Here is a 287,012-nt window from a genome sequence, read left to right as displayed (position 1 = left end):
TTGGCCCCAGCTGAACTTGGGATCCAGGAGAATAACTGATTGCTGGTTTAAGGCACTGAGTTTGGGGTTGGTTTCTTAGCAGCATTACTGGGACAAGGGTTGAGGGATAAAAAGGTGAATAATGAAGAAGCCTAAGAAAGGACTGTAGAGGTAAGCAGAGACCCAACCATGAGGGGCCCTGCAGGCCTCCGAACTTGAACTGTATCTTAAGGGCAACGGAATCTATCGAAATGTTTTAAGTAGGGAAGTTACACAATCAGATATCCTTTTTAACAAGCTGACTCCTAGGTCTGTAAGATGGGCAGGGTTGGGCGGGGAGGGTTCTGGGGGAGGCCAGGAGAGATTTTCTAGAGTTCTCAGACTAACATTTTTCTCAAGTGTTTGTCCCATTTTACACACCTTCCAGGAATGTATGAGAGTCCCACTTGTTCCACAATTTCACTAACCTGTGGTATTATCAAACTTTAAAATTTTAGCCACTCCAGTGGCTGTGCACTGTTATCTCATTATGAACTTAATTTGCTTTTCCTTGACGACTAGTGAGGTTGAGAACCTACTGATGTGCTTACGGGATTTTTCTGTGTCTTTGAGAAGTGGCTGTTCTAAGTCTTTGGGCTGTTAGTTACAGCTGATTGTCTTCTCATTGAGTTGTGGGACTCCTCCACACATGCTAGGTTCTTGGTCGGATTGTGGGAGCAAACACTTCCTTCCAGTGTGTGACTTGCCTATTGACTTTTCTTCATGGTCTCTCTAATGAGGAAAAGTTTTCATTTTTATAAGATCTCATTTATTAAATTTTTCTCTCATGGCTAGTGTTTTCGGTCTTTCCTAAGAAATCCTTGCCCATCTCAAATTAAGGATGATATTCTTCTGTTTCTTTATGAAGCTTTCATAGTTTTAGCTTTTAATGTAAGGTCTCTGATTTGCAGGGGGCTGATTTTGGAGTATGATGTTTGGTGGGGTCAAGACGGGTTTTCCCCTCATACGAATACCTAGTTACCCTGCACCTGGGGAAAAAAAAAAAAGCAAACATGTAAACAAAGATTTTCCTTTCCCCATTAAATTACCTTAGCTCTGGTATAAAAACTTAATTGATTGCATATATATGGGTCTATTTCTGGATTCTATAATCTGTTCTACTAATCTTTTTATCAATTTTTACACCAATGTAACATTCTTAATTACTGTAGTGTTATAATAAGATTTGAAATCAGGTGATATAAGCCTTTCAACTATGTACTTTTTCAAAAATTACTTGACTGTTCTAGAACCTTTGCATTTCCATATAAATCTTAGAATTAACTTGTCAATTTCTACCAAAAAAAGAAAAAAAAAAGACCTGCTGGGATAGGAATTGTGATGTTTCCGTGGATTAATTTGGGGAGAACTGACATCTTAACACTGTTGAATCTTCCCATCCTTGAACATGAAATATCTGTTTATTGAGATCTTCAATATTTCTCACCAGTGTTTTGTAGTTATCAATGTAGAGTTCTTAGATACCTTTCATTAACTTTGTTTCTAAGTATTTCATCTTTTGGTTGCCATGGTAAGTGATATTGAATTTCTTGGTTGATTTTCCAACTGTTGGTTGCTTTTTTATATAAATGCCTTTGATTTTTGCCTATTGACCCAGTATCTTGCAATCTTTCCAATGTTAAATCTTATATAACTGGGATAAACCCTACTTGGTAATGATACATCATATCCTTTTTGAAATATTCAGTTTCTTTCTTTATTTTTTTTAAGATTTTATTTATTTATTTGACAGACCAAGATCACAAATAGGCAGAGAGGCAGGCAGAGAGAGAGAGAGGAGGAAGCAGGCTCCCCGCTGAGCAGAGAGCCCGATGCGGGACTCGATCCCAGGACCCTGAGATCATGACCTGAGCCGCAGGCAGAGGCTTTAACCCACTGAGACACCCGGGCGCCCCCAGTCTCTTTATTTTGTTAAGAAATGTTGCAAATAGACACAGGAGGTATATTAATCTGTAATTCTTTCTTTGTAATGTCCTTGTAACGTCCTTAATGTCCATAATTTCTTGCTAGAGTTATGCACGATACATAAAATGAGTTGGGAAGTGTTTCCTCCTCAACTGTTTTCTGAAAAAATTTGTGTAATAGGGATATTATTTCTTTCTTTAATGTTTGGTACAATTTACCAGTGAAGTCCTGTGGGCCTGGAGTTTCCTGTAGAAGTGCTTTTAATTACGAATTAAATTTCTCAAATAGATATAGAATTATTCATATCTTATTCTTTTTATTTTGTGAATTCTGTAACTTGTGTCTTTCAAAGAATTTGTCGATTTTATGTAAACTTTCTGATTTAGTGACATGAGGTTGTTAGATGTCGTCTTGTCTTTTATTTTTTATTTTTTTTAAAGATTTTATTTATTTATTTGACAGAGAGAGATCACAAGTAGATAGAGAGGCAGGCAGAGAGAGAGAGAGGGAAGCAGGCTCCCTGCTGAGCAGAGAGCCAGATGTGGGACTCGATCCCAGGACCCGGAGATCATGACCGGAGCCGAAGGCAGCGGCTTAACCCACTGAGCCACCCAGGCACCCTCGTCTTGTCTTTTAACAACTGAAGTATCTTTGTGTCCCATCTTTCATTCCAGATACTGGTAATTTGTGTTGCCTTTCTTTTCGTCTTGATGAGTCTAGCTAGAGATCTACCCTTTTGGTTTTTCTCTTCAAAGAAAACTTATGGTTTTGTTGATTTTCTCTGCTGTTTGTTCACTTTGTATTTCAATGATTTATATTCCATTATTTCCTTATATTTACTATAAGTATAATTTGCTCTTTTTAGTTTCTTAAAAATGAAGGCTTATATAATTGATTTTATCCCTTTTCCTTTCCTGATATTTGCATTTAAACTGGACAGTTCACTTCACTAGTTGAATCTCACAAATTTGGGTATGTTGTGGTTTTATCATCAGGTCAAAACATTTTCTCATTTTTCTTGTGATCTCTTATCTTATATTGTCTTAATTTATGTGGTTATTTAGAAGAACGTGGTTTACTTTCAAAATATTTAGATTTGCCAGAGATCATTTTGGTCTTGATTTTTAAATTTTAATTGTTTTTGTCAAGTTTACACTATTTATGATTATAATCATTTAAAACACATTGTGATGTTTTTATGGCTCAGTTTATGATCTATTTGGTGAATGTTCCATGTACATTTGGAAATAACACCTAGTCTGCCTTTGTTGAGTTGTGTTCAATACATTGTTAATTAGATGAAGGTTGTTGCTAATCCTCTATATAATATCTCCTTTTTGTTTATACATCCTATCAATTCTTTTTTTTTTAAGGATTTTACTTATTTATTTGACAGAGATCACAAGTAGGCAGAGGGGCAGGCATAGAGAGAGAGGGGGAAGCAGGCTCCCCGCTGAGCAGAGAGCCGGATGCAGGGCTGGATCCCAGGACCCTGAGATCATGACCTGAGCCAAAGGCAGAGGCTTAACCCACTGAGCCACCCAGGTGTCCCCATCATCCTATCAATTCTTGAGAGAGGAAGATAAACTTCTCCAACTCTCATTAGTGAATTTGTCTGTTTCCTTCAATCAGTTTTTCATTCACGTATTTTGAAGCTTGTTAATAGGTAAGTAGACATTTAGGAATTGCATGTCTTCTTAGTTGATTCTTTTGTCACTATGTTATGTTTCTTTTATCCCTGATCATTATCCTTGACTTTGATATTAATATACCCACTCCTGTGTCTTTACAAGCAATTATTACACAGTTAACTTTCTACTCTCTTACTTTTAACTTGTATGTGTCTTCATGTGTAAAATGTATCTCTTATAAACATCATATAATTGGGTCTCATTTTATATCCAGGTTGGCAGTACTGTTCTTTTTGTAAGACGATCTAGTGTATTTGGATATAATGTAATTAGTGATTTGATTGGGTTGAATTCTACCATCTGACTATTTGTTTTCTCTTTGTTCCATTTATGCTATTTCTTATTTCCCTCTTTCCCTTCCTTCTTTTGGATTAAGTAAGTATTTTCTAACATTCCATTCTATCTTCTCTACTTGCTTTGTAGCTATGCCTTTTTGTTTTAATTTTTAGTGGTTGCTCTGGGGCTTAAAATAAACTTTAGTTACCTCGGTCTACCCTGAACTGATTTTTACTGAATTTTTAAAAGATTTTATTTTTAAGTAATCTCTACACTTAACATGGGGCTTGAACTCACAACCCTGAGACCAAGAGTCCAAGCTCTGCTAACAGAGCCGGTCAGGCGCCCCCACCTTGAGTTGATTTCATAGCTCTTCACACGTAACCACCTACGTAATATATTTTCATTTATCCCTTTTGATCTTTTGTGCTATTGTTGCCATACATTTTGCTTTCACATGGATTATACACCTCACAAGGCTTTGCTACTATATCTGGTTTAAGCAGTCAAATGTCTTTGGAAGAAACTAAAAAATAAGAAGAGTGTCTGCTGTATTTATACCCGGTGTATATTCTATTTCTGATACTCTTCTTCACATAGATCTGATATCCTATGCAATTCATTTTCTTTCTGCCTGGAGAACTTCCTTTAACATTTCTTATGCATGGATACGGGTGATTAATCCAACATTTCTTACCTGAAAATGTCTTCTTTCTACCTGTGTTTTTATTAAGGCTATTGCTGGATGTAGAATTCTAGGTTGACTGCAGATCACATTTCCTTGCTACTTTGTGTGTCTAACAATTTTTTTTAATACGAATATTATTGTGTTGAGCTTGGATTGTGTTGTTTTCTTTTTGAAGAATGTTGAGTATTGAGTGTAGAGTATTACTTTGGCAAGCATTTAATTTATTGGTGGTCCAGTATGAGCCTATTGAGGTGTTTTTTATTTTTTATTTTTAATTTTTTTGTTATTTACTTATTTGGGAGTGGGATGGAGTGTGTGCATACACATGCGTGGGGAGGAGGCACTGAGGGACAAGGAGACCCCCACTGAGTGGGCAGCCCCATGTGGGGCTTGGTCTCAGGACTCTGAGATCATGAGCCAAGTGGAAGTCAGACACCTAACTGACTGAGCCAAACAAGTGTCCCATTGAAGCTTTTTAAAGCATTATTATGGTGGGTCAAGAATCATCCATGTGCTAGGGCTAGAGCAGTCCTATTCTTTGGATTGGTCTTTCTGGGATCTCTAGAATGCCCAGAGTGTTCAATAATATAGCTACACTGTGTGTTAGCTCTGTCTTCCATCCCCACGTAACCTCAAGAATCTCCCTCCAGCTAGTAGTCTTTCTCTCTGTTCTCTGTCTCGCCCTTCAGGGGTTGTACACACACAGCTTGGTAAGTGGCCCAAGTTTGAAAGAGACCTGAATGCAGGTTTCTGAGGCAACTTCTCTGATCAGTTCTTTCTTCTTAGATACCTTACCTCATAAATCCCGGCCATCTCAGCATCCTGAACTCTGTTGACTCCACACAATGAGACCACTGCTGCCTTTTGGAATCTACTTTCTTTTGTTGCTGTTTACAAAGTGTGCTCTGGCGGGAACTAGACTGAACGCGGAGCTCACCTCACGTGTTTCCTTTGCTTGAGGTTCACTGGTCCTGTTTTTTGTAAATCTTTACAAGCACTGAGTAAAGCTCTTGGCACATATTAGGTGCTTAGTAAGATGTTTTTAAGGAGGAGGGCATGATGAATTTGGCTCATTTATGTCCTATTTCTGGAAATACCCCCAAGACTATTCAAATAGCCTATCCAGAGAGTCAATCTCCAACTCCTCCTCCCACTCCCAGCTCCCCCCACCCCCAGGGTAATCAACTTTCCCTTCAGAAGTCACCAAGCAGTTTTCTGTGCATTTGTGTTACTCAGTTGGAAAAGCTTTGAGCAGTCAGAGAACCATCAGAATCACATTCATCCCCAGTTAGGACGCACACTGTTCTCTGGGAGATCCGATATCCTTTTTCCAAATCAGCTAAATGCTCTCTGGAAGAATTATGGATGGGGAGAGGAAGCTGTGAACAAGCTGGCATAAATCATCATTCAGAACATATCCTTGAAGCCCTGCATATGGTTTCTCTTATTAACCAAGAAAAGAGCGTCTGAGGTTGTTCAAGAGAGATCTTGAAGGGAGGAAGGAGGCAGCTCCAATAGGTCTCCTGGGAGGGGAAGACCAGGTTGAGGAGACACCTGGGCAAAGAAAATCCCCACTGAATGTCTACCGGCGCCTTTCATTCACCTCAAACAGCCAGCTTGGCTTTATCTTCCCAGGGCCCATTTTCTGGACCAGCGAACCAAGTGAAAGATTGGCCATTTTCTTTTGTTTCCATCTTGACTGGGAATATCAGGTCTCCAAAGGAAGGATTATTTCAAGACTACTTTGGAAATTACGTTTGGAGATCTCGCACTCTGCCATTATTTACCATTCTGCCTACACGACGAAGCAATCGAAGCCATCCTCCCTTCTGAGAAGGAAGTGTCATTTGGTTTTGTGGCCTAATGACCCCGTTCTTGCCCTCGAGACAATGAAGGGGTGATCTGAGTGTGGAATTCCGATAGTTTGGCCACTGTAGTTTAGATTTCCGACTTAGATTTCCTGTTCACCTACAACATCCCTTTCCCCCTGCCTGCATTTCGGTTCGAAAGCACAAGACAAACAAGGGACTGAAAAGACTTAATGTGTAAGAGTTTTAATTTTCCTCTGAGGGGAAAAAAACACAACAAGTTATGATTTTCCTCCAAGCAAACAAACTGTTTCCCATATGTCTCCAAGAGAAAACTGCTTTTCGGTTATTCTGCGGGTTCCACAGATGATTCCAGTGGGGAGATCCCAGGCAGCAACTTATTTTCTCAAGTTCCAGAGAAAAATGCGTTTTCCAACTCATAGTCTCTGTGCCCCAGTAATTAGCTTTGAAGCGTTCACTCCAACTCCACTTCTGAAAGGGAGCCAGAGAACAGGGAGCAACAGGGTTTACCAGGGTCTACCAGTTCTGAGGGCCACTGGAGGGGGCGCCCAGCAAGGCCTGGCCTCATGGGCCAGAGACAGGTAGTGTTCTAGGCTCTTGCCTCTGCCCCCAGAGTAGTTTGTGGTGGGGGATGGGAGAGGGGCTAAGCACAATCTGCAAAGAGGTGGTTGACAAATAACTTCTGCAATCCAACTTTCTGGACTCTGGCTCCTGGGACACCTGTAGCCCCACTCACAAATGCTGGAAGTGGGGCCTGGGGTGGCCCTTCATATCCTTGCTAGAACAACAAAGTCTTTGGTCCCTGGCCTTGCCATTGCCCTACTTCCCTCCCTTCAATAGTTCCCTCATTGCTTTTAGGATAAAGTCCAGACTTTCTCACAAGAGAAACTCTCAGTAACCAATTCTGCTGTATCTTTATTCTCCTCTGTCATGACTCCCTCTGCAATTCACTCTCCACACCCCTCCCCAATAAACAAAAGTGTTTGCAGCCCCTCGAATGTGCTAGACTCTTGGCTTGGGGTGTTGTTCCTGAGAAGAGGAATAATTCCACCTTGATCATTCCTATTCCTGTGTCAAATCTCAACACCCCAGGATCGCTTCCCCCACGGAGTCTTCCGTCCAGCTTGCCGCCGCAGTGCGCTACACTTACCCCCTCACAGTTACTCCCTGCCAGGTGTTTACTGAGCCTTGTGCGGCGTAGCAACTAAGTGCTAGGCACCGAGGATAGGCTGGGAGGAAAATGGTGATAAACAAGTCCTCTGACCAAATAAATGAGGAAATACTATTTGTAATAAGTACTGGGAAGGAAGAGAGTGGAGAAATGGAAAGCAAGGAGGAAAGACTAGCTTAGTTTATTCTTTCGTTTTTCAAGTTTTTAAATTCCAGTCAGTTGACATCCAGTATGGTATTAGTCTCACGTGTGGTGTCCTGTTATTCTAACGTCCTCTCTCCCTCTCTCTCCCCGTTGGACAGCAAATTTCTTGAGAGCACAGGATCTCTATTAATCACGTCTTTATTTCTGATGCCTGGTGCGGGACACGGCTTATAGAAGGGACTTGCAAAGAGTTGTGCTATGAAACATAAGCATTTTCTGTTCCATTTCTGGACATATTTTTAACTCTGTTAGAAATGGAAATTTTCAAATCTCTTTTCCAGGAAAGGTAAACTGGGTAGTTAAAGGACAAAGAACAAAGACCCTGGCGCCTTTGGAAATCACCCTCCCTCCCTAACCTGCCAGGCACCTCTCATTATTGGCATGATGGAATAGTGGTTTTAAAACACATCCTTATGTTCTTTGACAGCCCTCCCTCAAAAGATGCCGCCTGATGCCCTTCACCTCGATGGTAGGCTGGTCTTAGTGACTAGCTTCTAACTAAATGGATAGTGCAGAAACGATGATGTGTCTGATTTGAGGCTTGGTCACGAGGGACAAAGATATCGCTGTTTCATCTCTCTCCTCCACCTTCCAGCACCATGTTTTAAGGACACCACATTCTATAGAGAGCCCCAGGTGGTGAGGAACTAAGCCCTCCTGCCAATAGGCAGAAGAGTGGCTATCTTGGGAATAGGTCCATCCGTCTCAGTCAGGCCTTCCGAGTCTCCAACTCTGACCACAACCTTGGCCACAAACCTCTGAGACACCGTCAGCCACAAGCCCTTTACCCGGATGCTCCCAGATTCCTGACCCCCAGAAACCAAAAAGCGGTTTGTTTTAAACCACTAAATTTTAGGATCATTTATTATGCTGTGGTGGATCACAAACAGAGTTTGTCTGCATTCTTGAATTTATGTAGAAAGAAGAGGGAGTTAGCTCAGCCGCTCCTGCGGGGGAAGGCTCCTCCATTCCAGACAGGAAAGGAAGATCAGTCCACAAAAGCAGAAGGGTAGTTATTCATTATCCTTAAGGAGACTGGACCTACCTTGGGATCTTGGGTTTCCAGGCTTCTCTCTCCCGTTCTCTCATGACCCTAAAGGAGATGGGGATACAATGTAGGCATGTGATTTATTAGACATGCCTCTTGAAAACTTTTTATGTGCTTAGCACTCTTTTACAGATTTACAGAAAGTCATTCATTTAATCCTCATAACAATGCTACGAAGTATTATTGTTGTCCTGGCTTTACAAATGGGGAAACCGAGGCACTGAGCCGTGAACTAAGTTGCTAAGCAGGTTTTTAATATTGGAGGAAGATCCTAACAGAAATGAAGACCTACAGTACGACAAGCTTTTTAACAGACACTTTGCTCTTATTTTGTTGAATCCGCAAAACAGATCTGTAAGGAATAGATCGAAGCCCTGTGTTTTCATGATAACCAAAGTGAGGCCCAGGGAGGTTGAATGACTTGCCCAGGGCCACACAGGAAGTGGCAGGTGTGGGTTCAAAGTCTGGGTCTTGCTGCCTCCAAAGCCCTTTTCCCTCAGCACCCAGCTGCCTCCCTGTTCCTACCTTCTCCCTCCTCTCATCTTCAGATGTGCTTTTGGCAAATCCAGAAAAATCACCCGGGTGCTAGCCAGCTGTCTCAATGGGAAATGGAGTGAGAGCCCTAGTTCACAGCTCCCCAGGCACCTCCAGGCAGCTGTTACCTGCACCCAAATCTGTGCCAACACACTTTACCACAAGCCTGGGCTAAGAGATGAGTGAGCACAGCAGGCAGGAAGGAAGCACGGTAAACGGGATGCCATAAAACACCGCATTTGTCTTCAAGGTGGGAGTTCAATAAATCCAGAGGCACCTGTGCTGTGACATTCCTGAGGCTGAAACTACCACTGCGCTTGGCTCCGCTTCCTAGGATGCAGCAGGAAGTCAGAGAGCTCTCTCCTGACTGTTCGAGAAGCCTGCCTCAGGACCAAGAGTGAAACGAGGGAAATTTGTACTGTGTGCCTATCTACCTGCCCGTCTCTGACTGTAGAGTGGACAAGCTGCTTCCCTGGACCTAGCAAGCACTTCCTTGGCCATGTTAGCTCCCTCTCCTTGTCCTGTCCCTTATGCCAGGCTCCCACGCAGGATTGGAGTCAGTCCTCTGACTAAAGGTAGCAGCCAAGATGGCTTCCTCATGAGCCAGACACTGTTGGTGCTCCTGGCATTCCTCTCAGGAAATGATTAGTGACGTTTCTCTTGATAGGCGGGGTGATGGAATTTTGCCATGATACAGGGGAAGAAGAGAATGGTGTGGTTCCACCCTCAAGGGCTTAAGAATCCCCTGGACTGTGAATTAGAAATATAGATCCCAGGGGCACCTGGGTGGCTCAGTGGGTTGGGGTCTCTACCTTCGACTCGAGTCATGATCCCGGGGTCCTGGGATCGAGCCCCGTGTCGGGCTCTCTGCTCGGCGGGGAGTCTGCTTCCCTTCTTCTCTCTCTCTGCCTGCCTCTCTGCCTGCTTGTGATCTCTGTCTATCAAATAAATAATAAATAAAAATCTTTTTAAAAAATAGAAATATAGACCCCCAGTCAGAAATACAGCAACTCTGAGTCTCTGGGCACCCCTGTGATTCTGCGTTTAAACCACCTGCTGACCAAGCTGAGAGAAGCTGAGAGAAAATCACCATCTAGAATGGATCCATTAGCCCTGGATTAACAAGAGCTCCAGGCAGTCAAGAAAGACACCCCAGGGGCACCTGGCTGGCTCAGTAGTTGGAAGATGTGACTCTTGATCTTTTTTTCTTTTTCTTTTCTTTTTTTTTTTTTTAAAGACTTTACTTATTTATTTGAGAGAGAGAGACACAGCGTGAGAGGGAACACAAGCAGGGGGAGTGGGAGAGGGAGAAGCAGGCTTCCTGCTGAGCCGGGAGCCTGATGCAGGGTTGGATCCCAGACGCTGGGATCATAAGCTGAGCCAAAGGCAGACACCTAATGACTGAGCCACCTGGGCGCCTGCAAGACTCTTGATTTTGGGGTTGTAAGTTCGAGTCCCATGCTGAGTATAGAGATTACTTTAAAAATAATAAAATTGGGGCACCTGGGTGTCTCAGTCAGTCAAGGGGCTGACCCTTGATTTTGGCTCTAGTCCTGATCTTAGCGGTCTGGGCCCCACACAGGGTTTGGTCAGAGGGAAGTCTGCTTGAGAGTTCTCTCTCTCCCTCTCCGTCTCCTTGCCCCTCTTAGATAGATAGAAAAATAAATCTTTTTAAAAAAGAGAAAAAAGGAAAAATTATTAAGACCCTGGTTACCTCTAACCAGCAGAACATCAAATTTTGTATTCCACTGAGGAGGAAACAAAGTTCTAAAAAGAGAGATTATGGTAGAACTTTCTACAAAATCTGAAGGACACTATCCTTGCAGAGACTGGGCCTTTCTTTGAGGTCCTTCAGTCCTTTCCAGTAGCTAGTTTTGTTCATGTGTTATCTGTATCTACAGCAGACAGAATTCTGGTACCCAGACCTTTGCTCCTGGCATTACGATTAAATTACATGGGCAAAGGGACACTGTAGTTGTACTTAAAGTTGCTAATGGGTTGACTTTAAAACAGGAACATTATCCTAGGTTAACTGGGTGGGCCCCGGGTAATCACATGAGCCCTTGAAAGTGAGAAAGGACAGCAGAAGGGAAGGTCAGAGGGATTTGAAGAGCAGAAAAAGATTTGGCCGCGGCTACTCGCTTGAACGCAGAAGGGCTCTGTGAGGATGAGAGCAAGTGGCCTTAAGGAGCTGACGGAGACGTCCTCTTCTGACAACCAGCCAACAGGGACCTCAGTCCCACAACCTCAAGGACCGGATTCTCCTGACCCCCTGAATGCGTTTGAAAGTAAAATGCAGCCGCTGTCAGAGCCACAGCAGGCTTGGAGAGGGCGGGGGAGGGAGAGAAGAAACAGTCCAAACGCTCTAACCTTGCTTGCAGTGCCCTGCCAGGACCTCCCACTGGCTACGAAACCCAAAAGTCGAGGGCAGGGCTGCTTGGTGAGGCCCTACTAGACCTCACAGGTCACAGGGAAGAGAGACAAACGGTCAGATGGGGGAGCACACGGGCTTGGCCCTCTCCCTACCTGGAATGTCTTCCCCTGCCTTTTTACCTGGCAAGGTTTATCTTCATAAATAGCCTCTTAAACCTACCTCGGCAGAAGGGAATGAATGCAGTGAAAGTATTCTACTAATGCCCTTGCGTTGTCCAGAAAGTAGCAAATAAAAGAGCAAGAAAGAGAAATGATTTTATGAGGAAGCCAGCCCGGTGCCCCTAGAAAGAGAAATGATTTTATGAAAATACTGAAAGCTTCCTTTGTTTTAAAGAAAACAATTGTTCCACGAAGGACGCTTCTCTGTCTGGGTGAAGAAAAGCATGTGAGATAGACTATTTTTTTTTTAAAGATTTAATTTATTTGACAGACAGAGATCACAAGTGGGCAGAGAGGCAGGCAGAGAGCCCGATGCAGGGCTTGATCCCAAGACCCTGAGATCATGACCCGAGCCGAAGGCAGAGGCTTAACCCACCAAGCCACCCAGGCGCCCCTGGGATAGCCCTTTTAAATGTAGCTCTGATGTAAAGCCCAAGACTCCTATTTGCTCAAATGGTATCAGCCGCACAAACAAATACCACGAGCAAGCAGATCGAAAATTAGAGAAGAAACTAACCATACACATCTGGATGACCGAAAACAAACAAACAAAAAATTTAACTTCTAAGAAGTCAAATTAGAGTAGTGAAAATGCATGTTCTATACGATAATCAAATCGCCATGCCTACGGTGATTTTAGGGCATCTGGCTTCTCTGAGCGAAAGCCCCGGGTTACTCTGGGAGGCAAGAAGAAAGAAAGAAAGAGATACACTGCATAATGAAAGGGCATCAGACTGAATAGAAGATAATTCCCTTGGACATGAAATGCAATCAAGTCAAGACCCATATTTTATCTCTGCTGGAGGCAGTCTTATTTGTTAGTAAAGTGCGGGGATAATCAACCATTGTTCTCCCTGCCAAGACTGTCAAAACAAATACAAGCTTCTTCGCTCAGTGCTAAAAATGTCTGAGCCTTTGGAGAACAGCTGGGCAGAAAGCAATCTTGCTCAATTTCAGCACATTTCTCCCCAAGTATCAGGCTGTCCGAATGCAGCCCACATCAAAGCATCACAGACGCACACTGCAGGGACAGAACTGTCATGAGAACATGGCCTGTCAAACTTGAGCAAGCAGAACGCACAATGAAACTGCTTTCAACTTGTCCAGCTCCCTGTCGAAAGGAGCAGGGACTTTGAACCATAGAGAACCTACTCTAAACAAATCATTCCTTTGAGCTGTTTCTTATAAATACACAAAAATAATGTTGGTCTGTTTGCAAAATACTGGGTCTTGATAAGGCTCTGGGAGCCTTAGAGATGATTTATGATTTCTTGGCTATTGTATCAATGTTGTCTAAGCCACATTTCCCCCAAGTGTCTGCAGGATTATTCTGCAAGCTATGAAGTCAGCTTTTACTAAAGTATGTCTTCTCTGTAGCTCTGGGGTTTGTATTAATTAAGAGGTTCATCAGGATGTTTGGGGGTGCAAGTAACAGAAAATCAACACAACTTAAACAAGAGAAATGTTTCTTTTATTAAGTAACAAGAATCTAGGCTGTAACATAGGACATGGTGACCACAGTTCATAGCACCACCATACTGAAAGTTGCTAAAAGAGAAGATCTTAAAAGTTCTCATTACAAGAAAAAGAATTTGTAACAATGTGTGGTGGCAGATGTTAACTAGATTTATTGTGATCCTTTTGCAGTGCAGGCAAATATTGAATCATTCTGTTGCACAGCTGAAACTAATATAATGTTATATGCCAATTATACTTCAAATTTGAAATACATACATACATATATACATACATACATCAAGAATCCCCGAGGTAAAATAATTCCAGGTGGATTAACCCAGTGGCTCAAAAGAGGTCATCATAGATCCAGTTCTTTGTTTTACTGCTCTTCCATCCTCATGCTAGGTCTCCTCATCATCATAGGATGGCTGCAAATGTTCCAGGCATCACACCTACATCCTAAAGTGTTAGAAGAATAGGGAGAGTTCCTGTGGCTTTCTTTTTAAACAGTGAGAAAAGGTCTTCGCGGAAGGCCCCTCAGCAGATTCCACATCGTGTTTTGGTGGTCACCACTGCGTCCTATGCTTATATCTAAGCCAATCACTGGAAAGAAATGGGATCACAGTGCAACAATTAGAGCAACTCATTTCTAAACACAGGGATAGGGTCGCTGACCCTACCATGACCATTATGAGGGAAGGGTGGACACCCAAATAAATGTGGGATCCTCCTAGCTAAGAACAAAGAGCAAGTGCCTGTTAGGTAGGCAACCATCCGTGTCTGCTACAGTTGGGATGCAGGGCAAAATACATTTGGCTATCTCTACTGCATAAAGTGAAACAATAACCTTTATTGTGTTTATGCCTAATGACATTCCTCCTCTCCCACCCTTGAGAACACCTCCTTTATCCAAATTCTCAGGATGGCAGGCGTAAGCCTGGGCATTATGTCTGTAGGATGGGCTCCTGCCTCCGCGGTCACAGGCAATTGGAACTGAGGAGCACAGTGGATCCAGCTGGGCCAATCAGCTCCTCTTCCCTTGGAATTTGGGATGGGGGTACTATCTAGTTGCATCAGTATCTTTGTGTGATTGGGACTGTAATAGAAAACCTCCAGAATTGGGACACATGGTGGGCTCAGTCGGTTAAGCTCCTGCCTTTGGCTCGGATCAGATCCCAGGTCCTGGGATTGAGCCCTGCACCCTGCTCCCTGCTCAGCGGAGGTTTGTGTCTCCCTCCCCCGCTCCCCCTGCTTGTGGTCATGCTCTCTTTCTCTCTATCAAATAAATAAATAAAATCTTAAAAAGAAAAAAAAAAAACCCTCCAGAATCATCAGGTAGCTGTTTTTATGCCATTTGAGATGTGAAGAAAAAGCTGGTGCTTGGGAAGGTGACAATGGGATAGGTACAGGGGGAGATGGACACAAGTTTTGGCTCCAGGAGACACCTTGACATTCCACCCCTCTCCCACACACACCCCTACACCGCCCCCCTCACCCCATCTAAATCCAGATCCAAGCTAGGTTCGAAGAGTCCTAACCAGTACTGCGAGAACACGATGTCCCTTTTCAGGGGGTGATGGGGGATTCCCCGGCATTCGGGGCTCATCCTTAAGAACTTCGTGTTCCCATTAGAACGTCGTGTGTGGAAAACAGAAAACAATGAGTTATCCCTGTCGTAAGTCTGTCCCAGAACTAGCTACAAAAGTTGGCTCTGTTTAATTTAAATCCGCACTATTGGTTCAGTTTCTAATACTTTCATTCTTTTCCCAAAAAAGTATTTGAACAGAACGCTCCACCATACAAACAAGAAGTCTGGGGCAGAGCTGCGGGCGGTGCAGGGAGCTCAGGGGGCCAGGGAGCGGGAGTCCTGCTGGAGACTGGGCGCCAACTGTTTGCTTTCCGCGTCTGGTTGACTTTAATCGTCACTGCCTACTCTGCAGCAGTCAGGATGAGACCATGCCTCCCATGAGGATGCGGAGCTGCAGAGAAGCACACCGATTTTGTTCGGGTTCACATGGCTAAAAAGCCGTGTGGGGAGATTATGAACCTGGGTCTGAGAACCCAAACTGATGATGTCTCCGCTCTTCCGTGTTTTATACATTTTTAAAAAGCACCTTGATTGGAGGTCCTGTTGGGTAGATTCTGGCTAACAGCCTTTTGACTCTGGCTATGAGTAGTTGCACAATCTAGGATATTCTGTATATCCAGGGAAAGAGACCGGGAGGTGGGAACCACCTCCTAGCACCAGATCTTGGAAGGATCCTTTTGCACTTTCCAAACTGAGCATTGCTACATCGGGCAGGAACAGAAAATAGGCATTTTTAACACCTTATTTATACAAGTGGAAAACCCAAAAACCAGAGGCAGTAGGTGATGGGGCATCGCGAGATCCTTAGCTGGACCCAGAACCACTTTACAGCCCCGCGGGTCCCACCCTCTCAGTAGGTGTATGTTCTCAAGCTGTTGATTTTTCTTGCCTAATTAAAGCTGATTGGAGTTTCAGAGTTTGGCTTTGTGTTAGTTTTCGCCCATCTTTCACATACTCAGACTCGCGTACCGTCTGCTGCTGCCAATTAGCAATAACGTTGGAGGGAGGTTATTCCCAACCGTTGCCGGTCTGTGTGGGCACCTGTCGGGACGAGATTAGGTGGATTCAGGCAAAACCATTACTTCAGTGTGGTTTGTGCCTCACGAGACTATCCTCCAAATGTTTAAAGCAAACTTTCTGAACTCCCCCAGACGGACCCAGGAGACATAATAACATTGTCCATCTGGAGTATGTTGCAAATCGGAACCAGAATTCTACCCTCTCTTGCTGTTAATTAACTCTTCCTTACCTATGGAATGTTTTGTTTTATCTAGATTTCAAAAGCAAAGGAGCTGACTTGTTTTTCTTAATCACACAGAAGTGTTCCATGCTTATTTTATTGCATTCCAATGTTACAAACATAAAATGTAGAAAGGGGAAATTGGGATTGGAGTTTTTAATACAGTCGGTAGCCTTCCTATAAAACCTTGCCAGTGTCAAGAATGTCTTAAGGAATGTTAACTACAGGAAATCTCCAATCTGTCAAAATGCCCAGGGAATGGGAGATTCCAGGTCATCTGAGAGTTATCCAGAAAATCCTTTTCACGTCAACCCTTGATGTTGAAAGTCTTACTGAAAAGCATGAGTCGAGTTTCCTGCCTTAAGAGGCACAGTTTGCTTCCAATGCAATTTAATTATCCTTCATAGCTGATGGTCCGGCTGGACCTCGGGCTAAAACTTCTGGACCCCAATTCCCATTGTCCAGAAAACAAAACAGGAGATTGGGTAGAATTTGTACTTGACCCTCGGACATGTTTTTGAAGTTCCTAAAATAAGCCTTTTCTTCCATGTATTTTGCTCCTTTTCCCTTGTGTAGGAAAAAAAATGACTAAACTGAGAGTTCTGCCTGTATAAATTACGGTGAAATCAAGATTATTACCATATTTAAATTTTCTCATCTCATTCTGATGAAAGATGCAACTGTGGTCTCATCCGTTAGCAGTGAGGGGTCATCCTTCTCTACCTACACATCTGGATAACCCAACCAGACAGACACAGGTGGACTTGGAGGAGAAAGGATTCCCTCCCCTAGAACTCCCCCTCTCCCTCCCCCAGGTAGAGAACAGATGGCAGGGACCTTGCATTTGGTCATTTCTTTCCAGATCATTTGTCACTGTCTGGGCCAGGGTTCCTCAACCTTGGTACTGCTGACATTTGGGGGGCGGGGGGACAATGCTTTGTCGGAGAGGCTGTGCTGAGCACTGTGAAAGGCTTAGCAGCATTTCTGGCCTCTACCCTCTAGATGCCAGTGGCATTCTCCCAAGCCTCCAGTTGTGACAATCCAAACTGTCTCTGGTCATTTCTAAATATTCCCTAAGGGACAAAGCCGCCCCCAGTTGAGGACTACGAGTCTAGACAAAGGCACAATTCTCCCCCCCCCCACCTCTTGTCAAGATTATGAGATTTCTTGACCTTGGCAAGTAATTTCATAACATATTTCCTGTGCTCTTTCACGGAAGAACAAAAATAATTCTCTGATGAAAGTAATATTTTGACTTGAATTGTGTGAGGCAGGCCTCGGTAAAATAAAAACTGTAGGTTCTGCATTGTTTCTGGAAGGCAGTAGATTGGTTGTCTGCATCAGGCCTGATTTTGATTTTAAATACCGAATCTTCATCCTTTCCTAAATTTCCCTGGCAGTTACTGTCATCATGGACACCAAGGCAATGCCACAGCCACGGCCTCTTGTGCTGGGCCGTCATCCTCAATTGCTTGTGTGTCTACCTCAGAAACCATCTGACCACCGTTACTGCTTCCTAATGCTTCATAGATTTTTCAGCCATTGGTTTTTCAAATCCATTATTCTCTCTCTCCAGCGGGTTGACCCGTGTTCAGATTTTATATTCCTAAAGAATAGTCAATTTCAGAAATCTGCCAAATTGGTTAAAATTTGGGGGCTAGTTTCATATCCCTGATTTTAAGCCTACAGATAACTAGTTCGGCTATAGAAGGAGGTGGAAGTTAAATATTTTGGGATAAGCAGATTTTCTGATGAAGAGAGTTATCCCACATATGTTGATTATCAATTTCCAAACAATTAAATTAACATTTTATATTATAGTATGTGTATACGTACACACATTCTCTCCCAGTCTCTCTCTCTCTCTCTCTCTCTCATACACACACACAAGCAATTTTCCCGATTCATCAGATTTTGTTAGTGTTATTCTTAGATTGTAAAAACAGAATACAAAGCTATGGGTACTCTCTGACTATATTAAAATTTTCCATGTACAAAGACATAGCCTAGGAAATCAAAATTTAAATAGGGGTATTGGTCCTTGCTAATTGTTTTTCTTATCCAAAATTTTCTATAAATTGTTCTATATATAAATGACCTTTCCAAGTAGCATATTCTCAGGAAGTTCACTAAAAATTAAAAAAAAAATCCCAAATGATGAAAATTTAGTCATCATATCAACCACCGAGAGATCCTCACCATTAATATTTAGAAAACGGTTTTCTCTGGCCTGTTTTTTTCCTTTAGCAAAACTTAGATCACCCTACCCAAACAGCTCTTCACCTGGTTTCCTGTTATCACAGTAAGCGTGGATATAAATATAACCAGTGTTTATATCCAAATTGCAGGATTTGGATGATTTGCAGTTCTTCATTATCCTATGGCTAATGCCACAGTGAAAAGCTCTACACATGAGTCTTTGCACAGAGGTCTGGGCTGCACTTTCAAGTAAAACTTGAAAAGACCAATACAGGGTCAAGGAGTATGAATGTTTTAAGATTCAATACACACTGCCAGATTCCCTCCAGAAGGCTGTGCCCATTTTCAGTCTTTTTATTGGCAGTTCTCTTGAAGGGCTTCCATCCTGTTCTGTCACCCTCCAGGTCTATGAAGACATTTCCCACGGGATGTTCTTTAGATATGCCAGTGTAATAAGATCCATTACGAGATATCTGTCAACAGCCTCCCTGGGCCCATCTCAAGCCATCTGTCAACGGCAACTCTAATATATTTGGGGAAGATGCTGATGCCTTTGCCAGAAACAAATTTGCCATTGAATCAGGTTTTCCAATCAGTTAAGTTGCAGAATTGAACTGTGTTAATGACATGTGACGATCTCGGGACAATATCCGGAGACTTCGTGTAGGGATGTGTCCTTGTAGATTTCAGAGCAGCTGCATGGGGTTTCGGGGAAGGTGGATTACCTTTCCCACGAATTCTGTAGAGCTCTCACTATCCGGACCATGTCGTAAACTTGGCAGCAAGAATCTATTGCCAAGCTTTAGCTTCAGGCAAGACTGGGGAGAAAAACGCCACTTGGATGCTGGGCTGCCTTTCACAGGAGGTGCTGTCTGCCATCGGACTCCCACATATGCAGCTGGCACCTTGGAGTGGGTATATGTTCCAGGCCACCAAAGGATCTCAGAGCAAGACAAAGAAGTGTGATAACTTATGTGCTCCCAGGAAATGGGAAGAATCAGCTTTCCTACCCCTACAAAAATGTCCTATAGATTGGAAGGCACTGGGCCTCTATGAGTTTATTACCGTTGTCACTGTATTATTACAAGCTCGGAACTGGCCCTGAGATCTGGATATTAAAACCTTTAGGAACAATCAACTTTATTTTGGATGCACAAAATCGTAAGTGCTAGTAATTGCCTGGTATCACCTCTCCCCACCCCCCTTTCTGGTCACTTGACCTCTATAAGGAATCATGAAGCCTAAATTAGACTTTAGCTTTCCAGGGGTTGGTTGGCCTGTGTTTCAACCATTCAAATGGCGAGAGTTGTCTCTGCTCTCAAATGGATGAAGAAGTCACAGGTTCTCTTTGTTCAGTCCTCCTGGTTAATGGAGTCACTTTCTGAAGTGTCACAGACAGCACAAAGCCCCTGGACAGCCACTGTTTCTTAGCTCTCTGGAACCATATGGTCCCCTTGGCATCTGGTCCGAATGGAACAAAGCACCAAAGCCAGAGCAGATAGAAACCACAAGCAACGTGTAACGAACAGAGCCCAGGACCCATCACCCTGCCAGTGAGGCAGACTGGAAAGGCAGGCCTGACTTGAAAGTCTTCTCACTATAAATAGCTTTACTGAGAATGGGTTGCACTCAGCTCCCTCAGACAGCCTCAAAGCATCTTAAGTTCTTCTCCTGGATGTGTCCTGTTGGGGATAACAATGGCTTGAATTATTTCTACTATCACAAGGCAGCCCAAACACAACACAAGGCATTCTTCTGGAATGGAGATCAGAATCTGGCCCAGGTCATCTGCACGGGTTCTATGGTTCGATTACCACTCTGAAGGCTGGGAGAGAAGAGGGGGTTGAGAAGACCTAAGATATTTAAGGCACATTTATTATTTCATGTAGTCATCCCAGTTAATTCTACAAACCAGGACTTTTAACTCTTTCACAGAAGAGGAACCTGAGGCCCAGAGAGCTTGACCATCTCACCCGAGGTTACACAGGAAAGAAATGGCAAAGCCAGGACACGAACCACAAACCACTTGACTTTAAATGTCTCTGTTCTCTCTGTCACAGTACAGTGGCGGCTTGGGTGGGGAGATTCTTCTAGGTTGGCTTCTGAAAAGACCTTTTGCTTGTGCCTACAGATCCATAATCTCTCATCTCTTTCTCAGAGTTGCTGCTAAGCTGGTGGGGAAAGTGAATGGAAACCAAGTGAATCACAGAGAGATCTAATCAGAATGAGAACTCAAGAGATTTTATCCCTTTAATGAAAAATCACTGTTACAAGACAGGGTATGTTGCTTATAAATTTGTGAAAATTTTACATATTCATTTTTCTCTCCAAAGGAACCCATACTCTCTTCTCTATCAAAACAAGTAATTTGCATATCTTCTTCCAGGTTTTTGTTTAGTCTCAACTCCTATGACCTAGGAACCATGACCATTTACGTTACCCATAGAACTTAGAATTGCCTTTTATTTTTCTTCCATCTGAATCTGTGTGGAATTCTAGACAACTCCAGAATGTATGATTATGGCAGGAACAGGCTGCTCAGTGAGGGTCCCAATTCCCAGTCTTCTCTGCCTTTAGCCAGGCCCATGCGACTAGATATTGCCAAGAGACTGTGTGAGGTCATTGCCAGTTCAAGGTCGTTAAGTAGCAGGTGTGCTTCTTTAAACTCCCCCTCTCCCCTTCCACCTGCATGCAGAGAATATTGAGACTCTGGGATAGTGAGTCTCAAACTTGAATATGTAATGGAATCAACTGGAAAGCTATTATAACACAGTTTGCTGGGCACGACCCTGGAGTTCTTATTTCACATATCTGGCAGGGAGCCAAGAATTTGCACGTTGTATAAGTTCTCAAACACTGTTGCTGCTGGTCTGGGAATCAGGCATTAAACAACTGCCCTAGGGGAACGCTCTAGTGAAATACTGATTGCCCTTCGTACTCCTCTGGGGGGTATTTTAAACGTATGGGTACCCAGGCTGTTACTCAAACCAGTGAAATTGGAATCTTCTAGGGTGGTGCCCACATATTATCATTTTTAAGGCTCATCAGGTCATGACAAAGTACAATGAAAGCTGAAAGCCATTAACTTAAGTGCAGACTTGCAGACACTGAAGGAACTTGAGTTCTTAAGATTTTATTTTTTATTTATTTGACAGAGAGAGATCACAAGTAGATAGAGAGGCAGGCAGAGAGAGAGAGAGAGGGAAGCAGGCTCCCTGCTGAGCAGAGAGCCCCATGTGGGACTCGATCCCAGGACCCCGAGATCATGACCTGAGCCGAAGGCAGCGGCTTAACCCACTGAGCCACCCAGGCGCCCCCGGAACTTGAGTTCTTAAATCACTAAGGATAGGACAGCAGCCCATCAGTGAGAAGGATCTACCTTAGATTGGTGCACGAATTAAGAAGTAAACTTGTATTGTGTTAGACTGTTGGAATTCTAGAGGTGATTTGTTATCTTAGCCTGCATTATTCTAATTTGATAATATAATTAAGAACAAGCTTTCAGAAATTCTCGTTTTACCGTCTGCTTTGTTCTGCTCTGAGAGAGTACAGATCTGATTAATTCCTAGACAGTTATTGGCTCACGCTTTCCAAAGGTGGACATTTCAACAGAAGAAGGTTATAGCACAGATAACATAGAATAGCATCTTTTTCTCTGCCTTCCTTGTGGCCAGAAAGGCAGGGACAACCCTAGATGCCCCTCTTCCTACCCTTTCACTTTCTCTCTCCTTGGACACACATTCATCCTCCCACTGGAAGCAGATTCAGAATTCTTAGCTTGGCCAAAGTAACCAGATGGGGCCCAAGATGGATCGGCTTATCCTAACCCCCTATCAGCAAACCCAACAGTTAAGTTTCCAGGTTTAGCGCTCCCGGAAAAGGAAGGTCTAGGTCAAGTGACTGGTTATATCTAAGCATTGGGACTGAACAGTGAGGAGAAAGAACATGAGATCCATCCTCACTTGCTTGAATTTCCATTAAGGTTTTGGACTGAAGCTCTCTCTAAAAATAACTTACTTACTTAGGGCTCCCCTGGGGGCAACGGGGAGGGATGGTGTTGGTAGGCCAAGGTAGGATTCAGGTGATTCTGTGTCTCCTGCCAAATGTCTCTTAGCTAAAAAGATGATATAATTGAGAGCATATCGTAAGCTCTTAAAAGGCACCGTGACAAAAAAAAAAAAAGACACGAAGAGTTTTACTGAGGATTTCAACCCATGTCTGTTCACTTTAAGGTAGGCCCAGCAATAACTTGAATAATAAACTAGACAAATTTCCCCCTCATAAAAATGTCAGTTTTAGATGGAAGGGAATGGAAAGGCTAATGGCTCCAAAAACATGAAGGGACCAATACACCGTCAGGTGAGGATCCCTTTCCTGGCTGAAGGGCTGTGAACAGGCCCTTCCTCAGGCAGCTCTTATTCTGGAAGCTTCCTCTCAGTTTTCCCTATAGGGAAACAGGCAGCTCTTTCAGTTGCAAGAAACCAAAGCCAACCCAAGACAGTATAAGACCGAAGTAAATGATATATAAAAAAAAAGATTTTATTTATTTGTCAGAGATAACAAGAGAGCACAAGCAGGGGGAGGGGCAGAGGAGAGGGACAAGCAGACTCCCCGCTGAGCAGGGAGCCCAATGCAGGGCTCCATCCCAGGACCCCAGGATCATGAACTGAGCCACCCAGGCCCCCGAAGTAAATGGTACTGAATCATGTATCGGAGGGTCTGGAAACAGGGCTTGCTCGGACATAGGCTGATTCCAGAGCTCAAGCACTGTACTCAAGAGTCAGCGCCTCTATTGTCCTCTTTCGGGCTTGACTATATTCTAAAACCGCTGCTCCCTCTTGGCAGTAAGCAGGTTAGGGGGTCTCTGGCTTCACTCTTCAATGGAGTCCAGCAACAACTGAGTAAGAACCCCCTTCCTAGAATTCGCAGGCAAAGTCTTATTGCCTCTCTAAATGCTCCAGTTAAGTCACAGGATTACCAATGAACCAATCACTGGCCAAGAGAATGCCATGCCCTGATTGGCTGAACCTAAATCACATGCCCCACTCCTGAGCCGGGGCGCTAAGGCTTCTAAAATCACGTGACAGGAGAGGGGCGGGGCGGAGTTGGGAAAAGCAGCTGGAATGGGTTACCGCCCGCCAGAGAGCCCTAGTAAGCCTGAGTTCCAGAGTCAGCCCCTCAAAATTCTTCAAGCGTTTCCCTCCCAGAGGCAGGTCAGCAGGCACCTCTGATTGCCAACACAGCTCTTCCAGCAAGGTGCTCTAAAGGGAAAAGATGGAGGCAAGCATAAGGCTGCACAGGGACCACAACTCGGGGGCAAAGATCTTCTGACAAGGGGAGAAAGTAGCCTCGGCAACTGGTCATTGTCATTGCCTCGGGCAGGGCAGACACCGACCCAGGAACTCGGGAGCTGAATACCAAGTGCTGGGGATAACTCACTTTCGGATGAAGACCCACCCGGCAGAAACTTCCTCTCCTGTTTGCCCGGGGCGCTTCTCTCCATCCACTCTGTTGACACACTCACACACAGATCCTTTTATGATGCTCCAAGGAAACCAGAGACGGAATGAATCCAAAGTGGTCAGAGGAACCATTGTTCTCCCTTGTAAAATAACCGAGCCCTTGTTAATTTGTTGCCAGTCTTTAAATTCTCCCAGAGAGCTCCCCATGGGACGGTGACTGTCAACAGGAAACTTGAAACCTTCAGTCGTCCTTGCCGTGGCTGACTGCTGGTGGGCAGCTGCAAGGGGCTTGCCATCACAGCTCGTGCCCCCCGGGGGTCGGATCCCCGTGGGGAGATGAGCAGTGTATGTTTAAGGCAGAACACCCGGAGGAGAAAGCAGAGGCTCAGAGATGAGGCAAGAAGCATTTTGAAGTAGATGAGAGATTTGCAAGGGTGGTAAAATAACTTAGTCTTACCTGGGGGTACAGTCAGCATGCCCCCCACGCTGCGGCTGGAGGAGAATACAAAAATCCCTTAATTTCCCGTAGGACCCCCGGGACAGGGACTCCTGCTACTGAGGATCCTGGAGCTTAGGGTTAGCGAGGTAAACTGCAAGGCAGACTATGCTTGAGAACTCCTCCCAGATGAGGCTCCTGCCCATGCCCAAGGGAACCCTTATTCCGAAGACATTCTCCCTGGGAAGGTTAGGAGCGAGGACTCTGGTGCCAGACTGTCTGGGCATGAGTCCCGACTCTTACCCTCACTGGCCGTGCGGCCGTGGAGACATCACTCACCTTTCTCTGCGTCAGCTTCCTCATCTGTAACGCAGGCATAATAACAAGACCTACCTCTGTGGGCTATTGTGAACATTAAGTTACTATATACAAAGTGCTTCCATGGGTAAGCTGTCATTATTATTACTAAGTGCAGAGGTAGACAGAGCAGCATACTACAACATAACATATTATCTTCTCTTTTCTGGATTTATTTATCCAGGGGGGCAGGGCAGCCTCCTTGTGGCAGCAGAGGCGAAATCCAAAGCGAGGGATCAAACCTGTGTTTCGTTAGGGGTCTGGCCCCTGCGCATCCACCCGTTAAGGACCTGGAGTCCCCGCCCTCCTTCTTTATGCCTGGATCTGCTTCCTGGGAGGATTAGCAACCCAATTATCTCTGAAACTCTACCGCAGGGGTGTGGTCTCAACCTTTAACCTCAGGAAAGTCTTCAGGCTAACCACAAGGGTCAACTGTAGTTCTCCAAATCTGGTACTTTTCTTTCTTTCTTTCCTTTTTTTAAAGATTTTATTTATTTATTTATTTGACAGAGAGAGAGAGAGAGATCACAAGTAGGCAGAGCAGCAGGCAGAGAGAGGGGGGAAGCAGGCTCCCTGCTGAGGAGAGAGCCTGATGCGGGGCTTCATCCCAGGACCTTGAGACTATGACCTGAGTCAAAGACAGCAGCTTAACCCACTGAGCCACCCAGGTGCCCCCATGGTACTTTTCAATATAGATCTCCAAATCTGCATTATATTTTGCTCCTTTAGAATGTAAACTCTGTGAGGTGGGGGAGCCTGGCATGTCCATTGGCCACTGCCTCCCTGTCTAGAACCAGATGGGCACTGGTTATTTGTTGAGGGTATAAATGAATGCGTGGACGAGGTCAGCCTTTCACTGCACAGGGAACATCACCCTCATAGTCCAGGTTGGATTTTGCCCAGTTCCATTTGCTCAGCAGTGACTGCTGCATGGTGCTCAGCCTTGCTGGTGCTTTCTGGAGCCTTTGTAGATTTCTACTCTGTTACTCCTGGTAGGGAGCCACTCCCCCCACCCCCTCACATGCCCAGAAAAACAAATTAAAGGGTAGTCTATATCCATTCCAGGCAAAAACAAAAAGGTTTTCTTCAAATAAAAAATAAAATCAAGTAATATTGTGCGAGAAACAGGCAGTTTACCAAATGAAATACTGCTCGTGGTAAGGACCAAATGGAGGTCTGGATGCATCCAGTGAAAACCTACCTGTTGTCTCCCAGGTTGATTCTGGGGTCTCTGCACTTTGCATTGCCTTGAGCTGTTTGGCAACATTGTAAGTTGTAGCTCACCCATAGCCTATAAATAACTCTTTTCTGTGGACAAGTGTATGTGTTTTCTAGTGCTGTTTAACAAACTACCACACACTGAAGAGCTTCCTGTAACATTCATGGAAAGATCTTGGATTTTCTGTGAAGTCAGGAGCCCAGGCCCAGTTTAGCTGGGTCTTCCGCCCAGGGTTTCAGCACACTGACGTCTTCCATGGTTCAGGTTTCTGCTCCTAGCTCACAGGAGGATGGCAGAATTCATCTCGCTGTTGGAGGACTGAGGTACCTGCCTTGTTGCTGGCTGTCACTTCTCAGGTTCTGGAGGCCCCATTCCCTATCATGTGGTCCTCTCCAGCTCAGCAGTGTGCTCCTCAAAGTTCAGCAAATTCTCACCTACTTCAAACCTCTTCCTAGGCACCTGGGTGGCTCAGTGAGTTAAGCATCTGCTTTCCGCTCAGGTCATGATCTCAGGGTCCTGGGATCGAGCCCCGCATCAGGCTCTCTGCTCAGCGGGGAGCCTGCCTCCCCCCCACCCCCGTCTGCCTCTCTGCCTACATGTGATCTCTGTCTGTCAAATAAATAAATAAAATCTTAAAAAAAACCACAAAAACCTCTTCCTTCAAGAAGGGTCCAGTAGCCTTTAAGGGTTCAATTAATTAGGTCAGCGCCACTCAGGGATAATCTCTTTTTTGATTAAATCAGAGTCTTGGAGATGTAATTACATCTGCAAAATCCCTTCACCTCTGTTACCTGCTGTAATCTAATCCGGGGGAGAAATCCTTCAGATCCACAGTCCCGCCCATCCTCAAGGGGAGGGGAAGATCTGGGATGTGTGCCCCAGGGGCCAGGCAGGCATCTCAGGATTCTGCTTACCATAATGTGCAAGCGAGTTCTGGAAATTGTCTCCACCATCCTTCCTCCAGCCAGTCCTGCATCTGTGAAGCAAATTTGTATCAGCTTGTCTGGGTAGGTACCTGCTTTTTGAATCCTCCTTTCAACCTGTTCTATCATAGTGGGTCCCTAATTGAATGAATGGAGTAAAATCTATGACTCCCGTTCATTTTATATCACTGTGAATTACGATGTTACCTTTAAAATTATTATCCTCAACATCCCTTTAATAGTTACTTCATAGATTCTCTTAAAAACATTAATGTGTTGCTTACTTTTACATGCATAATTAATGGATTCTTTCCCTTTTCCAGAAATTACCCCAAAGAAGTATTCTGATTGTACCTCTTAAGACCTAATAGTATTTGCTGCTTTGAAAGGAAGATGTTTCTCGCTTTTTCTGATCTCACTTTAAGTGGCTTAATCCTTTGCCTTAGCATTAAAGAGGGGCAGCAAATAGCCTCACCTCCCCACCTCTACATTAATTTCCCTGTTAGGAATAAAAAACATCGAAGGGTCCTACTGACCTTGTCTTCTGGAATCTCGGGATTTGCTACCAGGAGTGCCAGTGGGTTTTCTCCTCTCTATGTTTAAAATAATGTATTTTTTCCAGCACTAGCAACACTCTTGGAGGGGGGCAATAAAGGTATTACTTACCTGTGCGTAGCATGGTGCCTGATACTTAGCTGGTGTTCAGAAAAGGGTAGCCCTCTGCTTCCTTTCTAACACAGTGTGCAAAGTGAAGAGAGGAGAGACACGAGAGGCTCCTGGGTTCCCTGCATGTATCCTGGGACCAAACCCCTTGAAGGCAGGGCACGTCGTTCACAAGTGAGGATGACTTGTAGCTCAGTCCTGCTTGCTTTCCTAAGCAAAGCACAGTCCTGCTTCTGCCGGAGAAGCAAATGAAAGCTTAATACCAGCTAAATAATACATAATAGTGGTATCATTATCCTGTCTTTTCCCAGTCTGCTAGGTTTGTAATGCATAAACGCTTACTCGATGAACAAAATCAAAGGATGCAAACTGTTATAAAGTGGAAGGAATGATTCTGATTAGTCTGGTGGGTTCCAAGGCCACAAGCACTGTATTCTGCTTCCCTTCTCCAGTGGAGAGCCAGGCTGACGTTGTGGACAACCATTACAAAACAGTTTTCCTGGGCGCTTGGGTGGCTCAGTGGGTTAAGCCGCTGCCTTCGGCTTAGGTCATGATCTCAGGGTTCTGGGATGGAGTCCCGCATCGGGCTCTCTGCTCGGCAGGGAGCCTGCTTCCCTCTCTCTCTCTCTGCCTGCCTCTCTGTCTACTTGTGATCTCTCTCTGTCAAATAAATAAATAAAATCTTAAAAAAAGAAAAAACAAAAAACAATTTTCCTGTCCAAGTTTGAAAGGCAGCCATCCAGCCTTTGTAACTGCCCCCCCCTCCCGCGCTCCCTCTCTCTTAAGTTTTGTCTCTCTTTGTCTCTGTCTTCCAAAGCCAAGACTGTACTGTCACGGCTCTTGCCTCCAAAGCCATTAACAAATATTGAGCATGTTTTGGCAAGGTGTGTCCAGGAGACACAGAAAACCCACATCACTGCCTTTATCCATTTTTCATGAGCACGTGGTAAGGATGAAACAACAACCTAATTCAGAAAAAGTGTTAAAGAAGGGTCTCAAGATGGGGGAGGAGGTGTCTTTGGCGATGTTGAACTTGAGAAGGCATTCAAGTGTGCGCATCACAAATCTTTGCAATCGCCTCTGAATCCGCTGTTACAGGTTACACTGTCAGCCAGCTGTATTGATTATTTTTATGTAATTTATTTGTTAAAATTTCTGCTAATGGACACTCTTGAATCATCTTCTGCATTTAATGTACCTACTATCCATTGATCAGGTCATTGGCTTATTGGTTACCTACTTTGCTGCCAAGTGATTCTCTGATTGCTTTTTTCATTACACATTTTCATTCCTTGAGCAGTTTCTGTTGTGTCCCATTACACTAATGGAAATTATTGATATGGAAATTACTAGACCCTGAGCTTAAGCATGTTGATACATAATCACATTGCATTTCTTCAAGTTGTAGAACTGTTCTTGTGTAATTAGCAGTAAATAGTGACATGGTAGTGAAATTAGTGAATTTATTTAATTCAAAGCTAAAGAACAAGAAACGTAGTTAGAAAGGAAAAGAAACACTAAATATTTTGGGTAGCTATGTAGGCCTTGGTAAAAATAAATGCAGTGAGTTTGGTTTTGTGTTTAATCCTCTATGTTAAAAAATTCTTTAGCATCCCTAGTTAAATATAAGAGTGTTTTAGGTTACAGTTGCTGTAAACATGACCATGTTACAGGTAGAAAAGCTAGCCCTGGGGGGCTAATATCTGCTTTATGTTGTCCAATATGGCAGCCACTGGCCACATATGGCAGTTGAACACTCGAAATATAGCTAGTTGGAACTGAGTTATGGTGTAACTGAAATGGACACTGAATTTTGAAGGCTTAGTACGAAAAAAATGTAAAATACATCATTAATATTTTATGGATTACATGTTGAAATGATAGTATTTTGAGGTGTCAATAATAATAAAGTATATATTTAAATTCATTTCATTTCTTTTTTTCTCCTTTTTTTGAGTGTGGCTACTAGAAAAATTTTAATTACGTCTGTGGTTCGCGTTGTATTTCCATTGGACAACACTGGCCCAGCTCAAGTCCCAAGTGGGTAATGTCTAGCCCTGCGCTAATGTGGTAGCAAATAGCCGTGCAGGACAATGATATTCAAATGTAAATTACTTAAAGTTGAATATAATTTATAGTTCCGATTCTTGGTTGTACCAGCCACATGTCAAATGTTATTGCCATATGTGGGCCAGTAGCTAATAGCCACACCTGGCTAGTAGGACAACACAGACAGAGAAGGCTTCCATCATTCCAGAAAGTTCTATTGGAAATGCTAGTCTAGCACATCCCTAAGCAAGCACTGCCTCTCTGCTAAGCCATTGTCCGTTGAGGCTGTGATGAAATGCGATGAGAATAAATGTGTCATATTAAAGATAAAACTGTGCAAAGAGTGATAGCGTGTGGCTGGCAGTGAGGATTATTAAATATGGTATTCATCCTTGGAAATAGTAACCTCTAAGTGCTGATCAGCAGAGAGCTTCAGATGTGATTTTTATCTATCGGGGCGATCGCCTAATTTTGATGGACAGAAAGGGTATAAATCAGGTGGAAAGTGCTGGAAACCCTTTGGATGCTTTAATAAGTTTCAGTGAACAAGAACTTCCGTGCTGGCTCTCGGACCGTCTTTGTCAGGGGTCTGGTATCTGATGTCCAAAAAAGTTAGACTACGAAACTGGGTCTGCAGCCCAGCATCGAGACAGCGCTAACACTTATGCTCCTGGGCCTGCTGCCTACCTGAGGTTAAGAGGGGAACGAGAACTGTGTGCTTAGGGTTTAGGGGGCTGCAGAATGGGAAGGCCACAGACTTTAAAGGAAGCACTTAAGAGGAAATGCCTATAAAGTCGAGAGTCAAAATTATTCTTAAGCCAACACCCCTGGAATCACAAGCCAAAATTGATTTCTTTGGTCTCTCTCTGCCTTTGGCCGTGACCTCTTTTCCCGAGAGCCAGAGAAGGTCCAGGTGTAGTCAGAAAAATATGGGGATGGGGGAATAGAAATAAATGAAGGTGAGCTTCTCGCTTCTTTCTTCCACACACACTCTTTCTCATGGTGAAGGGACGTGTGTGTCCAAACACATTTCTTTGAATGCACACAGGAAAGAACTCCTCTGTCACCTCGTTGCCTTTGTCCCGTTTGTCCCGAAGCAGAGCTCTCCGGAGAACTGCCCATCAGAGTAAGGGCCTGTCATTATCATACCCAGTCTTTGGAGGAGGAAACTGAGTCTCTGAGGGGTTAGTTTCGCTGTCTCAGGTCACTAGCCGGTTAGCAGCTAACGCAGGATTTAAGCCCATGTCTCCCCGGAAGCCAAACTCTTTGCTGTACATCAAAACTCCCTGTCCCGGGTACCCAAGGTGGGGCATAGTGGGCTTCCCTGCTGCCGTCATGAAGGGGGGGATAAATGAGTTAATACTGTATATTGCTTCTGAGATGCAGGATTTAGCCTGTGAGATCTCTGTGGCCTGGAGTACAGAGGCTAAGAATCCTTGTCACTGATAAATGATCTGCAGCCTCTTAATCCTGATTCCGTATTACTCATTTGCAAAGCTCTTGCCATATTTGCATGGAGCAGACTGCTCTCTCTGCCAGCTTAGCTTCTCGTGGCAGTTTGGGAATTTTTTTTCTTTTAAGATTTTATAAAGCTGAGTATAAAACGGGAATGTTTTCATAAACGCTTAAGCATCTTTAGTGAAGCTAATTTATAGAATGTAAATGTTCCTCTCCGGCAATTTAAACCCAAATTCCTCAGCGGTGGGGGGTTGGGGCCGAGAAACAGGAAACTGCTCGGTTTCATTGTTCATGCTCAACAATAAAAAATTAAATGGCCTAAAAAGTGCAAGCCAGAGAGATTTTTTTTTTAGACATTCTTCTCAATCTGAGCACTGGTGATGAGCACAAAAATTGGATGCTTCTCGTCGTTTCTTCCCATGGGGCCTGACAGCTGCGCCTGGAACCTCTGGGTAACTCAGGCGGCACACGTGGCACTGGGCTAGGCACATGCCCGGCCCCATCCTGAAGTCGGCTTTGCCAGCAGCTGAGCTCACCGCCCTGCCCTCGGGAGCTCACCTTGGACATGACATGATCAGGGAGCCCGGAGCCTGGATTGGGCAAGAGCAGGAGGGCCTTCCTGTGACCCTCAGCCCAAGTCTGCGGGGAGGCTCCCACGGAGTGACTTTCTCCTTCCCGCTTATATCCCCATTCTTGTTTTAGTGTCTGTTTCTGTTTCCAAATTATGAGATGGTGTGAAATCTGCCTTCGCTCTTCTCTATGGAACCGGGCGGTATATAAAGAAGTGGATATTTAATTCATCAGAAGCGGAAGTCTTTTCCTCACTTCTTACCTATGGCTTTAGGACTTCCTTCCCCTCTTTTGTCCTTTTTCCCCTTCCCCCAGACCCAAACCACAGGAAACATGCTAAATCCTCTCTGAACGGGATGACCTTTTTTTTTCTTTGAATTGTGCATGGCTGACGCTGTCCTAGTCATCAGACGAAGAGATTGTGGACACCGTATAACAGCAGGATGAAGACAACATGAACATTTAAGGAGAGTTTTTGGTGCCAACTTCCATATAATAGATGCCTCATCTCATTTCATTCTTACAACAATCCTGAGACCAGCACTGACATCATCATTCCTATTTTGCAGATGAGAAAACTGAGGCTCAGAGAGATTCCGTAGCCTGTCCATGGTCACACACGTACATGGCAGGGCAGGCATCCCGGTCTGTGTCACACGTTTCTCGTGTGCCTCCATGGGCAGCAGCTCTGCTATGCAAAGACTGCCCATGATGGAACAGAAAAGACATTGCTCAGGCTGACCTCCAGGCTAACAGAGACAAGAAGACAAGGTAAATTCAGCTGTAGCTGCTTCCATGGCATAGCTCTGTACTGGAGAATTCTTGCACTGGTCCAGCACTGGTCCAGAACGTGGCAGGCTCTGTTGCAGCAGCAAATCCCAAAGTAGCACTGTCTTAGCACAGTAAACGTTTATTTCTCGCTTGTGCAAAATCCGCTGCGGAAAGCTCAAGCTGGACGGAGACACGGTGTGTGTGTAGACGTTTCCGCTGAGAATCCCAGCTGAGCCCGGCCTCTGACTCATCCCATCCCAGGCACCAGACACGTGAAAGAAGAAGCCTCTAGATGATTCCTCCTCTTAACATTCCCAGTCGCCTCCAGCTCATCATGTCTTCCTAGCAAAGGCCCCAGACACCAAAGAGCAAGATAAGCACTGTGTCCTGTATGAAGTTCTGGTCCGCAGAACATCCCAGCCTTTTAAAGTGGTTGTTTTGAAGGCAGTTGCTGGGATAATATCGGCATACTTGCTAGATTTGCCTACACTGCAGGCTATACCTTCTGTTCACTCAACAAATATTTGCTGAGCACATGTGAAGAGCCAGACACTATTCTGGGCACATGTCAGTGAACAAACAGATTAAGAATACTATCTTTATGGGGGCTGATATTTGATGGGGAAAATAGTGGCTGACTGTTCCAAAAAATATATATTTTAAGTATTCTTTTCTAGATACAAAAGTAATATTCACTTAATTCGATAAAATTTGAAAAATACAAAAAATGTTTAGAACGTGCAAAAAAAAAATCCCATAGGAAATAATCATCATCGTGCAGAAATAATGCTTTCTCTGTTGTAGTATCATACTCAGGATCTCTCTCTCTCTCTCTCCAAAACTGGAGTCAGATTATTATAGGCAGTTTTCTGTCCTATCCTCCCTCTACCCATTTACACAGTATTGCAAACTCTCCTAGCCCATGCGGGCTGCTTAAAAAAAAAAATCCCTGGACTGATGACTTGTAAACAACAGAAATTTATGTCTCAAAGCTCTGGAGCCTGGCAAATCCAAGATTCGTTTGCGTGAAGACTCAGTATCTGGTGAACTCCAGTCCCTGATTTATAGATGGCAACCTTTTGTGGTGTCCTCGTGTGGGGGAAGGGACACGGGAGCTCTCTGGGGCTTCATGCATAAGGGCACTAATCTCAGCCATGAGGGCTTCACCCTTAGGACTTACTCTCTTCCCATGGCCCCCACCTTTTAACACCATCACCTTGGGAGGAGAGGGTCTCCGGACACGAACTTGGGTGGAGAAAACACACATATTCAGCCCAGAGCATGAACTTTTCTTCCTATGGCTAAAATATGATTCTGAATCATGTTTCACAGGCTGAATCTCGTTCCAGACCATAGCTGTACTAATTATTTAACTATTCTGCAACTATTCTACATTTTAATTGATTTCAGTTTTTCACTGGGGTAAGCAACGCCTTGAAGAACAACCTTGAATGTGAATCTTTGGCAGCATCTCTGATGAGTTGCTTAGAATGTAATCAGAGAAGTGGGATTACTGGTTCAAAGGGCAGGCGAATGTTCAGGTTCTTAATAAATATTGCCGGGTTGCTTTCCAGAACGTGAGAACCAATTTACATTCTCACCTGTATTTTATGGGAATGCCGCTTTCATACTTGTGCCAGGACTCAGTGTTGGAGTGTTTCTAATCTTTGCCAATTTGTTACATTAAAGAACGGCATTTCATTTTAATACTGGTTCACTGTCTAGGTTGCTCACTAAAATGGGATTTGCCTAAACCTGAGTGTAATCCCATCTCTGACACCTGGTAACAGATAGGTGACCTTAGGAAGACTCGGTTTTCTTTCTGTCAAATGGTGATATTTATTCTGACTCCTCGGGATACTGGGTGGATACAATATGTTCGAGTTTATAAAGTGTTTAACATGGTGCCTGTCACGGAACAACAGCATGGTAGCTGTTATTATGTGTGTGAAAATTCAGCAATTACCAACCCATGAAGGGTTCCAGCCTTTTTTCCTTTCTCTGCGTCTTGGAGAAGATTCTGAGTTTCCTTGGTTGCATTCCTCTCTCCTTCTTCTCCTCTGAAGAGGGGATGCCATCCTTTGGGGGTTTTGTGAATTAGAATCAGAAAGAATGAAAGAGAAGGACAAAGAGACACAGTGGCCAAGGACAGGTCGCTCAGAATTCAATGACTATCAACAAATGTTTCTGCACATGGGTCTCCTGTTGTCTGCAGGCAGGCTGATGGGGGCTGGGTTCAGCCGGGCGGTTCTACTTTGGACCGTGGGCTCCCTGAGCTTGGTTCCAAAGTTTATGCTTGATCCGGGGCCAAGCAGAAAATACCGAGATGTGCTGTCAATGTAGATCAATTGAGCAAAAGGGGTCAAGCCAAACCCCACAAAAACACCTGAAGGCTTCGTCTCCTTTTGTGTCTGCTAATATTCCACTGACCGAAGCAAGTCACATGGCCCAGTCCAGCATCAGTAGGGGTGGGAAGTCTCCCTGTCCCGCAATATGAGAGGGAAGGGAGGGAATACTGCTGAATGAGTGATCATAACAAATGTTTCTGGGAAATTTCAGGAAGAGGGTGCTGGAGAGTGTGCCATGTGTAAAACAGGGAGGAAAGAAAAGCGATCGTGACACATGTTGGATATATGTGAGATTTTATGAGTCAGAATCTTTTTAATATCTGGAAACCCCCAGTTAAGCACTTGTAAATTCATTTCGTCTGGTTGGCCCCGGCTTTATCGAATGGCACTTGCCCTTGGGATTGCGGCAAGGTGCAATGGCTTCCATAGCGTCCCGTAATGGAAACAATCACCATCGTCTCTACTTCTGTATCCCATGTGCTCTTTCTTTTTGGGTGTTGTGGACCTTTCAGGCATTTCTTATTTCTTTTTCTCCCACTTATAGAAAACGATAGGTAGTGGCTTCCTAATCATGATTTACAAAGTCCCCACAGGAAATGTGCCCCACGTCCGCTCACCGTCTCATTGAAAGGAGGGTAGACAGCACGCTTGAGAGAACTCCTTGGACAGGAGGGCGCAGGGGCAGAGCACGAAAGCAGCCTGCTGGGTCTCAGTCATGACTCAGAAGCTCCAAATGCACTTACAGAACCTCCCAGTGAAATCAAATTGGGAGTGAGCACAGGGCGTGACACTGAGGAGACAAAGCCAGGAGAGCTCTAATGAGAGGAACCATGTCATTTCAGGATCTTTATCATCGGAGCAGAAAAGTCTCCCCTCGCCTCCCTGGAGATCATTCAACTGGAACCCGACAGGAGCTGAGCGTCTCTGATCTCCAGCTCTGCTTAGCTCTGCAGATGGCTGGCACCTCACACAGGGAATATTACCCCACATTCCCGGCACTGCGAGGGGCTGGTTAATAAATTCATCCCAGATTGTAATTCTCATTCACTCTGTCGGTAGACTGGCTCAACACGGACACAGCAGCTCTGCTTATCTCTCTAAATGTCATCTGTCTTTAACGTTATCCAAAACATTTTCATTTTGTTTCCAAGAGAACGGTGCTTTTTAAAAATTCAAGCCAGGAAGAATGATAGACTACATCAAGGATTGCACTAAATGATGGGTCCTCGGCTTTTCCAGAGCTGTGGTTTGGAGCATCAGTAACTTCAATACCCAATGGGCTTCTGTTGGAATAATGGGCAATATATGCCCCTTTAAATATGTACATCTATTTGGGTGTTTGGGGGATAGGGAATGGTCTGTAATTCTGTGTCAAGTCATGAGGAGACATTTTTTCAGAGTTTTTAAAATCTACAGCCAGATTGGCTCTCTTTCTCTTTTTCCATAAAAAGAAGGGAGTGTTTATATAAAATCTTCCCTACTATTGTTTCTCCCTCACTCCCCCCGTCCCCAGATGGCTGCTCTTTTTTCCTTTTCGGAAGTCTCATTATAAACAATATTTTCACGTGCTTAAAAGCTTAGACACAGAAGTTGGATAACTCATGTTCGAATGTTTCAGCCATTTTTGTGACGTTTAATAAGATAACTGACCTTTCCTTGTCTCTGTTTCTTCCTCTGAAAATAAGGAATATAATGGGACCTACCTTTGGAAAGGAAGGTACACAGAAAGCCTCTTCACTTGTCCCACATGGGCTTTGTGTTGTGGCTACAGGGGTAGAGCCCCCCACCCAGGTGGGTACCACCACCCGTGTCCACTGACTGTCTCAGCTTTTCTGCCTCAGTGTCTTTTCCAAAGTGGGGCAGCTTGGAAGTGCGGAGGTTTAACGCTCAACCAATGGGGGACAGGAGTCAATGGATAAATGTCTCATTCCAAGATTCAGAGGGATAATTTAAGGTGTGGTTTATGCGGACCCAAAATTGGGACTGAACCTCAGTTGCCCAAAGCGTGAAACAGCTCAACAAATGCACCTTTTCACTGTCGCCATTATTGTCCCTCCCCCACTTCTGCTTCTTGGGATCCCCTCTTGATAAACTGCTTGCACCCAAGTCCTTGTCTCAAGCTCTGCTTGGGTGGATCCCAACTAAGAAAGCTCCCAATAAATATTTGCTGTTATTAGTCTCATGGAAAAACCTTTCTATTCCCAAGAAAACTAATGCTGGAAGCAAAATTCAAGATGCACCTTTTTTTTTTTTTAAATCTTATTTGTTGTTTTTTTTTTAATTGAAAAATACACAAACTGATAAACATTCCTTCATTTTGCAGACATTTGGGAAATCATAGAAAATTCTGGAAACTCGTGGAAATGATACTTTTTTCCTTTCCTGGCACTTCTCACTCTTGCTTGGGGGAGGAGCTGGGCAGCTGGCATGATGTACGAGGCACTCCGGGACACAGTGCTATTTGCCAACTAGTCCAGAAGTGTTTTTGTTTTTTTAAAAATAATTTTCGTATTCTGACAATTGGCTGTCTATATTGATGTGTGCTGCCTGAATGTCAGTCCTGGTTGTCAAGATTGGCATTAAGTTCTCCAAACTCTTTTACCCGATTCCCTTTTGGACCCAAATACTGTCATTGGCAGGACCAGGGAGGATGAGGATTCCAGCCAGTGACCATAGAACATCTTTCCCCCTCAATGCAAAGCCAACTGGCCCATGCCAGTATCAACTTTGGCTTCATTGGCACCATGCTGGGACGTTCAAGCCAACTGGCCTACGTGGACAGCTTCTAGCATTTCCACAGTCTGATCTCTTCCCCCTTGGAAATATTCGTTGTAATTAATCTGAAGTTTTGCTGTGATCAGGCTCACGGTTATGTGGCGGGGAGCTGAACATTGTGGGGTGGGTTGGCACACTTTTTTGGTTGGGCTAGCATGGGCAAATGTCCTCCTTGCAATCCTCTTATAAATTCGATCCCTCCCTGGCTTGGCCACAAAGACACAAGCAATGCCAAGGTGACTTTATTATGTGTATCCTGGAGTATATTCCCATTTGAGTATGTAGCTCTGTTTCCTGGAATTATTATTTCTGGTGGGAATGGGGCTGATTTCGGGCTACCTATTATTTTTCCAGCTGAAATGTTTTATTCTTCATTTGACCATTTCATGAAGCTTTGTGAAAACACCCGTTTCCCTCTCAAAAGGTCATTTTAGAGGGTGTTACTGCTCTCAGCTTCTCCCTCTTCCAGGCCACAATGGTATACAAGAACAGACCGGCTGCCGCTCTGACATTACCGACTATAGAACATTGTGCTTAAAACTGGATTTTTCTGAGCTCTTGTTTCCCCACCTGTAAAGTGGGAATAAAAATAGGGCAAAAGGGATCATGCAAATCAAAGTATGAAGCAATCTAAGGTATTCTTTTATTCAGAAAATATGGAAGGAACTTTCACCATATCAGCCATAGTTCCCAGCCTTGGGAAGCCATAGTTCAGTGCGGGAAAGAACACAGGCAATTTTAATGGGCAATTGTGATCAAAATCACAAGTCCTACAAACAGGGCTAAATATAGGGGGTTATTAGAGCACGTGGGGTGGAGGCTTAACTCAGTCTTGAAGGTACACGGAATGCTTCTTAGAAAAAACAAGAAGATTAGGAGTTACTACTACTAATATTTGGTTATAATTAGTAGGGTGCTTACTATGCGCCAAATGGTATGCTAAGCAATACTTCATTTAGAAATCACAATTGTGCCTATCTCATAGGGGTCTTTACCGTCATCTTATAGCTGAAGAAACGAGCTCAGAAAGGTTAAGTAAATTACCCAAGAACACACATCGACGTGCATGGTCAGACTTTGAGTTTAAGTTTGATTCTGGAGCCCTTGCTTTTATTTTTATTTTATTTTATTTTATTTTATTTTATTTTATTTTAAGAACCCTGGCTTTTAACAAAACAGATTTTGCAAATCTGTTCGTGCCAGGTCCCTGTTTAAAATGGACCATTTGTGACTTCCTAATGTTCCTAAAATTCATAGGGTAATGACTAAACTTATCATGACCTTACCATGACCAAGAGTCTCCTGCCCATACCTCTGGTCTCAACTTTCAGCTCCCTCTCTCTGTCCCCAACCCCCATCATGGTAAACCTTAGCAGGAGCCCATAAAAAATACACTCGGCTAAATCCGAGCTGGTCCTCTGGGCAATGGAGGCCATGGAGGTTTCTGGCAGATTGAGAAGGTGCAAGACAAGATCTGAAATTTTAGTGAAGAGAGAGTTGAAGCACTCCAGCCACAGGTACATGGGAGGCCCAAGGAAGGGAGGAGCAGGAGGGAAAGAGAGGGGTCAGTTGGATTCAAGAATCATTCTGTAGGTAGGCTATACAAATGGTAACTGATCGTGTTAGGGAGAGAAGGAATGCAAGGGGTCCGCGTGGATTTCTGTCTTGAACAACAGGGGAGAAGGTCCTACCTAGGTTTAAGGAGCTATGATTAATGCCTGACAGAAGGAAACAGAAGCAAAAAACACAGTTCTACAGCATTTTCATTACACGTATGCTGAAGGGTCCTGGAAATTGTAAAAATTTCCCTTCCTGGTCTTTTTTGTTCCCTCCCTTCCACACTGGGTGCAGGAATTCACTGAAAACTCGGAAAAAAAAAAATCCTTTTTCTCTGTCCGGGGCCCCATTCCACAAATTGAACTACAAACCTACACAGCAGCAGTTCCAGATCAGGCAATCAAACAGCTCTCAGAATTAAGCTTTTAAACATTAAAATCAATCAAGCCCAAAGAATCTAGCTCGAAATGAAGAGATGTTTCAAAGAAGTAGGTTGAGGTGCTCTGAGAAAAAACAACCTACATTATTAAAGCGGAGTTTTCACACTGCAGGGGGAAAATGCTCCAATAATGTTCGGTTAAAGATGTAAATCTATTTACCTTACAGATGGTTTTTTGTGAGTGCTCTTATTCAAATCTACTGCTTACCCGTTTGTCTATAAAGAGTGAGTTACTTGGAGAAGGTAATCAGACTTGAGCAGGCTGGAATCATTTTCTCACACTTGTCACTTAGTATCTCCTATGACTTTTGGCTTGTTAGTTAATTACTACATGAATTTCCCTACTGAAAATGGAGATCTTAGTCAGTGTTGGGTTCTTTTCAGAAATCAAGTGTCAAATGTTCATGCCGCTTAAAAAGATGATTTCTCTCTTCTCTCTTCCTGTCTTCCCCTCCCTTGTTGACCCTATGGTACATTTGTCATACTGATATTATGACATTAAAATTGCTTTTGTATCAATCGACTTGGATGCTTAGAATATAAGATCAGCAGGGTTTGGAGGCAGAATTAGTCTGATGGAGAAACTGGAAAGAAAAAAGTGTTTCCTAAGTGAGTGGCCGTTAAGTGATTTATATTCAATGGTGACATAAGGAACACTGGCGGGTCATATGGTCATTTACTAAATAAAATATTATCTGTAACAGTGCTGTTCAAAAGAAGTACATTGTGAACCTCAAGTGCAAACTGTATATGAAGTTAAAATTTTTCCAGCTGCCACATTAAAAAAGCAGAAAGAAACCAGTGGAGGGGTGCCTGGGTGGCTCAGTTGGTTGAGTGACTGCCTTCAGCTCAGGTCATGATTCTGGAGTTCCTGGATGGAGCCCCACATTGGGCTCCCTGCTCAGCAAGGGGTCTGCTTCCCCTCTGCCCTTACCCCTCTCATGCTCTTTCTCTATCTCTCTCTCATTCTCTGTCTCAAATAAAGAAATTAAATCTTAAAAAAAAAAAAAGAAACCAGTGGAGGTAACTTTAATATTATTCTATTTACTTCCATATATCTAAATATTGTATTTCAACATGGGATCTTATAGAGATCTTTTTCATTCTTTTTTGTACTGTCTTTGAAATCTAGTTTGCATTTTATACTTTGAGGTATCATGATTCAGAATAGATATATTTCAAAGTTCCCAGTGCAGCTCCATGCAGTCAACTGTAGTTGCTGTTTACGGCATTGGATGCTATAGACCTGTACAGTCCAAGGACGATTTTCCTCTCAAGGTAATAGACCAGCAATAGGCTTACACATTTAATGAATCCACCTTCCCCCCACCCCCCTTTCCAACTGAGAAAGAAGAAAAAAATGGGCCTGCTATGAAACCTGGCAAAATGGTTCTGATGATAAATTGTAGGTTAAATTCATTTTCATATAATTGTTTCTGGGTTCCAGGACTGGCCACAAGTGAAAAATCACCCTTTTAAGAGTATAGACAACTTCATTCAAGGGACGGTAAAACTTAGGCATTAAAATAAATAACAAGCTGCATGGCTGTTTTTTTTTTTTTTTAAACGAGGGGTAAAAATTTGATCCTCTCAGATGATGCAATATTTTCATTAGTGAATGTCAGCAGATCACGCTTCCGTAAGCTAGTGACTATATTAAAAGTGACTTATAAGAATTCTGTTGGCTCGGGGGCGCCTGGGTGGCTCAGTGGGTTATAAGCCTCTGCCTTCGGCTCGGGTCATGATCCCAGGGTCCTGGGATCGAGCCCCGCATCGGGCTCTCTGCTACGCAGGGATCCTGCTTCCTCCTCTCTCTCTGCCTGCCTCTCTGCCTAGTTGTGATTTCTCTCTGTTAAATAAATAAAATATTAAAAAAAAAAAAAAGAATTCTGTTGGCTCCCAGCAGGATTTTTCTGTAGATTAGTCTGGTATTTTAAAAAAGTATATATACGTGTGTGTGTATGCATATATATATGTGTGTTTTGCAGAAGAGAAATAGTGTCTTCTTCCACCACGTAGTCTCTCAGTGGGAAGTTCCTCCCCACACCCCACCCATCTGGAGTGCAACAAGCCTTTCATGGGTCCACCTTCAAGTGAATTTCTGTGTTCTTCACATGCAAGAGAGAAGAATGGAAATCACATGAAGGAAAGGGGCAGCACAGAGCCAGAAACAGGAGGACCCTGTGAAAACGTGCTCCACAGAGGGGAGTCTGGGGTAGAACTTTTTCTGTTTCCGCTCTGCCTGATTTTTACGATGCTAATGAAGCAATATACCTCCTTGTTTGCAGTAAACTTTTTGTAAATATGGTTTTTCCTTAGTTCTTTCAGCAGTTCTGTCTCTTCACACCTCTAGATGGTTCCAACTCTTCTTCAAGTTTGAAATGGTCTTTTGGAAAGGTGAAAGGCCTGAATCTTAGAAGCTTTGGAAGAAAGGTAGTGATGATGACAATAATAGAAAAACAAACCATGGTAGCAACCAAACTAACATGTATTGAGTGCTTACAATGTACGAGGCAAAGTTCTAAGCACTTTCCATGTATGTGTTCATGTAAAACATCCTAGAGAAACATGAAGTCAATCCTATGGATGATCTTCAAGGACGATGTACTAGTTATCTATTGCCACATAGTGAATTATCCTGAAAGTTAGTAGCTTAAAGCCACAATACACATTTATGATCTCTGTTGAGTTCCCTGGACCAGGAGTTTGGGAGTGGCTGGCAGGCTGCACCTCAGGATGTCTCCTGAAGGCTTCTTTCCTCTGAATGCTTGGTTGGCGCTAGAGACTGAACCATTCCAAAATGGCTCATTCAAATGGCCGGCAAGTTGGCAGGAAGCTCAGCTCCTCCTTATGTGGTCCTTTCCACTGGGCTGCTCCACTGTTCTCCCCACATGGTGGTTGCCTTCCAGAGCCAGGCATCTAAGACCCAAGGAAGAAGTGGCTTCAACCACTGTGACCCAGCCTTAGAAGTTACCCAGCGTCACCTCACAATATCCATTGGTCGCAGAGGCCATTCTTTGAGGGAGGAAACTGTGCAGGTGCGTGGATACCAGAAGGCAAGGATCTTTGAGAGCCGTCTTGGAGACTGGCCACCACAGCCGCTATGTTGTAATAGGAACCACAACCACCGCCTTTTCTTAAGCAATTCTTAAGCTACGTTTTCTTGAGCCATTACTGTGTGCAAGGTGTGTGCCAAAGAGTTGACATACATGGTCTCATTTCATCTCGAAAGCAGTCCTAGGATCCCAGTGTTCGCGTTGTGCCTGTTTTACCCACAAGCAAATGGAGGCTCCGAGAGACTAATAACCCGCTCAAGGTCACAGAGTTAGTGTGTGACAAGTGGAAAGCGCCTTGGAGCCCATGCCAGACACCGGGGCTCAGGTCTCGCTTGTGCGTTTTACCCGTGATGTGTCCAGGACTGCCGTGTGGAGTGATGGGAACGTGTAGGGAGCTGGATAGCATTTATACCGGTGACCACAGAGGAACCAAATCCCTTTGTCCCGCTGTCAGCAAAGGGAAGCCATGTTGAAAGCACACATCCAAGGACAGAGTGTGTCACTTGGTAAATAAGTAACAAACGCAATCTGGTTTTGATTTTTATTAAACCAACTGTGAAAAAGACTTGCAGCTGGCCCTCTGTGACCTGAACAATCAGCATTAGAACCTATCGTGTTTTCCAGAAACCGAATGCCCTGTGTGTTTGACGGGATTCTAAAGAACTGGGGAAGAGGAGAGTAATGAAGTGGAAAGAGTCGTTTTACTTTGTGCCCAGTGTATATGGTGAGGGGGTTAGGACTGATTCAGTATGAACACAAGTGAACTTAAAGAGAGTTTTGCATTTGTTCAAATCATTTCAAGGACATTAGTACATTTAAAAGAAGTATGTGTGTGAGAGAGGGAGAGGAGAGAAAGAGAGACATGTGGAGAGTAAGTCAAGTACACGAAATCATTCCTAAAGATGAAGTTCATGAGTCCAAAAGGAACCTAGGGAAGCAAGAACCGTGGCAGCAGGTCAGATCCAACGTCCTATACTCCTAATGGTTGAAGGCAAATGAGCGGCTGACAGAAATTACTTACCTTCTTGGGTATCGCTAGCAAAGGCTAGGGGCTTCCTGGAAAAAGAAATGCACATACCCACTTATACCCGAAGTCTTGCACACAATTTTAGGCACTTTAAAACTCCCTGAAGTCCACGGGATAGTCTCTACTGTTCATGGATTCCAGGATACAATCCGTGAATGCTAAGTGTTTTGGGGAATTTATTTGTATTTTCCATACTAGACAAACTACTTTGTAACATGGCATTTGCTCAGCTTTTCTACATCCTATCACATTTTCTCATTACTTTGAACTGTCATTGGTATTTTTTTTTAAAGATTTTATTTATTTCACAGAGAGAGAGTAGGCAGAGAGGCAGGCAGAGAGAGGAGGAAGCAGGCTTCCCGCTGAGCAGCCAGCTAGATCCCAGGACCCTGAGATCCTGACCTGAGCCAAAGGCAGAGGCTTCAACCCACTGAGCCACCCAGGCTTCCCTGAAATTGGTATTTTTAAATTTTGACCTGATCCACTTTAGCTGTCATATTTCCAGACGAGAGCTGACAACTAAAAAGTCACTGAATCTCAGCCAACCTCCAGCTGGCCAATGCAGCCCCAATGTGATGTGGGATTCCTGGCTACCATCTCCCTGACTCGTCATCCCAGCACCCACACCCTCTGGACTCCTCCAAACAGGTACGACTTATACACAGTATAACTCGCCCATCTTAGGTGTGGCTTTTAGGAATGCAGTTTCATAGGTTTTGACAAACGCATAAAGTTTCTTTTGGTTTAATCTCTCCAGTTTAGCTTCCCTCCTCCTCCCAGGTCTTATGAATGGAATCATACAGAATGTACCCTTTGGGGCTGGCTTCTTTCTTTTACTGTGCTTTTGATATTTGCTCATGTTGTTCCATTAAACGATATAATAAAATTTGTTTATCCATTCACTGGTGGATGGACACGAGTTATTTCCAGTTTTTGGCAATCATATTATTTTTTTTCTATTTTTTGGGGGGGCACGGGTGGGTGGACTTTTTGGGGCAGCAGGGCTCCTCTGCATACCGATTGTGCAAAGTTACACAACTTTACACATGTGGGGAGGGGGAGGGGATGGAGAGCTGGGCACAAAAGTGTCACTACATTCTTCCACCATCTAAATCCTTTGGCAGTTTTCACTAATGCTTCTTGGAGCTCCAACTGCATTCGAGCAGCTGTTGTTTTGCATCTGGGCGCATGCCTTTACATTTTTTCTTTTCCACGAACTGGGGCCCAAATGTTCCACGGGTATAGGCATTCAAGATCCAGATGAAATAACTCTCTTAAAGGTGCTAGCTTCCCTCCAGCACGTGTGGTTCTCAGAGAGCAGTCTCGAAACCACCTAGACGCTGGTCGGAAAAGCAGAATCACCCGCCCCACCCCAGACCTACGCAGAGTCCACGTTTTAACTAACCCAAGTGTGTCACACGCATAGTAAAGTTTGAGAAGCCCTGGTCCCCGTATTCCACTCTTGCTACTAAAAATAAAAATGCATATTTTCTCATAATATTTGGCCCTTTCTTCCAAACTTTTTCTGTCCCTCCCTGGAGTAAACTAATTTTGTAGTTGAGTAAAGAACTCCAGCTTGGGTCTGGGGGAGGGGGTGAGCGCCGCCTCGTCGAGGATGGAGGAGCTCAGGGAGGAGAGAGAAGGGAGAGAGAGGAGGCAGAGAACAGAGTCCAGGCTGTTGGGGGATCCTCGCAGCCCAGGAGGGAGGCGGCGAGGCCGAGGGGAGCCGGGGTTCGGCGGCCCCCTAGGCGGCCTCCCTCCGGCCGGGCACGCGGGACGGGGCGCGGGCGGCGGCGCGCTGGCCAAAGGCGGCGGAGCGCGGCAGGCGGCCGAGCCGGGGGCGGGCGGGGCGCGCGGGCGGAGGGACAGCGGGGGGGCGGGGCCGGCGCGGCGAGGGGCGGGGTCAGCGCCGCGGCCGTGGGGGCAGCTACGGCGCGGGGCAGCGGGAGCGGCGGCCGCGCCATGTGGCTGCTGGGGCCGCTGTGCCTGCTGCTGAGCAGCGCCGCGGGTGAGTCGGAGGGCGTCGGGCGAACTTCCTGCGGGGCGCGGGGCGCGGGACGCGGGGCGGGGGCGCGGCGGCCGGGCGGCCATCGCTCGCCCTCCCCGCGCCGGGGCTGCGTCTCCCCGCGGGCTTGCACGGAGGGCGGCCCCCGGCGCCGGGCTGGCCGGGACCCGGGCGAGGGGCTGCGGCGGGGTGCGCGCCGTCCTATTGTGTGGGCGTGCGGGCCGGCTGGTGCCGAGTGCTGTGTGCGCGGGCGGGGCTTTGTGTGCAGCCCGGCTCCCGGGAGCCCGGCTGCTGCCCCGATTGGGCGTAGCTCCAGAGTGTGTGTGTGTGCGTGCGTGCGTGAGTGTGTTGTGTGTGTTGGGGAAGGAGGAGGGGCCGGGGGCTGGGGGAGGAAACTCTCTCTTGATCCCCTCTCCCCAGACTGAGCTCGGCGCTCTGCGAGCCCCCGCAGGCCCCTCCCCGCATCTCTCCAGTGCACCCTTGTGCCTCAGCTTCCTCTTTGGACGTCGGGCGGGTAGCATCTCCGCTCCTTTCCACTCCTTCCTGGGACTGTGTTTGGCTTGGGGAAAGAAAGATGAAGCAGGGCTGAACCTGGGAATTTTTATTCTTTCCCATTGATCCTGGGAGCAGAACGTTTGTTTGTCATCTGACCACCCTGACTGGTCCCTCAGCGGGCGCCCTGACTGGCGAGGTGCCCGTGGGAGTGCACCCGGGCTTCATCTGCCGGCCCCTTGAACCCGGCATCACCATGGTGGTGCATCCTGAGGTCCTGGGAAGCAGCAAGCCTTTTTGCCTTCCTGGCAGCGTGCTGTCCCGTGGAACTTTTCTGCTGATGTGGGCGCGCTTTGAATTCCAGCCCAGGAGCCCTTCCTCCTCTGCCCCCGGCCCGCTGGCCACAGCTGTCAGCTGCCCTCCTCAGCTCAGCCCGCCCCCTGACGTTTATTTCTGGGCAGCTGATGCCCAGAAAGTGGGTGACAGGGCCCGAGGAACTTTCTTCAGCAGAAGCTTGTGCTATTTACCTAATTTATGCCTGCTTTCCCCAAATACTTGTAGCTGTTTGGTGTGGAGGTGTTGGTGATGCTGTGTTTGATTGGGAAGTTGAGGCTTGCTTCATTCTGAGCACCCCCCCCCCCCATGTACCTTTGGAAAGAGAAATCTCCCACCTTCCCTGAAGTCCCCGGTCCTCGCCATTCTCAGAATCTACTGGGCAGTCTTTCCCACCTCTCCAACCTATGACATCATCCCTGCTCCTGGAGACCCCATTTTGATGTGGGTTTGCTGTGCCTTCCAGTGATGGTGGAGTGGTGGTGGTCCCTGTGGGTTTTCAGCCAAGTGTGGGGAGAGGGCCCTGCTTCTCCTGAACTATCCCACCACACTGGGAAGGGTGTCCAAGGGGGCGCTGGCAGCTACAAGTAGGTGTGAATGATTATGTGGGGGCTGTTAGAACAGGCAGCTTTCTGGGCATCTCAGACAGGAAGACCTGCCCGAATTCATGCTCTCCATATACAGAGCCGTGATAGGTCCCATGATGACACCCCAGTACGACAGTCTGGAAGCCGGCTCTTGTATGTGTCCCACAGTTGCCTGTGGCTCAGTGGAAACTTATTTTTTGCATTTCCCAGTTGGTACTGGTTTGCTTTGGTGGAGTCTCTGTGCCTGTAAAAATAGCTGTAAAGTTAATTTTGTCCTTCTTTGGTCAATGCTGGTTATTTAATATGTGTGTATGTATAAAATAGGGCTACAATAAACAGTGAGAATGGGGAGGGAGAGAGTGGGGGTCATGGAACTGCCCGACTGTCCCTGGTGGTGGTTTTCCATCCTCTGTGGTCATTGCACTTGTGGGATTTTAAATCGCCTTTACGGTTGCTGGTTTAGAAACTTCTAGGCAGGTTAGGGGAGTGTGCATTTTTTGTGTTACATGAAGCATCATCCTTTTGGTGTGAATTCCACATCGACCCACAGTGTTATCAGAAACAGGTCCTGTCATTTTTCTTGATGCCACTGGGTGCTTCTGGCCTCCCAGCCCAGAGAGAAGCCTGTGTGGTTCAATTTGGGGCCCATAGTGGGACCAGAGACTTGACTCTTCTATTCCACATTCGGCTTCTCCATCCTCTTCTGGGAAGTTGAACCGACAAGAGAGATTATAAAAGCCAGGACTTCGGAATGCTGTCTCCACTTCGAGAGTGTGTGGAGAAAATTGGCGTCCGAGTTGAGCCCTACTCTGAGTTCTGGGTCTCTGCAGGGCTGGGAGGCCACGGACATCTCAAGAGCAATTTGGAGGCCTTTATTATTCAGGAACTTCTCAGAAACTACCGTGGTTTTCTTTCTCTTCCTTCGTTTGTGTCAGGGAAGTGAAGCATTGATTTTTAGCTGTTGTTATTTTTAATGTATCCTGTGAGAAAGACTCGGCTCATCCAACATCTAGGTTTTCTTCACGCAGTGGATTTGCTGGGTTTAAGCGCACAGATGGCGAGACGTGTCTGACCGAGGCCATGCCCCACAGGCGGTCAGCCTCACCTCCTCCCAGCCTGACCTTTGCTTCCAATCCCTGACAGTCTCTTTCTGTCAGTGAACACGCTTGGTTTTCTCCCATGTGTACTCCCAGGAGTGTGAGTACTGACCTTTTCTCCTGGAAAGATCTACTTAATGGCTTGAGCGGTTGGGTTTTATTCTTATTTTTTTTTAACTAACTGAGGAGCCTCGCAGGCCAGCCCGGGAAGAGGAGACCAGGCTGTGCACCCAAGTACAAATAAACACACCTTGTTGCTTTTCATCTTCAAAGAGATGGGACAAAGGCTCCCTCCTGGCCTGTGAGGTGTTTTTATCTGACAGCCCACTTAGGCCTCTGACCTTGATAGGAGTGGGGGAGGAGCGGGGCAGGGTGGTCAGTTCCGGGCCTCCAAGACTGACGTAGACACCTTTTTGTTAACCAGAGTCCCCAGGGTAACTTGAAAGTGGGCTCGTATCTCACCATCATGGAACATTAGGACAGTTGGTAGTCAGATAATCTCCTGTGAAAGAGTCGATCTGTATAGCCTTGCTTCTTTGCATGGGCACAAGGAGCAAAGGGGACCCAATATTTACGGTACATGCATGTGTGAGATGCTTTGCCTGCCACTTTAAAGGCATGGTCTCGTTGAGTTTTTCCAATGATACTATGTGGCAGGAAGTCATTTTATGGCTCCCAAGAGATCCTGCAGACCCAGGATGCCAGAGTAAGGCCTGAAGCTTGGATACTGACTCTGGCTTCTTGTTTGCAGGAATCGTGCAGGAAGTGTCCGTGCCTTCCCTCCCACTTGCTTTTGTGAATTTAGCAGTCAATGAGATTGTTTCATTAACACCCCTCCTCCCTCAATCTGTTCACTTTGTGGTCACTGCAGTGAACTTAAGTAGTTGGTGTTCATGGGAAATAACATGAAATACATCTCGGTTCTTGAGGAAAGATGGAACTTTTCAAAATAGCGTGGGTCTTTCTGCTGTATTCAGATGCTTGGCGGGAAGATACCACAGGCCACGGTTGGATCTCTTGCCCCAAATTGTAGTCACCTGGGGGGGTTGGTTTCATTCATTGAGATCTCTATGGATATATTCCCCCTCTTCTTTCTTTCGTTTGTCCATCCTTCCTTCTCTCCTTCCTTCCTTCCTTTCTTTCTTTCTTAGTAGGCTCCACGTCCAGTGTGGAGCCAAACTTGGGACTCACACTCACAACCCTGAGATCGAGACCTGAGCTGAGATCAAGCATTGGACACCTAACCAATGGAGCCACCCAGGCGCCCCTTCCCCTTTTCTTAGCTATTTGTTATATTTTACTGTTAAGGGAATGAAAGATACTATATGCCATAGACCAGTGGAACTATTCTTAGTGATGAGAGAATCCCCGGGGACAAATTGTGTTTTTTTTGATCCCCTGGGAGTGATTTTTGGTTGTGGAGTTTTCTTGTTTGTTCTCTTTTCCTCTTTCTCTCTCTCTTTAGAATATTTTGGAAATGCTTGGGCCATCTGAACTGTGATTTTTTTTTTTTTGTTTGTTTGTTTGTTTGTTTTTTTGCCAGGGTTTCTACCTGACCACCAAGGAGATTTTTAAGATGGTCGCTCATGTGTGTGTGTGTGTGTGTGTGTGTGTGTGTGTGTGTAAAGGAGCCTTTCTTTTTTTGTAATTGTTGTAGAAGAATCTACTCTTTTGGATGCTGAGGAGTGCCCTTAAAAATGTTTGGTGGAAGAGCAGCCAGGTACTTTGATGATACGGCATTTGCTTTTCCCATCATTTGCTTGATGTTGAATATTGCTTAGTAGAATAAATGGACTTCTGTGACAGGGTGATTGCTTGGTCAGAGGAATGGCAGATGTTTATTTCAGGCCAGGTTGTTAAATTTCTGGACATGGTTGGAGATGGGGTTGTTCTAGAGCAGGATTTCCCAGCCTCTGTGCTCCATTTTGCCCTGCCATTCTAGAATATTCTAGAATATTCTGGTTCTAGATGCCAGTAGCAGCTTCCTCCTCCTCCTCGCCTCCCACAGTTGTGGCCACCAAACATATCCTCAGATGTTACCAGATGTCCTCTGGGGGCAGAGTCACCCCTAGCGGAGAACCCCTGGCCCAGTGTGAGCAAGCCCCCTCGCCATGCATCTTGGGCATTGTGACTATCATCCTAGAAATGTCTCCTAGATGCACTGGGTCAAGGTGTCCTCCCCCTTCCAAAGGGGTCTTTTAGTCATCTGGTTTCTGCTTTCTGTTATCCAAGGCCCCACAAGTTCAGTGGGAAAGTACCGTCGTAATTAGACATCCCAGCACTACCTCCTTTTCCTCTCACTTCCCCCCTGTATCACAGTGAAAACTTCTGGAATTTTAGAGTATAGATTCGGTTCTCTTGGGAGAGACTCACAGAGGAAGGTGACAGCTGGCTGACACCCGAAGCCACCTGGTTCCCTGAATGTTAAACCGGGAGGCTCGCCCTGCCTGGAAGTCAGCCTCGGGAGCTGTGTGTTGAAATCTTAACCCTGGAAGTCCCCCTTCCTCTGTCTACAGAGCAGGTATTGTTCCTCTCGGCGCCCCTTCCCCTCCCCGGCATTCCTTCTCCCTTCCCATCAAAGGGCTTTACAACTGGAGTGGGTTCTGCAGGTGGCGGGGAAAATCATCAGCACCAGCGGCAAGTTGGTTTGGGGGAAAATTTTCATCTTGGACTTTGTTCTCTGAAGTCTTTTTAGAGTTAGGCTCCGTGTCACTTTAGACACTCGGATTCCTTTAAGACACTCTCCTTCCAGCTGTCATTTCTCTTTGTTCAGCATCCAGCCTCCCTCGAGTGTTTTCCTTCCTCCTCTCTTCAGACCAGCAGCGGGCATTGTCTGCTGTCTTTTGTGCAGGACGAAAGGAGGCACCACGACGAGGGACGCCGGGCAGGGAGGGGACAAGTGCGCGTGACCTCAGGTCAGGCACCTGTGCCTCCAATCCCACCCTCTTCCGAGAGCCCTTCTATCGAGGAGGAACTCTAGCTTCCCAACATCACCAGGTGTTCGTTCCCTTTTGTCTTTGGATCAACTAGAAAATTCTTCTCGGTGCTTTCTTGGTCTCCTCCACAGCGCAGTTTACCAGCTCGGGCCCATCCAGGCACTGTGCTGTGCTTCAAGGGCGTGAAGCTGTGTCCCACGTGTTCTGTGCCCTTGAAGCACCAGATGACCCGATGAGGGACATGGAGTTGTCTACCTTCTTTCCTTACCCTAGAAGGCACTTCTCCGCAAGCAGTATCTCGAAGGCATTCCTGAATGTGAGGTGTACTGATGCATCCCCGATCGTGATGGGAACAGAGCGGGGACATCACAGAGCCTGGGAGCACGGGATAGCGCCTTTGGGGAGAGTTAACGGAGGGGTCCTTCTTCAACACGTCTCAGAGGTGCCTCTTTAGCTTTCCAGTTAGAATATGGGACACACACGCGGGTGTGCTAAGACTCTTGTAGCCCTTGGCTTCTGGGATTTGAAGAAGACGTGTCTTCTGTGGCTTGTGAGCAAGCTCCTTCTTTATCGTTCTGCGAGGATGTGCTCTTTCTTTCATCTTTTGTGGTATCTGGGTGTGTGGTAAGGATTGCCCCTCATTGAAAGTTTACTCTTTCTGTGGCAGGGTACTGAGGCTGTACCTACATTATTTTCTTGTAATCTTCTTGAATTGAAAATATTACATAAATAATAACATCAGATAGCTGCTCATTATAAAAATTCAAACAAAATAGGATCATTACAATAGAACATTAAAATCTTCCTTCGTCTTTCATTTGCATTTCTCTCTCCTTTCCTAAATTACTGTTGACTGGTGTATATCATTTTAGCCCTAACAGGGATTAATACGCACACATACACACAGTTTAATGAGCTCACACATGTCTGTATTTGTAGCCTTTTGACTTGTTGTTTTCATTTTATGTCTTTTTCATCTAAATACTTCAACACCTATTTTATTACTTCTCCTTTAGCTGGTGAGTTGGTTACATCTGCCCCCCCCCCCCCCCCCGTTGGGACAATTGGGTTATTCCAGAGCATTTGCCATTTCCTCTTTGCAAGTGTGGCTTCAGCTCTTGTATTTCCCTCTATTAAGTGCTTTATTTATTTATTTTTTATTATTTATTTATTTATTTATTTTTTTAAGATTTTATTTATTTATTTGACAGAGATCACAAGTAGGCAGAGAGGCAGGCAGAGAGAGAGAGAGAGAGAGAGAGAGAAGCAGGCTCCCTGCCAAGCAGAGAGCCCGATGCGGGACTCGATCCCAGGACCCTGAGATCATGACCTGAGCCGAAGGCAGTGGCTTAACCCACTGAGCCACCCAGGCGCCCATATTTATTTATTTTTTAAAGATTTGTTTATTTGAGAGAGAGAGATCGCGCGTGAGAGAAAGCATGTGCGCACCTGTACAAACGAGAGGGCCAGAGGGAGAAGGAGGGAATCTCAAGCAGGCTCCCTGCTGAGCACAGAGCCGGATACGGGGCTCGATCTCATGACCCTGAGATCACAACCTGAGCTGAAATTGAGAGGTGGATGCTCAATCACCTGAACCACCCAGGTGCCCCTCTCTCTTAAGTGCTTTAAAGTTCTTGGCTCTTGCTTTGCAAAATATTATGGAATGGCAGTCATTTTTCCAATGACAGATACTTGCTTCCCGATCACCGAATTTACACTGTTTCCTTGCCTTTTGGTGTACGTGATGATTTCTCATTTTAATGCAGAATGTTAGGTAATCTGTTGAGAGACATTCGGAATAGCAGGTGGACCCAAACCCTGCTATAGTGTCCGTGCACAGAACTGGACGGGAGTGGGCAAGTGACCAAGTTTCCCAGGTACTGGCAGGATCGGTGAATCACAGCACCCTTCTGCCCTATGCCGTCACCAGGTGCTGCTGGCTGTTGAGTGCATCTTGATTTCAGAAGTGTTTCAGTATCAAAGATAAATTAGGCACATCCTGATTTCAAATGTGTTATAGTACCAAAGGAATGCATCTTCCTGATCATCTTTCAATTCTTATGTATCTATCCATCTTTCAAAAGCATCTTTGAAAACATCTTCTGGGGGGTGCCTGGGTGGCTCAGCTGTTACGCGTCTGCCTTCGGCTCAGGTCACGATCCCAGGGTATTGAGTCCCACATTGGGCTCCCTGCTCCGCGGGAAGCCTGCTTCTCCCTCTCCCACTTCCCCTGCTTGTGTTCCCTCCCTCACTGTGTCTCTCTCTGTCAAATATTAATAAATAAAATCTTAAAACAAAACAAAAAAAATCTTCAGATATTTGTATATACCGTAATTCATGTAATGCTTCCTCAGCACATGAACCTTATTTCATTTTCAAGCAGTTTATTCATGTAGGTGCTCTGCCCTGCCATTTTATAGATGAAACTAGAAGGCTAAGTAAGTTTCCTGAGCCCACAGCCAGCAAGAGGTGGTTTCAGAATTGGCACATAAGACCGTACAACTTGAACCTGTGCTGTTCACCCTGGGCTTTACTGCTTTGGCATTGAGTAGACGCTCAACTCAAGTTCACGTACGCCAGAAGAAGCAGGTGTACTCCCTAGCTTGTGCTAGACAGCTCCATCACTGGGTAGGGATGTCAGTAACAATCCTGTGCTTATCATGTTGGATAGAATGATGTTAGAGAACCGTCGGAGTTAAGTGGTCCTGAGTTGATCTTATTCAAGTGGCTTGTCTTTGGCAGATTTAAACTGATGTTCTGCCACTCCTCCCTATGGAGAACGTGTCATTTTAGGTATTTAAGTCTGCCTTTGTGGAGGCTTGTTTTATTAAAAGGAACAATAATGACAAGCAAATTATCTCAACACCGGGAGGCTTGCCTTTGAATGTATTACTGATGGAGACTTGTTTCTCCCCTGTTGATGGAAATACTCTGTAGGAATGCCAACCTGAAGCGATTTCTTTTCGGTCAGTACTTCCCTCAAATACCGCTGGGTGCCAGAGAGAAAGGCCCACTGTTCATAAAGTCCAGTAATAGGTTTTTCAGGCAAAAAGAAAGTGCTGGTTATAATGCCTCCTATAAAAAAGAAAAACTGAAGTGTTTTTTCTTATTTTTTCTGACCCTGAGCTTAAAGCTTGTGTGGTTCACATATGGGAGAACTTTTTCTGAACTCGTCGTTGGTATTATTTATTGTGGAAGGTGAAATGTTAATGTACTGCACTGGAAAGAAAGTAAAAAATAATTCGCCCCATCTCGTTGCCTCAAACCAAGGGGCTCCTGTGGGCAGTGGGTCGTGCCTTGTGAGAAGATAATGCCACAGGCCTGTCAGCTCTCGGCAGAGCAGAGCGAGCCTCAGGATTCCTAACTCTCTTCCATGTCCTCTCCTTTTCATGAGTCATTGTGATATCAGGAGACTGTTAATTGGGTGAATTGGCTGGTGCTCAGATCCAGCTGTGGTTTTTGACAGACAAATAGCGCAGTGTGAAGACAGAGGTTATCCCTGGCCTGGAGGGAGGCCACGGAGAGGGAGGGCAGCCATTTCGCTTACTCTGAACAGGCCTTTGGGAACTGGGTGCTGGAGGGACATGGACTTTATGAATAACTTGATTGAGGAGACTTGCAAACCCAAGGAGCCAGTGTTCCACGTGGGACACTTGTGTGTCTGTTGGCGTAGAGAAATGAAAGCATAAAGGGTGTTTTAATTTTAGTGCATTAAAAATCCCTGCTCGTTATTATAAGGCCCAGGGAGGTTCGCTTCGAGGATATCAGAAGTGTGTCCTCTTTGATGGCGGCCCTGGAACTTTTCCTGCAGCCCCAGGCTTGAATCAGAGCTGTGTTCTCTGGGAGTCATTAAACTAATTGGACGAGGCTGAAAAAGGAGTCCTCGTCACACTTGTAGCCCTGTGGTCAGTTGGAAAAAAAAAAAAAGCAATTGGTTTGGAAAGTTCTAAATAGAAGTTTTTTTTTTAAAAAACCTTTTTTTTTTAAGATTTATTTTTTTAAAGATTTTATTTATTTATTTAGCAGAGGGAGACACAGCTGGAAAGAGAACACAAGCAGGGGGAGTAGGAGAAGAAGCAGCAGCTTCCCGCTGAGCAGGGAGCCCAATGCGGGGCTCTATCCCAGGACTCTGGGATCATGACCTGAGCCGGAGGCAGATGCTTAATGACTGAGCCACCCAGGCGCCCCACTTGTTTATTATTATAAAAATAAAATGGGGGGGGGTTTAGGGGATGATGGAAGGGTGACTAGCAGTGAAGGGTGTCTTCTCAGAAAAAAATCCCAATGCTGTAAAAAAGTGTCGATGCTGAGAGAAACCAGAACAGAACTGCAGAAAGGGTTTTGGAAACAGATTTCGTGAAAACATAAGCATGAGCTTGACTAAAAAGTATGGTGGTAGCACGTGAGCCCGGCTCACTGGCGGGGCCTGGGGAAGCAGGCCTGGAGAGAGCTGGGGCTAACTACTGTAGAAGAGACAAGGTTGAAGACATGGCCTGTGTCAGGAATATTCTGTATCAATGAAAGACAGAACCACCCTTGGAAATGTTATAGAGAAACTGTGCAGCCTAATGGGACCTAGGACAGGCCGCAGTGATGCAGCGAGGTCGGGATTTAGCATGCCCCAAAGTCATTTATGGTACCCAAGGAGTTGATTAAGGACAATACAAGAAAAAATGAACAGATGTCAAAAACATGGTAGCAATGCCCAGTGTTTGAATTATAAACTTACCAGAGGAGTCAGAGATGTCCAGACATAGGAATGTATAGATTTGGAAAAAGGAATACCTTCCAGCACCAAGGGGAGAGTTTCAGGATCTTTTTTTTTTTTTTTTTTTTTTAATATTTTATTTATTTGACAGACAGAAATCACAAGCAGGCAGAGAGGCAGGCAGAGAGAGAGGAGGAAGCAGGCTCCCCGCGGAGCAGAGATCCCGATGCGGGGCTCGATCCCAGGACCCCGAGACCATGACCCGAGCCGAAGGCAGAGGCTTTAACCTACTGAGCCACCCAGGCGCCCCGAGTTTCAGGATCTTTTGAAGGTACTCATAAAATGTGACTCAGCCACAGTCCTCAAGGGAAAAAAGAACTTTTCCTTTTTTGGGGGGATTAAAGTTCCACAGGGCAGGATGGGGTCACACAGGTTTCTTGACGGCTGCCTTGGTCTGGTTGAGTCCCTGAGCCAGGGCTTGGCATAATGTCATCACACAGTAGGATATCTGTAGGTTTCCTAGAAGGAATGGAGGTAACACGAAGGACATGAGACTGTGATTCTGAAGAAGAGAAGCTGGTGAAGGAAGAATGAGGCTTCTCTTTCCCTGGTCAGGCACGTTGTATCCTACGGTGGTACGTCGTTTCTCCTCCAGGTTTTGGAAAGGTCTCACTCATTTTCAGAGACCTGTAAAGATCTCTACCATAGGTATCCATGGCTTAAAAAAGGCAGAGAGGAAGAGGTCTTAGGAAAGCGAAGATCAGCATTTTTTTTTTTTAAAGATTTTATTTATTTATTTGATAGACAGAGATCACAAGTGAGCAGAGAGGCAGGCAGAGAGAGAAAGGGGAAGGGAAGCAGGCTCCCTGCTGAGCAGAGAGCTCGATGTGGGGCTCGATCCCAGGACCCTGAGATCATGACCTGAGCTGAAGGCAGAGGCTTTAACCCACTGAGCCACCCAGGCGCCCGAAGATCAGCATTTTAAAATCGGAATAAATTAGGCACACGTTGTGAGGCTAGTATGTGGCGTGTAAAAGGGTTTCAGACAGGTCGGTAAAACTGCTTTGTGTCTTCATTCCATTTGAAGGGAGTTTGCATGGTGCGCTTAACGAACAGCAGAAGTTACCAAGAGGAAAACGTGAAAACAGTTGTGTTTTGTAAAATATCAGTGTTAACAGTATTAACTAGTAAGAAACTTAAGGTTATCTTCGGGTCCAGTTTCATAGGAAATAAAAATTGGCTACCGAAGCCACGTAAATGATTCCAGAAAGGAAGTGCGCTAACAAATACGATCTTCGAGAAAAATGGAGAGTGATAGAAATACATCAATTATTTTTTTAAAAGATTTTATTTATTTGACAGAGAGAGAGAGATCACAAGCAGGCAGAGCAGCAGGCGGGGGTGGGGGGAAGCAGGTTCACCACTGAGCAGAGAGGCCGATGCGGGACTCAATCCCAGGACCCTGAGATGATGACCTGAGCCGAAGGCAGAGGCTTAACCCACTGAGCCCCCAAGGCACCCGAAATACATCAATTATAAGAGTCAGTGTAAAACAAACTGTCACAAAGTCTTACTGGAAAAAAAAAATCACCCATCTCTTTATTGTAGGAGAGGTAGTAGAAACCAAGATGTAAATAGGATGAAAAGTTAGGGAAATAAAATCCATTATTCAGGGGCTACTTTTATGGCATTAGATAAGTAATTTCATAGCATTAGGCATTAAGATAGATAAACAGGGTTACTGCACATAGCTCAAGGTTCATTAAAACAATGAATATCTGATAATCCCATATAAAAAGACATGAAGAATTAGGAACGCAATTAAAGGGTGCTTTAATTCATAATTGTGGAAGGTTCTTCAAGTATAAAATTAGCTAGTGCTTGCCAAATTTTGGAAGGTTAAAATACTTAAAGAATACATAGTTTTAATGTTTCCAAGAAGACGTCCACGAGAAGAGGGAAAGGCAGACGGAAATTGTGCTGGTGTCTGCAGCGGGGATTGGGGTGGGGATGGCTGTCATGTTCCGCTGGACACTCCCGGTAGCTTTTCCTCCGCACACCTGCTCCCTGGGCTCGTGGACGTGTTTTCTAACGGAAGCTTCGCGGAAAGAAAATCCTCCCTGCTAATGAGATGAGAAAGTTGATTACGCTTCCCGTTGGGCCGAGCAGGTCTGACACCAGTGGCTGTTCAGGGTCGGTGTCTATGCAGGAGAGTTTCCAAGGATAGTTCTGAGCCTGCCATAGGGATGGAGAAGAAGGCTTTGAGAGAGTTATTGAGAAAGAAAGTGTTTGTTGCTTTTATAGATTAATAAACATTGATAGCTTTTAAAGTATGAGCAGACATTTTCCTGGTTGAGGAAAGTGTATTTCCTCCTTTAAGTTTACAGGGTAGGGATTATCACGGTAGAGCTTTGCTCCTCAAAGGGTGGTCTACAGGCCAGCAACGGCAGCATCATCTGAATCTGTACTTTAGCAGGACCTTCAGATGAGGGGCACCTGGGCGGCTCAGTCGGTTAAGCGTCGGACTCTTGATTTCAGCTCAGGTCATGATTTCAGGGTCATGACAACAAGCTCTGCATTGGGTTCTGCACTGGGCGTGGATCCTGCTTAAGATTCTCTCCCTGACCACCCCCCCCCCCCCCCCCCCCCCGGCCCTTAAAGAAAAGAAAAACAAGACCCTCAGGTGATTTCTGCACATATTGAAGTTTGGGAAGGCGCTGATGTGGTGCTGGGGTCATGGGCTTTCAGGGGAGTCAGCCTGGGTTCACTTCCCGCTCACCACCTTGACCTTGGCCAGGTTTCTTCAACTTGTCTTCACCTGTAAATTGGAATAGTAATGGTCCTTGCCGTGTGGACATAGTTTAAAGGAGATACTGAGCATAAAGCATTTAGCTTTTACAATTGCCCACTAAATGTTGTTTATTTCCATGATTATTCAGGTTTATTATAAAAATCTGGAGAGGCATCGAGAGAAGGGCACAAGTTATGGTTCTGTAAACCGAAGACTGTTAACACGGGTTTATTTTCTTCTATTGTCGTACTTTTGATCATGCTGAGAATGTATTTTCATATCCTGCTCTTTTCACTTGGAATATAGCATAAGCATTCTCCCTTGTTAAACTCATCGGGGGCCACAAATGGTCTGATGGCACAGAATGGGTATATTCTTTGATGTTGTCCATAAAACCACCTAACCCAACCAAGTCTGTGGTGGGCTCTCTCAGCTCATTTCCTTGTCTGTACATAGGGAATGACATTACCTGCCCCATCTGATTTTATGTAGTGGTTGTGATGCCTTGAGAATCATGTATTCAGAAGCATTTTGTTGTAGGTAAGAGACTGTTCATATCTATGTCGTTGTAAGTGGATGGTGTTAACATGCAGGAAAAGCCGAGAAACACCATTCCCCCGTTGACTCCACGATTCCCCTTTTCGGAATTTATCCTAATTAAATAGTTTGGAGATGCATACACACATTCAGCTGCAGGGGCGCCTGGATGGCTCAGTTGGTTGAGCGACTGCCTTCAGCTCTCGTTGTGATCCCTGAGTCTCAGGATCGAGTCCCGCGTTGGGCTCCCAGCTCCATGGAGGGTCTGCTTCTCCCTCTGACCTTCTCCCCTCTCATGCTCACTCTCTCTCACTCTCTCAAATAAATAAATGCAGCTTAAAAACAAAAAAATTCAGGGGCGCCTGGGTGGCTCAGTGGATTAAGCCGCTGCCTTCGGCTCAGGTCATGATCTCAGGGTCCTGGGATCGAGCCCCGCATCAGGCTCTCTGCTCCGTGGGGAGCCTGCTTCCTCCTCTCTCTCTGCCTGCCTCTCTGCCTACTTGTGATCTCTCTCTCTGTCAAATAAATAAAATCTTAAAAAAAAAACAAAAAAAACCAAAAAAATTCAGCTACAGCGATGCGTGTGGCAGCCTTGTTTTCAGCGGTGAGACACTGGAATCTGCCTTCCCCTGTGGGTTCTTTCAGGTCCCCGGGGACCTGAAATTGGTGTTGCCATTACTTTTGTTCCAAAGCCTCTTGCCTGGCATTGGACCGTCTTGTCTACCCAACACTCCAATCTGCCGCTTCCCAGGAATTCACTCCTCGTACATTTCACAGCTGAGATTTACAAGAGTTGGGGGGAGAGGAAACCTCTGTGCACCCGTCCCCATTCAAACTGGTAGAGTAGTGTTACTGATGGTAGGGGGCGGTGGGTAAGGCTGAAACCATTCCACAGTAAACAGTAAATTGTAAAAACAACAAAACTCCTCTTGATTCATTTGGAAATCTGTGCTCTTCTTCTGTCTGGCTTGTGGACCCTAGTGGGCACGGCACGAGAGAGCTCTGCAGAGGTAGTCCCTCGGTCCCCTGGCCCTTCCAGCAGCTTCTGTGCCCAGGCACCCAGGCCTTAGCGGGAATACTCCCTTCACCTTGCCAATGGGGTCAGCTGAAACAAATAATCCTTGCTCTGACTTTCTTGGAGATGGTGTTGGTGCCCAGGCGATCCTTGTCTCCTGTTGGATTTTTACAAGTGATTCTGGCCAGCTTGACGGAGAAGGGCTGGTGTTTTGTGGCTCACTCCTTCCCCCACAGCTAAATGCAGCCATTGTGTGTGGAGTGTATGCCCTTGTTTACTGTCTAGTCCGAGTATTGATTTAGACGGTGTCTGTGTTTGCACAGTTTCTCAAAGAAAGTTTCCTCTTCACCCTCAGGACCCTGCCAGTGACTCTCCATGTCTAGAAAGCGGTCCTCCCATATTTGACCCCCGACCACAGAATTAAGTTGACTTTTTAAAAACTGGATATATGGATCTATGGCAAAACAGTCACCACAGTACGTTCCCTTCGTACCCATCACCTCACGGAGTTACAGATTCTCTTTTCTTGAGATGAGAAGTTTTAAGACCTACTCTCTGGGCACCTTTCAGACGTACAGTACGGCGTTGTTAGCTGTCACTGTTGTAACTGGAAGTTTGTACCTTTTGACATTTGCCCCCCATTTTGCCACCCCCACCCCTAGCCTTTGGCGACTGCTGATCTGTTCTCTATTTCTATGAGTTTGACTTTCTCGTTCTCTCTCTCTCTCTCTTTCTCTTTTTTTTTTAAGATTCCTCAAGACGCCATACAGTATTTTTCTCTGTCTGACTTCTTTCACTTACCATAGTCTCCTCACGGTCCATCTGTGGCGTCACAAGTGGCAGGATTTCCTTCTTTGTTAAAGGCTGAGTAATATTTCGTAATCTCACTTCCTAACGGCTTACCCGGCCTTGCCTTTACCTCTGCTTTGCATTTTGTTGGACTCCGTGCACGGCGTTCCGATTTATTCGTGCTCATCCCCTACATTTGAGTGGTTCTTAAACCTAGATGACTGAGTTACCTGGGTGTTTTAAAATAACTTGCTTACTTTAAATTCTGGAATCTTTCAAAGATCATGAAAAAAAAAAAAAAACAACTCCAAGAATAGTGTAACAGATACCGATGTACCTATCACACCGATCTTTCAGATTTTTAACATTTGTTGTCGTTGTTGTTGTTGTTTTAAAGATTTTATTTATTTATTTGACAGCTAGAGATCACAAGTAGGGAGAGAGGCAGGCAGAGAAAGAGAGAGGAGGAAGCAGGCTCCCTGCCAAGCAGAGAGTCCCATGCGGGGCTCGATCCCAGGACCCTGGGATCATGACCTAAGTGAAAGGCAGAGACTTTAACCCACTGAGCCACCCAGGTGCCCCACATTTGTTGTTTTAATTGAGTTTTTTTGTTTTTGTTTTTGTTTGTTGTTGTTGTTGTTGTTGTTTTTTATTTGACAGAGAGAAATCACAACTAGGCAGAGAGGCAGGGAGAGAGAGAGGAGGAAGCAGGCTCCCCGCCGAGCAGAGAGCCTGATGCGGGGCTCGATTCCAGGACCCTGGAATCATGACCTGAGCCGAAGGCAGAGGCTTTAACCCACTGAGCCACCCAGGTGCCCCTGTTTGTTTTTTTTTTTTTTTAAAGATTTTATTTATTTATTTGACAGAGAGAGAGATCACAAGTAGGCAGAGAGGCAGGCAGAGAGAGAGAGAAGGAAGCAGGCTCCCCGTGGAGCAGAGAGCCTGATGCGGGGCTCGATCCCAGGACCCTGAGATCATGACCTGAGCAGAAGGCAGCGGCTTAATCCACTGAGCCACCCAGGCGCCCCTGTTTGTTTTTTTTAATAGAAAAGCAGATACAGATCTGATCAAAGACTTTGCCTCATCTCATGACTTTGTCTTTTGCCCAGAGGTCACTGCTGTCCTCAAGTTGAGGTATAGCCTTTTTGTTCCTGGGTTTTTTTTTTTTTTCTCCAAGATTTTATTTATTTATTTGACAGAGGGAGAGAGAGAGCACAAGTAGGCAGAGAGGCAGGCAGAGAGAGAGGGGGAAGCAGGCTCCCCGCTGAGCAGAGAGCCCGATGTGGGGCTTGATCCCAGGACCGTGAGATCATGACCTGAGCGGAAGGCAGAGGCTTAACCCACTGAGCCACCCAGGCTCCCCTCTGTTTCTGTTTTAATCTCTTGCCATATTTATGTGTGTCTGTGTACAGGGCTATAATGCTATGCCACTGTGTGTGTTTTTCAACTTACCTTTTTTTTTGGTATTCTTACAATGTTGGGGGTCCTTCCATGTGGCCACGCATAGGTATATTTTTTTAAGTAGACTCTGCACCCGACCTGGGGCTGAAACTCATGACCCCGAGATCAAGAGTCGCACGCTCTCCCCACTGAGTCAGCCAGACGCCTGCGTACAGCTGCGTGTTTTTAACTGCTGTAAGGTGTTGCACTGTAGGAATATACCGTACTTTGTTTACTGTCTCTTAACAAGACCTTCGGGTTCTTACCGCCCCTGGCCCCACTGCTGTGGCAATCCCGTGCACCAGGGCGGGACTTCACAATTTTCTCAAGGCAGAGCTGCTGGATCAAAGGGTTTGTGCCTTTGGAGCCTGACCAGATGTTGCCAGCTCCCCCTTTGAAATGGTCCTACCCTCCTCTACCCCCGTTAGTGGTTTATGAGAGCATCTGTTTTCGCACATTTCTTCCACTATTTAGCATTTAGCGTTCTTAGTTTCCCAAGGGCACAAAGTGGTAATGTGCTGTGGTTTTAATGTCCTTTCCCCCTGGTGACTAGCCAGGGGAGTGTGGCAGACTGTGGCCAGGCCTGAGTCCAGGGGCGGGGTTGGGGGGCAGGGGGCAAGGGGCTGCACACTCTACCTCCATTTGGATGGAGATGGAGAAGCCTGAGGGCCTTCTGCAAAGCTGGTTCCCTGTTGGTGTAGCCGGAATTTCCAGGTCCAGAACTCCAGCTTTTAGGGCTGGCTGAGAAGGTCGGGTTTTGTCGGAAGAGTAGAATATCTCCTTTTGACAAGGATTCTGAGTGTCAGGGTGTTTCTCTGGCAGGGCAACTAGAAGGCAGGCCTGTGCTTGACTCTGGGACGGCTGCTGAGCCCACAGAACTGAGAGGGCTCCTTCTGGCACCCCCCTGCTGATGGAGGTATGGGGGTGTGATGACCCAGAAGGTAGGCTCTGGAATCCAATGCTCTGGGTTCCGATACTGGCTGTTGACCTGTGAGAGGTACCTCATAGCCCAGTGCCCGGGACTTTATTAGCACTTCCCACGTGCTTACAATTCATGCTCTGAGACTGGGTTTGAGGGCTGACTGTGTCATTCACGTCAGAATCCCCAGTGCCTACCGCCCCGGGCTGGCACAGAAGTGGGTGCTCAGTGAGCGTTTGTTGAATGAATTTATGAGCTTCTGCCAACATAGGTGCATCACATCGTATGTACAGTACAGCAGGTCCATTAAGGCTTCTGAGTTTTATTCTGAGATCCATGAGCATATTTTTTTTTAAGATTTTATTTATTTATTTGACAGACAGAGATCACAAGCAGGCAGAGAGGCAGGCAGAGAGAGAGGAAGAAGCAGGCTCCCCTCTGAGCAGAGAGCCTGATGCGATGCGGGGCTCGATCCCAGGACTCTGGGATCATGACCTGAGCTGAAGGCAGAGGCTTTTAACCCACTGAGCCACCCAGGCACCCCCATGAGCATATTTTTAACCAGAGACTATGGTGCTCCTGTTGGTGGTCTTAGAACAAGAGATGAGGACTGTTGGTCCATTGGACGTTTATCAGTGCTAAAATTTCATGAACTTGAAGTGAGGTTTTTCTGACTCATTTTCACCTGACCTTAAATAAATGTATCCTTCCCTTTTCCCCCTTTCCTGAGATGTTTCTTCCCTGCCTTCTTGGTCTTTCTGAAGTACATTCAGATGGCTTGCTTTCTGTCGGTGGCTCTGAAGATACCCAAGTATTTGGAGTTCGTCCTTGGGCTGGTGTACCGGTTCTCAGGGGTGGTCTCCTGCACGACCTGGGGTATAGTGAAGGGTCGGTGCTAGGTTTGATTCTGGATTCACATGGCTCACCCGCGTCCGTGGTGCTGCCACAGATTCTGTGGTAAGTTTTGTGTTGAGGGGGTGTGTGTACGTGGGCGAAGGGACTGATGGTAATTTCACATATGTTGGTTCCGTGCTGACTTCGAGGGAGTGAACCGCTTTGCTTCGGGGAGGGTCATTAAGTTTCCTGGGTTCTCTGGAGCGCCTCCTTTTAAATGAGTTCCTAAGGTGAACTGAAGGGCCTCAAAGTATTTGAAAGAGAAATGCCCTTTCTCGAAGTACATTGAGAGGGACTGTTTAGAGGAAACCCTGACTGTTCCCTTTTCTATTTAAGGAATTTTCATTTCTTTGAGAATTGGAGGACAAGAGCAGAATGGGAAGACATGGATATCTCTGTGGACTTGAGTTCTTTGCACACATAGTGTACCATAAAAAGGCCATTTAATGGATTTACAAATGTGGGCAGGGAGGAGGGGAGAGGGAACAGAACAGAGTTAACAGGCTGGCTTTGTAAATTAAATAAATAACACTGCCACTTGGGGAAGGTGACTCAGATGAAGGTACGAAAATAATGTGGTAAAGATTAAACCCAAAGAAGACAAGCAGAACAACCCGGAAGTCAGAAAGTTCACTGTTGTCAAAGTTGATGGGAGAGCAGAGTCTTCAGAATTGTGGGGGCAGGGAGGGCTGGGGCCCAAGGACAGTGGCTTTAAATCCCATTGGGTTTGAATTTTAGATACCGTCCACAGGCATTGCCTGAGATGTGGGGATGGATGGATGGTGTGTGTGTGTGTGTGTGTGTGTGTGTGTGTGTGTGTGTACACAGCCCGGTGTGTATGTGTGTGTGGGTATGTACGCATATAAACATTGCTAGCCTTGGTCCTAGGAGGACATTCCCCACAGGCCACAGGAGTCTTCCTCCTGTATCAGCTTATCTGTTTGAAAATGATAGATTGGGATCTACTCACTGGAGCTTTTTAGAACAATTATTTATATTCACTTACTTGTAAGACACTGTGGCAAGTCCTGCTGGATACCCAGTTTCCCTACTTGAAATAAGGAGGGCAGCAGGAGAGGGAGAGTGCGCAGGTGGATGGATCTCGTAAGGGGTTGGTTGTAGCGTGGAGAGCCGTCCGGTCCCAAGAGTGGCACGGAACTGAGACTGTGGAATCCTGAGGAGGTCCACACATACCCCGGCTGTGATGGGTAAGCCAGGATCGGCAAGGAGGTCTTGACGGGGACTTAGAGGAAGGGGTGGGAGATAGGCTGGAACGCCAGCCGGCACAGGCAGAGTCCCAGAGGTGAGAGGGTATGCAGCATAATTGGGGAACCCCAAAGATGACAGCTTGGCTGGAGTGTCAAGGAGGAGTGGGAGCCAAAGCTAGAAAGAGGGCATGCTCGACTACGAATACACCTACCATGTTCCCAGTTGTTGGTATTTCTAGGCTGTGGGCTCTGGGCTTTCCCAGCTGGAGGCCCCGTGCTTTGGCGGGTGGGTGGTGATGAGGACTGCGTGTGCCAGAGACAGCCCGGGCTTGTGTGGTGGGCTTTGGGAGGCCTTGGCCTAGATGGAAGCAGTGTAGACAGACCGGGGTTGACCAGTATGCCGTCTTCTGTGTGTCCGATCGCAGGAGGGCCTGGCCTGGCGGTCAGGCGGGCTGCCGGGAAGGGGCCTGGATGTGGTGACCTTCGAGCCAGCAGTTTCCCTGGAGTCGTGAGGCAGAAGCTGGGTTTATAAGTGAGGGTCAAGAAGTTGAGCTGGGGAGGAAGTGCAGGCCGCCAGGCGTCAGGCGAGTCCCAGACTTGGATTTCTGGACCCGTAAAATAATAAAAATGAACCCTGAAAGGGTGGGTTCCTGATATTGAGTTACCTACTTTATTTGATCAAATGAGAACAGTGTTAAAAAAAAAAAACCCCATCCTTTATTATATCACTGTTTTATACAAGAAATCACGCTTTACTGCAAAAATGTAGGAATTTCTCATCCTCAGAAAAAAGATGGTCTTTTATATGGCACAATTTACCTACAGGGAGAGGTCCCAGCAATGGCTCCTGAATGTTGCTGACCAGTGAACACCTTGCAGGGGACCTGCACGTTTGCACACACGTTTGGGACCTGCTGGCAGAGGCTGTTTAGTCCCCAGGCATGACTTCAGGGGACGGGGAAGGAATTGCCGAGCTGGGGGGGTGGGAGCAGTGGGAGGATGCAGGAGCCCAGTGCTCAGGCCTGTGGGTATTTAGGATTTCGAGAAGGGTATTCTTGGGCAGGGAGCCCTGACCCTGTCCGCAGGAACTGGGGAGGGATCTCGTGACCATGGGAGCGGGGAAGAGAGCCAGAGAGAGGAGGGAGGGAGGAACAGTGGAGGGGGCAGACCCTTTATTTAGCACCTGGCAGGAAGGCATTAGGAGAGATCTTTCACTTAATCTTTATAAGAAGCCTTGGGGGCAGAGGCACTGCTGACCCCTGTTTGCCAGGTGGGGACTCTGAAGGCTCAGGTGTCTGGTGTACCTGAGTCAGCTCATGGCCTGGTCGCAGAGTTGGGGCTCACATGGAGCCTGACACCTTCTTTTATTTCTGCACCTGGGTCCCTGACTCCAGGATGGCGTTAGCATGCCTTTGAGAACCTTTTCAGCAACTTGTTTTTAATTTATTTGGAATAACCTTCGTGACACCAGCAGTTCTGATTCCCTTGGGGACTGGCGTGGTTGGTGGGCTTATGACTCGGGGACTATTTCTGTTGGCGACGCTCCTCATGTGCGGAACCATTCGACACCTGGCAGATGGGACAACACAGATAACAGATTTCTGTTTTGTGAGGAACAGTCCTTTCCTTAATGTGTCCAGTGTGTGCACCGGGCCTGGCTCAGATGCACCATCTCGTATGCAGGTCAGGGTCCTGAGATCTGGGTGCCTCGTGTGAAGGTGGCGGCTGGGGCGTCCAGGGCTCTTGTTTCTGCCTCTCGTGAAACGGCAGCTCAGGGAGAGGGAGGGAGAGCCCCGAGCAGGCAGGATTCGAACCCTGGCTCCAGCCCTCTCAGCCCCGACTTTTCTCATCTCCCTTCTGTGGGGGGAGGGGGGTCTCTCTCTCTCTCTCTCACATTGGCGTGAGCCCTCCTGGAGGGCTTCCCAGAAACTCGTAATGGAATCTTTGAACAGCTGTCCAAGGACAGCTTCAGAATTTCAGACATTTTCCTCTTTCAATGGAAGCTCTGTCTGCCTCCTTGGTTAATAGGGCCCAGGTTCTCCCAGGCCACTTACTTCCTGATTTCCCAGCATTATCCATGGAGAAAATCCACCCTGCAGGGAGCTTATGACTTAATGAGGTCAAAGTCAGTCTCACCGGGTGGGCAACAGCTTTGATTGTCCTGATGGCTGTTTTGGTTGGGGGGGGGGGGATGGAGGGGGGCTTTGCCTAGGATTTCTGCCTCTCTTCGCTGGCCTTACCATCTAGCCTGGCTCTCCTGGGAAGGCCCAGTGTATGCTGCCCAGGATTCAGCCTTAGCCTGGGGCTTTATCTCCCCTACAGCCTGAGTGCTTCCAGGCCTTTGTTTCTGGAAGTTGTTGCTCGGTGGCGGCCAGATGTTGGAACCAGAGGTACGCACCTTGAGGAAAGCCTTTTCTGCTTTTAGAGCAGCCCAGGGGGCTCCTTCCTGGCAGACCAGTCCCTCCCAGGAGGAGTGTGGGGCCCTCGTGCCTGTGTGGGGTTTTCTCAGACAGACCCACTGATAAAATATTTACATGAGGGACTTGGGACCCAGCCCTCGTTTGTTTGTTTTAAAAGTCTTAACAACACATCAGCCGTAAGGATGCCGGCTTGTTAGCTTTTGGTTTCTTGCTTGCGGTTTTTGCTTTTATGAGGAGTGGAGAAGCCAGGCCTGATCTTCGGAGAAGGAGCCTGCTGCGTGGGTGAAGACCAGCCCCCCATGTCTGATAGCGATGAGATCCCGCTCGCCAAGCATTTGCCACGTGCGCCTGCCTGCAGTGTTCTCGGGGCGCTACAACATGATCACTGCCATCTTCCCACGGTCTTCCAGATGGGTTGAACTGTGTCCACAAAATAGAAGGCATGTTCCAGTCCAGTTTTGAACGTGACCTTATTTGGCAATGGGGTCTTTGCAAATGCAGTTGGTTAAGACGAGGTCATACTGGATTAGGGTGGGTCCTGATTCCAAGGACTGGCGTCCTTATGAGGAGGGGACACCCAAACACAGGCTGAGGAGGACAATGGCCGCATAAAGACGGAGGTGGAAGTTGGAGCGATGTAGATACAGAAGAAGGAACCCTGAAGATTTTTAGCAACCACCAGACACGAGGGAAGAGGCAAAGAAGCATTCTTGCCTACAGCCTGCAGAGAGAGCACAGTTGTGCCAACACCTCGATTTTGAACTTCTAGTCTCCAGAGCTGTGAGAGAAGAGCTTTCTGTTGTTTGAAGCCACGCAGTTTAGGACAACTGGTGAAGGAGCCCTAGAAAACAGTACAGGAGGCATTATGACCTGGAAGGGTATTAGCCCCATTTTGGAGAAGCACAAACCAAGGCTCAGAAGTGTTGAGCGTCCTGCCCCAGGTCACTCAGCTCCTGTGTGGAGACGGACACATGGTGGGATGGCATGATGATTCTGCTTTTTAGGACACCTGCAGTTCTTCAACGGGGGATAAAGACAGGGAGTCTCGAGCATGGCGCTGTGGGGGGATCCATCACGATGTCTTAAGGGAAGAAAGAGGACCAGAGGAAGCACAGTGGCTTAAACTTGTTTTTTAGTGGTGTGTTTTTAAATTGGTGGTACGTACAATGGTACAAAAATGGAAGAACCCACAGTGAAAACGAAGTTCCCTCTCTCGCCCCTGCTGTTTCGTTACCCATTTTCCTTAGTTACCAGTTCTACCAGTTCTCCAGCCCACAGGAAACTGTTCTTGGAACCTCGTGTGTCGTACAATACAGAGTATATAAACATAGTAGAGAATCTGTAACATACAGTACAGAGTTGTAACATTTATAGTGTCTTTATGTCACAGCATACGTGTGTAATATTCTGTATATATAGCATCAGGGTGAGATCATTGTATCATATATGCTTTTCTTCCAGTTGCATTGGGGTTTTATTATTCTGGAAAAGGAACACAACCAGATGGTATGATATTCCTAAGGTACCAAGAGCACACAACGAGTAGTCTCCCTCTTATCTCATCCCCGGCCACCCCTAGTCTCCCCTGCTGGAAGCACCTGTTTTCTGCTTGTTGTTGTTGTTGTTTATTTACTGAATTTATCTCCGAGATCTCTCTGTCAGAACAGAAAGAGCCGCCTAATTTATTTTTATGGTGTATGGTATTCATGGCATTCTGTTGTGCAGCTGTACCATAAATTATTTAACCTATCTGGTGTTGCTCGCTGGGATGACTTACGTCTTTGCTGGGACAAACCCTGTTCTAAGACATAGCCTTATACATAGGTTGTTTTAAATATCTAGAGAAGCGGAATTGTTGAGTTGAAGAGCTAAGTGCATTTGATGCTTTGTTGGTTATGCCTCATGGTCCTCCAGAGAGTCTGTTCCAGTCCCCCTGTCCCCATCCATAAATGAGGGTGCTCATCTCCCCACTGCTTTCCAATGCACCGTGTCAGCGACATTTTATCACAGTTGGTGCCTTATTTTATTTGTCTTAGAATGAGTGAGCATCTTTTCTTTTTTGCTGGGGGAGAGAGTGCAAGAGAGTTGGGACGGAGGAGCAGAGCGAGAGAGAAAATCTTCAGCAGGCTCCACGCCCAACACGGATCCTAAAGTGGGGTCCATCCTCCCACCCTGAGACCATGACCTGAGCCGAAATCATGAGTTGGACGCTTAACTCACTGCACTACCTGGGCATGCCTGTGTGAGTATCTTTTTGAAAGGATCTTTTCTTGTTAATGTGTAGGAGCTACGTTGATTTCTTATGATTTGTGGGTGCTGTTTTTAAGGAAGTTAACCCCTTTGTGATACCAGTGGCAGATAGATTTTCTCACTTTAGATGGACTCATCCTTTCTAGATGAAGAAATTCTTCTAGATTTTCATGCCGCATGGAAGCCTTCCTTGCCCAGAATTACATATTAAAAAAACTCGTGTTTTCTTCTTTGGATTCATTTTTCATATTTCAGTCTTTCACCATCTGGAATTTATTTTGGTGTCATGAGCAAGTCAGGGATTCAACTTTACTTTTTTGCCAGGTGGCTGTGTGCGCCATTCATTTATTAAACAATCTCTTCCTGTCCCCTGACTTGGCCTGCATTAGCTTTCTATTGCTGTGTAACAATTTTACCCCAAACTTGGTGTTTCAAAGTATCACACGCTTTTTATTTCGTATTTTTTGTGGGTCAGGGGACCGGGTGTGGCATAGTGGGGCTCTCTGCAAGGCTCCAGGCAAGGGGTCAGCTGGAGCTGCGGTCTCATCTGAGGCTCGGATGGGGAAGGATCCATTTCCAAACTCATGTGGTTGTTAGCATTCATTTCCTCGCAGGCAGCTGGATGGAGGCCTCAGTTTTCTTGCTGGATGTTGGCTGGTGGCTGGTCTCGCTTCCTGGCCATGTCCTAGCATGGCCTTTTGTTTCATCAAGATAGCAAAGGAAAGAGGAGCCCTGCAGTCTTCTGTAACATAATCACGTACATCCTGTTTTCTTTGCCGTACTCTTTTGATCAGAAGCAAATCAAGGGTCCTGTCCACGTTTAAGGGGAGAGGATTACACAAAGGCTTACACCTGGAGGAGGGGGAGGCCGCTCTGCAGCAGCCTTCTTGAGTGTGTCTGGCACTCTACCTTTATGATACCTTAAATTTCTCTGTACATTTGAACCCATTTCTGAAACCCCACCAGCTTTGGAGGCGTGGTAGGAGAAGGCTGCCTAAAGAGGGAGAGGAGGTGCCCATCTCTCCATTCCCTGCCATGATCCTAACCAACCCTGGCCAGTTGCAGACTTTGTTTCTCTGAGACCTTTGCCATCTGGCTTCATTCCCTGGCTGAACTGGATACAAGGGCCACCTACTGCCTTCCGGCCCACACCCCGTGTCTCCAGACTGAATGAAGCTAGCAACTGCTTGGCCGTGAAGGAAGTTTGCAGCTTCAATTCCATGCATTTGAGCTGGAATTCTGTGTTTTATTAGAGATTATGTTCATATTGGTGAATATTACCTTTTAGTTGCACCACTGCCTCTAAATGAAATCGAGTGTGATGTTGCCACTTGTAAGTGGCATCCCAGTAGAATGCAGCAATAGGATAAACTGTGTGGGGGGAGCTAGAGATGTGGATGGCTTGGTACCGGTCCTCTTCCCTGGGGAACTCGAACATAGAGGAAAGGCCTCTGGGAGAAGGATGGGAATTCTGGCAGCTGTGCTCTCTTCACACTTCCTTAAGTCAGTTTCATTACCTAGAGTTTGTGCCCCCCCTCCCCCCTCCCATCCCCATAGCCCTTTCACTTTCCCAAGGGTTATTATGGACTGATTTGTCTGCTGGGAGTAGAGGGTTTAAACAAACAGTAATTAAAAGATGATGGGGGTGCCTGGGTGGCTCAGTCTGACTCTTGATTTTGATTCAGGTCAGTATCTTGGGGTCATGATATAGAGCCCTCTGTTGGGCTCCATGCTGGGCATGGAGCCTGCTTAAGATTGTCTCTCTCCCTCTCTTTCTGCTCCCCTCCCCGCCATGCTCTCTCCCTCTAAAAAATACAGTAAAATAAAGGAAGATAAAATAAAAGACGGTGGGTTGTGGCTACCACAAACAGCATATGAACTGGTGGGCCCGTCATGTGGTCTTGGGTACTGAGTTGTACGGGGTGGAAAATAGGATAGGAGGATGCTGTCATTCTTGATGGAGGGACAGGAATAGAACCTCCCCATGGGCCAGGGCAGAGAGTTGGCCTGGAAGAAGAAGGGGTAGTAAGGGATTTTTTAAAAAGTGAAAGGATGTACTAGAGGGTATTATGCTTAGCAAAATAAGTCAGAGAAAGACAATTGTCATATGATCTCCCTGATATGAGGAAGTTGAGAGGCAACATGGGGGTTTTGGGGGTTAGGAAAAGAATAAATGAAACAAATTGGGATTGGGAGGGAGACAAACCATCAGAGACTCTTAATCTCACAAAACAAACTGAGGGTTGCCACGGGGAGGGGAGTAGGGAGAGGGGGGTGGGGTTATGGACATTGGGCGGGGGTATGTGCTATGGTGAGTGCTGTGAAGTGTGTAAGCCTGGCGATTCACAGACCTGTACCCCTGGGGCTAATAATACATTATATGTTAATTAAAAAATTAAATTAAAAAAGTGGAAGGATGTGGGACCAAAAAAGAACTGTAGTGTTGTTAAGGCGTGCTGATGGTGGTAAAAACTTCTCAGAACAAGTGAGTAAGAATTGAGTGGCCAAGCTCAGGGGGATGGCCGTTAAGAATATGCCTTTGGCAGAGTTGGACAATCAGTTAAGGCATAGAGGGGCCCATTTCGCTATTGGGTAGGAGGCATTGCAGGCTTTCATTTCCCTAGGAGGATAGGGTGCTGGCTGGGGAACTGGGCCCAGACCCTGATGTAGAAACAGGCTGGTCCCAGCGTTGGGGACCATTAGGGTTGAATGAGCTGCTTTTGGCAATAAACCTGCCAGGTAATTCTTTAATGTTGTTGCCAGTTAATCAGATCACGATAGATGTTGAACTTGGATATGTATATGGTTAGATCTTTAGGGGCCTTCACAATCAAGAAGAGGATTGTTAGAGGGATTAATTCTGTGGATCCAGCTCTTCCGTCAATGTGGGGAGTCACTGTCCTACGAGGAAGAGGAAGGTTGGTGGAGATGAGCCAGGACTTACAGGTGGTGGGGCTGGAAAGTTTCATCCTCGCAACCAGTGATGTGAGCTGCCCGGGGGAGCCTCCGTAGGGGGCTTGTGTACCGGAAAGAGGGATGGGGTCCTCAGGAGAACGGATGAGGGATGTTTACTGGAAACACCGACAGACGCCACCAGGAAGGAAGATGTTGGTATGTCTTGTGTACGCTCTTTAACCCTCTCCTGGGTCAGTGGAGGAATTTTATTTCATTCATTATCAAATTTACCATGTTGCCAGGCATTGTGGTAGACACTTGGGGATACAGAGTTCAATAACACACAGTGTAGTGAGGCTGAGAAAGACACTTAGAAATATCTGAGATGATGTTGGAATAAATGGGACTTCTTTTCCTGGAAGAATCTGTTTGAGTTGAATTCTGTTGTGTGGCAGGGTGGACAGTGACCTCAGTGGTGTGTGTGCGTGCATGCATGTGCATGCCTGTGTGTTTGTGTGTGCCTGTTAGCTGTATTGCTTTGACTTTTTATTTTTCCTGGAGTCTTAGAAATAGGTGTGCTTAGAATATATTTGTAAATGTGTTTTGTTTGGGAGCTCTCAGTCTATTGAAACTCAAGTCAGATTCAATAACTTGATTTATTAGCATGGAAGCTGCATTGCTCAGGCATGTGCTTAGCCCACTGAGCGACTTTCAGAGCTATCTGGAGGTAGGTGATCCAGGGTGGCTAGATGGCTCCAAGTCACCAGGGACCCATGCTCCCTTTCTTAAGCACTCCTCTGCTAACTGTTCCATGGCCCAGAGTGCCTGCTTGAGTACTGTGCATGTCACCCAAGTTCCAGGGCTGGAGAAAGGAGGAGCCCAAGCAGAATGAGCTCCTCCTTCTTCAGGAGGGACTTCTGTCTACACTTGTTGCCAAAATGTAGTCCCCCAGCCAAATTCTGCTGCATAAGAGACTCAGCAGTGTGTTGGGATCAAACCGGGAGCCCTCTTAGTAATTACGGGAGGAAAACACATACAAGAGGGGCTGTGTGTGCAGGGGTTAATTATGAAGGGAAACAGACCAAATATTAGAGTTTTACTTCTCAACACCTATTTTAGGACAAGGAAGGGTACAGGAGTAGATGGCTTTGCTGGATTAGTACGTTGTGGGAAATAATGCCTGATCCTCCCAGGCCGCGTTGAAAGAAGAATGAGAGGTATCCTGGGGAGTCCAGGTAGGGAGAGACCTGGTGAGGCGCCTTCAGGTCGGGGAGGTAGGGGGTTAGGGAAAACGGACAGCGGCGTCAAGCCACAGCCCCCCACCCATAGTAGCCACTCTGTGTCGTGATGCCAGTTTGCAGGCCGACATCTGCTCATGTGCGAGGCTTCAGGGAACATGCCCCAGGGTGAACTCTCCTTATTGATTCACAATGGCTTATGAAGCTGTGGAGGGACGCAGGGTAAGCTGGCCAGTTGAAAAGAACCAGGAGCTCATTCACAGTTTTTGAGAGGAAGGGAAATGGCATGGAAGAGTCTCTCCCCCCCCGCCCCCCGCCCCCATCCCCCTGCCCCCAACCCCTTCTGGCAAAGGCAAAAATGCAAACTGGAGCCCTCTGGGAGCTGGGTCCCACCTTCTTCCAGCCTCATGCTCCCTGGAGGTTTGCATACCTGCAGCGCAGAGCTGCTCGGTCCAGTCCCTGCCCAGGGCGGTCCGGGCCAGAGCAGCCTCCTCAGTTCCATTTGCGACACTCACGGGACACGTGGCACGTACTGATGTGTGTTCCATGTTTTCCTGCATGCATCAGCTGCAGACTGGGTTCTGCAGTTCCATGGGGGCTCAACTCCTGGGTTCCATGGGGGCTGTTACTCCCACGTTCTTGGGTCCCCAGCACAGCTGTGCTTGGCACCGGGGGCTGGACCCGGGGCCCAGGACTGGAGGGCCCCGTTAGGTGGCCGTCCTGGAAGGGCTTCTGTGTTTTCTTAGCCTCACGGTCTCACCTAAGCAGGAGGATCTGCTTCACCTAGAGCAAATTGTGGAGCAGGAAAAGACAGTTAAAAGGTAAATTGATCACCAGCCGAGCCCTCCGGAGTCAGCTCATGGAAACATTTACATTTTAAACACCCACGCTCAGAGTGGTTTCCCTAGCAGTCCACAGTGCCTTGGGTTAGGGAGAGGGGGTAGTTCTTGAGCTTAAATGGGGATCTTGCTTCCAGGGAGGGGTGCACCTCCGGGAGCACATTTTTTTTATCCGTTCTTCCGTTGATGGACACTCTGGTTGTGTCAGCGTCTGGGCTATTGTGAACAGCGCTGCAGTGAACTTGGGGGTGCAGATCCCTTTTCAAGTTCGACAAGCATTGGGATCGTGAGCCTCAGAGCTTCTGGTCCATTTGTTTTAAGTTGTTGCTCTTCTTTTGCTTCTTTTGAAGGGATTGGATAAGCGAAGCTATATTGAGTCAAGTTAGCTCAAATTTTGCCCTGTGTACCCTGCACGGGAGAGATTTTGTAAGATACACTGGACCTTGTAGCTCTGTGCAGAGACATACGGTGTGGATGTCATTCCCGAGGCAAGGGTTGTGAGCCAGTGGCTGTGTCCTGGGGAGGGATCCCCTGGTCTCTGGATTCTAGTCTGCCTTGCAACTGTTTTGCCATTATCTATCCTTGTCTTGTCCTTTCTTATTAGCCAACTGGTTATCAATGTGGAGCTTTATCAAGGCTGTTAGAGAAAGGTCCTAGATCCTGCGGGGTGGGTGATCGGATGATGGGTGGAGGCTGTGGGCGTGGGCACTGAAAGAAAATCACCGGAAGCAGAGCAAAGGAGATAGAAGTTTATTGAAGACACTGCAAGGGAGCGGCTAGCAAGACAGCAGAGAGACCGTCTGCTGGGGGGCAGTGCTGGGGGGCTGTGGTTAAAGGGGGAAGTGAGGAGGCATGGGAATGTATGGAATTTTCCTTTTTTGGTCCCTGTCCTGGTGTAAGTGGCCCCTTGGTCAGCTAGGGCTTCTGGTGGCTATTTTGAGGTGGGTCCCCCGGGGGCCCTGTCTGGATCAGTCAGGGGGTCACTCTGGACCCTTATACCTTACTCAGCTTCCCATTGCTCACGTTGGTTGCCTAAAAGTGGCCTCGACTTATCCCTTCTCTAGGAATGGCTAAGAGGGCTTTAAAATTTGTTGTCTTTAAAATAACAAGGTGATGGAGATTTTTTTTTTAATGGAGCCTCTTAATTGAGTTTTAATTTCCATGGAAGTATTTTTATAAGAGTTGTAACTGTGGTTAGTTGCCCTGTAATGGTACCACCAATTTGCATAATGCTGATCATCCAGGCAGTCCAAAGTAATTTCTAGCTTGATTTTCATTACCAGGTGGCAGAGATTATCCCCATTCTATTGTTGGGGAAATTGAGGCTTCTCACAGAGAGAAATACATGACCCATAGAAAGCTAAACCACCGAGGGGCGCCTGGGTGGCTCAGTGGTTTAAGCCGCTGCCTTCGGCTCAGGTCATGATCTCGGGGTCCTGGGATCGAGTCCCGCATCGGGCTCTCTGCTCGGCAGGGAGCCTGCTTCCCTCTCACTGCCTGCCTCTCTGCCTACTTGTATCTCTCTCTGTCAAATAAATAAATAAAATCTTTAAAAAAAAAAAAAAAAGAAAGCTAAACCACCGAGGGGATTACCACCAGGATTCCCTGGCTTTTGTCTTTCCTTCTCACCATTGACTTTATCAGGATGGGCACCCTCTCATTAGGGAACTAATCTACTGGCGATTAGTTAGTCAGTTTGAGTTCCTCCTTTTAGAAATGGGATTACTGTTTCTCTTTGCATACATAAAATGGAAATTCTAATTCACTTTGCTCACTCACCGTGAAGGTTAATGAAAGAATGTGAGCTTTGTTAAGCAGTTTGGGAGAATGACAGTATGAGAAATGTTACCTCTTCGTTAATGGTAAACTTGGGCTCTGGTAGGGCACCTCCTGGAGGCAGTTTCCAGTTTTCCCAATGTGGACGACACAGGCCCTGGTAAATCCCAGTCTCCTTCCTTTCTGTCTAACCCAGCCAAGCGTTCTTCTTTCAGAATATTTCTTCTTTCAGAATGTTCCTCCGCAAACCAGATGTTTTGAAATAGCTTGTTACCAAACAGCAATTATTAGATAATAATTTGTATTGTTAAAATGTTAATGGAAGACATTTATTTTATTTTATTTTTTTATTTATTTGACAGAGAGAGATCACAAGTAGGCAGAGAGGTAGGCAGAGAAGAGAGAGAGGGAAGCAGGCTCCTTGCTGAGCAGAGAGCCCGATGCGGGGCTCGATCCCAGGACCCCGAGATCATGACCTGAGGCGAAGGCAGCGGCTTAACCCACTGAGCCACCCAGGCGCCCCAATGGAAGACATTGATAACTGAGAGAGGAGAGGCCACTGGAAGGATGCAGTTATTGCTACCGCACGGGTGTGTTTGAACAAAGACATTCGATGTGCTAATTGCTCAGCATTTAGGCAAGTGGATGTGTTCAATTGGCCCTTTTGAACCAGTCCTAGGAAACTTCAGGACCCATAGTCCCTGGGGACCTCAGCTTGGAAGCTGCTGATGGAGACCCTTGGGCCACTGCTGACCCCAAGAGAGTCAAGGCATTATCATTTAGGTTTTGGTTTTCATATTGGTTGGGAAATTTCATAAAAAAAAAAAAAGAACCTAGAATCTTTCTCTCAGGGGCCCAGGGTCTACTTAGAGCCGTGACTGGTTCTTTCAGTTCTCTTTGCCCCATGCTCAGGGTCATTAGGCCACATCTTGGGAAAAGACAGACCTCAGTGGGAAGGCCCGCGGGGAGGGAGAACAAGGGTTCTCTTGGCACTGAACCCTGGCTGTGTGACTTTGACCATGTCACTTAACCCCTCTGATCTCAAGTTTGTTTTTTTTTTTTTTTTACTCTGCAAAATGGAGGCAGTAACTACCTCAGTGGACTATTGTGAGGACTGTATGGGATAGCATTTATAAAGAAGGGGTATCACAGACTAGCACTCAGTAGACTCTTCATATTGTGAAGAACAGAGTAACTCGGGGACACCCAAGATTCTGTTGAAAGATTTGCTCTCATATCCTCACGCGTCTCCAGTGGTCATGTAGATAGTCCTACTACTTCGATGTTCACCCCTCCCTTTGGGGAGGGAGTTCCGTTCCATGGGGCCCTTTCCTTGCCTGCAGTTTGCCAAAACCTCCATCATCACAGACAGCCCTCTGGCAAGATGGAAACCCAAGGGGGTTTTGTGTTTCCCCCCGCGTAGGCTTTGCCCTGGCTTCAGCTGTGAGCAGGAGCTATTGGTAGCCCTGCTCTGCCCAGGCTGCGAACATGGTGTGTGGTTGGGTGTTCGAGGCCCACTTGGAGCCCATCAGAAAAGCTGCATTTTCTGCTCTTGGTTCTTCCATCGAAAGCTGAAGAAAGGTCCTTTCTTACTTGGTCTCACTGCCTACGAGTTGGAGCTCTGTGGTCCTTCCATCCTCCGTTTTCTTTCCTCAGCTGTTCTGGGTTGCTGTAATTCGTCCCATGTTTGGGGCCTCTTCTGTAAATGCTTTGAAGACAAGGACTGTATCTGCCCTACTTTGGATATGTTGGGTGAAATAAAAATGTGTTATTAAAGTGAATTGTACTTGCTCCTTTTAACTTTCTGGTTACTAGAAACATACACGTTACATACGTGGTGTGCACTGTGTTTCCAGAAGACGATGCTGGTTCCCGGTCCCCTCTCTGTCCGTTGAGTACCGTGCGTGGACCCACCATATGGGTCGTATGGCTGGGTGGAGGGTTGGTGGTAGAGGTGGGCGTGAGGTGCTCTGACTGGCTAGCTTAGACCCCTGTAGTGAGGTGTAGTGAGTTGAATGGTGACCCCTCAAAAGATTTGTCTACTCCAAACTTGTGTGTGAGACTTTTGTGTTCCAGAATTGTGAGGGAATAAACCTCTATCGCACGCCAGCCAGTTTGTGGCCACCTGGGTTACAGCAACCCTAGGAGACTTAGACACTGGGAGGAATCCCCTAAAGAAGTCAGAAGAAGCTAATTCAGTACTGGGCTGGGCTGTTAAACAATCCGTGTCACAGACCCCTGTCCCATTCTGTGGAATTATTCTGGAAATCAGAAGGGATGACCTGTACAAAGCGCCTTGCTTAGTTTCCACAGTGAAGGAAGTTTGCTTTATTATGGAGAAAGATGCTCTGCCATTTTCCTGAGCTCTGGCAATGAGCTAGAGGGTGGTTGTGTCAGTAATTCTAGTAGCTTGGAGATACTTCACGTCTAGGCATTTCGTGTGTGGCTCGGGAGGTTATCCTCTGGGTTTTCGGATTATCTCCCCTATTTGGTTGCATGGGGAAGAGGAGAAATAGTTTGCTGATTATGCTGGTTTTTTCTCTGCTTGTTGAGAAATCTGCTGTCTGTTTGGTGCTCATTAAGTCCTTGAATTGGATCGTTCCATTTTTGGGAAAATAGCATTACTCTCTAGTTTACCTAGAGATTTAGAAAATCTCCCCAGAGATGTTAGAAAAGGCTCTCACACTACTGATTGCAAGAAACATTTCCAGCCCCATGTGCAACAGACATATTTGGCCAGTATTTACGCTGGTGAGGAAGAGAAAGAGTATGTGTTGACTGTCTGTAGTACCATCAGACTGTTTTGTGCAATAAGTTCAGTTAAATTTCTTATGGCAGGCCTGCGGAGTATTATTGTTTGGTTGATAAACTCTTGGGGGTGAAATGACCTGCCCAGGAGCACACCCTCAGTGCGAAAACTGAGTCCCATTCAAGCCGGTTCTTGCCTTTTCTCTCAGGAAGTGGTGACATTGTAGCACAAATGTGTAGAACAGGTGGTCTGGCCTGGTTTCTTTAGGTGGGAATTGGGTGGGGTGGGTTTTGGGGGCGGGGAGTCTGTGTGCTCCCCTGGAACCCTCTCACCCAAGCTTACTGGGACGCATCCTTGCAGGGCTTATTTCAGAAATCCTTGTTCCTTACCTGATGCCTCCCTCATGTACCCTTTCTCTGATTCCTGGACTGTCTGTTCCATTATCCCTTCAGTTATCAGTCTGTAGCATTGAGGTTTTCATTTTAGATGAGTCAGGACTGTAGTGCGCTCCACGGGAGAGAGAGTTTCTGCAGATTCCATAAGTTGGCCTGCTGAGGTGGTGGAACTTTCTGGGGAATGGTATGGTAATGCTAGAAGTCTGCACCGGGAGCTTTTCATGCTTGGGCTCTACTCAGGCTCTGGATCTTGGAAGGTAGCCTGCTACTGATGGTGGTACGCTCCCTTGGGGATGTATGTTAGAGAAGGTATTAGTCAGAATAAGATAGGCCTTTGCTGCAGTAATAAATTTCCCCAATAGTTCATTGGTTTAACACGAACAAGCCGACTCTTCACTTACACAAAGACTGCAGGTGGGGTGGCAGGAATGGGAGGGACTCTGCTCCTCCTGGTGACTTTGTCCAGGGCTGATCAGGGCTCTCCTGCCTGGAACATTGGCATAGCAAGGCAAGAGCTTGCAGGACTTGTCATGTGCTGCTGCTGCTTTTCCTTACCCTGAAAGTGATAGGAATCACCTTGCCCGCATTCCATTGGCCCAAGCTAGTCAAGTGGCCCTGCCCAGCCTGGGAAGTGGGGGCAGGGGGCAGTGCACGTGGGGATGGTGGTACAGATGCTATAGATGAAAGGGTGTACTGCCCTTTGCCCAACTGGCACAGACCACACCTGTTGATGATGGGTTCATTAAATCCAAGCATGTGCTCAGGCCCATGTACTTGAGAAAAAACACTTAAGACTGGGCTCCTTAGAGTCAGGGACTGTCTTTCTGTAAATCTCTTACACCAGGCTCTCCTCCTCATACTTTCTCAGCACTCAGTGAATGTTGGTTGAGTTGAATGCACGAGACATTTAAAACCCGGGGTCCACTTGACAGTGCTGCTTCTCGTAGACATTGGGTTCAGGTCTGCTCTGATCCAGGATGACCTCGTCTTAACCTGATTACATCTGCACAGATCCCTCTTTATAAGTAGGTCATATCCACAGGCATTGGAGGTCAGAACTTGAACTTATCTTTGGGGGGGGGGTGGGAAACACAATTCTACCCTCTACAGTAGTATAGGTAAACGCTTAACACAGTTTGCACACATAGTAGGCTTCAATAAATAATAGTTTCCATTACTCTTCTCAGGAGAGTGTTTGGGAAAACCCACCCAGAACTTTCTAACTGAATTTTGCTGTATTTTCAGACCTTTGATGTTTATAGTATCAATAAAACCAGAGCATTTTCTGTTATGGATTTTTTTTTTTTTTTTTTTTTGGTAACACACAGCTTTTATTTGCAATATGATGTTCTTCTAGGGTATGTATACGAGGTGCCATGCATCTCAATTACAGAATAGGTTTGGTGTTCGGATTTTGAGTGACTTCAGCCCAGTGCTGTCGGTTTCCTTCGGGCACTTTTGTCTCGCTTAACGATGCAAAACAGAAAATGCACACAAATTGTTCCCCAAAATGAGGACTGCCGTTATTGCTTCTTTTACCTCTGGGGCCCCAAACTGCAGAAGCTTATTTACTGCAAGGCAATGAGAGCTCTAAATCTCCTGCCTCCATGCATTACATTCTGTATTACACTCAAACATGGCGAAATTAATTGTGGCCAAGGCAGGGGAGACAGGAAAAACCTATAATGGTTTATCATATTTTGCAGGCTTTGTGAGAGCCATAAATTTAAGGCATATAAGAATTGTATTTATTCCTTAGATTTCACAAATTTGTCATGTACCCTTTCTCTGAGGATGACAAGTTCTTTAAGACAACAGAGTCTCAGATTTTGAAGTAGAGAGGGGGCCGCGATGGAGATGTTCCCGGAGTCCCAGATGGCCACGGACTCGTCCCTCTCAAGCTCCTTGGGTTACACATGGCTGTTAATAGCTAAATTATTAATGCAGGTTTGCTAGTGGCGGGAGCTGCTTTGGGGATTGTCTCTCCTCTGACATCAGCTCCTTCATAGTCACTGTGGTAGGAGTCAGATTTCATATGGAACAGTTTATAAACTGAATAGTGTGTGTGTGTGTGTGTGTGTGTGTGTGTGTGTGTAGAGAGAGAGCGAACCTTTAGTGGCCTCCAACTATATCTAGTGAGTGCCCTTGTGCCTGAAACCTTGCGATGTAGGAGTTCACATCTTGGAATTCAATGCACTTGGAACTGGCCCAAACAAGGAAATTGACCTATTCCCCTATTCCTGAATACTACTGATGGTTCAGCAACTTCTGTCGCCATGGAAATGCCCCTCTCCCAGCCGCCCCTCTCCCGCCCCGTTCAGTCTGTTTGGACAGCGAACTTGCCTATTCTAAGGGTTGAAATTCTCTGAAATGATAGGTTCTTTAAGACAATAGTGAAGGACTTCTGTGCACAGATTCCCTGGGGGCTGCATCAATAGGAATGCAGCTTTGGTTTGATGATCTTTATTTTCTTTTCAAGACAAAAGTCCATAGTTTGATTTTGAAGAAAAAATCATAGAATGATGTAGCTATACCATGGTAACCCCTATAGCCCCCTGGCATCATTGACAGTGACCCAAAAAACCACATTTGTATGTCTGCACAAACATCTGCACAAGAGTGGTTCATAGCTGTGTTGTTCTTCATAGCCCCAAAGTGGTAACTACCCGGATGTCATCAGTAGATGGGTGTCGTGGTGGAATATTATGCAGCCATCAAAAGGGATGAGGTACTGGTATGTGTTACAATGTGACCAAACCTTTAGAATGTTATCCTGAGTGAAAGAAGCCAAACACAGAAGACCACGTGTTGTATGATTCTCTTTATGTGGAAATGTCCAGAGCAGGTAAATTCATGGAAACGGAAAGTAGATTGGTGGTAGCCCTGGGCTGGGGGAAGGGTTGGAGAAGAGCTGGGGAGTGAATGCTGATGGGCATGTGGTTTCCTTTTGGGGTGATGAAATACTCTAAAATCGATGTGAGGATGATTGTGTAATTCTGAGTATACTAAAATGCCATCAAGTTGCCTACTTGAAGTGGGTAAATTGTATGGTATGTGAATTACATGTCAGTCAAGCTGTTAAAAATCGCATTTGCAGCACAAGCTAGATCATTTATCTGAAGCTGAATCAAAACCTACTTGTTTGTGTCTGATACGTTCTGGTTGGTTCCAGTCTATTCTCTTCCGTTTCTTTAAAACGTCGCTGGGTGTGACCCCCCGCATTGATTTTTCCATACACGTTTTTATAGACTCGCTCTCCATTTTACTGATGACAAACACTGAGTCCTAAAGCTTAAGAAGTGGGTGCATGGTTACCCAGTGTATTAATGACTAAGTTGAGACGCTAAGCTATCTTCTGACACTCAGACCAGCTGCGTTAGCTTAGAGGTCTTTTTAAAGGGTGGAGCAGAACTTGAGGTTAAGAAAAGGTACTGGTAATGAACAGCCTTTTTGTAAACACCTTCACATAGAGTCCGGAGTGGTTAGGAAAGCTCATGACCGGAGGAGGGCTGGGTGCGTGGCTTGCGTCCAGCATGGAATTCGTACACGGCACACCACACGGCCGCAGCGTGAGCCGGAGGCCCCACTTTATTTTCCAGGCAAAGATGCTGTCTTCTGAGCATCGCAGGTTAAAAACTATAGAAATTTCTAGCTGCCCGGTATTTAGGCTACCTGGTTGCTAGCCCTTCCGCTGAAAGTAAAATTCAGGGTAGGGAATGACCGAAAGTTGAGAAAATAACCTGTAGGAGATTAAGGAGAGAAGGGGAGCTGGTGTTTCCCTATAGCTCGTGACTCATTTGGTGTCCGTGAATTGTCAGTGAACATGGCCTTGGCCAGAGATGCAGACGGGAGAATTTTCCCTGAGTAAAGGATAGGGAGGGGGGTGGGTTGTGGAGGTACCCAGAAGGGCCCCGTCAGTGTGTCGGCTTGTACTGCATTCTCTACAGGGTTCATTTCTGAGGACCGAGGAGCGATTCAGACCTGCTCTCGCCTCCTGCTCTGTGAGAGGCCATTTCTTGGTTCCGATTGTCTTTTCACTACGTTTTGCTCAACATATGGACAGAACTCTGTACCTCCTTGGTTAATTATTTGCATAAATATTTGCTTCTTCCCAGCAGGGCCATTTCCTGTGTTAAAAAGACTCACGTGGATCTAAAGGTTTTCTCTCTTCTTCCTATTATGAATGTCGTGCTGGTCCAAGGGGCCCACTTTTGGAACGGAAAATCTCCTGTGCACTCCATCAGAGGTGGTGGGTAGGAGGCGGGTGGAGGAGCCAGCTGGCCTTCCAGAGGGCTGGTCTTCAGCAGGGCTCCTAGGGGCCCTCTTGGTCCCTAGAAGGGAAATCCACTATTGGCTGGGTTTTGGGACAGCAGCCAGAGGCTCCTGTGCAGAACGGCAGTGCGGGGTGGAGTTCTGTTTCTTCACCAAGAACACACGTCCTTCTGTGTCTAATGGAGAAAGCCAGGGGCTAGGAGCACAGCAAAGGCAACGAGAGCAGCAGATGTAAATAGTATGTAATGAACAGTAATGGTTAACCTTTTTTTGGGCGGTCAGGTCTCTTGTAAACTCTATCACTTTTTTTTTTTTTTTTTTGTCCCCTCCAGGTTGGTTTGTTTACGTTAGAGAGAGAGGGAGAGTGTGCATGTGCAAAGGCAGATTTGGGGCAGGGGCTGAGGGAGAGGGAGAACCAGATTCCCCACTGAGCACGGAGCCCGAGGCGGGGCTCGATGCCATGACCCTGAGATCGTGCCCTAGCTGAAACCAAGAGTCAGGCACTCAACCAGCTGAGCCACCCAGGCGCCCCAGACTATGCCAAGAGAGGCTGAGATGCTCCCAGCTCTGGCAGACCCGCCTCCAGGCCCGGCCCTGCCATCTGCTCGCGTGTAACCTTGGGAATGTAATGTCTCCCCTTCTGAACCTCTGTTTTCTCCTCTTGTACACGTGGACCGTGCTGTGCTCGCCTCAGGGGATGACAGGCGACGGGCATAAGGCCATGTATGCCCAGCAATGTCATGTACAGAAGGGCCTGTATTCCGTGCTCAGAAACGATGGCTGTTCTTCTGGATGGGTGGCACCTTCCCTTGTTCCCATTGGACAGATTGGCATGCTGAGGCACAAGCTGCTTGTGCAGTTTATACCAGCTAGTTCAGGCCAGCTTGACTCTGGACCTCTTTGTAGACCGCTGTATTTTCCGACTGGGTTGTCTGATGGGCGTGGGGTTGAGCTTAGGGAAGACACCTGGCCACGGCCAGGGGTGGTGCTGCCTTTTCGAATTTCCGGTCTTGCCGGAGGGAATTGACTCTCTCAGGTGACCTCAAGGATGTTGGCTGGAGGAGGGCCGTCCCACAGCACATCACTTCCATTCCTCTTCCTCTCTTCCGAGCACTGCCCAGGCGGAGGAGGTGTTTTCCACTGCCCTTTTGAACTGAAGGACTCAGCTGATTTCTGGTTGCGCAAATTCCTTTGTCTTCCCCTTTCAGTATGTGTGTTCCTGCTGTCCTCCGTGTCTGTTGGAGATTATAATCTGTCCTGGCAGATAAAGGCCCTTTCCCTCCCTCCCTCTTCTTTGATGCTGGCACACGTTCCTCGGGGGGTAGTAAGTATTGGATACGCCCAAGAAACAGAACAAACACATTTACTACTTGGTGGATTCTCTGAGGCCTTCCCGCCGGTCTCCTCGTCTCCTCCAGCCAGAGCCTCTTCACTCTTTGTCAGGTTTCTGTGCTCAGCGGGGCGAGATCACTGAGAACCAGTGGACGAGATGATTAAAAACAAAACCACAAAACAGTCCTGGGACGAGCAAACCTCTGGAGCGGATTATCCTGGATTCCCTGGGAGGATGCCCTCCGTGGGTCCAGGGTCGTGGAAGGTGGGGGTCTGGGAGCGTGTCGCTTGTGTTGGGGGGCTGCAGCTCTCTGACTGGGCCTGGTGTGAGGGCTCCAGGAATCCAGGGGACTCGTGTGGTCGCAGTAATAGCAGCTTAAAGCAGGCTGATTACCAGGCCAGTTACTGCTTTTGTTCAGAATGGCCCATCTACGTCAGGCCCTATTAAATACAGCAATTTAACTGACACTTAGCGCCTTTAGGGAGATCAATTATCCTTTGGCCTGGTCACCTCCAGTGTGAAACTTGATCATCTGTACGAGCCCGGGGAGAGTAGTTCAGGCGGACGCGTGTGCTCTCCGAAGCCCCCATTTCGGTCACTTGTTGGGCACGTGTTTAATGAGGACCTGCTCAGTACCCGACACCGCGGAAAGCCCTGGCTACTGGATGAAAATGTAGATGACGCGCGCCCTGCTTTTCAGGTGCTCCCCGCTTTCATGCAGTCATGACACAGTGAGTGGGCGCAACGTGTGTGCCGCTGGGGCCCTTGCCCTCCTGTGCGGGGGGCTGCTGTGCAGGCAGTTAACCCGGTGCAGCCTGGACCCGAGTGAGCATTCCGAGAGAGGCGCAGAGTGCTGGGCGCACGGAGGGCTTCCGTTGGCTGGATTGAAGAAGGCGTTATGGCAGCGGTGACATTGATCCTTGAAGGAGGGCCTCCCTGATGAGAGGAGCTTCAAGCAGGGCTTCTCCTTGGGGGCCTGGACTGGAGCCAGAAGCCCCTCCAGACCGAGGCTGCTCCGTTGCTCGTCTGTCTTGCCACCTGCATGGATGCTTCTAGGTGTTCTCAGCTTCTCTTCGGGTGCCTGCTGTGTTCTCATCCTGCCCTGCTCCTGCCTCCAGGCTTCACGTGCACACCATCCCAGCCCCCTCTCCCTTCTCCTCTCCCAGCTCAGCTCCCCTCCTCTGTCTCCCTGACCAGTACGGGCCCTGCTCCTAAAGACCCAAGGGGAGAATTGGGGGCCACCGGTTCATCTTTCCCGGCCCGCCAGGCACGCCCCGGCCCCTGGCAGTCCCCTCTCGGATGGAGGCCCCTTTCGGGTTCAGACAGCAGTGGTCAGGGTCCAGCACGAGCGACAGTGGTGGCCTGCTCATCAGGGGCCCTGGGCACAGCAATGTCTAGGAAAGGTGAGTCGTGGTCCTGTGGGTCCAGCCTTGTGGCTCAAGAGGAGGTCTCTGCGCGTGCGTGCAGGGACGCGTGCGTGCAGGGACGCGTGCGTGCAGGGACGCGTGCGTGCAGGGACGCGTGCGTGCAGGGACGCGTGCGTGCAGGGACGCGTGCGTGCAGGGACGCGTGCGTGCAGGGACGCGTGCGTGCAGGGACGCGTGCGTGCAGGGACGCGTGCGTGCAGGGACGCGTGCGTGGACTCGCTGCAGCTCTGTTTGCAGTCGCCAAAGCTTGGAAACAGCCGTATGGACCATTTAAGGAGACAGAGTAAATAATAGATGGCGCCATCCTAAAGTGGAGTGCTATCTAGCGACTGAAATGAGTAGCCTAGATCGTCACACGCGGATGTGGGTAAATCACTAAAGAATTCTAGAGTGGGAAAGAGGACAGGTCTAGGATACGGGCCACTTGAGTTTATTTTAAAACCTCAAAAACCGTATGTTTATCTGTCCATGTAGTATGTATGGACATAGCGTGTATGTATATCATTATATATGTACCCGTATATATGTTATATACAGGCGTAAATGTAAATATATAGTATATATATGTAACATACGTATATTATATATATATATATATATATACCCCTTAAATGCGCATGTGCAGTTGAATTAGCACGTGTGGTAAAAGTAGGAAACAGAAAGAAGATACACGTTAGGATTGGCCTTAGCTCTGGGATGATAGTTGGGAGGGGCCTCTCAACTGTCCCTCTCAGTAGTGTTTTATTCCTTAAGAAAGATGAAATATGGCAAAATATTAGTGTTTATGAATTTGGGAGTCTGGGTACATGAGTCTGCTCTGTGAAAATCTGTTGATGTGTGAAATATTTCATACTGTTAAGAAGTATGTGGAGAGGACAGGCGATTATGTGGGGTGCCTGGAACGTAGCTTGTGAGGGGGGATGTTCTGCGTGAAACGAGGAGATGGAAAGGTAGGTGGAACCTCAGTTGGGCAGGCCAAGAGTCTTGTAGCCAGTGGGGTTCTGGTTGTGGGAGCTCGGGGGCGAGACGGCGACGTGATCAGTCTTTCGTGTGAAGGGGATCTGTGGGGGAGAGAGCTCGGGGGCCCAGCGCTGGGGTAGGAAGCTGCCGTAGCTATCCAGGCAGAGTGGGGAAGGGTCCCACTCAGGAGGGAAGGAAGGATGACTCAGACAGCCTTGAGTTGAAGCAGCAGGACCTGGTGAAGTCAGGATGTGGACAATCACATCCTAGTGGAGCCTTGGCCTCTCTGAGGGAGTCTTGGCTGCTGACGCGGTAGAACTGGTTTCCCCAGACCCCAGGGGCTGGGGGTCCTAGCAGTTGGGTGGGACCGTCTCTGTTAGGAATGTGCCCAGAGCAGCAGGTGATGGCTGGAAAGAAAGCTTGGAGAAAACAGTGACTCTGAGGAGAAAGTGGTTGTCTCCCAGAGTCTGACCGGTCAGTTTTAAATCCATAATGTTTTGAGGTTTGGGTGTTCTGTCGACGTGTGCTCACAATGGAAAGTACCTTTCGTATTTCTAAGTCGCACACTCGAGGCCACTTAGCACAGAAAGGTTCTGTGGAGGAAGTGTTTAGATAATAAGTGCTATTTATGTGTTACTGTGCACTGTCCTTATCAAAAAATATCTTCTAATTGAATTATTAGGTGGAAATGGTCTCTTGAGAGTCACAGTGCAGCCTACTTGGTATGACAGATGGGCTCCATGGTGGCCTCGGTCCCCGTAACAGTTGTGAAAAATACCTCAGGGCGACCTCCCCAAAAAGTAAACAAATAAATAAATAAAATTATGAGAAATAAATTTTATTGCTATTGTTCCAATTATTTGTTGTTAGAAATTCAGTTAAATGGGAAGAAGAAAATAAAAATCATCACTAATGCTATCATTCAGAAAAAATTCGGCATAGCAACCTTTTGGACACAGTAGGCATGGGGTGTTTAGTTTTTAAACTTCCTATTTCCATTTTAAACGTGCTGAACCTTTTTCTGTTCATTAAAACATTTCTCTTTCAGGGTATCCTCTCTACCCCAACTCTGTTGTTGAGTATGATTTTTATTTGCTCGATGTCTGTGGTCTGTGGTCTGTGTTATGAAAGCAGTAGGCTTCTTTGTTATTTGTCTTCTGACTTAGGACGGTGATTCTAACACGGGTTGATTGTTCACAGCTACACAGTATGCCTCTTGACTGGGCTGCCTTTCCTTGAGGGAGGATGCTTCCACAGCCCCCCACCCGTTCTTCCATATCAGATATAATGGCTGAGTTGAATTCTGTCCAGGAGATGCTCCATAATTTATTGCTCTGATTTTAGGCATTTGTATTGTTTCCAAGTTTTTATTTATTTTAGACATCGCTTGTGGGTAGCGTGTTTGTGGCTATTATTCGTGCACATCTAGTCATTTCCGTAGCTTAACAAAATTCGCAGAATTTCCCCAGCCATGCATGCCCCTCAGCGTTGAATGGGCAGGAGTAGAGAGAGTTGCTGTAGACTCGATCCCATGGGCAGAGCCCCAGAGCTTACTGCCTTGTGCATATGTTGCCATTACCTTCCGGCATCATCCTTATTCCAGGAACAACTAGAGTCGTGGCTAGTACTGCATTATTCTGTTAGTGCTTACTATCCTAGCTGGAGAGGAGCCTGGGGGGTCATTCCAAAGAGCTCCACTGATAAAAAAAAAAAAAGTCTCTGGCTCTTAGTCTTAGCGCCCCCCTGGGTCATACTGGATTTTACGAGTCCAGGCATCAGGCCTCTCCCAGACTGGGCAGGGTCGCCCAGAATCTTACCTAGCTGCATGCAGTAAGTCTCACCTCACAGAATGGGCCTGAGGAGTTCAGAGCTGTTGCTTCAGATAAATGGCTTTCCAGTGACTTTTACATTGGTCCGCTTAGGTGGCTGTTTAGGTGGGTACCCCCCGTGGTGCACCTACCCCCCCCCCCCCGCCATGGTTTCCCACTTTTTAGTAGAATGAGAGACCGACCATCCAAGTTGTAAGGTGGTATTTATACAACAGAAGCTCACAGTCCTCCTGCGTGTTTGTTAATGTAAGGACAGCCATTTCCTGTACAAGTGTGTCAGCTTTACTCATTAGCCTTCTGGGGCAATGTAACCTTGCCCGTGTTATTAGGTTACCGTACACATTTTTGTTAGGTAAAGCCATACGCATTTCCAATTATGACAAAGAATGTGCAATTTCCTGGAGTTGGGATTGAGGTCATGACCTTGAGTGCTCAGGAATTCCAAGTTTAATTAATCCACCCAATGATGGTTACTGAGAGGAAATGTCCTATCAATATTAGATGTGACAAGATGCTGGTCTGGCTGTGACAAGTCACTTTTCTGAAGGCCCGATCTTAACGTATCTGGTCTCGGGGCAGTGTCTCCTCTTGGAGTGAGCGCGCGTCTCTGGAAGCCAGCTACGCTCACTTCCAGATCCCTTTTTTCCAGAGGTGTAGGCCGCACGCAGATCTTAGGGAATTCACGTGTTGGCTTCCGCCAATATTACCTGTGTTTTCTCAGCCTTGTTTTCCTGCTGCAGTGGAATCCCTTCAATCAGGAAACCTGTGAGCTTTCCAAGTGGGGTGCTGTCAGAGAGATTTCGTTTTACGGCAAAGACAGCCCTGCCTCGTCCTGCTTCTTGGAAGGCCTAGGCTGTTTTCGGTGCTTTTGCCATTTGTCTGAGAAGTCACACTCAGGAGGGAGGCAACGCCTCAGCTGAGCTTGGATGGCACAGCCTTCCTTCCGCTGAAGAGGGACGGACCCCTGATTAGAGCCCAGTTACATCGTAGCCACTAAGAGAGACTGCTTGCTCCAGTAAAGCAGGAGGAGAAATGCACACCGGGTGACTTAAACAGAAACCCACCACCAGCGTCTACTATAGATGTTTCTTGAAAACGGCCAGCTCATTCCCTATCCCGCAGGAAGTCTGGCCTCAGGGCCCTCGTGGGCCATGCCATTTCCCATACTCCTCTACCTCCAGCACTCTGGCCCCTTTTCTCCCTGAAGCACTGGGGCTGCATGGTTATTGGATTTACAGTTAACTCCAGTGAGGATGAGCGTCTTCGTGTAGAGAGAAAAGTCTTGAATTTAGGAGGGGTTAAATTTTTGCCTCTTCTCCTTAGAAGCTGGATGAACTTGACTTTTCCTGGCCTTGGTTTCTCATGGATGTGGTGGAGGACACGGGACACCTCCCAGAGTTGTTCTGAGAATTACGTGGAACGGCCCCAGTGAAGGCACTGAGCTGTGTGCCTGTCGCAGACGCTCAAGGAGTGGGGGATGGGTTCTCTTCCCCCAGAGCCCCGACAAGCACCTGCGCCAGCTCCTGTGTTGCAGAGCCGGACTTTGAACCAGACCTGGTTCCACCACGCTCTGATTACGTGTGACCTTGGGCAAGGAATGGAACTTTCCGAGCCTCAGTTTCCCTACTCCATAGGGTTGGCACCAGCTCCTTCCTGCCTTGTGTGGCTGCAGTGACACATCCGTGAAAACGCACCTTCTGTGCACTCGGTTCAGTGTGTGGCGCGTAGGCAGAGCTCTGTTGCACGGAGTGAAATCCGATGGGCTCGAGCCTGTGGGGCCCGGCCTTGCTTCTGGCCACGTCTCTCCTGCTGCACCCGACGTGCGTTCTTCTTGCAGGGAAAGCAGCACTTTTATCGCAAGAGGAAGGAAGCTGCTGCCGTTACATCATCAGCGGGGTCAGTTTTCAGCTCTACCGGTCCCCCTGTTTGTGTCTCGATTCGGGTCAGTCGGTTTTTAATTCCACACAGTGGGCTTTCAGGGGCTCCCGCTCCATTTGCGGGGAGAACGTTAACAATTCCAATTCCAGGAGCTTTGGAGAAGTCTTACCTCCGCAGCAGGCATTACTTATTTATGCTGTAATCTTTGTAGATTACTCTGAGTTGCTCTCAAGCTCTCCCGAAAGCCCCCGGTAAGTGGAAAATAGTGCACGCACCCAGGGTAATTAATGCACTTTCTGCGAGCAAGGGAACATGTAATTTGCAGGAATGTGTGTCAGGACCCACCCTGCTAAATTTATACCCTATAATTTGCAACGTTAGCTGGCACCACATTGGCAGATGGGTGAGTCTAGCCTACCTGCTTTGCAATTACATCTGCTGGCCGGGGTTGCAGGATTGAGTAACTGGAGATCTCAATCATTTAAGTAAATTAGAACTGGCTCCTGGGACCCATCTAAGATCACCCTCTAGTAGAGGAGACTGGTTAATGATGTTTCCTTTGTACTCACTTGAGATCCTCTGATGAGGGCGAGGAAGGAAAGAAGCCATGACACAAGTCTTCAGGCTTCCTTGGGTGCGGGCAGACCGCAGGCCGTGGGAAGGCCTCCCCACGGCAGTCTCCGCCCTCCTCCCCCCACGATGGGCCTCTGGAAAAGAGAAACACAAAACTAATATAATAGAAATGGTTTTATGGTCTGTTTTATGAGTTGCATCAGCCCTACTAATCGGCTCTGGGGAGAGTCTTGTTAGTTCTTAAAACTGCAAGTCACTTTGCAGCCTCTGCAGACCCGTGATTTTTGGAAAATTCTCATAAATTTTCTTTTTTTGGGGGAAACCTGCAGGAGAATCTTGTAGGCGGACATGCAGGCCTCTTGTTCTGTGGGGTGCTGGGAGGAGGGTGTGGGCCGGCTGGGTTTTCCCATGGTCATGTTGTGGCCGGATGAAAGAGTCCAGCAGAAGACAAAATGAACTGGAGACAGACTCAGCCCTGGTATGAGGCCCAGATCCTCAATTACTCCCTGTGACCTTGGGCAGAGAGTTAACCTCCCCGAGCAGCCTCTCCTCATTTGTGAAATGGAGCTAATGATTCCTTTGATTAAAGCTGTTATAAATATTAGATGTTTGTAAAGGCATCTGGCGCATGGAGAACACTCGATAAATGGTAATTATCATCAGTGCCGTTTATATTCGGGGAGGGCATATTATTTATCAGTTGTATAGAATGCTTGGCTACACAGACCAGGCAGAATTGGGAAACAGATTGGGTAGAATCCTTGATTCTCTCAAAAAGCCATTTGTGTGTCTACCCTGAAGTCCGAAAACAAGGGTCCTATCGAGCCGGTGCTGTCCATGGGAGTGAGCTTGTTGCTAAAGAAAAGCCTCCCTCCTCCCAATTCCAGGGTGCATCCTGGGGTGGGGGTGGGGGTTGGTCCCATTCAGCCTCAGGACTGCCTCCAGGCTTGAAAAGTATAAGGAGGACTAGAGAATTGAGAGGGAGATTCTTTCCCCCCAGGAGTTGGGGGAGCTCAGGGACCAGAGCCTTAAATACCCCTGTTGCATGACACCGGGGTGGCATGAGGGTCCTGACTCATGGGTTTGGCTGAAGTGGTGATGTTAGGGTCCTGAGCATGATCCCAGCTCCGCTCGAGTCTGCTCCTCCCTCTCCCTCTGCCCCTCCCCTCCTCAAATAAATACATAAATAATCTTAAAAAATAAAAGAAAAAGAAATGCTCCTCCTGCAAGATGGGGTTTGCACATGCACGGACCATTCTGCGGGGACCCCAGTCCTGTGGGGCGAGTGCTGTGGGGTGAATGTGTTCTGTGTATGCACACACACGTGCCCGTGGGGGTGTGCCGGTGTGCCTGCGTGCCTGGGTCTCCTCCTATGGAGCATTTATGGGCTGGTGGGCCGCCACTGGGAAAGGCCTGGGTTTAACTGGCTTAGTATTAATAAGCACGTTCCAGAGAATTGAGGCCTTTGTTTTGTCTTCCTCAGAAACGAATCCCTTCTTAACTCACGGCGTTTCTGCAGGAAAAGTTCTGCTGTGTGCAGAAGTACTGCTTTATTTTCCTTGTAGGCTTTCCAGCTTGGACTTCTATTTCCACTGAGGCCTTGTTTTTAAAAACATGTTTTTACAGCAGAACTACAACGGTGGAGATTACAGCAGTCTCTTACCACTTTGGTTATGAAAATAGCGTGTAGTGATTTTATTTCTTTTAATCGACTATCCTCTCGCCTGGCTTTTTCTCCACGTGGGGTTGGGCCAGATAGCTCCCTCCATTGTATTTTTTCCTGCCTTCTCCAGCAGTCGGAGATCAACGCCTAAATACACACCTTCGTTTTCCTCCTGCTTCCTGGCACTCACACTCCACTCCCCACACTATTCAAATGCCCGTCCTTCTCCCACATGCTGTTCCTGGTGGCTTTTCCACCTTTTTCTTCCTGGAACGTCCCCTGGAGGGCTCATTTCCACATCTTGGTATCAATTTCTAGGATCCACATCCCTCTTCTGCCCTGAGAGTGACCTTTTGTTTCATTAAAATCAAATGTTTCCAGACTCCCGTTTTGGTCCACTGGTTTGGGAACGGCCCTTACTGGCAAGACATAACGATGAATTCTTGCAGGATTTCATTGACCGTCGTGGTCTCTTGGCTGAAAAGAAGGCTAAGAAAAATGTACAGGAGACGGGCTTGTGGCGTTTTTCACTCCCCTCCCCGAAAAAATCAGTTTCTATTAGAACAGAGATGGATGTCGTGCCCCCCCCCCAAGGGTTCTTTTGAAAGGGGTGAAGGTAGACTTGGAGGATGAAATGAAGCTTTTTGGAAAGAAAGGATCTCCCGCCCTGTTATATCCCTTGCTTGGACCCTCATGAGTGGGTTTGGTGCGGCTCAAATGCAAATGCCATTCGTTCTGTTATTGATTTGCTTACAGAACGTAGCAGAAATTTCATCCATGCAGAAAGACGTTATGAGTCACGCCATCTCCTGCACGGTCCTCTTTGTATTATTGTTATTATTGTTATTATTACAGAAAGGAGCACATCAAAAGGCAGGTCTAGGAAATATAGTTTTCGGAAAGCTTTTTTTTTTTTTTTTTTAAAGATTTTATTTATTTATTTGACAGACGGAGATCACAAGTAGGCAGAGAGGCAGGCAGAGAGAGAGGAGGAAGCAAGCTCCCTGCTGAGCAGAGAGTCTGATGCGGATCTTGATCCCAGGACCCTGAGATCGTGACCTGAGGGGAAGGCAGAGGCGTTAAGCCGCTGAGCCACCCAGGTACCCCCGGAAAGCTTGCTTTATTTGTGTTATGGAGTAGGTATTTTCCAGAAATAAGTAACCAGGATCAGGAATTTTCCAGCTTTGCACCCATACCCACTAGTTCCAGTCTGATTCTACTCCTTGTTTTTTAATCTGTGTTTGTTGCCTCTGGGGTTTTGAAGATTTGAAGGAAACTGGCCAGAATTGTATAGGGAGTGCTTAGGCTTCAGAATATACCATGAGTGGAGGAGATGGAAGGATGTCCTCTACGCAGGCGTATTTGCGTCTGGGTTAGGCATATGCGCCAAATTGAAGCCCGGGGTAGCTTCCTTTATTGCTTACTACATTTTGGGATTGCCTGCCCCATGCTCCAGTGGAGCAGGCTAAGGAAATGCAAACAAAATGCACCATTACCCTGAGCAAAACCTCTAACTAGAACAGTGGGTCTGCTGCCAAAAATGCCATCTGCTGTTTTCTAGAGCCAAAGATTGATGACTCGGGTTGTCTCCTCCTTCAGCAAATAGTCAAAAGAGACTCAATGTATTTATTTATTTATTTATGTGACTTTGACCAGCCTTTCGTAATATTTCTTGTTAGAAGGGGGACTGTCTATTGGCGCTAGTAAATTAAGGTCCAACCCTTTGATTCAACAAATAGATGCCTAAACATTTCCATTTCCAGTAGCTTCCCACCCAGATTTTCTTACCGTCTCCCCTACCCTGGTGTCTTCCTGCGTGACACCGTCAGGTTAACCCACCTGAAGTATTACTCGCCTCGTGTCACTCCTCTGCTCAAAAACTTGCTGTTGGGCACCTGGCTGGCTCCGTCAGTAGAGTACACAGCTCTTGATCTTGGGGTTGTGAGTTCAAGTCCCACGTTGGGCGTAGAGATTACTTAGTAATAATAAACAGATGAGTGTTGCTGTTGGTTTCTCATTGTGTGCGAAGTGAGGGCTCAACTCCACAGCCTGGCTTTTAAAGCTTTCCTCAGCCTTCTGTCCCTCGTTCCTCTTCGTGACTGCTGGCTTTCCTGCCTCTGCCTTAGCTTCAGGTTTTGTCTGGAATGCAGGTCTGCATTTCATCCATACCCTGCAGAGCCAGCCCGGCTGAAAACTGTGCCGTGCAGCATTCCACGGTGCCTCCCTGGAAGAAATTTTCCCCTCCTTTGTGATTCCTACATCCCACTTTCTACTCTTGTCTTGCGGCATCGGTGACCCCAAGTTTTATAATTGTGGTGACTTAGGTGCCCACTCCTCTCTTCTGGTCAGCGAGAGGCTTCGAATGTGCTCAGATCCTGTACTTGCCACAACCTGGAGTGTATTCGGTGCTTGTTACGTTCTTTTTGGGTGCTTAAATGGCTCAGTTAGTTGAATGAATGCTTACCACAGAACAGCGCGCAGCAGATAGCGGGTAGATATTAACACAAGCATCTTGCTCCATGGACCAGTGTGGTGGCACAGTGTCATTGTCGAGGAGAATGTTAGCTCAGGCAGTTAGGCAGTGAGAACACAGTAGGTGCCCACTTTCAAACTGGATGGCTCTTCCATGCTTCAGATACATAATTGTTAGGATTTCTATGTCAGAAGTTCCGCTCTTCCGAGAATCCTCCCGATTGTGACCTTGGAAGGCTCGGGGGAGAGCCCTAGTGTTGTAGCTCATGTGTTCCTCATATTGTGCTGTCTCAGGAACACGAGGGTGGTGGAGGAGAGAGTGTTTGGGGAGCCAGATGGACCTCGATCTGCATCCCAGTGCTCGTTGGCTGGTGTGGCCCCATGAACCTCAGTTTTTTCATCTGCGAAAGGGGGATATGATCTGGTCTGTAGGGATGTCGTGTGGATTAATAAATAAATGCACATGGCAGTAGCACCCAGTGAGTGTGCTGTGATGTGGGCAGGAAAGGGTGGCCTGTCACCAGCGCGTGTAAATGTGTGACTTCATCGCCTGCATAGCTGTGGTCCAAGAAGGTGGGCGTAGCCACAGCTGTCCTTACTGCGAAATGTCTAAGATCGCTCTTTTGTTCTACTGTCCTTGAAGGTGGTTTCCTCCTATTGAGTTTAATCAGTACCTTTGGACTGCCTCCCATCTGTAGTCTGAGCAGTTAAGAGATTATGGATTCTAAGTACTCTAGCTCTATCAAAGATGTGACCCTCTGGGAATTTTGAAACCCAGAAACACCGTGGGTGGAAAAGGTAGGGACAAAGCAGGGGGCAGAGAACGGAAGTCCACAGGATGTTTAAATTCCCATTTCCCTGTTACAGTTCTGAAGTTACTTCTTAATTTTGGACCATTAAAAAAGTCGCTGTGTCTACACTGGCTTGCGCATCGATGATTGTATTTGGCGTACGTGGGACTGGAGTTGCTGTTCTTACTTGTACCAAACATTCTGAGACCTAAGTGGTGTCATAAATGTTTCTGAGCTTTCTTGTGTCTTGTTCTTTAAGAAATCCTGAGGATACCGTCTGATTCCGAGGAGTCTGGTAAGAGCAGACGTTTTCCTGAAAGTATGTGCGGGTCCCAGGGCTCCTCAGCCTCTCGGCAGCTTGCTTATGACAAGGAACCTTGAGGGACGGCCGTCTTTTCCTCTGGATGGTGTTTTACAGAATCGATTCCCTGCTCTCCTTCTCACGTGCTTGTAACCCCCAAGGGATGGGCTCGAGGTTTGTTCCTTGAAGCCTTCCTGCCTCTCACTGACCAGCTTCACTGACCCCTGAGGCTGGACCGTCTGGGGCTCAGCTCGTCCTATTCATGGGTCGTCCACTAGGATCTGGACGGCACCAGAGGTCAGCTGATCAAGTCCAGGTTTACTGGCAGCTTCTGCCCACCGCCCCCCAGCAAAGAAACTTATTTTTAAGTCTTCAGTTGGTTCGTTCTCTCTCAGGCTTTCCTGTGTGATTTTTGGACCCTGTCTTGCTGCCGAACTGCGGTGTGTGATTCTTGGGCAGCCTGAGGTGTTCTTTGTCCGCCTCACCGCCTGCCTCACTCTCAGTCTGAGCTTGGAGCAGGTCTTTCCGTGTTTACCCAAGTTTGGGATTTTTCCTGGGGTGGGGGAGGTGTCAGGAGACAGAGTTGCTCTGGTCTGAAGTTTGAACAGAAGCTGTCTGTTTTGTGGTCACAAACACTGATCTCAGACAGACAGACAGACAGAGGGGTGCTGGATAGGAACGTAATGCTTCTGTGTAGGGAACACAACACCTGCTATTACCGACCTGGCCTTTAATGAAAATGCGGTAATGCTGTTGTATAAAATGATGGTCCCAGTTGTGCCAGACGTGTCAAGATTGCCGTAAGTATGCAAAGGGCAGTACCCCGATGGTGTCTTCAGATCAGAGACTTCCCTTGGCTGGGTGGCGTTCCTCACTGCTCCTTGCATTCCTGCTGTGCCCTCTAGAAGTGGCAGCCGCCTTGCTGGTGAGCTGCGACTAACTGAGCTTTCCATGAGCTGTGGCTCTTCTCCCCAAACATCTGGGCAGTGGTGGTGGGGACCCCCAGGTATCCCTGGTAACCAAGACGAACCCCAGGAGAGTTTGGGGAGGGAGGGCAAAGGTGACTGAAGAAGGCATTGACTTGGAGGAGGAGAGTCACACCCCCGGTTCAGACTTGTTTTGGATTGAGAGCTGGAGTAGCCTGGCAGACCTTCTGGATGCTTTCTGCAGGTTCGTTATTCAAATGGATTCAGTAGATGGTACCGCAGAGCCTTGTGCCAGGCTTGAGAAGTTCGCATGCTTGGGGTTTATCCGGGTGGGGCTGATGCCATTTTGGGCATTGGAGAAAAGGAGTGAGGCTGTTTTGATAGGAGAAAATGAGCAAATCAATTAAAAATAAATGCTGGACATTCCATTCCCCACTGGTCACAGTGCTAGTCCCCTGCCCGTCACCACACCACGGCACCAGGCACAGTTGGACTTGGCGTGACTTTGACCAGTGCATTGGACAGTGGCTGGGGCTGTAGAAAAGGAAGGACAGAGTCGGTGCTTGGGAGCCAGTTTTCCATTGGAAAGATTCGCTTTTGTTATTTAAGTAAACCTGTAGAAATTTAACATACATAGTGAAAAGGGCACAGATGTGTAGTGGGGAGCTCCGTGGATTTTCCCAAGGTCAGCACACCCAGGGGACCAGTGATCAGATCAGGAAATAGAGCATTACCAACACTGCAGCAGCCCCACTGCGACCCCCCCCCCCCCCCCCCCCCGCCCCGCCCTGGTCCTCCCACCGCTCTTCTTGACTTCCCACATCGGAGATTGCTTTGGCCTGGTTCTGCACTGGCAAGACTAGGAGTGTCTGGCTCCATTCGCTGAGTGTTAAAAGCATCTGATTTTTAGGTGGGTTGTGGGATGACCCTTCAGCCACTTAGGTGGGGATGGTGACTCCAGAACTTTGGCGACCAGACGCCCCAGCAGCCTCAGGCTTCTGGGTCTGGCCCTCTTGCTGCAGGCGCCCCCATTTTCCAGCGGAAAGTGGGGCCTCTTGCTACCTGACTGATCCAGTAGCCAGGAAGCGGGAGTCCAGAGCACGCTGTAATTGTTAATTGTGGGTTGGTAGTGAGCACAAGCACGCCTTGGAGAGACACACTGCATTCCTCACAGAAGACAAATTAATTTCTCTCCCCGATCAGAGTCTGAGCTTGGACTTCCGTGCAGGCTGTGGACGTGGGGTGGGCAGGAGGGAAGGGCAGTGGGGTGCCGTGGAAAGGTGGCTCTTAGGCTGTCTTGTGGAGTGGAGCTGTGTTCTGAAACTGGATAGGAGTAAAGCCTTTGGGTAATTCCCTGAAATACTCATTAAGAAATAGCCATGCCCAGGTTTCTCCAAATGATTCCCTATTCAGTTTTTTACTTATTTTTTTAGTTGGGCGCCAACATTTGGGGGTTTTTCATTTATCATTAGGTAAAAGGGCTCTTGCCCAGCTTCTCCAAAGTTTCAGGGAATGCTTTGTCTTTTTTGTAGGTTGTAAGTTGGCGATGAGGAGGACCTTTTCCTTTTGGGTTTTGCTTCCTAAGTTTAAGACGGTAACAGCTCTGTGCGTGCACGCATGCGCGTGTACATGTGCGCGTATGAGTGATTTGCTAATGAGCCGTGCTCTGCACTCCCTCCCCGGGATCATCTTGGTTACCCTTCTGACTTCTTCATCCACATTTATCGTGGAGATATTTTAAGGAATTCGTTTCAAAGAAAAGATGCCAATAACAACTTGCTCCTATTTTTAAAGAGACCTTTCAGCCCTCTTCCGTCAGAGTGTGTGTTCTAGGACCTTGCAGGTATAAACGTCAAGACAGGTGCCTGGATACTGTCACGTACATCTCCGGAGGTCAGCAGGCATAGCTTATGCTATGCCACACGTGTGGTTTTGTGACTTGCTTCCCCACCGACCCTCTTGTGAATGTTCTTCCTATAGGCGGTGGTGGTCTAGCATGGATGTGCCGTATCACGTTTGCCCATCTCCCCCTTGGTCTGTATTTAAGTTCGTTGAGGTTTTGAGCATGACATGACAAGTAGGTATACGGGGCAGGGGAAACCCCCGCTGTGTTTCTCACATTCCAAAGCATGGATTCCAAGAAATGGAACCCAAAGGTAGGCGCCATCAGTAGTGGCGGGTCCCCACATGGCCTCTAGAGGGCGCACCAGCTCCTACTCTCATCAGTAGGATGAAGGGGGCCAACTTCCTCTCATCCATGCCAGCTCTCAGAATTACCCATCCTTTTCAGTGTTGGCCTCTCAGATTCTTTTTAAACTTGGCGTGTCTCGACTTTGTTAACTGCCAGCGAGGCTGTGTGCTCTCCTTCTGTGTATTAGCCGTCTTTATGTTCTGTGACCTGCTCTGTTGTTTCCTTTATTCATTCTTCTTCGCACTTTTCTTCCCGGTTTCTAAGGCATTCTTTGCAGTTCGGGACGTAGAGGATTGCTTTATGAGATTGGGGAAGAACCTCATCATGATTGGCATTCCTGCCTCTCAAGTCCACAAAAGATCAGTAGTTAGTCGTCGTCTTGGCACCGGTGAAAAGCTTTGGTTTTCTGTTTTGTTTTTATTTAATTAGGTGAAATTTTTCCTTCTGGCTGGGAAGTCCTTGCCGTCTGTAAACGCATTATCATTTGTGCAGCACAGGGCGGATCATGGTGTGCAGAGGAAGGCGAGCAGCGCCAAGCAGGGGTTGGCGCCTGTCGGAGCTGATTATCGCCAGCGTTCAGTGAGAAGCTGGATCCCTTGCCTCATTTCTCTTGAAAAGCCCTCGTCTCTCATACCTTCGGCATAAAGGCGCATGATCGACCAAAGAAGGAACAGGGAGAGTCTCTCCAGCCGTGCTGGCAGTTCTGCTTCATTATATTTCTTTATTCTGCTGGAATTTCCTCGATCAGGGCTGCTGCTTCAGCTCTTGGCAGGTTCACATTGAAGCCAGGGTCCTTCTCTTCATGCCCAGGGCCTGGGGACGGTCGCCACCACCTTCCGTATTGGTAAACAAACTGGACTGTTGGTGCCGAGGATGTCAGGGCTGCCAGGCACGGGAGTTGCTGGGCTCCCGGCTCTCAGGGCCCCCATGGCCATTGACGACGGAGGCAGAGCCTTGACCACACCCTTCTAGGCCCTTCATTCCACCAGGCCCCCCCTTGCTGCCTCCATTAGCAGAAGACTTGCTGCTTTGCCTGTTCTGGAGCAGAGTCCCAGCCCAAAATGCCACAGTCTTTGGTGCAGCTGTCACTACTCCCTGGATACGGAAAGAAACAAACAAAAGGCCAAGTGTAGGGTGCTGATGGTTTGGGATTTATCCTGGGGAGAGGTGAAGTCAGCCTCCGTGTGGATGGAGCCCTAAGACTTGACTCAGGCCACCTCCGGCCCACTATGGAACAGAAGTGGGAGGGGTAGGGCTCTAGGGTGGCTCAGTGGGTTAAGCCTCTGCCTTCAGAAGTGGGAGGGGTGGGCTGACTCTTATGGGTGTCTCAGCTACTAGATGCGCACGAACCTGGTTCTCTTCCTCTGCCCTTCACACGGTGTCCATTCATGATTTCTCGTGAGCTGGCTCTGAGAGAATGGGTCATCCCAGAATGGCGGATTTGTCACACAGGCAGTTGTGTGACATCTTGATGACAGCCCATATCACACACAAAGTTCTCTTGCCCAAGAGTTCTGGGGGCAGGCTCTTACCTGCTCAGGTTATGGTCGAAAGTGTTGGGCTAGCTTGGAATATTTTATATTCAACCATGGAGGATGATTGTGCCTACATTACATCTAGCCTTTCTCTAATGGTAATTTCTATAATGGTAATTCTTTAATAGTGAGCAATAATACCTTTAACAAGTGAACTCTGGCTCATCTTATAGCCTTTATGTGCATGCTGTCTTCTAAAACGTGTGAAAATCCCAGAAGCTTCTGCTGACTGTTTAATTATTTTAGGTTTCTCTGGTATGAGGGGAACACGTCAAGACCCTGGGTGTTTTCAGCTCTGCCCCTGTGTGACTCTGGTACCAGAGGGACAGAGGTACCAGAGGGGTGCCCAGGGAGCTTGGCAAGGTTGTATTTGGTCCGTCTCCATTTTAGAAATGAGGAGACTGAGGCTCAGAGGGTTAAGCCATTCCCTGAGCTGGGAAGAGGTGGAATTAGAATTCAGTTTGTGGGTTCCTGGGCTGACCTGAGTGAGACAAGCTCTATAATCCCTCTTTAATCTTTAATTCGATTTCTCTTCTGGACCATCATCATAAGCTACCCTCCAGCAGTCTGGAAAGCCTAAACAGGTTCATCTTCACGGTGTCAGTCCTTTGAGTCACTAAATCCAGCAAATCTCTTGCAAAGGTAAATTGCTCGCTCCGAAAGCCACGCTCACTCTGACGCACATCCTGGAGTGGGGACACCAGCAGTCAACGCTGCTTAACTCTAACACTTGCTTGATGTGCAAACATCATTGGCTCAAGGAGTCAGCTAACTCCTCAGGATGGAGGGCCTGTCTTTCTGCTCCCAGTGGGGAGGGAGGGTGCGGGTGTGAGCAGATTCTAGAAGCTGGATGGACCGGTTTAATGGATTAAGCTATTTAAGAAAATTTAAGAAGACACACCAGTTAATCTGCGTTCCACCTTTGCTTGGTGGTAACAGGGTGGCGGTTGTGATTTCCCTGGCAGAGTTCCTCCCTTGATCGGAAGTGATAAGCCAAACCGCCATTCATTGGCTGCTGCGTGATGGAAGATTGTAGATAATCTTGTAGATAATCACAATGAACCGTAGAGGCCCTGGAGTCCCTAGGGAATGGGAGGCAGGTCTGATTTCAGGTGCCCTGGAGGTTACTTCAGGGGAGGATGGGACCAGCGGTGTCGGAGCAGAGGCAAGCACAGTGTCACCTGGGGTCTGGGAACCTGGATTCTCTGGCCAGGTCCCTGTTGATCTCTGGGTCTGAAGTCCCTCTGTATTGCAAAAGGAGGAACTCCCTTGACTACCTGCCTTGCAGGGATGTGCTCGGTTCTGTCCTGGAGGACTCTATGTAAATCCCAGGTTATTATTTTTAAATGCTGAAGAATGTATCTAGGACAGGCAGATGGCGAGTATTTGCCTGCCTCGGGGACTGGGTCTATGTCCACAGAAGCAGGAATAGCAAGTTGAGAGTTAAAAAGGGACTTGGATGTCATCTGTTCCTGCCTGGTTTTACGCATGGGAGAACTGAGGCCCGGGGACACGGAACACCTCCTCCAGATCCCAGTGCTGGAGCCCACGTACCTCTCTCTTTTGACCTCTCTCTTTTGACCTGTGTCATATCCACGTTGTTCCAAAGGGTTGAGTCATGTTTGTAGTTTGGCTGCTCTTAAAGATCCCTAGGGATGATCCAAAAAGTGTTGCTTATTTCTTAGGAATTATCAAACCGAGACTGGTGTGTGTTAGAAGAGACCCAGTCAAGATCACGTTGCAAGCTCCTTTACTGTGTTCTTCAAACCGAGGGTCTGTCCTCCCAAGTCTGCTTTCTTTGCGCCTAAGTGACATGTGCTCTTAGGCAGCCAGCCCCACTTGCCCAGGCTGTGCCCTTTCCACGGAGGCAGGTGGAGAAAAGGGACCTGGCCTCTGGGTACCACTGGCAGTACCAGCTCTCTGAGGAGAGTCAGAATTCGTGAAGGGAAGGAAGGAGTGACCAACAGCAGCCCGATGTATTCAACCCCAAGTATCCGCCAGCTACTCTTACTCTATTTACCTTACCCCTTTTATCTATTAACAGATATTTTCTGTCTATCCCTCAGCAACCCAGCCCAGGAGGTGGGCTTACCCCAGTTTTGCAAGCAGGAAGCTTTAGCTCAGAGAGGGTAGCTCAGTTGTCTGAAGTCACACAGCTGTAGAGAGGCAGGCATTTGGCGGTTGTGGTTGGGCGTGCCTGATCAGAGCCAGGCCCCTCTTTGCTTGGCCTCCTGCAACCCCTCACTGAGCAGGGAGGGGGCAGACGGCACTGGCTATTCTGAGAAAGACAGCCTTTACTGTGGCTTTTCCCACCCCGACATCTCAGGGAGTTAGTATTTAAAAAAATATCTGACCTTCTGGCTGGGCCTTGCTATTTTTATTTATGGAATGTCCTGGCTTAATGAGGTGGGTGGGTGAATCTATCTTATGAGACGTGTTTGTTTTTCTCTTCCACAATTTGCTGCTTCTCTGCAACTGTTGCTGCCTTTCAGAAAATGAAAAGAGCTCATAATAGACCGAATTTCCCAGATGGATGTCCTTGCATTTGCTCTTTTTCCCCCCACTGTGAACACTTGCCCCCTTTTATCTCTCATCCTTTTATAGTGGATGGGGCTTTTGAAGCGAGGATATCAGTGGTAAATGGTTCCATATGTCTTTCAGAGATTTTCCTCAAATATTAGCATATTTTTTGTTCTTGGTAATAAATTTTATTAATGAAACATTTTTTGAAGGATGGGGAAAAGTACCAAGAAAAACACAAAGCCTGTGCCTTCCACCCAGCTCGACTGAATTCTAATACTCTGGCATGCCGACTTCAGATCGTTTTAAGGAAGGAAATCTCACACTTGAAGTTCATCGCATCCCCTCTGATCCCATTCGCCAGAGGCTAACCACTCTCCTGAATTTGCTATTTTTCTTTCCTGTACATTTACAAAAATACCGTTTTTGGAATGCCTGGGTGGCTCAGTGGGTTAAGCCGCTGCCTTCGGCTCAGGTCATGATCCCAGGGTCCTGGGATCGAATCCCACATGGCCTCCTTTCTCAGCAGGGAGCCTGTTTCTCTCTCCATCTCTGCCTGCCTCTCTGCCTGCCTGTGTGCTCTCTCTCTCTCTCTCTCCTTCTCTCTGACAAATAAATAAATAAAATATTTTGAAAAATACCGTTTTTTTTGTTTTTTGTTTTTTTGCTTTTTTAAGAGAGAAAAAGAGCACGCCATTGTACATGTCGAGGAGGGGCAGAGGGAGAGGGAGAATCTCAAACAGACTCCCACTGAGCTTGGATCCCGTGCTCGGTTCGATCGCACGACCCTGAGATCGCTATCTGAGCCAAAATCGAGAGTCAGGCGCTCAACCAACAGAGCCACCCAGGCGCCCCTAAAAAATACTTCTGCACCTGCATCTATCCAGTAAAGTCTTCAAGTTTTCCAGCGTGATGTTAGTGATATTTCTGCAGCTTGCTTTTTCCCACTGGGCGTTAGGTTTCTCAGCTTCGTCCTTGTGGACTCCTGCCACCCCAGTTTGCTACATCGAAGCCCTGGGTGGTAGTCTGTTGGACAAGTGTGTCTTCGTTTTCTCATCCATTCTCCTTTCGAGGAACATTCGGTTTGTCTCGCAATTTTCTATCCTCCCGGTACTCATGGTGAGGGTTCTCTTGCTGCTGTCTCTCGTGCGTTTCTCCTCAGGCCTAGGGTATGTGCCAGAAGAGGACTGGTGGGGGCAAAGGTTTGGAGCTGCTTCTGCCTCAGGAGAAGTTTCTGGGTGGTTCTTCTCAGTTACTCTGCCACGGGCAGCGTGAGTTCCTGTGCTTCCCAGCATCTCACCACTTGAAGATGTCAGACTTCAAATTTTTGCAAGTCTGATGGGTGTGAAAGAGAACTTTCTGGTTCCCTTAATTATTTTTTGATTACAAGTGAGCTTGAGTATATATTAAGTGGCATTTTGAGTTTTCTCATCAGTGAAAGTACCTGTTCATACGTTCTGTCCAGTTTCCTATTGGGTGGCTTGTATGGCCTGTTAGAGTCTTGGAAAATCCTAGGTGGTGATCTTTGTGGGTCCTAAATGCAGCAGGTGCAGACTTTCCGTTAGTGGCTTACCTTTTAAGCCGTTTGTGGTATCTTTTGTTGACTAGGAGTTTTAGAATTTAGTGGGGTCGTATTTATCAGTCTTTATGGTCTGTGCTATGTTTGAGTCTTATTTCAGAAATCCTTCCTTACCCTGAGCTCATAAAGATGATTTTCAGCCCAAATGAAGCTCATTTGGCTTTTCTGGCCTGATGCCTTGGTTTGGTTTGGTTTTTTCCTTTTCCACATTTACTCTGCCTGGGTGTCTCTGTGCCGAGTACAGTGTAGGCTGCAGACTGGTCCCTGGTGCCTGTAGGGATTATGACAGCCATCTCCAGGCAAACAGGGCTGCGCTGAACCTGGGGTCAGAGCAGAATCTTTCTTCTTGACCCCGTAGCTGTTTCTGAGAGGTCCTTAAGTACAGGGCTGATTTGCCCTCTCTTAAGCCTGGCTTATCTGCAAGCCTGATAAAATTGGTCATAAAGCTGTCCCCTGTCTCGTCCTCCAGTCTAGCCTCACTGCCTGATTTGTACTTCCTGCTGCTGCTGGTTGCAAAGCTAAAAAGACAGAAGGCTTTCTCCTCCCAGGCCCGACACCCTGGGCCTGACTTGCAGCCAGCCCTTGGTGAGGGCACCGGTGTGCCTAAGAGTTCATCTGGTGGTTCTTCTGTCCCTTTCCTCTTACATGCTCAGAAGTGTTCTGCAGACTCGATCTCATTTACCCATTGTATTTTGGGAATATAAATGAGTTCAGGTAGGGTTAGATCAAGTTGCAGAAGTTGAGAGTGTTAGAATTGGAAGGGGTGCATCATGCCTGTTTTGGTTAGCAGGTGTTCATGGAGCATCTGCGAGTGCTGGTCACATGGCTAGCTGCTGACCCCCCAGGGGGAGCAGGTGAGCCAAAGTCTCTGCCTTCGTGGTTGTGGGAAGCAGCACAGGGGTCATTTCAGAGTGTGGTGGGATACGGGATAGAGAGCAAGTGTCTTTGCGCGGGACCCTTACGATCCTTTTCTTACTTTGAGTAGACCTCTGATCTTTGGGCTCGGGAGTCTGCACACTGTGGTCCACGGGTCAGACCCAGCCTACTCCGTCCCCGAGCTAAGAATGATCTTAACATTTTTAAATGGTGAAAAAAATTCAACATTTGCAGTAGATTTTGATGATTGGGAACTCTAAATTGGAACCTTAATCAAGTGCGGTGTTACCTGCCCCTCTTCCCCTTCCCCGTAAATTCCAGTCTTCTCATTAGTAGCTCTCTATTATGGAAAATTGCTCTCAGTTGTTAGAACATTTTGAACTTCACCAGTAAGAATTCCGTGGGATATGGGGCGCCTGGGTGGCTCAGTGGATTAAGCCGCTGCCTTCGGCTCAGGTCATGATCTCAGGGTCCTGGGATCGAGCCCCGCATCAGGCTCTCTGCTCCACAGGGAGCCTGCTTCCTCCTCTCTCTCTGCCTGCTTGTGATCTCTCTCTCCGTCAAATAAATAAATAAAATCTTTAAAAAAAAAAAAAAAGAATTCCGTGGGATATTTTTTCCCTCTCCTTTTATGTAAGTACCTGTATATCTTTAATTTGGCCTCTTGTCCCGCACAGCCTACAGTTTTTATGGCCTTGCCTGAAAAGTTTATAGACCTCTGTGCTAGCCCCTAGCTGTGTGACTTCTGACAGTTACTTCTTCAGTCTCAGTTTTCTTATCTGCAAAATGGGCTGTATGTTTCATAGGGCTTTTGTAAAGGAATAAGAACTGGTATCAGACTCCTGCCATCTGTTGAGAGCCGCAGTAGAAGATGTTAGATGTCCTTCCCTAGGGAAAAGTCAATAATCGATTTCTTAAGGGCTGTTAAGGGGGGCCAAAAGGAGCGACAGGGAGCAGGGTGTGGTGGGGCTCCGTGCCCACCTCTGAGGGTCAGCACCAGGAGGAGCCCCGCCCTCCAGCCTTGCCATCTGGCACCCTCGTCCCCCCAAGCTGTGGGCTGTGGACCTTGCAGGGCCGCAGATGGAAGGCTCTGCAAATCTCCGCGACATGAACGCCGTTCCTACATCATTTTCCTCATGAAATGCAATGAAGCATAACTAAAAAATGTAAGTAACAGCTTCAGGCTCTTAATGAGGCTATAAATATGGGACAAAAATAATTTAGAAAGCTCTTTCCTGGTGAAGAGCTGTCCTTTTCCCAGACCTCTTCTCTCTGTCTTTGCTTGCCCATCAGTACCGGCCATTGGCTTTCTTTGCTAACTCATTTTAGGAAGGAAACAAAGCATTGATCGTCTTGTAGGAATTGCTGTTTTGCATTTCCCACGAAGAGCAAACAAGGAACGTGTGATGTGCAGATGCTGGGCGGACAGCTAGGCTCACTCACTGCTCCGATGACTTGCTCCATCCATCAGTTGTTCCTGCAGCAAAATTACAAAATTACACCTCACCTCCCTTCAGTGTCAGTGTAAATGGGATACATTTTATGTGTAAATAATGGAATCCGTGCAAATGTGAAATCTGTGAATGCCAGGGGTTAGCCGTCCTGGTTCAACCCCTGAGGCATTTTATACCTTCTCACCAATTTCCCTGGGCTGTACCTTCCTTGAACAGATGGGCAGACAGAGTTTGGAGCTACTGGACTGTCCTCCCGGGGCAGAGCTGTGTGCAGCGTTAGAGCGAGAAACCTGGCTATGTGTAGGTACTTGTAGCCAGAGGCATAGCTTCCCTCTGGGCTCAGACGGCTCCCTTCTGATGACAGCCCGTAGCAGAGCTCCGCGGGAAGCACTTTGTCTGATGAGAGCTGAATGGCTCTGGGCTGTGCTTGGGACAGATGTCTCTGGTTCCCTCCGACACTGATGCCACCACGTGGAGCAGCGTGGCATCCAGAGGACCTGTGGGGATTTTCCAGGCATGTTTGCAAACAAATCACAGCGGACCAGCTCCCTTGGTGCTTTGCGTGTCGCCAGGACACGGACCATCCATGCCTGTCAAAGAGGGGAGTCAACAGAGGAAAACAGAGGCTGGTATCCAGTGGCCTGGTAACATTAGGGCTCTCGGCACCCGGCAGTGGGAAGAGGTGTGTTCATTCTCCAGGGAGGGTTCAGGGAAGCTGTATCTGAGAGCTGACAAACAGCACGCAGGGCGGTCCGTATGTATGTTTGTGTCTTGCTTTGTTGTTCCTTGAGCCCGCAGATCGGATCGCCAGGAAACAGAGGATAAAAACGAAGGCAACTGGACAGAAATCAGCAAGCAGGGCCTGCCGATAGCTTGCAGATGTCAGTTCTGCTCTGTGTCATGACCGGGAGCATCCTAGTGGGGGGGTGGAGGTGGGGATCAGCAGAGGGAGAGCGGAACATGTGGATGTGGAGGCCCCCCGCAGGTGGAATAGACGTCCCATTTCTCAGGTGGAAAAGTCGCCATCGTGAACAGCACGTTCCAGAAGGGGAGTTTGGGTGGGTGCAGCAGCTGCCTTGAGATTTTGCAGTTGCTCCAGTCTTGGCCCCCTCGTCGAGGAGAAATTTGTGGGAGCCGGAAGATTTGGAAGAAGCTGCTGCAGCAGGCGGTTTGCCGTTGCCCGCGGGGGGAGGACTTGGAATTTTTTCTCGTTCTTGGTGCAGATGGTGTAGTTATTTTAAGGAAGTGATGTGCTGCAGTGAAAATGGGCAACTCTTTCATTTTTCAGCTTAATGAAAAAAAGAAAAGGGACAAGGAGAAACCCCCAGCTAGCCAACTGCGTGCTAATGCTTGTCTTTTGTGGATGCTGAATGTGTCCCACGACACTGAGATGGGATAAATATTTCAGCCACTAGAAAGCCCCGCTGTCGGGCTGAAAAGATTTCTTACCTCTCCTAAAGCAGACGGGGTAGTAATTTACGTGCACACGTCCAGATACCCCCACGTCCCTTATTTTAACTATGCATGTCCAGAGCCCACGCCCTTTCTTGGGGCTGAGGCAGGGAGCGGATGGAACTTGGCGAGGAAGAGCACGAGGGATGGGAATGAATCATGACCGACGCTTGGTTTCATTCCGAGGGCAGCAGACACCTGCTGGGGACTTAGTGGGCCAAGGTTGCGCTGAATGAAAGGGTGTCCCTTTCTGGAGCGTGCGGCCTGGTGGGGAGGAGTATAGACACGGCAGTAAGCACAGATGGGCTGAAGGACAACACAGGACACTGTCAGAGTGAAAAACCGGGGGGGTACCCGCATTAGACGGGGTGTCAATGACGGGGTCTCGGCTGTAAGTGATGGAGAGCCGAGGGCCGAAGGACGAGCCAGATCAGCTAGATGCTTGAGTTTGCTCTGGCTGCCACAGTAGAGAACCGCAGAGGGGCTGGCATAAACACTACATACCTATTTCTGCCCAAGGTTGGGGTGGGGCTGGTTTCTTCTAGGCTTCTTGGCTCGCAGACCACCGTCTTCTCCCTGCATCCTCCTGTGGTCTCCCTGTGCGCATCTTTGTCTCCCTCTTCTTGTAAGAACACCAGTCATAACGGATCAGGGCCTGTCCTCATGACCTCATTTTACCTTAATCGCCTCTTTAAAGACCCTGTCCGCAGGTGCAGTTGCGTCCTGAGGTGCTAGAGGACAGGACTTCCTCATATCAAGTGGGGGCAGGTGAAAGGCAGCCGGAGGGATTGGGATCGGCAGGCAGCAGTGTGGGGGGTCCTCTGTGCAGGGAGGACAGTCATGTCCAAGGAGCTGAGGTTGTAGAGGTGGGCGGGGCAGGTCATGCACACCCTGGCACGAGTCTTGTGGGTTTAGCAGTCAGGGCACTGAGAAGCCATCGGCAGCAATCCAGAATCTCGATGTGTTGGAGTGTACAGGAGGGCATGAGAAGAGAGAGTCAGAGGTCGTTTTTCTCAGACTTAACGCATTTCTGGGCTTCAGCACTAGGTTTCAGGTGGGGTGATTCTGTGTTGGGAGGCGCAGCCTTGGGCGGCGTCAGTGTGCTGCGTGCCCAGCCTCGACTCAGGAGCTGCCACAGCCAGACACCGCCACGTGGCCCCCGGAGTCGGGGAGGCTTGGGCAGTGGCGCAGAACTGTCCCCCGCCGACAACCACTAGTTTAAAGGGGACGAGAAGACACAGAGGTTGGGATGGCTTGGAGCCCGTCGAATAAAAAGCACATTGGATGAGTTTAAGGAAGATTGTGAATTTTGAGCCAGCAGGATTTAACGTCTCTTGTCCTCAGTTTCTCCTCATGCTTGCGAGTTCGGTGATGTGGTCCCTTCCCTGGAGCACAAGGACCCATGCCCCGGGCATGCATAGCCGAGTTGCTTAGAAGCGCTTGGAATGTGCTCTGTGTTGGCCTTCACCGCCCCCCATCACCCCGCCAGGGGACCCCTGGTCCTGCCCCTAAACCCCCGCAAGCCCATGGCTGGTAGGACCACCTGTGTGTCACTGGTGGATAGTTAGTACCTGCTGTGCAGCTTCTGATTTGTCAAGTCCGTGTCCTGCCCGCCCATGGGCTCTCGGAGCAAGTGTTTTGGAATCTAATCCGGCCAATTTTCTGGCTCCGGAAATCTGTTTATCAGAGCAAGATGTCACGGTTACGGTGACTTTTCCAGGGGGCTTGCCTTCGAGAAGCCAGCTCTACAAGGCAAGCGAAAGTGATTTCCAAACCAAACAGAGCGACAAGTACATTCTGGAGCCCCAGAGCATGCACTGGGAGCTTGCTGCTGAAGCCCACAGTGGCTGTTAGGAAACAGCTGGAATGGGTGGACGCTCCGGGTGGTGCTCTCCGTGTCTGGCTGGGACCCAGCCCCTGGCCGTGTCTCTAGGCTTCTCTCCTACCGTTGCCCCTCTCCTGGGATTGCTCTCGCCCGAAGGTGGTGAGTTGGTTTCCTGCTTTTCTCAGGGTTGGCTGTGGGTTTTGGAGCCCGTCCTGAGCAGGAGTCTGATATCGAGTGTGGGCTCAGGGGACAGGCAGAGTGCCGTGATGCGTCGTGTCTGCCCCAGTGGTGGAGTGGGGGAGATGGCAACGCGGTAGGTTTGCAGTGTCCAACAGTCAGAGCTGGGAGGTTTTTATTTGTCCCCATCAGTACCCTGGGCTGAGCCGTCCTCCTATCCCTTTTTTTGGGGGCCCCAAGGGCCCTGTGTTTCATCTATCAACCTCCACTGCAAATGCCTCTTCTTTTCTGGAACCTTTCCTTAACGCCTTGAGTCTTTACTTTATCTTAAGAACATGGCGGAGCCATTCAGTGGCTTTTCAAAGTGAGGAAGTGTCGTGATTGATTTGCTCTTTAGAAAGGTCCTGCTGGCTGCAGAGGAGGACATGGGGCTGGGGGGAGCCGGGACGCCATGCTGGGAGACTGTGGCGGCTTGCTGGGAGGGGATGGAGGTCATTTGGCTGGAGGCAAGCCTGTGGCGCTGTGACGGGCCTGTGAGGCTTGGTGGGGGGCTGGCCCACTGTACGGGGAGGTGGAGTGCGGGGTGGGGCCAGGGAGATGTTCAGGCTTCCAGTGTGGGTAGGGCGAGGCCCTCACTTGGAGCTGCTGTTCTCGAATTCACCAGTGAACTACTAAAGCTTATTTTCGCTAGAGAGACGTGCACGTAGATACTAATTCAGCACAATGGGGTGGGTGGTCTATGGGGAGTCTCCGGGGCTGACGTGGCCCTGCTTGCCTATGACTGTGTCCATTTCGGTTTGTTGTTACCTACTTGTTCCGTCGTAAAATATCTTCAGTGTCGCCTCAGTAGTATTCAGGCTGCACCACGGAGTAAGGGCTCATTTCTGCTTGGAGAAGTCGGGGAACAGTTCACAGAGGGACAGACATTGTACATGAGATTGTACGTAGGGGGTTATTAGGAGACTCCCAGGTAAACATAAGCCACGTAAAGGCTGGTGGCCTGAAACAGAGGTCACGTCAGAGATCTGGCATGAGATGCTTCCCTTTGGTAAAGCCTGTGAAGGAGGATCACCGGCCCTGCTCTGTGCCCTCCCCCCGCCCCATCTCCCAGGCAGATCCGGGCACCCCTCTCTCTCTGCACCTACCAGTAAGATCATTAGATCATTACCATACCCTCGTGCCTTCCCAGCATGAAGGGGGGATTCCCCAGTGTTCAACTCTGCACGGTTAGGACCTGCACAGGTGTCTGGTCATGAATGTTGGGTAAATGCTTATTGAAGATTCAGGAGGGACCCATGGAGGTCCTGGTCTTTTTTCCTCTCCTTTCCCCTAAGACAGCTTCACTTCCAGATGGCTCCTTACCTCCCGGCCATGGACTGCCCTGGCTCAGACCCACGAGATTCATCAGATTCTGGCTCCCTTGAAAATCTGCCCTGGGGTCCTTTGGTGGATGAATTCAGCACCCTGCCCCCATGACCTTGGCCGTCCCTGTTTGCTTAACAGCCTGAGATTTGACCCTTTCTGGTCAGGGCTGTGGCAGCTGATGGCTGTGCTCAGTGGACTGGGATCTAAATCTTGGGCCTTGGTTCTTGGAACTCTTGGCAAATACTCCAGTGACCTCCCTGCCCCCCGTGGGGGTTAGAAGGCCTGAGTTCAAGTTTCAGTTTGGCCTTTCCTCCCCATGTGACCTCAGGTGGATTGGTGGGCTGAAGGGCAGTGGTTCTCCGGTGTTACTGCTGACTGGCCCAGGTTCAGATAGTCGGTGGTTGGAGGGCCCTAGAGTCCGAGGCGGGGAAGGAGCCCGCAATTCCTGCTGTTGGAGGCAGTGGGAGCTCAGTGCTCACTCCTGACTCGGAGCCTTTGTTTTTAGCCACAGCTGATGGCCAGGAAGAATGTTTGGGTTTATGACTGAGCTTTTCAGCAGTAAGTTAGTGAGCACCTGCTATGTGCTGAGCACCCACTCCAGGCGTTCCCCATGTTTTTCCATTTAGTTTCAGTCTCCAGGGTGGGTTGGGGCGGATTATCAGTCCGTTGTGCAGATGAGCACACTGAGGCCCAGGGAAGTCAGGTCAGGTCGCCCACCGGAAGTCTCAGGTATGAGACCCCCTTTGAACAAGGGTCTGTTCCGTGGTGGGGACGCAGCTCCGTGCCCCCTCTGCTCGTCTGATCTCCCGTCCCCTCTCTCCTGCAGAGAGCCAGCTGCTCCCTGGGAACAACTTCACCAACGAGTGCAACATTCCGGGCAACTTCATGTGCGGCAATGGACGGTGCATCCCCGGGGCCTGGCAGTGTGATGGGCTGCCCGACTGCTTCGACAAGAGTGACGAGAAGGAGTGCCGTGAGTGTCCTACCCTTTGCAGCGTGGGGGTGGGGACAGTCCAGGGGCCTTGGGAACGAGGGCCTAATCTGGCTCAGACCCTGCCCACCCCGCATGCTGCAGGCAGCTAAGTTTGGGCCTCTGGCCAGCAGCCCAGCCCTCTCCACTCTGTAGCTCTGCCTGGGAGCAGCACGGTGGGTGCGGAGCCTGGAGTCCCGGTGGGGACAGAGCCGCGGCTGTGGGACAGCAGAGGACCCCTCCACTGGGCTCTCTTCACCCCGCCCTGGGGCACTGTCTTTGTTTTGCTTTGCATATGAGGACCCTGAGACTCCCAGAGGTGAGGTAACTTTAGTGTCTCCCGACTGGTAAGGAACAGAGCTGGATTTGAACTCAGGGCTGCCTGCCCCAAGGCCCAGGCTGGTAACCGTCTTTCATGTCCTATGAGATGTTCTTTCTGGCTAAGTCAGGGGTGGCATCTGGCCAAGTGGCCTGCACGGAGCTGGTAGCCAGTAGGCAGTAATTTACCACTACCTGGCCTCTTCCCTGCTGATGCGGCCTGGCATCCTCTTCAGACAGGCACCCCCAGGAGCTGGGGGTTCTTTCTTATCCTCCCCACCCTGCGACCTTCTTCAGTGTCTTTTCCATTCCGAGCCCTCAAAATGCGCACGAGATTGGAGTCTGCGGTGACCTGCAAGAAAGGAGGCGCTGGATGGGAGTGAGGGTGTCTGGGGTGTCGGGTGATCACGCTCCCTGCCCTGGAGAGCGGAGTTCCCTCTTGCTCCAAGGCTCAGTGCTGCGGAGTGAGCTCGGCCCTGGCACCCTGGTAGGCGGGAGTGACACCTGAGGGGTGCTGGGCCCCAGGGTTCCCTCCTGGGTCACTGCCTCGGGACCACACAGCTGGACGCTGGCTAGGGCGGGGCTCGTCCGTGGGCTTCAGGCACCGGGCCGCAGGGCCTCACTGACAGGAGAACTGTGTGTTCTGGCTCTGAATCCGGTCTCTTTTCTGGAAGCCAGCTGAGGAAATGGCTGAGGAGATGATAATTTGAACTTTCGCGTCGCTGTTCCTGGGATTTGAGGCCCAGTCTGTTGACGCACGGGAAGGAAAACTGGGCCAGAGCCCACCTCCGGAGCTAGCCGCCCAACCCTCATGATGCGCTCCCTTGGACAGGTCGCCCGTTCAGAGACTGGCCCCGCGTCCGTCTTGGGGTTCGGTATCCCTGTTTGCCTGCCCCCCACTCTTCAGAGAAGGTTTGAGAGCTGGTGGATTAGGAATGTTTTTCTGTGGGGTAGGGGGCAGCTTTCATTTTATTGCATGTGACCTTTTTCCAAACAGACCAGTATTCCTAATGCATTTTTATTTTTGCAGAAATTTTTAAAAAGTATTCATGTCCGTTTCGGCTTTCTCTGTGTCCAGGTCTCGAAAGTTGCTAGCAATGTGACATTTGTAATTTGAGTTACACACGAGATCGTGTGCGTGAACTCAGCAGTCCGTCCAGTTTTGAGCATTATTAAACACTCCACGAAGATGTGGAATGAGCATTTTTGGAATAGGGTCTGTGAGCTCTAGCAAATGCTGATTTTCTGTAGCTGAGCCGGATTAGTGAGCACAGGGTCCGATTGTGAAAGCATGCAGGGTTCGGACCTGCGATTTGAGTTTTATTCCTGGCTCTGTCAATAGCAGCTGTGTGGTTAGGATACTGTGTGACATTCTTTGTCTTGTGTCAGTCCAGTTCCATGATTTTGGAATTCATGCACAAACTGGAAAAGGTGATGGAAAGAGAATATTTGGAAAAAAAAAAAAAAAAAAGATGGGACAGGCAGCAGCCTGGCGCTGTTCGGTTTGCTTTGGAACAGGCTTGCCTTGGCTGTTCTCAGTCTTTTTTTCCTCCTCATTTCCTACCTTTAACCCCCAGGCGTAATAAAGACTTGACTGACACTTATTTAGTGTTTTCATTAAAACATAATTTTAAGAACCGTACATACACACACACACACACACGCATTAAAGAACCCCACCTCTGTTGCCTTTCTTTTTTTCCTTTTGTCTTTAAATCGTAAGAACAGAACATTAACAGGTTTAAGTAAGGGAGGGAAGGAAAAGAGGTCACTTTTCTAAAACAAGTTCTACTTGCCTTTTGAATTTCTTACATATTTCTTGGCAGTCCAGGGGTTGAGGGTATGAACCCTGGGGACAGACTGTCCAAATCCCCTCGGTCCCTCCCACCACTCTGCCCAGATCACACGGTCGGTGATCTTAAGGAAGTTACCAGGATGTTCTAGACCTTTGCCCTGGGGAGGACTAAACGAGGATGCGTTAGCCTCCTGAGGTCCCTCAGTGTCCTCCTCTCCAAAATGAGAATAACAGGGCTTCTGGTAATCCTTGCTGTGAAGGTTAAATGCACGTTGAGCCCACGGCCCAGCGGCTGGGTATCATAGCGGCGTGTAAACGTTCGCGTTACTGGTCAGTCTGTACAAACTGTTTGACGCAGGTGTCCTCGTGACGACATGTGATGGAGTAACCTGCCTTTTTCTACTTCCCGTTGGAGACCCTCTGCCAGATGGCCACACGGAGCCTTCATGACTGTGGTTTTGTGAGGTCTCCTGCTGTGCTGTCACGCTGGGGCGGCGCTCCCTAACCATTGCCCTGTGGTGGGTGTTTAAACATTGGGGTCCGTGAGGGAACTTACACGATGGTTTCCGCCCGAGCCAGGCTGGGTCTCGCGGAGGTCTTCAGGGTCTCAGCTGCACCATCTTTTTGAGGTCCCTTTTTTTTTTTTAAAGATTTTATTTATTTATTTGACAGAGAGAGATCACAAGAGTCAGAGAGAGAGAGAGAGAGAGAGGAGGAAGCAGGCTCCCTGCCAAGCAGAGAGCCCGATGCAGGACTCGATCCCAGGACCCTGAGATCATGACCTGAGCTGAAGGCAGAGGCTTAACCCACGGAGCCACCCAGGTGCCCTCAAGGTCCCTTTGAGAGCAGCTGCTGTAGAATTCAAAGTGCCACCTCTTTGTCCTTTCTTCGATTCTTCGGAACAGTGTGGTACTTACAGGGAGGAGAGTGAAGGTGGCTGATTTCCTGGCCACAGAGAGGTGATTGCCTCATGTATCCTATGGAATAACTTGGGCATTTCGAACATAGTACAGTTAAAAAAGGAGAGTTCTTGCCCTTTCCAAAGGGTGAGGGAAGAGCCTGGAGAGCTGTGTCGTGGTGGGAGATGAGGCGGTGAGAAGCTATTCTGTGCCTACAGCGGAGGAAGGATTTTCATGAGACAGGAAGAAACTTTTCTTTTATGATGAGCATAATAAAAATCACATACTGTGAAAGTTGGGGGAACGGGGAGGAGAACACAGCAGCATTGCACCTAGAGTCTGAACTCTAATGGAACCACTGTCAGCATCTTAGAAGTTTTTATTCAGGGCTCTTCCCAGCTATAATCACTGTGGGTATGCAGTGTTACATTTTGATCTCTTCCCCTGGCAACATTTTGACCTTTTAACATTTTAATGTATTTTTTCATATTTCTCTACCAGTTTTCATGCTTAGAAAAATAGTCCATTCACATGGTGTCATAGAGTGTACTGACTCTACATATTTGGCATTTATGTTGTTTCCAGCTTTCCACAGTTAGAAATAGCGTTCAATGTTGTGAACGTGAGGGTGGACTTGACTTTCCCCGTTTTGAGAGATTTTCCTGAGGCTAGGTTCTCAGATGTGAAATTACTGGGTCAAAGAACAGGAGCCTTTTTTGGTTCTTGAAACCAGTGCCTGCTTGTTTTGCTAAAGGTTTGTACCCATGTATGCTCCCTCACTGGCAACGTGTGAGAATTCTGGTTTTATTTTCGTCTTGGCAGCTTTGGGTAATACCTCTAAAAAATATTTTTTCTGGCTAATTTAATAGAAAGGTTATACATTTTAATTTTTTTTTATTATCTAAAGAAGTTGAATGTTTTCCTATAGCCCTATTTACTACTCATGTTTCTGACTTTGTGAAGTATCTATTAATGGACCAGAATAAATTTCCACCCGGGTTGTGTCATTAAATTTTCCTCCTTGTGAATCTGGAGAACCTCCTCCTTAGGGTTTTAAGAGGCTCGTTAGTTTGAGGGAATTTCTGCTTTTGGTTGATAAAATGATCATTTTATCTAAACCTTTTTTTTTTTAGTAGTAGTAAAAAGAATAGAGATAGTTTAGAAAAATGTGGAATCCTCACAAAATCAGATAATTTGAGAGCTTCCTCTGGGTTGCCCTGTCCCAGGCACTTTGTGCTATATTAGCTCATTTGATTGTCACAAGCCTTATGAGGAAAGGACTGTTGTTATTTCCGGATGAGGGACCTGAGCCACAGAGAGATTGCTAGAGCTGGCCTGTTGTCCCAGAGATTAAGTGCCCATCACCTGCGTCCATCAGAGACCACAGGCGTTCTCTACCTGGATCTCTGTGCCGAATTAGATTCCTCTACTGCTGACTTACTTTTGAAAAAAACGTAGAGAAACGTTGATGATGTTCTTCTCTGTAAATGATTTCTGAAATGGCCGTTAGTGCTGTGAGTCTCTGTAAGAAGAGACGGTAGTTGTCGTTACTGACATGCGCTGTCATAATAAAGCAGCAGTCCAGATTTCTGGAACTCACACGTGACCTGGAGTCACGAGCCTTAAGATCTCCTTCCAGCATGGTGTCGGATTTTAGCTGCCATCTCTCTGTGTCCTGACCACATTGGGGAGAGGGCTTGGAGGTTTGAGTTTTGTGTCACCAACTGGTCTTATTTGAAAAAGGAAATTGATTGGTGTTTTTGATCAGGCATGCGTAGACTTTCATGCATGCACACACAGGCCGAGTGTGTGTGCATGCATGCACACATGTATGTGTGCACGTGTTGGTGGGGGTGGAGAGGAGATGGGGATGAATTCAAGGATCTTGACAAATGGGAGGATTTTAATGGCTTTCCAAGTCCAGAGACAGAAAAGTACAAAAATGGAACTTGAATTATCTTTGCTTTTACTGTCTCCAACCATTCCTTGAGAATGACTTTTCATTGCTCTGGTGTCATGGTTGAAATCCATGAGAGGCTTCAGAGGGCAAGTTTGGAATAAGGCACATACAAGAAATATAAAGGGGGAGGAAATTAGAGGGGGGTGGGCAGAAAGTCTTCCTTTCCTTTTTATCGTCATTCTCACCTTCTGCCTCTAGGTGGTGCCACATGTAATGTTTTCTTGTAAGCTTGGTGCTACAGGGCAGGCAGAGATGAGGGGACAAAACTGAGTCAGAGGTGTTGTCCCTATAAATGTCCACAGTAATTCATCTGTTCCACCAAGGGGCTAATACTTGGCTCTCATCCAGAATTCCCCCAGAAGACCAGGGAGTGGAAATTTGTGTCCTTACGGAAAGGGGAGTTTTGGATGCAGAGATACAGCAGAGGAAAGATTATGAAGACACAGAGAGAAGGTGGCCATTTAATGCAAAGGAGAGAGGTCTAGTGTAGACCTTGCTCACACCCCTCAGAGGGAACCCATCACCTTCTGACACTTTGATTTTGGACTTCTGGCCTCCGGGACTGTGCGGTGATACATTTCTGTTGTGGAGGGCACCAAATTGTAACCCTTTTATCACCACAGCTCTAGAAAACCCATCCAAGGCATCGACATGTCTCCCTTTTGTTTTTAGAAGATTGTTACGTGGTGGGAACCTGAGTGGCTCAGTTGGTTGAGCATCTGAGTTAGGCTTGGGTTGTGGTCTCAGGATCCCGGGATCCAGTTCAGCCACATTCCCCCCCTTCCCCTCCAAGGTCAGTGTCAGGGCTCCCTGCTCTGCGGGGAGTCTGCTTGTCCCTCTCCCTCTGCCCCCTCCCCCCACCCCGGCTCATGCTGCTACACGCTCTCTCACATAAGGAAATAAAATCTTAAAAAAAAAAAAAAATTGTTATGTGGAGAGTGACAGCAGCCCCACTGCTGTGTACCAGGTGACATCCACAGGCATCCTGCTTCTGCTTTTTCTTTTCTGTAATAATTTGAAAGTAAGACTCGTACTGTTGTTACAGGTTGAACTCCATCTCCCGAGAGATATGTTGAACCCCTAAGCCCCAGTACCTCAGAATGGGACCTTATTTGGAATTGGGATCATTGAGGATGAATTAGGTAAGACGAGGTCATACTGGAGTAGCATGGGCCCTTAATCCAGCGTCATGGGCGTCCTTGTAAGAAGACAGTGTGACAGGGCGCCTGGGTGGCTCAGTGGGTTAAGCCGCTGCCTTTGGCTCAGGTCATGATCTCAGAGTCCTGGGATCAAGTCCCACATCTGGTTCTCTGCTCAGCAGGGAGCCTGCTTCCCTCTCTCTCTCTGCCTGCCTCTCTGTCTACTTGTGATCTCTGTCAAAAAAATAAAATAAAAAAATCTTTAAAAAAAAAAAAAAAAGAAGACAGTGTGACAGTATGAGGGAAGAGGGCCTGCTGATGGCGGAGGCAGAGATCAGGGCAATGTAGCTGTGAGCCATGGAATGCCATACTCTGACCGCTGCCACCAGAAGCTGAAGAGAGGCAGGAAGACATCCACCAGAGTCTTGGAGGGACTGCTGATACCTCGATGGCGGACTTCTTTCCAGAAATGTGACAGAATAAATTTCTGTTCCTTAAAGCCGCTCAGGGTACGGCCCTGTGTGGTGGCAGCCCCGGGAATCGGGTGCGCTCACTTCCCAGGGGCACTTAAAACCATCTGGGCTGTCGTGGGCCCTTTATTACCCGCTTCCCGCCGGGCCGCTGTGCCTCCCCAGGAGCCCTGCCCTCCTCTCCTGCTCACATGGAGACGTCCCTTTTCCTCCGAATCTGGGGTCTGGCTCGCCGTGGTTAAGGGCTGAATTTCAAAAGCCTTCTGAAGACCTCGAGCTTCACAAAACTGAACTGGAACTTACAACAAGAGTCTAGAGAGTATCGTTGCGGTTTAACGCTCCGTCCATTAAACACTTGAGAGCAAAAGCTCGCTCTTCCTTTGTGGCATCCCTGTGTGGGAGGGATCCGTGACCTCTCCGTGTGTTTACGACACCCCTTTTTGAACTCCGTCTTTTTGTTTGTTCACATACTTGTTTTAAAACACCTTAGGTAATTCTAGGCATGCCCCTCCCTGTCCCCTCTCCCCCGCCCACTTCACTGAACAGTTTGCATCTCAAATATGAGACCATAAATCCCAGAGTTGGGAACAGGGTCCTTGGGCCAGCCTCCATGTATGACCTCCAAGGCCCTGGGCACCGTTTTACCTGACTCTCTACCTATTTCCTCATCTGTCAAAGGGGGGTAGTGATGGTCCCCACGCCAGAGGTGATGTCAAAACCAGTAGGTGCCATGTCTAGACCATGAGCCCCTAGGAAAGGAGCTGACCTTGAACAATAGGCACTGTTTGCTGATCCAGCAAGGGTGAAGATCAGCTCCACTGACCACAGGGCACTGTTGTCTTAAATGAGCTAATGCGTGCGAGGCTTGGAGCTGGGTGCCTGGCACGGGATAAGCATTCAGTAGATGCCTACCAACATTATTCCCTCAATAAGCCCTGTGGCATTCTTGCTGAAATCCAAGCCCGTTGTGCCATTCCTGGCCCGTGCAATGCTGCGCATTACTGGCCCAGCCCGCTCCTGGCTCCCGTCTTCTAGAACCTCACGTTCCCTTCTTCTCCACCCCCGCTTTTCCTGCTCGCCCCTGGAGAACCTAAGCCATGGCAACACCTTCTTTTGCTGGGTCAGTATCTTCTTTTCGCTTTAGAGAGCCTAAAGAACACATGAGCTCTTACAAAATTCTCTTTAACTGAGAGCCCCAGGGAGCCAGCCGCACACCGCAGCCAGTGCAGAAGGGAAGGAAACAAACATCGGAGGGCCTGCGATGAGCCTGGCAGGCTCTTGGGGCTGCAGGGAGGGAAGTTTCGAGGGAGCTGTCCTGCACGCAGTTGGGGACCTCTGGTTAATGGACCTGCCGTTGCCCCCGCCCGCAGAGTGGCCGCATCCGCTTGCTCCCAGCTCTGCTGCAGCCCCGCACAATTAAGCGTCTAAGTGGATTTTGATGATGGCATTTTGCTTCATTGCCCAAACAGCCTTCTTTAGTGTCCAATTCCCCTTCCCCCGCTTTGCCACACTGGCCTGAAACCCTCACCATGTCCTGCAGCGGCCTGCAAGGTTTTTGGCCTAGAACTTGTACAAGCCACAGTCTTCCTGGTACTCTTCCTGCCCCCCCCCCCCACCCCGGGCATGCCCTCCATGCCCTGCACCAGGTGAGGCGAACCTTTCAGTCCAGGTGTTGGGGTCACAGCCTAAATCCCCAGGTGGTCACCGACAGCTGTACGCAGACATTTCTGGCCTGTTGAGCGCTGCTTGACCTAACGTGACTTTGACCTGATGCTAACTTTTCTCAAAGGGCCCTGTTTGAAGATGCTGGCAATGTTTTACACCACATGGGGAAACACACAGTGCTCTGAAACCCTCCTAGTGTATCTGTTTGCTAGGCTTGTGGTAACAGAACACCGCAAGCTGGATGGATGGCCTCCAGCAACAGAGGCATTCTCTCACGGGTCTGGAAGCTTGACAGCAAAGTCAAGGTGCCAAGGTGCCATGCTCTCTCCGAAAGCTTTGTGGGCCAGGGTCCTTCTGTCATTGCTGGCGTTCCTTGACTTCCTTGGCTTGTGGGTGCGACCCTGCAGATTTCTGCCTCTGCCTTCATGGGTCCCTTTCCCTAGGCATCTGTCTCTGTGTACAGATTCCCCTTATCCTAAAAAGACATGCATCACTGGATTAGGGTCCACCTTAATCCATTATGACCTCTTTTTAAGGGTTCCATTTGCCAAGACCCTGTTTCCAAGTAAGGTCGCCTTCACAGGTTCCCAGATACAACCCGGGGCTCTGGGTGAATATAGAGGAGGTCACGCCTGTGCAGTGGCCCACTGTGGCCACAGCTCCCTGTGGGGCCCGTGGGCGGTGTGGCTTCTCATGGCCTCCACTTGGGGTGTTTTGTTGTTACTCGTTTTACCCCTCCCTTTGTAACATGACGGTCATGGAACAGGAGCAGGAGTGGTTTGAAAGCCTGGGGAGAGGGCATTATATGAGAAAATGAATAAATATGTTTAAAAAACCAACTCTGTGTGGTCTTCCTTCTGTCACCGGGCATCTTGATTGGGCCATTTCCATGATGAAAGAGTACTCGGAACTGCTAGCCCAGTGTGTAGGCAGCCTTGAGCTGCCTGGGGGCTGGGAGGGGCTCTAACTGCACCTGCCCTTTGCTCTCTGCCTTCCAGCCCACCTGCGGGAAGGGTGGAGGGCTCCCAGCCCCGCAGGCTGTAGTCAGGCCCTTCTCTGTCCTGCTCAAGGACAGCAAAAACACAGATGAGCTGCCAGTGTTTCTTTTCTTTTTCTTTTTTAATATTTTTATTTATTTATTTGACAGACAGAGATCACAAGTAGGCAGAGAGACAGGCACAGAGAGGAGGAAGCAGGTTCCCTGCTGAGCAGAGAGCCAGATGCAGGGCTCCATCCCAGGACCCTGGGATCATGACCTGAGCCAAAGGCAGAGGCTTTAACCCACTGAGCCACCCACGCACCCCGAGCTGCCAGTGTTTCTAAACTGGGAACTTGCACCTAAAAGTCCAGATCATCAGGTAGGTATTCTAGAAAGATCAGATTTCACGTTGGGATGCTTTCTGCGCCCAGAGAAACCGCATCTGTCATGGCATCCCCGCCATCTTGTTCATGCAGTTTTCCGGTACTTCCGTTCTGAAACACCCACCTTTTCATGTTTTCCCATCTCTGGAGGGGAAACACCTCTTATGATGGGTGGGATAGGGAAACACGGTGTCCTGCTTGAATTGGCCAAGTTTTTTCTTTCTTAGTTGTATGTAAAATAGTGGCACGCCTTGCAAACCATGGTGTGTTGGGTTCAGTGAAGTAGAATTTTCTCTGATAGTTAGCATGCAGTGTCTCAGCCCAAAGTAGTGACATTTCCAAATTGACAAATGCACCACCTGTGCATTTTCCTTAGGGTGCTTGAGGACAGGGTGCCGATGCTATGTCGGGGGCGGGGGTCTGGATCTGGAATCGTGCTGCCTGGCTTGGATCCTGGCGCTGTCACAGGTGAGCTTTGGGACTTGGGTGAGGTCCTTTGCCTCCATTTCCTTAAATCCCATGGAATTCCTATGTGGATTAATGAGCTTAAACATCTTGAAAGCCTTTTAAGTAGTTGCTGGCACATAGTAAGCCCTCAGTAAATGCTAGCTCTACTCTTACTGGCTGCATGGAGTCACATTTCTGGTTTAGATCCCAGCTCCCCCCTTGGCTAGTCACTTCCCTTGGTGGAGCCTCAGTTTCTTCATCTGTGAAATGGGAACAGGTGTGAAAAGGCGTGTGGGAAAATCCAAGGTGCAGGAGCTGATGTCTGCTGCAGAGCAGGCACTGAATAAGACTCGCTCTGCCATCTTCTGCCTCTCCCAGCTGTACATGAGCCCCTGAAAGGGAGAGTCTCCAGGGTTGCCCAGGAAGTTTTGATCCAGACTTCGTTGGGCTCCTGTAGTCAGCAGATGTGGCCTGGAAAGTGATCTGTGGATCCTCCTCTCCGGCAGGTTGTCGAGGCTAAGGAAGGTGGATGGTTCTACTTCAGAAGTACTGTGTCTGTTCAGGTCAGCAGTGAACATCTGCCCTTCCCTGAACCATCTTCAGAAGACTGAATCCAGGGACCCCATGATGTTTGTTTTGAGGGATGTGCTGTGGGGCAGCCCAGGATGGGGGAGCCCCATGCCAACTATGGTGCTCTCGAGCCCCTATTGACCCCCCCTAGAGGGTGAGAAGGATCAGACTCTCTACCAGGGTCCTGATGCCTCTTCCTTGGAACTGGGAAGGGAGACCCCAGACTCTGGCTGGGGGAAGAGGCTGAGGTGTAAGGTACTCTAGAGCCTAGAGAAAAACTGAGCGGAATTTGTCCGGTTTGGTCTCTTCCTGGAGGAGAGCAGCTCTTTCATTTCTGAAGTCAGCCAACAGCCCCAGCTCTTAGAAAGTTTTGTCTTATTAGTCACGGCTCTCCTTCTCCCTCCCTGCTGGGGTCATTCCAGTCCTATCTGGTGGTGACAGGAGACTCGCATGGCATCTACCAGAAACCCCATCAGGCCCCTTCTCATTTCCTCTGTCCCTCCCAGGTGAAGCCAGCTGCTGTTGGGGACCTGCCACCACTCTCTTGGGAACTGCCGACTTCCATGCTCGTGCTGTCACCAGCCGAGAAGTTAGTGGCATGGAATCATCTTGGAGTCCTCTTTTAAATCAACTCGTGCACAAATACCAGCCTCGCTCCGTCTCGCCAGCCCTCCCCGCCACATGCAGAGAACTGTGTTACTATTGGTGCCACGTGCTACCTTTTCCCTGCCTGCTCGCCTGCCTGCCTGGCTCGGACCTGGGAGGGTTTGAGTTCTTCCCTCAGCTAGAATGAGTGTGGCCTGGTCTCCTGGGCCCCCGTTGTTGAGACACACTCTTGTTCCCAAGGCTTGGCTGTAGCCTCACAATGTCGTCGGTGGTGACAGGCTCCATAATTGCTAATAAAAGTTAAATGGCAGCAAAATCACAGAACGCCAAAATTTTTTTTTTTTTCCTGGCGCATTGAGACAAATTTTGCCGATCCAAGTTAGGCTGTGACCGTGCGGTCTTTTTACTTTTATTTTTAGGCAGACTTGTGCTGTCATCTGTGACACAGCTAGTTTGCAGTTGCCTAATGGCTTCTTAAACAATTCAGAGACTGATGAGGAAGTAATAATTAAGAGGAAGTGGTGAGCTCATACAACGTGGACACGTGACCAGAGAGATGTGTTAGTCTGTTACGCTTGAGAAGAGTAGTCTTCCAGGGTTTAAAGTGGGGGGAGCCGCGGGGGGTTAGGGTGGGCTGGAGAGAATCTTTGAAGTCAAAAGCTGTATACTCCTCTTAAAAAAGCATTTCAGGAACTTGTGGCTTTTTTTTTTTAAGATTTTATTTATCTGACAGAGAGGTCACAAGTAGGCAGAGAGGCAGACAGAGAGAGGGGGGAAGCAGGCTCCCCGCTGAGCAGAGAGTCCGATGTGGGGCTTGATCCCAGGACCCTGAGATCATGACTTGAGCCAAAGGCAGAGGCTTAACCCACTGAGCCGCCCAGGCACCCCAGGAACTTAGAGCTTTTGATATTGTTAATATCATGTCCTTTTCTACGTATGATTCCTGCAAAAGGAGTCTGGTAAAATGGAGGGAATGACTTAGGGCTAAAAGGTTTTCTAGCATCAGTGGACAAAGGGAAGGGACTGAGATCAGTTCTATGTGGGTATTTCATGTTCTACTGCCTGGAAGGGCATCAGGTTCATTTTAAATTAGAAGACCTTCTCTTGAGTCCTTTGGAAACGTGTGGCTTGCCTGTGTACCTGAGTTGCTTATTGCTGTCCTCAGTGCCCTTCATTTGGTGGGGCTGGCGGGCCGGGGGGGATGAGGGTGTGGAGACAAATCAGTGGGATTAAATACGCAGGGATCCAACCAAAGACCGTCTTGGCTCCTGTTGACTCTTGTCAGGTGGAAGGGTTGTTGTTGGCTTCTCGAGTTCTTTTGGGATCTGGCAATGAGCTGGTGATTCTTACTGGTCTCCTGTGCTAAGAGAAAGTGCTCAGGGAAGACAGCCACCTTACACGGTGACTTTGGGGTGGTCACCCAGTGTGATGTATTTTTCTCTTGGCCATTTTGGACATTTTGGCCAACGAGAGGGGAAGCTTGCTTCATCCTGTCACCATCACTATGTTGCCTGTCACTGGGCCATTTTCTGTCGAGCTCCTGGCACAGCCTGCCCCTTGACACTCTCCCAGATACTCACAATGCTCGCAGAGCCGGGCAGCATGCGGGCAGCCGGTGGGGAGCCGAGGGAGGCTGTGTTGCATGGCAGGGAGCAGATGGTCCTGATGGAGAACATGGCGGGCCTTGGCCACTTGCTGTCTGACATTAAAAACCAAACCGACATTGGGGAGGTGAGGCGAACCATAAGAGACTATGGACTCTGAAAAACAACCTGAGGGTTTTGAAGGGTCAGGGGTGGGAGGTTGGGGGAACAGGTGGTGGGTAATAGGGAGGCACGTTTTGCATGGAGCACTGGGTGTTGTGCAAAAACAATGAATACTGTTATGCTGAAAAAAAGAAATGGGAAAAAAAAAAAAACCAAACCGAGACTGTTCCCAGCTCCCTGGGATGGAGGACACTGGCCAGTCTGATGCTAGGAAGGGGTGAGAGAGACTGTGTCACCTGCTGCCCACAGTTGGGGTATGTTTCTGGGGTACAGCAGTGACCTTGCCTGGTGCTTTGACTCAAGGCCGAACTCCGTGCCACTCCCTTCCCCATCCCTACTGCCACTCAGGTCCTCCCCTGGGCTTCTCCTGAGGTGGAAATGGAGATGAGCCCCCCCCCCCCCCTTCCCAGTTAGCTTCTTCACAGCATGCTGGGATATGGTTCTGATGGTGACTTGGGGAAGAGCATGTCTGGCTACCGTGACTTTGGGGACAGGCCACGGAGTAAGAGTTATGACTCAGGCTATATTACATAGTCTGCTGGACACAGACACCAGGATGGGATTAGGTCCCCAGGAGATGCACTCTGGGTGGGAGCAGGAGAAGGCAGGGAGAGCCATGATAGTTTAGCTCTTGAACAAGGAGAGAAGGAATGAGGAGAAAGGGGAGGGGAGGAAGAGCCTCAGACTGCTCTGTGGTCCTTGAGCGGCTCTGCCAGGCCCGTGGAATATCCTAGAGCCAAAGGTGCCTTTTGGAGGAGTCCTGGGTCCCTCAAGGATGGGCCTGTCTTAGTGCAACAGCCTTGTCAGGTCAGTGGCTAAGAGCAGCTTAGGGAGATTTGGCTCTCCCCTCCCCGCCACTGCTGTGCAGCCCTGGGCAAGTTACTGCCCCTCTCTGTACTTCCTCTGCGGTGTCTGTGAAATGGGATAGGAGTAGTGGCGTTTCACTGGGTTATGCAGAGTCAGTGGCTCTCCGGAACGCTCTTGAAACAATACATGTCATGTGGTACACATTCAGCAAATGCAGGTCTTGTCATTGTCCTGTGCTCGAAGCGTCCGGTGCTAAAGGCATGGTTACACGGGCGTAAGAGCTTGCCCCCTGCTGCCTGACGGTCACTAGACTGACCCAAGTGACACAGCTGATCCCTTTCTGAGGAAGAGTCCTAGTGTTCTCTCCACGGCTCAGGGGAAAGCTGCTCCACCTACTACTGACCCCCCAAAGCCCCCAAGCGGAAACAACTAGGTTTCCCTGAGTTTTCTCGTGAACAGCAACTGGATGAAGCACTCCTCTGCCCCCCACCCCCACCCCAGCGCTCTTGGGCTCTTGGGGACCGTCCCCAACCAGCGTTTCCTAAAGTGGGCTTGGCAGGTCACCCGCCTCACCTGTTCATGTAGATTTGGGGACGACTCCAAACAGAATCTGCATCTTAATCAGCAGCCTGGGAAGTCTTGTGCCCATGACACTCGGGACTCGCTTGTTCTGTGAGTCTCAGTGAAGGGGGAAGTGAAGACAATGCATGTCAGCCTCTCGCGAGATCAGGGAGGAAGGCTGCCCAGCGGAGCATCCCTTCTGAGAAGCCCCGCCAGGTGAGAAGCACCCCAGCTAGTGTGTTGGCCTCCAGAGCAGAACATTCTGACCAGAGGGCCCCACGTGAAGGGTTAGTGATTGTTTTCTTCATGGTGCTTTCCTGCTTATTGTGTCCTGAGGAAAGCGGGTGGATCTCAGGTCCGTCCCTGCACTGCTCACGAAAGGAAATGACTTCATCTCAGCCAGAAATGAAGTTCTTAGCAAGAGGTGCCCGGCCTTTGTGAATCTCAGCAAGGAGCGCCAACAAGGTTAAATCGCCGTTCACAGTGGGCGTCTCTGGGAGGTGGGATAATGGACTGCTCTTCTTTTCTAATGGCTAATTATTTTCTCACGGGAGGCCATGTGTGGAGTGCTTCAGGGGTACACAAACCTGCCTGGGTGTGTCCTGGTTCCTCTGGCATATTGGGCGAGTTATTTAATCTCTCTGTGCCTCAGTTTCCTCATCTGTAAAAATGGAGAATACTCAGATACCTCACAGAGCTTAAATACATTTCTACTTTGGTGTTTAGACAACGCTTGACACTTACTAAGCTCTTAGGAAGAATTAATTACTATTATTAATAACCACACCATCATCTTCATGTCCCATTCATTACGTAGTCGTAGGGTGATTGAAAAAGAAATACCGAGAGTCAGGCTGCCTCATTTATAGGAACTAATGTCTAAACTGCCTGCTATAAAGACCAGAAAGAATTTGCAGGGATCCGGCTGTCTGGTTTGGTTTGGGGGCAGACTTTTCTTTTCTTTCTTTTTTTTTTTTTTTAAAGATTTTATTTATTTGACACAGAGAGAGAGAGAGAGATCACAAGTACACAGAGAGGGAGGCAGAGAAAGAGGGGGAAGCAGGCTCCCTGCTGAGCAGAGAGCCCGAAGCTGGGCTTGATCCCAGGACCCTGAGATCATGACCTGAGCCAAAGGCAGAGGCTTAACCCGCTGAGCTACCCAGGCGCCCCGGGGGCTGACTTTTCATCTGTACAGCAAGGGGTGAGATGCCTATCCATGTTTTGGACTCCGCTTCTTGGAGTGCTAAGGTTTCATGCTGCAGTAGGCGGGAGGAGGACAGCAGTGCAAAGGAGGCTTTGGACTTGATTTGGGCTGTCCTCTGTGAGAGCAAAGCATTTATAGTGTTCTCTTTTAATACCTGGTTGGTTTGCCTGAGATTTTCTTTTCTGCGGAGCGTTCTGCAGTAAACAGAACGAGTAGAATCATGCTGGACCAGTTCCCTAACGAGCCCCCTCCCCCGTTGGCTCTCTTCTCGGCACCTGCGGTTCCAAACATAGCACTGTGATCGTCGTTTTCTAGGACAGAGCTCACTTCCAACAACCGTAGGTGAGAGTCCTCAGAAATTTTTTTTGCACAATGAGCCCAGACCTGCTTTTTGGAACTCTTTAATGATAGCATTGGGGTGCCTTAGGTACTAACAAGTTCCCTATTTTTAGACCCGCTTAGGCTTTGGGTGACTTCAAGGTCTAGCTTCACTAACTGCCAGCTGTGGGACAGGGTGGTGAATACGAAGATAGAAGCGGAGGGTGCTTTGACACGGTGAGTGATGGGTGTCGGGGACCTGACTGCTCTAATAATCAGGAGTGACTGGAGAATGTCTGCTTGGGATCCTCTCTCTCTCTTACCCCTGTTCTTGGCTGCAGACGGTGTCTAGGCGATGCCATTCTGGGCAACGTTCCTTCAATGCCGCGACCCTGCCGATGGGCCATGCACCGTTAGGAGCCAGGCCCCTTTGAGTTATGACAGGGGCTACCTGGAAACATTGTATGAGCACATCCAAGGAGTTGTGGGGTCCCTTTTTCAAGCAGTCACCCTGATACTAGCAGGCCGCCATCCTCGCAGACAAGGCCACGGTCATGGTTCCTAGAGCGTCCGTCACGTCCCACTCCTCCCTTTGCTCTGCAGGGTATACTCCAGAAGAAACATGAACCGTGGGTTGTGTAGTCATGCTCTGATACAAACCAAATCTTGGCAAGTGTGAACGGCTGTGAATACAATACATATGTGAAACACACTTCTTCCCCGCGCTCCTCCTTAACGTTCTGGTTCTCCTTCCCGAGCTGGTCTCCCCCTGCGTTCTGCATTTCAGAAATATTTTGTTTTTCATTCCAGACAGTGGGAGTACAAAGGCAGATTTGTTTCTTCACTTAATTTGCTAATTCTGCCAGGCTTTTGCTCCCACTGATCAGCAGTCCTCCTTAAAGTTTAATATGTGAGGCTGGCCTTTGGGAAAATTACATAGGCGTGGTATCATAGTTACCCTGTGCGTGACTGCAGAGGACACGAGTACCATCAAAACAAAACAACAATGGAAGAAACAAAACAGTGTCTCTCTGAGTGGAATTTAGGGTAGGCTGGGATGCTGCGGCTGAGCAGAGCAGGGGGTGCTGGCTCTTTTTTTGTTCTTGACTCCGCACGGATGTCGGGCATTTGTTTTTACTTTACTAAGCTCTCTTTTCCTTCTGTGTAGAAACCTACTGTTCTGGCACCTTCCCAGAGATACGGTTATTTTACAGGATTGACATCACCCAGTTCTTTGACTTCCCTGCTGATGGGAGTACAGAACTGTAAAACAATAACAGACGCTGCTGCTTAAGAAGGGGGAAGATGGATGGATGGATGGATGGTTGGGTGGATGGATAAATGGGTGGATGGGTAGATGGATGGATGAATGGATGGGTGACTGGATGGATGGATGGATGGATGGATGGATGGATAGTTGGATAGGTGATGGATGGATTAGTGGATGCATGGGAGTGTGGGTGGCCGGATAGCTGGAGGGATGGATGGAGAATTGGATGGATGGGTGGGTGACTGTATGGATGGATGGATGGATGGATGGATGGATAGATAGATGATGGATGGATAAGTGGATGAATGGGTGAGTGAGTGGATGGATGGATAGATGGATGGATGGATGGATGGATGGACAGAAACCTCTCATTCTATAACAAGATCCCTGCCCAGAAGCCTTCTGGATCTTCCTCTTCATTCTAGGTGCATACCCTGCCTTGTTCCTGCTCCCATAACCCTTCTCCACCTTTGCCTTCTAAACCAGCAGGTGCTATCAACAATGGTAGGTAACATCTTCTAGGTAACATTAGAAGCTTCAGGACAACGGAAAGGCCCTGCATACTTCTTGTTCGCCGTTATCCCACTCTGGTGTCCACTCCCAGCACATGGAAGGTGCTCAGTACGCATCTGTTGGATGAACCAATGAAAGAACAATGACTGTATACAGGGACTTGTTGGAGCAAATCTTTGCTTTCCTTCTTGTATCCGTCTTCTGCTACTGCTCTCTCAGAGCTGGTATTCTCTTACTAGGGAGCCAGATGGGATTGGTAAGCAGAAATAGGATTCCTCCCACCTGTAACAGACACAGACACAGACACAGACACACACACACCCCTCTTCTTCAGGACTTCTAAAGGGGTCACCCGCCTGATTTGCTTTAACAGGCTGACCTCCTATCCTCCTTTTCAGCTTCCCCCACCCTAATTCCTCCTTGTTAATTAATCGTTCTTTTGAGCATAAATACTCCACCAGGCTCTCTCCTTCTCCTTTGGGTCTCAAGGGGTGCGACCTCTGGGAGAGCCTCGTGTCTGTCTTTTCTCTCTCTCTCTAAGCCTTGGCGTAGATACCTGTTATTATCAGCTCAGCCATCAGATCCTGATATTTTGTTAGGATTTAAAGACGAGAGGCAGGGGCTAATGAGTGGCTTTCATGCTCAGGAACACCGGGCACCCGGCAGCTTCAGCGGCTTCTCCGCTTAATTCCAGGCTTGTAGGGACACTCAGTTAGCTTAGCCCAGCCCTGGGGGGTGGGGGGTGGCACACAGCACCTTCAGCCCTCCCCTACTCAGCTCTTCCTTCATAGCCTTGGTGCCTGCGCTCAGAGGAGAAGCCAGAGCCCGGTAAAGGACGCGAGCCTCTGGTCCTCCTGGTTAGCGTGCTTTGGGGCGGGGAAGGAACTGTTGTCCTGGGAATGCACTCTGGCTTTTCTGGGCTTTAGTTTTCTTATCTGTCAAGTGACTTTTGACCTTCTCCATCCCCTGTGACAATTACTGATGCCTGTGATTTAAAATCAAATGTCCTTCCCTTTGTGAAAATGTAAAATGGTTTTTAGGCACGGGGGCATACACCTGTGCCAATGGGTTTAGGTTTGTTGAGGTTTATGCGGAAAGGGGGTGAGCCTGTTACTGTAGGGGCTGTGGGGTCAGACTGTAAAACTTCGAACCGGAGACCACCGCTATACCCAGACTCTGCGTGGCTGGTCTCATTAAGTCCTCGCAACCGTCCCAGGAGGTCAGCCCTACCGGTATCCCCATTTTACAGACGAGGAATTGAGGCATGGAGAAGTTAAGTCATTGGCTGAAGCTTTGGGGGCGGAGTCAAGTTAGGAGCTCAGAGGGGCTTGAAGGAACAGGTTGCCCTGTCTGCTCTGCTGCCCCCTGCAGGTAAGGGTGTGCCATGGCGGATGTGTGTGGAGAGGTGTCAAGAGTTTCCAGGCTCTCCATGCAGCTTCCGGCCTCCTTTGTAAAAGGAGTGCATGTTGAATGTCCTGCTAATCCCATTCCCGTGGGAGAAGGGACTGCATTTGAAGTGTCTGCAGTTATGCCTGACTTTGCTCCTCTGCCCGGAGGGCGCGGCACGGGCCTGAAGCATGGGAACCCGTATGGAGGCTCTTGTCAGTGCTTCTTTGCTGTCTTTGTAAAAATCAGCTGCAGGCAAATCTCAGGGTGGTCTGCGCTGAATAGGTCCGGCAGGAGGGTGCCTGGGTACCCCTCCGCTCTCCCCCAGGACCCTCCTGTTCGAGTCTGGCGCTTCTGAAACATCGTGTGTATATATCAGAAAGGCATGGGGGTTTTGGTCAGCTGCAGATTCTAATGGAATGAGTGTGGTGCAAGGCTGAGTCTGAATTTCTAACAACACCCCCTGCCCCCGGACTGCCGATGCGGTTTGTCTACATGGTGAGCAGAGGGTCTAGAGGCCCTGGTTTCCAGGCCGCATCAGAATGATCCTTGATCCCGAGGCCTCAGTAAGTGCTTTCTCAGGACCTTCCAGCAAACCCAGTCCCCAGCTTGCCAGTGGGACCGTGGAGCTGCAGGTGTGTCTGGGACCACACTGGGAGAAACACTGCCCCACTCAGCGGCTCCTAAGCCTCTGGGTTTCAGAGTCATCTGCGGCTTGAGGCCATCCTGGTGAAGTTGGGCTCACGGACCTGGACTGGGGCTAAGCCACTCTGCATGCATCCTGTTTCCCTGGGAGAGTCTGACCTGTCCTTGGGTTTGGGAGCGCACCTCCCTGCCTTTAGTGTCTCCCCAAACCCCAGACTCTCCCTCAGATCAGAGTCCCACAGTCCCTTGCTCTGTCCTTCTCCTGTGTGACTTGGCCCTCTTGCAGGCACTACGGTAATGAATTTGCTGTGGGAAAGATCAGAGCAAACTCCTGATTGTCCAATCCAGCACTGACCTTACCTGGCCCCCCAGCCATGTCAGACACCATGGACCACATTCTCCACCTCCATCCTGTGCTTGCTGGGGTTCCATCCAGTGTGTCCGAGCTGTCCCTCTCCCTGGTGGGGAACCCGCTTGGTCTGTTTCATCATCATTCACCAGAAATAAATTCCTTCCTTCCCATCTAATATTCCCTCACCTTGGAGACTTCCTCCACTTCCATAAACTAGTGAGGCCCAAATACATATTTCCTGAATGATCTTCTAAACCTCATGTCAGATCATGGTACCACTCCCTTGCTTAAAACAGGAGGCAGAGGACTCTGGAGCCAGCCAGCCTGGACTTGGAACTTGGCCCTGACATTCGTACACTAAGAAGTCTCAGCCAAGTCACTGAACTTCCCTCGGCTACCGTTCTCTCCTGTGGAGGAGGGCATGAGGTGCCTTGTCTGTGCACAGTGAGTGCTTGGCACTAGGTTTGGTATACTGTGAGCACTCACTGGGAGACCCCCATTGAAGGTTTTGTTTAATCCTTAGCTGTGAGGAATATGAATAACAAGCCTTCCAGTGGCTCCTGGGTCCCCCGTGGAGGCATGGGGGACTCTGGAGTGTGACTCACAGAGGCCTCCTGGCTGGCTCTACCTGTCTCACTGGCTGTAGCTCCTGCCTCCGCTGCATCCCAGCCCCCCAGGCTCATGCCCCTGTGCCTTTGCACATGCTGTTTCTGTCTGGACCTCTGTCCTCCAGCACAGCCTTGAGCCTCCAGGGTACCTCCCCTGCCTCCCCCAGAAGGAGAGGGCCATGTTCTCCTTTGTGCTTTTGCTTGGTCTCCTGGGTTCTTCTAAGACAGGTGTCCTGTCCCGGCTTGACTTGCTTATATGTCTGTGTTCCCCTTAGACTGCAAGCTCCTTAAGTCCGTGTGCCTCCCTGCCATTGGGTATGGCTGGCTCTGTGGACTGTTTGAACAAATGAGCACGTGACCATGAAAATCCTAAGTGGTTCCTGTGGCAGAGAAGACAAGCACTGCGAGCATTGGAGATGACCTTACCTTGTTACCAATGAACACGTAGGAATCATCCTTGAGGCCTATCTTGCTGACTGCCCCCTCCCTGATCTCATCCACTAGCACACCCGGTCAGCTCTACCTCTGAAGCAACGGTTCTCAGCCAGGGGTGATTTTGGCTCCCCTGAGTTGCTTGGCAATGTCTGGAGACATTGTGGGTTGTCACAACTGGGGATGCTGCTGGCCTCTAGTGGTGGAAGCCAGGGATGTCACGGAACGTCCTACCCTTTACAGGACAGCCCCCCCCCCCCAAGAACTGCTGCAGCCCCCAAATCAACAGTGGTCTGGAAGGTTCTGCGTCTCCTCACCGCTCTCCATCCTCCCCACTCCCACACAGCTCCAGGCACTCTTGTCGCCTCCTGGGATGGCTTCCTGCTTCATTTGCCTCAACCCACTCCAAAGGGCAGCAGAATGATCTTTTTAGAGAAGTAAATAAACTCACTCCCCTGTAATGTTTCCCCCATCGCTTTCACTTGGAATCAAACCAATACTCCTTCGCTGGGCTGAGGAAGCCCTGCCAGACCTGGTTTCTGCTTTCCCTACCTCGCCGCCTAGGCACTCGGCTCCAGCCCTGCCTGCTGTCCTTCCTGTTGGAGGGTCTTGCCGGTCATTGTCATGGGTGTGTTTTTGTGATGGGCTCTCTGCCCGGGCTGCTCTCCCCTCTCATCCTTGTGTGGCTGACTGGCTCTTGTCATTTAGATCTCACTGGAACTACTTCTGCCTCCGAAATTCCCTTCCTGATGATCCAAACCGACCACATGACCACTATCTCATCTTCTTCCATCGCACGGAGCACTTGGCACTGCCTGATTTTGTTTCTCTGTTTGTGAGAGCTCCTTGAGGGCGAGACCACCCCTGCCTGGTGCAGGGCTGTGTCGGTTCCTGCCGAGGACATAGAGTGCGATGGGAGCGGGGGTCAGGACGGACGGTAATAGCTTACATGCATGCAGTGGAGCCTAGGAAGGGTTCTAAGTGACTTACATTTATGGCCCACAGGTGCTTTATGAGATTGGCATGCGATCACCACCTCCCTGTTACAGTCGGGGAAACTGAGGCACCAGAATTAGATAACTTGCAGGAGATCGTGCTGCCACATGGGACTGGAATGGAACAGTCTAACTGCTGAATCTCAGTCGTCCCCTCACTCAGCCACACCGCTTGTTGAGGAAATGAGCGAGGAATACAAGCGCCGCCTTCCCACCCATCCCTCCTGAGCGCACGCATGTTATGCCAGCCTTTTCAGAGCTGGGATTTTGTCTGCTCTGGGTTCAGATTTTGTGACTGTCTCATGTTTTGTGGTTTATTCTCTTATGTCTATGTTATGAGGAGAGTCCCAACACTGCCTTTTTTCTTAAATGGTTAGGTTTTAGTGTCCTGTACATTTTACTCTGACTCCTTGTCGTGTTTCCTTTGTTGCTTTGGCCACTAGGAGACTCATTGGAAATTTGAGCCCTGGTGCTAAGCGTCCTGTAAGACTATGAAATGCATTTTGTCTGGTACCTTCTTTTCGCCTGCTTTTCTCCTCCCATAACAGTTTGTTTTCCTTGTTTTATTTTTTTTATGATTTTATTTATTTATTTATTTTAGAGAGAAAGTGTGATATGGGGGGGGGGACAGGAGGAGAAAGGGAGGAGGAAAAAGAATCTCAAGCAGACTCCAGTGAGCGTGGAGCCTGACATGGTGTTTGATCTTACGACCCTGAGAACATGACCTGAGCTGAAGCTAAGAGTCAGACGCTTAACTGACTGAGCCACCCAGGTGTCCCCATTTTCCTTGGTTTTTACTGATTTTTTTCCCCTAAGCCAGCTCAAACAATTTATGAGTTGATACTGCTCAAAAGCAAATATATATGGAGAGTGTGTCCCTGGGCACATTAATCTCTCTGATTGTCAGTGTTCTCTATGCAGTGTGGGTAAGCAGTGTTCTCAGTTTTTTGGTGGAATATAAATCGGATAAAGTCCACCAGAGTGCCTCAGGACTCATGGTAAACATTTAGTAAGTGTTAGTTTCTTTATCTTTCTCCCTCATTTTTGGTGAGGGTGAGGTCTAGTGGAGGTGTTAGAAAGCCGGGGTGGTTTAATATGTCTTACTGAGCCATTCCTGTCCACTCCTAACTGGTGAGCTCCGTTACAAAGAAGACCCATAACAAAGACAGCCCATCCTCTTGTCCTGTTTTTGGTGCTATTTCCACAACAGTAAATTGGACTTTGAGGAGCAGGAAGAGGAGCAGGGTGGAAGAGATCCCCTCCCTTTCCCCCGCCCCATGCAGTGAACTTGGACATGCAGTGTAGCCTGACAAATAGAAAGCATTTACTGGAAAGAAAATGAGTCAGACTCCCAGAAACTTTTTATTACTATGGCAACAGGGTATTTGGCTAGTCCCTCTTTGGCTAGAGCATAATATACCAGTGAGGAATGTCAACTGTTGAATGTCAATTGCTTATTACCTCATAAAACGTCCTAATATATACTAATCGTTCCTGGAGAAAATAGGCCTATTTTAAGATGATCCAGTCACCCATTTCTTGGTTCTAAGCCACTTAGGGGCTTCACAAAAAAACAATAATTATAGTATTAAAAGCTCTTAGCCCTTACTGATACCAGGCATCTTCTCATTTAATCCTTACAGCTACTTTGTAAGATCAGTTTCATTGTCCCATTTTACAGACAAGGGAGTAAAGCCCAGGGCAGGTAGGTAATTTGCCCAGGGTCTCAGTTGTGGGAAGGAGTGGAATCAGGATTTGGATCCTGATTCTGTTTGATTCCTAGCCCTTTGTGTTTTGTTTTACCATTAGTAGAGCGTTATTTCTTTCTTTAAATCAGAAAAAGCAAAAATTCAGAATTGATCTTTTCCTGGTATAGGGTTCTTCACCTTTGAAACTGTTGACATTTTGGGTCCAGATAATTATTTGGCAGGGGGTGGGGAGTGGCCTGTGCATTGTGGGACATTTAGCAGCTTCCCTAGTCTACCCACTGGATGCCAGTAACTCTCACTCCTTCCCTCCCACCCTCAATACTTCTTACAGAATATTTTATATTTAAGTAATCTCCACACCGAACATTGCGCTCAAACTTACAACCCTAAGATCAGGAGTGGCATGCTGTGCCTACTGAGCCAGCCGGGGGCCCCATCCCACCCCCGGTATTGCCACACGTTGCCTTGGGGGAGCAAACCACAAGAACTGGGGAGGAATTTGGCCAATTTAGTATCTTCCTGGAAAAGAGCAACTTTTTCATTTCGGATGTCCGAAAGAATAAATTTAACAAAAGAAGTACAAAACCCATACACTGCAAACTACAAAATGCTGTTCAAAGAAATTAAAGAAATACTGTTCAAAGAAATTAAAGAATTAAAGAAGACAACCCGTATTAAAGAACTAGAGAAAGATAACCCATATACGTGGATTAAAAGACTAAGTACTGGTAAGACAGCAGTGCTCTCCAAACTGATCTAAAAACTCAAACGTTTATGGATCAACAGAATAAAACTGAGGGTCTAGAAATAAACCATCACTTTATCAATCAACGGATTTTTGACAAAGTGCCAAGAAAAAGTCACTGGGGAAAAGACCGTCTTTTCAGAAACAAATGGCTGGGACAACTGGATATCCACTTGCAAAATAAGTTGTACTCCTACAAGTCCATAATTAATTAATTAATTAATTAAAAAGATGAAGCATGATCCAGCTCAGATGAACTTTGAAAACATCATGCTAGGTCGAAGAGCTAGACGCAAGGGCCACATCATCTATGACTCCATTTAATGTTCAGAATAGGGAAATCCATAGTGACAAAAATAGATCAGTGGCCCCCAGGGTCTAGGGGAGGGAGGAATGGGGTTTCTTTGGGGAGTGATGAAAATGTTCTAACATTAGGTCGTGGCGAGAGTTGCACACCTCTCTGAATACAACTAAATAAAGAAACAAAACTCTGTAAGAACTTCTGAGATCTAGGAGAGTGGGGACATCCTAAATGAAAAAGTTGTGGTTGGTTTATTGGGTTGCTCGTGTCATGTTTTCTTGTTGATCTTCAGCCAGGTTATCCCATCCATTGTGAAAGTGGGATATTGAGCTCTCCAACTCTTACTATTTAAATATCTGTTTCTCCCTTCAGTTCTGCCAGTTTTTGCTTCTTGTATTTTGGGGCCATATTTTTAGGTACATAACATTATGTCTTCCCGATGGATTGACCATTTCTTTGTCTCTAGGAACTTTTTTGTCTTAGCTTCTATTTTGTTTGACGTTAGTATAGTTACTCTAGCTCCCTTGATTTGGGATAGGTTTTGTCTCTTTGTTTGTTTTTAAAAGCTTCCTGGGTTATTGCAATGTGCAGTCAGGATAGAAGAGCGGAGGGTCAGTGTCTTGTTTTTAAAGCCAGCCCATAGCTACCAGCAGGTGATATCCATGTCACGATGTCCCCCTGCTCAGCTCTTCAGAGCCGCCTCCCCTCTCTTGCCCTGTTGGCACTAGCTGACGAAGGATCGCGCCTCGTGTCTCTGAAAGCACGCCCCATTGTTCTGTGGGTCTCCCAATGGTTTAATCCCTTATCATAGGCCTTTCTCTGGCCCTCTGGTCTGAGCTCCAGGCTTCTTCTGTTGGAGAGGACATGTGGGAAGGCCAGGTGAGGAGGGCTGTCAGAGACACTTCCAGAAGGCTGAGCAGAAGTGAACTTCTTTTCACAAGGCTGAAGGTAGAGAATATGCACAGAAATGAAGGTGTTTGGGAAGAAAAACCCGAGTGTTTGCCAAGGGCTCAGAGGGTGGGAGTGGGTAGAGGCTCTGAAAAGTCAAACCTTCTTCTTTGGGCAAGGGTGATGGCCCTCGTTGCCCAGCAAGATGGAAAGTGATGTAGAATGGGTTCTCCTTTATTCATTTTTATTCAGACTTGAGAACTTTGATTCTCACATTCTTCCCCCTCCCTCCACTTTTTTTTTCTACCCCCCCCCCCACCATTTCTTAGGAGTTGTCCTTTGGATATCACCTTTTTTTTCTTGGATGATACTTTTATCAAAGTAGTCTTTATCAACTGGAGATAGTCTGTTCTAGCATGTCTGTTCCCACATCTGTTTTTCATCCCAGGGATTCTGATCCACTGTCGGGAAGTTTTTCCTCCAAGCAGTGAGAAGCCTCTGGAAGTTAAGTTATCTGACCCACATTTATTTATTATCTTTTTAGAGCTTTTCCTCTCAAACTTTGTCTGTAGAAGACTCAGTTGGGAATGTCTTGGTTTCCTGCTTACGAGTTCTCTGGAATTTTCCTTCCAATTTATGTAGACATACAAACATACCTTCATGCCCGTATGTATGTGCATTGCAAATAGCTAAAATAAATAACCCGGGGATGGGGGGAAAGCCTTCAGGTTATAAGATAATGTCCTAATCCCAAACTTGGTGGACTTTTTTCTTTCATTCTTAAAATTTTAAATGGGCGGGACAGGCACTTTGAATCCCCTTATTGTTTATAGTGCCCTTTTTCCTGAAAGCCCAAAGATTATAGACTTGGCTCTTCAGTTCCCTTGGGGCTTTTTGGGAGAGAGGAGGATATTTCCATGTTACAGAGCCTCATCGTATCCTCATGTGTCCATAAAAATTTTCTTTATAAAAAACAAATCTGACATGTCAGTTTCCTTTATAAAGATGCCCCTGGCTGGCTCCTGAGTTAAGTGTCCAGACCCCTGCCTGCCTCTCCCACCCCTGTCTCCTGCCACATCTGTGACACGCCCTAAACTTTCCCATATCTCTGTACAGACGGGCCCACCCTGTCGCAGCTTTGAGCTTTCGTTCACATCATTTATTTTGCCTGGAGGGTCCTACTCTCTGGCTCTTCTCCAGCACACCCCTACCAATCTCCTAGGCAGCTGACATCGTGCTCCTTCAGGCCATGAATCCTGGGCCCGCCGGGCTGGAACAGAAACTATTTGAAAATAATAGTAATAAATAATCACAGTAATAATAATAGCTAATGCTGTGTAATATACTTTCCAATATTATATAACACTATATATAATACTGTATTTTGTAGTGTCATGTTAAGTAATAATAGCTAATAGGTTAGGACAGGAATAATAGCTAATATAGTATTAAGCATCATAGCTAATACTGTGTTCCACAGGAAGACTAAGCGATCATTGTATTGTCTCATTTAATCCCCACGACAACCCAGCGAGGTGTAGGTCCTGTTAACATCTCCATTCCATTCCCTGATGAGGAAATGGAGGCACAGAGAGGTGAAATCTGTTGCCATAAACCATACGTCCAACAAGTGGTAGAGGCAGCATTTGAACCCTGACAGGCTGACCTCTCAGTAGTACAGTGTTGAAAAGCAAATGTTGGTACCATCTCATCGCAGTGATCTCCCTATTGCCCTTCGTTTTCTTCTTCTTGTTTTGATTTTTGTTTTTTTCCTTCTTCTTGGCCAGGTGTTCCTTAGTGAGGGGCAGCTTGCTTAGCAGAAGTTAGGTTTGAACATTTGATTCTCTTTGCAACCCTACTTGCTCTGATGTGTGGCATAGAAAGTCCAGGAATTAACGTGAATCCAGTGGATAACTGAAAGAGGAAGGCCTTAGTCTAAACATTACTTTGGTTTCCACCTCATTTTTCTCGGGGTCATCCATATATGGGAAGAAGAGCAGTTTGTAGACCCGTGGACCATGTTTGGGAGGGGAAGATGTGATCAGATCCCTACTAGATATCAAGCCTTGGGCTGTTCTCTCTACATGCAAAATCTCATATTATTTTCAACAACTGATGAAGTCTGTGGTATCTTTATGTCCCTTTTGCAGACAGCGACACTGAGGTCAAGGGAAGTTCAGTGACTTGTCCAGGGTCTCAGCTGTTTTGTGGCAGAATGCGGTTAGAAGCCCAGATGTTTCTGAACCCTAAGCTCTCTTGATTTCTTAGCCCCAAGGCTACATACCTCCTATTCTTATGGAATAGATGTTGTAGAAAGAATTTTCTACCCCAGTCTTCTGTTGAAGCTGTCGAGGTTAGATGTATTCTTTCTGTATTTATATTCCAACGAGATTGTGATCATTTGCTCTCTCTGTATGTATCTCTGAAGCAGCCAGTAAGTTGTTCGATGGAAAAAGAGTACATCACGATATCTGATTGATAAAACTCGGAGTTCACTCTGGTAGTCACGCAGAGTCAGACTGCTGGAACAAGCCAAGGGCTGTTTTTGCTCAGGTAATAATGAATGTGCCAAGGCTCGAATTCCAGGTGTGGTTTTAGCTTTCTGGGGGTTTGTCCTCTGCATCAGGACCACAATGAAACATCTGTCTTTTTTCCTCTTCTAGACTTCTTAGGGAATCCAGGCATATGCTTTTTTAAAAAGTCTGTTACTTTTTTATAAGGCTCTTTTTGCTTCCTTGCTTGTAACCATGAAGTCATGTTTGACTTTTTCAGAGGAACCACAGTTTGACATTTTACAAAATGAACCAAGGGACTGAATATAGTAGCAATTTTAGATCCATTACTTTTTGTGAAATTTTTAGCCAGTGATGCTACGTGTAGGCGTTCACTTTGGGGAAGGCAGGGAGAGCATTGTGCATGTTGATTCAGATTACATGAATTTTATAATCTGATTTTTTTGTCTAATTTGTACTTTGGTGTAGATAATTCTCACATCTTCAGTGTGAGCTGATTGCAACTAGCTCATGGCACATTTCTTGTGAGAAATCAGGTTTGACACTTTTTTAAAATTATTTTTTAAATTTTTATTAACATATAATGTATTATTAGGTTTAACATTTTTTTAATGAAAGAAAACATACAAGGTACTTTTTACTGATCCAAGAAGCAAGTTCATACTGACCCTTTTTCATTTCTCCCCATCCACATTGTTTTCTGCCTCTGGGCCTTTCCACACGCTATTCCTCCTTCTGGGAACGGTCCCACCAGCGCTAAACTTTTCTCTGTGGCAGAGTCGTCTCCAGTGTATCCTTATTTTTTGCAGGTATGACACAGAGTTTGTGAACTAATGTTAGTGGAATGAATAAATGAGCAAGGCCTCAGTGTCTAAACATAACATCAGTTTCCACGGTAGCTGTGTGTGAAGTGTCTTTGCTGAGGTTGGAGGTCAGTCTCCTCCTCAGTTGGAGGTTGGGTGTCCTCTAGCTCCCCCATCAGAGCACTCATGGCACTGCATACAGATTCTCATGGACTTGCCCTTTCTCCACTCTCAGGGAGTATTTTGTGAGTCACCACAGAACTGACTCTGCCTGGCAGATACAGCAGGATTCTCAGGACTATTTTGTTACTTGCCAGAAGGGGCAATAAACACTTGTTGGGCCTTTCATCCCTATCTTGTATTTTGCACAGGTAAAGCACAAATCCTTAAAATGTGGACAGAACTGGTTGAGGGGTTTTAAAGTTCTAAAAGGGCCTTTTTGTTAGGACAGCAACTATTTGAATAGGAGCCCACGGCTTTTGTGTGTCAAGCAGTGATTTTGTGTCTTGCACGTGAACACGGAGGAAGAGAGAACCTGTGGAGATGGAGAAAGATCAGCAAGAGGCCCCTGATTTCTCTGATGCTATCTGGGATATGAGTGCTAGACTTGACTCGGGGTGGTGGCCAGAGGAGGGCCCCAGGAGCCCTGTAGCCACAATTCCTGGAGTGGTTGCTGATCGGTGCCATGGCAACATCAGAAAGAAAGGACTGATGAGATCATTTGTTCTTGTGACTTAAGATATCGGTAGAACTGTCAGGTAGGGTGGTTGCATGGGAGTGTTCATTGGAATCCTCTGTGCTTAATAGGAATGTAGATTCCTATTAAGATGTATATCTTAATGTAGATCTTAATGTATATCTTAATGTAGATTCCTCGAGGGGAGAAGCATCCCTGAAGATTCTTCTGCAGGAAGATCAGGGACACCCTTCTTTGTGAAACACTGCCTCACAGGACAGGACAGTCTAAGGAAATACTGGCAAGCAGGGCCGTCTTTGGAGTAAGAACCTGCCCTTCATCGGGCCCTTAGAGTTCGCTCAAGGGGCAGCTCCTGAAAGGAGGGACACTTTGCATGAGCCCGTGATGAGCATAACCCAGGGAAACCAATTTCAGCAAAGATTGATGCTCTGTACCCGGTGCAAATTTTAAAAGATTAAAAGAAGAGTCATGGTTTCCTTGACTGGAGAGGAATGTCCCCTACTTGGCAAAGTAATGAAATACACAGATGTTACAATGAAGAGAGACAGAGATAAATGAAGACTAATGGAGCACCGGGTGCAGGGAGGGGCCAGCCTAACATAAACACAGAGAGCTGTGGGGTGTTCTCAGCCTGTGGGCTTCTAGGAATATCTTCGCCAGCAGGGCAAGATCTGCCTGTCTCCGATGGGCGATCCAGGGCCGAGGTGGTTCCTGTGGCCAGCTGTGGCCAGAAGACAGTACCAGTTCCTCTGGGAGGAGGCGGTCGATGATCAAAAGGGTGCTAGAACATGAAACACGCATATCCTGCGACCTAGTGGTTATAATGAAGGTATAACTTCAAGAGCTACCGTACGAGTGGGGAGAATGACATACGCATCTGTGTGTGCCTGTCCATCAGCCCTGGGACTTACGGGTACAGAGATGCCGTAAAACTCTCTGTAGCCAATACAAGGGATAGTGTGGGCCTGTACTTACCCACATGAAAAGATGTCACACTATATTGGGAAGTGACCAAACCAGTTTCGAACGGCTTTGTGTTTCACGGGTGCATTAAAGCAAACTCTATGCTCAGATTTCTGTGTATCGATTTAGTCAGTAATGACTGAGTAATGTGTGTACCAGGCACTTGTCTGGACATTGGAGGTGGAACAGTGAACAAGGCTGTGGTCCTTAGCTGTTCAGAAGGAAAGTGCTTGGATCAGCAGCACTGACATGACCTGGGAGCCCGAGGAATACGCAATCCCAGGCCCTCTCCAGACCGACTGCATTTGCTGAGGTCCTGGGCCAAGCCATCTGCACACAGTAGTTCTTGGGACCCTGCTTCGTGAGCCCATTTACCAAAGTGGCCCCAGTGGCTTTGGCTGAGTGACAGCAATTTGGGGTAATTTTTACATTGACCTTCGTGCGTTTTCTCTGTAGTCGGAATTTTTCACGGTGAGCGCTGCCATGAGTCTATAAAAGCTAGGACGGTCATTTCACAGAAGAGCTTGAGGCTCCTTCCTCTAGCTCTCCGGACTGTCACGGGCACATGCTGGCAGCATCCCGGAGCAGGAACTGGAGGCGAGCAGGAGTGGGGGTAGAGAGGGCTGCTGTTGCTCATTTGGCCCACTGCAGACATCTGGAAGAGAGACCCCCAATACCCGTGTTTATGGCTGGAGCATCTGCCAAAGCCGGAGAGATGCGGCTGGTCTGATGAGCGAGCTCCCGGCCCTCCTGGCTGAACAGAGCGACTCTGGCACAGCCGCCCCTGTCCGACTCCGGTGGGAGGAGTGCATGGGGAGGGCCTGGGCGGTGGCCACAGACACCGTCACCCCGTGTGCTCCAGGACCCACATGAAGCCCTTTCGGGGCAGACTGGGAGCCCAGGCATGACGCCGGGTCCAGAGCGTTTCTCCCAAGGCTTGGAGAGTTCTGACTTTCAGCCTTTAGGGCTGTTGCCCAAATTGGATCCCTGGGCTGGGGTTTGGCAGCCTGTGACTCTCAAGCACATTGTAGTCACCAGAGGCTAGACTCAGGGACTGAGGACTGGATTTTACACCAGCCTGATCCTGAATCCCTGTGTGGTTTGGGCACAGTGCAGACTGCCTGCTGGGGGCTCCGATTTCTCCTCCGTGGAAGGCGAGGAGGAGTTACTGGCGAGGCTGTGCCTGCTAGGATTGGGGGTCTGCTGTGCGTGCCTCGCCGCACGGTCACACCGGATGTCTCCTGGTTCCCCTCTAGTCCTCACACAATCCCCAGATCCTGGTCCGAGGACTCCTCTGTTGTTTGTCCTGGATTTTGGAGGCTAAAGCGGCTTTCCGTGGAGGATGGTAGTGAGTCGAGATGTTTGCAGATTTTTTCGTGTGTCCTCGCTGGCAAAACAAAAAGTCGGCCTCTGTTTTAGCCCTTTACACACCCCCATCTCGTTTTTGTTTTTAAGAGGCAGGCAGAGAGAGAGAGAGGGATGCAGGCTCCCTGCTGAGCAGAGAGCCAATGTGGGCCTTGATCCCAGGACCCTGAGATCATGACCTGAGCTGAAGGCAGAGGCTTTACCCACTGAACCGCTCAGGGTACCTCCCAACTCCGATCTCGTTTAAAAAAAAAAAAAAAAGTTTTTTTTTTTTTTTTTTTATCTTACTCATCCGTGGAAATCAGAACTGTGACATCCAGGCTCTAAGGAGGGAAAGGACACGGATGGGGCATGAAACCCACCCCCAGGAGAGTGCCGGTTCTTGTCCTCCCGCTGGTGAAGGCTGCCTCCTTGGAAGGTTCGGGGAGCAGGTCCTCGAAAAATAGTGAATTCAGGCCATCAGTGGAATGGAGGCACCTTGTCCAGCTTCGTCAGGGCGATTTTAGACATAATCAGCCTTCCACCTTCTGGCAGTGGCTACACGGTTTCATGTTGAAATCTCCCCTTCGGGGAAATTGGGCCCGGGAGGACCATCTGGCCTTGGTTCAGCGCCACCCTGAGCCCCACAGGGGGTGGCGCAGGCAAGGGATGGCCAGTGCTACGGACAGTGGCTGGCTTGCCTCCGAGCCTCAGCCAGGTGCTTGGCTGGCCGCCTGCGATCTGTCCCTCAGGTCGTCTGAGCAGGTGTCCGACGGGGCAGGTGTGAATTATAACGGATTGGGCTCCCCCTGACTGAGACAACAATGGAGCATCGCTGACGAGGCAGCAGGTCTCATTAGTAATTCTTGAAAGGGTTCAGGGGCAGGACCAAAGAGCTGGTTAATTGAATGGTAGCTAATTCATTTATAATTATTCATATTCTTTTTCTTCGTGTCCTGAAATCTAATCCTTTGGAGCTGGACTAGGGCTTAGATCTAAAGAGGCCGAACAGCGCTTGAGTCAAGAGCAACATTTGAGTCTTGACTCAGTTTATTAGCGGTGTCAAGCTCCCTCACTTCTGGGCCTCAGCTCTCCTATCTGTGAAATGGGTTTTCGTGAGGAGTAAATGAGGTACTTTTTGTAAAACCTACAGTACAATGCTTAGCCCATAGTCAGCATGCAGTGAACTGGCTCTTGTGACCCAGTCCTGCTCTCTCTTTTATAGGCTCCCTTTTGTATTTAGCAGGTGTCTGTTAGCCAGCATCAGCACTATAGAGCACGGCTCCGTCGAAAATGGTGAATGAAAGTACTCAAACAAGTGTATGGTCATCATTCAAATAACACAGCACAGAGCCGGCTACATCCTTTCATAGGGAAAGAAGGAGAAGCAGAGGGAAGGCTAGAGAGGCAGGGGGTGGGAATCCGAGTTTCTGGGTCCACAGTCCAGTGTCTGAGTAAGTGGAAGCATGGACCATGCGACCCTGGGAGAAAGGCAGTGCAGGCTGGGGGACCAGCAGGGTACACGCAGGTCCCGAGGTGGGACTTTGTGCCACAGTTCCCAGAGGAGCAAGGAGGCCCACGTAGCCAGGCAGGGAGCATAGGTGGGTCTGAGCGGGAGAGGTGTCCAGAGCTGCCTGACGCTGGGAAGAGGGGGTTTAGGCTTTGTGTAGCTGCGGAGAGGGCAGTGACGTTGTAAATGGAGGTTTACAAGGAAACAGCTCACAGATGTCAAAGCCTGTAAGCAGCCTATCAGCGGCCCCAAAAGTGTGGCCAGAGCAAGGCTGGCTGGTCCTCTCATGTGAGCATCCATGACTGGGTCTTGTCTCCAACTGTTGTTACCGTGGTGTTTGCTAAATGGTGACTTTCTGTTTCCTACATCTCCTCTCTGTTTAATCATTGGAATTCTTCTAGAAGGAAAAACTTCCCTTCTTCCCCATTTACTTATTTTTCCAATGATTTATGATGCCAGTATGGACTCAGAGATATTTATTGAATTCTTTGGGTTATAGTCCAAAACTATCATTATTTTGTTGCTTAAAGTGTCATAGCTTTGGCCATCAGGGAGTTCCTTCGGCTTGACTCCTGTGTCCTTCTGACATGCCCCCAACATATTTTGAGCACTTCTTTACTCTCTGGCAACACAAGACACTCCAGGTTGATCTTGAATTTCCCCCTGGAGTTAACCACTTCTCCAAGGAGCCTTCGTTCCCTTTACTGGATAATGGTATTTAGAAACCAAGATCTGGTGCTGGGTGTGCTCATTTGCTCTTGGAGTTTATTGCTTCTCATTTTTCTTAGCACATGGAACTAGGAAATGCATGTATACTGACCCATGCACACACCAGGTCAATATTTCTCTCTCTTGGGGCACCTGGGTGCCCCATTCGGTTAAGCATCTGCCGTCAGCTGATGTCACGATCCCGGGGTCCTGGGACTGAGCCCCGCCTGAGTCAGGCTCCCCACTCAGCATGGAGTCTGCTTCTCCCTCTTCCCACTGCTTGTGCTCTCTTGTGCGCTGTCCTCTCCCTCGCTCTCAAATAAATAAATAAAATCTTTTTAAAAAATTCTATAAATATTTGTCTCTCTCTCTTATCTAGCTATATGTCTTTCTGCCTATCTATCTATCTGTCTGTCTGTCTGTCTTTACAAACCTTGACTTCATACTGATGCCTTTACTTCCTCAGGTATCAGTTAGCCTTTCATCCTTCCTTATTTCTAAGTTCTTCCTCAGGAGCAAAAGACCTCACGGTTATTATTTGCAGTATATTTACTTATTTGCTCAGTCCTAGTACACACAAAGGTAGTTTCAGAACTGCTAATCCATACCCCTGTGACAGATAAAAGTAGAGTGCCCTATTTGTGTACAATTCTCTTTTTCTTTAGCCTTATAGAATCCAGGCAAAATAATGGTTCCCTGAGTTACTTAGGCTGGTTCTGGTCTTCCCGACACCCTTCAGTGTGGTGGGCTTATGCATCTGTAATCCAGTCATGCTCACTTTTGCTGTTTCTGTCCTATTTTGAGCGTCCACCCACATACACGCATGCGAATGATTTTAATGGTTTACTGTTGAGGTATGTGAAATATTGGGCTTCAAAGAGTCAGAGCTATAGAGACTCATCCCGGGTGCCTTATTCTAATCTCATTTCCCCATTCTTTCCACCCCTGTCCCACCCCCCCCACCCCCCCGTACATTACCAGGGTTTGTCCTTCCCATGTTTCTTCTGCACAGATGAACCAATCCGTGTAGTTGTTCTTACATCCGTCTCTTCTGCCCATACAGAGAGTTAAAATACTATAAATACTCTCTTGCACTTTGCTATTTTACCCCCATATAACAGTGTAATCTGGAGATTCTTTCATATGACTTCATAGAGATCTTCCATCACGAGCTTTTTTAACTTTGGCGATCGGGAAAAAGATGAGCAGCCCAAGAAGTAACTTTAAAAAAATTCTATAATTAACGATGATGATGATGATAAATAGCATAAGCATTACCATTAATTGAGCACCTGCTGTATACCATGGTCTGTGCTAATACACATTTTGTATAGATTATCTCATCACATCCTTCCCAGAGCCCTGGGAGGTAGGTGTTACCTCCAGTTTACTGATGAGGAAATGGAGACTCACTATTATTTAGAATCTTGCCCAAGTTCCTAAAAAGTAGGGCCACAGTTTGAACCCAGCCGCTGTCTCCCAAGTTTGTGCTTTTTTTTTTAGATTTCTTTTTTTTTAATTTTTTCTTTATTTCTTATTTTTTTTATAAACATATAATGTGTTTTTATCCCCAGGGGTACAGGTCTGTGAATCGCCAGGTTTACACACTTCACAGCACTCACCATAGCACATACCCTCCCCGATGTCCATAACCACACTCCCCCTCTCCCAACCCCCCCTCCCCCCAGCAACCCTCAGTTTGTTTTGTGAGATTAAGAGTCACTTATGGTTTGTCTCCCTCCCAATCCCATCTTGTTTCATTTATTCTTCTCCTATCCCCCTAACCCCCCATGTTGCATCTCCACTTCGTTATATGAGGGAGATCATATGATAGTTGTCTTTCTTTGACTGACTTATTTCACTAAGCATGATACCCTCTAGTTCCATCCACGTTGTCGCAAATGGCAAGATATCATTTCTTTTGATGGCTGCATAGTATTCCATTGTGTATATATACCACATCTTCTTTATCCATTCATCTTTCCATAGTTTGGCTATTGTAGACATTGCTGCTATAAATATTCGGGTGAATGTACCCTTCGGATCACTATGTTTGTATCTTTAGGGTAATTGCTGGGTCATAGGGTAGTTCTATTTTCAACATTTTGAGGAACCTCCATGCTGTTTTCCAGAGTGGTTGCACCAGCTTGCATTCCCACCAACACTGTAGGAGGGTTCCCCTTTCTCCGCATCCTTGCCAGCATCTGTCATTTCCTGACTTGTTAATTTTAGCCATTCTGACTGGTGTGAGGTGATATCTCATTGTGGTTTTGATTTGTATTTCCCTGATGCCGAGTGATGTGGAGCACTTTTTCATGTGTCTGTTGGCCATCTGGATGTCTTCTTTGCAGAAATGTCTGTACATGTCCTCTGCCCATTTCTTGATTGGATTGTTTGTCCTTTGGGTGTTGAGTCTGCTAAGTTCCTTATAGATTTTGGACACTGGCCCTTTATCTGATATGTCGTTTGCAAATATCTTCTCCCATTCTGTCAGTTGTCTTTTGGTTTTGTTAACTGTTTCCTTTGCTGTGCAAAAGCTTTTGATCTTGATGAAATCCCAATAGTTCATTTTTGCCCTTGCTTCCATTGCCTTTGGCGATGTTCCTAGGAAGATGTTGCTGCAACTGAGGTCAAAGAGGTTGCTGCCTGTGCTCTCTTCAAGGATTTTGATGGATTCCTTTCTCACATTGAGGTCCTTCATCCATTTTGAGTCTATTTTCATGTGTGGTGTAAGGAAGTGGTCCAATTTCATTTTTCTGCATGTGGCTGTCCAATTTTCCCAGCACCATTTATTGAAGAGGCTGTCTTTTTTCCATTGGACATTCTTTCCTGCTTTGTCGAAGATTAGTTGACCATAGAGTTGAGGGTCTATTTCTGGGCTCTCTATTCTGTTCCATTGATCTATGTGTCTGTTTTTGTGCCAGTACCATGCTGTCTTGATGATGACAGCTTTGTAATAGAGCTTGAAGTCTGGAATTGTGATGCCACCAACTGTGGCTTTCTTTTTCAATATTCCTTTGGCTATTCGAGGTCTTTTCCGGTTCCATATAAATTTTAGGATTATTTGTTCCATTTCTTTGAAAAAAATGGATGGTATTTTGATAGGGATTGCATTAAATGTGTAGATTGCTTTAGGTAGCATAGACATTTTTACAATATTTATTCTTCTAATCCAGGAGCCTGGAACATTTTTCCATTTCTTTGTGTCTTCCTCAGTTTCTTTCATGAGTACTTTATAGTTTTCTGCATATAGATTCTTAGCCTCTTTGGTTAGGTTTATTCCTAGGTATCTTATAGTTTGGGGTGCAATTGTAAATGGGATTAACTCCTTAATTTCTCTTCCTTCTGTCTTGTTGTTGGTGTACAGAAATGCAACTGATTTCTGTGCATTGATTTTATATCCTGACACTTTACTGAATTCCTGTACAAGTTCTAGCAGTTTTGGAGTGGAGTCTTTTGGGTGTTCCACGTTTAGTATCATATCATCTGCGAAGAGTGATAGTTTGACTTCTTCTTTGCTGATTTGGATGCTTTTAATTTCCTTTTGTTGTCTGATTGCTCAGGCTAGAACTTCTAGTACTATGTTGAATAGCAGTGGTGATAATGGACATCCCTGCCGTGTTCCTGACCTTAGCAGAAAAGCTTTCAGTTTTTCTCCATTGAGAATGATATTTGCGGTGGGTTTTTCATAGATGGTTTTGATAATATTGAGGTATGTGCCCTCTTTCCCTACACTTTGAAGAGTTTTGATCAGGAAGGGATGCTGTACTTTGTCAAATGCTTTTTCAGCATCTTTTGAGAGTATCTTATGGTTCTTGTTCTTTCTTTTATTAATGTGTTGTATCACATTGATTGATTTGCGGATGTTGAACCAACCCTGCAGCCCTGGAATAAATCCCACTTGGTCGTGGTGAATAATCCTTTTAATGTACTGTTGAATCCTATTGGCTAGTATTTTGGTGAGAATTTTTGCATCTGTGTTCATCAAGGATATTGGTCTGTAGTTCTCTTTTTTGGTGGGATCCTTGTCTGGTTTTGGGATCAAGGTGATGCTGGCCTCATAAAATGAGTTTGGAAGTTTTCCTTCCATTTCTATTTTTTGGAACAGTTTCAGGAGAATAGGAATGAGTTCTTCTTTAAATGTTTGGTAGAATTCCCCTGGGAAGCCGTCTGGCCCTGGGCTTTTGTTTGTTTGGAGATTTTTGATGACTGTTTCAATCTCCTTACTGGTTATGGGCCTGTTCAGGCTTTCTATTTCTTCCTGGTTCAGTTGTGGTAGTTTATATGTCTCTAGGAATGCATCCATTTCTTCCAGATTGTCAAATTTGTTGGCGTAGAGTTGCTCATAGTATGTTCTTATAATTGTCTGTATTTCTTTGGTGTTAGTTGTGATTTCTCCTTCTTTCATTCATGATTTTATTTATTTGGGTCCTTTCTCTTTTCTTTTTGATAAGTTGGCCAGGGGTTTGTCAATCTTATTAATTCTTTCAAAGAACCAGCTCCTAGTTTCATTGATTTGTTCTTTTGTTTTTTTGGTTTCTATTTCATTGATTTCTGCTCTGATCTTTATGATTTCTCTTCTCCTGCTGGGTTTAGGGTTTCTTTCTTGTTCTTTCTCCAGCTCCTTTAGGTGTAGGGTTAGGTTGTGTACTTGAGACCTTTCTTGTTTCTTGAGAAAGGCTTGTACCGCTATATATTTTCCTCTCAGGACTGCCTTTGCTGTGTCCCACAGATTTTGAACCGTTGTGTTTTCATTATCATTTGTTTCCATGAATTTTTTCAATTCTTCTTTAATTTCCTGGTTGACCCATTCATTCTTTAGAAGGATGCTGTTTAGTCTCCATGTATTTGGGTTCTTTCCAAATTTCCTTTTGTGATTGAGTTCTAGCTTCAGAGCATTGTGGTCTGAAAATATGCAGGGAATGATCCCAATCTTTTGATACTGGTTGAGACCTGATTTGTAACCCAGGGTGTGATCTATTCTGGAGAATGTTCCATGTGCACTAGAGAAGAATGTGTATTCTGTTGCTTTAGGATGAAATGTTCTGAATATATCTGTGATGTCCATCTGGTCCAGTGTGGCATTTAAGGCCTTTATTTCCTTATTGATCTTATGCTTGGATGATCTGTCCATTTCAGTGAGGGGAGTGTTAAAGTCCCTACTATTATTGTATTATTGTTGATGTGTTTCTTTGATTTTGTTATTAATTGGTTTATATAGTTGGCTGCTCCCACGTTAGGGGCATAGATATTGAAAATTGTTAGATCTTCTTGATGGACAGACCCTTTGAGTAGGATATAGTGTCCTTCCTCATCTCTTATTATAGTCTTTGGCTTAAAATCTAATTGATCTGATATAAGGATTGCCACCCCAGCTTTCTTCTGATGCCCATTAGCATGGTAAATTGTTTTCCACCCCCTCACTTTAAATCTGGAAGTGTCTTCGTGTCTAAAATGAGTTTCTTGTAGGCAACATACTGATGGGTTTTGTTTTTTTTTAATCCATTCTGATACCCTGTGTCTTTTGATTGGGGCATTTAGCCCATTAACGTTCAGGGTAACTATTGAGAGTTATGAATTTAGTGCCATTATATTGCCTGTAAGGTGACTGTTACTCTATATTGTCTCTGTTCCTTTCTGATCTACTACTTTTAGGCTCTCTCTTTGCTTAGAGGACCCCTTTCAATATTTCCTATAGAGCTGGTTTGGTGTTTGCAGATTCTTTCAGTTTTTGTTTGTCTTGGAAGCTTTTTATCTCTCCTTCTATTTTCAATGATAGCCTAGCTGGATATAGTATTCTTGGCTGCATGTTTTTCTCGTTTAGTGCTCTGAATATATCATGCCAGCTCTTTCTGGCCTGCCAGGTCTCTGTGTATAAGTCTGCTGCCAATCTAATATTTTTACCATTGTATGTTACAGACTTCTTTTCCTGGGCTGCTTTCAGGATTTTCTCTTTGTCACTAAGACTTGTAAATTTTACTATTAGGTGACGGGATGTGGACCTATTCTTGTTGATTTTGAGGGGGGTTCTCTGCACCTCCTGGATTTTGATACTTGTTCCCTTTGCCATATTAGGGAAATTCTCTCCAGTAATTCTCTCCAATGTACCTTCTGCTCCCCTCTCTCTTTCTTCTTCTGGAATCCCAATTATTCTAATGTTGTTTCGTCTTATGGTGTCACTTATCTCTCGAATTCTCCCCTCGTGGTCCAGTAGCTGTTTGTCCCTCTTTTGCTCAGCTTCTTTATTCTCTGTCATTTGGTCTTCTATATCACTAATTCTTTCTTCTGCCTCATTTATCCTAGCAGTGAGAGCCTCCATTTTTGATTGCACCTCATTAATAGCTTTTTTGATTTCAACTTGGTTAGATTTTAGTTCTTTTATTTCTCCAGAAAGGGCTTTTATATCTCCAGAGAGGGTTTCTCTAATATCTTCCATGCCTTTTTTGAGCCTGGCTAGAACCTTCAGAATCGTCATTCTGAACTCTAGATCTGACATATTACCAATGTCTGTATTGATTAGGTCCTTAGCCTTCGTTACTGTCTCTTGTTCTTTTTTTTGTGATGCATTTTTCCGCCTTGTCATTTTGTCCAGATAAGAGTATATGAAGGAACAAGTAAAATACTAAAAGGGTGGCCAAGACCCCAGAAAAATGCGCTTTAACCAAATCAGAAGAGACCCCAAATCGTGGGGGGGGGGGGAGAAAGGGGATAAAAAGAGGTTCAGAAAAAAAAAAGGAAAAAGTGAAAAAAGAAAACAAATAAAGAAAAAAAAAAGAAAGAAAATTTATATATATTTGATAAACTAGTTAAAAAACGTTAAAAAAGGGTAAAAGTTTAAAAAAATTAAGCAGAAGAAGAAAAAAAAATTGAAAAAAAAAATTAAATTAACCGCAAGTCTAAAGAATCATGGGGAGAAAGCCATGAGTTCCGTGCTTTGCTTTTTCCTCTTCTGGAATTCCACTGCTGTCCTTGGTGTTGAACCTGCTTTCCTTGGTAGATGAACTTCGTCCTGGCTGGATTTTTTTGTTGATCTTCTGGGGGAGGTGCCTGTTGTAGCGACTCTCAAGTGTCTTTACTCATTACCCTGAATGAGCCCCGCACCGCCCTTACCAGGGGCCGGACTAAGTAATCCACTCGGGTTCCTTTTGGGAGCATTTGTTCCCTGAACACTTTCCGCAGAGTTCCAGAAGACGGGAATGAAAATGGCAGCCTCCCAGTCTCCGGCCCGGAGGAGCCGAGAGCCCGGGGCCCCACTCCTCAGTGCACTCCCAGAGAACAGTGCCCAATGATTCCCGTATCCCTGGCCTCCGGCTGCGGTCTGAGCTCACCCAGCCTGCGACCGGTTCATGGTAACCCCGAGCTGAGTGCTCAGTCCTCAGCTTTGTCTCTGTAGCCGGCTTCCCCGTTCTAATACCTGCAAGATCTGTGACACTCCAACACCCCCGATCCTTCTGTGACCCTGCGGGACCTGGGGCCACTGTGACCCCGCATGGATTTCACCCCAGTTTAGCCTCTGGAGCAATGTCCCTCAGTGGAACAGACTTTTAAAAGTCCTGATTTTGTGCTCCATTGCTCCGCCATTTGCCGGGAGCTGGCCCCTCCCCCCGCGGTCTGTCTTCCCATCGTTTTGTATTCACTTCTCCACCAGTCCTACCTTTCAGAAAGTTGTTGATTTTCTGTTTCTAGAATTGCTGTTCTTCTTCTCTTCGATCTCCCGTTGGATTCGTAGGTGTTTGTAATGTTTAGATAGCTATCTAGCTGATCTCCTGCTACCTGATGTAGTCTCAGCCTGCTACTTCTCCACCATCTTGACTCCTCCCCCAATTTTCTGCTTTTGAAGAGCCCATCAGCACCATTACAGAAGTCCCGGGTCAAAACAGAGTGATGGGAGTTTTTAAAACCTGGGCACATCCCAGACCTTAAAACCTTGTTGATTGGGGCGCCTGGGTGGCTCAGTGGATTAAGCCGCTGCCTTCGGCTCAGGTCATGATCCCAGCGTCCTGGGATCGAGCCCCGCATCGGACTCTCTGCTCCGCGGGGGGCCTGCTTCCTCCTCTCTCTCTGCCCTGCCTCTCTGTCTACTTGTGATCTCTCTCTCTCTGTCAAATAAATAAATAAAAAAATCTTAAAAAAAAAAAAAAAAAACCTTGTTGATTGTGGATCGTGCTGCTAAAGTTGGCATGTTCCCGATGACAGGAACATGAAGATAATTTACTGCCTGTTTGTTCCCAAGAAACGGCCCTTCCTTTTTGAGGACCACGGGTCCTGTGTCTAAGGCAGGAGATGAGAGGGATGCTGGTCCGGGCCCACTCCCTGGGATGCAGCCATAGATCTCATCTTACACCTCGTGATCGCAAGCCAGAGCAGCCAGCACCGTTCCCAGGAAAGTCTGTGACCCTACAGGGCTGTTTGGTTAGCAGAACACTCCATCAAGCCCGAGTTATAGCAGTTTCTGTTCAAACTGTTTGTATAGCAGGAGCAGAAGAAGAATATGTCTGAGCCGGAGTCTGACTTCTGTTGTGAGAAGCCACAGACTGGCAGAAAGGCAACACAGTTGAGCTGGTTGAGAGCATGGCTTCTGGAATCTAATGCCAGGGTCTCACCCCTGTGTCGCATTTTCTAACTCTATGGCTTTGGGAAAGTCCCTTTACCCCTCAAAGCACTCCTCTGCCACGGGGATGAGAGCCATGCCCGTACTTGTCAGCGGTCCCCACGACTGCCCCCAGGCTCAGGGATTTGCTGGGAGGATTCCAGGAATGTGGCATGTAGTCACATGATTTTTGATAGCAAAGGACTCAAAGCAAAATCAGCAAAGGGAAAAGGCAAAAGGAGGGAAGTCTAGAGGAAACCAGGTTCAGAGACCTCTCCCAGGGAAGTGGTACGGGATGCAGTTAATTCCCCAGCAACAAGTTGGACAGCAGGAGAGAAATGCTTTCTCCTGGGGAAGCTCCTTGCAGTCTCCATGTCCGGGGTTCTGACGGGGGGCTGGTTACACAGGCTCATTACACAGGTGCTATGTGCCCAGCATCTACCCAATCCCAAGCTCCCAGAAGAAAAGCAGGTGTTCAGCATCAACTGCAACATTCCCATAAAGAGCTGAGGCACAGGGAGCCATTCTTAGGAGAGACTGGTGTGAGCCCTCCCGAAGTCCAAGTTCCCAGAAGTCAGCCGTGCAGACCTGGCCCTGCAGGAAGGCAAGACTCTCTGAGGGTGGCTGTCTCCGGGCTGTGGTGTTCATCCTTTCCTGCACACCATGCCACTGGGTGGTTGCTGACTGGATTGAATGGGAGAATCCACAGAAAACTCTGGCCATGCTGCCTAGAGTGGGAAGCCTTTAATAAGCACAGAAAGGGGGCCTGGGTGGCTCAGTGGGTTAAGCCTCTGCCTGCGGCTCAGGTCATGATCTCAGAGTCCTGGGGTTGAGCCCCGCATTGGGCTCTATGCTCAGCAGGGAGTCTGCTTCCAACTCTCTCTCTGCCTGCCTCTCTGCCTACTTGTGATCTCTCTGTTAAATAAATAAATAAAAATCTTTAAAGATTTATTTAAAAAAGTGCAGACAGGGGCTTTGACTGTCAGGGAAGGAATTGTGAAGGGTTCCTCAGCACCATAAGAGTAGGTTGCGTCCATCCCCCATCTGCTCACCCTTTCATTCGTTCGTGCCCCACATTGGGGTTGAGCCCCGCTTTGTGCAGGGGGCCTGGAAGTACCATGGGCACAGCCACCCCCTTCCTTGAGGGTGCTACGTGAGGGCTCTCAGTCTGGCTCGGTGCTGACCGTGGGTTGGGGGTGGTAGGAGATCTTGGGGGACTTTCCTGGAAATGTGAAGAGACCCCTTTGCACGCTCAGAGCTGGCGGGATGGGTATGCCAGGGCTCAGAAAGCATAACGTCCTCACGGCGGCTGTTTATCTCGTTTTGCCTCCTGCAGCCAAGGCGAAGTCCAAATGCGGCCCCACGTTCTTCCCTTGCGCCAGCGGCGTCCACTGCATCATCGGCCGCTTCCAGTGCAATGGGTTCGAGGACTGTCCTGACGGCAGCGACGAGGAGAACTGCAGTAAGTACCAGGGGTGCCTGCCCCCTCCCTTGTGCCTCGTGATGGGCCCTGCGCCCCGCTTCTCCCTCTCATGGGCTCCGGCATCTTCTCTCCTTACCTGGATCCTGCTCTTCCTCCCTGCTTCTAGTGTAAACGTGTAAATGCTCAGCTCCCGTCTCGCGGGGACTCTGCAAAGCGCTTGGGGCCTGGGGCGTACTTGGTTTCCTGTTCCGACAGCAGCTCTGCAGGTGCAGGTGTGCGACCCTCATTAACAGATGAGGCATCGGAAGTGTCGGGACGTCAGCGAACTCAGCCAGCGTCACAGAGGTCACGCGGGGCAGAGCCGATTCTCTGCTCATCCATACTCTGTTCTGATGGACTATCTCAGTCAACAACCTGTGTCGATGTGCTGGCTTTTCTTCCCACTTTGAACAAGTTTTACAAAGATGTTCATATATATTAGAAGAAAATATTTTGGAAAAACTCCCATATAGTATAGGAAGCTAAAGTTCTCCTTGTCTTGTGACGGTCCCAGTTCCTTTTACTTGCTATATAATATTCCAAGGCACTGCACAGGCACATGCCCCCTCTTATTCTCTCTCCGTGCTTCCCCATCCCCCTCTCAGCAGTCTTGGTGTTGAGCTCCCACTCCATGGCCTAGAGACATGCAGTCCCTTCCTGGACAGCATCTCTATGTCCAAATCCACTTCACACACAACAGCATTAGTGACCTTCAGGCATCTCTTCCCCCCGGGGGCCTTTTGTGCCATGCCAGCTCTCCCAGCGAGTCGCTTTGGAATCTGCAAAATATAAAAAAGCATAAAGAGGAAAATGAAACTGCCCAGAATGACACAATGTTCAGATGTGGGTTTTTTTGTGCCAGGCCTTTCTCTGTCTCTCTTCCTCCCTCCCTTTCTCTCTATGTGTATGTGTACGTACATACATGTATAAAGACACATGTGTTATTCGTAAGGATTGTTATCATTATTCATTAATTGTTATTTATGTTACCAATTTTTTTTCAAAACATATTGTAATGACTTCAGTGATTGTTTTAAGGAACTGGCTTTCCCTTACCCTTTGGTTCTGGTGTAAGACCCTGACGAGGAGGGGGTCATCTCCCGTGTTACTTATGCCTTTCCAGGGAACAGTTGTCATTGTGCCCTACCAGTGGGGACATGAGGAGTATACAACTCTCCCATGTGCCTTCTCCTTCTGCCTTATTTCATCTTCTGGATCCCAAATCGCAGAAATACGGCGTAGCAGCTAGACTGTTGAATGCTTGGGGAAAAAACCCACCTTAGCTGGAGAATGTAGGTCTCTAAGAGGGTAGCAGCTTGACTGAGCAAAATGACTCTGGAGCCGGAAAGCCTGGCCCGAGGTTTGTGTTCTGCCCTGATTAAGCTGGGTTGGCTTTGCTTTATAATCTCCTTGCACTGTGGTTTCCTTGTCTCTTGAAATGGGGATGCCAAGAGCCTGCTTCCTGGGTCATTGTGGCTATTAGATGAGGCAGTACCTGAGAAGTGTTCAGTGTGGTGCCTGGCAAGGGGTAATTGATTTTGAAAACCCCTAGTGACTTAAAACAAAGCTGTGAGTGATGAAGAGGAAGACCTTATTTACTGGCATTTCGCCTTTCATTTAGGATGTCCAAGGATGTACTTGTTCTTTTCACTAAGTCCTTTGGTAAGTGTGTATCAGCTTGATCTCCGCTTCCTGCTGTCCACGGGCATCTCACAGTCTATGGGGGGAATTTTATATATACATGTATTCATGTGTACATACTAGAGAGTAATTCGATGGCAGTAAAAAGCAAGTGTGGTACATTCTAGAATATACATTCTAACTGATTGTGCTACCCTACATATTCGCTGTCGTATTAAAGACTGCGTATGATTTAAATGTTTGGATATTGGTCTTTAATTGTCTAAATGACTTAATTATATCCATTCCAAATTCAACTCAGGGGATTAAACTAGCATTTCCCTCTGGCATATCTACCATCTAAAAATAATGGATTCTAATTCACTGTTTTGAAACTGGTGAGTGAAAGAGAATCCAGCATTTACCCTCTTTTTTCTAGATGTGTTGCCCTTCTGAGTAATTAAATAGTAACCACCAGACAGGAAAGAGCTTTTTTTTTTTTTTTTTAACTGAAGCATACCAACTAACATGGAAGAATGAGAGAATTAGAGTATCTGTTTTGCAACTTTGGTGAAGAAATGGATCGACCATGGCTCATGAAAGCATTAGATGAAAAATAGTTGGGGAATTTTCTAGGAGGTGGGTGGGGCTGACCATGCCTGGGACCCACCGTTAGTGTCTTCACAGACAGCTCTGGGTCAGCGCTGTACCACTTCAAGTAGAATGTGGAAGCCCTTTCCCTCCATAAGATCTCTTTACATTCTGATCGTCTGAGATCGTACATCTCCATACATTCAGAACCCAAAAAAAGGCAGTGTTTTCATTTTTGCTTTGAAGTCTCAAGTGCATTTTTTTTAAAAGATTTTATTTATTTATTTGACAGAGAGAGAGATCACAAGTAGGCAGAGAGGCAGGCAGAGAGAGAGGAGGAAGCAGGCTCCCTGAGGAGCAGAGAGCCCGATGCAGGGCTTGATCCCAGGACCCTGAGATCATGACCTGAGCCGAAGGCAGCGGCTTAATCCACTGAGCCACCCAGGCGCCCCCTCAAGTGCATTTTGAGGAACTCCAGCAGAAAAGAACAGTCTGTTACTCTGTTTACCCAGAGACTTGCCATTTTGGTTGCTCTTCCTTCATTCCTGGTGTCCCAACTCTCTTTCTGGTATCCTTTCCCTTCTGGCTGAGGTTTTTCCTTTAGCCGTTCTTTTGAAGCAGGTCTGCTGGTACCACATCCTCTTAGTTTCCCTTCATCCGACCGACCGTGTCTCGATTTCAGCTTCATTCCTGAAGGATATTTTTACTGCATATAGAATTCTGGGTTGACAGTTCTTTTTAAAAGCACTTTAAAAATGCTGTTTCACTTCCTCTGGCTTTCGTGGTTTCCGATGAGAAATTTGCAGTCATTCAAATGGTTTCCCCATAGAAAATATATCATTTTTCTGGCTGCTTTGAAGGTTTTTTTTTTTTTTTTTTTTTCCCTCCCAGTCTAGCTCTCAGCAGCTAGATGATAGTGTGTCTGGCTATGGGGATTTCTTTGAGTTTATTCTGTGTTAGGTTCTTTTTGAATCTGTTAAGTTTTCGTCTTTTTCTGTACTTTAGGACCTTTTCAGCTACTCTTTCTTCAAATTGTTTTCAAGCACTCTGTCCTTATGGGATTCAGATAACAACTTAAGATATTTTGTGATTGTCCCACAGGTTCCTGAGGCTCTGTTCAGTTTTTAATCAATCTTTTTCCTTTCATTGTTCAGGTTGGATAATTCCCATTAGCCTCTTGTCAAGTTTACTTTTTCCCCTGTCATCTCCAGTCTGCTTTCGAGCCCATACAGGGTGTTTTTACTTTTTGTTTTTTTTCTTTTAAATGTCAGTTATTGCATTTTTTAGTTCTAGAGTTTCCTTTTGGTTCTTCTTTATATCTTCTGGGTTCTTTGAGGAGACCCCATATTTTCCATTTGTGTTGAGAATTAGTGTGATTGCTGGCTTGTTGGGAGTCTTTCTGGAATTAGCTGCTTTAACGTCTCCATCATGTAATTCCAACATCTGTCTTATTTTGGCAGTGGTGTCTGTCGATTATCTCTTCCCTTGAGATTTTCCTGATTTTTCACAAAGCAAGTAATTTTGGATTATATTCTGGATGTTTCGATGATTATGTATGACACTCTGGGTTTTGTTTCAAGCCTACAGAGTGTGTTGATATTTTTGTTTTAGTAAGCAAATGACCCTATTGGGTCAGGCTACAAATTCCTAACAGCCCCTCTGTGGACAGAGTTGCAGTCGTTTTCAAGCTGTTTTTGCAGTGTTGTTTGGATCTGTGTTGCCTCTGCACCCCCTCCAGTTAGTCCGGGACCTGGACGGTGGTCTGTGAGTTTGGTTCTCAAAGTCTTGGGTGTGCTGATTAGGACCAGACCCATGCACGTGCCACCTGGGGATCTGCCTAGAAGTTCATAAATAACTTTATGGAGTTGCTTTTCCAAGGTCCTCCTGCTCCACTGTCTCTCTGATCCTTTCCAGTTACATGGGACTCTGATGGGAGGGGGAGGGAATAGGAAACCTACCACCACTTCAGTGATAGTTTGAATTTTGTTCTTCTTCCCCAGTTGGGCTGCTCTGGTTTCCCTTTCAGAACCTAAAAGAGCTGCCATGTTTGTCCGCCTATTTGGCTAGGCTTTTACTCCAGCTGCATTCAGGGGGAGAGCCAGGGCGGATGTCATGACTGCTGTTGACCTGGAATGAGAACCTCACAAGTCGGTCTGAGCATCACAAGGAAAGAGCCAGCAGATGTTGTTTGCCTTCAGACGTGAGCCAGCAGGAGCACACATCATCACTGTGAAGTATTTCTGCCTCCGCTTCTAACCGGAATCTGATGGAGCCTCTAAATCTGTCCTAGTCAGTTCTGGCTGCCAGTTCTGGCTGCCATGATAGATGGCCATGGATTGGGTGACTTTTAAACAGAAACTTATTTCTCATAGTCCTGGAAGACCCACATGCAGGGTATCCTCGTGGTTGGGTTCCTGGTGTGGGCCCTCTTCCTCTTGATGTCCTCCCTGGGCCTTCCTTGCTCATGCACACACACAGAAATCTCTTGGCTGCTCCTCTCAGAAGGGCCCTAATCCCATCATGAGAGCTCCACCTTCATGACCTCATCTCACCCTAATCTCTTCCCAAAGGCCCCCCCCCCCCCCCCCCCCGCAAGGCCATCCCATTTATTAGGGGCTCAGGTTCCAGCATATGGACTCTGGGGGACATAGCATGCACTCTGAACACCATCCATTAATTCACCGGAAATTCAGGGACAGGGGAACATGTTGGTGGCCCCATGGGGGATGGACTGCCAGATCTACAATGTGGGAGATTTTGCAGGGCTCCCATTTCATCCAGTAATGCATTCTAAGGAAAATTAGAGGAACAGGGAACCTACAGACTGAAGGGGACTGAAAGACAGATCCATCAAATGCAGTGTACCCATCTTGTTTCAGTCTCTACTCCAACAAATCAACTGTTAAAAAAAAATTAAGTTAATTGACAAAATGTAAATTGTGGTTGTGTATTTGATGCTATTAAGGCATTATTGTTAGTTTCTAAAGTGTGAGAATGATTTTTCTTTGAGAGAGAAAGTGGTGGGGAATGTGCATGCATGAGCAGAGAGAGGGATGGAGGAAGAGAATCTCAAGCAGACGCCACGCCGAGCGCAGAGCCTGATGCAGGGCTCAATCCCAGGACCCCAAGATCATGACCTAAGCCGCCAAACCAAGAGTCAGATGATTAACCGACTGAGCCACCTGGTACCCTGATATTCTGTTTATTATTTTTAAAAAGTCCTTATATACAAGGATGTGTATGTGTGTGGGTGTGTGTGTGTATACACATATATATATATGTAATATCTAATGCCATATTAGATATTTATAAAAATAAACATCATAATAATGTATATAAAGATGAAATCACAATGAGGGGTAGTGGATGGCAGGTAGAACTGAAATAAAATTGTCAATGAGTTGATAATTTTTAAAGCCAGGTGATCAGAACATGGGGATTTACTATGCCAGTCTCTCTTTTTGGATATTTGAAATTTTCTGTAATAAAATAATAAAAAGAAATAAAGATAAAGGAGAGGTTTTGTCGGATTATGTCTTGGCCTTTCGTATGTAACAGGAGAGTCTTTTTTTTTTTTAAAGATTTTATTTATTTATGTATTTGAGAAAGAGAGCACAAGCAGGGGGAGAGGCAGAGAGAAAAGCAGGCTCCCTGCTGAGCAGGGAGCCCGATACAGGGCTCGATCCCAGGACCCTGGGATCATGATCTGAGCCAAAGGCAGACATTTAACCTACTGAGCCACCCAGGTGTCCCGAGAGTCCCATTTTTAAAGAACTTTGTTCTGTGGACCCGTTTTCCCACCTTTTGCATTCCTTTGATTCGGGAGTGAAGAACCAGGATTTCCTCTTAGATGCTCAGAGTGCTGAGATTTACCTTTTTGTAAATTTCGCTTTTTGTCCTCCCTCCCTTGGTTGTGTTTGGCCCCTTCTTCTCCCCTGTCCTCAGACATCCTTGGTTGGAGGTGGGACACTGGCTCGGCTGGCCACACAGCCCTGATCTGGTCGTCCCTCATTGAGGGCAGAGACTCCTGGCCAGAACCGAGATGGCAGGGTGGCCTGGGTGACCTCCGTGCACCTTTGATTCAGGCTAGGGCTCTGCTGCTCTTGCATTCAGTGTAGCTGTGCCCAGAAGAACCGCCACGTCCTTATGTGTTTCTTCCATGGCTGACGAATTCCTGTCCCCCCGACCAGCTGCCTGGGTTCGCCAGTGTATCTGTGGTTTTTGTTCATAGAGCCCCTCAGTGCTGCCTTATTCCCATGTCGGCCAGATTCGATGCTCCGTTTCCTTGGTGGCATCCTCGAGTCAGGCCTGCATCAGATGAGCTGGGGGAAAAGAGCTTCTCAGTAAGGGAACTCTTCCACCCAGTGCTCCAAAGCCTCCTCATCAATGTCTCCTTAAAGACGCCTTGCTTCTGCTTAAATCACCTGTGTCTTTAGGAAAATACCCCTGGTTTGCCAGGGCCGGGCTGGCTCATTCTCCTGCGTGTTCACACACCATCTTGGGGCTTCTCCAAATCAGTGTCGCTGAGAAAGAGAGGCCTGCCCCGAGCACCCTGTCAAAGAGTAATTCCTTCCCTCCCCAGTCTCCCACTCTGTCTCCTCCCCCTGCCTCACTGTTCTTAGTACTGCTTTGTGTTTATTCCGTCTTCCCGGCCACACTGTGACCTTGTGAGATGGTATTGTTGTCAGGTTCACGGCTGGAGTCCCAGGGCTGAGTGTACAGCCAGGCTCAAGGCTTAGCCTACAGCAAATGTGTATGGAAGAAATCACACTTCCCATGCTTTCCCTTCACGGCGAATTGACCTGCCTGCCTCCCCACTAGAATGTGAGCCCTTAAAGAGTCCAGACTGGGTTTTCTTCTCTCCCCTGTGGCCAGTAGAGTGCTTTGTTTAAAGGAAAGAGTCCACAGTAAATGTCTGTTGAATGAGGGGGCCAAGCAGCTTATCGAACGAAGGGTTAAAGCAGGAAAGGAACCCGTCAAAATGTATTCCTAACACATGGACATCTCGATCCTCTTCTGGGTCTCAGCTGTATACCCAGAGGGCATGTTTAGACCGTGCATTGCTCATTCACCCCAGCTCCCGCCTTCTTTCAGATTCTCTTCTCTCCACGATTTCCAAGTCAGACCTGTGTGAGATACGGCAAAGGATGTACGGATGGGTCAGATACAGGACTGTGGCGTTGTTGAGATTACACTCAAGCAAGAGAGGCAGAGATAGTCACACCCAAACAATTACAGTATGGGGTTGGCTGTGGGGAGTGCTGTGGGAACCATTGAGGGGGGAGATGGTTTCCTTCTGGGCTGCTCCGTGGCAGCTGTTGAAGGAGATGGACCTAGGTGGATGGGCACCATTAAAAGTTGGCCTTCTAGTTCCATGGGGGTGTGTTCAGGCTAAGGGCCCAGGCAGAGGCTGGGGGGGATGCAAACTGCAGGGTGTAGAAGCCACTCGGTTGAGGACTGCAGAGCGCTCACGATACACGTGGCACATTTCTAAATGCTTTGCATGGATAATTTCATTTGAGGTTGGTAATGTTATTACCCCCCCCCCCAAGAGGTTTTATTTATGTATTAGAGAGAGAGCCCACACGAGCAGGAAGGAAGGGGAGAGGGAGAAGCAGACTCCCTGCTGAAAAGGGAGCCCGATGCAGGGCTCCATCCCAGACCCTGAAATCATGACCTGACCCAAGGGCAGGTCATGCCACCCAAGCGCCCCTGGAGATTGTATTTTATAACCAATGAGGAGCACTCGAACCTGAGCCTAGTGCAGGGTGAGGAGAGGGAGAAGGCCAAACGTGGTTGGAGCCTGAAGAGCTGGGACAGGGTGGTCCCTTTACCAGGAGTGGAGGCACAAGAAGAATGAGAGAGGCAAAGTCATCTGTTTCCGACATGCAGGGTGTGAGGTGAGGGGCCATTCAGGCCACAGTGTCCTGGGGAGTCAGGGGACTGATGTTATCGCAAGAGGGAAGGTCTGGGAAGCCATCCACGGGAAGGCGGTGATTGAAGCAGTGAAGTTGGACACCAGGCAGGCATGGGTGTTGGACAGGAGGTGGGCATGGCCAGGAGGCCTTTATAGGGAGGAAGAAACAAACTGTCACCAGCAATGAATCAGAATTCTGCCACTGGCACCCAGTGGACTTGAGAGGGGTTTTGAAAATTCAAGTCCTCCAAGCCCTTGGACATTCAGTGGGACTGAGGACTCTGCCTCCTGCCTCTTGCCCAGAGTGGTGGGCCCTTCCCCTCGTGCAGACTCAGAAGAGGGGCTCACTCTAGACCATTGGCCACACGCGGGCCATGGTGGCCCGATGGGCGGAGGGCTTGCTGGGAGAGGCCTCGTGGAGCAGACTCGGAAAGACAGGCAAGAACTCGCAGCTCACTGCACCAGGCCGCCTCTTTGAAGGTCGGGGCTGTGAGCGTTTTCCCGCATAAAGGCAGTAGTGCTTGTGAATGGGACAGACGACTTGCAAGAGGGGCTCGGGGCCCTCCATGCTGGAACAGAGGAAGGCTCTGGGCAGCTCCATCTCCCCCAGCTGCCTGGTTTCCAGGGAAATTGGAGCTGGAAAGCAGAGCTCTCCCTGGAGGCCATGAGGCTGGCCTGCTGGTTGGGCTGTTTGGTGAGGAAGTGAGCAGTAACCGCCTGGGGATGGGGAGCAGATGGGAAGCGAGGGAGCTGGTGATGGGAACTTTCTCCTTGATGTGTTTTATGAAGAACCCTTTGAGGTGGAAGAAGGGCCGACTTCACAGACTTTAAATGGATTAAAGGCAACATTTCCTACATCCTGCTGGAGACAGATTGCTTCATTTCCTGTCTTGAAGCCGGTCAGCTGCTTTTGGGCAGCCCAAGTGGACCCTGGGTCCTTCTCCTTCAGATGTGGTTGGAGTAAACGCTGCCAGTTGAATTAACCACGGAACTTAACCTTAACTCCTTCCTCTCTCCCCCCTGGCAGGGAGAGACGTGTTCTCTTTCCTGAGGATTGTGGGCTGGGAAACAGATCTTCAGATCCCTGTGTTCTTTGTGCTAATAATAACCGAGGAGCTTTTGAGTCTGCTGTTGAGTTTTTGAAATTGACTCTACAGACAGTCTTCTCCATCTTTATGGAGGTCAGTCTTGTTCCTCTTTCTAGTTAACCGAGTAAAGTAATAACATTTTTCGGTGACAGGCAAACCTTTCCAAGAACAGAGGAGACATCTTTTGGATGGGTTCAGTTATTGCTAGACAATACCGAGACATAACATCCTAATATAGGAAGCGTCTCCTGCTCTGGTTATGAGCTCTGCATCGAGCAGTTACTCTTTTGGGGTCCTGGGTAGGGTTCCATGGGACCACGGGAGCCCGAAGACTTGACCCCTGTCCGCCCAGAGCCTCCAGGGCTTGTCCACCATCGTCCCGGGCACGCTCACCTTCAAGTTGGCTGAGCCTGGCCAACAGGTGCAGAGGCCCTCGGAGAAATACAGAGAAACTTCGGAGGAGTGGGGTGCTCTCCTCTGATTAAGCAAGTCTGCCCAATAACTGGCCACGTTTATGGCTTGGAGGACCGTGGTTGACAGGGATCTCACTGGGAAGTGTTGCATCCTGGTTTTTTCAGTGTTTACCTTCATGGGCAACAGTTCGGGGCCATTCTTAGGAACGTCCATTTTTAGACAAGGCTATAATACAGGGCTGCTTTCGGCTCCTTTCAGAGCCCACTGGTTTCTTTTGAAACTATCTTGAGCTTCTCTGCTTTTGGAATTGTTAAGGCAGCTTTTTATAGTTCTTCTGTCTCCTGCCCTAGCTATCTGCCTTCCTTTCTTGCCGGCGGTTGGTCTGTGGAGTGACAGGCAGCCTCTCTCCCATCTGATTTGCTGTGGCCATGGGAATGGGCGTGCAGACCTTGCTGGAATTTATGTAGATGGGGAATCAGCAGATCCTGAGGGAGGTGAAGTCTCGAGGACCCCTCCAGAAGGAAGCTCCCCGCCCTCAAAGGGCATGCACATGGCTTTTTTCTCGGGCTTGCTGCTGGGTTGGGGGGAGCGTTCCTGTGGCCACCTCTGCCTCTGTTTCTGTGCCCTCCCACCTCCCTCCCCCGGTTGGGTGGTGGTGAGGCTCTGCTGTTTTATGAGGCGCTGTTGGAATCAGGAGCTACCGCAGGTGTGGTTGAGCACCAGCCTGGGCCTGGGTCGTCGAAGTGGGGAGGATTCTAAAACAGGTGTTTGCGGGCCAGACGGCATTTTGTGCGGGAAGAGTAAAGGAAAAGGAAAGAAGTGATCCCTGAAACATTTCTGCCCCATGAGGTACTTCAAAATTTTTAGTGAAAGCTTTCGGGCATACTGAAAAGGCAGAGTGGAATTAAATGAACACCTGTGTCCCCAACACCCCGCTTTTTTTTTGTTTTTGTTTTTTAATTTTATTTGTTTGAGAAAGAGAGAGTGCACCAGCAGGGAGAGTGGCAGAGGGAGAGGGAGAAGCAGGCTTCCTGAGGAGCAGGGAGTCCCATGTGGGGTTTGACGCCAGGACCCTGGGATCATGACCTGAGCTGAAGGCAGATGCTTAACTGACTGAGCCACTCAGGTGCCCGCCTTGCCGCCCCCCCCAACCGCCAACACACTTTAAAAAATCAAATTAGCAGGGTGCCTAGCGGCTCAAGTCGTTTGAGCAGCTGAGTTGATTTCTGCTCAGGTCATGATCTCAGGGTTGCGAGATCGAGCCCCATGTGTTGGGTTCTGTGCTCAGCAGGGAGCCTGCTCTGCAGGACTGCGGGAGATCCTCTCTCTCCCTCTGCCCCTTCCTCTCCTCTCTTGCTCTCTCAAATAAATAAATAAATCTTTTCAAAAAATCCCTTTGCCTGTTGTTAAATTGTTATAACTATATTAATTATAGTTAATAATGACTTCATTGTTAGTAATATAATAATGGTATAACTATAGCTATAACTGATAACACTATTGTATACTTGAAAGTTGCTGAGAGAGTAATCTTAAAAGTTCTCATCATAAGAAAAAAAATTTGTAACTACGTGTGCTGATGAATGTCAACTAGACTTACTGTGGTGATCATTTCACAATGCCTACGAATGTTGGATCATTATTTTGTACACCTGAGACTAATATAATGTTATATGCCAGTTTTACCTCAGTTAAAAAAATTATGTTCCCATTTTGCCTTATTTGCTTTAGATTTTTAAAATACAATGCTACCAGATATCATTGGAAATTCACAGTATATACCCCTTCCCAGGTTCTGTCCTCCTCCCTTCTCTCCAGAGGCATCTGCTTTCCTGAACTTACTTCACTCCCGTACTATCATATGAGTGGTATTTATCCATCTTGACTGCAGTTCATTGATTTTTGGGTTTTCTTTGGGTTGATAGACTTTCTACTACTCTTCATTGGAGGCTGGCAAACGATGGGTCCTGGACCCAATTTGGCCTACCACCAGTTTTTTAAATAAAGTTTTATTGAAACACAGCCATCCCCATTGTTTATGGATTTTCTGTGGCTGCTTTGCATCACCACGGCAAAAGCTGAGTAATCCTGACAGAGACAAAGGCAGATGGTTGGCAAAGCCTTAAAAGTTTACTAGCTGGCCCTTGGCAGAAAAAGCTAGCCACCTCCTTCTGTAAACTTCTCTTGTACCAGTATCGCACATGCATCTGTTCTCCTGTGGGTGAGCATTTGGGGCCTTTCTCATTTTTTTTATTTTACAAACAGGGCTTCACTAAACATTTGTGTTCATTCAGGATTCTCCCTGGAGTGTGTCGCTGGAAGCGAAATTGCTGGGCTGGAAGGCGTGGACACCTTTTTATGGGGCATTACTAAACTGGTCTCTGAGGTGGATCCCCCAATCTATATTCTCCACCGGTGGTCCCCGGGACTGTCTCTCCCTCCGCATCCTGGCCAGCGACGTGGTATTTTAAGACCTGAAGTTTGGCCTGTCAGCTGTGGTGGGAGTGGTGCTTCATTACCGATGGCAACCAGTTATTTTGGACTGTTTGCCGTTCCTCTTGTGGCCATTGCCTGATGGTATCCTTCACCCATGTTCGACCGAGTTGTTTGCCTTCTTCCTCTTGCGTTCTGCGTGATCTTCATATAACGTGGCTGCTAGTCCGTTTGGTTATATGCATTAAAGCCAGTCTGTTTATTTGGTTTTCAGTGGGTCTGGATTCATTACTGATGCTGTGTTTTGAGGTAATCGTCAACATTAGTTCATCTTGACGGTGTATATGATCTGTCTAGACATGTTCACGCACACACACATACATGTAATGTATATGTGTGCACGTTTGTGCGCATGCACACACAGAGGACTTCGTTTCCTTGGGTGAGTGTGCAGAATTGAAAAGGTGTGAGGCTGAAGAAAAGTAAGTAGATGCCAGCCCTGTCAGCAGGATTGATTTAGCACAGATCCCCCCACCAGGGCGTTCACGTGCGTGTGCGACCACCCCATCTTGGAGTAATTAGAGTGCCTTTCCGAGGCTGTCTGTCAGAATGAGCTGATTGCTGCTGACACTTGGGCTGCATGCACGTGACCCACAAGGTCCCAGGGAAGCTGAAGGCCACCACCACGGGATGCTGGAGGGTTTGGAGAGCTGCCCTGGACAGAAACTGAATGTGATTTGTGGTTTGAGCCTCCCCATTTTGGTTTTGGCTGAAATCAGACCTTGGTTTCTTTCTGATCAAATTGAACCATCCTCTGGTCCACAGCGATTGAAATAATTAAAACTTACATTTTCAGGCCAGACCACTTTGGGGTGACTTTACGCTGGTCCGTTATCTTTAAAACTGAGAGCACTGGCTTCCCTCCATCCCTCTGCCTCCTCTGACCTTTCAAGTCAAACTTTCTGAATTAAATAGTTAAAGATAGTAAAAAAAAAAAATAAAAAAAACCCAGAAAACCTCTGCAGTCCTTTGTGTTTCTGAAGCCCAGTGAAGTCTTCAGCCCTTTGCAGCCTCGATCTGTGTGTATCTTAACAATAGCTCCGTGAAGCATGTGGGGAAGGTTTATTATAAATGCCATCTTGCGGTGGGGTCCACTGAGGGACATCACAGCTGACTTCCCCTGATTCTATTGCGATCTCCGTGCTGGGCCTGGCGCCCCAACTGGTGCTCTTCCCACCATGTGCAGTGCAAGTGTGGGCTCATTCATTCCCCGACAGCCAGTACATCCCCTCATCATCCCAGCCCCCAGTATCGTCCCCGGTATTGCCTTTACAGGGAGGGCTGTGCTCATGGGACCGAGACAGACATAGCTAGGGGAGTGTGCCAGACATTGTCTGAGCAGGTGCCGGGAGTCAGATTTTGCACTGCACGTTTGCTCACATGTCATCTCATCTGATGGGCAAATTAATGCTCTAAGCAGGGCTGGCTTCACGGGCCTGTCACCTGCGCAGATCCACGGGCCCAGGCTCCGCTTGGAAGGGCTCCTTGCTTGCCTATATGCCCTTCTTGAATTTGTAATTTTTGAACAGCTAACCCTACCTTTTCGGTTTGCACCAGGCCCCACAACTTACATAGCCAGTTCAAGCTATAGGCAAAGACGTTGAGGCTCAAAGAGGTGAAGTAATTTGCACGGGATTACACAGCTCATAACCAGCAGAGCTGGGATTGGACTGCTTGCCACTTTGCTACTTCATTTATTGAAAGTAGAGCTCGGGAATGAGCCGTGTTTGAATTGCACTAACATGGGAACAAGGTAAATTGTGCTGTGGAAATAACTTACCTGTGGAGATTTGCTTGTGTGTTGTTAAGTAGCTCTTTGTGTTGACCTCACACTGGCCAACACTTGCCCCTCTCTTCCTTGAGGGGAGGGACCATGCCTGTCATTGCTTTTGAGGTTCTGAAAGTGCCTAGAACAGGGAGCTGGACGGGGTGCCGCTCAGGCCGACCAAATGCGTTAATGGGCTTCTTTGATTGCAAAGAAATGGAGATCACTGAGTTTACTGTGGTGAGCCATGAAGATACCTGAAGGATTAAGAGGCCAGTCCATAGTTCTAGAACCAGAAGAATCCAATAAAGCTCTTGGGCCAGATCATGCCATCACCCCCCGGGTAGCAGAAGTTCATGGATTCCCCGACTCAGCTCCTCCTTCTGGCTTTGCTTCTCTGTGTGACTTATGCTCCCAGCCATTTCACTCATGACTCTCCCAGGAGATGCAGGTTTTGCCCCAAGCCCTTCAGAGGCAGCTGACCCACCTGGAAGTTAGCCGTGCTGAGTGAGGCATTGCCTTCTGGCCACACTGGTATGCTTACCGGGCACTGCCTGGTGACTCGGGAGAAGGAGCTTTTAGAATGGAGCAGGGTAGGTCTTATCCTCATTGGCTGGCCAGTTTTCCCAGGATGGTCTTTGAGTTCGCCCTCTTAGAAGATGAGCTCACTGCTTCCTGAGCAGCACACACTCCTGGTTCTGGGAGTTCTCCATGGGACTTGCCGGCCTCCTTGGTGACCTCTCTGTTTTCCCTTCACAGCGGCCAACCCTCTGCTTTGCTCCACCGCCCGCTACCACTGCAAGAACGGCCTCTGCATTGACAAGAGCTTCATCTGCGATGGGCAAAATAACTGTCAAGACAACAGTGACGAGGAGAGCTGTGAAAGCTCTCAAGGTAGGAAACCTCCGAAGCTTTAAAAAAATAATTGCCTCACCACACCACAGTAATACCAAAAGGACGAAAACAGCAGGCATCCCCCTTCCAAATACAACAGCCAGGTTAACGTTTGCCCTTTACCCTGCAGGCCCTGTAAACAAGCTTTTACTGCTAAAGCACCTACCATTTTGGATTTCGTATTTCTCCTGTATGAAGTATCATGTATTTGTTTTCACTTCAAAACTGTAATTCACCCCTGCTGCGTTGCATACGGTCAGGGTGCTCTGCGTGGTTTTCTAGATTGTTGCATTGTTGGAGCCCACCTGGATTGTCTCCTTCCCCAGCATCCCTTCTTCCAGATAAATTCTGGAGAGTGGGACATCTGCACAGTTCACGGCTTACACCCCCACACGCAGCTGTTCGAAACAATTCTTTCTTTTCTTTACATGGGTGCGAGCATTGTCTGTGCCTGTCAGTTTCACCTTTATATCCACGGTATTCGCGGCTGTTCTGTTTTTTTCTGTTTTTGCTAATTTAGTAGTCATAGAATGATTGCTCCTCAGATGCTTTAATTTGCATTTCTCTGATTATGAGCAGAGTCAACATTTTCCCCCGTGTGTTTGTTTACTACTTTGTTCCCTCTTATGTGAATTGCCTGCTCTATCAGGACTTGATCTCAGAGGAATTTTGTGGAATCTGAAGTGATGAGGTTGGAGGGGAGGGGAATGGAAAGGGGAGCTTTTTAGGGAGCCCAGAAGAATACAGCAGGGTCGTATCCTCCTCTGTCAAAACTGATCAGGCACTTTACTTTACTCATTGACTCTTCTGATAAACACATTTTTTCAGTGATTAAAAAATAGAGATTTAAAAGTGCACATCCATATTAAGGCATCGTAAAAAGTACATATTTCTAATGTAAACTGGTATGATCTGTGCACGGTCACTACATTTTCACTTAATATTCTGTTGCTGTGATTCGCCCACGTCATTGATTGTTGGTAGAGTTCATGTGTTTGGACTGTGATTTGGTATTCTGCTGTGTGTACCACAGTTTGTAGATTGAATAAAATTGTAAACCAGAAAAGCAGGAGGACGGGGCTAACTGGTTAGCTCATATGTTGGGAGGTAGGATGGATGGAAAAAGCTCAGTGAAGTTACAAGTAAGTCCTTTTCAAAGTCCTAGCCTTTATTTTGGCTGATGTTTATTATGTTATTAAAAATGAGTGAATGAATGAATGAATGGGTCATGTGTAGGCCATAGGTGAGGGTAGGTCACACATCAAGGATTATGACCAGTCCAAGTCTGTATGCCTGAGGTGCATAGATAAGAAAAGACAAAATTTTTATCAACATAGATTTTTGCCCAACTTTGTGCAGAGGACGGCTCTGGGAGGTGAGTCTCAGGTAGAATTAACTTCTCTGATTATCCTTGTGTGGAAAATCCTGTCCTTGAGTTTTCCCTTCACCAGTGATTCTCAAAGTATAATCCTAAGACCAGCATCACCAACAGCATGTGGTAACTCTTTGGAAATACAGAGCTCAGGCTGCATCCGAGACCAGCAGAATCAACCCAGGAAATGGGCCCAGGAATCTTTGTTTTAACAAGCCCTCCAGGTGATTCAAATACACAGTAATCCTGAGAACCACTGTTTTATACTAACTTTAGAGAGGTTTCTAATCTTGCTGTATGCCTGGGGACTTTTTTTTTTTTCTTTTTTAGAGAACGAGCACGCAAGTGAGTAGGGGTGGGAGTGGGGAGAGTGGGTGAGAGAGAATCTCAAGCAGACTCCCTGCTCAGTGTGGAGCCCAGTGCAGGGCTCGACCTCACGACTCTGAGATCATGACCTGAGCCAAAATTGAGAGTCAGATGCTTAACCAATGGAGCCACCCAGGAGCCCCAGGAAGCTGTGTTTAATTAGTACCTTATGTGGTATTGTAGAGTATATGTGTTTAAGTTATGCAAGTTCAAGTATCCACAATCTATTAAAATAATAAGTGTTTTGCTGTTGTTTAAATGGAGTAGATGATTCTGTCGTTCCCTCAATGGGAATATGCTGCTCAGTGAGCGTGAGATGAGAATCCAGACCCACTGGCTGCTTGACCAGTCCACAGTGCTGCGTTCCTTCTACTATGTAAGCATCCTCCTGCTCTGGGTGTGATTCTAGTACCAAAGAGTATGCTTTTCTCCATCATGTAGTTTCTAAATGCAAACTGGCTCCTTGTTTTGGTGCTTGAACAAAGGATTACCAGGGGACCAGTGCTGGAGGCAGAGCTGATTCGTACTGGGGTTTGGAGAGACTGAGTTTCATGCAGTGTCTCCTTGAAGAATTTCAGAGGAATCTTGACTAGACAAAATATGGTCTTATACAGCACAGGGTTTGGCCCATTGGCATCCTAATAACAGTGAACACTGAACGAGTCTTACACCAGACGCTGTGCTCAGCACCTTCTGCCTGTGAGTTCATTTAGTCAGAAAATATCCTATCTGCTTCTGCTGGGCTCCCAGCCCTTGAAAAATGCGTCTTTGCTTTCACTTGATGTGGGAAAAGAAAATTATATTTTATAATGTTTATTTGGATGGAGTGGAGAGAACTGGCCCAAAGACAGGAAATAGGGTGTTTGAAATACTTTTCTTCCGACTCAGTGGGGGTATGAAAAAGCACTTTAGAGACACCAGCTGTGTGTGCCTCTCCTCCTCTTCTTGCTCGTCCTGATTCAGTTCCCTTCTTTATCCTTGGCCTTTAAAACTAACAACAGACTGTCAGGACTTGGAATTGGGAGTGGACCGTGAAAGTGCAACCATTACCATGCCTTTCTGTTTCATCCGGGATGTAGTAGGGATCAAAGAACACTGCCGTGCAATGGATTTGTAATTGCGGATTCATTGATTGGAAACACAGCCTATTCAACAGGTAGTTCCAAAAGCAGGCTTGCATGTGGCTTTTCTATTTCTTAGGAACACAGCTGGGAGTCAGCAGGTACTGCTGGGCAGATGTAGGGTGTGGCCAGGACTCAGGTAGCCTCAAAGATGTTGGAATCAATCCTAATTGAACTGGTGGATTCTTTCCAACTTTGGAGAAATGTCTGAGTAGAGCAGGCATCCTGCAGTGATCCTCACACCCTGGGGTTCACGCCCCAGGATCATCCCATCCTTTGAATGGGATCAAGACCTTGTGACTTGCGTGTTTTTTTTTTTCCAAACTGTGGCAAAATACACATAATGTCAATTTACCACCTTAACCATTTTTAAGTGTGTAGTTCAGTGGAGTTAAGTATATTCACGTTGTTGTGCAACCCATCTCCAGAACTTTTTTTTTTATTATTAATTTCTTTTCAGCGTAACAGAATTCATTGTTTATGCACCACACCCAGTGCTCCATGCAATACGTACCCTCCCTATTACCCACCACCTGGGTCCCCCAACCTCCTACCCCCGCCCCTTCAAAACCCTCAGATTGTTTTTCAGAGTCTATAGTCTCTCATCTTTTAAGTCTGAAGCTCCGTCCCCATTAAACAGCTCCCTGTTCTCCACTCCAACCCCCGACAACCGCCATTCAACTTTCAGTTTCTGTGAATGTGACTCTGTGATAACGCTGTAAGTGGAATCGTACAGTATTTGTCATTTTGTGCCTGACTTCGTTCACTTAGCGGAACGTCCTCAAGGTTTGTGCATGCTGTAGCGTGTGTCAGGATTTCCTCCTTCTTAACGAGGGCTGGATCATACTCCGTCCTATGTCGGTACCACGGTTTGTTTATTCATTCACCCGCTGATGGACATTTGGGTTGCTTCTACCTTTTGGCTGCTGTGAACGTGGGTGAAGAGATGGCGGACTCAGTTTTAGTCAAGTAACGGCACAGTTGATTGCCACGTCCAAGATTAGATCAGAAAAGACTCTGGTGTCTGTTATGCTCACTCTCTCCTGCTTATGTAGATGGAAGCCGGCTGTCATCTTGCAAGCTGCCTTGTGGAGAGGCTCCCATGGCAAGGAACTGGGTAGGGCTGTGATCCAAAGCCAGGGAGGACCCGAGACCCGTCAGTGACTGCCTGAAGGAGCTTGGAAGTGGCTCCTCGCCCAGCCCAGCCTTGAGCTATCTGTGGCTCTGACATGCACCTGGACCGTGACTTTGTAAGAGGTCTTGAGCCAGAGCTAAGCCACTTCTGGGATTTTGACCCATGGAGACTGGCAGATAATATGTATTTGGGTTTTTAAGCCTACACATTTTGGAGTAATTTGTTATACATTAATGAATAACTAATAAAATCAGTACCTTTTAAGTGGGTCCCCATTCTGATTGCTGTCATCACAGAGAGCTTCTGAAGACTCAGGTGACAGTGAGAGGGCTGGGCTTGGGAAAGAAGATGCGTAGCCATCTCTCTGTGCACTGAGTAAATGGCAGGTGCCAGTTTAAGCATGGTACCTGTATTCTTCTATCCAGTGCTGTAAAATTCCTGGAAGAGAAGGTCCTGTCCCAGAAAATGACCCCCATTTCTGCATGAAGAGCTCGAGGAGCACACAGGTTGTTCATGGTTCTCCTGTGTCCGCGTAGTGAGTAAGTGCTGAATCCAGGATGGGAACAAATGAACTTCTTCCTGTCACCTTGTGACACGACCGTCTGGTTATCCCTCACCAGGGGCCAGGAGCTCCAGGTGGTCTCTGCACGCCCAGCCCTCTATCCTGTGAGCTCCAGGGGAAGGCTTCGTTCAAACACTGGCCTATTTCTCTCTGTTTGTACTCAGGCTTTCCTTTCAGGGGGAAAGACTAATGACGCCTGTCTGCCTTCCCACTCCGTGAGAAATGCTGGAGAGTTAAGCATTTCTAAAGAAGCCACCAATGCCAGGAGAGTTAATTGAGTATTTTGGCAATTGGGTTGCAGTTTCTTTATCTTGCCTGCTGTATCCTGGTGATAACGCTCAAGGAGAATTTGGAAGGCTGGTCGTGAGGTTTGGCACCTCCCCAGAAGCAAACAGTGACAGCGTTGTCCTGTTTCTTCCTTAGAAGTGTTTTGTGTGTGTGTGTGTGTGTGTGTGTGTATATGTGCGTATGTGTGTGTGTGTGTGTGAGAGAGAGAGAGAGAGAGAGAGAGAGGAATGAGAGAGAGAGAGAAATTGAAGGAGGGAGGGAAAGAGCGAGAGAGAGCCAACAAGCAAACCGTCCTGGTGTTCTGTCAGTGGACGGGTCCTGGGGTGCCTCCATGGGCCAGGCTTTGAGCTGCATACAGAGGGTACAGTAATGGCTTTGGCCTCTCTTGAATTGTGTTCTGTCCCCAGAATTCATACATTGAAGTCCTAACCGCCCCCTCCGTGCCTCAGGATGTGACCTTATTTGGAAATAGGGTCAATGCAGATGTAATTAGTTAAGATAAGTTCCTCCAGAGTCAGGTAGGCCTCTAATCCAGGCTGACTGGTGTCCTTATAAAAAAGGACGCATTTAGACACAGACACACAGGGAGAACACCATGTGAACCTGAAGGCAGAAACTGGGGGGTGATACATCCATGAGTCGGAGAACGCTTGAGATTGCCAGGAAGCCAGCCCCAGCCAGGGGAGGAGGCATCGAACAGATCCTCCCTCCAGCCCTCAGACGGAGCCAGCCCTGCCACCATCCAGCCCCCTGGCCGGTGAGATGGTAAATTTCTGCTGGTGAAGCCATCCGGGGTGTGGTGTGCTCTGATTACAGCAGCCCTGGCAGACCCCTCCGGCCCCTAGGAAGCCACACTTGGGCAGAGCACCGCTGTGCACTGTGTGTGTCCGACCAACAAGGACGGGAGGTGCTGGAGAGTGACCAGAGTCCCGGGGCCAAGAGAGAAGTGAGAGCCTGTGGCATGTGGAGGGGATGGTGGCCGAGAATGGATCCTCTGGGGTGTGGGGAGGTGCTGCTCTGCCTGGTCTTTGGGGTCGCAGAGCCGCGCCCGGCGAAGCGGGTGTCTCCCATCTTATATTTCGAGATGCTCGTCTCCTGGACAGGGTGGAAGGCAGGCCTCAGTAACAATGCATTCACGCCGTGCTGGAGCTGGAGGCAGCGAGGCTGCGCCCCTCCCGGGGTCGGAACGAGGCCATCAGCACCTCCTCCCAGGCACCTGAGGACAGTTGCACTCGTGTCTTTCCCTGAGCAGCCCCAGTGCCCCAGCCAGCCCGAATCCGCCAGCAACTGCCTCTGGTTGAGAGCTGGAGCCCAGGGTTCCAGTGAATAAATAACCAGCCCCAAGAAGGAAGAATTAGGGATGGTGATTGCGGCTGACCCTACCCTCTCGAATAAACACCCCAAAGAATGCCGGAGAGCCAAGGGAATGCAGCGAGAGGAAACTAAGTGAACAGCCGAAGATCATTTCTAGGGAAATCGTGGAGGGCACGAGATGGGAGAATACCAGTTTTTAATGGTAATTTTTTAGGCATGAATGGAAAAGACCTTTATGTGTTTAAAAAAATAGTAGTCTGGGTTTAGGGGATTGAACCCAAAATGTTGCAGCCTCCAATTTGATGGGCAGTCAGGATTGACTACGAAACTTGGACCACCAAGTGCTGCCAAGAGCTGCATTAGAGAGGCCTTAGGAGAGAACCATCACCGCAAAAGAACTCATTTGGCTTTGCTTAGAATAAAGCTGCTGGAGGTAACTCTTCATGGCAGGATTGCGGGAGCCTTTTTTCCCTCTTTTAATTTGAGAGTTTAAGAGCCCAGCTGGGCTAGAAAAGGCAGAGATGCTGACTTCATTGGGAGGATGGGAGACGTTGGTGGCCTCCTCTCTGTACCTGTGGGGTTTTCGTCTTCTTGAGTATTTGCGTCAGGAAAGCTTCCTTTCCTTGAACCAGTGCAGCAGGAGCTTGAGGACGTCTGAGCTCTCCCTCATTGAGAAGCAAGTTGGAGCCATCCTCCTGTCAAGGCCGTAATTGCTTCCTGATCTTGTCAGCCCCCCGGGGTAATCTCCAGAGCCGTTTCTTGAGGCTCTCCCACTGCTCACGCACGTCCCCCTTCTCTTGGCTCTCCTGGCTTCTGCCTTCATCTGTCCATCTGTCCCTCCCTCTCCTTGGCCCATGGGGACCTCCAGTCTGGATCCCTGAGGCGGTAGACCCCATGCGCGGCTCGCTGCTTGGTTGTGCAGGGAACATTTCTCTGTCCCGTCCGTGGACAGCTTGTGGCCCTCCGTTCCCTTCCCCCGGCCCCTTCCCCCAGCACGCTGTTACTTTGCTAACTCTTCTTGATACTCATGCCCACCCACAAACCCTTCGTGGGGAGTGCCTCCTGTTGTCTGGCCCCACCCAGGTTCTGGAAGAAACACACAGCTAGATGAGATTAAAATTGCTCCCAGTCTGCAAGGGGGAGACAGAAGGCCTTACAGATAATTACCAGAGAATGATAAATGCCATAGCAGATGACTGAGTGGCACCCCGTGGGAGACATGAGGGCATGACTGGGACAGTGAGGCATGGCGGTTTTGCTGGTGGAGTATGGCAGGATTGCAGAGAAGTCTCTGCCCCGTCCTTAAGAATAAATAAAAATGGACCCCAGAGAGGGTAGGGCTGGAGCTAAGTGTGCATATGTATGTGGTGGGGGCGGAGGGGGGGGGCAGGAAGCTGTCAGGGTGGGTTGGAGCTGGCCTGTGGAGACCCGCTCCCTGCATGTTTCGCTGGGAAGGTGGGGCCAGAGGAAGAGGATCAGGGGAAATGAGGTGCTCATCTCTGGTAAGGGAATTCCTAGGAGGGGCCCATTATCATGCAGACAAGGAGAATTCTGATTCTCTGTGGCTCTTCTCAGACTCTGCTATCCCTCCAAGCAGAAGTCTGGTCGAGACTTGGGGAAACTATAAATGAGACTGTGGAGTAATAGATTCTGTGAACTCCCCAGGATGGGAATTGTTTGGGAGGGTTGATGGCCGTGGGCTGGATGTTCCCCATCCCCTCCCTGTGACTGATAGCTTGAGCGCCCTTCTCGGGTTGTTCAGTCCTGTGATCATCTGTCTTCTTTGGCCCCAGTCTGGCTACCTGAGAACCCTGGCCTGGAAGAAGTGGAAATGTGCCCTGATGTTGCAAATCTCTTATCACGTTCTCCCAGATCCTCCTGGAGGATCTCTTTCTCATTTCCTCCTTGCTGCTGTCTGAAAACTCAGCAGGTGTCAGTCCGGTTAATCGGTGGTTCTGGAATGCCACAAAATGACCCAGAGCCATGTTCTCCTTCCATGAGTTTTCTTCCTTGAGATCTTGTCCCTTCTGTAATCGCATGAGGTCCTCAGATTGGCTCTGGTAGTCCCTTTCTGTGGAAGGTCTTCAGCAGAGGGCACTCTGCTGGGTGCTGTGAGAAGTCAGGAGAATTCCTGGAAGCTGCTTAGTAGCTTAGTTGAGAGACCAACCAGGAATGCACAACCAACACTACCAACTTGAACAGTGTTGCATGAATCCTTGCATTTGAAGAGTATGAATTAATGTGCTCTCTGTTCTGGATACCAGCATATGTTAGATAGATCGTGTTAGCTGCCGTGACCTTAGCTCCTTCCTGACTGTGTACTCCACTCACGACCTTTGGAAGGACCAGCCCTCCATGCTCCCAAACTGTCCCTAACTGCCTAAGCCACTGCGGACCCAGTGAGGCATGGACACGTGACCCAAGGTCAGTCTGTTTGTGGGCCGGCCAGCAGCACATTGGAACGTTTCCTTCAAACTCAGAGGCTCAGGGCTGTCAGCCTTAGGAGGCTGAGCAAATATGGACGGACGGGGCCACATGGAAGCCACAGCTGCAAAGGGTGGAATTCAGAGTAGGGGGTGCGTGTCTGCCTGCAGGACCCGTCTAAGAGGCCACAGGCAGTGGTCCCCCAGAGAGCAAAGGAGACAGTGTTGGCTTTATCCTGCAGGGCCCCCCAGTTCTCAGCCCTGGTTCCCACGTGGCCCAAGCCTCTGTCTCCCAGCCTAAACCTTCCCTTCTGTGTGAGCTGTGATAAGCATCGTCAACCATTCCCCGAGTCATGGAAGGCATATGTTTCGTACTCAAACAGGCAGGAGGGAACGGGAAGCTGGGAGAGGCAGAGAAAAGAGGGAAGCGTGCAAACACTTTGGGGACCTTTAGGATCAGCATCCAATGTTTCTTCCCTGATTTTTTTTCCAACAAGAGGTTCTTAGTTTGGAAGACCTGTGATGGGTCCGCGGACTCCGTATTAGCTAGGAGACTGGCTAAGTACAGTAGCTAAAATAAGGTGGACGTGATACTTTCAGTAAGTGCCTTAAGTAAGAGGAAATCTCTCACACACTATACCCCAGAGATGACAGCCTGGGCCAACAGGGTGCGCTGCCCTCCTCAGTGCTCCCAAAGTTGCTCCAGTGGCCACAGATTCACGGGCATCAGAAAGAAGGAAGAAGGAGAATACCAGGTCCGGCTGCTTCATCTTTATTCAGAGTCTGGTATCCTCAACTTAGTCCCCTGCCCATAGCTAGCTGCACGAGAGGCTGGGCATGCATTCTTTAGCGCCATGGGCACTCACCTGCCCGGCGAAATGTTCGAGCCATGTTCGGAGAGGCAGGAGAGGAGAGAATGGGTGCTTCTTACAAACTGAACCAGGAGATCGAGGTGGCTTTGTGCCAGCAGCCTGCCCTGTGGCTTTGGGCCTGGCCACCACAAGACCCCAGACTCATCGGAGTGGCATTAGGGCTTTGCTTCCTGGACCTCTCAACCAAACGAGCCTGAGCATCCCGGGGCAGCCCCTTTCCATCCGGGTGCCTAATTGGAAAGGCGCTTGATGTGCTTGTTTCTTCTTTCATGGACTCCTTTATTGTAAACCTGTCGTGTGACCCTCTGAGAGCCCAGCTTTTATCTTGATCTTGGAGTTTGATCAAGGTGATAGTTAGTCTTCAAATGACAGGAACCTGACTTGTCGTTTGCTTTTTCCGCAGAAGCCGGTGGGCCTCAGATCTGGCTCACTCTGCATCTGAAGGAAATCTCCAAGGACAGATGCTTTGTCCTCACTAGCTGATTTGTTAGGCAGCCTTTCCCTTGTGGCTCAGAACATTTTATTTATTCATTTTTCTGACTGTTCTGGTCTATCAGTGCCTGCCTGCTTCCCTTCTGGAAATACGCTGTGTCTGTGGGGAAGTGACCGTATGGGGCCTCCCTCCCCACGGCACATCTCTGTGCTGTCCACAGCTAATTACTTCTCCCTCTTTCTCCCAGCCTCGGTGTGGCCATTTTAAAGTATGTCCACAAACTCTTTGCCATTCCTCTCATAAGAGCTGGAGCCCCTGTCCCTTCCCCTGGACACTGGGCCAGCGTTTGGGACTATTTTTTCTAACAGAGTGTGGTAGAAGTGATGCTCTGTGACTTCCACGGCTAGGAAAGAGAGGGACCGCAGCTTCTTCCTTGCTCTCTGGAAGAGTCCCTCTTGAAAGCTTTGGCTGCCTTATAAACAGCCCATCTGCCCTCCGGCTGCCATATTGTAAGGAAGCCCAAATCAACCTACACAGAGAGACCATGGGGAGGCGAGAGAGTGATGTCTGGGCAGCCCCCTTACCTGAGACCTCAAGCCAACTACTGCTCGTTTCCTGAATTCCTGAGCCACGGAAGCTCTGAGAGAGAATAAAAGCCATTAAATTTGAGGATGATTTGTTACACAGCAGTAGTTCATTAGAACCCCATTCCATCAGAAGGTTCTCTCTAAGCCATTGACTTGAGCTGCTGATTGGTCCAAACCCTTCACTGGGCCCCTCAGTTTCTAAGAGAGCTTTCACATAGTCCTTGTGTTCCTGAGCATGCTCTCGAACATGGTATCACACACGTAGGCCAGAAAGGCTGCCGGCCCCCAGAATCAGCTGTGTCCCATTTCAGTCGCACGAAGCTGTTCCTGGTCACCCCACAGTCCCATCCCCCGGGTGTGATCATACTTCAGGTGTGATCTGTGGAGGGTGTGTCAGGTCTCCTCACAGAGGCTGAGTCCTAATCCCTGAGCCACAGAAACCTGGGGGATCTTTATTTTCCTTGGCCAGCCCTGTGCTAGGCACAGAGGACACAGAGAACATCAGATGGGAGAAAGTAAAAATAAACAAACAAAAACAAAGCAATCCATTAGGCTTTGGGTGTGATTTTTAGGACCAAGACCTCTCTGTCAGTCACGGAGCAACTTTCTCATACAACACATGAAGAGCTCAGACTCTGCCCAGGGTCAGGCCGCGGCTGTCCCAGCTAGTAGCTCTCTGGCTTTGGACAAGTGACTTACCCACTCTGCGCCTCTTCAACACCAAGGTGACAAGACCTGCCTCCAGGATTGCTGGGCGGAAAAGTGAGAGAAGGCTGCCGAGCACGTAGCTCTGAGGAAGGTGTTCCTAAGCGGGGATTCCATTCCCGGTGGGCCCGTGGCTCCCCTTTATAACCAGCCAGCGCGTAGCTGCTGGCCGAGCCTTTCGCTCTCTGGAGGAACACTAAACGTGGAAGCCTCACGTGACCACTCCAGGATGCTCCGTCTCTGCCAGCTCACGCGGTTTTTTTTTTCCTTCCTGCCTCCCAGCAAGGAGCCAGGCCACAGGCGTCGTTCCATCTGGCTTCTTGCTTCCTGGCCTAACAAAAGTGGAAAGAGCCATGGAACATTCCAGAGGGTGAATGTTCAGGTACAGGAGGGGATGGAGCTGACCTTCTACCGGCGAGGCAGAGAGGCTCATGGGGCCTCTGTTGTCCAGAGTGTCTCCGTGATAACGTTTCTGCGGCTGTGTCCTTGAAGAAACTGTCTCACTGGTAAATAACAGAAGTGAATCTCACATCAGCCTTTATTCACTCAGCAAATATTACTGAGTCTTGGGTACCTGAACCGCACCACGTAGTACGAAAGGCCCCTGCATTATGTGGTTCTCTCCATTTCTATGTACCGGCACCGGTTTAAAAGCCATGTGTAAATCTTGATTCCTGTAGAGGACATTTACTTTGATCGTTCAGGAGCAAGAACAAAGATTTGCCTTCTGGTTGCAAGAGTGATCTTTTAAGCAAAAGTAGTGAGGTAGAATCTGAAAGAAAAGGGAGGGGGGAAAAGTCTCAGGAGTCACTGATCATCCATTCTAGACGATCACGCTCTGAGACGTTTGGCAAAGACAAGTCACCTCAAGACTAATTTATGGCGTGTTTTCTATTAGAATTGCAAAATTCGCGTGGAGGGTGTTAAAGTGTGGCTTCACATCATATCTGATACAGGCTATATTTAAAGCCGGAATACGAACTGGAACGTGAAACAAAAACTAGAAGGAACTGTACTGATTTGCTGGGTGCTCAGCTAAACTTGCTTCTGCTCTTGCCTTTTTTTCTTGGTTCCATCCTTGCTCCTTAGTATTTTTCATTAAAAGTACTTTGTTTACACTTTGCAATATCAGGGCCCCCTGATATTTGTTCTCAGTTTTGTTGTTCTCAGCCCTCAGATTTGTTCTCAGCCCTCCTCTCATTTCTCAGCATAGGGGACCCCTGGCCAGAGGGGTTTTTTTTTTTGCATATTTTCTCCAAACAAGTCTACGATTTGCAGATATTTTCTCCCATTCTGTGCTGTGGATTGTCTTTTCCACTTCCTTAATGGTATCTTCTGCAGCACAAAATTTTTAATTTGGTAAAGTCCAGTGCACGTGTTTTTGCTTTTGTTGTTTGTGCTTTTGATATCAGATCTCATGAGTCACTGCCTCATCCCAGGTGCCAAAAACTTACTCCCACTTTTTTTTCCCTAACCGTTTCATCATCCTGGCTCCTACGTTGAGGTCTCTGATGCATTTTGAGTCTGTTTTTGTGTGTGGTGTGAGGGAGGGGTCCAGCTTCGTTCCTTTGCTTGTGGATACGCCCTTGTCCCAGCCCCTTCTGTTGCAAAGGCTGTTCTTCCTCTGTTGAAATTGTCTTCGTACCCTTGTCTGCTTTGCTTTTAATAAATACACGACCTGGACTCCCTGAGCTGTATTTCTAGTCTGGGGACAAATTCCCAAGTAGCGTGTGACAGCCCTTGCCTTCTAGGGATTTATATTCAGAAAGAAGACAAAGATGTGTGATGATACAGCAAACATTTTTTTGTACGTGGTCAGATCCTCCCTTATCGGATGATTTCGTAACCACATTCTTCTCCTTCATGAAGGCACTGTGGTCGCCTTCGCCAGAAGAGTAGTATTTTTTACTCCGTGGGTGGTGGTGGTTGTCGCCATAGTTGCAGTAAGTGGGGTCTGTCCTGTGAGTGTTCGCTGTGTGCTAGGCATTTCTCTGGAATCTCTGTGTGTGTCGTCCATTTAAACTGTGAGAACCCACGAGGCAGTGACTGTTACCTATATTTTATCTGTGGGGACAGTGAGGCCCAGAGAGGTTAGCTCATTTGCTCTGGGTCAGTCAGCTGGTGGGTGAAGGTCAGGTACGAATCCGCCAGCCAGCTGCAGACACCAGTGCACACTTTGACTCCTTCCGAGCGAGGCCATCGTGCCTCTCCCGTTCACTGTCCTGTGCCCGCTGCCCAGCACGTAGTTGGCACTCGGTGACCCTTGGCTGGATGCACAAAGGGATGGAATGAATAGACGCCTAGAGGAGCAATCCCGACAGAAGAGCAGTGGTCAGGGGAAGAGGGGATTGATTGATGGGAGCAAATTAGAGGGGAGAGATCGTAGAGCTGGCCTAAGTGAGCGTGCTGCCGGAGCCAGGGGCACACCGAGGGAGAGGGATCACCGCCTCAGTTTGGGAGGAAGGGAGGAGAAGGGACGGGTGGTGTAGCGCAGGGGAAAGCCTGGGGTGCAGGGGTTGCCGCCCATGGCACAGTCGACACAGGGAAAGCACGGATGTGCCATCAAGAGGCACATACACCAGGTCTCCGATGGCCTCATGGACAGGGGCTGGCCTGGGAGGCCCTGCTTCCGGACTGGACAGCTGCCCAGCAAGGCCTCACTGTGGATCCGAGGAAGGGATGTGGCACGGGGATCCCATGATTATCGTTCTGGGGAAGAATTGCCTGTTGTGGAATTCCGGAGAAGCGGTCTCTCCCAGCAGCGCTCCAGCAGGGGAGGCAGGCTCTTGGAAACGTGAGAAGTGGGATGGGTTGTCAGAGGTGAGTCAGGCTCGGAATGCAGAGCTCCTGTGCTTCTCTCCCAGGACGGAAGCCGAAGAGTTACCTCCAGCCTGCAGGGCCGAGGGCGTACCTGTGTGAGAGCGTAGCGAAGCCTGGAGACTGACCAGCTTCCTGGAGAAGGCAGCGGCCTGCCCCTGCGAACCCATGAAGAGAGCAGGGGTCCCTAGTCCCAGTGCCGGACCCCAGGCAGGAGCACTTGCTACCTTACCGGAGTCTGCTGAAGAGGTTCCTCCTGTTATTAGGATGCCTGTTTCACAGGGAAGGAAAATGAGGTTAGAGAGATTATGGGACTTGCATAAGGTCGCTGTGGTGGTTGAATGTATGTGTCCTTTCAGCTGGGCTGAGGATGACCAGAGACTTGGAACGATTCTGGGTCTGTCTATGGGGCTTGTTTCAGGAAGAGGTTAACGTTGGGCCGGGAGAGGGAGTAAAGCAGATGGCCCTCCCTGGGGCAGGTGGTTTCATCCGATTCACTGAAGACGAAAAGATGGGGGAAAGGCTGCCCTCACTCCGCTTGAGCTGAGATATCCATCTCCTGTCTTCAGACTTTGGGATGCTGGAGCTCCCAGTCCTTGGGTTTTTGAACTCAGACAGGGACCTACACCCTTGGCTCCCTGGTTCCCAGACACCTGGGTTTCAGTGGGAACTACTCCATCAGCTTCCCTGGGCCTCCTGCCAGCAGAGGGCAGGCCATGGGATGTCTCAGGCCTCCAGAATCCCCTGAGCCAGTTCCCCATGGTATAAATATCTATGTCTGTCTGTCCATCCATCTTCCGTCTGTCTGTCTATCTGTCTGTCTGCTGTCCTATTGGTTCTGTTCCTCTAGAAAACTCTGGCTGTCCAGTCATCCAGTAAATGGCAGAGCCAGATTTGAACCCACACTCTTGTGACCTCGGAGCTGAAGCTCTTTGCTACCACCGTCTAAAGACACGATCTCTGTCCCCTAGGCTCTTGCCCTTTGGTGTAGGTGACCAGGTGAACAAACAGAAAACAACGACGGAGCTAGTGAGGGGATTTGGGCGAACCGCTTGGGGTTGCTGTTCACAGGGGAGCTGTGGCCAAGAAAACGGAGGCTCGGCGTGTGGGAGAGAATGGAATGGGCTTGTTCTGCACGGTTGGGGGTTAAGCTCTGATGGAAGTTGCCTCTCCAAGACTCTGTTTTCTCCTCTAAAAAATGAGGACCAGACCCATCTCCTCATTTATTGTGACTCTCCGATGAAATAAGGTTGGTTAAGGTGAAATAAGGTGAAGGACTTAGCATCGGGCTTGGTTCAGAGGAAGCACCCGGGAGCTCGTGGCTGCTGGGACTCGCTGTTGCTGCGTGACTGTGACTGCGGGTGTTGACATCAGAGAGGCGCTGTCTTAGGGGCCGGACCACCGGGCGGAGGGCAGGAAGACCCACTCCTGGGCCTCGGGGAGTTTGGAGGCCGGAGATAATGCAAGGGAACAGATCATTCCTGCATTGCTTGCTTATTTTTCTGTGCACTCCTCGCTCCCAGATTATAAGTACTGGAGCCGACCTTGTCAGATGAGTGACTGTCAGTGAATATTTTGAAACGTGGTGTGCTGGGCATTGTGCGAGAGCTCTGCCGGGGCCGCCCTTTGGGATGGTTCTGCTGGCATGGGCCAGGCTCGCCTCCTCCCTGCAAGCTGCATTCAGGTTTCCTCTGCCTGTTCCTCTCTCTTCTGGGAGACCTGGGCCTCCCAGGGTGGTTTTCTCCTGGTGGTATTAGAAGTGAAAAGCCCACCCCCAGCTGCATGAGCACACGGTAGGACTCTGCCCATGGCACACACTGTGGCCCCATCGGTGAGAATAAATCACACAGCCAAGCCCAGGCTCCGTAGGGCGGGAGATAGGCTCTGCCTCGGGAGAGCAAAGCAGGGTTACGTGGTCAAGGGCATGGGTGTGGGAAAGGAGGACAAACAGGGGACAGCAACGTATTTCGTATTTCAGCCACAAATACCTGCCTGGGACCCTACAGATGTTGTGATCTCCGGGATGCCTGCCCAGTGTGGCCGAGCCCCTCCCTCCCCACCTTGACACTCGGAGCCTAAGCCCCCAGACTCCTAGAGCGGCAGTCACAGAACCAAGCCCTGACTCCAGCCAGCGCTGTCATTTACTGAGTCTGTCTCTGACTCATTATTTACACAGACCATAAAATAAAGCTTAACTCAGAATTACTGTAAGTCAACGCATCCGAGTGAAGCCGGCAGCTGGACCCGCGCAGTCGAAAGCAGACTAAATAAAGGGGGGTGGGGGGATAGAAAGAAGAGCTGCAAATAAAATGTCGGGGAATGCTTAATTCTAGAAAGGTTGTGCGTCTGCCTGCATAATTGTCCAAAGCAGCTGATGGCAACAGCTGGCTGAGGAAGCTGGCCTTCAGTTCTGTGTATGTGTTTGTCTGGTGCTTGTCACCGTAATGGCTGCAAGCAGTATTGATTGCGGATTAATTTTGCTTCGTTTCTTCTCTTTCTTGGCTCTGCCCGGATCACCACTGCCCCAGTCATGTAGGAAACGTATGGGATGCATGTTGGAGCCTTGGACTTGGAGAGGCTGCATCCACCAAGGGAAACACGGACATGCTCTCACATGCCCAGCACTAGCTGTGTGTTTTTTGCGTGTATAACTGATCTGCTGATACAACAAGCCTGTAAGATGGGGGTTCCTGTTGGTCCTGTTTCACAGATGAGGATAGTCACGCCCAGAGGGACTGGTGCCCGGCATGGGGACGCGTTGGGAGTTACCGAACCAGGGCCCTCCCGACTGGGCTCTGCAGGGTGGTGTTTTGGGAACTCTTTCTCTGTGCTTGGGGTGAAATCTGAACCCTTTACCAAGATTCCAATGCCTTGATGCTCCAGCTCCTGGGCCGTCTCCAGTCACATCTCCTGTTGGCTGGCTCGAGCCACGACGGTCGCTCTTCTGTGTCTTAGGCACATGCCAAGCTCTGTCCTGTCTATGGGCCTTTGCAGGGCCTCTGCCCAGTTCCCTGCCCCTAGGAGCCTGGGAGCCTGGGCCTCCCTGGCTGCTGTGTGTCAGCAGGCTGTCTTCCCCTTGGCCTTCATACTCTGGATCACAGCGTCCTGTGTGTCGCTTCACGGCCGTTCTTGGATTTGTGTATCAGTGACTTAGATTTGTGTATCAGAAGCCTTCCTTCTTGTCTGTGCTCTGCAAGCAGGGCTCATGCTTGCTTATTCAGCCTTGTGTGCCCGGACTCTGCAGCACAGGCAGGTGGCTGCTTCAGAGCATGGGCTCTGGAGGCAACTCCCTGGGTTCAAATCTCAGCCCCGCCACCTGCTGCATCCTGTGTGACCTTAGGGCCATGGCTGTATCTTTCTGTCCTCTGTTTTTCCACCTGTAAATGGGGATAATAATTGAGTTATTATGGAGCATAAGTTCACTAAGCTGTAAAAATGCTTGTAGTACAGTGCCTGATACACAGTAAGAACTTAGGAAGTGTTAACTGCTACTGTTATCACTGTTGTTGATATTATTATTAGCAGCACATAGTAGTGCATGCAAGTTCTATAAATCCTTTTGGTGGAGTTGGGCAGGTGATTTTGTTGGTGGAAAAGGATACTTTCATACTCACTCCGTGGGTAAGAGGATTCCAGGCCACAAGGAAGGTGAGGCTGGTGGGCTCTGCATCCTGCTCCGTCCCCTCCAACAACCCCACTGATCCATCCAATCTGTGATGCCGGTTGAGTCCCCTTGGGAGGCATCTGCTGGAAGGAGCTGCAAGCTCACCCTGAGGCCCAACCAGGGACAGAGGAAGCCAGCTCGGAGTTGCTGTGGCACGGGTTAGACTGTGTGAGCTGGTCTGTGCAGGGCTTGCCTCTGCTCCCCTTTCTCTCACAGAGTCTGTTTTGGACCTTCCGGTCCCATTTGCCATTCTTTTTTTTTTTTTAATTAATTAATTAATTAATTAATTTATTTATTTGATAGACAGAGATTGCAACTAGTCAGAGAGGCAGGCAGGGAGAGAGAGGAGGAAGCAGGCTCCCTACTGAGCAGAGAGCCCGATGTGGGGCTTAATCCCAGGACCCTGAGACCATGACCTGAGTCAAAGGCAGAGGCTTTAACCCACTGAGCCACCCAGGCGCCCCCCATTTGCCATTCTTGTCCGTGCCTTCTGCTTCCAAGGCTTTAGCTGCCTCCCGTGGGAAGCTTTAAAACCCTCCCCTGGGGGCACCTGGGTGGTTCCGTCAGTTAAGCGGCCTGCTCTTGGCTTCAGCTCGGGTCAGGATTTCAGGGTCCTGGGATCGAGCCCCCATTGGGCTCATCGGGAGTCTGCTTCAGGATTCTGCCTCTCCCTCTGCACCTCACCCCACTCACCCACATACTTGCTCGCTCTCTCTAAAATAAATAAATCTTTAAAAGAAAAAAAAAAAAAAACCAACCCTCCCTGCACTCCATTCCTTTCTTCTCCCTCGTGCTGGCCTCTGCTGCCCGCTCCTTCCATCCACCTCCACAAGCTTCTCAGAGGCATGGCATCACCCTTTGGGGCTCCCGCCCGCTGAGAGCAGGGTTTTCTTTCTCCCCATGTAATTGCTTATCCTGCCGAAATGCTCAACTTTCTTACGAAAGAGAGTTAAGTTATCCTAGAGAGCCCACCAGCTTCATTTCCTCTATCCCAGTTTCAGGGAAATGGGGGGAGCCTGGTTCTCACAGTGGTCAGGAGGAGGAGGCTGGTCCCCTGAGGAAGCCAGCTGGCTGTGGGCTGTGGCTTTGGGGCAGGGCTGTCCGGTGCGCAGGTCATCCCCTGGGGCTGTCAGCCTTGTTTGGGTTTTCCAGTAGAAGCTCATTAACAGATCGAGTAAGGGGGGGATGGTGCTGGGTGGTCTGAATGGCCCTTGGGTTTTCAGTTCCCGGGAACTCCAGGGCGCCTGCTGTCCTGTGGCTTGTCTGTGACTTTAATTTCATTTTTAATTTCTGTTGAAAGGAAGAAAGAACTCTTTGGAATTATAATCTACAAAGGACCTGTGTTGTAAGAGCAGTGGGTGTCTTGAATGGCTAAGTAATTTGCGTCACTGCTGCAGAGTTGATGGATCTCGGGAGCTGGGCTCTGTAAACAGAATCACACCAGATCAGCCTGGAGGAGAAGTCACGAAATGTGCAGGTGGCCATCCCTGGTGGCCGATCACTGGGGACTTTTATGTCTGGTTTCAGATAGTTTCCATTTTTTTCACACGGAGCGCCTAACTTTCATGTTTTGAAAGAAAGATGTACATGCAGAAATAAATAAGACCCATGCCCCTGAACACTCGATCTTGTGAAGTGAATACATAGAAGACTGGAAAAATGACTCTTAGGAGCTAAATATACAGGTCTTAAAGACTGTCTTTGTTTTATTATTTATTTATGCTAAGAAAATAGTAACATAGTAAAACTGCAGGTTTGCACGGGACGTGGGGAATGATTGAACAGGGGGTTGAAAGAATATCACTCATGAATAGTTTATTGTGAGAGGTAAAATCAGAAAACAAAATCATACGCGAGAAGAAGGGGTTTTTGCAGTACCATTTTTTTTTTTTTGAAGATTTTATTTATTTATTTGACAGACAAAGATCACAAGCAGGCAGAGAGGCAGGCAGAGAGAGAGGAGGAAGCAGGCTCCTGGACAAGCAGAAAGCCCGATGCGGGGCTCTATCCCAGGACCCTGAGATCATGACCTGAGCCGAAGGCAGAGGCTTTAACCCACTGAGCCACCCAGGTGCCCCTGCAGTACCTTTTACCATTTAACCATTTAACCCAGGGCTGCTTCCTTGATTTCTCTGTGCCTCAGTTTTCACATCTCTAAAATGGTATAAAATCGTACTGTCCCATAAGGGTTAATCTGAGGATGCAATTAATTCATGTTTGCAAAGGTTTTAGAACAGGGCTGGCACGTAGCGATGACTAAGTAAAACGTTTGCTGCTGCTGGTTTACTCTCAGCATGGTATTTAGGCTTTTGACTGCATTTTGTGCGTTTTTGTCCATCTTAGAAGTAGCCGAAGTAGTTAGCGGTAGTTAGAAGTAGTTAGCAGTAGTGAATTTGGGAGCACGGGTAGCGTTCTCACCTCGTCTGAGCTACCATGCCTTCTCCCCTGGCTCCTCTCTTCTACTCTGTATCACTGATTCTGTTACTATCTTCACGTTACAGACCAGGATGCAGGGGCTCTGGGAGGTTAGGTGACCTGCCCAAGATCACACACCTTGTAGGAATTGGACCCTGGCTCCTTGCTCTGAATCACGGTTTTCCATCCCTTGTCTTCTATTATGTGTTCTCCTCCATGTGCCCAAGAGACCCCCTTGCCTTTGCTGTCCCTGGCATTCCTCCTGGGGGTCAGAGCTCCTCTCGTTGAGGTGTTCGAATGCTCGACCAAAGGGATATGCCAGGAATTCCTCAATCTGTGTCCCCAAAGCAGGGACCAAGCCAACCTTCCGGTCTGGTGGGAGCCTCCCACACCCACTGATGTGCTGGGTCAGGCAGTGGGAGGCTCATAATGCAAATGCTACCTATTGATGGCAGAGGGTTTTCAGAGATGTAAAGCCGTTATATGGCTTGCAAATAAAGGTGTAATGGGAATTGAAAGATAAATAATTAACTTCCTGTTTGTAGTATGGTGTCTAGGTGAACAGTTCATCAGCATCTGTAAAAGCACCCACCCCCTATATAGGCTCAGGGCCCAGTAAGAGGGGCCTCTCTGCTTCCTGTTGGGTGGGGAATGCCAGTGCATCTCACACATTCAACCGGGACTCTGTCTGCCTGGCTCCGTACTGGGTGCTTCAGCAAGTCAGCTGTCAAGCGCATGGACATTGCTTCAGGGCCTGTGGATAGAGAAGCCACAGGGCCCTAAGAGAGGGTCCTAGAAGCCCGTGGGCTTTGTCCCAAGAGCAAAGAGAATCCAAAGGGCAGAGGTACAGTCAGATTTGCTCTAAGAGACACCACTGTGTTAGCAGGCTGGGAGCAGTGAAGGGCAGAGGCCAAGATTAATATGCAGAGACCTGGCTGGGAGGTGGCCTCCCAGCCACCTGTATAATCCAGGAAAAGGCAGGTGGTGATCTTCCCCCTGGGTGGAGGCAGGTAAACAGACTCAAGATAGGCTAGCAAGACCCCAGTTCTAGTTTGATGTTTGGGAGGTAGGGAGGGAAGGATGGTGAGGCGGACCCCCTCTCCCCAGTTCTATTTAATTGTGGTCAAGTATACAGAACATAAAATTTGAGAACTTAACCATTTTTTAACTGTACAGTTCCGTAGTGCTAAATATATTCACCTTGTTATGATGGTTGGGCTTTTGAAATCCCGAAAAGAAAGCCTGAGTTCTATCTTGTGCAGGGAGGTGAAAACAAGCATATATTACTTGGCCTTGACCACCTTCGACTGCTACTGACATTGGACTGGTTACCCACCTTTGGGCCATGTATTCTGGTCGGCACAGTCTATGCGGCATCTTGCCTCCGTGACCCCCAGGGGAGTGGGCTGGAAAGGGTGAGGGCCCAGGGAGGCCCAGGTGTAGGGCCGCTTTCTTTCGAGCATGTTCTAGCGCCACCTAGTGTCTGTGGGGCCTTGTGCCAGCCAGGTGAAAGCTATTGGATTTCCCCGGCTTCTGGTGGTGGCTCTCTAAACCCAAAAGGCTTTAAAAGACCACTGAGGAAATGTCTGTCTGTTTAGATCCGCCGGTATTTTTTTCTGGCTCTGATCTCTTGGAAAGTTGCTGCTGAAATCCGTTTTCATTAATAGAACAGTTTGTCCCTTTGAAGCTCAGACAGGGTGAGATTAATATGAACCTGATATTAGGCTATTAAGCATCAGTGTCATGAACTAGGAGAGCTGAGACAGACAATAAGGAAGGCTGCATTGAGGGGCTCCCTTGCCAAGTCCACCCGCTCCTTGGAAAATGTGACCCAGTCACCAGTTTTTGTGAGAGAGACAAGAAAAAAGAAAAAGTGTGTGTGTGTGTGTGTGTGTGTGTGAGAGAGAGAGAGAGAGAGAGAGGGAGAGAGACCCATGCACACGCTTTGATGGTGTGTGGTTTTCTAACAGCAGTCATAAGAGGAAGAATGCAGTGTAGCTACACCTGTATAATTAATTCTGTGTGCCAAACAATCTTCTAAGTGCTTTATATTTTAAATTACTTAATTCTCATGACAGCGCAAAAGGAGTGTTATTATTTGCCCATCTTATAGATGGGGAAACTGAGGCACAGAATGGCTTAGTCATTCAACAAAGGCCACAGAATCCCAGCTCGTGTGTTGTGATGGAGACATTTCTGAGGGCTTGGCAGCACCTGGGTTTTAGTTAGGGTTCCTTTGCTCATCAGCTGGCTTCTGGCGGTGGCTGTGGTCTCTCCTACCCACACGTCCTTTCCAGTCCAGAGTCCCCATGGCCCTGTGCCCAGAGAGGGGCACTAGTTATGTGAAAAGAACACTGAAGCTTGCTTGGGGTTGGGAGCTTGTTTGGAGGAGTTCCTAGGTAGAAGGCTGTGAGGGACTGTATGTGGGCACCAGTGTCCTTGGCTCTGTCCCCTATCTAACACGTGACCCTGAGCAAGTGATTTCCCCTCCCATGCCTCAGTTCCTCTATTTGGGGGCAGAATAGAATGAGTTTTGTAGCGTGTTGCTGTAGTTTATGAAAGGATGCCTGATGTGATGCTTATGATAGGGCCTTGTCTGGCCTCTGACAGGTACGCAAGAGTTAAACCCTCCATTGTCTACACCAGAAAATAAAACAAAACAAAACCCTCTCCAAATAAAAAACAGGCGAGGACCTGAATAGAAATTTTTCCAGAGAGGACATACAGATGGCCAACAGACGCATGAAAAGATACTTAACATCACTTATTATCAGGGAAATGCAAATCAAAACCACCAGGAGATATGGCCTCACCCTGGTCAGAATGACTGGTATCAAAAAGATAAGAAATAGCAGGTTGGCAAGAATGTGAAGAAAGGGGACCCTTCATGCACGGTTGGTGGGAATGTAACTTTGTGCAGCCGTTGTGGAAAATAGTGTGAGGTTTCCTCAAAAAGTGAAAGGTAGAAATACAGAATGATTCAGTATTCCCACTACTGGGTATTTATCCAAAGAAAAGGAAGACGTGAATTTGAAAAGATACATGACCCCTGTGTTTATAGCATCATTATTTACAAGAGCCAAGGTACAGAAGAGGCCACGTGTCCATCAAGAGATGAATTGGTAAAGATACAACAGAATATTACTGAGGCAGGAAAAAGTTTAAGATCTTGCTGTTTGTAACAACGTGGATGAAGTCAGTCAGAGAAAGCCAACATATACTACGTTTTCACTTCTGTGGGGAACAAAAAAACCAAAACTGATAAACAAACAAAAAATAGAAACAGACTCATAAACACAGAGAACAAACTGGTAGTTGCCAGAGATGGGGAGGGGTTTGGTGAGGGAGATTAAGAGGAACAAACTTCCCTGAGGAAAATCAGATTAAGAGTTATTTGAGAGACAGAAAGCCATAATAAAGGGGATTAAGATGTGCAAACTTCCAGTTGTAAAATAAGTAAGTCAGGGAGATGAAAAGTACAGCATAGGAAATACAGTCAGTAATACTGTAACACTGTATGGTGACAGATAGGCTTAGCTCGTTGAGCACTGGGTACTGTATAGACTTGCTGAATCACTGTGTTGTACACCTGGAACTAATACCACAGTGTGTCAACTGTACTTCATTGATGAAATTTTAAAAAAAAAAATTTACCTTTGTTGACTTTTGATCTGTAAGTGAAACAAATGTTAGCTCGCCACCCATGTACTTCTGGTCTCTCCTACTGAGACATACGTGTCTCCTGTTCCCCAAGAGGGCTGAGTCCTTTTTCTGTGTTGGAGGACAGAATGGTCCAGCTCCAGGTGGACCTGAGTTCTTTATGTCTGTTCTGGTTGCAAGAACTGAAAGCTGAGAAAATTCACTTTATCAGTTCCTCTCCTCTTTCCGATTTCCGTACACACACATGCATACATACATATGTACATACATGTACGTACACGTGCTTGCATATCAGCCTGGATTCCTGTGGACCGAGTATAACAGGAATGGTCCAGAAAGACATCAGATGGGTGGATGACCAGACACTGGGGAAGAGATTGTGTTTGTCTGTATGTCGCCTCCTACAATGCACAATTATGCTATCAGCGTCTTACAGAAACGGCGAGGATGGAGATCCTGAGAAATTTCCTGCGCGCAGGAGCTAATAAATCCAAACGCATTACAGAGCTCTCATTACTGCCGTTTAAGTTGAGCAAAGTGTCACTGCTCGTCTCCTTAATATGCAGCATGTGTTGCAGGTGAACTAACAATATTAACAAGCAGAGTCTCTTAGGTTCCTATAAAAACTGGGTTCTCCTCCTCCCATGTTCTCGTCGGATGCTAGGCTGCCCCATCCCACATCCTCACCCAAGGGGTCTGTTGTCTCGGCGCATCTGAAGGATGCAATTTCTTAATCCAAAGGTGTGGAGTCGTGAGAGGAAATTTTACATGTTATCTTAAGGACAGTGGGGCTCCTTCTCAGATAAGAGAGGAGGCCTCTGTCTAGATGTTCAAATGCACGCCCGGCTTTCAGCGGAATGGTGGGAATGGCAGGGGTGCGGCGAAACGGGGCGTTTGCTGTTGCCCCTCGGAGAAATGGAATCACCCTTGCATTCCCTGGGGGGCTCATGGTGGTTACTGTTGGCCCCTCCCAACCTGCCCGGAAAATCTGTCATCTGGCCCTCGCAGGAAGGAAAGCTCAGACTGGGCAAGGTGGGGGTGGGGACCCAGGGCGTTCTGGGTCCCAAGGAGGGCAGCTGCTGCCCAGCACCTTGCAGATGTTAAGTTGGGGGGAGACACGAATTACTCGAGTCCCCTTCCCCCTCTCCTCACCTGGTCCCTCTCTCTCTTCCTCCCTGTTGAAGATGGAACAGAGTAGAAGTGCTGCTCGGAGGACAGTTGCGTTGCCCGAGGCTTCCATGTTCTTTTCACTCTGCTCTGAGATGCAGCATCTCCACTTAAATCACGTGAACACAAGGTTTAGCTGTTGCTTGTCCTGGAACCAGCTCACTGTGGTCAAAGGCGGAAGTCCAGGGAAATGTCTGGGGCACGTTGCGTCCATGTCCTTCCAATTCTGAGCCATTGACTCATGGGAGACACCTTGCCAGCCTTTGTCCTTTCTCAGGTAGAGTCTGGGACAGTCAGACAGTTGCCACTTCTGGCCATTAGGCCCCGGGGAGAGGGAGGGGCAGTGGTGAAATGGCAACCTTCCAGGCCTCTTTTCCATTCTAAGTCTTTTCATTCACCCGAGAGCCTAACATTGCTAACTCACATGCCCTCTCCCACCACCCCCCCCACCCAGAAAAGTTCAGTGATTTAAGAAGTATCATTTAAAAAACAAATTCAGTCATGTTCTCTGTCCTGGGACTGTTTCAAGCTCTGGATGCTCTTGGTTGGGTGTATTAGGAGTCCCTAAGGGGGGCAGGGGTGCAGGCGTTGAATCTGGGGTTTCACAAAAGTACCTGATCACAGAATTCTCTTTTTGTTATGTCTTGTGGATCGATTGCCACTGCCAAAGGTCCGACTCCCAAAAACTTTCTCTCATTGTCTGTTCAGGGTAAGACGCTCCTTCCCTGGCACCCAGCGCACCACCTGTGCCCACGTGCCCCGCCTGAGTCGCATGCTCGTGGCAGTTGGCCTGCGTGGGTGGGAGCTGCAGAAGCGAGCTGAATGCTTTTAGGACCAACTGAGGCCTGACACCCCAAGCGCCTACCCTATACTGGGTAATTTGCTCACCCTCTTGCCCAGACCTCACAACCACCCCAACCCCGTAGACGGGCCTCATTATCCTGCTTCACAGATGTCCCCAGATGACCAAGGAGCAGGCTGAGTTACCCAAAGCCCAACAGTTGATGAACGGCGGAGCCAGCCTTCAGCAGAAATGTGAGGAAAAGTCCATGGAGCATAATGAAGCCGTGCTGAACCTCACATGTCCCTGGTGTGTGACCAGGGAGCAGGGCTCTGGGACAGGGCCATTCTCGGGCCGTGTGTGCGGATGAATGGGCACTTCCATCCTTTGGCTTCCTGAACACGTTATGAAATACAGGACTCGGTTCACCTAGCTACAAGTTCAGTATTTAGCCACCCAACTTGTAATGATACAACCGTGTGAGTTCGTTTTACCCATTATTTCTCTTGCCGGAATGAGCAGATCCTCTGCAATTTGGGGGGCGGCGGGGGAGCAGAGAGTCGGAAAGCCAAGCGCGCGGTTCTAGCCGCCCCAGTGGAAAACTGTAATCACAGCAAGTTCGTCATCTGCAGTCAGCCTGCATCACTTAAATTGGTTTCCAAGAGGGCTTAAGGTTTATGAGAACAGTTCGGCAGAGCTAAGCTGGTATTAATAAGTGCCTTGTGCCCACAGACAGCATTGTAGATCAATACAATATATGCTTCAAATTCACATGATAAATGAGTACCATTATGACCTAATTAGCAAGACTCATATTTTGAATGGATAAATAATAATTCCACCCCATAATCCTAGACCACTTCTTGAAAAATGCTGTTAGTGCTGCTCTTCCCCGCTGTACTGATGAAGGCACGGGGAGCCGAAGAACCATTTACATATTTATTTGCTCCAGTGATGAGTAAACTGTTTTGTCTATATTCACAGACTTCTGTAGCTCAGCTGGACTCATTATTTTTTAAGGTTAATTAACATTTGAGTGTTCTCATTCAAGAAAAAAAAAGCCAGACTGTGTCTGGAGGGTGGAGTTACTGGGCATAAGTGACTTGGGGGGCTGTCCTCACCCCCTTTAATCTTCTGTGCTTGAGCAGCATCAGCCCGAGTCCGTGACTCAGGTGATGGCATTGACTCCACGGCTGGCGGTGACCCTAGCTGGCTGCCCACTGCCAGAGGACCATCGCCTTGGGGACGAGAGGATGGGCTCTGGAGCCACAGACCTGGGTTCAAATCCTGGCCCTTAGTTTTCTTAATCTTTCTGAAAAGCAAGTGAGTGAGGATAATCCTAGTACCTGCTTCCTTGGGAGCCTGGAAGGTGAGATGATCTGTGATGTGAGATGACGTGGTGACACCTGACACAGGACCTGATCAATGTCCGTTTTCATCGATGGTTTTTCCCGACCTCAGGGTCATCTTCTGTACAGGGAAGTGATCAGACCATAGTGTGGGTTCCCAAAATGGGGCCCTCAGACTCCCAGGGTTCCACAGACGTATCAGTGGGGGTAGTCCACCTGGCATTTTTAGTCTGAATTAGAAACGCCTGATGTTTTTTTTTTCTTTTTCTTTTTTTTTTTTTTTTCCTGTTCTTGGCTGGACTCTTGTCAGTCAGCCTCCTAGCAACGCCTGTCGTCTCATGCTGGTCAGAGGCTTGGATGGGCAGTTACATTTGCTCATAAAAATAAATATTTTTATATAATTTTTATATAAAAGTTTTTAATATTTTAATATTTTTAATTAAAAAATGGGAATCAGATGAGTGAGGACTTGATCATTGCCTTGTGCTGACTGTTGTTGCCACAGGATTGCCCCCTGACGTCTTACTTGAAAAGTGCCTGCGGCCCAGAAGATGGCTGCTGTCCAGACACGCGGTCCTGCCGGTGGTGCAGGGGCTGGGCGATAAAGATTTGTCAGTAATGGTGGGTGGTTTGGAACCGTGGTCTGGGTGGTGTTTGCCACTCACTGAGCCTTCTCTGGGTCGGTGAGTCCAGACAGCTTCCTTCTGACCTCAGGTCAATACTTTCACTAGAAATGATGACCGTGTTTACCTTTTGCACACCCTCCCTGCCTGTCCTCTCCTCTCCTGCCCATTACCGCCCAGATTGTGGCCTTGGCTTGAGCCAAATAAATGTCCTTAGAACCTCAGGAAAATGCTGCACACATATATATATATCTTCTCTCTGCCTTAGAATGCCCTTCTTTTAAAAAAATAAAAATAAAAGATTTTATTTATCTGTTAGACAGAGATCACAAGTAGGCAGAGCGGCAGGCAGAGAGAGGGGAGGAAGCAGGCTCCCCGCAGAGAAAAGAGCCCTATGTGGGGCTCGATCCCAGGACCCTGGGATCATGACCCGAGCTGAAGGCAGAGGCTTTAACCCACTGAGCCACCCAGGCGCCCCTTAGAACGCCCTTCTGTGTTCCTAACACAGGGTTCCCCAGCCTCCGGGCTGCTGACGCTTGGGGTGGCTAATTCATCATGGGTGGTTGTCCTGGGTGCTGTACGGTGTCTAGCAGCACCCCTACCTGCACTGCTAGATGCCAGCAGCACCCCTGTGACACCACAGTCGTGACAACCACAGATGTCTCTAAGACGTTGCCGGGTGTCCCTGGGGCGCCAGATCCAGCTAAGCACTGGACCGTCTCCTCAAAGACTTCATTTCCAGCCTGCAGAATTCAGCAGTAAGTTCTTAGATGATCCCAGTTTTACTCTGTGTCTGTCTTCATTTTGTGTCCCCATCCAGGATCTGGTGCACATCCTAACTTCTCTGTATCTCCGCAGAGCCTCTCCTTGTGTGTTAACACTGATACTTTTTACAAGGGCCTCAAGGCTTTCCCTTGATTGCCATGAATGGAGGGTAGGATATTTTCCAATCATTTCTTGCATATTTTCTCCCTGATTCTTCCAACAACTGACATTTTTACGGGGGGAGGGAGTGTCTGAGGCTCAGAGATGGTGGGTCACTTACTGGTAGTCACATAGCTGATGAACGGAAGCCTATACCTGTTCCACTGAACTACACAACCTCACCAGTTGATGGAGGGCAGGGGTTAGGAGATCCTCCATGACTGGTATTTAAATTTTCTCGAGGAGAGGAGAGTGAAGGCAGGCTGGGAGTGCCCTTTGTGAATGGACATGGGAAGAAGTAGTGCAGAAAGAATAGGTGCAACCGTCTCTTCTCCCCAAAGCCTTGGCCACAGGAAGCCAGCAGGGCCGACAGGATGCTCTCTAATTGCAGAGTTGGGCTCTGGGTGGTTATTGGTGCTGTAGCCCTGACGGCTGTGTCAGGAGTGGGGTCAGCCTGACATCCTTGGAAATGCCCTGGAAAGTGACAGATCTCTTATTGGGCTAAGGGCCATGCCAGGGAAAAGTAAATATTCCCTCTGACAGCCGTGAAAAGAAGTCAGTAACGATGAGCAAGAGAAGAGGAGTGATTTGTTTTGCCTGGGAAATCTGTGCCCGTTACCTCCGAACATGGCTTACCTGTTCTCAGCAAAGGCAGTTCACTGAAGAGGAAAGTCAAGGAACTGTAAGCCTAGGAGGAGAAGCTCAGACATTTCCGTAGACAGGACAAAAAAGCAGATCCCAAAAGCGAGGGTCCCTTGTCACACTGGACTAAATCTTGCCGTGTTTCTGAAGAGATGTGTGTGATTAAGGATTTTCTTGTCATCATTGTTTCTCATGATGAAAAAATTCCAGACAGTCTAAATGTCCATCAGTAGAGGATTCGACAAATCCTTTGGTGAAATACTGTGCAGCTCTTGAGTTTTTTTAAAAAGCACAAGGTGTTGATCGATAATGTGGTAATAATATCACTCGTGTGCACTTTAAAAAACACTGGCAAGCCAGTGCTGTCTCTTGACTAGAGATAGAAATGTGTATGCGAAAGTAGTTAAAAATGAACTTTGAAGGTGCAAAACAGACTCAGGAAATTAATGATGTGGAGTCATTGGGGTGGGGGATGGGCAGACAAAGCAGTTGAGAGGCTGGGTAAGGAAGCCTTTGGATATTTTTTTAATAAATGGAAAGGCACAAATGCTAGCTATTTAATTCTGGGTACTGTTGGATATAAATATACACATGTATTTATTTTTTTCTGTATATATATATATTTTTAAAATTTTTATATATAAATAAGGAGCATTCTTTCACTTGGAAAGAGCTGGTCCAATCACAGATTTGAAAGGAGGGGCAGTAGGTGCTGATCTGGAGGGAAGGGCACAGGTCGAATGTGCCACCGGGGCCTGCTGAATCTATGATTCCGTTTCCCATCCAAGGCAAAAGCCTCCCCCAAAATATATAAATGACCCAAACATTGCACCTTTAGTCATCCTCTGCCCTTTCAAATATCTGGTCTCCATGCAAAGACCAAGAGGAAAGGCCAAAATAAAAACAAAAGGCAACAAAACCAAAAAACAATCCTCTAGAGCAACAAAACCCCCAATCCCTTTGTATATATTTTTTAAAGTCTCCGCCCCAAAAGGAGATAACATGTGTGTTATGGGCTCTGCCTGTCAAGTGGGGCTGTCCTGAGGACCCGATAGCATGAAGAGATGTGATAATGTTCTCGCAGCTAGGATGCAAGGTGAAGGTAGGGTAGTGTTTCATTAATAGGAATTATCACCCATCGGGCTCTTCGTTGGTCCTTGGCTAAGTGGCGGTTTGTAGCTTTTGGAGGCCTGGGGAGGATTTGCCGTGATTTACACTCTCCATACCTTGAAGTTCATGTTCGTTTGTTTTGTAAAAACTCCCCAGAGCACACAGCCAAGATAAAAGTAAAGAGAAAGCAGGGATTGGATTTTTATGTGCCTCCGGGAAGGCTGAGGGGAGGATGTGGGAGAGCGGATGCTTCCCTCCAGGAAAACGGAGACAGCTGTCCTGAGGTCCCGGGGTTCTCGCTCCCCAGTGGTCACGTGCTCCGAGACAGATCCGGTAGATGGGGTTAGAGCATGCTTGCTCCGCTGCAATATATGTGGTGTCCAGAGTTCAAGGGCGAGGGGAGTTTGAGGGGCTGGGGGGTCAGGAGTCCGTAAAGGGAGCAGGGACGTGGAGAAGGGGATGTCAGCTAACCCATATAGATGGAGGGCAGGGTGTTCAGATAGTGGGTTCTATGATAACACGTGGCCAAGCCCAGTGTCCCCAGCCAGAGGAGACAGGCACGGTCTGCACAGAGCTCCTCCCTTTACCTAAAAAGGTAGCCAGCTGGCGCCCTCAGGGCCATGAGAAGTGGGCAGAACTGGGCTGAAGGCAGGCTAGGACTCAAAGGGTAGCTTCATCTGCATTTCTGAAGGCAGTAAATTCTCACTGAGGCTGCGGTATCTATGTGCTCTGTGAAGTTGCAGTATCGGTGATTTTTTTTTTTTTTTTAAGCCATACAATTGGGACCTTTCCTTGAATCTCAGATAGGATGGGTAGGAGCTAATTTGTCCCATTTTCTGAGAAAAATAAATCTCTGTTGCTTGCTCCCAGCCTTCCTCCTTTCTTCACTCTGTGGGGAGGCCGTCCCACGGTGTTTGTCCCACAGTGTTCCAGGTTGGGGGCTGGTTCTGAACAGACAGCGTCCACACTCGCAGCCCCCGGGGCCTTCTGTCAGAGCGGCCCTGACCTCAGGAACACCCGGAGCCTCTCTCGGCGGTTTGTCCTCGGATGAAAGGGTGGACTGCCGTCTAGACCTCCTTCAGACGTCCCTGCTGGATTTGCTACGTGAGCTCCAGAAGCGCTAGACACGAGAAAATCCATCTGTCTGTCTGCGCGGCTCTGTAATGCTGCTGTCTGCAGTTGTAATCATGTTCACTTTAATAGTTACTGCTCAAGTCTGAGGTGGAAATCTTAATAGTACAGCTTGTTCACCTGCCTCCTTTAAATGTGGCTCATCATTAACTCGGAATGCTGGCTACACCACCTTTCGTCAGAGCTGATGGGGGCTCGTTTCCTGGATGGTCGTACCCACGGCCCCCCCATCTGGTTCCTGCCCCCTTCTTGCTACACCTGGAGTTGTAGGTACAGATGTCCCCGGGAGGCTGAGCCGGTGGGCGGTGGTGTGGCCAGCCAGGGGGACCTGGGCACGCAGGAGGGCACATGCTCTGTGAGAGGCAAGCCACAGCTCCGGTCCAGCCAGGCACCGTCATGGAGCAGGGCACTGGCTCTCTGTCGTTGCCTCTTCCAGGTTATCAAAAGGGCTCAGAGGTTGGACTCTATCTGTAAAGGCTCTTGATTTTTCAAGGCTGGGAATGGAAATTCGAAGTCTTTTGAACACATGGTACAGTCACACACAAACCCGGCCTCCAAGCTCCCATAACTGCAAAGGGGAAGAGACCAAACTACCCCATGGGATTTGAGTAGCATTGAAAAAGGAGCCGAATTTGTGCAACCTTCCCATTAACACACACGAAAAGTATTGATGAAGCCCATCCCGTGTGGTGGGCACTGGGCTGAGTGAATTGCAGATTCATACAGCAGTGAGGCGGGTGGGATCCCAGATGAGGAAACAGAGTCTCGGCTTGGGGAAGCTGTTTGCTTTTCAATCACGGGAGTGATTAAAACCCTTGCCTGAACGCTGCCGCTTTCCAGAGCCTGTGCCCCGGTTACCACACCCTGCCTCTGGCAGCCTTTCCTCTCCTGTCTAAAAGTCACAAAGCTTCCTCTGGCTGGAGAGAGGAATCGCAAGTGTATTTCTGTTTTGTTTTGGGTTTTGGGGGGCTTTTTTAGTAGGCTGTGTGCCCAGTGTGGGACTTGAACTAAAGATCCTGAGATGATCAAGAAACGCATGTTCTACCAACTGAGCCTGCTGGGAGCACCCCCCCCCACGCCCTTGAAAGACAACCAAGCCTGTCTCCCCCTCCTCCCCCCCCGCCCCACTGGTAGCCTGTGGCTCTAAATGAGAAACCACCAGAGCTGGAACGTCGACCGAATGTGGCTTTTCGACCGAATGTGGCTTTAACCCCTTCACCTTCCCACTGGGCTCGGTGGCCCTTCTGCAGAAGATGGATTGGCCAGAAGTCTTGGCTGTTATTGTTAGCCCAGAAATAACCTCATGGGGTAGAACAATCCAGTAGCTGGAGTGATACCTTTGCTGCTTCCTGTTTGAGTCCAGAGAGGATGGCATTGGAAGAGGAGAAACGGGCATCAGGACCGTGTGTTCTAGCCTCCGTAAGCGCCTTGGTCAGCCCGGGCTGCCGTAACACGATACCCAGGTTGCAGGGCTCAACAACAGAAATTTACGGTTTCACAGTTCTGGAGACCAGGCTATCCAAGATCACGGTCAGGTTTCTCCTGAGGCCTTTCTCCTTGGCTTAGAGATGGCCACCTTCTGTCTGTTTCCTCACGCGGTCTTCCCTCTGTGTGTGTGTCTGACGTCTCTTCTGTCCTGTGTGTCCAAATTTCCTTTTTTTTGTAAGGACACCAGTCAGAATGGATTAGGGCCCAGCCTAAGACTTCAGTTTAACTTAACCGCCCCTTAAAGGCCTTGGTCTCCAAATACGGTTACATTCCGAGGTGCTGGGGGTTAGGACTTCAACATGTAGATTTGGGGGTGGGGGTGGGGGACAATTGCAGTTCAGTTCACAGCAGCTAGGTGAATAGCCAGATGGACAGGAGCTGGTAAGAAGCACCAAGGGACCCAGATTTGTGAGTTCAGACTCAGCCACCAGGTTAGTTTCTTGATCACCCTCAAGTTGCTCATTTGTATAATGTCCCCGATGCTCTCACCTTCCCAGATTATTTTGAAGATCAAGCGTCTGGTGAGTAAGAACCATCACGTAGCAGCAAGGTTTTGCTGTTAGCAAATCATCAGTGGTAAGATGGCATATTGCTTGTGCATTTTTAATAACTTTGTCTCTCTTGATAAAAGCAATAATCCACACCCACTGCCCAGTTCTGTGGCATCACCGTAATTGTTCTGGAAGCTGCTTCTGCTCGTCATAGTGTGTTGGTTTCCTAGGGTTGCCATAAGTGACCGCTAACTCAGTAGCTTCAAATAGCAGAGATGTGTCCTTTCACAGTTGTGGACGTCAGAAGTCCAAAGTCAAAGTGTCGTCAGGATTGGTTCCTTCCAGAGGCCATGAGGGAGAATTCGTCCCATGCCTGTCTCCCAGCTTCGGGTGGCTCCCAGCCATCTTTGGCTTTGCTTACCTTGTAGACACTCTGCTCCCATCTTTTTTTTTTTTTTTTTTTTTTTTTTTTTTTAAGATTTTATTTATTTATTTGACAGAGAGAGAGACCACAAGTAGGCAGAGAGGCAGGCAGAGAGAGAGGAGGAAGCAGGCTCCCCGGTGAGCAGAGAGCCCAACGTGGGGCTCGATCCCAGGACCCTGAGACCATGACCTGAGCCGAAGGCAGCAGCTTAATCCACTGAGCCACCCAGGCGCCCCTCTGCTCCCATCTTTATCTGCCCTGCTTCCCTGTGTGTCTCTGTGCCTCACATCTCCCCATCCCTACTCTCGCAGGGACTCCACTCATTGCACAGAGGGCCCGTCCTAAATCCAGTCCTTCACTCAATTACGTCTGCAAAGACCCTACTTCCAAATAAGGTCACATTCACAGAGACCAGGGGTTATGACTCCGACTTATCTTTTGGGGGACACACTTCAGCCCATTACACATAGTATCATGGGCATTTTCTCAAAGTCATTAAAAGTTCCTAACGCTATACGTTTATTCCAAATACCCCCTCATGTGGCCATGGTCCTAATGGATTTATCACTGCAGTTTACTTGATGCCGAGCTCCGGGGACTCTGACCTCTCCCCGCCCCACAGAGCAGTACCCAGCTTTCCGAGTGCCCTGTAGGGCCGCAGGCATGAGCTGCCAGTTTGGGTCCGTAGAACCCATTCTTTTATTTTCTCTTGTTTTCTCCATAATATTTTATATCTTTTCCCTCTTCTGTAAGTGGTACACGCTGGTATAGGGATTCTAGGAAACACAGAAAGGCAAAAAGAAAACTGTAAATTGGGGCGCCGGTGATGTCGTATGTGCTCTTAGTCTCGCACCCCTGTGTGGTTCGTGTTTGAACTCCTCCCTCGTCGTTTCAGGGCTTTACGAGGAACGGGGTGTCTGTGTGGATGCTTTGCTCCCGTCCTGATGCACTCGGTCTGTGTTTCCTCTCCACATTTCTCTGCTGACCCTGGGGTATCACTGTTCATTTAGCAGCAGATCTAGCCTTTCTGTTTCTTAGCTGGGACATTGCAACCTGTATTATCTTTCTGTCTCTACCTACTTCAGGGACATCCTTCTGAGAGTTATATTTCCTGGCGGGACCAGAGGGAAGGCGTGAGTCTGATAGCAGTTGTGATGAGAAGCATGTAGAAGCAAAGGGGTTGGGAGTCTAAGTGGAAGTCTGAGAGATGGCCAACAAGAGGAGGAACATGGGGCCATCTTAGGGTTTTCCCATTTCTTAGACCCTGGGTCCTGGTGACCCCTGGACACTTGCATCAGTGGGGGAGCTGCCCTTGGGCGACTCCATCCCAGCAAGTCTCCTGAACCTTATCTTCCAGGTTCTGAGGGACATGGAGATTCAGTTGTCTTCTGCTGCCCACACATAACCAGCGTGGTGAAGAATGGGTCCCCGTGGCTCGAGTAGGCAGACAGTGTTGGCAATGACCTGAAATAACATTGTATCTCAAAGCTTTTTAATAGATTGTGGTGGTAGGTCCTCTAGAAGGGGAAACTGAAGTCAGCAAAATGGACCCTCGTTTATCCCTCTGCTTAGCCATCCATTCAGCTAGCATCATTGGCACCTCCCATGAACTGTTCCCCATGTTGTGCACTGGGATTGTAAAGAGAAATAAGATGTGGGCCCTCAAGAAACTCAGAGCCTAAAAAGAACAGACCAAGGCCAACAGGGGAGTTCTGTTGAGTACCAATGTGGTAGTCAAGGGGAGTATTTAACCCCATTTGGGGCCGGGGAAGTGGGCTTTCTGCAGGCTGCTTGGCAGTGAACAGGCATTCAGGACTGGGTGGAGAGAGCAGACACAATGTCAACAGACTCTGTATAGAAATAAGGAGATGAAATCTCAAATCAAATCTATAAGTGAATGGAAAGAGCCTGGAGAAACAAATGCAGAAACTGCCCCGGACAAAATGAAGTTGGCAGAAATCAAGAGGAAAAAAGAGAGGAAAGTATCAGCATGTGGTAAGTAGAAAGGAAAGGACAGAATAACCCAGTTTGGAAGGCCCTAAAAAGACAAATGATTCCAGAGACACGATCTTGGGCTGAGTCACGATCTTACATAGCAATATCTGCGGGCTGGTGAGAGGTGAGGAAGGGAGGGAGTTTGAGTCTGACCCTGGCTCCTGTTTACTTCTCGTTAAAAATGTCAGGGCCGCATGTCTGCTTCTGTGCTGGTGCTCAGGGGTCCATGCCTTGCAGCGTTACCCTGTCGTGCTTTGCTCATCTCAGACGATCATGGGAAAGAAAGCCATTGCCTGGGACTCAGCCACTGGGGGTGAGGGCATGTGCCGTCCAGGGGTGCTGAGGCAGTTGCCACCCTTGTGGAGATCAGGGGTCCTAAGGGGGACCCTGCACTGGTCTCCCCAGGACCCTCGCATTGTTGAGTGGAAAGGTGGAGCCGTACTTCATTTTTACAGTGTTGCTTTTCTGTACATTACGCCTGAGGTGGGGGTGGGTGATGGAGTTGGGGAGTGCCGTAGGGGAGGCAGAAAGAGTGGAGGATCCTTTTCCATTCCTAGAAACCACTTTCTTGAAATTACCACTGGGGCTGCTGGTATGGGTCATTGCCCCAAACTGTGGTGTCACATTCTCCAGGGAAGAGCCACGCCACCTCCTAGTGCCCGTGTCTGTCTTACACACCTAGACACGACCTATCCCAGAACTGAGAACATGATTGGCCGAATGAATGAGGCGTGACTGGGTCCTTTTAAAAATCCCCTGCTGAAGCTGAATGCCGTTGTGTCCTGCCTTCCCACTAGCTTCCTAATGGGGTTCCTGCCCCTCGTCCTCCCTACCTCCTATCCCCTTGACTCAAGCCCAGTCCTGATGATCTTGCTTTCTGTGCCAATGGCATAAAGCTGAGCTTCCTGCTTGATAGTGAAAATTCTCCAGGTCTGCGCTGTTCCCCATTGCCTGCAGGTAGTCCTTGGGTTTCCACCTTTGGCTCATGCTTTTCCCTCTTCCTGGAATGCTGTTCCAGATGCAGTCAGGCAAAAGATCTCCAGTTGTTCCAGTTCTCATCCAGATGTCTCCTTTCAGTGACCCGTAATCGTATCAGTGAATGACTTCTGAATTCCAGCATGGCTCAGACAAATTAGCCCTCTCCTGGGTTGCAGACTCACAGTAACACCACCGAATATAGGGGCCACTGTTCCCATCAAATATAAGCACTGGGGTCACGCTGCCACGCCCTTTAACGTAGATCATCTCAGCCCTGGAAGGTGGATGCTGTCACCTCCATTTTACAGATGAGAAAACTAAGACTACACAGGTTAGTCCTACCCAAAGCTACATAGTCAGTAAGTGATGGGGGGCTGGGCAGTAATGAACTCAGGTCTGTCTTCACAGCCCGTGTTCTTTCCATGTCATTTGATTACTCTTCTAGTAGACGCTAAACCTGTGTGATGTCAGGGTTCCCCATCTGACTCCCTCGTAGCCTTCCCACTCCTCTGTTGAGCTTAAGAAATGTTCATTGGCCAAAACTGTTCTTCCTGTTGAGTACCACGTACACAGTCGTAGAGACTTGAGTGTTGTTAGCATGGGTTCAAATGAATAAGTTAGGCTTTAAAATCAATAAATAGAGCTGTAAGAAGCAAAACATACAATTCCTCTCCTGGAAAGCCTGGGACACCTTAAGTCTGTTATCTTTTTTCTTGGTAGCATTATAAGGAAAGTCTGGATCATAAACTAAGGGATTGGGGGTGCTGAGAGTTTCTTAGACTTGACCCCAGCCCCGACAGCTGGGTGACTGAGGAGTTGACTCTAGAGTGACCGACATCTGCAGTGTCATCTGTGGTTACCATTTCTCTTCCCAAGCCAGTCCCATCAAACTGCCCATGGCTGAGCGAACGTCAGAGTGGCAGAACCAAGGAATGCTGACTTTCCAGACACCCCCTGAGGGAACTCAGACCACTTCAGAGGCTCACTGGGAGTAATGTGTTTGCATAGACCATGTGGTTTATGCTGGATACCCGCTCTCCTGGGAGCCTGGACCTGTGGTACACGCTAGGCAGAGGGTGCCTGCCTGACCAGCCCCAGTAAATGCCTGCAGGTTCTCTAATGAGCTTCCCCAATGAACAGTATTTCCCATGTGCTACTACACTGCATTGCTGGGGTTTTAAGTATATCTGTGTGCGTCCCCTAGAGAAGACTCTTGAGGGGCACCTGGGTCTCAGCCAGTTAAGCATCTGCCTTCAGTTCAGCCCATGACCCCAGGGTCATGGGATTGAGACCTGCATCGGGCTCCCTGCTTCTTGGGGAGTCTGCTTCCCTCTCCCTCTGCCCCTCCTCCTACTCATGCACTCTCTTTCTCTCAAATAAAAAAATCTGAAAAAGACAGAGAGAGAGAGACAGGACTCTTGAAAGCTTGCATTTGATTTCCCAAAGACTTTACCCCACAGGCGTTTTTCCGTTGCTCAGTTTGCTTTCCACCCTGTAATAAACTGTAACTGTGAGTAGAGCTAAATGCCAAGGCCTGCAAGTTCTCCTGGTGAACTGTCACACCTGGGGGATCCCGAACTCGGAGAGAAATGAGTTCTAAGTCCAGGGCACAATCAGTGTTTTTTCTTCTTTTAAGGGAAGCATGAATGCTGATGGCTTGTGAATGAAGACTCTGGAGGCCAGCTCCCCCTGCTGCAGTCTTGACTCTGTCATTTCCTGTGCGTTCAGGGCAAGTTATCTCCCTGCTCTGAGCCTCCAGGTCCCCAACAAAGGGCATATTCATACCTGAGGATTCAGTGAGACGCCAGGGCTAGAGAAGATGCTTGACCAGTGTGAGCATTGTGAGTGCAGGAGCCCCATGTTGTTCATGCTGTGCCCCCACTTCTGAGAACAGGGCCTCTGGGCAAGGAGACAACCCACAGTAAATATGTGTTGAACTTAGACTCCAAGAGTAAGTACATGCCACCTCCCATTGCCATGGGAACACATGGGTCCAGGTGGAACCAGAGTTATTGTCCACTGAGGTGTGTAAATTTCGTGTAGGTTTCTGTGTGACCACTGGCTGGTCTCTGGTTGTTGTGGGAGACAACCTTCCGTTGAAAGCCTTGGGGGATATTTCCACTTTACCCAGACCCCTGCCCTGTCTGCTGGCTCATCTACCCAGACTTACGGTGAACCTCCTTCTCCCCTCAGGGGCACTGAGGCCTCCCTCTGGATTATTGTGATTTGTCTGTTTCTGGGTCAGCCTGTAAAGTTGCTATAAATGTAGACCCAGTTACCAAGGACGTGATCTGATTAGCCAGTCTCTCGTTTTGAATGGCTCTGTGGAACATCTCATCACAGTCCCAGGGACCCATTTCCCAAATGCTCCCTTTCTGCTTTTTTTCTTCCCTGCTTCTTGAAGAAAGGAGAAGGGAGGGCAACACTCATTTGTTTGCTCCAGTGGTGGGCAGCCATTTAACCTCCCAGCCTTGGAGAGTTTCTGTGGCTTGCTTTTCTGTTACTGTTTCTTTTACAAGGTAAGTAATGTGGCGGTGTCGTCAAAGACTGACAGGATGGGCAGCCATGGGGAGGTGGACTTCACTGCCCTTGCCCCCAACAGCGCAAGGACACGGCTCCTCTTGCATTTTTAAATGTTGGTTGGAGTTGCTCCATTAGTAGGGGATGAGCAGGAGGGCAGCCAGAGCAGGGGGAGGAGCTCAGACTGAGGGTCAGGAGCCCTGGGTTCTGGTTCCATCTGCACCACTCAGTTGTTGCCGAGACTCTGCCTGTTCCCCTTCTAGAAGTGATGCATGGATCCAGAATGTTCCCTTACATTTCTGACATTCTTTGAAAATGTCAGTTGCCAGGCAGAGTCCTAGTTTTAGTCCCTGAGAATATCACACCCACTGGAAGTCGCACTTCAAACACCAAGTGCAATGAAATGGGAAGAATACACTCATTCTCCTACCGCCACCCATGTCCCCAAGCTGCAGGGGAGGCAGAATGCATACATGGTGCCTCTCACCTTTAGTGTGCAAGAGAAGACAAGACCCACACGGCATAGCCCGGGGGCTCTGGGGCCTCACCAATTTCTCCTAAGGCCCTGCCTTTATAGCCCTAAATCTACAACACTCCCCCTGTGGTCACCTAATGTGGGAGTTACCATCCTCCTCTTAAAAATCACGCAAGAGATTTAGAGAAATGCTACTGGAAAGAAATCTGTTTGACGTCCAACCGGGGGTTCCTGAACTGAACTGACTGAAGAACCCACCTCTGTCCTACTGTGCCAACCCTTTCCAGGAGCTGTGGCTGGGGTCAAGCAGGTCACCTGGTTGCGAATCGACTGCATGTTTCACCAATCATCCTGGTGAGAGAGTCTGTGTCAGAGCATTAAAGACTCGATGCTTGTGGCTGGTTCATCCAAAGAGCATATGAGTCTTGATCTCGGGGTCATGAGTTAGAGCCCCAGGTTGGGTGTACAGATGACTAAAAATAAAGAAACTTTAAAAAGGCTAAAGGTTGGTGTTTCATCCCCACCACCCATATTCATACATTGAAACCATAATCTCAGTGCGATTATGTGGGAAGGCGTGGCTTTCAGGAGGTGATTGGGTCACGAGGACGGCGCCCTCATGAATGGGATTAGTGCCCTTGCAAGGACAGCCAAAGAGCCAGCTTTTTTCTCTTTTTTTCCCATGTGAGGATGCATGAAAATGTAGCAGTCTGCAACCCAGAAGAGGGTTCTCACCAGTACCCAAACAAGTGAGCACCCCTGATCTAGGACTTCCAGCCTCCAGAACCAACTTAGAACCCCGTTTCTATTGTTCACAAGCCGTCTGGTCTCTGGTACTTTCTTATTGCAGCTGACTGACAAGACACAGAGGGACATCTGTGTCCATCCCGCAGTGACCTCATTTGGGACCAAGTTTTCCGTGATAAACGGATCACCAGCTGACCCCAAGCAGCTCCCACCACACTTGCCTCTCCTAGGTGCCCGTCCTGTCTTCAGGCTCAGTCTGTCTGCCTGTGCTTCTTGTTCTCCCTTCTTTCCTCTTCCTCGGGCATCTACCCCTTCCTCATTTCCCTGCTTCGTCCTCTGTCTCCCCGCCTTAGCTAGGACACGGGTGGCCCCTGACCTCAGGCCTACAACTCTTCCATGTCCAAGCTGGTTTACTCGCCATCCTGTGATTTCTCATTGATCAGGAATTAACTGGGGGCCGACAGGCTCCTCAGAGTGGGTCGCGGCTGTCTAGGAAACCTGCTGATCTCGAAAGATGTTCAGATGTTGTTAACAACCCACAGAGCGTGCTGTCACGTGTTTGCTCTTTGCAGCCTGTGCTTGGCACTGGCTGCGTGTGGTTCAGCCCCTCTGCCCGGTGTCCTTTCCGTGACATTCATTATTTATTCAGGCTGTTCGACGCTATGCCTCAAAATGTCATTAAGAATTCTAAATTATTTGAGTTTCTTTCTCTTTTGTTTAAAGAATTGTAATGAAAAACTTTGTTTTGAGACAACCCTGTTAAGCAGTAGTTCTGTTGACTGATGCCTCTGCTCCTCAGTTCATTTTTTTTAAGATTTTATTTATTTATTTGACAGACAGAAATCATAAGTAGGCAGAGAGGCAGGCAGAGAGAAGTTGGGGGGGGGGAAGCAGGCTCCCTACTGAGCAGAGAGCCCGATGCGGGGCTTGATCCCAGGACCCTGGGACCATGACCTGAGCCAAAGGCAGAGGCTTTAACCCACTGAGCCACCCAGGTGCCCCTGCTCCCGAGTTCATTTTTGCTGCCTGTTTGCTCCCCATCTGGCTCCAGAGTTCAGAGCAAGTCGGACTGGTGTCAGTTCCTTGTTTTCTGACCCTGGACAGCCGCTTAATGTTTCTGAGCCTGGGTTTCTTCCTCTGGAAAATGGGCATGATAATACCTACCTCACAGACTGGTGGCAAGGATTAAATGAGAGAAGCAGCATACTTAGGACCATCTGAGAGCATAGTTACTGTTAGGAGAGAGAAGAACTGTACCTTCTTAGGTGATTCACGGGGGCCTGCAAATTAAACAGACAAAAGAGCGGTTAACAAGAGAAAAAAAATATTAATATTTTAAACTTCATGTGCATGGGGGCTTCACGGAAAAGAACTGAAAATCCAAAGAAGTGTCAAGACCTGGAGGTTTCCATGCCATTTTAACCGAGGATGATAAATTGTGAAGAAGTGGCCAGACAAAAGAAAAAGGTGTGGGCTTTTAGGGGTGGTAAATTGTGGAAAGGTGAAAATATGGGAAATTAATGATAGGTGAGGGTTCCTGAGTCAGGGCTATTTATACAGACTCATCTCGGTGTCTTCTCTGTCTCTGGTGGTTAACAGGTGTTCTCTGTTTTGGTGTAAGAGCAGAGGACACCTCACAGGGGAGATGATGTCACCTCAACAGAGGGAAATTTACACGCTGCCTCTAGGCAGATACGGGGGCAGAGAGCTCTTCCTGTGTCTACCGTTGCTCAGCGGACCTCCGATCAAAGTAATCCTGCAGCCGAAGTGGCCTGTTTGGGGCTGGTGTGCTCGCATCCCTTCATACCCATCACCCGAGGAGAAGGAAGGCTGTCTTGTTCACTCCTGTGTTGTCAGGGGTATCGGGCTTGTAGGAGATGGTCAGGCAAACGTTTACAGTTGGCAGATAGAGGAGTGGACATGCCTGTAGTAAAATCCTCTCTGGGAGTCTAGCCTGGGCCCTTGAAAGCCCCGGATTCAGCTCCTCCCTGCTTCACGTTGCTGCCACAGTAGCCAGAAGGCCACCTGCAGGGTTCCAGGAGAAGAAACTTTGAGCTGAGTTGGCGGTGAGGGGGGGAGGGGGTGTGCACTGCATTCCTAGACAGGTCAGTGCCTGACCTTCCACATGTTTGGCCTTCTCAGTGCTGGTGGCATGTTGGACTCGGCCAGGGAGACGTTTTCCCAGTGCTGATGCCAAGACCACCCCCCAAAGATGGACTCCGCTGGCCTGGGATGGAGCCGTGCGATCCCGGTGTGCAGCTCGGCTCAGAAACCCTTGGCTCTTTAATTGAGGAGAACCGAGAGGAGGTTCTGTGATGTCGCTGAATGCTAACTAAGCACTTGGGGTAAAAAGTCCTATAGTTTCCATCTTGGTTGGACCTTCAAGACGGAGTCAGAAGGAGTTAGTTACGTCCAGGTGGGGCACCATCTCCAACTTACAAGCAGTTTGGACAGACACTGCACAAAGTCCGGGAATATTCAGCCAGCTCTGCCCAGAGGGACCCTGGATGAGGCCAGGAGCCCGGCAGAACACAGACCAGGTGGTCCCGGGCCACTGGGAACAGTGCCCCCCTCCCATTTGTTGTCATCAGCATGATCCGAAGGACCTTGGGTCTCCCCAAGGCGTTGAACCTCACTACAGTGCAACACGTTCTGAAGACCTGCCGTCTGTAAGTACACACAGATGGGGTTTTGTTTGTTTACCCGCACAAAGCTTTCTCTCGAGGGAAGGTTAAGTGGAGAATAGTTTCAACACACGTCCTCTGATGAGGCATTATTTGGAAACAATGACTTATTCATCAGCCACCTCCCTCCCACCTCATGCCACCCACACGACTGGTGGGATGACAAAGGAGGAAGGTCAGTATTCATCATCTTCAGCGCGATAAGGTTTCAGAGATTTTTAGCGTTTGATTTGTAATGTTTTCAGAAAGGAACATATATCACACTGGTAATTTTTTTTTTTTTTTTTTTTTTTTTTACCATGTTGGAGAGAGAGGAGAGAGAGAAAAGGCTCAATCCATTTGGGAGAGGCTGTGTGTCAGTCACAGCCTCTTTGGATCTGGTTGAAAAGCTGCAAATATTTTTCCTCGCACAGAGTACATTCGGGTTTTGTTGATGATGTCGTTGTTAGTACAGATCTCCTCGGGGGCTCTGAGGAACTCTGGGGAGAGGATGGGAAATAGAGCAAGGGCTGTAATTTTCAGCCCGGAATAGAAGCAGCAATTTTAAGCAATTTAAAAAATTCTATTAAGAGCAGTCTGTTGGGTCTCCTGCTGGAAAGAGAGGGCCTTGTTCAGGATAGTCCGGCTCATGCTGTAAGGGGCCAGTGGGGTCTCCAGATTCTACACAAAGTCTCCTACGTCCCCGGAGCTGTCACAGAGCACCTCCACCCCTGCCTTCTACCCCCTCGCACCTTTAACTGGGAACATTTAATAATTTCTTGCTTAGCAGAGGATATATTACAAAAACTAGACGTGAGTCATCCAGATAAAGCGATCCCTCTGGGGGCGACCAGACAAAGTTGGTTTTGTTGGAGGAGAAGAAATCCGGGCGGTTGACGGAAGAATTTCCCACGTTGGCACTCAGGAGCAGTGTGCTTTTACTGATTTCTTTAATTTCCTTTCATTTCATTTAAATTTTCATTTATTTCATTTCATTTAAATTTCATTTTATTTCGTCATAATTCCGTCAAATTATCCCAGCTGAGCTATGAGTCCTTGGGCAAGAGAACAGATGGACACTGGTCGGACCAGGGAGCTGTTTTCCCATGAACTGCCCGTGAGTTAGACCCCACCCTTTTGCGGGGGTGAGGGGGTCATGATAAGAAAAGGGAGCCCTGGTCAGGAAGCAGGACATCCATCTCTAGAAGAAGAGGGTCTCTATTTTACTCATCCCTAAGACAGGCAATGTCTGGTGGGTGAGGAAGTGTTTCCCTCTCTCTGGGCTTCACTTCTTGAGCCTGCTTTAGAAGGAATCTTGGTTTCTCTTGGCCACATGCTCCCAGGGGCCGAGGACAGAGGACACTGCCCATGGCGGGCAGTCTGGGGCTTAGTAGAAGGTAGCCTGTGGGTTAGTAGCTTTCAAGTTCTGTTGACTCCAACCGACAATAAGTAATTTTTATATCACAGTCAAGTGTACAGAGAGGAGTGTATTGTATATGCCATACCTTGATATGTGTGATATATTCTATTGCTTTTAATTTTATGCTGGCCCTGGTCCACTATTTTAGTTTTTCTCCATTTAATAACAAGCCACTGCTGCAGGGCATTCTGTGAAGAGGAGTTTAGTGCGTGAGTTCCTAGAGCTGCCTCAATTGGACCATTTCCAGGAAGGTTACTGGCCGGGTGCATTCCGTTTGTGTTCCATTGAGTTTTAAAGAGCAAGGCCCCTGCTGTTCCTCAAACATGGCAGGACTCTCTCACCCCAGGGCCTTTGCACTTGCTCTTTCTTCCAATCAGAGCATGCTCCTTCCAAACATCCAAGGGTCCGTCTTTGATTCTTTCTCAGGTGTCTCCTTCTCGATGCATCACCCACCTGACTGTCCTGTTTGTAACTGCAGCACCCCTCCCACCCGCACTCCTGCTCACTCTTCATTCCACTTCCCGTGCTCTGGGGATCTTCGGTGATGGTCTGGTTCCTTCCGACAAGCGGTATACTCCATGTTTTATTTATTTATTTATTACACTCATTGTCTGCCTCCTCTCCTAACCTGTGAGTTTGGTGAGGGCCGAAATTTTTGTTGTGTTGACACATTTCTCCCAAACACCTGGAGAAGCACCTATCGCATGGTGGATGCCCACTGGAGATGTTGTTGAAACTCATAAAGGGATGAGCACGGGGTTACAAGTCGCAGCCTGTGACTGTGGCTTTCTTGAGTTGAGGAAATTAGGGAAAGGCTGAGCCCCCGCTTGGATGAGTGTGGCCGTGAGGAAGAACAGTGGGGGAGATAAGGAGACGTGGGGCGTGAGTGGGTGAAAACGCCCAGCATCATGGGGAGGTCAGGGACCTGGCATCCAGGCGACAAAGTCCTGTGACCTCTTCCCACAAGAAGAGCCCATCCTTGTTCTGAGGGAGCAGGACATGATTGGGGGGGGGGGCAACCTGGCTTCCTCTCCGTCTTCCCCGGGCCTGCGTCTTCCTTCTCTGCGTATCCAGCATCTCCTCAGCAGCCGAGACACGGCTTTTTTCGGGACCCCCTCGAAAAGCCTTGGTCCCGTGCCGCCACATGTGGCTCTTGGTTGATAAGACCATTTCGGGAGGATTTATAATTCCGCTGCTTTCATGGCTGTGACTGAGGCCGATAAGCAGCAGTCTGACCAAATTAAAAGCATCTCCCCTCCCGTCCCCCACCTTCCCTTTTCTTGCCTGAGACACAAAGGGTAAACCTGAATCTGGGTGGTGAATGAACGTTCTGGTGACATGAGAATGATAAGGTTCCAACTTGCCGCGTTGTGGGAAGTACTGCAGGCCTCCCCGTCTTTGTTCTCAGACCCCTCCAGGTGGTGCACAGGCCAGCCACGAGGGCCTTTGCCCCCTGAAACCTGCAGGAAAATTGCACTCCCAGAAAGCCAGCATGATTTTCCAGCCAGACGAGATAAGGCGCTTCTGTGGAGCAGTGCCAGTCGGGCCAAATCCTCCTTGAAGTATTTAATTATAAGATACATGGATGCGTATCCCAGCAGTTCTTTTCTTCCCCTTAACCTATATTTAGCCTTGCCGCAAAATAAAATAAAATAATAGAATAGAATAGAATGCTGTTCCTGGTAGTTTATCCTTCTTCTAATTAGGCTCTCAGAGGTCAGTTTTTAAAATGTGTGTATCCTGTTGTTCAAGCCGGGAGTGCTGCTATCAGAGGGGAGGATCTTTGAATAAAATAATGCTGTCTGATTCCCTTTACGGTCATGGTTTGCCTTTTTGTAGTAGTTTTCAGTTTGAGAAAGCATTTTCACAGTGAAGAAACCAAGGCTGAAAAATGGGCTTGGGCCCTGCCCAGAGCTACGCAGTGACTCTGTGGGAGCTGCTGGAAGCTTCATCGGTACCCTCCCCAAGTGCTGGTCACCTTGTCTCTCCCCAGTTAGGGCCCCCCGTCTCTGACGTCTCTGTCCACTGGGCAGGAAGGCACGAGCCCCTGGAGTACCCAGAATTGCCTAGGAAGTGCCCTTCCTACGTTATCAGCCCGCTCACTTCTCCCAGGAAATCTCTGGAGCGGGTTTTATTACCCCCACTTTCTGGGTCACCACATCGAAATTCAGAATGGTTCTATTGCAAATAGAAACCCAGCTTGGACCTCAGAGCCCCTGCAGGCTGGGTGCCACAGAAACTTCCCCAGAGGGCAGAGAAGCCATCTATCTGTAGATGTCCTTACAAAGAGAAACACTAGTGGAAATAGAAGCAGGAAAAAAAACCCCACAAGCAAAAATCCCTGCCCTTAGGGGAGTCACCGTACCTTCTAGTGATTCAGTTTGGGGATGGATGGATGGATGGAATCCAGCCATTCTCGGAGGCCAAGGCCATTTCTGTTCCAGGAATTAATAGCAAGCCCCTCTTGCTAAAGGGCTAGATCAGATGCCTTTGCAAACACGCACGACGTGGCTTCCAACCAGGGAAGTGTGATTCTGCTAGTAAATTTGATCATGGCAGCTCATCTCCTGGCTCGTCAGATGAGTGAGAACAAGAATCAGTTCTTTGAGGACGGAAGTCCCTGCCTTAATCAGTAGTTTCGTACCTCCCGCAATGCTTAATGGTTCCTGGGTGCTTATTGAACGTTTAAATGAACGAAACGTGTAAATCAGTTAACATGAGGCTCCCCGAGAAGGAGTGAACATCTGTCAGGAGTTGTGCAGTTCACAGACGTAGAAATATCCAAAAATAATCACCCCAGAGAGATCTCCGAAAATCAGCAGTGAAAGAGCTCAACGAAAACCATAAATCATTCCATTACAGCCTCATACGTGTACAAGTAAGCGGTTTTGGAAATAAGATCAGTGTATAAGCTGCATTTAGCTTCGGTGTGCTAAGCAAATTTGAGCCAAATATAAGTTCCTGGCGTGGTATTTTTTTAAGCCATTGGGTGGGGGCGGGGGGAAGGAGATGTGCTGAGAAGGAGTTGGAGGAGCATCAAAGCTATTTTTGAAAGTTTAATCTACGTTTTTAGAAAGATGCATTTGGAAGAATTGGAATAGCGGTCCCCTCCCACCAGCAGGAGTCTTCGTCAAGGGAGAAGCGAGGGCACATCCGATCTTCCTTGGGTCTTTTGGGATCACGTTAGTAAACTGGCTTTTTGTTGCTCTACACCACGTGGGAGAAGAAACCCTTCCTTGGCGTCCCTCCCTGCCCTTCGTCTCCTTATTTACAGGCTGCGCTAGGCTTGCTGAGTGTGAAGGCAGAGACCAGACAGAATGTTAATGCGGCAAAAGGACACATGAGCCCAGGGCCGTGGGTGCACACGATGGAGGGGAGGCCCGGTCAGCTGCGGCTCTGCTCCTTGCATTAGCTTCGACTTGCTAGACCTCGGACGCAGGGGGAGTCGGAGCTTCAGCCACAAGCCCCTCCGCCCACAGCCAAGCGACAGCCCTTGAGCTCACAGCTCCCCACTTGAGACTACTTAATTAGCCAGGGTCCTGAGCTTGGCTGACGGGGTGTTGGGGGGTGGGGACGGTGAATGCTTGGTTTGCCGTGGGAATGCACCATTCTGTACGAGTCTCCATTTTTAAAAAAAGTGTTGGCTGACATTACAGCTTCACCCATCTCCTTCTCCTGACAGTCTTCTTTTCTGGAATATTTCAGATGTAAGATAGAATGGAGTTGTCGTTAGAACTGGATCCTCTCCGGGGGGCGGGGGAGGGGGGGCTCAAGACTCGTGATGATCAGCAGGACACATGTGGACTGGAAGCCAGATGTCCTCTTCCTCCCCAGGTGGTAAAAGGTCTGCTCGCCACCTTGCCCACGTGTGTCTGCGCGGGCATCTCCCGTGGTCTCAGGGTAAGCTAGGGGCTAAAAGAGGGGGGGGCAGAAAAGGCAATGCACGTGCATTAGGCAGTAAGCCAGTGTGGATCAGGAAATGGTCTGGAATTACGGAAGGCTGGAGATAAGCAGTTTTGGTTGGTTGCCAGCACGGGAGGTTGCCTGCTTTAATGTCTGGATAAGAACTTGCTTGTAATTGGTAGATGGATTGCTTCGATGTAAATGGAGCCTGAAAAGAATCTCTTTCCTTCTAGCAATTACACATTCCCCCCATGATTTCTCCACCATAGTCTTTCGGCAGACCATTCCTCCCTGATGCCCCGCACAGAGATGAATCCTAGCCCAGCCCGGTTTGAATTAGTTCATGGACTCCACATTAACAAAGTTTTAGCCTTGCTGGTGGCAAGAGACAGGAGAGTGACCAGGGTGGAGAACTGGAGTTTGGACAACGCTGGTCTGAGATACCTACCAACCATACGTGGGGGCCCCAGAAGTATGCCTTGTTTCGACAAGACTGTCAAGACAGGCAAGCGTTCCCCCAGCCCCAGCACCCACCCCATCCTTGCTATGCCTATTTGATACCACACAAGTAAATATTTAGAACAGTTTTCCAGAGAGGGATGTATGGGGTGATTCCCTAGGGTTTTAGTAACATGTTTTACCATTAAAAATGTTGTTAATGAAAGTGCTTGAAGTCCGCTCCTTCAGAGCACCAAATGAGGCACTTAGATTTTGCTCCTTTTTTTTCCACTTTGTTGTTAGGGCCAAGTGGCTTGGCTTTTGCCTGCTTTTACCCAGTCCTGATAGACTAGGTCAGGAAATTGGAGACCTAGAGCTTCTAGTGAGAGGAGAGGAGGTCGGGGGGCAAGACTGAGTTAGGACACTGCCCTCCCCACTGCCCTCCGTGACGTCTGGGTTTCAGAGGAGCCAGCGGTGTGATTGCGTCCTGGGGGTCTCAGCCACGTGCTGTCCCCTGTGCGAGCTCCCAGGCCATGGAAGAGCAGACAGGTGCCTTATGGGGAGCACATGGGTGTTGAGCGTGCCCACCCAAGAGCCCACATCCCTGCCCTGTTTCCCATGCTGCTGCCACCACGTCACCTGTTTAGGTCACCCGAGTGTCACTTTATTCAAACTGAACAGCATTCAGCCACTTAGAACATATCCAGTGAGCTTGTCGCTCAAACAGAATCGTTCTCCTCCCGCGCCCTGCATGTGGCCTTCGATGGCTCCTCCTTCCCAGAACCAGATGGCTCGCTCCAGAAAATCTTGCTCGAGCAGGGTCAAAAAGCCAGAGACGATAGCTTTCAAGTGCACAAATTTGCACAGAAAGGAGAATGCTGTGACTGGGGCTGATGTGGGGCAGGAGAAGCGTCCAGTCCCATCCACACCCGTACAGCCGCGTGTGCCTGTTCCAGGGCACGGCACGGCACGGTGCACTTCCTTCCAGTGAAGGAACCTCAGCAAATGGGAGTGTCTGTGACGGCTCTTTGACTCAACCTAGAGTCCAGTAGTTGAAAGCTGACAGTCCTGGCTCTTTGTTTCATTTCTTAAGTCAGTCTTTTGGACCAAAAGAGATGCTTTGCAAGCAGGCAGCGGACCGGATTCTTCTGTGTTCTGGATCGGGAGGTGAGATTCGAAAATTCAGTGTTTCCAGATCTGTTTCACCTTGAACTAGCTATGATTCGATTCTTACTGTTTTTTGAAGGAGACCTCTTTGAACATCTCACCTCTACAGCTGACTTGCTTTACAAAAGCATAATAGAATCAGGTTTCCATTATAAAAGTACACAAACTTATTATGGGATGTTTGGGAAACACGGAAGAAGGAAACATTCACCCAGATTTCCTTCAACCATCGGTAAGCACCATCAGCAATTGGTGTTATTTAAATTTGAGTATTTCTGTATTCTATTATTTTCTTTTCTGGACATATGTCATGGAGGCTTTCTGTTCCTCACAATGGTATTATTTATTCAGTTTTGCAGCCTACCTTTTTCCCACTTGTATTAATAAATTTTCACAGGTTGTTATAAACCCTTCACAAGCATTCTTAATTATTGCATGATGTTCTCTCGGATGGACACACCTTATTTTACTCAAGCCACACACCTACTGGTGAGCATTTAGGTTTTACCGTGGAATTACTGTACACAAAGCCGCAATGGTCTATAAAGCTTTGTTTCATGTTTTGGATTACTTCCTTAAGGTAGATTTCAATAGGATTTAGAACAGGTATGAACACTCAGGGCTCATTGCACTTCAATTACTAAATGGTTTTCCAACTGGATTGTATCTTTTTCCACTCCCACAAGCAATTGGATAGAACCTTTTCACTACATCCTTGCCAACAGAGAGTAGTACCATTTTTTAAATCACTTCTGCATTGCTAGGCAAGAAATGATATCTCATTGCCTTTAATGCTTCAGCTCCCCCCTTCTAAGTGTTGATTGAGGCTTTAGAAAGGATCTGCTGTATTTTGCACAGTTCATGGAAACTATAGGAAAGGGCTCTTGAAAAAGGAAATAATTTATTTTCATTCTACTCTCTGAAACCTCTCCTCTCCACCCCACCCCACCCCACCCCCCACTTTTAAGTCCCCTTGCATGAGGAAATCTATAGCCAGTTACCGAAGCCGGGACTTGATGTTCTAAAGATTCTGGTGATTGATAGGGCCCTCCCAGTTCTCAGACAATGAATGACCTTATCTGGTTTTTAATTTTTCTGTTTTGTCGATTACCATTGGATGCCTACTCTTTCTAGTCATTCTTTCCTTCCTTCTTTCCCTCCCTTCCTTCCTTCCCTTCCTTCCTCCCTCTTCCCTCCCTCCTTCCTTCCCTCTCCATCCTGTGACAGCTTAGCTGCATGTCTGACAGAGGGAAATTAACTGGCTAATCCATGGGTAGCAGTCTCTGGTTCCTGCTCCTCTTCGTGCTGAACATGATTTATAGTTGTTTGGCAGGAGGTCAAAATCCGATTCCTCGGAGTCGGGGGTAGAGGGGGAAATATTTGATTTCTTTGACACAGTTCATTAAAAATTCATACATATGGATCTGAAAATGAAACATTTCTCCATGTCAACATGAGTTACAGTGGGAGCCTAGAGCAGGACGTCAGTATTCGAGCGTAACACTGTCCCCAGTAATCACGGCAGCATAGCTGTGCCTCTGTGAACGAAAGGGGAGAGGTGACCTGGGCTCTGAGGGTGGAAATGAGATTTCTTTCTCTCTTTTGCCTTAGGGCTTTCCTTGTAAATAGGAGCCAGCTTATTAGAAAACCTCTCTATCTTAAAGAGCCCAGTTTATTCATTTATTCTTTTGTCTTCTCATGTGACAAATATTATCTCGTCTCAGCTGTTAGTAAGGTGCATGTGAATGAGACGTGACCTATTTCTAAACTCCCTGCTGTTTCTACTTTCTTGCTCAGTCCCTCTTCTCTGACCCTTTACTTGGGACTTGTCTTGCTTTTACAATGTCTGGACTCCAGGCCTTTTATTATAAATGCCACCGCGGTTGGAAGCATGATCTTCCAGTCCGGGGCTTCTCAAACTCCCATGCATACAAATCACCTGGCGATCCGTTAAAATGAAGGTTCTGATTCATTAGGTTCAGGATGGAGCCACAGAGACAGCATTTCTACCGGGCTCCTAGGAGACACCACCGCCACCAATCCAAGCACCACACTTTTGAGTAGTGGGGCCCTGGTCCACAGATTTATGCTGGATTTGAGAATGTTCCCCCAGAATTCATGTCCATCCAGGAATGAAGCAAGTGACCTTATCTGGAAATCGTCTTTGCGGATGTAATCAAGTTAAGATGAGCAGATTCGCATTCTCTATAAACACGGAATCAATATTTATCTTTCTGTCTTATCTCTGTCTGTCTGTCTTTGGAGAGAGCGAAGAGATTGATTAACGTGATTGTGATCACGTGACTGTGTGAGCTGGCAGGTCCAAAATCTGCAGGACAGCCCAGCTGGCTGGAGAGCCAGGGAAGAGTTGAGATTGCAGTCTTGAGTCAGAAGCCACGGTCTTCCTGGTAGAACATCAGGCTTTTCTCTTAAGATCTTCAGCTGATTAGAGGAGGCCCATCCACATTACAGAGAGTAGTCTGCTTCACTGGGAGTCTACTGATTTGAATGTTAACCGCATCTAGAGAAAGACCTTCATACCAACATCCAGACTGATGTTTGACTAAAAGCTACGTACCATAGCTTGGCCGAATTAACACATAAAATGGACCATGACAATGAGGTCTTATCACATTAGGAAAATTCAATATGACTGGCATCCCTATAAGAAGAAGGAAATTTGGACACAGACACATAGGACCATGAGAAAACAGAGACAGAAATTGAAATGATACATCCACAAGTCAGGGTATGCCAAGGAGTAACCGACAACCACCTGAAGCTAGGAAGAGGAAAGAAAGGGTTCACCGGCACCTTAACTTATGTTGTTTTAAGCTGCCCAGTTTGTGGTGTTTGTGAGGGTAGCCCTGGAAAATTAATACCGTATCCTAAGTCATAAGCCAGTGACAAGCCCAAGAACATCATCGCTTGACTTTTCTGGTCATCTGCTGCATTGAAAGATAGACCCAGATAGACCAGAGTCTGGGAAGTACCCATACTACGATGCTTCATAGAGAAGTTCAGAGCTCCCGTGGCTGAGGAGGAACTGGTCAGGGTGCCCCTCTTCTCTCCCTGACCCAAGAGTTGAGAATGCTCACCTGTCTCCTCCTCCACTTTTTCTTCTCACTGTGCCCACAGGTCAGAGGGCAGCCTGATGACCGATGAGGAGGAGTTAAATTTGCTTTCCATTGAACAAACTATTCTAATTAAAATGTACCCCACCGGGATTGCCATTTGCCATAAGTAATACATATTTCATTAACATTTGCTTTAAAAACCAACAAGATCATAAAGTTAAGATTGCTTTAGCCTAAATGCTGTCCAAATTTAATATGTATGATATAACCCCCCGGCATAGCAATAAGCTTGAGCAGGCAATTCTTGGTGCCTCACTGAGGCTTGTTTTTAACAGGAGGAGAATCAATACCCGGGTGAGGGTTAGACTAACAACATGAGCTATGGAGAACCCAAGAAATAATTGAAGTTATAATATTAACAAAATAATACTGTTTGTTGTAAGGGAATGAATAGATGATTTTATTCTGGGTGGCTTTTTTTCTCCCCTGCCTCGGGCACATTTGTTGGCATTTTCAGAAGGAGATAGAATCAGGAGGTATTATTATGATTATTATTTATTTTTTAATTTTTTTTCTTTTGCCAGGGAATGTTTAAGTAAATGTCAGTTGTGATCAATAGGGTAGCCTCCGCAAGAGCAGAGATGTAAATGGCACTCATTTCACTTTTCAGCAACAATTGTGTGTGTGTATGTGTGTGTGTCTGTGTGTGCGTGTGCGTACGCCCCCATGTTGAAGTCCAAAACCCTTAAATTCAACTTTCGCTGGGGGGTATCAGTCAAAATCAGTAGTGAAGAAACAAAATTACTCCAAAAAAGTAGAGTTCTTCTTAACAGTGTTTAATGGAGAAACCTTGACTACCTAATTCAGCAAATCAAGGTGACTCTTAGGACTGCCTCAAAATACACCTCAGACTGAACACAACCTTTGTCATTCTTTCCTTGAGCTTGAAAATGATGCTTGTCTGAGTGTCGACAGTTCGGTCGAAGTGTGGCCATGAAGGATAGCACATAAGAAGTGACTGCGTTCCCGTGGTGAGACTCACTCTGCTTTTTGATTCCCCCAGAAATGACTCCTGTCAGGGAAGACTCTGGTTTCCCAGCACCAGCTAGACCCTTCCTGTACTGGCTGACACAGATCCTTCTCACTGATCTCGCACGAGTTGGTGGCCCATCCCCTACCACAGTTTTGGGCCGTCTGCTGCTTCAGTCTCCAGTGCCATCTTGCAGAAACCCATGTTTCCCACAGGCTACCCTGTATGAGTTTCTTCCGTTTCCTTTCCACCTCAGGCTCTGGCTTTCCTACTGCCCCTCTCCCTCTACTGTGGAGGATCCTCTCTTTCTAGAAACCAGCACCTTTCTTGGCCCTCCACAGGTTCATCCGCCAACTGGTCTTCCCATCGTCTCTTCTCTTTCAGACCAACCAACCTGTCCTCAGTGTCAGATTTGTCTTTCTCGGTCTTCCTTCCAGCGTTAACCCCCCCAACTCGAACTTCTCCCAAAGACCACCCCCTTTGCCTTTTAGGTGCAGGATCGCTCCTCACCCTGACCTCAGAGCTTGGACTCCGGTGAATGTCAGACCCTGTCCCCATGCCCCGGCAAATCTGGATTATCGTTCCCCAGACAGGTGTGTCATTGGCTGTCTGCCTGGTGCTGTCTCCCTGCACATGGCCACCCCCGGGCTTGGATGGGAGCAGCCACTGTGAAGTTGGCTTCCTCCCCGAAGCGCCACAGCCAGGTGTGCACGCTGGTCGCGGGCGGCTCTCGCCTGCCTCAGTACAGCATCATTTTGCTCCCCACGGCGTTGTGTGAAGGTCCGTCCCGTCGTAAGCCACAGCTCTTCCATATCTGAGGTCCGTCTGCTTCTCTGCCCCTTCCTGCTGCGTGGGGCCGGCTGGACCTGGGCTGTCACAGATACGGTGTCCCCGCTGCCCTTCTTAGAGTCCCTTTTTCTTGGTGTCGTCTCTTCAACCTGTATTGTTGAGTATCTGCTCCGTGATGAACATGCTGGAGACATTGGACACACAGCAGTGAGCAAAATGAGTACAAGTCCCTATCTTCAGGGAGCTTCTGTTCTAGACAGGCTAGAAACATGACAAGTAGGTAGGAGGACATTGCAGGGGAGCCCTGGGAGGCTGAAGCAGAGTGAGGGAGGAGGGTAGGGGGGAGGCAGGATGGAGAGGAGTCTGGGAGCCACATGGCAAATACACTGTGTGTGGGGGGGGGGAGGTGGAAGGGGGTACTTTGGCTTCTACTCCAGGGGAGGTGGAGTGTCCGGAGCAGAGGAGAGACATGACAAGGTCTGACTCCTGTTACCCCAAGTTCTCCCTGATCACTGTGCTGAGAATAGCCTTTACAGGGTGGCGGTGGGAGCAGGGAAGCAGGAGGATGGAAGCTGTCACAGTGATCCAGGCATGCGGTGGGGGGTGGTGCGCAGGTCCGATGGCGGTAACAGTAGACGTGCTGAGAAGCGGTTGGAGAGACTCAGGCTCTGTTTTGAAGTGGGTCAGTTAGAATTCTTTCTGGATTGGGTGTGGAGTGTGAGAAGAGCTGATAGTGACACCGATGTGCTCGGCCTGAGGAAGTGGCAGGGTAGAGTGACCAATAACAAATGGGGGTGGGGGATGCATTGCAAGAAGGACAGGTCAGGAACTCATCGGGGGACATATCTCCTCTTGAGGTTCAGTGTGGCCTCCCTTGGCTGATCTCTGGAACAGTTTGGAAACTCTCCACCACACACGTGGCTGGACATTAACTTTTTACTTTTTTATTCTTCTAAATTTAATTTTATTTTTTCAGTGTTCCAAAATTCATTGTTTATGCACCACACCCAGTGCTCCATGCAATCTGTGCCCTCCTGAATACCCACCACCTGGTTCCCCAACCTCCCACCCCCCTCCCCTCCAAAACCCTCAGTTTGTTTCTCAGAGTCCACAGTCTCTCATGGTTTGTCTCCCCCTCCGATTTCCCCCGACATTAACTTTTTAAGAATGCAGGACTTGGGTGAAAGAGTAAGTCTTCCTTGCTCCCCCCTGCTGCCCTGGGATAATTATTGTTCAGTTTGCTTTTGGCTTTTTTTTTTTTTTTTTTTTTTGCTCAGTTAATTAGGTGCTTGATAAGCATCTCCGCACAATAATCTTCGTATCAAATCTTTGAAAGGCAGATACTTTTTTTCACATTGTACAGATGAGTGGATGGAATTAAGGGGAGTGACTTACCCAAGGCCAGTGAAGGCAGGGGTTCATGATAGGTCTTCAGACACAGAAGCCTTGGCCCTTGACCGCTGTCCTGGCAGCAAGTGCCCTGGGCTTTGAAGAAGGAGCCCTCTGAAACTTCTCTGGCATCTCCTGCTACAGGGCTGGATGCAAGCTTCTTTGTGTAGACCCTACCTAAATTAAATTAAAATGGACTAATTAAATATGGCTTCTCTCAACAGACTGCATATTTCTAATTACAGCTTTCCTTCTCTCCTGAGAAGGCAGCCCAACATTGTTTTGAGAAGTTGCTCAATTATTAATGGTTTGATAACACTTTGAAAATGTGAAGTGTTGTTAAATTGTTAATAAGAGGGCCCTGAGGGGGGACGAGAGTCAGTTTTGCCTGCCTCCCTCTCTCCGTCTCTTTTTCTCTCCCTCATACACACAGACACAGCTTGAGCTCCCAGCTGACCCAAAGCACGTGAAACAAAAGGTCAGGCTGACCAATCTTAGCTGCTAGGAAACATCTTATCCTGTCTCCCTGACTCTGGCTCTGACCCTTTGATCTGAGCCTGCAGACAACAGAAATGAGGAGCTTATCTCGACAGGAACATTGGAAATGACTGGGAACGGATCGTTGCCCTGAGACGAACTCGGGAGGATAAATCGATCAGCTTTAAACAGGAGGTGACCTCGGATTCCACTTGCTTGGGAATGATCCCAGGGTGGGAATTATGTCCTAGGCATGAAGTTGTTGCTTATGATCCCATCCTTTACAGATCGCAGAAATGAGGTTTGAAACTATATAACACCCATCACCAAGAGGCATGCAAATTTGCAGGTTTGGGAGCTGGAAGAAGTTGGAAAATGTCGACAAGTATCAGGGCTTTGAGTGATCTTCAGAATTCAGTCCCCCAGGGTCGGATTTTTGGCATCGTCTCAGTACTTTTTTTTGCCCGCCCCCATTCACTTCCATGCCATCCAGCCCTCCTTTAAGTTGAAAGGAGTGGGTTCTGCTCTTGGCAACATCTGCTGCTTATTATTAGTGCATTGGCATTGCTGGCGGACTCGTTCCACCTGGCTTTAGACACTCTACAAGCCCCTCATTCACACCTTCTGAAGTGGGGACAGTGGAAAGTTGCCAGGAGGTGCCCTGCTGAAGCTCTTGTAGGCTCCTGACAGCGCAGGGCACCATTTTACAGGGAAGAACATGATGACAGGTCCCAGAGGTTTTCTCCCTTATCCGTTACCTTCTGCATCTTTGGGAAGACATTCCTGGAATTACCAGGGACCACGTGTGTCATCTAATCATGCAGGCTCTTCGTTATTATTACACACACGGACAACCCGATGTGGAGAGTTAAGCAAAGGTGAAGGCTACAGCTGTAGGGCCGGGGGGTGCTGTTTTTGAAAAAGCACAAGGAATTTGGAGAGAAAACTAGAGGAGTCCATAAGGTTGGGGTTACAATTCAGGAAATGGATTCATCATTTGTTAACGTGCTCAAAAGCAAAATTTAAACAATTTTTTTTTCTAAGTCTTTGCTTTGGAAATACACACGACCCTTGAGCAACATAGGAGTTAGGGGTGCTAAGCTACCCTCTGCAGTTGAAAATCTGTGTATAACTTTTGACTCCCCCAAAACTTAACTACTAATAGCCTGATGTTGACCAGAAGCTTTACCAGTAACATAAACAAATAACACCTCTCTTGTGTGTTTTATGCATTATATACTGTATTCCTTCAAGGAAGTAAGCTAGAGAAAAGACCAGGTTATTAAGAATATCATACAGAAAAGAAAATATACTGGGAACTATATTATTATTTTTAATCCAGTTTTTTATTTTTTTTAAAGATTTTTTTTTAATTTATTTGACAGATAGAGATCACAAGTAGGCAGAGAGGCAGGCAGAGAGAGAGGGAAGCAGACACCCTGCTGAGCAGAGAGCCCGACGTGGGGCTCAATCCCAGGACCCTGAGACCATGACCTGAGTCGAAGGCAGAGACTTAACCCACTGAGCCACCCAGGTGCCCCTAAATCCAGTTTTTTAAATGAGTGGACCCACGCAGTTCAGACCCATATTGTTCAAGGGTCAACTGCATGGAAATACTGGGTTTCAAACATGTTTTGGTTCTGCTGTCTAAACCCCCATTGAATTGAGGGAATACAAGAAGGTCTGTTACATATTCTGCCCAGCTGTTATGGGTGAGAACAGTATAGTCAAGGAGAGGTGAAAAATTTCATGTGGATTGGACAAGAGGAAAGAAAATTGACTACTGAAGTCTGCGCCCAGAAGTTCCGATTCCACTGCTTGTTAGAGTGTAGGTGGCTTCCATATCTCTTAATGTTGTGTATTCCTGGAACCCAGAGTATTCCTGAAGAAGCGATGTACGTAGGTGGCATCAGGGCCCCAGAATGCGTATCTCGACGAACTCTAGAGGTCATTCTGTTGTACACCATAGTTTGAATCTCCTTTATTTTGAATTTGGAATTTCCTCCCTCCAAGTCTCTTAGCTTCTTCTTTGTCTTTTCCATCTTTTTGTGCTGCTCCCTGCTGCATTCAGAGTAATTCCTCCTGGGCTGCCTTCCAGTTGATGCATTCTCTTTTCATCTGTTTCTAATCTACTGTTTGAACTGGTCCATTGAGGTTTCAATGTTAGTTACAGTTTTACTCACTTCTAGATATCCTGTGTGGTTCTTTTCTCATTTATTTGGTCATTTTTTTAGTAGCTTACTGTTCCCTACAGATGGATGTATTCAGCCCTTTATTTCTTTAAAAATAGCAAGCATGTTAAAATTAGGTGTGATCATTTTAACATTTGAAGTCTTTGTGGATCTGCGTCTGATCTCAGTTGCTCCTTGTGGTGCATTGGTTCCTCACATGCTTGGTATCTTGGGCTGTATATTGCTCATTGTCTCTGAAAAATTATTTGTGGAGATTCACTAGACCCTGTGATAAATATGCCTTTTCTTCGGTGACATTGAGTTTGGCTTCTGCTAGATGCCTGGGAGTACTCAGGTACAATATCAATTCATTCCCAATTGATGAGGTTCCCAAGACCCTCTAAGTAACGCAAACCCAAGGGACACATTACATGGGAGGCTACCCATAATAATCAATTCCTCCATCTCCCTTGTTGCACCTGTTGCAAAGGTAACCCTCCCTACAGTCCCCTGGGCAAGGGGGAAGGAGGTTTACCTCGAGTTTGTCCTGATCCTAGGAGTTAGCACTTTGGAGTTATGGCGTAAAGGAAGGGTCTCCCTTAGATTCCCACTTTGCGCAGCCCTGGATCTTGACTTCGGTCTTTGGCAAAACCGAAACCCAAGCTGGTGCAGACCACCACTGCTCTTAGGAGATAAGGTATCTCAGTTTTCCAGATGTTCGCCCTTTACTTTTTATCACCTCTTCAATGATTTTAAGATGTTTTTTAAAAAATATTTTGCTCTGGCTTTGTAAGTTCTTTTTTTCCAATAGGAAAGTTAGTTTGAATAGCTAGCCCACTGTAGGACCAGAACTGGAAGTCTCTGGCCTAGAATTTGGCAAGCATGCCTCTGTCCACTCCAGCCCACATTAATAGAGCAGAGAACAAAAGGTCTGCTTCTGGCCAGTTTTTGGGTAGGACGCTTTACCTGTCTTTGCCCAGATCTCTCATTTTCATTCTCCTTAAGGTATCTCTGGGTGTCGCAAATGAGATGGCTCAGATTTGAAAGCAGCAGTTACTTAAGCACAATGAAAAGGTCAACCAGTGCTTTTAGAAGGAGGCGACGGGGATGCCGTGATGGCAGGGAATCCTTAGGTGCCCCTTAGGTTCAGGGAGTGGGAGCCACAGCCGGCCAGAGGCACCAGAGCTAATCTTCCCTCTCCTGATCGCTGGGCGCCTGTAACCAGCGCACACGCGCTGATTGATGCCGTGCTACCAGGTAGCTCGTGTTCACCGTGGAGACTGATGAATGCAGCCAGGAGAGAGGGCTCCAGCTTCTGTCGTGGAAAATGGGGCAGACAGTCTGCTCCCGGGCTCCATTGCTCTTGTCTTCATTATTCCCTCAAATGGATTAATTGGCCTCTTGAGGTGAGATTGCCACTGGTTCTGAAGGATGCTTCACTGTGCCACGTTACTGCTAGTCCTTCACTCTGCTCCTGAAAGTCACTCTTAAAAACACACATTCCTCTCCACCTGGGAAACCTGATTTATCAGCCAGCTCCTCAGAGGAGAAACAAGAAGATAAAAACCTCTGGCTGTAAAACACTGTTATGCATTATGCTCTGTTGGTTCTGTGTCTAGACAGAGCTAAGAGACCCCTCTGTGGCCCTAGCAGTACCTAGAGATGACTGTATATTTACCTCTTTTCAGAAGAAAGATGGACTCGATAGTTCTATATATTACAGAGGGGCCACGGAGTCTGGCAAAGAAAGCTGTTCACTAGGAAGTCGGGACATGACGTTTTCAACCCTGGTTCTGCCCGTCCTTCCCCAGTGAGATGATGCACGGCCTCGTGGGGTTCCGGTCCTGACACTTACTAATTCTGTGACCTTGGGCTAGTTCCTCACATCTGTGCCTGAGTTCATCATCTATACGGTGGAGATAATGATGGTACCCATCTCATGGTGGTGTTGTAAAGATAAATCGTGTAAATTGCTTCAACTAGAATGCTTGGCTATAGCAAGCACTCAATAACTGGGAGCTATCATGATTATTGTGCGAGCCCAGAGCAAGTCTGTGCAGATATTGTCAGTGCCTATAAAATAGTCCCCCATGCCAGTGACTCATGGGAGCTAAGAGCTCCCGTTTTGAAAAAGGAAATTGACAGTGGTAGCTGGCTTGTTGGAGAGAGCTGGTCCACATCCAAGGATCTTTTCCACTCAGTACACCCTTGCCAGACTGATTGCATACGTGGTCTGGGGTTATCATGAGGTCATTGCCAAGAGACGTAGGAGTTGCTGAGCCAAGAGACACCCATATTAGGGGGATCTAGGATCAGGGAGTCTTTGGGAAATGCAGACAGAAGGCTGGAGAGCACCACCGGGCGGGTGCTGCTCAGAATTAGTGAGATGACTGGGTCTGAGTCCCACACCAAGCCATAGCCCCTGACCCATCACAGGCTTTTGGGGTGAAGAAAGTCAACCTATTCCTGTGTTTGATCCTGGCTAGTGAGCTTACCCGCCCTCCCCCACCCAGCCACATACAACTAGGAGATTATATTAGAAATGAATTCCCCATGAATTTCCTGGGTATATGCACTTTTTAAAAGTCATTGAATTATAGACTCAAGATGGTACAGAAATGACAGTTTTTTTAAAAAAGATTTTATTTATTTATTTGACAGAGAGAGATCACAAGTAGACAGGCAGGCAGAGAGAGAGAGAGGGAAGCAGGCTCCCTGCCGAGCAGAGAGCCCAATGTGGGACTCGATCCCAGGACCCTGAGATCATGACCTGAGCCGAAGGCAGTGGCTTAACCCACTGAGCCACCCAGGCGCCCCGAGAAATGACAATTTTTTTTTAAATGAGGTTTTCCTCCCCTTAAGTTGGCAGTGGAACTTGCCTGAAGGTGCAAGTTGTTGTCATGGCCTGGGGAGGGTCCTTTTGTGGTCACCAGCTGTGGGGAAGTTCACCTGTCGTATGTCTCTAGCAAAAGTGCATGACCTGCCCCCAACTCCTGCCAACCCTGGAGCCTCCCTTGGCCCTTTCTCCACTGCACATCTTCATCTGACTTCTTATTGCCTTTACTTTCTTCCCATATTTTTTTCTTTGTTACTCTTTGAATTTTTATTTAATATTTTTAAAGATCAGAAATAATATATCCGTGTTATGGAAAAAATTCTCAATCACTCAGAAGTGTATAAAGTAGAAAATGAGTGCCTAGCGTCAGTGGTTTGGGGAGAATGCCACCAGGTGCTTTCTTGGTGTGTGTATCTTCATCACACAAATAGTTGGGTGTGTCGATCAATACATATTCATATGTCAGATTTTGTTGTTTTACTCTAAAGATAGGCTCATTCAAATGGCTCTGCATCTTGTTTTTATCACTTAATAGATAGTGGGTAGCTTTTCACATTACCACAAACAGACCTGCCTCCCCACTCTTTTTCTCAATGGCTGTAATATGTCTATTGTTGGGATATATTTAGCCACTGTTTTTTTCTATATTTCTAACCTGATGCAAGACGGATATGTAGCTCAGCTGAGAGGCAGACCCAGTATGGAATGGACCCCCAAAGAGAGTTCCATCTCATTCATCCCCTTTAGGTTAAACAACCTAGGATTCTGGAGTGTTCATTTTGGGTAATGTGGAGCCTGGCCGGCTTGGGCAGTTGATTGGACCGTGTTGGTGGAGTGAGAAACACTATCCTGTGTCGTATTGTCTGTGTGACTAGAGGACATTCTTTTGAACATCTCAAGGGTGATTTGTAAGACGACTGGAGACCAACCTCTCTCCCCTCCAGTGATAGGCCAAGATAATACTACATTGAATTTCGGGATATGGCAGTGAGTCTTTAAGTAATAGGAAAGCCATGTGTTTCTGTAGTACTTTCTGCTTTCTGAAGTGCTTTCAAACACATCATCCCATTTGATCCCACTTAGAACCCTGAAGGTAAATAGGGTTGAGGTTGTTATCCTGAGTCCCCCAGTGAGACCAAGGATAACCATGATTAGATATCAGAGCTGGGATTCATCTTTCCTTTCCTACTCCTGGCCCCATGTTCTTTCCATACTGAGAAGAGCACCACGCCCAGAAGCGACTGCTCTCCACCACACAGACACCCGGGTCCGGGTAGCAGCACTTCCCTCAAAACCCAGGTGTCTTACACAGTTGGGGTTCAGGAGGATATGCTAGGACAACCCACCTTCAAGACTTCTGGTTTAAAATGGCAGCACACACACACACACACACACACACACACACGTTTACCTCTGCTTTCTCCGGAAAATCTGCTCCGGAAAATGGCATTTTATGGGGGAAACTCACAAGGACAGAGAAGAGGAGAAGAAAGAGCAATAGCAGTAAAGATGTGGAAGTTGGAGCAGAGATGCATGAGCAGAAACTGACTTGGTGGGCTCAGAAAATGCAGTCCTCCCTGGCACACCGAAGAACCAAGAAGCCACTGAATTCACTTCCAGAAGGTCTGAGGATGGGCAGCATGAGAGAGCCCTAGCAGGAGGAGTGACAGTGGGGCTCAGAACAGAAAGATTGGTTTCCCTTGTGGGTCCTCGCCCTGCGTGTCTCAGCCCAGTGACTGCCCCTCCCCACCCAGGCAGCAGCCGAGAGCATATTCTCTGGCGAGGCCAAAGCACAGGGTCTCTGGAGCATGAGGTGTCAAGCACCTGGTTGAGGATGGAGGTTCCTTTCTGAACATGGATTTAGTGCCAGTTGCCATAGTGATTGTTGAAACCACTCATATTTTTCCTCAGGCCATTTCCTAGAATAGTCAGCTAGTTCCTTCCAGTCGGGAGTTTAGATTCTCTGGGGGAATCTCACCTTTTTAAGGGACTGGAAATCCCCCAACGAGGTGGCCCAATGGAACCATCATATGGTGAAGCCTGCCGTCAACAAACCTCAGCTGTGAGCTTTTCTGTGGACAGGCTTTAGAGTGAGCGGGTGGCCGAGAACCACCCACCACCTGGGGAAAGCCTTGAATATGAAAGACACAACACACACATGCCCACACGGAGATAGAGAAGACAAGAGGAAGGAGAAGTACCTTCCAGGAAACAGGCTAAATGAAGAGAACTTAAAAAACAACAACAACAAAAAAACAATACCTAAAAGATAGCTGAAGATCTTGCTTTCTTGAAATAAAAACAGGATACTCCCTCTCCTTTTTTAAAGGACCCAATAGGAAAGAACCCAGAAATTTAAAATATGAAAAAGTTTTGACATAAATATAAGGATATATCCCAGGAAGTACAAAAACAGAAATACAAAATAAGATTGAAAATGTTAAAAAAAAAAAAAAAGAAGGAGGAGGAGGACATGGTAGATTTATACCCACATAATAGGACTTCCAGACAGGAGAGAAGAAACATTGAAGGAACTTCCCCATGGACCAGGGACAGAGTTTCCAGACAGGAAGGGACCCGCCCTAATGTTCAGATCCGTGAATGAAGATAAACCACACCAGGATCCAAGTATGAGATTTCAGAACATTGGGCCAAAGAAGATCCTACAAGTTTCCAGGGAGAATATCCAAAGATAAAGAAATACATGAATAAACCCAGGTTTGATACAAAGGTTCTAGAATCAAAATGCCGTTGGACTTCTTAACAACACTGGACGTGAGTCAGCACTTCTGAAGCGAATTAACTTCAGATTCTGCACCATCAGAAAACTATCAATAAATACGCTCTACCAAAACAAAGAGAGTAAAGCAAGACCAAGGAAGACACAAGATAGGGGAAATCAGGATCCAACTTGAGTGAGTCTGGACGAGGCCATCCAGGATGCCCTGAAGGACATCCATCAGGTGGCGGCGTGGTGTCCGGGAGCTCCCATGCAGCCTGGCGTGGCTCTCACAAGTGGAGACGTTTCTGTGAAGATACTGAGAGTATCTCTAATGGGTTGGAATGGAAAGGAGATCGACCAAGCTGGGAAAGACATATTTGGGGACAGCGTTGAGTCTGTGTTGGTGAGAAAGCTGTAGAACACAGTGGCGGGGAAAGGCTGTATTCACCCTAGGAAAACAGAAACTTGTTGGGCAGGAAAGTGTATGGCCATAAACTGGGGATAAATCCTTCTCCTCTGGAACGCCAAGTCAGCAGCTAGTTCCCAGCCCTGAAAAATCAGGAGGCAGTCCTCTCAGCATGTTGTGCAGAGGTAAGGAGGTGAACGAGGAGAAGACCTAACTGAAAATAGGGGCACACGATTGCTTCTGGGACAGGAGGGTCAAAGAATGCGATTTCCCTTATCACAGCCCACACAACTCTCTGACTCTACATTGTGTGCCCGTGTTCCTTTGATAAAAATAGAAATGGAAATTGAAGAACAGTTGGTCTGTAACCATGCCTGCGCTTACTAGCTCCGCTGTCTGAGAAGACGCTCCTTTGTGGAGTCCGCGGCCTCACCACAGATGGCCCGGACGCCAGCCACACTGCATCCCCCCACATCTCCCAGTCCAGGTCTGTCCTGGTGATGAAAACCCATGACCTGACTTTTTTCTGTGCAACAGAGCTGCAGAGTGAGTGGTTTCTTGAAAAATCCAATTCTGAGTGTGTCGGTCTACCGCAAACTGGAAGAGGTGGCCGGGGTGCCCTCTGAGTGGGTTTGGGTCACACACAAAGCAGCACAAGGAGCCTTTGTGTGGTAACTTATAGTTCTGCCCCGGTTTTCAGAACAAGACCACATGGCCTGTGTCTGCGGGGTCGGGTAAGGATTTACTCTCTCTTGTCCCGCCCTCTGAGGTGAGCCTGGTTAAGGCACACTGATTGTGGCATGTTCCTTACAAACTCCAGACACAGCGTTGTGTTACCTAAGTCGTCATCCTGGGGTGAAGAGCAGAGACTCTTTTTCTGAGACGGGATCCTGTGCCTGCTCGTGGACTGGCAGCCCGGCCAACCCCAGGGGCCACCGGGGCCAAACACTCATGAGCATAATGGTTCAGAGAAAGAGCTTTGGAACCACCCAGATGGGATTCAAATCTTGACCTTGCTGCTTCTCGGCTGGGTGTGGCTCAGACTAAGTTACTTCACTTCCCTGAACCTCTGTTTTCTCTTCTGTAAAATGGGTATAACTATAGTACTTAAGGTGTAGAATGAAATAGCATGTTTGATGTATTCCTAGAACAGTACCTATTAGTTATTAAATCAGTATTAGCTGTTAACTATTAACTATTAGCTGTTGACTCAGTATTCGATTACCTGTATCATATTGGGAAAATCACTGAATCTCTCTGAGCCTCAGTTTCCTTTTCTGTAAGACGGGGGCCTACTGCGTCTCCTGAGATTGTTGTGAACATTCTGTGAGCTGACGCGGACAAAGTGCATGGCCTAATATGTGGCAGCTAGTAAGAGCTCAGTTCATGAAGTTCATTCTTCCTTCCTTCCTTCGTCCTCCGCCTCTGTTCTCACCCAGGCCTGCCTTCCTCCTGCCTGGCCTCCGTGAGTCTCTCTCCCCGTGTCTGCTACAGCTTATCTTCCATGTAGTTGCCGGAACAATTTTTCAGAAACACTGGTTTTATCATTTCCTGCCCCCGCCGAATAGCCAATGTGGTTATAAAATCACAGCACCCCAGCCTGTTATTTAAAGCTTCCCACGGCTGCCTCCCTCCCCACTCTCCTGCTCTGCCTCCTCTCTGTCCAGGTGGTCACCTTACTCCTCCTGCACAAGTCTACCACCTCCATGGGCTGCGTGCCATCACGTACCCTCCCCAGCTTCCCTCTTAAGAACATCGCTTATTTTAGGAGTTGATTGAAAACTCACTTCCACCAGAAAGGCTGCTCTGGCCACTTCTGGTCACCTTGGCTTGGCAGTGTTCCCGGCTGTCACCAGCACTGGTCTTGTGCAGTTTGGGGCCAACTTCCCACTGAGCACGGTGGGAAGGTACACAAGGCTTTGAAGTCTGACAGGTCTGGGTTCTGATCTTAGTCATGCTACAGACCAGCTGAGAGACCCTGGGAACATAATTTTACCTTGTAGTGTCCTCACTTGCGAAATGAAAATTTGTAAGCTGGGACTAGTGTCCTTATTCCCAGCTCCCAGATGAGGACCTTGAGAGGTGAAGTAGGTGAGGACATTACAAAATAGCCACATAAATCCCCTAGTATCACACCTGGCATCTTCCCTCCGTTGTTTCATATGTGCGTGCTTTGTTGCTTTGATACAATATGAGTTTCTTGGGCGCAGGACCTGAATGTTCTATTCGCGTAACTTATGTCTTTGTATTAGTCAGTGTGTGCTAGCTAATGCTGTAGTAACATATAGGCCCAAGGCCCAGCTCTTGAAAACAATAGATGTTTCTTGTTTACCCTGCGTGCCCATTATGGATTGCTAGAGCAGGCCCTTCTCGTTCTAGTCACCCAGGGAGCTAGACCGCTCACACTGCACTGAGCAAAGCAAATTCCCTGGGCAGGTTTCATGTTTAAGGTTACAGGGAGGTCTGATCTACTGCGCATCTGGAAGGAGAGGAGTTTAGGAACATTGGTCAACCCCCTAATGACTGCCATGTCCTCCAGAAGTCTGTCCCCCATCTTCACACATGGAGCTGCCTGTTTGAAAGCCTCCTGCTGGGTATACAGCTCTCTGCCAGGCCCTCGGAGTCTTGGTGACGAGATACAGCCCCGTTCTGCAGGGATTCACAGTCCGCCCCACCCACAACCTTTGCCACAAACCGAGAACAAACCCAGCCGTCTAAAGAATCTGCTGTTCCTCCACCCAGTGAGGACACAAAGAAGAAAAATTGTATCCCGTCGGAAGTTCTGACCAATATTCAGGGACCCTAGTCCTCTAAAGTTCTGTCATCCTTGACTCACCCACTCATTTATGCGTTGACTCAACAAATGCAATATCTGTTGTGATCCACTGCACACCAAGCACTATTGTGTTTACAACAACATAGCGATAATCGACATGTCTCTGCCTGCTCCGATCTGACAGTTGGGCGGGCCAGGCAGTTCACTGCAGGGCCTGAGAAGGGACCCTGGAGACTGCCCACCCCCCGGGGCTTGTATCACCTCCTGGCCACCTTGGGCAAGTTCCTAAAACTCTGTACCTCAGTCTTACCATCTTTAAAATGGGAGTGATGAGCGACCGTACTTACATTCTGGGATTATTACAAAGAGGAAGTGAGGCAGGGAACCCGTGGAGAACGTCTCATTAAGATGTTGGTGTGTGGAAAGCCGTGGTAAGGTTTCATCATCATCACCACCAACCTCCTCCTCCTCGCCACCACTGTAATAGCATTTAGGATAAAGATGAACGGTGGTGGGAATGGAAGGATGTTGCACTCATAAGGAAGGTTTTGTGTTTTCCTGTTAAGAACCACAGGACAGATGGTTGTTTGCGTCATACGTTAGTCCCTGAGAGCTTGTGTCATGGACCCGAAGCACCGGTAAGGACCACCACTGCAGTCACACCCCACTGCTGTTAATAGTCTTGGGCTGGCTCCAGCTGGGCCCCTGGGATTGGCCGTGTATGTGGCTCCAGCTGGTCCACTATTGTCGGCCTCTGAAGTCCCACCGTCTAATCCCTTTTGAACATTCAAGTGGCTTTTCACCGCTGACATTCAGAGTATGGGAAAAACAGCTGAATATGAATTGAACATTTTTTAAAAGGGAGAAAACGGCTAATAATTCTGAAAGCCAGACAAAAGGGTGGAAAACTGTCCCCGCGACACATCAGATGAGTGCCTGGGTATGCTTCTCTATGGCAAGATCACAGTCACTGTTCCCTGGGGGAAAATACGTGCTAAGTCCCTCTGGGACTCGGTCACCCAAGATGCTGAACAAGGCCGTGCATATAGTGGGTTTGGCAGGAAGGATAGGAGCGCCAGAGAAACACCACTGCTCATTCCCCATTTGTGCATAAAATGCGGACACTTGGGGTCTATACCTGCTCAAGTTCAGGGTCATTGAGCAAAGAAGGGGAAGTCACTACACCGCTGGTATAGGCAGACATCCCCTGAATCAAGGACATAATTTTGCCACGGTCCTAGTCCATCCCTGCCTTTTGCCAAAATATCCTTCCCCCACCACCAAAAAAAGAAGAAAGCATACCCCATCCAGAAAGCCGGCCTCATTAAATCCTGACAGTTTGCTGCTGTGTTTCACAGCAGCCGTGTAGCTGGGTCTGTTTCTAAGTCCTGGCAGCAGCTGGAGACATCTGGCTTCACGGAGTTATTGTGTATTATTGTCATGAGCCAAAGAATGGTAGAAATGGTAGCACATGGGTTCTTATCTTACTCTAAGACACAAGGGAGTTGGGAAAAGTGTATCTGTTTTTTTCTCTTGATTTTGAAATGATTAGGTGAGGAGGGCATAGAGGCTTGCATTCCGTGTGCAGCACAGCTCGTCGGTGTGGGGTGACCCCTGTAGGCTCCGAAGGGTGCGAGTTCGGCTGTCTCCGTCTTTATGACGCCGAGGCCCCATCTCGTAGGTGTGCAGCGCGGCGCTGACCTTTACACACGCTGATCCTAAAACAATAAACTCAAGAGGAGACGCTTGCTTCCTTGGGCTGCAGTGAATGGAGCAGCCCGGATTCTTCCAGTTCTATCTCCTGCTCCCACCTGAAACGATGCCGGCGTGTTGGGTTTTACCCTGGGGAACTCACATCATGTGAAAAACTTAAATCAGGTCTGTCTGCCAGCACACGTGGTCCTAATCTGTTAACTGTTTCTAGTTAACAAGGCACAGGGGGCCCTTTCACTCCACGGACAGTCATGTTCTGCTAAGACCATGCAAATGGAACACTACTGCCTACTTTTGGGGGGGAGGAATCAGTAATTCCCCACGCCTGCGTGGCTTTACCCAAATCCCTCACGCGACACGCCAGGCACTTGCCGTATCTTAACCTTGGCCCTAACTCACCATCTGGGGTCGGGGCTCTTTCTGTGAGCCTGGGAAGGTTTTAAGTGAAGGCTTGACTTTCCCTTTGATGAGCCACTTACACGGACCCAGAACCTTTATCAAGTATCGGGAACTGGAGTCCAGAGGCCCGGCTGTAGAATGTGGAAAGAAAAAGGTGTTGAGCCTTGTCTGCCCCCTCGTCCGTACTGGACTCAAGGATGTGAAAACACTGGGACTTGTCTTAATGAATGAATCTCATTTTCTTCCCGAGCCATGCACAAATGTCTGAAACAGAAAATTTCTTTCCCGAAAAGTCTAGTTAGCCAAAACGACCTCTTTTGTGCTGATGGTTCATTCCCAGGGGAGTGATTTTTTTTTTTTAATTTCCATTCATCTAAGAAAAGAGAGAACATTTTGAGAATTCTAAAAAGCAACAGGTGATCTTTTTCAGGGACCCCTGTGCGCTAAGTGAGGGGCTGGGTAAAAGGTCAGTGCAGTGTAGTTGTTGGGGGCACAGACGCAGGAGCCAACAGCCTGTTGTGGAGAGTATTATTACTGTTGTTGTTGTCGTCATTATTGTTAGTTATCGTTACTATCACTAGAGGCTGGGAACAAAGCTGTCCATAAGAACGAGGCAGACCCTGCATCCAAGATTGGAGTAGAGCTGTAACAGTGGAGCGGGCCACACTGCGGGGGAGGTAACTCCTTCCAGGGGACCATGCATAAGGAGACTTGTCCTACTCAGAAAGGTCATCTCGGGCTTCTCTGAGGAGGGGATGATCACCCTGGGATCAAAGGAAGGCGAAGCATTAATTCATTACAAAATAACTCAGAAAATACAAGAAAATTCCCCCCAAACCACTGGTAATTCATCCATCCCATGATAACCACTGTTAACATTTTACTAGGTAGCCATCCGTATCTTTTTAATGAATGAATAGAAGTACACACAGACACATATGTTTCGTCATCCCCAGAAATGGCATCCTGCTCTTAAAAAATACGTATTTTTTCCCTAAAGTGCTTTCTTTCACCAAGTAGCATACCATGGGCACCTCTCTGGGTCAGCCGTCGGGACTGACTTCCTGATCGCTGAGAGCCACTCTTGGACCCTCCAGCTAGTGACCTTGCTGCTAACTGCCCTGCGCTGGCCCTCCCCTGCCTTCCCACCAGGCAGGATGGTTGTGCCAGAGCCAGCCCTTCCTGATGTCCGCCTGCAGCTCTCATCCCACGCCTGTGATGGGTTCCCTTCTATCTGCACGGCTGCTCCCTGGCCCCTGTAGAGAGCCTCCAGACCCCCGGGGCCATATTCTCCCATGCACGTGGTACCCAGAAATTTTATGGCTCCCTCTGAAAACGTAACGTGGGTTTACAGCCAGCATTTAAAGGCTTCTCTGGACTGGAAGCCTCTGCTTAACATGTGGAGGAAGAATTTATACCCATGCCCATTCCCTTCTTTCTTAAAGTACCTCTTCTATCCTGAATTCTAAAGAATTCCCATTGTGGAATTTGCTCCTCGGGTTTTAAGAGACCCCAAACGTTATTAGTCTCTTTGAGGATGAATTGTTTGTCTTGAGATTGCTGAAGGCTCAGGTCACTCTGAGTCACTTTGAAAGTCACTCAGAAAAACCCCGAAAAACCATCACTGGCCCTGTGCTCTGTGAATTGACTTTCCACCTCTTCCTCCTCCCCATCTACTCAGTGACAGGTTGATTCATTCTTTTCCTCTGTGGCCCAGTTGGGGACACGTCTGCTCTCTGGCTGAGGACCCTGTTAGCATGTATATGGCTTCTGTGCCATCCAGGTGGCGTGACAGCAGCTCTCGGCATATGCTCGCCTCGGCCTTTGCACAGGACCCCGTCCAGCTTCCTTTGTACCACAAAGACCTGTCTTGACTTGGCTTTCACTTCTCCTTTCCGCGCTACTCTCACAGCTTCACCTTGAGTCAGTCCATCTGTATAAGGTGAGGAACCAAGGTCCTTCAGTAGCAGTGTGGAACGGCGTCTCGATCTGTTCAGGCTGCCGTTACTAAATACCATACACTGGGTGCTTTAGACAACAGAAGTTTCTTTCTCATAGTTAGAGAGGCTGGAAAGTCCAAGATCAAAGTGCAGGTCAGTTTGGTTCCTTTGAGCCTCTGTTCCTGCCACCTTCTTGCTGAGTCCTGGCATGGCAGGGAGAGAGAGAGAGTGAGCTTTCTGGTATCCCCTTCTTTTTTTTTTTAAATTTAAAAAAAAAAATTTTTTTAAATTTTATTTGACACAGAGAGAGAGAGAGAGATCACAAGCAGGCAGAGAGGCAGGCAGCGAGAGGAGGAAGCAGACTCCCTGTTGAGCAGAGAGCCGGATGTGGGGCTCGATCCCAGGACCCTGAGATCATGACCTGAGCCCAAGGCAGAGGCTTAACCCACTGAGCCACCCAGGCGCCCCCTGGTGTCCCCTTCTTAAAGATTGATTGATTGATTGATTGATTTGACAGAGATCACAAATAGGCAGAGAGGCAGGCAGAGAGAGGAGGAAGGAGGCTCCCTGCTGAGCAGAGAGCCCGATGCAGGGCTCGATCCCAGGACCCTGGGATCGTGACCTGAGCCAAAGGCAGAGGCTTTAACCCACTGAGCCACCCAGGCGCCCCGGTGTCCCCTTCTTAAAAGGGTGCTGATCCTAGGAGAGGGGTCCCACCCCTCGTGACCTCATCCAACCCTGATTGCCTCCCAAAGAGGACTTGTGGGTTAGGGCTTCCTCGTGGGAACTGGGGGAGGGGACACAAATATTCAGGCCATCAGCAACAGGCTTTAGGACTCGGGAGTAAGAAAAGCACCTTACTGCGAGACTGGCTGGTAGAAGATAAATTCTGAACCATCAGGATGGTAGGGCATCGAGGTGTAGGGCATCGAGGTGGAGGGGTAACCCAGCATGGCTTAAGGAGAACAGCCACTGACTGGCTATGTGAACTCGGGAGGCTCACTTCACCTGTCTGAACGGACCTCTCCTCCTCTATAAAATGTGGGGCCGGGGGTGCTGGATCGTGGGCTTGCCAGGAGTTCTGTAGTTATGCACTGATGAGTGCTGGCAGTGTTCTTTATTCAGTCAGTCCGTCCAGACAGCACTGTGGGTTGATTGGTTGGTTGGTTATCTGTGACGTTATCAGGCACCGAGTCAAGTGCTACAGTGAAATGAAACTCACGTGTATGCCCAAGACCCAAGTGCAAGACAGGGCAGGCACTCCATAAATGTTTCCTGTCAGGTCCCACACGGAACGGAGGACAGGAACGGGGTCAGTGGGAGTGACCCCAGTAGGGGAGCTCGTGATCGCCCAGTGCAGTGACAGAATGGGGAGAAAGAAATGGTGCGTTTTGTTGAGCGTGACAACGAAGTGCTCCGAGTGCTGGATAGCAGTGGGTCTTGAAAGCGGTCATCGGTGGAGACATTTGAGGATGGAAGCTGGGTGGCCTAATCACGGGAGCCACGCGCTGGCCTTCTTCGACGCTGGGGATGCAGTTACTATTGTGACATAGAACGATGAGCCCTGAGCCAGAAGATGACCAGACCATTGGCAGGCCTCTCTGCCCATCACAAATCTTGTCTCTGTTGCTAGATGGTAGAACAGAGGTCTGACTCCAGGCACATTTACGAGGCCGGCCTCTTATTAGAGCTTGATGCCTACAGCCCTGCCTTTGAGTTAGAAGGAATCACGTCACATTTTTTTTTTTTTTTAATGTTTTCTGAATTTGTGGACTTCAGTGTCGGCATCTTTCTTTGCAGCTGGTTTTTTTTCACGTCACATTTTGAATGCACATCAAAAGTCTGAGTAGCAAGGTTTGCCATAATGGCTGGTGTTGGAGGTTTTGTTGTGTGGTTATTGGGTTGTGTTTTGGTTTTGGTGTGGGATATTTTTTGTATCTTTTAAATTAATTTTCAATTAAGTTTTGAAAGAACAAAGTATAAAATTAACTAACTTGCAATTAATTTCCACAGTAATTATGCAAAAATTCTATGCATGTGAAAAATGGGGAGCATGGAATAATTAGTCGTGGATTTTTTTCACTACCGTAATTACCATGATGAATATGTATGAGGCTGTTTGGGAAAGGAACGCACAGCAAGCAATTGTATTTAATTAAACTTTTAGCAAGCTTAGCTTGGGGAGCCTGCATTGTGTTTCAGTCTCCCAAACTATTAGCAAAGCCTCCCCAAACATATAGCTCCCAGAAATGTAAAGGAGAAAGTCACAGGTGACTTTTTTCTCAACTCTCCTCTTAATTCTGTAGACTTCTGGCTTTCTTGGACCCTCGGCATGAGATGCACTGTTGTCCAGGGTGTGACCTGAACAATACCTTAGATTATCACTGAGCTATGCAAGTAAGCATAGCTCAACCCTGGCACTTAGGCCACTTTGTTTTAAAGTAGCCTGTGTCAAAAACCCTTCATTGGGCATCCTTTTCTGTAGCGCAGGTTAGAGGAGTTGGGTTATAACAAGCATACAGTTAAGGACAACATCTCCTGGGTTGAGCTGTTACTGCAGGCCACTCAACAGGCCATGCCCTTAACGGGCATTATTCTCTCTCATCCAGCCAGCCACTGAGATCTGAGACTTAAGGAACTTGCCCAGGGTCACTTGCCTAATGGCAGAGCGATACTTGAGCCCTGTTCTTCCTGACCCTAAGACCAGTGTGGTTTGCCACTCATTCGCTCTCATGTTTGTCCAAGCGGGCAGAAAGGAAGAAATTCCTGTAGTCCTCATTTGAGGCCGCGAGGAGAATTTATTCAACTTGCTTGTTTTTCTGAGGTTGCCCTTCTGCTACAGACAGACATACCAGGGGTAGCTCAGCCAGTCAAGCAAGGCCCCAACAAGAAGCCATGAAGAGTAATATTGGGGGTAGTTCCAGGGGCAGCAGCAAGCGTCTGCTGAGCTCTCAGACTGTTTGCCAGCCACTGTGCTATGTACTTTATAATAACCAAGTCTGATCTTCTCAAACACCCCAGGAGAAGGCTGCTGTTGTGCCCATTCTGCAGATGAGGGAAACTGAGGCTCGGGAGTTTACGCGACTTGCAAAGATTGCAAAGCTAGTCATTGGTAGAGCCAGGATTCAAATGCTGGTCGGGCAGCCTCCAGAGGCTAGAGTCTGTACTGGACATCAGAGCATCATCTTCCCAGTCCCTTTTTAATGTCCAAGGGCAGCTGCTCACTAGGTGGGAACACACGGCCCTACAAGGACCATCTTCAATCTTGCATGCTGGTGGCAAGAGCCAAAGTCTTAAGGGTTGGCAGTCGCAGTCCCTGGTTGCAGAGGAGGTGATAGTTGGGTGCTTATCAGGAACTTTCTAGAATCTCCACAGCAAAGAATAAGAGAAATATACAGTATGTCTCCCTGCAGTCATTACAGGGTCTTGCTTTTATTCAACACACAGCACTTTTTCCGAGGCTCCCATTTCCAAATACACAACCGCAGAAAACCTCTCAGCCTTTTCCCCTCTCTGTTAGGTCCAGCTCTCTCAGTCAGTGTCTACTTTTGATCTTTGAAGCACTGAGTCTCTTCGGGGTCAGTGGGACTATCTGGCATGTGTGTGACTTCTGCAGGCAGTTACAGCTCGCCAGAAGGGTCGGGTTGGGCCCCCGTGAATGCTGATTCCATGGCCCTCTTCCAGTTCTCATTAAGCTTGATGGCGTTAGTAAAAAAAAAAAAAAATTCACATCACACATGCTCATACCAGACTGCCATTAGTCGAACTGGGAAGACCCTTTTGCCAAGTGAAGCAATTTCCTCATTCTGTAATTAAAGCAATTTGGGGCTGAATGTATTTACGGGCAGACTCGCTGAAGTGAGACAGAAGCGTGTGATAGTGCGCGCATGTCAGAGGGGGACCAGGTGGCCCCGGGCACGGCATCCTGGGTATCTCTCCATCATAAATGCAGCGATCAGCTCGGAGCCAGTCTTCATGCCGTGTCAGGGGCAGCATCAGGAGGTGAGAAATGGAGGCGCAGAGAAAGTAAGCAGTTTGCCCAAAGCTGCAAAGCGAGCCGGTGGGTGGCCACCCTGGCCGAGGCCCTGTCCTCCACCCCCTGCTCCCTCACCTCTCCCAGGGTAGGCCGTGGGGCTGCATTCATGGACTCGCTCTCTCCTCTGGGCATTCGGGGGTTTCTTATTGTCATCAGAGTTTCTCTGTTAATGATTTCAGTTTATCTTTGGTTCTTACGGTTTACAAAGCTTTCCCGAAGTAGCGTTCCACCCTTCGGCATGTGCGCCTCCTACCAGCCTCCCGATCGGGTCATTACGTCACAGCGACTTTGCAGAGGTCTGCTGAGAGCTACCAACCCCAGGCTCAGACCACCTGCCCCTGTGCACCCCCCGCCCCTCCTTCCCCCAGGCTCCCAGCTCCTTCATCCTCTTCGTTAATAGGAGGCCAGAATTCTCCGGAACCAAGACTTATCTATTCCAAGCTCTGCCCAGGGCTTAAGGTCAATGTTCACTTGGTCCATTGATTTGCATCTGCCTTATTCTTAATGCAAATGAAACCTGCGCATTCAGGATAAGTTAAGGTGACAAAAACCTTGGTCCCTTCTTGGTCTCCTCAGGCTGGGACATTGCTGAGAGTCCCACCATCATCAGGACTCCCCTGCCGGCCCCCCAACAGTTGACTCCCATCGGTGTGAAAGGCTAAAGGAAACCCACAGCTTGTCCCTGCAGAGAGTGAAAGCCCAGGGCCTTCTCCTTCAGCACCTTGTTTCTCCTCCCTCCTTCTTAAAAAGTAACTTTCAAGGGTCAAGACAGTCACGGGCCTCTCAGGGTTCACCCTGTATTTTTTTTTTTTTTTACTGCCCCGCCCCCCGCCATGGTGTTCATCTTTGATCCATCAAGAGAACCAGTGATGAAGGAAATACCACAAATGACAGCATCTTTAGCTTAAGACTTCAGGTTGAAAGAGCTTCTAGACTGAAGGAAGCAGGAAAATCAGCAACATCTCTTCTTCCCTCCGAAGTCTGGTGTGGGGCGAGAAAGGGTTAAGAGCTTGTTTATCTGCCATCAGAGAGCTTCAGAACAGCTCAGCCTGGGTCTGTACTGTGGAGAACACAGGGCGAGTCTGTAATCATGACTGATGATGAGTTTTCCTCCTGGAGCCAACCAAAAAACATAATTAGCTGAATCTTCCTTTATCTCCCTCGTTTGTGTGTTCAATTAGTGCAACTGAACATAGATACTATTGTGAGAAAGCTTTGCGGGGATGATAGGGGGACCAGCAAGCTCTCCTCAATGACGAGTAGAATATTTTTTTTTTTTAAGATTTTATTTATTTATTTGACAGAGAGATCACAAGTAGGCAGAGAGGTAGGCAGAGAGAGAGGAGGAAGCAGGCTCCCCGCGGAGCAGAGAGCCCGATGCGGGGCCCGATCCCAGGACCCTGAGATCATGACCTGAGCCGAAGGCAGCGGCTTAATCAACTGAGCCACCCAGGCGCCCCTGACGAGTAGAATATTAATTGACGGGAACTTGGTTAGCCTCTGCCCTGAGTCTCCAGCGAGGATGTGGGGCTGGTGTGGACACCAGCGTGTCCTTGTTGCTGTGGGTGAAGGCATCACCAGAAGGGACGTTTGGTCCATCAAAACAACAGAACGAAGCCCGAGGTCCTCAACTTTTGGTCAGGAACGATCTCTTATTTCCCCTAAACTTGGAAGTTCTAAAATTGGGGAGGAAAACCGTGGGGAGCCCAGAAGACTAAATCCTCGTGAGAAAAGAGAACATGCATTTATGGAATACTGAGCAGTGATAATCATGCTTATAATGGCTAATACTGTGTGTGGTAAGCATTGTGACTGTAAGTGGATTCTAAACCCTGAACTGAAGGCTTATAATTACTTACTGGTTCTGCAGGTATTACGAAGTACCCAGTAGAGGTGCGTAAGCCTGAGCTTAGTGCTTGGAAGCAAGAGGAGCATGTTATAAATGTGACTGAAATGGGAATCCAGCCCTCCAGAAATTAAGGGTGTTCTTTGTAGGAAACCAGCTGTATCAGTAACTCTACAGCTAGGGAGAGAATAAGAAGTGGCCTTCAGGGTACCGAGTGAGGGACAGTGGAAGGTTGTAGCAGAGAAAAGTTCTTTCTGGTTGGAGTGCTGGGGGTGAGGGAGAAGTCAGGGAGAAAGTAGCTCAGGGGCCATCTGAGTCTTGAAGGCCGGTGAGGATGTGCCTGGGAGGACATGTGGGGAGGGACACAGTAGGCCAGGAGAGTGGCAGTCCTAAGAAGGAAGGGCATCTAGGATATAGGAGTTGGGTTATAACAAGCATATGGTTACGAACAGGCCACTCAACAGGCCATGATTTTCCTGTAGCCCTGTGAGTAGTGACTCTGCTCTCCACTTTCAGCAGTTCCTAAGACATGGGTTGACTTAACCCTTTGTATATGAGTAGCTCTGGCTCTGTGTCTCCTTAGAGCTCGCAGTGATGCTGTTGGCTGGGACTGTGGTCTTATATGAAGGCTCGGCATGGGGGCAGGGGGGGAGCAGCGGCCAAGCTCACTTGCGTAGCTGTTGGCAGGGTGCAGTTCCTGGTGGGCTGCTGGGATGAGGGCCTTGCTGGCTGGCTGGCAGGTGGAAGACCTCCTGCAGGTCCTTGCCAGACTTCTCTAGCACAACTCCCATCATGGTCCTCAGAGCAGGTGAGAGAGAGAGAGAACAAGCACTTAAGACAACACAGAAGCCACAGGCTCCATTGGAAGTGACCGCTTGTCATTTCTCCCATATTCTGTTCATTAGAAGCGAGAAGATAAATCCAGTCTGACTCATAGGAATGGGTTCACACGGGAGCTTGAATCCCAGGAGCAGAAACGACAGGGGCCGTCTTCGGGGTTGCGCACCACATTGGGTGGGAAGGGAAGGAGTGACAGGACCTGAGGTCAGAGAGGGCCCCGGGGGCCTTTGTAAAGACTTCAGGTTTTACTTTCACAATTGCTGAGCTGCGAAATGACCGATCCACAAGGAATTTTTTGTTGTCAAAGATGATAATAGGAAAAGATTGGGAGTAGACCCTAGGTGCCCATCGTGGGTTCTGGTTACGTGATCAGTGGCACGTCTCTACAAGGAGCACACCATGCAGCTACTTGTGAAAAGAGAGTCGGGGTGCCTGGGTGGCTCAGTCAGTTACGCGTCTGCCTTTGGTTCAGGTCATGACCTGGGGACCCTGGGATCAAGTCCCACACCAGGCTCCCTGCTCAGCTGGGAGCCTGCTTCTCCCTCTCCCCTGGCCCAGCTCATGCTGGCTCTTGAGAGTTCTCTCTTTCAAATAAAAATCTTAAAAAAAAAAAAAAAGAAAGAATTAAAGAAGAGTTAGTATTGATTCCAGGTCTGAGTCTGAAGTATTTTCTGCCAGAAGGTAAACTAGCCGTCCCTGAGACAGACAAAGAAACAGAATCGTAGGAGTGTGTTGAAAGGTTACAGGAGCTGAGCCAGCCTGGAGAAGCGCCCTGTGGCCAAGCGTTGGAACAACCTAGGTAACAAATTAAATAGTAATAGTATTGGATTATAGCTCGGAGAGTAAAATAAATATTCATGAGTCTGCCTGATGTCATTAAGTAATCAAATAAATAAATGGGAGGAAGGGGCAGCTCTTCCTTCCTGCTAAATTCCATCCAGGTAAGGGATGTAGAAGGCACGAGGGAGCTTGAGAAACCCATCAGAGCAGCAGAGTCGTAACAATGGCTGCAGGCAAGATCCCGGTGCATGCTAACATCAGTGGGGAAAGTGAAGTCAGAGCTGAGACAGGATAGTTCCATAGTTTCAAAGATCTCCTCCAAGACTGTATTAACTTCAGAAGGAAAAATCACTTGATAAGGAACAGTCTGGGCGGATGCCACCTTCTGTGAACCAGACGACCGTGGCTATTGACACTGGTTAGTATCACACAGCAGCCGTCGTCTGGTAGGACACACGGAGAAGGAACAGCCCCTCTGTGACAGTCTTCCCAAGAACACTTCTTCTCTTTGATCATGAAACTCCATCAGGAAAGCCCACATGGAGGGAGGGACATTCTCCAGAATAACCTCTCCGTCTCTTCCAAAGGGTCAAGGTCAGAAAGACCCGAGAAGCTGGCACAGCGTAGAAGAAGCCAGTGCTCTGGCTCAGTGCTCCAGATCTACCTCAAAATAAGTTTGTTTTGTTTTGTTTTTTTTAAGAAAAAAGGAGAGCCTGGCCATACTAAGTGCTGTATAGGTATTTATTAAAAAGGCAAAGTGGTACTTGGTTTAAAAAAAAAAATTAGTGTATTGATGTGTTTCATTAGGTGAAAAAGAATCTGAGTAAAAATAATAGATACGGGGGCGCCTGGGTGGCTCAGTGGGTTAAAGCCTCTGCCTTCGGCTCAGGTCATGATCCCAGGGTCCTGGGATCGAGCCCTGCATCGAGCTCCCTGCTCAGCAGGGAGCCTGCTTCCCTTCCTCTCTCTCTGGCTGCCTCTCTGCCTACCTGTGATCTCTGTCTGTCAAGTAAATAAATAAAATCTTAAAAAAAAAAAAATAGATACGTAAAATGTGTACTGAAAGTAATGGGTATTTGCTAATATATGCCCGGACTAGTTCTGGAAGACCACGTGAAATCCAATTATACCCATGGCTGCCTCTTGGGGAGGGCACTCTGGTGGCTGGGGGACAGGGAGGGGAAAGAGCTTTACTTTTCTCTGCAGATCCTTACCTTTTGAGTTTTGAACCAGGCATCTATTGCTGACTCAGAAAATAAATTTTTAAAAAATCTAAGCCACCGTGAGAGCTCTGAAGTTCCCTGGGCTCCCTGTCCATTCTCCAGTAACTCCAGCCTCATCGCAGTGACCTGGAATGTCCCAGCACCCTTGCTGCCCCCAGTGGATGGTCAGTAAATGGTTAATGGATATGCACGTTGCTCTGCTGTTGGCCTGGCATGGGACTGATCACATCCATAGTCGTCTTGTTTCTCTCCCTGAGGAGGCCAGCTCGGGCCCTCTGTTAGTGACAGGAGGCTTTGATTTCTTCACCTGCTGGTTTTAACACAGCCCCATTAGTGTTTAAAAAATGCTTGCCCGAGCTCTCTGGCCTGTCTTCGGTGTCTGGAGAGCTTTCGACAGGGACACAGTTTTGAAAACGGCCCTGGGGATACATGGTGATTGTCTCCTCTTTAAAGAATCAAGCAGGTAACAGAATCCTTCACTGCGTCCAGCCCCGTAGTTAGTCCTCTCTTCTGGAACAGCCAGGTTCAGTGACCCGGTGCCCAGGGAGCCCTCTGGCGTTCGAATGGACCTTCCAGCACCTTGTCTTGGAGAACAGTAAAAGCTGCACCAGCCTTGTTCTCAGGAAGTGGGGAAGCAGGAAACCTCCCAGTGCCTCTCCGAAGACGGGATTGCCGAGTCAGACGGGACCCGGCAGGCACCCGGGGAGGTAGTGGCCGCAGAAAGAAAGCAGATTTTTAACCATTCGGCTATTTCGTACCCTGGCTTGACGCCAAGTCTGTCACGTCCTCTGGGAAGTCTCTGTCACCGGCTTCTACAGGCAACCTGAAGCCAGAGCCAGGAGAGGCATGGCAGGAAGGGGTGTGCTCCATTCCTTCCCTGATTCCCCATTTCTCCGTCTCCTTTCTGTGTGGTTCTATGAGCTGTTCACGACTGCTGCATTTGGGACAGTGGAGTGACTTCCCAGAGACTGTGCCCTGGATGAAGGCGGCTGGTGTCCCTCTCAGCTCATCGCTCATTACATGTTGGGCAGCTCAAGTGATCAGAATCAGACCTGTGTGCGCCAGGCCGTCCGTGTTTGGGGCTTTGTGCACCCTAGAGCCTGTCGTCAGAAGTACCCAGCTCAGCCCCAGTAGGGTAAACGCAGATGGAAACTGTACGTAAACAATCTCATTTCTAGAAACAGGCAGCAGGCCAGGCTTCCCTGATCCCCGGGCTAGAGCATACGGTGCCAGAAGGCAAATGACTTCAGTCAGGGTGTCCAAGCATGAAGGGCCAGGTCCGAAAGGCCTCTGGAGGCCGCTGTTAGGAAGTTGGATTTCAAGGACAAAGCAACCATCTTATTTACTTCCTAAAAAACTGCGTGCCTCGTGGAAAATGGAGAGGAACAAGAGTGGACAGTGGGAAGCCAACTAGGAAGATCATATGGGAATCCACGAAACAGATCGTGATAACTTGTCCCAGAATCTGGGAGCACTGTTGGCAAGACCTGCTCCGGACACGAGTTGGTCATGAATGGAAAAGGAAAAGCAGGACCCAGCTGGGACGTCCCACTCTAGGGTGGCCGGGATGCCCCTGGGGGGGTCATAGTAGATATTGATGCTGTTTGTTTTCTCAGCTCCCACTAAGGAGATTTTATTTGCCTCCACGCTGGCATGCCTGGGGTTGATTCTCCCTCCCCCCTGGTTTTTAAGGTGAGCCTCTCCGTGCAATGCTGTTTGTGGACGATTACGCGGGTCTCACAAACTCATCAAATCATCAGCCCCCCACCCCCGCATCCCACTTGAGTTAGCAGGATTCCCCGGGGGCCGGGCCGCTGACGCTACAGACCCCACAGACCAGTGCCTTGCAGCCCGCCGTATTACCAGACCAGAAACCAACTGACCATCAAGTTCAAAGAATGTCTGCTAAACATTTAATGTTGCTGCTTCCACCGAACACTCCAGGTTGAGATACAGTAAACCGTAGAAAGAGTAATTCTGCGTGGCTCTTCCAATTCAACAGATTCCAGGAGGCCAGGGCACCTTTGGAAGCAGGCACGCATGTGCAGGAGTGATCTCTGTTCTCACCTGGGGGAGCCTGGGTTGCCCGAAGCCACTTTGAGCACCGGAGGGAGAGTGCCCCAGAGGTGTCCCCTTTGATGGTTGGAATGATTAGAACATGGATCCCAGTCCTTGAGCTCATCACCAAGTCTCACACCCCCGGCTGGCTCCCACCGGCTTTTGCTTTCTGTGGTCTGCAGTAGAAGCACCGAAGAACGAGATTACGATCCGCCCCTCCCCTTGGCTTCCACTGTGCTCCTCTGTTGACATTTTTTAAAGCCATGACACAATTGAACAGAGTTCTAAAAAGGCCACCCAGGCCCTCGCTCCAATTACCTTCATCACTGTGTTTTGGTAGTAATCTGAGTTCCTAATAAAAAATGCCCTTTTCTACCTTAAGCAGCCAGTTAAGTTCCTGAGTCCCCAGTAACTGCCCTGTGCCTGTTCCTTAGCAAAGGCCCTACGCCAGCTCGCTCCCCGGGTTATCGTTGGCACCCTCCCTCATCAGAGGCCAAGATCAAGCTCTGGGGGTGGGCAGAGGTGCTTAGCAGGCCTCAGAGAGCTCCAGGATCACAGGCAATTTCTGCCAAGCCAGGACGCCCTTCTTGCCAGGAGCAGCTTGTAAATTAGGGGCCCCTGGCAACAGCTGGCTATCTCAGCAGCACGTGCTGAAAATGCAGGGCCTTTCAAGGGTGCTTCCCTGCCCTCTATGGCCAAGAGTAGGCATAAATGAGGGGCTCGGTGTTGGGGGCAAAACCCCTTTGGTTGCTTAGAATCAGGAATTCCCAGAAGATGTCTGCTTCCTTCTGTCTTCAGTTTTACAACTTTCTCCCCTCTCTTCTCCTTCCCCTCTCATTTTGCACCTAATCTTCTGGTGCTTGTCTCCTGACCCTGGGGGGTCCTGGAGTCCTAGCTCCCTCCTGGCAGGTGGGTCCCTGATTTTCCTCAGGCTCGGGGGTCCATCTGATGCGGGGCAGGCCGGCAGCATGGATTTTTCCCCTCCCCCTTCTTCCAGTTAATTTTAGAAACTTGAGTTGCCATGGTAATGGTTCAGTGGGGTTTTCGTGGTTCTCTTTGGATTCAGGCATTTCCTGGTCTGCCCTTTAAACTTTCTCAGTCCGCAGTTCAGTTAGGACACAAGATGTGCTTGGAATAGGGACCCTTATACAAAGGTGCTGCAGCCCCCATGGGATATTTTTTAGTTTTTAGTTTTTTTTTTTTAACAAGAAAGGGTGGATGCTTTTGGTTTACAATAGCCAAGAGAGCTCTTGGAAGCTTTCAAGCTAGAGAGAATGGGCCCTAGGCAATAGAGGTCATCTGGGAACTGGAGAGAAGTGGGTCCCAGTGCCTCTCTCTGCAGTGAGCTCCTCCCGGTTAGGTCTCTGCTGTTTTTGGTTCTAGAATCCCCGCACTGAGCACAGGGCCGGACTGTCCTCAGTCTTCCCTTCCATCCTTGGAGAGAGCGTGGAATTCTAACCACCAGCACAGTGGGGAGTGTCAGTTCCCTCCCATCTTTGGAAGGCCACAGGCTCTGTGCGCCTAAAATCTGCTGTCCTTCCTGCCTCCCTGGGCAGTGGTCTCTCTTCTCCGTTAGCCCGCACGCACGCACGAGGCCCTTTCAGACCACGTGAGGGGACCAGACCGCACAGGCGATAGGAGTCCCAGAAGTGAGCTCTCCGTCGGTACACTTGGTTTCGATTTCACACAGTAGCCTTTAATGTTCTCATCAGCTCCACACTGGGCACAGGTTTTTAACCCCAGTTTAACAGAGGACGCTTACAAAGATGCAGTCCGCCAGTCGGTCCGACTCCCAGACACAGACTAACCACGCTGTGCGCTGCCCCTGTTTAGCTGGGTCCCCCGTCCGCATTCATGCGCCCCCTTCCCTCCCTCTGTGAGCACACAGGTGTGCAGGGCGTTATCAGGGACTGCGTGGGTGCACTGCCCTGCCCCCGACAGGACTCTCCCTGTGTCCGTGCTCAGCCCCACAGGGCAAGGCAGGGGGTGTTTGCTGCCCCTACTGTACAGACGAGGAGACCCAGCATTAGACCGGCCGGAGGTGTCGCGGAGACTCAAGCAGGAGGGGGATTGGGGCCAGACTCGGGGACGTGGGTTGGATCGTCGGTGAAAGGCAGCATAAACAATGGCCAGACCGCGTGTGAACGCAGATGTGTGACCCGCGACCTCCAGCAGTGAGCCCAGGATGCCGATCCAGTTGCCACGGTGACCAGCTGGGAAGCCAAACGATGACCCTTGCGACAGTGGGCCCAGAGCATCCAAGACCCGATTAATAAACTGACAGCTTCCCTCATTTGTGCTGCTCCTTCCAGCTCGGGGCCAAGCAGAGAAAGCCGGCTACATTGCCAGTCACCGAGGGTCCTGCTTCTAGTGGGTGCGCCGCAGCCCCCACACGGGGCACCCCTGAGGCCTTCCCTCGACCACGCTGAAGCTTTCCCGCTCCTCGACCTTCCTCCAAGGCTCTGCCCGAATGCTGCGGCTAGTGGCTGCCCCCTTTGCTAAGGCAAGCTCTGAAGAAATAGGCCTTGCTTTTCGCCTTTGGTTGGTTTTCCTTTATTGGCGCATGAGGAGGAAGCGGACGTGAGGGCATGCGCTTCCCCGAGTGGGGTCGCAGGCACGGCCGTTGTGTGTGCTTGGTCCTGGGCCACCGGGGCTGGGGTAGGGCCCGACCCCCAGGCATCCTCACCTGACGCGTGATGTCAGACTTGGCAGACGGCGAGATGTCATGAGGGGTCTAGCAGAGGGGAGGACGGCCTGTCTGTCCCACAGAGGGGACACGGAAGCCTTCATGAAAGCTGTAGCATTTGAGGGCACACTGGGAGGGTGGCCGAATGCGCCAGCCGCGATGGGGCGGGGGTGGGGTCGCAGCAGAGCAGTGAGGAGCCCCAACCCCGGGTGCGCTCGGTGGGCCGCCTCCAGCCCCTCTCCCTGCACCGCCGTCCGCCTCCCCCGCTGCCTCTGCTGGGCCTTCTGCTGGGTGGCGCCTGACAGTGGTGACCAGCGGGAGGCACCAGCGGCAGGTAGCGGGGTGGGAAGAGAAAAGGTCAGCGTATTTGTTCCTCTGCTTCCTGTCCCTGAGGCCACACGCTGCTGGGGGCCACAGTCCTCGGCCAGAAGCTCCCAGGTGTCCCCTGGTCCTAGGAGCCACGAGCTCACCCGCTCAGGCCTGAGTCTGGGACCTGCTTTCCCACCCCCTCGTGAAACTTCCGTTCCCCCCGTGAAACCAGGAGGCCGCGGGGCGCACTTCGACAGGCGGGGGGCACCAGGCAGGAAGGCTGTGCGTGGACCCGAAGACCTGAGCACCTGTTCCGGGTCGGGCTGGCCAGGGCCTGGGAGGGCAGGTCGGGGTGGAAGCCATGAGAGGAGAGAGGAGGAGGGAGGAGCCAAGCAGGAAGAGCTGAGCGTCCCAGTGAGGAGCTGGGACCTTGCCCTTGGGAAGTAGAAGGTTCGGACAGGGCTGGGAGCGGCGGCAGAGTCAGGTGGAATCTGCAGGTCTCCACAGGCTTGGCCCCACCTGACTGGCTCTGGGCGCCATCTCGGGCGCTCCAGGAGAGGAGCACGCCGTGCGCTGGTTCCACACTCCCAGCCCCATGAGGTTCTGGGTCTCTCATGACTCAGGGAAGGGATTGCATTGCCCCCATCTGATTGATGACAGGGAAGGTTCTGGAAGGATGGGACTGTGTTTTTGCACACCGAATACTTGCACAATTTTCTATAGTCCACAACTCTCTACAGTCCTGAGCTGGCAGTGCTTGTACTGTGTGAATCTCTGGGTGTTGGTCAGACAGACCAGGGCTCAAGTCTCATCTCTGTCACTTCCCAGCTGCGTGACCCAGGACTCAGGACCTGACTTCTCTGAGACTAACTTTTCTCACCTGTGGGGCTAAGCTCATAGCCATGAAGCACTTGGCACGGGAGGGGGGAGTCGCACGTGGAAGACACAGGTGTTTCTGGCGGGAGGGCAGCAGGCTGAGAGCAGACTCTGAGAGCCACCAGAGTTGGTGACACTCTGTCCAGTTCCACCAGCACAGTTTACAAGTGTCACCTGGTGCCCTGGGGACATGGTGATGAGCAGAATACAGCTTTGCCACCCAGAGTCACATTCCAGTAGGAAAGAGATGACTGCATATAAATACAGTGGACATGACAGGTGGTGACAGGTGCTGTGAAGGAAGAGAAGGTCGGGGAAGGGGATGGACAGAGAGGCATGGTGGTGGCTCAGGATGTCTTCCTGCTAACACTGAGCTAGGAGCAGGGGCTTGGGTGGGAGAGAGTGTGAGTGATGCAGATACCAGGGAGCACCATCCAGAGCAGAGAACACAGCAAGCGCAAAGGCTCTGGGGCAGCCATGTGCTTGGTATATTTTGAAACCAGAGGAGGCCAGTGAGTCTGTAGCAGAAGAAGCCAGGGAGGGACAGAAGAGGAGACCATGGTGGAGATTTGGGCTTTATATGGAGTATGTGGGAAGCTGCTGGGAGGTTCTGAGTAGGGGAATGACATGAACAAAGGCATTTAGGTTTCAGAGGACCCACTGTGCGGCCAAAGGAAGGCCAGAGGGCAAGTAGAGGTGGGGCAGAAGCCACCACAGCGGGGACAGGGTGGCCGTGGTGGAGGGTGTGAGACCAGAACCAGCTGGGCGGGGGATGGTGTGTGGGGTGCTCATTGGGATCAGCTGTGTCCTGCGCTCCTCTTTGAGGAGTCCTTGTCCTTCCAGCACTGGGAGCACTGGGACAGGAGCACCAGACCCCAGGGTGTGCAAAACAGATAGCCCTTCTCTCTGGGGTGTGGGGGCCCAAGTCGTATCGCTAAGACATTCTGAAATCTCCAGAAGGCGTGAATTCATTCATGTCAGTAGAGCTCCTTCTCAGGAGACCCTCTTGTAATGCTTCTCTCTTCAGCCATTTCCCCTAAATTATTCAGAAAGTTCCTGCATTCGGAGGGCGCCCACTCAGCAGTTCCCTGGGTAATCAGGTTTCCAGGGCAGGCGTCGCACGAGTGAGCAGATTCTGCACCAGCCCTGATGACTCACAGACCCAGGGTGGCCTTGGGCTTCAGGCACATCTGAGTAGAATCAGCTCCTGCCGACTCCGTGGTGCCAGGGGGCCTGTCATACAGCTCTCCGGGCGCAGTCTAGCTTCTCTCACTCAGCAGCTGCTAGGCAGTTGGTCAAGGCTTCTGTTGCCGCCTCCCCAGGCGGGGGTTGCTCTGCATGGACAGGGGAGGGGGCCAAGGCGTTTGCTTCCCAGCGTCCACCTCCTAAGTGGGCAGCCGCAGTCACAGAGCTTCCTCCTGACAATAGGCCCAGGGATGCCCCTATCTGAGTTGTAAAAAGACAACTTCTAGGAGGTTGCGAGTGTGCTTTTTTGGAACATAATGGGGGTCCTGTTCATCTCACATAGCACCGAGGTTGGTGAAATAGCCACATCCTCTCATGAAGCCTCACAATGAACATGTGCTTGATAAAGGCTCTGAGAAGTCCTGTACGGTAGCTGTCAATCATAACTAGGGTTCCTGGGGGTGCCTGGTGGCTCGGTTGGTTTTTCCCTCTAGGAAGCTATAACAGTAGCTGTGAACAGTAACCGAGACACTGGGCCACGTGAGCACGTTACTTCATCTACCCAGTTCCCATTTCCTCCTCTGTAAAATGGTCTGCCTCAGACGGTGCCCTAATGTGGCCTAGGTAGGCCATAACAAACTATCGCAAACTGGATGGCGTAAAACAACAGAAACATATTCTCTCACTGCTCTAGAGGCCAGAAGCCTCAGATCAAAGCACTGGCAGGGTTGGCTCTTTGTGGAGGCTCTGAGGCGAATCCGTCCTTGCCTCTCTCCTGGGCGCCCAGTCCCTGCCTCTACCTCACACGGCCTTCTCCCTCGTCTGTCTGGTATCTTTTCCTTTTCTCTCTCTTATAAGAACCTCATCACTGGACAAAGAGCCCACACTCATCAGAGATGACCTCATCTTGAGAGCTTTACCATAATTTGGTCTGTAGAGACCCTTCCTCTAAGTAGATCACAGTCTGAGATTCCAAGTGGACCTGTGTTTGGAGGGGGAGGACCTCAGTCAGCTCCTGACGGATGAGGGAAGGATTAGAAGAGTGAATACATATCACAGAGCGTACCGCCAGGAGGGTGATCATTGCTATGATGCTATCATTATTCTTACTGTTTTCGAGTCCGTAGCAAATATGGATGGTGGTGGTGGTGGTGGTGGTTAGTATTTTTTGTGTTATTATTTAATTCAAATCAGGAGTGGGGTATAGGTCCCAAGGCAAATAGTGTTTCTCTCTTCATCCCTGCAATTCTTTCCCCAGACCTCCTCAGGGTTGGTGCTGGGAAGCCAAGGCAGAGTCTGAATGCCTGGCTGACGAGGGCCATGTGAGCCACCGAGGGTCCTTGGTTTAAAGAATTTTACAAAATCACACAGTGACACGGACTGATGGGAGTGTTGCCAAAGGATTGGAGGACAAGCAGCTGAAGATGGAAAGACCCACAAGGCAGTTTCTCTTCCTAGCCTGGGCACGGATGAGGCCATGCAGTTGGAGCCCAGAAGCAGAGATGGGAGAAGCACCACACAGCAGAAACGGACCACACGTGGTGGCTCCATGTGGACAGAGAAGAGGAGAGAGTTCAAGACAGCCCGAATGTTCAACCCGGAAGAACAGAGGGCCAAGGACATGACCGGCATCTGGGAGTCTGTCCTAAGAAATGACACTGGTGACCACAGGTCACTAACTTACTGAACATGTGTTGAGCACCAACTATAAATGGGGGAGAAAGCAAGCCCATCTCCACTCCCATGACTCTCACGGTCTGTGTGGTCTGCCTGAGTGGTGGTATTGTGTTGTTGATCCCAGGACCAAAAGAAAAAAAAAAAAAAGAAAGAAAAGGGAGGCGACCTAAATGTACATGACCTGGGTGTTGGTTAAGTTGTGATGCATCTCTAGGGTGAGATCCAAAGGTGTGGGTGGGTGGGTGAGGAAATTTATCCATACGCAGAAATACTTGTATGCAGGAACAAAAGTATTTGTGTGTGTGGACATGCGTGGAGAAGAATTTTGAAGGGTACCCCCTATAAATCAAGAAACTACAGCCCATGAGCCAACCTGCTGCCTATTTATGTAAATAACATTTGATTGGGACACAACTGTCCTCATTCACGGGTGTACTCACGGGTGTACTGACTTTGTACAACAACAGAGCAGTTGAGTAGTTGGGAGGGAAACTGTGTGCCCCACAAAGCACGAAATACTGATTGTCGAGCCCTTGACAGAAAAAGGTTGCCAAACCCTGGTCTGCACCAGACTCTTAACTCTTTTGTTTTAGTAGATCTGGGGGAGGGAAAGCCATGAACATTTCTGTTTTGATTTTCATTTTAATCGATTTTTTATCCCCTCCCCTTGGATTTTTATAATCAGAAATAAAGTTCAGTTTGGAAGGGAAAACATACAGGGCTCACAATACCTGATTCTGAGACTTGCTGTAAAGCTCTAGTTACCAACACACTTATTAGCATGAAGATTGGTAGATGATTCGATCAAACAGAGAATCTAGAAACAGACCTAGACTTGTATGGTCACTTGATTTTCAACAGAGGTACCAAGGTAATTCAATAGGAAAAGATAAGCTTTGGACTAATGGTGCTGAAACAATTGATTATCCAAAGGGTGGGCGGAAAAGAACATTGACCTGCACTTTGTACCATGAACAGAAATTAACTTGCAGTGGATCGGAGAAGTAAATGGAGGCGCTAAAGCTATGAAACGTCTTCTAGGCAAAGATTTCCTGGGCAGAGTGCAAAAAACCGGAAGCATAAAGAGAAATCGTTAATACAATAGACTTCATAGAAGACGTTTAAGTACTTCTCTTCAAAAAGGCACTGTAAGGTAAAGGAAGAGACAAGCCACCAATTGGGAAGAAAATATTTGCAAGACCCGGTTCTGGAAAAGGGCTTGTATCCTAGAATGTACGAGGGATCCTCACTACTCATTAAGAATCAAATGACCGGGGGCGCCTGGGTGGCTCAGTGGGTTAAAGCCTCTGCCTTTCGCTCAGGTCATGATTCCAGGGTCCTGGGATCGAGCCCCGCATCGGGCTCTCTGCTTGGCAGGGAGCCTGCTTCCTCCTCTCTCTCTCTCTGCCTGCCTCTCTCCCTACTTGTGATCTCTATCTGTCAAATAAATAAATAAAATCTTTAAAAAAAAAAAATCAAATGACCGCATTTTAAAATGGGCAAGAGATTTCAAGGGACACTTCAGCAAAGATCTGCAGGTGGCAGATGAGCACGTGAACAGAGGCGCGACATCATTAGTCTCTGGGAAGTGCAACTTGGCACCTGGGGGGAGCCTTCACGGCTCACCTGCTGGTGTGGCTAGCCGCACTGAGTGCTGGCGCAGGGGCAGAGTGTCTGGGGGGAGGCGGAATGCTGCGGCCGGTGTGAAGAAACAGGATGAGAGTTTCTTATAAAGTTAAACATACGCATCCCGTAGGGCCCAGGAGCCTTCCCCCTAAGGGGTAAACCCAAGAAATCAGAAACTATATGTCCGTGCAATGACGTGCATTCCAGAAACTGCAGACAGCCCAGCTCCCTCCCTCAACACAGATTGTGATCCCTGTATCCGACAGAATAGGACGGCGCGTCCTGAAGGAGGAAAAGACCGATGCTCAGAAACACGGAATTTCAGGAGCACGAGATGCCAAGTCGAGGAAGACAGACGCAACAGGCTGCAAACTGTATGATTCCAGTGACAAGCTTTGCTGGGAAAAGTGAATCCATTTGGGCAGAAAACAGATGCATGCTTTCCAGTGGCTATGCCCGGACTGCAAAGGAGCAGGAGAGAGCTTCTGGGGAGGCGTGCAAAGGTCCCCGGTCTCTTTTGTGGTCATGGTTGAGCAACTCTTAACGTCCTGTGAAAGGCCTCTCCCATTTTAAAAGGGGCAGCGGATCGTATGCAAATTATAGATACCTCTGTCAACCTGACTTTTTAAGATATGTAATCTGGAGAAAAATAGACTTAAAAAAAATTTTTTTAAGGTACATAGAGTTGATCTTTCAGAAGAATGATGATCTAGTATGAACAGGGCGGTGAGCATTCTAGAACGGAACTCCAGAGGTCAGGTGGGAGGCGTTGATGCCATACTCGGGGAGTGGTGAGTTCGTGGGGGTTCTCGAGTGAGTGACCATAAGGCATGAACCCCAAGGGGTTCTCATGTTACAGGGAGAGAAGAAAGGAAAGCAAACAGACATGCCATCAGCCTAGGAAGTACCAAGGGTCATGGACAGTCGGCATGGTTTTAGAAGGGACAGCATAGTACAAATCTCCCTTCACCTCTCTCCTCCACCCTGGGACCTGCCAGCATTACCAGTTCCGTGCGTCTGCCTAGAAATATCCCACATATTCTCCGCTGAACTTCGCTTCTTATTGTGGATCAAGATACTGTTCAGATTGTTGTTCCACATCAATATACATAGTGCTGCCCTGATTTTTTAAATAAGTGTAGAGTCATATGGAGGCACCAAGATTAATTTAGCCCGGCTGCCATTTGGGAGACGTTCAGGTCATTTCTCATCCGGGTGCTGTTACAAAGGATGCTTCAGTTGATACGCATATTAAAAAGTTATTTCTGGCATGTGAGTCCATCTAGTAGATAGACTCCTGAGAGCGGACCGGCTGGACCAAAGGACGTGTACATTTTTATTTCACTGTGTATGGTGAACCCTGTCACCACCCTGGGGGCTACCCGTTTCCCCTCCCACCGGCTGCGTGTGAATAATTAACACCAGTTTTCCCAGGACCTGGCCAGCAAAATAGGAAATCTAGCTCTGCCTTTACCAGTGTGATAGGTGAGAAATGGTACCTTCTAGGAAGTTCGATTTGCTTCTGGAGGAAGGAATGTTTTAGAAAGCAGAGGAAGACCACATCTCAAGCATCCCATCCCCCCTCGCCTCTGTGGGGCCACGCAGCTCTGCGTGAATTAGGAAAGGGCATACCTCCTCAGAACACCTGACTGCCACCGGCCAGAAAGCTGTTGTGATAATGTAGAAGTCTGTGATGACTCGGAGGCGAACAGCCCCAGAGCTGGGGACAATACAGCCCGCCCTCCCAGGGGCACCGTGGGAGCTCCCGGCAGCTTCGAGAGCACGGTGGTCTCTGGGGGGTTAACAGATTGCCCACGATTGCTGCAGTCCTAGCGACAGCCACAGGAACGGAAGTCAAGCTGCCTGACCGTGGAGCACGAGGGCATGTGCTTGAGGGACAGCCAGAATAAATGGAAACTTCATTATCCATGGATTATGCACTTAGAACTCAGGTCCCAGGCAACTCTGATATTAGTAATTTGGCCAGCGGGCTCATTAAGCTCTTAAGAAAAGTGAATCTAGTTAATGAATTAATACAAAATGACATTTTACACACAGAGCAGAAGCGAGACCAGGCACCACTGAGTTATATAACGTCATAATTTCTCGAGTAAATGTGATTGCCGCTTCTCGCCTGCCAAAGTGGGCCGATCTGGAGAGAGCCTGCTTTCGGAGACATAAATGAGACTATTAAGATTTGCCATCATTTCATTTTCTGTTCATTTTAAAGCGCTCCCTCTTGTATTCTTAAAACTTCAAGTGGTTACGTGGTAGCCAGTGTTTTAAAATCTCTGGACCTGTTTGTTTTCCACCGGCTTTTGTTTTTTAGGAGACACAGCTCTCCGAAAAGGAACTCCCTCGGTCCTTCCCCTCTCCTCCGTTCTGCCCCCTGCGCAGGGGACTGTCCCTGCCTCTGCCTCTGGGAAGCTGGTCAGGGTAATTGAAAGAATGTGAACACTCAGAATTAGCGTGAGCCAGTTTAGGAAGGTGAGAATTCCAGAGATGGATGATCATGAGGGTCACCCAGCAACGTGAAGGTACTTCATGCCACCAAACCCTTAGTGAACCAAACCCTTAAAAATGGTGAGAATGGTAAATTTTATTAGTTACGTATATATTTTACCACAGTAAAAAGGCAGAAAGAACTAGCATTCACTGAGGGCAAATCCTTGCTGCGTACTTTACACATATATTATATTTTAGTCTCCCAAGGATCCAAGGACTTGGCTATGGTTTACCCATTGCCGCCACCGCCATTTTAAACATGGAGGTGCCCGATGCTCCTGAGAGCATGGTACCTGGCTTGAGCAACAACAGCCCGGAGTGACGGCCCCAGGATTCGACCCCTCCGCTCTGTGCTGGAAATCACAAAATAAAGAGGGTATTTTCCTTTTAAGCCTGAGTTCTGAAACATAACTCACACACGTGAGCTCCCACCCACTTTTTAGTTAGCTACACTGAGAGCAGACAGACACCACCAGCAGCCTCCCGAGTGCCGCAGCTCATGGTCTTGGGGGAAGAAACCCTAACTGCCTCCCTCCCTCCACTGTCTGCCGCACGCTCTGCATTTTGTTGAGGACCTTACTGTACCGTTAATCCTTGGAACAGTGGCCTACAGGAGCATCGAAGCTTTCCCCTCCTGTGTCAGTGTGGCTGGAAAGAAAATGAACAGAAAGCCTGGAGCTTGCAGGGGAACATCTTCATTTGTCGCGGATGAGGCCTGTTTGGGAATCGAGAGGAGTTTTATCCGGGAGGGGGAGGAGATAGCATGTTTCCCATGTGGGGGTTTGGTTTGGTTTGGTTTTTTGTTTTGTTTTCTGATGGAACTTATCTGGGTTCCAGGCCTGAGTTCTCTGCTTGCATCTTATGTGAACTTAGGTTAATTCACCTGAGTCTGTTTGCTACCTGGAACATAGAAATAATAATGATAATAGTAATAATCGCAGCACCTACCTGTATTTTCCCCACTGAGTTGAAGGCATGACTCGAGGGCTGGCTCTATGCCAGGCACCGTCCTGCAGACTGACTAGGGTTACCATGATGAACAGAACAGACGCACGTCGAGTAACGAGGCATTAGTAAGGGTTAGCCCAGCTCCAGGACATGGGGCCGGAGCACGCAGCGGTCACTGCTCCTGCTGCTACGTTTGGCTCCTGCAGATCCATGAAAACCTCAGTGCTGCCAAGAAGGAACAGGCCCAGGAGGTGGCCACCAGATTTGCTCACTTGGGGGCTGTATTTCGATCATTCTTCCCGCTGGGCTGCAGCGGTGGGTGGTTGTGGTTCTCCTGCAGAGGAAGGGTCCCTAGCTCTCTCCGAGGGAGGAGGGGGGCCACGCTGGTTTCTGGGGCCAGTCTGGACTGGGTCTTGGTTGCCAGGCATGTCCCGCGACTGGAAAGCCCCTCCCTCACCTGGATATTTGAAGCATGGCTTATTACTACGTTTGGAGAGGAGGGTGTTGGCAACTGGCGGGGGCGGGGGGGGTGGGGAGGGGGGCTGTCAGATGTGTCCCAGACTTTCGCCTGAGGGCCTCTGAGGAAATGCTTGCAGATTACCTAACGGGTCTGGTCAGGGGATGCAGGACACAGTGTGAGGGGCAAGGCTTTGATGTCAGACCACTGTTTACCTCCTAACCCTGTGACCGTCGTCAGGGGGCCTGGCCCCTCTGAGATGTACTTGGCTCTTTTTAAAAAGAAGGCAGTTAAGGCACCTGGTACATGGGATTGCTATGAGGCGAGTAGAGGGAGTAAAGTGTGTGTCTACCATCTTGGCCACATACCTGCATAGCGCAGGGTCAGCTGTAGTTGGAAGTGGTGAGTCATATTCCCTCATTGCATGCTCATGACAGCCCAGCGAGATTGAGGAAATGACAGGACGGAGAGCCTGCCACGTTACAAGGGGCACATAGTATGTTCCAGAGGGCACAGAGGCTGGGATTTGAACCCAGTCTGGCTCCAGAGTCCCCAATGGTTGCCTGTCCACTGCTGGCTTCTCTATCTTGAGAGCTTGGTGTAGGGCCAGGTGTAAAAGAAGCACTCTGCAGACGTGAGGAACCCCGGACATGCCGACCAGCCCTCTTCCCTTACATTATCCTGTGCATTTCTGGTGAATTTCCAGTGCATTTCCAGCTCTAGGCAACCACAGGTCCATTTCCCGTCTCTGTAACTTTGCCTTTCCTGAAGGTTGCATGTCAGTGGAATCAGACAGCGTGTGGCCTTTTGAGTCTGGCTTATCTCGCTCAGCACAAGGTTTTTGAGCTTTATCTGTGTTGTAACACGTATCTGTACTATTTATGGCCAAACCATACTCCGTCGTGTGGCTGTTCCACATTCTGTTAGCCGGTCACCAGTCACTGAACACGCGGATGGCTTCCTGCTTCCCGGCGATTGCGAACTATGTCGCCACGAACACTCGCTTGCACTTCCTGGGACTGAGTCTGAAGCAAGAGGGCGAGCCATAGCAGTAAACTCTCTCCTTTTCTCCACCCCTCCCCCAAACCTGGGGTTCCCCCAGAGCCAGGCAGCGGGCAGGTGTTCGTGACGTCCGAGAATCAGCTCGTGTACTACCCCAGCATCACCTACGCCATCATCGGCAGCTCCGTCATCTTCGTGCTGGTGGTGGCGCTGCTGGCCCTGGTCCTGCACCACCAGCGGAAGCGGAACAACCTCATGACGCTGCCCGTGCACCGGCTGCAGCACCCCGTGCTTCTCTCCCGCCTGGTGGTCCTGGATCACCCGCACCACTGCAACGTCACCTACAACGTCAACAACGGCATCCAGTATGTGGCCAGCCAGGCCGAGCAGAATGCGTCGGAAGTGGGCTCCCCGCCCTCCTACTCAGAGGCCCTCCTGGACCAAAGGTGCGTGCTGGATGGCAGAGGTGGGGGGAGGGGCGGGAGGTCATCGATGGGGAAAGAGGTTCCCGGGGTTTCCCAGGAGCCGGTGCCCCGCTGCCGATGGTGGTAGCAGGGGCCGGCATGTACTGGGTCCTGGCAGTACAGTTCACATGTGTCCTCTCATTTGTTTTTTGAGATTTTATTTATTTATTTATTTATTTGAGAGAGAATGAGAGAGCAAAAGAGAGAGAGCACAAGCAGGGGGAGCAGCAGAGGGAGAGGGAGAAGCAGGCTCCCTGCAGAGTAAGGAGCCCGATGCGGGGCTCGATCCCAGGACTCCGGGATCATGACCTGAGCTGAAGGCAGATGCTGAACCCACTGAGCCACCCAGGCGCCCCACATCATCTCATTTAATCCTCTCTGCAGATCACAGGCGGAGGGCCTCAGTTTTGCAGATGAGGAAACGGACTCTGAGATTTTAAGTGATTTGTCCAAGGACGTAGAGCTAGGATCCTGGTCACCTCAGAGCCCTGTTCCTCCTTGGTAATGCCACGCGGACACATGTTCAGGCCGCTGACTAGCTCCAGGGCCACACCTGCTCATGTAGAACAGTGGCCAGGCCGTATTATGGGGTTGGTTCGTACTGTGAATGAATGAATGAATGAATGAATGAGTTCCTTACTTGGCTTCATTTATCAAACAAAGGAGGTAGCATAGAGCACTCTTAAACTTTGTAAAACAATAGGACCCTCATCTCAAACAGGGCTGTGCTAGAAAGCGCAAGGGAGAAAGTCAAAAGGCAGAATTCTGTAGTTGAAGCAGCTGGCGGACCTGCATCCCGCCAGCTCAGCCTCCTCCTCCCTTCCTTGGTGACCTCCAGAGGATCCTAGAGAACCCGTGTTGGAAGTTCACTTGGGTTCTCGCTCCCCGGCGCTCTCCTCCTCTGAGCCCAGGACTCACCGGATGTGGCGAGAGGCGTTTTGCTGGTCGTGTTCCCGGGCTGACTGGGCTCCTCTTGGAGCCTGTCCAGCAGCAGCTCTTGTGTCCTTTACTCTTTGTTTTTCCTCCTCATCCAAGGTAAAGGTAGCGTTAGGGGGCAGGGCTTACGGACATCTTTGCAAATAAGGGTGAGAGCCCAGGACCACACTCGGCGCTCAGCCTCTTCATGTGGACCAGCTAGTATAGAGTCGAGTTAAAATTGCCAAATGTGAAGCGGTAACACCTGGGTTTCGATCCCAGAGCTGCTGCTTGCTAGTTATTTGTGGCCCTGTGCAAGTCATTTCATGCCCCCTTGCCTCGGTTTACTCCCCAGTACAATGGGCGTGAAATGCCTACTTTGTACTGTTCTCATCAGCCTTAAGTGAGGGAGTGAACGTAGAGCAGGGGGCACGGCACCTGGCTCACAGGAAGCCTGCAGGAACCCTGCAGGGAGAGCGGCAGAATAAACCATCTTTTCTGTGCAGTTACTGCATGGCAAGCCAATGTCCTTACTGTCCCCTCCGACAGAGGAGACGCAGTCACTGGGAAGATTCCCGCTCACCCGAGTCCGCATAGCCAGGAAAAGTTGGCTTTCAGTAAGAACTGCAGATGCTGTGGACCATCAGGTTCAACCCGAACCACCGGCCAGCTGCTCGGCCCCAGGGCCCCCGGCTGGCGCTGAGCATCCTTCCCCCGGGCCGACCCAGGGGACGTGGTTTGGGCACTGCCCGTTCGGTGCGCGCCAACAGCAGCACACCCACCTCTTCCCGTTCCCTTGGTCTTGTTGCGGGGGGTCTCTGGTCCTCGGACAGCTGTCCTCCTGGGGGAAACCTGCAGATGGGTGGAGGGGGTTGCCTGCCTGACCTTGGCTCCTAACGCATTGTCTGTCTTCCCTCTGCTCTCCCCTGCCTCTCCCGCCCCATCCTGCTTTCTCCCTCGCAGACCCGCATGGTACGACCTTCCTCCACCGCCCTACTCGTCCGACACCGAGTCTCTGAACCAAGCCGACCTGCCCCCTTATCGCTCGCGCTCCGGGAGCGCCGACAGCGCCGGCTCCCAGGCGGCCAGCAGCCTGCTGAGCACCGAAGACAGCGGCCAGGGCCCGGGCCAGGCTGGCTCCCCTCCTCCGGAAAGCGTCACGGGGCCCAGAGACTCCGTGCCAAGCCAGGACGCCGCAGAAGTCTAAACCCGGCGCTTCCAAAGTCCATGTGGGTTCATCTGCTCTGACTTGTTACCATCCTGACAATGTCCTCTCGTGGGGAGCTCCTCAGGGTGCCTCAAGGAAGGATTTGGGGTGTCAGCTGTCTCTCCGTTCCCCTTCCCACCCCCCCACCCCCCCACCCCAGATTTCAGGGATGTTCTTGAGGGGGAGACCCAACATTTTTCTGGGCTCTCAGGTGACCTGATGTATTGTGTATCTTGTCCAGGAGGTCACTTGGCCTTCAGGGCCTGGGATCATGACCTCACTTGTCCTGTCCTTCTTCTGTGACGTGGCCTCTTGCTCAATAGGCAGCCTAAGTTTGCAGGCAGCAGGCTAAGGCAGTATCTGAGGAGTCCTTGAGAACGCAGCGTTTCTGGGCTGTGTGGGATGTTCAGAAGGGCAGGAGACGCTGGACCAGGTCCTCCGTGGGCTGTTGCCTTAGAGCGCCATTGGAGATGGGGTTTGGGTGATCCTCCCAGGAGGCCAGCATGGATGGCCACCCCGGAAAGAATCCAGGGGAGCATCAGATCCCGCTCGCACTCTCGTGCATGCCGTTCTCAATTCAGCGGAGCAACGGCCAGAAAGGAGACGTTGGCCAAGAGATACACCCTTCAGCCATCAGCAGGGCCCTATGGGTTCTCTGAATGACTCTGAAACCATCTACTCTGAAGAGACCGGGCTTTAAAAACTGGCCTGAGAACCCTCGTTTTGAGGGTTTTTCTCTGGCAGCATCTGTTCTCAGCCTCACCCCAGAATAGGCAGGGAGACGCTGCCATGTGTTCATCCAAGTTCTCAGCTCCTAAATTGTAGGCTCTCGAGAGCCTGGGCCTGCTTTGGTCCACAGTCCTTCCCGGTGCTGGACTGTCCCCCCTCCAGCTGTGACCTGCCCAGAGCCAAGGAAGGAGGACCCAGACTTGTACTGGCCAAAAATCTCACCCGGTCCTCTGTCCCTGGAAACCACACGTAGCCTGCCTTGCCCATTCACGCAGCTTTCCACACCGGCTTCCCAGGTTATCTTAAGCCCCAGAAGTCGTTCTACCTGTGCATTTGGGCTGAGGACACTGGTTCCTGACACTCATGAGAACCATATTCAGTACCTCCCACCAGAGCTCCTGGCTCCGTGTGCTCCACACACTTCCTTCCCGAGGCCCAGAAACCAGCACCCTGATTTAGCATTAGGGTAGGGTTAGAGTCGGGCTCAGGCTTCTTCTGACCTGCCGTAGTTTCTCCTCTAAAAGACGTGGACAGTAGACAATTTGGAGTCAAGATTTGCCATTTGGACTTTTTTTTTTTTTTAAATCTCTTAGAAATGCATTTGAAACAGTGTGTTTGTTTTTTCCCTTCTAGTTAAGGGATTATTTATATGTGTATAGGAAAGCTGTCTTTTTTTGTTTGTTTTTCCTTGAGTGAGGTCCAAAGAAAGATGCGAAAGGAGATCACACTTTTGTCCCGCTGAGCCTTGAGACCAAGTCACCCCAGACTGACCTGGGTGCCAGGCGCTTGTGCATTGTTGCACTTTGAGTTGTTATTTATCGAGTTCTTGAAGGATGCAGAAGGAGGGATGCCTTTCTCCCTCGGTTCATCGTCTCTGTGTTTATGCTAGCTTTCCTTGTTCTCTGTGCCCAGCCAGAGAAATAGGGCCCACTCCCTGGAGAAATAGTGGGTGGAAATCAGTAGCAAGAAACCACACTGACTGATGGGGAACAAAACTGGAAACAGGTGGAAACCCTCCAGGTGGCTGTCACCCATTCAGGACTTCCTTCCACAGCAGAAAAAATGTTCAGTGACCTCGTTGATGCAAATTTCAATGAAACCTGCCCAAGTGGGAGAATGACGTGGCATTTAATGATCCTGTTCTTGGGACCGTTTTTTTGTTTTTGTTTTTTAACCAAATCCAAACTGTGTTCTAGGAAGGCTAGCCACTTGGCAATTTCTTTATGTCTTTTTTAAGTGAAAGAAAAGGAGCCTAGTTGCTTGCGTCTTTCATTTTTTAAAATAACACTTGAGTTATTTTCCGTGTAATCCAATAAAGAAAGAACTTTTGATGGGAGCCGGAGTGTGCTAGGAACTCTGGCTGAGCATTTCATCTCCTGTGAGTCAGAATGGCTTTCTTTCTTCTCCCTTTGATGGGCCCATGCTTCTTTCTGGTATTTTGGAAGTTGTTTAGAGGAAAGGATTCTAATTTTAATTAATTATGCAGTGAATCTCACTCGCTTTTCTGCTTCCAGGCATCTTAGGAAAAACAAATGGTCTTCGTAGATAAGAAAGCCTATTAATGTGTGTGTGTATGTTTTTTAAATAAACACAGGGACATTTTTATTATAGATGTGATTTTTTTAATGAATCTTTTTAAAATATATAAATAGGACACCAAAGCTGCAGGGGTTTTTCCTGGTTTTTCCGCCCTGCTCAAGATGGCAAGTAAGTGGCCAGCAGTATTTTTTAACTCATTCCATCCAGGCTCTTTTTTTAAATACATTGCCTAAGTCTACAGCAGCCAGAAAACCATCTCTCCTCTTTTTTCTCAGAGGAGACCAGCAAGCTCTTTTTATTTTCTCGTTTAAATTCATATCCCTGTAACCTATAACTTATCTCCTGACTCAACACTCCCCTCCAAAATTGGCTTCTAAAAAAAAAAATGCAACAAAGTGGTTGATGAATAGCGTGCGATGTTCAAAGTTGATGTAAACTGGAAAGTTTGTTGTGTGGTTCCTTTTCGTGTTTTGGTTAGGTTTTGGTTTGGGTTGTTTTTGGTTTGTTTTGTTTTTTTTTTTTTTTTTAATTTTATACTTTCAAATAAACTGGCAGTTTCATTCTTTCTCTTGGTCTGAATGGTTCTTAACCAGGTTTCTCCTCTGTGGCAAACTGAAGAGGGAAGGGTCAGTCCCATGGCTTCTGCAGTGAACTTAAACCATCACAAAATGAGAAAAAGGAAGACTGTGGTGATGGGACCTCAAAATGTGATGGGTGTTTAAGGATGCCATGGCTCATGGGGTCGGAATACAGAAGTGAAGTCTTGGACATCAGTTAGCATCACGGCACCCAGACTGTCCGCTCAGAAGATGGACGCTAATTGCCATCACTAGGCTGCCATTTGAGGGAAAAGAACCAATGACCGTGACCGCTGAAACAGATTCTGACACATATTCCGGGGCACACTGCAGCTCTCGCATACGTAGAGGTGGTCATGAGTTTTGAACCCCAGTGGCGCATACTAGCCCCAGGGATGGTAACATCTTTGTGCTTTTCTGAGTCTCATTTTGGAACTATATGTTAATGATGCTGCATGGATAGTTTCCACAGAAAGTCAGGATGCCCAAGAGATCACCCATGAACAGGAGAAATAACCCTGGCCTTAGCCAAGATTGAAATCCACATGGATTTCTAAACATAGAATATAGGGAACCGAGGCTTAGATCACGTATTCGTCTCCACGTGTCTCAAAGAAAAGACTGGGCTATCAGACCGTGGTATCCCAGCTTTATAGCAGGCCATGTCCTTCCCCAAGTGGTCTAGAGGAAACCTTTCCAAGCAGTATGCTCCAAAGGCTTGTCAAGATATTAACCCCTTCATCTCTCCGAGCACCATTATTTACTGGGTGCCAAGATGAGGACATGGTTGAGAAGCACTTATCTAGAGCAGAAATTAATAAATGTTTTATGTAAAGGGTCAGATACTAAATATTTTTGGCTCTGCAACTATATGGTCTTCGTGGCAATGACAGAAATAGTCTTAGATGATAAATAAATGGGTGTGGGTGTTTCCAATAAAACTATTTATGCAAATAGGCAGCTGGCTGGATTTTAGCCCATGGGCTGGGGTTCCCTAGCTCTTGATATAAAAGAGTATTCCTACATTGGGTTCACGGATCCAAGGCTAGAGGCACTGTAGAAAAGAAACAGTATGTTAATGGCTTGGAATAGTAGAACCCTTAAAATGGCACCAACCGCCAAAAAATAAAAATAGAACTTATGAGACAAGCAATTTAAGGACCCATGAAATTCATTTTAATTGATCCTATAAGCTCTTTTCTGGTGCATAAGAAAATACAGGATTAGATGAGTGTCTTTCCCAAGGAGGTCCTAAACAGTTGTTTTGAATGCAGAGGTCCTAGTCAAAATATTACTCTCACTAGGGATTCTCTAACATGATAAACTGACACAACAATCTGTCTTTCAGAGCAAAGTCCATGGGAATGAGTGTTCTAGAAGTATTGTCCATATTCTCCACTTAACTTGCCACCCCGAGGCAAGGCAGTAGATTCAAGGGGAGAATTACCAAAAAAAAAAAAAAAAGAAAGAAAGAAAGAAAAGGAACTTGAGATGACTACGGTGGAGGTGTGGTAAGTGCACCCAGTGAGACCCTCAGGAAAAATGTCAATGAGAAAATATATTGACTCCCTTGACATCTTATAGTTAGGTAAGATCATGGATCACTCCCCAATTAACTCCAAGAGATAGAAATCCAATTCATAACATTTACAATTGTATTAAATTTTAGCAAAGATATATTGGCTAATGCAACTAAGTCCAAGGGTATGGAACTGTTGGTTTCAGGTTGGGCTGGATCTAGTTGCTCAATAGCTGTCATTAGGAATCTGTTTCTCCCTCTCAACTTCACAGCCCTGTTTTGCCCAGCATTGGTGTCATAGCTTGACATTAGATGAAAAAGAGGGTCCCAGAAGATCCAAGTTTGCAATCTCAGAAAAAGAGATACTATTTCTTCTCCTAGTGTCTCTAGAAATTTCCTTAAGTGGAGTTATGACTGGTCATCCTTGGTCATATGGCTACTACTGTGGGTGGGAGTCTCTTGATTGACAGTCCTGGCAGAATTACATGAAATAGGAAAGGGATGATTCCCACATGGGAGGGCTGGTAGTAGGTAAGATACCAATATGTCTACTGTAGACCCTCACCAAGGAATGGGACACACAACTGATTGGCATAATTTCTGGTACACATAAGAAAACTCCTATAATTCAATCTTCAGGCAACATAGGTCTGAAAAGAGCCGAGGCAGTGTTACAGTGAAAATTTCAGGAGACAACATCCTTTCTCCAAACATAGGAGACAAGGTCAGTTTCAGGCTCTAGTAGGCCTGGGTTAGGTATGCTTTTATGAGATACTCATCTGGGGTAGGTCACATGGATAAAGCCAAATAGGAAGAGTTCCAACCTAAAGAAGCCTGAATTGCCTTGTGGGTTCCAGGACTTTCCCCAGACCTCTGGAAGCATGGAAATGGTGCAGTTACCCCACCGACATTTCATCCCCAACTTGCACAGGATTTTTAAGTTGTTGGATCAGAAATATATTCCCATTTTTCACCCTTGTTACAGTATGCAAAGACTTCAACTCAATTATCCATGCTGTTAATTAAGCTTTCCAAATTAACCCTTTTATCTGCCCCCACCCCAAGAGCTGGGATGCATCAATATCCAGAGAACCACAACTTGGAAATTCTGGGACAGCTGATGTCACAGGACCTGAGGGACTGAATCCCTATCACCATGGGGACTTGAAGGCATGACCATAGGAAGCTGGGATACAATTCTGGGGCAGACTTGTTTATTTTAACATGACTGATGCTTCAGACCCAGTTCTGGGTGTGTGGACTGAGCAATTCCCTCTAAGTTCCATTACCACGCAGTAGTTGCCATTCTGGGCTTTCAAGTTCATCCTGATAAATCATCCCAGTGAGCCAGCAGAGGAAAGGGCACATGGGGAAATCCTATGGACTCTCTTCTGCAATGGAACCCACATGGGCAGCATTTATGGTCCAGGCCTGGAAGTGATCATACCCCTCCATTCATATTCTTGCCCAGGGTCTGGTTAGTCTCACAGCCACACCTACCTCAAGGAGGCTGGGAAGGTAGTTTGGCTACCTATCCTGGAAGTGGATTTTGACACCAGCCACCGACTATATGTTTATACACTACATTCCTCCTTAAAATACACTCATCCCTTCCCCAAGGAAAAAACCCAACCAGATTCTGAATCTAACCAGATTCAGTGTCCAGTATTGTGAAACTCTCTCCAATCCAAATGTGGTCCCCTGTTAGGATGATTTCTCAACCCCACGTATCTTTTATGGTTTGTCTTAGATTGCCTTCCTTCAACTTACTTAATTCTCTTAATTGCCTTCCTTCAACTTAATTCAACCTGAATAACTTTCAAGTCACTCAGAATAAAAGTCAAAATTATGGCCTGGTGGACATTACACCATTAGCCGCCATTACCTATCCAACCTCATTTTCTACTACTCTCCTGCCCCAGCTTGGCCCCTTTGCTGGCGCTGGAACCTTCCAGGAGCTCCACGCTCAGGCCCTTTGCTCCTGGTCTTTGCATTACCTTGAACCCCCATCTCCAGACACGTGGAATACTCCTTCCCATCAGAGAACCATCATGACCCACGTCCACTTAGAATCTTCATATTGCCATCTTGGGGACCTCAGCTGTGGTCATTTGGAGACTGTTGGAAGACAGGAATATCAGAGCTTGCTCTTGACCAAGATCTAGTTACCACTTAAATGATTTGGGCGGATTCCTCGAACCAGGCAGTATATGGGAACTTAGGAAGGAATTCTGGGGAGTGTGTTCAAAAAGTGAGGTCTGGAAATGTAATTTGGACCAATGCTAATATTAGCCAAGGGTCAAGTGGTGAGCCAACTTAAGAAATACCTCGAACTTAGAGCTAACACACTGGACTGCACAAGACCGGACCTGGGGACGGAGGTGGGACTTGAACACAGGCCCCCAGGGGGCCAGCTCTTTCAGCGATCCCTGTATGATGTGGGACTCTTTGGCAAAAAACCTTGAAGCAGACCTTCATCTTGGAGGGCGTTCTGGTGCATCAGCCTGTGAGTCAGCTAAAGGACACACCGATGTGCCTGGAAACTTCTAGGATCACCAGTTCCTGTTCGGAAATGGTGGCATCCTGGGGTCAGAGATGAGGCACCAGCATCTAGCTCAAACAGGGAAGAGTTACAGGGTTATTATAGAAAGAAAAGAAGGAGATGGCTTCCTTGTAAGTGAAAAATAAACTGCTTAAATAACTCATCCCTCCCGTTGGAAGCAGTTGCCGGGAAATGACTGAATGTGAGGGTCTTGACCCCACTTGCTGACTCGGCTTGCATATAATAAGTGGCTCGTTCGTGAAGATGATGTTTCTGTTTGCCTGGTGGGTGTCCGCTGGGATCCGTCAGAGCCACTGCAAGCATTACAGGAATAAGGCATTGAATATGGACATGGGGGCTTACACGGATGTGGCAAGAGCTGGCCGAGTGATGACCTGAAAGGACCCCAGACCCAGTTTCCAATGGCACCAGCCTCATCCAGGGACAGGTAGAGAAACCAGAGCTTGCAAAGCAGTTGGAGAAGCTACCTTAACTCCCAAATGGTACTGCGATGGGAGAGCTCACAGGACTGTAAAACCATGGGTCTGATCTCAGCCCCAAACCCCTAAGAATAATGAATGCCTCTGCACCCCCACCTTTCACACCTCACATGAGCTCCCTTTATGGGCACACTCGCCCTGGAGCCGTTTGGGAACGGGATTCTGGGAAGCATGTTTCCCAGCCTCATGCGAGAATGGAGCCAATGGGCCCTCTGCCCACTTGGGAGACCAGGATGTTGGTCCACACAGTCATTTCCAGAACAGACCCTCCATCCTCCAGGTGAGATTTCTTACTATGTAGCCAATTGGTCCAGTGAGGGTTGGACCTCATGTAATTCATGAGGAAAGGGAATTTCATTTTTGACCCTTAATTTTTCCAGGTATACCTAGAGTCCATATCATTGGAGTCCATAGTTTTCAATCCTGGGATGATTCCATTATATTCTTTGATGTAATGGCTGTTTGGACAATTTGTGTTAGGAAATAGAAAAGGCTTTGCTTTGGAGTTACTTTTACTAATGATCTGTTTTGACCCTGAACAGAACTTCCTATTGTACAGTGGGTCCCCAGGAAAATCAAAATGGGACAATTGTGGGTGTTTGGGTGAGCAACTTTCTGCAGGTGGGAGTAAGATACAGGCCTCCTCCCCTGAGAGAAATGGCTGGTGGGTTGACCCTAGGTTTGGCTGTCAAGCCAAATAAGTTGGAAGCCAAAAAACATGGAAAAGTATAAGACTTCTGGCCCCCCTCCCCATGGTTTTCCTCTCTTCTGCTAACACCTCACAGAAGCAAATTTGCTAATAAGTAAGAGTCAGATAAACCTATCAATCGGGCCATGTCAACTGGGGAAAAGATTGCTTGAAGCATGAACAAGAGTTCAGAGATTCTAGGAAGGAAGATTCAAGAAGGAAGAAAGGGGAATGCACATCCACTCTCTCCCACCCTTCTGCTCCCATCCTCCTTGTCCAGCTCTCTCCCTCCTGCCCTCTCCTTCCTGTCCTCTCTCTAGAGCTCCATTCCTTAATTATGAATTTTAAAGATAGGTCTCTTCATGCTCCTTGGAGCAAGCGAGGTGGCTCAGAGCCCTCTGAGTGTAATCTGCAGTCCTAGTTCTCCCCTGGAAGATCCAAGGGCTTACATTTGGGAAATGGAATGTAACAGGAGGCTCTCATTTGGGTCTTAGTTAATAGCCAATTTTTACTTATCAGCCTTTACTGGAGAGCCTATAGTTTGAAATCTTATCAGGAACTTGCATTTACTACCAAAACTTTTATCTTGGATACTTGTCTCTGTACTCAAACACTGAGTTTGCAAACCAGAAACCCAAGGGTAGTACTCAACCCATACATGTATTTTCATTGGCTCATAGACTATTTTTTGTTTGTTTGAATCTGTTGCCAGTGATTAAGATTCAGGCAAATTCACATACATATCTGGATGTCTGGCTTCTTTGGAAGAACCATAAGCTAGAGCACATTGGGCTCCCTTCCAACATGTCGGGCTCTCTGGACTGTTTGCATGGAACGTTTGCTCATCGCGGCCACGGCTTCTCCCTCCCGTCTCCTAACCAGCCCACTCCACTTATGCAATTGCTTGCCTGGCCCCTGCCCGATTTGTTAGAACCTGGAGGGAGCAAGGCTAAGGAGACAGCATCCAAATTTCTACCAGCAGTTTCTTTCTGGAAAGAGCAAGTACTGGGGATTCAGATAGTTGCCAACTTTGCCACTAATTAGTCCTGTCACTATCTAGTCGTGTCACTATCTAGTTTGCATTCTGGAAAATGCAAGTCTAAGTTCCGGCAATGGGCGTGTGTCATGCCTAGCACCTTAGCTTGCGTGTGTGATAAAATACACACAAAGTATGATTTACCGCTATAACCACTTTTTTTTTTTAAGATTTTATTTATTTATTTGACAGAGAGAGAGGTCACAAGTAGGCAGAGAGGCAGGCAGAGAGAGAGGAGGAAGCAGGCTCCCCGCAGAGCAGAGAGCCCGATGCGGGGCTCGATCCCAGGACCCTGAGATCATGGCCTGAGCCGAAGGCAGCGGCTTAATCCACTGAGCCACCCAGGCGCCCCACCGCTATAACCACTTTTAAGAGTACAGTTCCGCAGCGCTGGGCACACTCATGTTTTCGTTCCACCATTACCACCATCCATCTCCAGAAAATGTTCATTACCCCAAACTGAATCTCTGTCCCCATTAAACCACGACACACACACCCTCTGGTTTTCTCAGCCCTGGCACACGCCGGTCTACTTTCTGAATCTATGAATAGCCCAGGCACCTCATATGAGCAGAAGTGTCTTTCTGGGTCTAGTTTATTTCACTCAGCATAATGTCCTCAAGGGTCACCCATGTGGCAGCATGGGGCAGGATTTCTGACTTTTTAAGGCTTAGTAAGATTCCGTTGGAGGTATCTCCCACAATTAGTTTATCCCTTCATCCCTAGATGGGCTTTATGACTTGTCACGCTTTTTGGTGATGGTGACTTCGTTCAAGGGTGTGCAGGTGGATCTTTGAGTCCCTGCGTTCACTACTTTGGGGTGTATACCCGCAAGAGGAGTTGGCCCCATGCCCTTTCCATACCCTTCCTAGGTTTGGGGGAGTCCCCTCTTATGAGTCCTGCCTCCCCAAAGAAGAAGGGACTCATTTGGGCAAGCTCCTTGGGAACTAGGGCCTCAACAGGTGACTGAGGCTCTGCTCCTAGGACCCTCTCTTGAAGACTTGCCTTTGGAAGAGAAGAAGGTAAAGAAGGAGGCACCATACAGACGGAATTGGTTCTGGGGGTGACAGAGGAACGTCAGGCCCCAGGCTGCAGCAAAGGTGCTCAGCGTCACTGGTGGCAGCCGTGGCTCCTGCCTCAGAGCCCTTGCTGTCAAGCTCCCCAGCATTATCGTTGGGGTGGTGCTCTCCTCCCCAGCCCCAACCCTGATTCTCTGTTCCACCAACTCTCCGAGCCACTGACTCAATGAATTCCTTTCTTGTTTAAACCAGCAGTAGCAAGGAAGGGGCACCGGATTCCGAGCCCACAGACCTGAGAGCAAATTTCAGCCCAGCTCCCACACCTCGGTGTGATTTCACAGAAGTCGGACTAACCAAAGCTCAGTGTCTTGTCCACAAAATGGCTGTAATCGTCTCTACTTCCTCAAGCAGCAGTGGGAAATCTGTGCCATCTTGCAGATGAAGTCCCTGGTGAAGGGCAAGGGAAACTCTGAATGGGAAGTCTTATCAATGTGACTTCAGCGGGGGGTCCAAGCTGCCCTTGTTTTTTTTTGTTGTTGTTGTTGTTGTTTCTAATTTCTGGATAGTGGATTTATTGATATTTTTGCTTTCTTTTCTTTTTCCAGGGTTTTAAAATTTTAAATTCAAGTAATTAACATGTAGTGTATTATTAGTTTCAAAGGTAGAGATTAGTGATTCATCAGTTGTGTATAACACCCAGTGCTCATTACATCCTGTGCCCTGCTCAATGCCCAACACCCAGTTACCCATCCCTACCCCTCCCCTCCAGCAACCCTCAGTTGGTTTCCTATGATTAAGTCTCTTATGGTTTGTGTCCCTCTCTGGATTCGTCTTGTTTCATTTTTCCTCCCTTCTCCTATGATCCTATGATCCATTTGTTTCTTAAATTCCACATACAAGTGAGATCATGTGATAATTATCTTTCTTTGACTTATTAGGTTAGCATAATACTCATGTCATTGCAAATGGCAAGATTTCATTTTTGATGGCCGAGTAGTATTATTCTATTGTATGTATGTATGTGTATATATATATGTGTGTATATATACATGTACATATATATATGTATGTGTGTATATATATATATATATATATATATATATATATATACACACACACACCACATCTTCTTTATTCATTCATCTCTCGATAGACATCTAGGCTCTTTCCATAGTTTGGCTATTGTAGACATTGCCGCTGTAAACATTGGGGTACACGTGCCCCTTCAGATCACTACATTTGTATCTTTTGGGTAAATACCCAGTAGTGCGATTCCTGGCTTGTAGGGTAGCTCTATTTTCAACTTTTTGAGGAAACTCCCTACTGTTTTCCAGAGTGGCTGCACCAGCTTGCATTCCCACCAACAGTGTAGGAGGGTATCCCTTTCTCCACATCCTCGCCTCTATCTGTCATTTCCTAACTTGTTAATTTTAGCCATCCTGACCAGGGTCAGATGAAAACTGTGGTTTTGATCTGTATTTCCCTGATGCCGAGTGATGGTGTGCATTTTTTTCATGTGTCTGTTGGCCATTTGTACGTCTTCTTTGGAGAATTGTCTTGCTCAGGGATCTTAGAAACTGCATTAAGCAGACCACTTCAGGGCAAAGTCCTGAATGCATTTGCACCCAGGAGTCTGAATTAATCCACTTAAGTGCCCTTTTGGAAATTGGTTTAATAAGTTGGTAAATGCAGGGAGGGGAGATAGAGGCATTTAGTAGGCAGCACCTGAGGATCCCAATGGCCAAATGCAGAGCAGTGATGATGATGATGATGATGATGATGATGATGATGATGGTGATGATGATCCCAATGGCCAAATGCAGAGCAGTGATGATGATGATGATGATGATGATGATGATGGTGATGATGATGATGATGGTGATGATGATGATGATGATTGATGATGATGATGGTGATGATGATGCTGATGGATGATGGATGATGATGATGATGGTGATGATGATTGATGATGATGATGATGGTGATGATGATGATGATGATTGATGATGATGATGGTGATGATGATGCTGATGGATGATGATGATGATGATGGGGATGATGATTGATGATGATGATGATGGTGATGATGATGATGATGATGGTGATGATGATGACGATGATGATGATGATGGTGATGATGATTGATGATGATGATGATGGTGATGATGATGATTGATGATGATGATGGTGATGATGATGCTGATGGATGATGATGATGACGATGGTGATGATGATTGATGATGATGATGATGGTGATGATGATGATGATTGATGATGATGATGATGGTGATGATGCTGATGGATGATAATGATGACGATGATGATGATGATGGGGATGATGATTGATGATGATGATGATGATGGTGATGATGATTGATGATGATGATGATGGTGATGATGATGATTGATGATGATGATGGTGATGATGATGCTGATGGATGATGATGATGACGATGGTGATGATGATTGATGATGATGATGATGGTGATGATGATGATGATTGATGATGATGGTGATGATGATGCTGATGGATGATGATGATGACGATGATGATGTTGATGGCGATGATGATGATGATGACGATAGCAACATTTATTGGTCAGCAATTTTGTGCCAAGCACTTTTGCTATCATTTGCCTTGGCTCATATAATCTTAATCAGGGATTGGCATGCTGTAACTCTCTGGCCCACCATTTGTGTTTGTAAATAAAGTTTTATTGGGACACACCTATGCCCACTCATTTACTATTTCTACACCTGCTTTCAAGGCACAATGGCAGAGTAGAGCAGCTGCAACAGTGTCCGTTTGGCCCAAAAGCCTTAAAATGTTCGCCAGCTGGCCCTTAGTGGAAGAACTTGCTGATTCTTGCTCTAAATGAAGCCTGAGAGTTGGATATGATTATTCCACCCACTTTTCCAGATTGGGAAACTGAGGACCTGAGACATAAAATAGCTTGTTCTAAGACCTAAATGCAGAAAGGCCTCAATGTCAGATTTGAGTTCAAAGGCCAGGCTGCAACCACTAAATTTTAAACTTCCAGTCATTTTACGCCAGTGATGTCTTCTCCTCTCCATCCCCCCAACCAACGCCATTTCTGTGGGGAAACTGGTACATGATAATCACTGCCTGCCTCCTTCAAATGACAACAGCAGGTCTGGATTGAAACGTCCTCTTCCCGCCTCCAGGCTCTCAGTCAGAACTGGATGTTGCTTCCCTAGAGATCGTTCGCTGCCTTAACTGCTCTCAAAATCAATCTCAAAATCAATCTATTCCCGAAAGGCACGGTGCTGTCTGCTAAGTGGTAGGAAGTCCATGTTGATTCGGGAGCAATTCCAGGAACCTAGAGAAACACAGCTTTGCCAGGCAGAGCTGGCTTTGTGGAAAGTCTTCCTTCCAGAACACATGTAATCCAGGTTTCAGCCCATATCACTTTGGTGTCCCTACAACACACCCCTCCCCCCCGCACATTAGGGACCCCTGAGCCCCAAACACCAAAGAGTGTTTGGGCACGTCACGCTAATTCTCATCTGAATGCAAAGCTTACCTGGGAGGACTCAGTCTCTGACCGCAAAGTATTGATGGTCATCACAGGGTGCCGCCCCAGAGGGGGGCTTTTAGGGCCAGGCACCCACCAGGTGCCTGTCTGCACAGAACTGAACAAGGAAAGAGCCAGAGTGTAGCCCGTGTGCGCATGAGCAGTCCCTGCCAAGTACCTAATCCGTTCAGTGGCTTCCTCCCCTCTGTGGTTTCCCATTGACTTTGTCATCTCTGTTCTGGGGTCCGTGTGACTCATGAAACCTTCCGGGGGAAAACAGGTGGTGGGCTCCAGTCTGGAAACCCTGGCAGGAGGTTCTGCCCAGAAGGGGTTGGCGCATCAGTATGAAGCCTGAGCGAGCGGCTTTGTGCCTGCACTTTGTTCAGAAGCCTCTTTCAGGCCAATGAATGCTGGCAGGATGATTTGGTTTTCCGAATGAGATTCCCACGGCCCTTACTACTTCTCAGAATTGGCTCATTTGTCATCTTCAGGGCGTGCCAGACAGACACTTGGTCGTGCACAATTCCCAAAGATGGACCAACCCCTGCCGGAATGGGCCTCCGTGTCCCCAGGATGGTTTCCATGTGCGAGACCCTTCTCTATGCCTCAGCAGCCCCATCTGTAAAATGGGAAAGCAGCTAGCCAACAGCCCAGGGAGAATCCCCTATCTGGAGCGCCTTGGTCCCAGAAGACCAGGAAGGGCTGCGTGCGGCAGCCTGGGCAACAGAAGCATCTGCCTCTGAGCAGGAGGGCAGGGCCGTCTGCACAGTCTCTCAATGGGCCTTACGTCTTGAATAAATTGCATGTTGGAATTTAATTTGGAATCCCTGCTGTTTCTATGATGAACACAAACCACAAGGCAATTAGGGTGATGAAGCAGGCTGCTGCCCCTCCCGACAGACTCATCTGCCTGAGCAAGGAGGGAGGGGACGGTGGTCCGCAGGTTACTCGTGGACCAGTGCTGGGCGTGGTCTGGGCATCAGCACCCCAATCCCCGAGAGAGAGAAAGAGGACCTTGGGACAACTGTTGGTTTGGGGGTACTTTCTTGGTTTGCACCCCACGGATCATGACCCCATTGAGGGCCCCTGCTAACATCTGTACCCCAGTCTCAGCCCAAAACTCAGGCCTCTGACTTTCCTCCCATCCCAGTGTGGAGATGCCACCTGGAAAGCAAACTGCTATGGTTTTTCCTCTCTTCGTACCTTCTGTTTAGTGCTGCCCTTTGGCCAAACTAGCTGGAAGCCATTTGCAAGGAGGTTCTTGAAACAGTGTGGAGCTGAGCAAGGGAAGGTGGTGCATAGATCAGAGCACAAACAGGTTGCCGCAGACCAGCGCAGGCCCAGAAACACTCATGGGACAGGCCTTACGGTGTATTATCGGAAAATTGTATTTTCTCCAGGCTAGAACTAATTAATATAACAAAGTATGTTTTG

General features: G+C 48.1%; 1 protein-coding gene across 1 annotated transcript; it reads left to right on the top strand.

Annotated features, from left to right (window-relative positions):
• The first annotated feature begins 45,481 nt into the window (after window positions 1-45,481).
• LDLRAD3 (low density lipoprotein receptor class A domain containing 3) lies at window positions 45,482-274,703 on the top strand. Its single transcript, XM_046017664.1, has 6 exons — window positions 45,482-45,580; window positions 114,111-114,257; window positions 158,450-158,575; window positions 173,223-173,357; window positions 269,407-269,752; window positions 271,649-274,703. Exons 1-6 carry the CDS (start codon window positions 45,535-45,537, stop codon window positions 271,890-271,892), a joined length of 1,044 nt encoding a protein of 347 aa, XP_045873620.1. The 5' UTR covers window positions 45,482-45,534; the 3' UTR covers window positions 271,893-274,703.
• Window positions 274,704-287,012: the final 12,309 nt, after the last annotated feature.

Source organism: Meles meles, chromosome 8 (genome assembly GCF_922984935.1).
Source record: "Meles meles chromosome 8, mMelMel3.1 paternal haplotype, whole genome shotgun sequence".
NCBI classification, from domain to species: domain Eukaryota; kingdom Metazoa; phylum Chordata; class Mammalia; order Carnivora; family Mustelidae; genus Meles; species Meles meles.
Note: the sequence above shows the minus strand (reverse complement) of the source record. Positions and strands in the feature narration are given on the sequence as shown.

Bases quoted from the DNA above. Each gene is read 5' to 3' on its own strand.
- LDLRAD3 (XM_046017664.1), top strand. From the start codon at position 45,535: ATGTGGCTGCTGGGGCCGCTGTGCCTGCTGCTGAGCAGCGCCGCGG. The intron at 173,358-269,406 runs GTAGGAAACCTC...GGGTTCCCCCAG, and splicing joins GAGCTGTGAAAGCTCTCAAG to AGCCAGGCAGCGGGCAGGTG. The intron at 269,753-271,648 runs GTGCGTGCTGGA...TCTCCCTCGCAG, and splicing joins GAGGCCCTCCTGGACCAAAG to ACCCGCATGGTACGACCTTC.